The sequence below is a fragment of the Acomys minous genome (assembly GCF_964271855.1).
Source record: "Acomys minous genome assembly, chromosome: 13".
NCBI lineage: Eukaryota > Metazoa > Chordata > Mammalia > Rodentia > Muridae > Acomys > Acomys minous.
Window position 1 is genome coordinate 80302946 of NC_140495.1, and position 280982 is coordinate 80583927.

Sequence of the window (280982 nt, forward strand, 5' to 3'; positions counted from 1 at the left end):
TTGGCCCTTAACGTCATCCTGAAGGAGACATTAGCATCATTGTCTCTAGGGTGAAATCCTAGGCTCTTCAGGCTGCCTCTCTCGGCATGAGTGGGCGGGGCCACCACTTCGCTCTGTGGCTTTTGATTGGCTTGGAATGGGATTTTCTGTTTTCTGCCTGGCCAGACTGCCCCTTCCCACGCCCTTTTGCTGGAGACAACAGGAGTCTCCTGGGGCTGTGCCTGCATCCCTTGGTGTGTCTGGGCTGCTTGTCTGTTCTGTACCTGAACTCGGGCAGGCGAGGCACAGAGTAATATCAGAGAGCGTGTCACACTTGGGGTGTTGATCCACAGAACCCAAGGTCCAAGGCACTCCGCCCCTTCCCCCCCCCCACTTGCATTTCCAGCTTCTCATGGAAAGTGGGACATTGAGGCAGCTCTGGTCAGCCAGGCTGCAGCATCCATTTCCCTTGACTCCGTCCAGCAGAGGCTTACACACACTTCTCTTTGGCCGTGACAGTGTCCCTCACCCAGCTTTTGATCCCTGCTCAGTTCAGAATGGCCTTGAGAGTTCATCTGATGTAGGGCACTGTGAACAATGCTTGTTCTCTTCTTCTTTTGTCCTTACACAGTGGGACAGAAACAAAAAAATGTGGGGAGCAGTCATAATAAATGAAAAAGTAGGATTTTGAACTTATATTGTACTTTACAAGTCTGAGCTTCCCAGTTTCTTGGGAGGAAAGCCACTAAATTATCAGCAATAGTAACTCTAGATTTTAATCTTCTCTGTTCATTTTGCACTTTAAAATGTCCTGCCACGCTATGAGTTACTGTTGTGATGAGGAGCATTTAAGGACCATCTTGTCTGTGTTTAAAGCCCAGTATTAAATAGGATGTTTACAAGTTGTGCATGAATTGACTATGTTCTTCATAGGCAGATATAGATATTTACACATACATTTACATATAAACATATACAATAGAGAAATGGGAATATTTAATTCTTTTATTATCAAGGAGCCCTGTACTTTGAAGGCACAGTGCTACCTGCCCATCTGAGAATTGAAGTCACAGGGGGAAAAAAAATCATTTAAAATAGCATCTACTTGTCAACTTCCACATCCGTTAACACTGGGAATCTAAGACACACGAAAAGGAGGCCATGAAGCCAGCCGTCCTTACTTGCTTACTGTGCCATCATGGTACAGCAGAGCATGGGAGTGTGCGCCCAGAGTCCTTCTCTCTCTATTACTCGGTTACTCGGGGATTCGTTTTAGGACACCGTGAGAAGAGAAACCGAGAGTCCTCAGTTAGGAAAAGGGGGTACTTGGAAGCAACGTGAATGGGTACTTTTTCTGGCACTAGCCACAGGAACTTGCTGACCTAATTATTATCTTTTGTTCAGTTTGACCAAGCAGCAGATGCTGAGCTGTCCTGGATTACTGAGACAGAGAAGAAATTAGCGTCTCTGGATGACATTAGGCTTGAGCAAGACCAGACTTCTGCTCAGCTGCAGGTTCAAAAGGTGAAGAAATACATTTTCAGTTGCTGTCCAAACTATGTGCTGCCAGGCTCCAAGCCTAGAAAATAAAATCGTATGGTTTTACTTTCCAAGACCCTGTCAGTAGAACTTGCTATTTTCAGCCACGTTGCCTGTCTGCCTTCACTGAGTCCCAAACTTTCTTTGTATTTTGTCTTTGTCTGGTAAATCACAGGCTTTCACCATGGATATTTTGAGACACAAGGACATTATTGATGAACTTGTTAAATCTGGGCATAAAATCATGACCGCATCCAGCGAAGAGGAGAAGAAGTCAATGAAGGTATCACATCATTGTCTGTATGCCAGACAGCGAGCCTCAAATGAATAGTAGCCACAGAGCACTGAATTCTAGAAGGGCATTTTGTCTGTATCTGCTGCTGCTGTTTCATCAACGGAATCATTACATTTAAACCAGGCATCTTTTAAGGTTACAGAATAACCATGGAAACCCATCCCTCAAGGGACCATCTGTATTAATGCATCTGAGCTGTTAAAGTTTCCTTGATTAACTGGCACACATGGGACATTCAATCAGTATTAGCTGTATTACTGTTAGGATGGTATGTCAGCTTACGTCAGTCACTAGGTATGTCAGCTATGGAACATTTGTAACTTTTAAGCTGAAACAAAATCCGAAATAGTGTCATCCTTACTCTGTATGAAGCTACTCTAAGTAACAGGCTTATATGGTTTTAATAGCTCTGAAGACTGGTTGAAAACCATCCACAGGTAAAAGTGGTTAGCTCAACGCACAGACATCTTGAGGCACCTAAAGAAATGACTGCATGCTAATACTTCCAGGTGACTGTACGGCCCAAATAAAGACATGCAAATACCCATGCCTCAGACTACATTGCAGGAAGGCCGCAGATAAAATTACACAGTATCTCTAGCACGGCGGCCTACTTTGGTTCCCATGCAAGTAATTGATTTTATTTGTAAAAGATGGTCTTCCTTCTTCTTTTTATAATAATGTAAATCTCGATAGACCTGTACGAAACTTACTTTCTAACCCTGAGGAACACTGGAGAATTCTGCTTATACTTAAGGGCCTTGTGCATAAAAGTGTGAATGCCCCCCTTTAACACGAGCGTGTGCATAGAAGCTTCATCTGAGCAGATTTCTCTCATTTGTTCATCTCACATACGTCTGTTGTGTGCCCACTCTTTGCCACGCGTACGGAAGTGGTCAGAGCATCCTGGGAACTACAGCTGCCAGCCCGACAAATATATTTCCTCATCTTGTGTTCTAGAAAAAGCTGGATAAAGTATTGAAGAACTACGATGCCATCTGCCAGATAAACTCGGAGAGGCACCTGCAGCTGGAGCGGGCGCAGTCCCTCGTCAGCCAGTTCTGGGAGACGTACGAGGAACTGTGGCCATGGCTGACAGAAACACAAAGAATCATCTCCCAGCTGCCCGCGCCAGCTCTGGAATATGAAACTCTGAGACGGCAGCAGGAAGAACACAGGGTGAGAGCGAGGGAGAGAGAGCGAGCCACTAACTGGGATAGCGGTCTTCAATGGTGTGTTTAAAGTGCTGTTAGACACCATATGGAAACAGAACATTTTAGTAATGCTGAGGTGTATGTGGTCTGCACTCCCTCACCGCTGGGTAGCTGTCACATGCTATGTGCTACAGCCCGTCTGGGTAGGAGAAAAAAAATACCATTTAAAAACGTCAGCTATGTGAGCTTTTGGGGGTGCTTTCAATTATATGTGTTGAGTTGCACACCATGTACATATGTTGAATATGTTTGACGTGTCATATGTAGTGTTCAGAGCCATCTAAAATACTAAAAAGTAGAGTAGAAGTAGACAGACGAACCATCGTACATACAAAGCCATTGAGTTCAGAGGCAATGAACAGTGGCATGCATCTGTCAAAACAGCAGAGCCAAGGAAGCTACGGAAAGGAAACGGGCTGAAGTGTCAGCAAAGATCAGTGGCTGATGGCTCTTTTGCCTGCGCGTAGTATGTCTGCCCCACATGTACACAGTGCTCAGAATCCAGACGAGGCTGTTAAGACAGTTTTGAGCTGCCATGTGGGTGCTGAATCCTGTGCAGTAGCAGCAAATGCTCCCGCCCCTCCCCCCCCCAGTCACCTCCAGCTCCCGCCTGTTAACCTCGTTGACTTTGTTGACACACGGGCGTGGAAGACAGTCTGTAGCTAGAGTACTTAGAAGAGAGCTTGTAAAAAGCAGTTCAAGGCGACGTTAAATTTTCATGGAGTTTTACCTACATCCATCATTCAGCTAGCAAAAGACCTTAAAATGATGTGGAACTGAATTTAATTTCACTCTAAGGTTTCATTGCATCAGAAATCTCGGTGGCTGTTTGTTGAATGAAATGGGTTATGGGCATCTCTATTGTAGGTGACTCAAGTAACTGTTTTTAGAACAATACCTCACTGGGCGGTGGTGGCGCACACCTTTAATGCCAGCACTTGGGAGGCCAGAGGCAGATGGATTGCTTTGAGTTCGAGGCCAGCCTGGTCTACAAAACAAGTCCAGGATAGTCAAGGCTACACAGAAAAATTATGTCTCGAAAGTCCCCCCCATCCCCCGCCCAAAAGGAACAGCTCGTGACAAAAATGGCTCATTAACTAAAATCTTAAAAATTGAATTGACTTCCTCTTTTGCATAATCTGAACTTGCAAACAAGCTTACGGTTATACATATAAAAGGAAGGACAAAGGCGCATTATAGCCATATCTGTAAACTGTTCATGCCAAATGGTTTTTCCTAGCCCCCTAGAATGCCGTGTCTTTCCTAACTCCATATCCACTGCTTGGGAGGAAGATCTAGCTACAAATGAGAATAGCCTCCAGAGGCTGTGTTATCAAGAGTTACAGGCGTTAAGTCACGTAAAGCCTCTGCAGCATGTGAGGCAAAGGCATCTGGTCCCCGCCCCTTGCCCCTGAGAAAGCATCTCTCTATGTAATCCAGGCTGTCTGTGCTCACAGACACCACCCTCCCGCATCAGCTCCCTGACTGCTGGGATTCCAGTTGTATAGCCACATGTCCAGCTAAAGGCTGTTTGCTCATACACACAGGCATCCATGTGAGCCCCTGACCAGTGTTCTCTGGCCTGTCACAGAACATTCTATAGAAGGCGCACACACTGCTCCTAGGCTAAGTCCTCACCTGCACCGCACAGAGGCGATGGCGGGGCAGTTCAAGAAGCCTCAGCCGAGGTCTTGCGCTTCCCTTGAGAGCCTTCTGGTATTTGGTTTTCAAGCATGCCTTCTGGAATACAAAAAAAAGAGCAGCATGTAGAACATCCCCGGCTCTTTTCTTCCATGTGATTCCATGCCAGTTGATGGGGCCATTACCATCTCTATTCTGTAAAACAAGGAGATGATGTGGAAGGAAAATAAGATCTAGACCAAAACGCCCATGACATAGATGCTACTGTGGCTCTTTTGCTCTTACATGCCGGACGTTAGCTCAGACACACACACACACACACACACACACACACACACACACTTTTATAATAGAATTTTGTGTAGAAATCTTCTCAGTAGCCTTCAGACCAACTCCACCGCAGCAGGGCACCTGTAGCTTATCTCTAGACGGCCTTTCCTGGGTGTGAGCCGTCTCAGAAGCCCTTGCTGGAGGAGAGCAAACAGACTGAGGTGCACCTGATGAGGGCCAGGGTCTGCTGATGAGGGGCAAATGGGAGCCCTCTGTGCTTCTTAGAGGCTGCGCTGAGAGTCGCTAGCAGGAAAAGGCTCCCTGGTCAGGGTTCCAGAGTGGCCCCATGAAGTGCTCTCCTCAGACATGCCAGCTCCAGCAAGCGCCTCAGCCCATTAGTGGAAGCAACTTCGTTTGAATTCCAACTCCTCTTGCCAATGTAAAGGCCATGGGTCTCTCAGTCAGAGGACAAAATCCAGCAACATTTTATATGACACATACTTTTTTTGAATATACCTTTGATAAATCCTTTACCCTTGAAATTTTGACAGTCTGCAGTAATAAGTAGGGGCAGGAGAGATGGCTTGGTGCTCCAAAGCACTTGCTGCTCCTGGAGAGACCTGGTTCTCAGCGCCCACACGGCACGTCACCATCTTACCTGTGACTGCACACACACATAAATGTAGTAAGATAACTAATAGGAACAAATTGATGTGGTGTCTTTATGCCATGTATATGTAGACTAGGTTCTAATATACATAGATAATGTGAGGTAATATTTGAGAGTATCCATCTGGTAACTGTGAATAGAGTGCCCGTCGCTCACATCACCCTCATACCCTCTCCATCTTGAGGCTTTTAAAGTCCTCGTAGCTTTCTTCCCCCTAAGGTTCTTCCTGCTCTTGACAATCCCTCCCCCAGGCCTTTCTGCATGTTAGGAACGTGCAGAAAGGAGCACCCAAGAGCCATAGCTCAGCCATGGGGTTCAGCGCCTTCTCCGCCGATGACATGAGGCGCTTGTGAAGATGGGCAGCTCTTGCTGCGGAATGCACTTCTCACTGTTTCCTTTAGCACCGCTGTTGTCTGTGTCCTGAGAGGCATGGGACCGGACAGTTGCCTGACCTCCCAGCAGAGCCATGGATATGTGCCGTGCAGAGGGGGGGGGGGGCGCGTTTGGTCAGCGGCTCTTGCCGGCTGGACGCACTGAGATGTGGTCAGCTGTAATATGGAGGTGTGACTCCAAGGTACTGAGGGGCTGTTTGGTTTATTACAGCAACTGCGAGAACTGATAGCGGAGCACAAGCCTCACATAGACAAGATGAACAAGACTGGGCCACAGTTGTTGGAGCTCAGCCCAAAGGAGGGCGTTTATATCCGAGAGAAGTATGTGGCTGCCGACACCCTGTACAGTCAAATTAAAGAAGATGTCAAAAAGCGAGCTGTGGTACTGGATGAAGCCATTTCTCAGTCAACTCAGGTAACCCTTCATACTAGGAAAAAAAAAATTAATTTCGCCCCCATAGCCAAGCATACGAAGCCCTTTCCTGGACCCTCTGGTTAAACTTCATCTTAGATGATGTCACGGGGTTGACTCTCTAAGTACAATGCCTCTTCTCCCAGCTTGCAGCCAACCCTCAGGTTTCTCTGTATCCTTCAGGGTACAATAAAGAATAATTTGCAGCAACTGTCAGATAACGTGCTTTAATGTCCACCATAAGTGGAGCACAATATTTGACATTGGGGAGATAAAAGAAACATAATTATTAGTAATAACATTTTTCTAAAAGGAAATCCTGAACAATAAGCCAAATAAAAAAAGATAAGCATATTAAGTAGGAAATAGAGTTTTTGTAAATATCATTTTTCAAGAAGTTGATTTTTTTTTTTTAAATACCTGTAGGTTTTCCATTTCTGAGGTTTGGTTTTCATCATTAGATACTGGGTGTTGAGGTGGCATTTTCTGTAACCCTGAGTTTTTGTTCTAGTTTCCCTTCTGTTGCTGCTGGAGATAATTCCGACCAGAAGCAACTTTGAGGAGGCGTGGGTTTGTGTCATCTTACACTTCCAGGTCACAGTCCCTCGCTGTGGGACAGCAGGGCATGGAGGACCACTGCTTGGTGGCCTGCTCAGAGGCCCGTGCTTAGCTAGCTTTCCTCGACAGCCTGCACCATCTGCTCAGTGATGGTGTTACCCACAATGAGCTGTGGCCTTCTGCCTCACCAGTGAAAACAGTCCTCCATAGACACGCCCACAGGCCAGTCTGGTCTGGGGAATCCCTTTCTCAGATGACGCTCAGCTGTGTCAGTAGACAATTAAAGCTAACTTGCACAGTGTTGGTTCACTCAACTTTGAAGCTAGTACAGAGTTTAAAATGAACAGTGTTTTATGGCACTGTGTAATCACACCTTTATAAATATAAAATTAAGATTATTTCTTTAACCTGTCCTATGTTTGACCATGAATTAAATATAAACTTTGGATACAACAGTGGATGTATTTTTTTGTTTATTTAACTACACTTTTTTCTTAATTTGGGAAATAACATAACTCAGTCCCTTGAACCTACAATTTTGCACGTACTTATATGACGTTTTAGGACTTCCAAATGGCTGTTTTAAATGAGTAAGTCAGTTTTAACAGCTAAATGTGTAGCTTACAAAAAGTTCTGCTTGTAGTTTCACGACAAGATTGACCAGACCCTTGAGAGCCTGGAGCGCATCGCGGAGCGTCTGAGGCAGCCGCCGTCCATCTCGGCCGAGGTCGAGAAGATCAAGGAGCAGGTCGGTGAGAATAAGAGCGTGTCTGTGGACATGGAGAAGCTGCAGCCCCTGTACGAGACCCTGAGGCAGAGAGGAGAGGAGATGATCGCCAGGTCTGAGGGCACCGAGAAAGATGTGTCTGCCAAAGGTAGCCATCTTGGAGCGAGGAAGCAGACTCTGCTTTCCTTTTTGTTTTTACTTGTTTGGTTAGCTGGGTTATTGTTTGTTTTGTTTGTTTGTTTGTTTGTTTGTTTGTTTTGGTTCAGGGTCTCTCTCTTTATAGCCCTGGCTGGCCTCAGACTCCTAGAGACCCATCTGCACTCCTAATCCAAAAAGGGGATACAATTTTAGTATCTTACCTAGCACACCCACTCTAACCGCCAGAGTGGTAATGGTGACCACAGCTGTAGCCATGCGTGTTAGAGTTGGGATCTGTGAGTCAAATGGAAGAGTACTGTGTACATGCACCTCCTGTGGGATTAGGAGTGGGGACAGTGGGGACACAAGCATTCCAGAAGCAAACCCTTCTTCTTCTATTCCTGAGACTGAACGAGCAATTTCATTCTCGGAAAGATAAGACAGTACGTCTAAGGTCAGTTACTTACTGTCTTTGGGCTTAGGGCCAGCCTTAGTGAACTTCAAACTTGGTCAGCTTGGGTCTGCTTTGAGCTCATGAAACTTAAGCATCTACTTTTGTAAAAAAAAAAAAAAGTCTTAGGAAAGCCTGAGTGGACCCATAGATTCTGCATTGTGTGGGAGTTGGGCCTAGTGATAACACCCAGACTGCAGTTAGTGGAAATCTGGTCCAGTCTCTGTGCTTAGCAAGTTGAGTAACTGTTTGCTGTGTGGGGCTAAAGTTTTGCTTTTGCTTCCATGGGGAAAACCGGCATCTTCACTGACGCTGTTTTGCTGTGTAGTTGTGCAGGACAAGTTGGACCGAATGGTTTTCATTTGGGGAAACATACACACACTGGTAGAAGAAAGGGAAGCCAAGCTGCTGGATGTTATGGAACTTGCAGAAAAATTCTGGTGTGATCACATGTCACTGGTCGTTACCACTAAAGACACACAGGATTTCATCCGGGACCTGGAAGATCCTGGAATTGATCCCTCAGTGGTAAAACAGCAGCAGGAAGCAGCAGAGGTAAGTAAGGGAGATCATTACTACTACAAAACAAGCAAACAAACAAAACAAAACCTAAGTTCAGCATGATACCACCCCATTCTGTGTATGACTGAAAATTTACACTGTACAACTTTGCATTTGGTTCTGAACATGGAACGTGTAGTGAGTGCCAGGCTATAATGGATTTACAGATTTCACTAGGAGATTATCCTTAATATCATTTCTCGGTGTCTATACTGCCTATGCTTGTCTCAGGGCCTCCCAAGTAACCCAAGAGCAGGATGTCCGCCCTTGCCAGCCTCTGACCTTGTTGCTGTCTCTGTCCCACTGCTTAAAGTCCCTCACATGTACCCACCGTCTACTGGGTAGAGCCAGTTTGTAGCTCTGCAACACTAGCTGGTGCCCATGTTGCCGCAGGCAGCTGTTCCTTTACAAACACTCTGCTCCTGTCAGTCTCCATCGCGCCTCACAGTCTTTTCCTTGCCCCAGCGTGTCATTTGTGCCACCGCTGTGATAAACCTCAAAGATTCAGTTGGATTATTACCCACTCTGGGCACTTCCTTTCTTGTGCACTCAGCTGAATTGCCTGCTGGGCTGTGGAGTCTTGAAGGAGATGAGGCGAATATTTCCTTTTCAAGTGTTTGACTTAGGCCTTTGTCATGCTTATTAAATATCCGCTGAGTGGGCGTGTTTAATGGTGACAATGTGAAAAGCAAGGTGGGGTACTCTGTGTCTTCTGTGGCATATCAGCAGCTGACAGGTCCCACCTAAGCTGATGACGTAATGTGGAGCGCCACACCTAGGTTATCATGAGCTTCCCAGAGATACATTACTTTGGGCTTGTATTTTACCAGTGTCTATTTTTTTTTAAATATCTATTTATTTATTTTATGTCTATGGGTGCTCTGTTTGCATATATGCCTGCATGCTAGAAGAGAGCTCCCGTTCATATTGCAGATGGTTGTGAACCACCTTGTGGTTGCTGGGAATTGAACTCGGGGCCACTGGAAAAGAAGCCAGTGCTTCTAATCATTGAGTCATCTCTCCAGCTCCAGTTGAACACACACAGGCAAACTAACTGAGAAAACAAAAAGTCTTTCAGTGTTTAATAGTACTTGCTCTGGTATTTACATTTAAATTGCTCTGGTGCTTTGTCGCCATGTTATTTCTGTCTGTGTGGTAAAGATTTGGCATTAGAGGGTACTATTCTCCCTAAAATACTTATTTTGTTCTCTTGTTCAAAAAAAAATGGCTGCATGAACTTGGGAAACGGAAGAAGACAAAGTGGTGCTAATCTCACGTAGGAATCCCCTGGGCAGCTCTGCGTGGCATCTTGTCTTGGTTTCAGTGTGGCTCTGTTTCAAATTCTAGGCAGTAAGGGAGGAAATCGACGGCCTACAGGAGGAGCTCGACATGGTCATCTCGCTGGGCTCTGAGCTCATCGCCGCCTGTGGAGAGCCGGACAAGCCCATTGTCAGGAAAAGTATAGATGAGGTACCAGTGACTTGTTTTCCACACTTGTAAGAATGCCTTCCCCAAGACCCGTCAAGCTAACACCTGTCTGCATAAACAGTTAAAAGCATGAATTTGACACTCAAAGGATTGTCACCTTTGTGTTGTAGTTAAATTCAGCATGGGATTCTCTCAATAAAGCTTGGAAAGACCGGGTTGACAAACTGGAGGAGGCCATGCAAGCTGCCGTCCAGTACCAGGATGGATTGCAGGTGAGGTGGCTGCCTTGTCTGCTGGTCTCCACCTGGAGGTGGGGATCTTGTTGGGTTGATGTCCGCACATTTACAGTTTGGTCCCAGCCCAACTCTGTGGCTGTGCGTGCAATCGCAGACAAATCTCTTCCTGTGATTGCCGCAGCTGCTTTGACTCAGCTTTTTTAGAAGATGTTTCTCACCTTTCAGACATATGGGTTCATACGTACTTCCAAATGTGGGTTTGTACACATGTCGCTGAAACTTACTTCGAAGAGAAGTGTTATAATGGGCTCTTTTTTTTTTTTTTAAGCAAAAGTAAATATTCCCACACAGTATTTTCCATAAATTGTGAAGCACCAGGCAGTGAAGTGACAGGGGACAGAGTCTGAGTTCTGTTCTAAAGCTGAGTGAAATGAGATGAAAGGGATAAACAAGGGCTAAAAATACCACCAAGTTTAACTGAGTCAGAATTAAAGAGAACTGACGCGAAGCCAGCGCTCTCTCTGTGCACTAAAATAGATTTCTACTTTATTGGCTCATAACTGGGTGCGCCGAGGTGCTCTCGTCTCCATCTGTGTAACTGTTAAAGTGGTTGTTTCTTGTGTCTCTTCGAGGTTCTCATTCAGTTTATTAGCCAGTTGGAAATTTGGGATTTTTAGTGCTAAAGTTCTCTTGAGGCCAGCTCAGGGATGTTTCCTCTCCACTCTCCGCCACTTTGCTATTTCTTAACAGGTTAGCAGGAGTTAAGTCTTCCTACTTCTTCCCTCATGGAAAAACCCTCTCTAAGTATTTCCATAACACTAACGTGAATATTATTTTTAAAGCTCATATGAGAACATTTCTTTTCCCTTTTCATTGTATCACTTCATCCTATGTTTGTAAAAATAAATGTCACTAGGCAGGCTTTATGTCAGCTGAAAGGGCTTTGAACTTTGAAAATACATTAAATTCTTTGACAAATAATGCCTTATTATAACCCCTGCATGCTCTCGTGCACACGCGCACGCGCATATGCACACACGCATACACACACACACACACACACACACACACACACACACATACACACACACACACACACACACCAGCCTAAACAAAGTAATGATTTCTTGCTTAAATAGCCAGCGACCAGTGATAGCCACTTTGGGCTCCGATTCTCTCTGTGTGAGGCCACATCATGACGGCAGGACTTTTGGGTGAGATTGCCTTCAGTGGCTAGAAGTGACCCTGCTGCTGCGAGGGGTCACTTGGGAGCCATGGGCACTGTGATTTGCCACAGACTCCTCACCAGCAGCCATAAATGTAAGACCCATCAGAGGTCCTGTTGGACATGAACAGCAACCTGGGTTACTAAGTTGCGTCATTGTGGCTACAGTGTGGTTCTAGATGTTCCATGGGGCTCAAGGCTTGGGTACAGAGTGAGTTGCATTTCCTCCCCAGGGTGCTGATTATGTAACTAGAGTTGGTTAATGGTCATTTAAACATATTGGATAACTTAGAGTGTTTATCATCTTCTGTCAATTTCATTAAAATATAAGATAATTGTTATACATTCATTACCTTCTTTACAACCTGATCCCAGACCCTTCCCTCCTGTCCTCCAGTCTCCACCTCAAACACACACACACACACACACACACACACACACACACACACACACACACACACACACCCGCCTCCTTCTCAGAGAACGGGAGGCCCCCAAGTGGTATCAACCCACTCTGGCACCTCAAGTCACAGCAGGACTAAGCACATCCTCTCCCACTGAGGCCTGACAAGGCAGCGCAGCTAGGGGAAAGGGATCCAGAGGCAGACAACAGAGGCAGAGACAGCCGCTACGTGCTAACCATGCCGTTCATCTGCTACATATATGTACTGGTTCGTGCATGCTCTTTGGTTGGTGGTTCAGTCTCTGTGAGCCCCCATGGGCCCAGCTTAGGTCAGGTTAGACTCCGTAGGTGTGTGTGATTCTTGTGGTGTCCCTGACCACTCCAGATCCCTCAGTCCTTCCTCCCACTCTTCCACAAAACTCCCCGAGCTTGGCCTGTTGTTTGGCTGTGCGTCTTTATATCTGTTTCCATCAGCTGCTGGGTGAAGCCTCTCAGAATACAGAATACAGTTACAATAGGCTCCCGCTGCAAGCATAGCACAGTATCATTAATAGTGTCGGGGTCAGCTCTCTCCCATGGGTGGGTCTCAAGTTGGGCCAGGCATTGGTTTGCCCTTCCCTCGATCTCTGATCCATCTTTACCCCTACACTTCTTATACACAAGACAGATTCGGGGTTGCAGGTTTCATGGGTGGGTTGGTGTCCCCATCCCTCCCCTGGACGTCTAGGAGGTGGCAACTTCAGGTTCCATATTCCCGGCTGCTAGGAGTCTCGGGTAGAGTCATCCCCATAGACTCCCCAGGAACCTCTCCAGTCCCAGAGATGCCCTCCCCAGCGATTTCCTTTCTTTCTCCCAGTCCTACCCCGCCCGCATCCACACACCTGATCCTCACTCCCATTATGCTCCCTCCCCCCTCTCCCACCAAGTTTCCCCCCTCCATCTACTGCAGAGGGCTATCTTATTTTCTGCTCTGAGTGAGATTCAAGAATCCTCCTTTGGGCCCTCCTTGGCTTCTTTGGGTCTGTGGATTGTATTGTGATTATCCTGTACTTTATGGCAGTTACCCACTTACAGGTGAGTACATGCCGTGCATGTCTTTCTGAGTCTGGTTGACCTCACTTAGGATGATCTTTTCTAGTTCCATCTGTTTGCCTGAAATTTTCATGATGCCCTTGTTTTTAATAGCTCAGTAGTATTCCATTACATTAAAAATGTGCCACATTTTCTTTATCCATTCTTCAGCTGAGGGACATCTAGGTTATTTCCTTGATCTCTTTTAGTTGTCTTATTGCTCTTGGATAGACATGGAGAGAGAGGGCAGCCTTGACTTGTCCCTGATTTTAGTGGAACTGGCTTAAGTTTCTCTCCATTTAATCTGATGTTGGCTACAGGCTTGCTGTATATTGCCTTCATTGTGTTTAGGTATGTGCCTTGTTTCCAGGATTTCTTTTGTCAGCATCTTTTCAGCATCTGATGAGATGATCATGTGGCTTTTTTCTCTTTTTTATATGATGGATCACATTGGTTGATTTTCTTATATTGAACCATCCGTTGCATTAATGGTCATGAGGGAAATTGGTCTGAAAGTCTCTTTCTTTGTTCAGCCTTACTGTGGTTACGGATCAAGGTGATTGTGGCCTCATGGAATGAGTTTGGCAATGTTCCTTCTGTTTCTATTTTATGGAATAGTTCAAGGAGCATTGATATTAGCTCTTCTTTGGATGTCTGGTAGAATTCTATGCTAAAACCATGTAGCCCTCACTTTGGGGGGGGGATACTTTTAATGGCTATTTCTATTTCCTTAGGGGTTATAGGACTATTAAAATAGTCTGCCTGATCTTGGTTAATTTTGGTAAGAAGTATCTATCTAGAAACTCATCCATTTCATTTAGATTTTCAATTTTTGTGGAGTACAGGTTCTTGAAATAAGACCTAATGATTTTGATTTCCTCATTGTCTATTGTTATGTCCTCCTTTTCATTTCTGATTTTGTTAATTTGGATACTTTTAGTAAGTTTGGCTAAGTATTTGTCTAACTCATTGATTTTCTTCAAGAACTGACTCTTGGTTTTGTTGATTCTTTGTATTTTTCTCTCTGTTTCTATTTTATTGGTTTCAGCCCTGAGTTTCATTATTTCCTGTCATCTACTCCTCTTGGGTGTGTTTGCTTCTGTTTGTCCTAGGGCTTTCAGATGTGGTGTTAAGTCACTAGTGTGAGGTCTCTTCAATTTTTTTATCAAGGTACTTAGTGCTGGGAACTCTCCTCTTAGCACTGTTTTCATTGTTTCCCATATGTTTGGGTATGATGTACCCTCATTTTCATTGAATTCTAGTAAGTCTTTAATTTCATTTATTTGTTCCCTGGTCCAGTGGTCATTGGGTAGAGTGTCGTTCAGTTTCCGTGAGTTTGTAGGATTTCTCTTGTTTCTATTGTTGTTGAAGTCCCGCTCTAATCCATGGTGGTTATTTCAGTTTTCTTCTATCTGTTGAGGTTTGCTTTGTGACTGACTATATGGTCAGTTGTGGGGGCAGGATCCCTGAGGTGGTGAAAAGTTATCTTCTTTTGTGTTATGGTGAAATGTTCTGTAGAGACTGTTAGCTCCATTTGATTCATAACATCAGTTATTTTCATTATCTCTCTGTTTAGTTTCTGTATCAATGGTGAGAGTCGGGTGTCGAAGTCTCCCACTATTAATATATGATGTTCGATGTGGGATTTAAGCTTTAAAATTATTTCTTTTATGAATGTGGGTGCCCTTGTGTTTGGGCCATCAGTGTTCAGAATGGCTACTCTAGCTTGCTTCTTGGGTCCATTTGCCTGGTAAACTTTTTCCAGCCCTTTACTTTGAGGTAATGTCTATTTTTGTTGCTGAGGTGTGTTTCTTGTATGCAGCAGAAGGATGGATTCTGTTTTCTCATTCATTCTGTTAGCCTGTGTCTTTTTATTGGGGAATTGAATCCATTGATCTCAAGAGGTTTGGTAGTCTTAATCATATGCATGTACAGGGTTTTAATGTTAATCTGGGTAGTTAAGGAAGGTTAGGTAAACAGCTGAACAGTGAGCCTCCTGGTTATTTGAATAAACAGATACATTTTGAGCTCTTTCTTTCAGTGTACTTTTATATAAGCAAATAGGAATTTTCATTTTTGTGACTGAATATATAAACTTTTTTAAATGAACTTTTTTTTAAAGTGCTTGATTACTTAAGGATAGGATAACATTTACTTGGTACTTGAGGAGCTGTTTAATATTACTGCTTTTATTCAGGTGGGCTGTCTTAGTTTTACAAAGAAGGCTCCTTACAAAGTTTCTTCTAGTTGTTGCTTTTGCCTGTAACAACAGAGCCATGGCCATTTCAGAACTGCTGTTCTAACACGTGGGAAATGATGTCTTCCAGGCAGTATTTGACTGGGTCGATATCGCCGGCAACAAGTTAGCCTCGATGTCTCCGATCGGAACGGACCTTGAGACCGTGAAGCAGCAGACTGAAGAGCTGAAGGTGTGTGTGGCTCCTGCCTGTGTTCTCACGGTGCTGACTCGATAGACTTCCCGCTCAACTTCGTTTACTTTACATAATTGAAACATTATATATTGACTTCAGAACTGTACTCCTCATTTCTGTTGCAAATATTCCTTTATATGTGTGTTTGCATTTGCACGTGACTGTGCTATGCATGTAGGAAGGTCAGACAACAGCCTGTGGCAGGCAGCTCCCTCCTTCTACCCTGTGGATCCTGACAGTTGAACTCAGGTCATCAGGCTCGGTAGCAAATACCTTCCTCCACTGATGCATTTCATGGGCCCTATAATTGTTTTAGCATAATATCCACATGCTGTAAGTATAAATAAGTGCTTATTTTAAAAAAATGAACGGTTGTGTTTTATTTTAGTTATATCTTATTCTTTACAGAATTACAAATAAGCAGGGGTGGGGGGCACAGGATTAGTAACTCACTCCAGAAGCTATATTGAAAAGCAGCTCTGCCTAGAATTTGATGTACAGCCCTTCAGATATCCTCATGTCTGAATGGAGGGAATGTGTGCGTAGAGGGGACGGCCAAATTTGGATTATGGTATTGAAACCTTTATATTACTGCTTTTATTCTGCTGAACTGTCTTAGTTTTATAAAGTAGGCACCTTTTTGAGGCTTTTATAAGTTGCCTTATTTGTAGTAGTCAGTTATAATTAGTGTAATTTATATATTATTGTAATATTAGCCACTAATTAATATCAGAGATTCAAATAAATGTTTTCTGGTGTTAGTAGAATGTTGGTTGGCAAAACAAATATCATCATCTGCCTGTCAGTCATTAAGGAAAGAACAGGAAAAAGGATGTTATTCTAAAGCTGTGATGGCTCAGGTCCATAGGACCTGGCCTTGTGAGGCTGAGGCAGGAGGATTACCATGGGTCTGAAGGAAGCCAAAGCAAAATAGTGGTAAAGAGCCACCCAGAGCTACATAGCAAGACCTTTCTTATGAGTGGTAATTATAATAAGTATAACTTATTTTATATCAACAGTGAGACAAAGAATAATTATTAACAAATATAACACAGCTGTAAAAACATGAAAATTATGAGGGAATGCATAATGTGTGCTTGTTTGAGATCAGGAATTACTAAATTACTTAAGGGCATTATTTCATGGGGTTTTATATACATTAATATAAAATCAGATATTACAAGAACTTTCTCCATGGGATTTATTAAATTTTACTATACAGAATAAAAATGAAATACCAAAATTGCAGCTATTCATAAATCATTGACTAAAGGAGGGAAATTCCTACCTCTTTTGCTTTCCATAGGAAACATGAATTTTAGAATATTTTTTGTTTAAAGTTGCTGATTTTTTTAATGTTCCTTTTATCTTTTTTTTTTAATAGCAATTTAAGTCAGAGGCTTATCAACAACAGATAGAAATGGAAAGACTGAACCATCAAGCCGAACTTTTGCTGAAGAAAGTAAGAGAAGAGAGTGACAAACACACCGTTCAAGACCCACTGATGGAGCTGAAATTGATATGGGACAGCCTGGACGAGAGGATCGTCAGCAGGCAGGTAAGCGCCAAGACTGACAGTCACACAGTAGACACGGACACTCTCAAACAGTGACATAAAACAACTATAAAAATCAAGATAGCAGTTAATATCAGCACACCGTAGAAGCACCTAAATGTTCTTATTAAAATTATCCAATGTTCGCCATATTTAAACACACACACACACACACACACACACACACACACACACACACACATACAGGTATCAAACTAGAGTTGCTGACCAGTATGAGTAGATTGCTGAGCTGTGAGGATGGAGTTGGGCAGCATCGAACAGTTGGGTTTTGCCCTGGTTTTGTAAGGGCCCCTCATTCATGATGTCACAGTCTTACGTGGGTTTTCTTCTTCTCTGCTCCTTGACAGCACAAGCTTGAGGGTGCTCTCTTGGCACTGGGCCAGTTCCAGCATGCCCTGGATGAGCTCCTGGCTTGGCTGACGCACACAAAGGGCTTGCTGAGCGAACAGAGACCTGTTGGAGGCGACCCGAAGGCCATTGAGATTGAACTTGCTAAGCATCATGTACGTACTGTTGCTGCCTGTTATTGTTAACACCTGAGGTTTTCAAGTTTACGATTTTTACAGAGATTATTTGGCACTAAATTACTTGAAATGTGCTGCCTAAGACAGTACAATAAAAGCATTTTCTCTTATTGTATGTGTGGCTTCACAGTTATCAAACGTAGCAAGGCTGTTCTTCAGTAGGGCTGCATGGCAAACACAGAAGATTTAATTCCTGAGTTAATGCCACGTAAGGTTGTAGGGAATAGCCTTCAAACAGCCTTAAAACCTCTAGGCTGAAGACATCTCTGGGCCCCTGAGCAGCAGGAACTTGCCAGAATGACTCTTATAAAAACAAAGTAAGCTTGTCCTCATGCCGTGAGTTTATAGAAGCAATTACGTCATAGGAAAGCTGGCAGTTGTCTTCAAAGTAAACCACACCAGTGATCAGAACTGTATGTAATAGAGATGGAAAATGAGGCACCCAACGCAATTATTTAGGCAGGAGATCGGTGGGAACCTTGTAACTCTGTTCATCTGACTGCTTAGAAACAGCCCTTTTGCCTTTTTGCCCTTTGTTTTTGAAAGCCGAAACCAGTGCTGAAGGAAAGTTTCTTACCTCTGCTCACAGACTCCCCCTGCCTCTGAGCGCTAGGAGAAGAAATGTTACAGAGTTGTCCTGGAACTGTAGGCACGGGCAGTATTTAGCTCGCAGGCTTGAGGAAGCGTTTCCTGCTGTAGCATGTCAGAGTATTGCTTTTCAGAACTCAGTCCTCACTAAGTTGGGTTTGTGCCTCGTCGGACCCCTCGGAAACTGATGGAGAAGTCAGAGAAGCAATCCTCTGGGGGCTGCCTCACTCATCTGGAAAGCCTCCACGGTCTGGGTTCCCCTCCAGATGCGTGACGTCCTGCACGGGATGAGAGATGGCATTTTCTTCTCTGTTATTGCCAAGCATGCGTCAGTGAGCAGTAGGGTAGGGGATAGAGTGAACTCTCAACTACCGTGAGGGGAAGGAGCCCTTTCAAATCTCTAGTTCTAGCACTCCTTCGACGAGAGTAAAGGAATACGTTTCTTCTTTCAAAGCAGTAATTATAAGGTATATGTCTTAGATATGTGATAATCTTATATTGGGGAAATGAGTTTATAGGAGTAAAAATATCCCTTAAGACATCAAGGTTAATTTTAGTTAAAATGGACTTGAATCAATGAAAATGTTAGAATCATCTAATTATAATCTCTATGAAAGTGCGTAGTGTGTCAATGACAAGGTCATTCTAGTAAGAATAAGTGTCAGTGTTTGTGCAGCCCCTTTGAGACTTCTGGTCAACCAAAGGAGTATCCATCTAGGAAACCACGAAAGTTGAAGGGAAGGGAGTGTGTTGCTTTAAAACTTGCTATTAAAACTTTCTGTTATGAGGTTTTTGTTTCAGAATGTTTCACAACTAGAAAATAGAGCATGTACAGTTGCTAGGCTCCTTACCTATCCCTCATGAAGACCTACGTTTGAACCGTCAGCAATACCTAAAACTGGATGTGGTATCCCACGCCTATATTCCCGGCACTTGGGAGGTGGAAAAGGGATTAGAAGTTCAAAGTCAGCTGGACATTGGTGGTGCACACCTTTAATCCCAGCCCTCTACTTGGGAGGCAGAAGCAGGTGGATCTCTGTGAGTTCGAGGCCAGCCTGGTCTACAGATAAAATTCCAGTACAGGACAGGCGACACCCAGAAACCCTGTCTCAAAAAAAAAGAAGAAGAAGAGGAAGAGGAAGGAGGAGGAGGAAGAGGAGGAGCTCAAAGTCATCCTTAGCTGTGTGTTGAGTTCAAGGCTTGCTTGGGATAAATAAGATCCTCTCCCTGCCAGGGGGAACAAAAAAAGGCATTGTAAGTACTGTTACTGTGTTTCCAGTGAATGATCATATTAACATTTTCAGGTGCTCCAAAATGACGTCTTAGCCCACCAGTCCACCGTGGAAGCAGTCAACAAAGCAGGAAACGATCTAATTGCATCAAGTGCAGGAGAAGAAGCAAGCAACCTCCAATACAAGCTCAAAATCCTGAACCAACGCTGGCAGGATATTTTGGAGAAAACAGACCAGAGGAAGCAGCAGCTGGATAGTGCCTTGCGCCAGGTCAGTAAAGAGAGTAGTAAGCCCTAGACTTGCGTTGGTGTTCAGGTCCAGGGTGATGTGGGTTTGCCTCGTCAACTCACAGGTGGATAAAAATGTCGGCACTTTAAAGAAAGGAGTACGAATAAGTGGGATGCAGAGCAGATGAGGTACCAGTGCTCCAGTTCTTAGCCTAGTATGTCCTATGCTGCCTTGGAGTGCTCAGATGGTGAGCCAGTGCTGCTGACACCTAGCTTTCCCATGAGATGCAGAGAGGGGCTTAGCCGGCCGGGGCCGTGTTGCCCTTGCTTGAAAGTGATAGCATATGTGTCACAAACTTAAAAACTACCTATCGCTGCAGGCCAAAGGGTTCCACGGTGAAATTGAAGACTTGCAACAGTGGCTGACGGACACAGAGCGTCATCTCCTGGCGTCCAAGCCTCTGGGAGGTCTCCCAGAGACAGCCAAGGAGCAGCTTAACTCACATATGGTATGTATGGAATTTTCTACGCTCTTGCCCTGGTTGTGCATAAATAATAACCGAAGAACATGCAGCTAAAAGAATAAGTTTTGTGTCAGAAATTACTGTGTGTAAACAGTAGAAACAGCACCACTTAGCAATTAAATTTTCGCCAGGGCGTAGTGGCGCACGCCTTTAATCCCAGCACTTGGGAGACAGGGGCAGGTGGATCTCTGTGAGTTCGAGGCCAGCCTGGTCTACAGAGTGAGTCTAGGACAGGCAAGGTTACACAGAGAAACCTTATCTCAAAAGCAAAAATCAAAAAACAAGCAATTAAATTTTCAAGTCAAAAATTTAACCTTGAACCAGGCATGGTGGCGCATACCTTTAATCCCAGCACTTGGGACGCAGAGCCAGGTGGATCGCTGTGAGTTTGAGGCCAGCGTGGTCTATAAAGCAAGTCCAGGACAGCCAGGCTACACAGAGAAACTGTCACAAAAAAACAAAATCCAAAAAAAACCCCAAAAAACAAAACAAAAAAAACTAACCTTGTTTCAGAGGTTAGTATGTCAGCACAGCAGTTTTGAGAATCTCAGCCCCTCCCCCCCCCCACACACGTTTTAAGGATTATAGCAATACAATATTGTATCATTATATAAGTTATAAGCTGTTATCTCCTGAAGTATGAAGCATCTCTTAAAAATTATCTGATAATTTAATTTAATTATAATTCATGCAATAATCATGTGCCTATAATCCTATGGTTGGTCCCACTGTTTGCAGCTGAGGAAGACCCCTTGGCACAGATGACACAGTGGCCTTGCCTACCGATTCATAACCTAGGAGTGCTCATCATTTTGAAAACCCTGAATGACTTTTCAAACCGTCTGTCCCTTCCCTGGAAATTCTTACATGGTTTCCACATAGTTCATTACTTATTACCTAAATAATAATTAATTCTGCCTTCAGGATGTTATACTTTAAAAGAGTCTAAACAAAAAGGCTGAAGAGGGCCTGGAGGGAGCCCAGCAGTAGAGAGCGTTTGTTGTTCTTGCAGAAGGCCAGGGTTCATGTCTCATGACCTACATACATGACTGCTCACAACCACGTGGACGCCGAGTCCAGGCCATCAGACCCTCCTTCTGGCCTCCTCGGGCTGCTGTTCAAGTGTGGTGCACGAACCCACATGTGCACACGTAAATGTAAAAATTAAATAAGTGTTTTCTAACAGACTTCAAAGCATTGTTACGCCATGGCAGCAGTTTCCTCCTGGTCTGCTTGGCTAGAAACAAAGACGAGAACAGACAGGCAATCTGCACCTGAGACTGCTCTAGGATTTAGCGCTTTTTAAAACGATGCTGTATATGTGCTTCGTATTATGGGCTTCATTTTCTTTTAAGGATGAAGAAAGTAAGTTTTGAGCTGATGAAAACGTAGTTACTGGCAATGGTTAAACAGTCACTAAATAGTGTGCTTCAAATGGTTAACATCATAAAATTCATCAAGTTAGAAAATATCAATAACGTGGTATATATATAACTTTCTATTAGATCTGTTGTTTAACCCATATTATAATCCAATCAATGTGATAAAAAATTGTCCTAATTTTTAATGAATTGTAGCCATTGTTTCATTGGTGTTGTACTTTGAATTTTAGCAATATTTTCCTATTTTTACTATAGAGGACATACACAGCATTCTAGTTGGCATCATTTAAATTTTTATAAATGAAAATGCTCTCTCAATTGTGGCTCCAGTAATTTGGTAGTCTGTTTTTGGAGACAGGGTTTCTCTGTGTAGCGTTGGCTGTCCTGGACTCATTTTGTACATGAGGCTGGCCTTGAACTCACAAAGATCTGCCTGCCTCTGCCGTCCCAAGTGCTGGGATTACTGGCATGCACCACTACACCCAGCTTAATCTGGTAGTCTTTATATCAACTTGAACATCTTTCTGTACTGATTCTTTGTTTTATGTCCATCAAATGTTTTCTGAGTACAGGATTAAATTGTACCCATATTTTGTTGTTATTGTTGTTGTTGTTGTTGTTGTTAGTTACTATATCATGATTTTTAGGGCATAGAAGTTTCTTTCAGCTTACAAAGGAGGAAATACTCAGAAGTTAAATTACTGACACAACGTCCTAGATCTGACCTGTTACTTTGCAGTGAGAGCCTTCTTGACAACATGCTAGTTACTGCTTTAGACCTCAGCATACAAAATGCAGTGGCAGACCTCTCAGCAGACAGGGCGTGGCTGTAAGCATAGGCACGATTTCAGTATTGAGTAGAATGTAGTAGCTGTTTGTCAAGGTTGCTCTGTAAGCCAGAATTATGAATGGCTTAGAGTGGACGGACCTCTAAAAACAAGTGTGATTCAGGACTGGAGAAAGGGCTCAGTGCTTAAGAGCACTCGGTGGTCTTAGAGAGGACCCAGGTTCAGTTCCAGGCACCTACATGGCAGATCATAGCTGTCTATAACTCTAGTCCCGGGAACCAAATGCCCTCACTGTCTTCTGACCTCCACTGGTACCAGGCATGCAAATGGCACATATGTATACATGCAGGCAAAACATCCACACACATTACAAGCAAATTTAAAAAAAAAAATTTTTTTTTTAGTAACTATTAGGTTTTGTCCTTTGGCAAGCCATGTAACATGAGTGCATCTTATTTTAGGAAGTCTGCACTGCCTTTGACATCAAAGAAGAAACATACAAGAGTCTGATGCAGAGAGGACAGCAGATGCTTGCAAGATGCCCCAAATCTGCAGAGACCAATATTGACCAAGACCTAAACAACTTGAAAGAGAAATGGGAATCTGTGAAAAGCAAACTCAACGAGAAGAAGGTGTGTGCTTTGCTCAGTGGAGCAGAGCAGCGTCTGCGTGCTGTTAGTTCTTGGGTCCTGCTCTATTTCTAGCTATCAGGAGGGTAATTTTCGGGATTCATGTCCATGATTTTTCATATATTCGGTGTTCCATGAAGTCAAAAATTGCTATTTCTAACCCAAGAGAACAGAGAGGTACAGTACAGTAAAGACAGATCACAGGCCGGGTATTGCCCAGTTTTTACCCCTGGTAAATTAAAAAATATGAGCCACTCAAGTTCTAGGTTATGAATAAATGTGTTCTAATCACACATTAAAAGAGAATGGCGTGATTGACTTATGTCTTATCTCTCACATACAACCAATGAGAAGCCAGTCGTAATTTATGTTATACTATGCATCTTAACCACCTTTTCGAACAGTAGAAAAATAACCTAGGAAATCTCAGCAATTTTGCTTAGAGCAACAAAAACCAATCAGCTAGAAATCGATAAAACAGGTCACCTGCGGTGGAAGGCGCCCCGTGTTCTCACAGGGCAGTGACCCCAGCAGGAGCACCAGTTGGTTAAACTGAGCCGCAGCAGCAAGCCAACGCTGAGTTGTTCTCCTTCGCAGGCTAAACTGGAAGAGGCCCTCCACTTGGCAATGGAGTTCCACAATTCCCTCCAGGACTTCATCAACTGGCTCACCCAGGCGGAACAAACGCTGAATGTGGCTTCCCGGCCCAGCCTTATCTTGGACACCATCTTGTTTCAAATTGATGAGCACAAGGTAGGACGGAACTCACGCGGGAAACGCCCATCTGCCCTCACGTCTTAGCATCCATTTAGTAACTTGAAAACTTTGTTTTCTTAAAACGTATTTCTTTTTTTAATTCCTTGAGAGTTTCGTAGATTTGCGCAGCGTATCTGATCACGTCCCCTCCCTGCTGCGTCCCTAATTCCTCCTGGATTCACCCCTCTCTCACCCTCCCTCACCCTCCCTCACCCTCCCTCACCCTCCCTCACCCTCCCCACCTAAGAACTTTTTCTTTGTTCTTTAGCATGAGCGTTGCAACAGTCGTACACTTTTAAAGCCAGTCCATTTCCCCTTGTTTCTAATTATGGTTTTTTTTTCTTTCCGGGGAAAGGTCTTTGCCAATGAAGTAAATTCCCACCGTGAGCAGATAATAGAACTAGACAAAACTGGAACCCACCTGAAGTATTTCAGTCAGAAACAAGATGTGGTGCTCATTAAGAACCTGCTCATCAGCGTACAGAGTCGATGGGAGAAGGTGGTCCAGCGCTTAGTTGAGAGAGGAAGATCCTTGGACGAGGCGAGGAAGAGAGCCAAGCAGGTAACAGTCTTGGCTCACGTTCCCTGTCCTTGACAGAAAGTGAGCGGGAGCTAGGACCTTCATCACCGTATAACAGAAAGGAGCCGTGGTGTTCATTTCCTGAAAGGGCTGTGGCCTGCCTTTGGACTTTCTGTCCCGGCAGCCCCGTTGGGCCACAAGGACTCGTCTCGAAAAGCTATAAGTAGCTCGTCTTTATAGATTACCGTCAAGGACCATTAAGAACTTGGAAATTTTTGTTTCATGATATGTTTCTCTTTCCCCTTTGTCCTTACATCCCGTCCTCCTCCTCAGACAGGCACACCAGACCTGCTTATATTGTAAACTCTGTAAGCTAAACATATTCTCATCGGCGTCCCTCCCTCCCGTGCTGCTGGTTAACAGCCTTCATTTCTTCCCAAAGAGTCTGCTATAGCTCCATCTCACTTGAAATGGATTGTCTGAGTCTCTGGAGGCTGCTTTTAATTTCATTAGGGACTCTCACGAACCTCACAGGGAGCTCTCCCGTCCTCTCCTCACCTGTTATTAACTAACTAGCATCCGTCCGAACTACCCACAGAGAAGGTGGAAACTGCACATCTTCCTGCTCTACAGGATCTCTCCTCCTCACTTAGCAGAGGTTGTTCTTAATTTATTTTTGTTCTTACTAGAGGCAGTGTAATGCTGAGGCTGGATTTTGTGATTTCCTCTCCTGCCTCATTCAGCCCCTTTTGTCTGGCATTGGTAAGGCTGAGGTCAATTGTTCAGAGAGCCAGCTCACCGGGTGATGCAGGAAAGTGTTCACAGGAGGAGTCTAGCATTTTGGTGTTGAAAGCTAGCAGTATGAATGTAAAGGCTCTAGAAATGCCAGGCACCCTTTCTGAGTGAGAACTGTGGCCCCTTCAGTATCACTGTCCCCGGAGTAGACTCCGTCCCCAGTGATTCTGTTAGACAGTGTTCATCCTGAACCTGGCATGTTCCGATCCACAAGGATATGAGCAGCTGATTTACAAGGGCTCACTGTGTACTAGTGTCTGCTTGCCATTTTCTCCATTTAACCAATGTTCCTGTCCCATTCAATTAACCAACTGTATTTTCCTGTTGCCAATGCGAATAGATAGCGTTTGCCCCATCTCTGTGGCTTCAGAATAGATTTGGAAGTAGGAACCTACACTCAACAGCACTCAACAGCCCAGCTGTTCCCGCACCTGTTTATGAGCCAGACTACCTCGTAGCTCACCGGACCATTCCTTTTGTTTCTTTCCTCTTCTGTCCTGAGTTCTGACTCGTGTGCTGATTAAAGCTCTCTGGCTTTGGCTATCATGAGCTGTCTTACCCTCATTTTTCCCCTTCACATTTAAATTAATCAGCACTATGAGAGGAATGTGCTGGGCAGGGAGGCCGGATCCACGGTGCTGTCTAGAGCACTCCTGCAGCTTGTGACCGCATGCCCGGATTGTGCTGCTATGGCTACGCAGCTCCTGTTACTTCATTATCAGCGTGTTTGGGTGTACAGGCATCGTGCCCTGCTGTCTTTAGCTTTTGTTATGCAGCTCTTCATTTAAGTTTATTATAGGCTATAACGTCTAACCAGTTTCATAATTGGTATCCAGAATTTGTACCCGATTGCTGTTCTGTGAGATAAGCAGGAAACCAGAACAAAACTGTGGCTGGAAACAAACGTGTTGACTCAGAGAAATTTCAAGTTCCCAGTTGAACTTGGCAACTGTTCAACTTGCCCAGTTGGCAAACAGAATTAAGCATTGTTAGAACGCTAGCATGGCAGTATTTGTGCATATCAAGCCACGGTGGGCGGGTCAGCCCTGAGTGGGCCTCTGAGAGCAGAGATAAGGATGCCAAATTACCTTTATTAAGAAGGAGAATAATTCACCAGTGTTGTACTGTTTTCTTTTATTCTCCTTTCTTTAACATAGGAGTTGAGCACGGAAGAATGTCAAGATACGTAAAGAGACAGATAAACTAAACAGACAGCTTTCTGAGAGTTTCTGTTAACTATTGAGCAAAAGGAGGCAAAGGGGGGACCAGGGGGGGATGCCCTAGGGCGCCTTAATTGTCTGGGTCTTTCCTGTACTTATAAACCTGGTGTGCTGACTGAATACAGTTGCATGACCAAACGCCATAGTCACATGTGTCCAGTGTGGCCGGTCACTTTGCAATTTGCTAACAGAACACCACTCATTTTTCTTCAAGGGAAATTTCAAGTTGATGATTTTTAGTATATCCGTTGGTGATTGTTTCTGTTTTATAATACACTAAGTGCCGAGCACTGTGTGCTCCACAACTTTCTGGATAAATGTGGGTCTCTTTAACAGTTCCATGAAGCTTGGAGTAAGCTGATGGAATGGCTGGAGGAGTCAGAAAGATCTCTGGATTCCGATCTGGAAATCGCCAATGATCCAGACAAAATCAAAACGCAGCTGTCACAGCACAAGGTGAGCTTCTCGCACTCACGGTGCATTCCAGGACCACTGCTCTTTCCTTCTTATCCGTGTGTGTATTCATCACAAGACAAAAAGGAAGGGTGAGTACTGGCTTCTAAAAGAAAGCGTGAAATGAAAACGGCGCCTCTTCTGCAGTCTAGATACACTAAGGGTTTTGATTGAGCGCCGCCGTTTCAGCTTCTGATGACAACGCTCTTAAGTCACCACATTTTAATGGAGCAGTCCCATCTTGAAGATAAATCTGGAGTATGAGATGCAGAGAGCCAGATGCAGTGGTGGGCACCTTTGATCACAGTTGCGTGGGAAACTGAGGCAGGGGAAGCCAGCCCGAGATCCATAGAAAAACCTTGTCCCCATAAGTAAGCAGATCCTTTTAAACTGAGAGGTGGGAAATGTTGACTGACACTGCCCAAGAACAGAGAGAGAGAAGGAGGTGGGGGGGAGGAGGGATTCCTTCTCTTAAAGAAACAGTTAATCAGCTTCTTTGTGAGACTAAAAGAATGTAGAGACAAGATTTCAAAGACGGTTTTCCCTTTGAGACTCCTTCCACTAGTCACTGGAAGAGCACATTCTAGGTCCTGGGCTCAGCTCCTTTGTAGCTGTGACTCTCTGCTATAAAGGGGCCACTGCTCACACAGATAACAGCGTGGTGAGCAGCTGAGCAGTGTGATTACTGTCAACCGTTCTAAGAGATCAGATCTCTACATATATGTAAATCACTGCTTAGAGCGTGGTGATGTGAAATGGCTAGCAAACAGTGGGATAACTCTTTAAGTTTCACCATCTTCAGAAAATCTAGACCTCATCCTCTCGTGTGTTCCATGGAGTCACCCAGAGGGTGGTGAGCAGAGGATGATGGGAGGAAGCATGTGTGCCCTTGGACGTGATGAGACTTAAGATTGGCCTGTTTTGCTGATGGCTCCTTCCTGTGAGCTGCCACAATGGAAAAATTAGTCCCCTGCTCATAATAAAATGCTCTACTTGAATATATACATGGATATTATATAGTCTTATGAAAGTGACATTGCAGTTTGCTGCTAGAGAACCCCAGAAGAAAGTGTGCAGCAAATAGTAGCCTCTGTTCTACCCAGTGTTGTTTGTTGTCGGTGCTACCATTTCTCCAAGATATATCTTAAGGCAGCCCATAAAACCACTTTTAAAGAAGACTTTCCTAGTCAGCATTTGGGGTCTTCTATCATTAGAAAGCTCTAGTCTGTCTGTAGTCCCATAGATTGTTTAGCTTGTAGCTACTGTGTGAAGAAAATCCATGCCAATCCCTTGGTTCTAAACACAAGCATTCTGTTCAGAATGACATGAGACCAGTCCTCACTGACAGCAAGCTGTAGAAATAGTGGGATACTGTGGATGTGTTGTTACTTAAAACTTTCCTGGGGTGGTCACCTCCTGTTACTAGACTAAATAATTTGGTTGGTCACCCTAAAACACTTGAATTGTGGCTATTAAAATGCAATAAAATTGGGTAATTGTAACCTTGAGATTACTACCTAGCACTTTGCAATCTGTCATGCTCCATCCCAATGTACTGCCAGCATTGAGAACCCTGTGCTGGTGTCACTTTGCTGTCCCGTGAGCTTAGGAAGTGTGAGCCGAGTTGACCTTTCTTTCCTTTTATTCCTGAGATTGTATCTTCAGTGGCAGTGGTCTCACTTTTCTGCTCTTTTTGCAAGTGCTTACAAATACCTGCCAACTAGGAAATGGTGCTGAGAGGCCTACAAACCCAGTTCCGGCTCTACAAGTACTACTGAGTTGTGTGGAAAGCCTATAATTCACTTCGCACATGCATACATGCATAACCATGAAAGTCATAGAGAATGGTACTGTATAGACGTTGCCTCAGCACCATAGCTATTTGGTCCTGGAAAAGTAATCTAACCTCTTTTGAGGTAGAGAGAAGGCTCTGTCCAGCTGGGGAGAACAAATGAGTAAGATTTTCCCAATGGTCTAGCCATCAGACCCCAGAACAGCAGTCCTGACTTCCTGGCTCACAGACAAATTACCTGTATCCTTATTGTGAATATCCAAATTCAGTAACAATAAGGGTGTCTGACAACAACAAAACCTGCAGTAAATTTACGTTATCTAATCACTCTGTCCGGAATGGACTAGTGTACACTTGACCACGTTTTCCTCTCCAAAGCCTTTCAATCATTGATTGGCAGTTGCACTTTATTACAGTTACTACGGAGTTTGTGGCATTGGGGCTGGGGAGGTAAAGCAGCACTATGGTCAACCACTTGTCTGCTGTGCACAAGGCCCTTGTTTTAGAAATCTTCATCCACACAAACAATAGGGAGATTTAGAGTTTGTGTCGCTTTGAAATTGTTTTCTCGATAATAACAGCTACTCCTGGGGTCACTGAGCTTCTAAGAGAAAGAACACACCCTTAGTTGTCAGGATTTAAGCTTGTGTTCTGCCCCAGGACGTTCCTATGTAGAACAGTGCTGTAGGTCAGGCTTGAGTGCCTGCTAGTGTCTTCCGTTGCCAGCCGTCCGTTTGTTAGAAATGCCTCTTTAAGTGAAAATGATCTAACCAGATGTGGCGATGCATGCCTGTTGTAATCCCAGAACTTGAGGAGGCAGAGACAGACGGATGAGTTCAAGTTTGAGGCCAGCCAAAGATACACAGGGAAACTCTGTCTCCAAAACCCAAATTAAAAAAAAAAAAAAAAAAGATTTGTTATTTGGTTGCTTCATAAATTTATGTAGTATATTCTGGTCAGTCTTCACCTCCTTTCATCCTTCTCCCCCATCATCAAGTCTCCTTCACACATTTTTTGGGGGGGCCTTTGTGATCCACTGAGTTTATCAAGGGCTACCCATGAGGACATGACTGTGGATCTAAGCAGTGGATCATGAATAACTGACCAGTTGTTATATCATCAAAGGCAATGACTTCCTCACCCCCAATAGTGTCCCTCTCCTACCAACAACTCCCCTAGGTGCAGGCTTCATGAGCCCCTCCCCCACCTATGTTTTTGGGTCTATGCGTGCCATGGCTTGTCACACCCATAATACAATGTTTAATGACCCTCTTCCTCATTGTCCAACTCTTAGATTCTTTCTGCCTTCTCTCTCACAGGCACTTTTGGGACTTGGAGATGGTCTTATGCAACTTGCATGCTACAGTACCAGTCTGCCAGGCGAAGTGTGCCTACTGGTGCCATAGTGGCGTGGCTATTTTGGGAGTAACCAGCGGAGTTGAGATTTGATCTGATGTCTCTCACTGGAGATCTGGTCCATGGCTGGGGAGGTCATAGACACACACACACACACACAAAATGAATATACTACTTTTGTTTCGCTAGATGAACATGCCAAAGTGCCTCCTTAATATTTATGTTTATACACGAAGGCCAGTGGTACCCTCGGCCTTGAGCAGTGAATGACAGTTAATACAGAGACTCGTGGCTGGTCAGGATGCTGAGAACCCATGACGGAATGCCCAGCCTTAAACAAGGTCCTGCTATTGCTAAGCAAATAGATCCAAGCAAAAACTTACCCTTTTCTTCTTCATTATGTAGGAGTTCCAGAAATCCCTCGGAGGTAAACACTCTGTCTATGATACCACCAACCGAACTGGACGTTCTCTGAAGGAGAAAACCTCCCTGGCCGACGACAACCTGAAGCTGACCAACATGCTGAGTGAACTCAGGGACAAGTGGGACACCATATGTGGCAAGTCTGTGGAAAGGTAGGATCCTCGGGCAGCTGGTGACTTTGTAGACCTGCCACAGATGCACAGTAGGGTGTCTGCAGAGATCGTTTGGTGGACCTCAGAGTCTTCTTTGGGTAAGGAAAAATCTGTCTTAACTAGGTCTACTTGCTTGCTTGTAGTTGGTCCCACTGTGCTCTTGGGGACTCATAACTCACCATGTAGCCAAGGCTACCTTGGACTTGCACTGATCCTCCTTTTTCAGCTTCTGGAGTGATAGGATTAAGGCAGGGCTACCATGCTGAGCTCCCAGATCTACTGCTTTTTCCTCCTTTAATTTACATATAACTAGTTATGCAAAAATACAAGTCAGAGCGCTATCATTTCTCTTTGTCACCCCATTTAGGAATTTGGTTTTGGATATGAAATAAAATAGGCTCCGTAACATGGTATGCAAGGCTGTTCTGGTCCAGCACTCCTTCACACTTCTAATCTTCCTCTCTCCCACTGGATTTCTGTGAGGCCCCAAGATTTCACTTTAAAACTATCAAGTACTGAGTAAAGTACAGTAGTAGTATAAAAGTTCAAACATCTTGTATTTTTGTCACTGATCCTTAGTTCTAGTTACTTTTGTCAGAAAAGTTCAGTGTCCCTATCTAAAATGCTTGAGAGCAGAAATGCTCAGATTTGGGAGGCTTTTTTTTTCCCCTTTAGATTGTGGAATATTTGCATATATACCATGAAATATCTTGAGGGTGAGACTGTAGTCTAGATTTGAAATCCATTTGTTTCATATATCCCTTATATATGTTGCCTGGATGATGGTGGTTGATTGGTTGATTGGCTGGTTGGTTGGCTGGTTGGTTTGATTTGTTTTGTTTTGGTTGGTTGGTTGGTTGGTTGGTTGGTTTGATTTGTTTTGTTTTGTTTGATTGGTTGGTTGGTTTGGGGTTTTGGTTTTTGGTTGTTCCAAGACAGAGTTTCTCTGTGTGGCCTTGGCTGTCCTGAACTCACTTTGTAGACCAGGTTGGCCTCAAGCTCTCAGAAATCCTCCTGTTTCTGCCTCCCCGAGTGCCAGCAATTTTTTAGTTTTTAGTAAAAGAAAGTATCTAATTGGGCTTACAATTCCAGAAGCTTAGCGTCCATGATGGTGAAGTAAAAGCATTGCAGCAGGAACAGCTGAGAGCTTGCATCTCAGACCACAGACAAGGGGCCGAGAGCACACTGGGTATTGCTTCCAAAGCCTCCGAGCCCAGTGATACACCTCTCCAGCCAGGCCAGGCCTTTCATCCTTCCCAGACAGTTCTGCCAGCTGGTGACCAGGTATTCAAATAGAAGAGCCTACGAGCTCCCTTCTCATTCAGTCCACTCCAGACTATTTCATTCTGTTGGAGATGGAGTAGAAACCATCTGCTTTGCTGGGAGAGGCTTTGATGTGATCCCAGGTGTCAGCTCTTGTTTTCTCCACTTCTGAAGTCTTATCTTGGAAGTCCACCTGCACCAACATCCTGCAGTGTTTCATCCTTATGTCGTATTTTGGCTCCAATATGGTCTTGCTTAGGTTTCCTGGGATACGTGCTGCCTTCTGTGCTCTCGTGTGATTTGGGGGTGTTTCCCCCAGTTACACAGTTATTCTTGGTATTAAAGTCAGCGTACTAGTGCAATGGGGCCTACATCTCCTTTTTGTGTCTAATGATGCTTTGTTTTTATAAAATTAGGTGCTATTCCAGCACTTGGTTTATCTTGTGCATTTCATGTTTACTGTATTAGAGCTATTTCTTTCTTTCTCATTGGAATGTTTCTTTTTCTAGTGAGATTATTTCTTTAATGTTCTCGATGATGTTTACTAAATTCTGTTTCTGGGTATAAGAATGAGATTCCCTTCTAGTCTAGTGATTCTGAGTTCCCCTAATTTATCCTTATCACGGAAGGTCCTTACTTCTCCACTGACTGAAGGACAAACCTGCTGGGCATGACACATGTGATTGATAGTTATTTTCTCCCAGAACCTGAAATACACCATCCCATGCCTCCCGACATCTAGAGTTCTAAGAAACGCTGCTGTTAATCTACTGGATTTGCCTTTTAATGTTACTGGACATTTCTCTCCTGCAGTTTGTAGCATTCTTTCTTTGTCCTATAATCTTAACAACTTGGGTATAATATGTTATAGTGATGTACTTCTGTGGTCATGTGTATTTGAAGTTCTAAATGCGTTTTTAGTGCCTGGATATGCCTGTCCCAAGATTTGGGAAGTTTTCCGCTGTTGTCTTACTGTGTGGCTTTCTGTGCCCCTAGCCTGCTGCTCTTCTTCCTCAGGTATGCCAGTGAAGGAAATATTTGATTGTTTTTCAGGGCATCCCAAAGCTCTTGGCATTTTCTCTGCATGCTTTTCTACTTCTCTTTTGTCCTTGCTGTTGGACATGAACAATTCAAAAGACCTGTCTTCAAGATGTGTTGGTTTTTTGTTTGGTTGGTTGGGTGTTACCTGATCTAATCTGCTACTGAGGATTCCAACTAGTTTTTCTTATATTTCTCTGTTGAGACTGGTTTGTCTTTTGTGGTGTCATGTGAGAACCCCCTTAGCGACTTTCTCTTGATTATTGTTTTGGGAGGTGTCAGTCCTGGTTTTGACTCACTTCACAGACTCGCTCATTCTTTTGGCAATCCACAAGGCTAATTTCCCCCTGTTTCTTCCTCACAGGATCCCATGACCTCAGAGCTAAAAATAGAAAGCCATTTAAAAAAATAAAAAATAAAAGCATGCATGTTACAGATTTTTATAGAGTGGCATTCTGTGGCATCATGTTGATGATGGAAAATTTGGGAATTTTTTACTTCTGAGTTTTGGATTGTAGATCTTCATTCCAAACCCATATCAAGATGAACTAGTGTTCAGTTCTGGGTAGCTTTACACATAACAAGTAAATAAATAGATCTTTTAAAATAAAACTTAACATGTGTTTATTTAGACTCTAGAAGGATCAGTGATTTACAAATATGGGGTTAAGGGAATTTTCCTGTTACCAGATGCCCAGCATGTATTTAAAGGCATAAAAGAGAAAAGTGTATTCTAAGAAAAGCCGAGGGAACTGTGTTGACCACTTATTCCTCCTCTTCAGTATGGCCAGCCATCATGGGGGACTTTGGAAGGCTAATTTATCTCCTTTTCCCCCAGACAAAACAAGTTGGAGGAGGCGCTGTTATTTTCCGGACAGTTCACAGATGCCCTGCAGGCCCTCATTGACTGGCTTTATCGAGTTGAGCCCCAGCTGGCAGAAGACCAGCCTGTCCACGGAGACATTGATTTGGTGATGAACCTGATTGACAATCACAAGGTATTTGCAGCCCAGGACTTTCTATTGTGCCGTTCGGTTATTTATTCTGAGTTTTGAGAAGGATACAAGTGGTTGCAATAGCCTTTTGAAATTGGGAGAACATGTCTTACTACATCACCATCTTCCTACTGACGCGTGTGATGGAGCAGATCGAGGAGCCATCTTTAAAAGGGATGGGGGAATATCACTTTATCAGTGGAATGCTTTGCTCGTAATCACTTGATCTATGTCTATTTTAGACTGGAAATGTAATTTCATTTTGTGGTCCTTTGGGGGGGGTCTCTATTCAAACAATTATGTGGTAAAATTTAAAGCCATTCGTTAGTGTCTTGGAAGGAAAACATCAGATCTGGGACACTCCCAAGGGCTCATGGGTAAATCCTCCTCTTGAACTGTATAAAACCCAAGCCCTTACATAGGATCCAGCAGTATAACAGCCTGGCTGGCCTTCAGAACAGCAGGAGGCACAGCTAACACACCAGAGATGAGATTATCTGCAAACAGCCCGTGGACTTGCCCTGATGACCTAATGCGTTTTCTTGCTACAACTTTGACTTCAAAAAAATGTATTTTATTTTCAAATGTCCTCTTCATCGTTCTTCAGTTATGCTGTTCTGACGTGCTTGGTCTCTTTTAGACTGTTGTTTAAACTTTGAAACCTATTTGGATACTAATTTCCTTTTTTTGTTTCTGTTCTACGGTTATAGCCGTGGAGAAGAGTTTGCTATACTTAACACTAACGTAAAATAAAAAGAATAACTAAAGAGCATGCTGAGGGCGCTCCTCAGTGGTAGAGTGGTAGCTTGGCATGTGCAAAGCCCTGTACCCCCGGCTCAGCCTGTACCCACTGTGGTAATTCACCCCTTTCATTCTGGGAGGTGGAGGCAGAAGGAGCTGACGTCCAAGGTTGTCTTTGAGCCATGAGATCCTGTCTTAATTAAAGAAAACCAGAGAACATTATTGGCCAGGCCCACAATGCTCTGCTTCTGCTCTAACAAGAATGTCCTTGTGTGATGAATTAGGCATTATCGGGCTACTCCTAGTCTACTGTTTACATATTTACTATCCAAAGCATTTTTCTAGACTTTATAACACATTACAAATAACACATTAAAAAGAACATCAATTGTGAATTCTTCATTAAGGATTGGTAATGTAGTTGGAAGACTCTAGAAGCTCGACTGTACACAGAACCTTGGAAAGTCCACTTTGAAGCTACTGGATTGTCCTGTCCCAAGTGACTATGTAGATGTTTCCCTTCTGTGTGTATGTCTGTCTGTAGCTGCATGCCATTGAACACTGTTAGACCTGTCTCACTGTCTACCACATCCTGTTTGGATTGTTTTGGATAAGCTCGCTTTGGGAATGATTTTTTTTTAAACCTAGAGTAATTTAATTGTAGCTAGAAAACCAATTATCTGAAAATCTAGTTTTATGTACAGATACTTAGATTAAAAATGAAGAGTCCTGGGCTCAACTTTACTTCTTAAAGTGGCTCTAAGAAACCATTGTCTTTAATGACACATTGCTTTTAAATGTGCCTACGGTGAGAGGAGGGGGTAGGAGATCCCCAAAACCTTTCCACTGAGATGACAGGTCCTCTAATTCAGCCCTGTAAACGGTGAAAACCATGGGTTACCACTTACGGTGCTATGGGGAAAGGGCTTGTTACAGAAGAAAGGACCACATAACTATTGGGCTCACTGTTCTCTCTGCACCAGGCTTGCTCAGTCCTGTCTCTGTGGCTTGTTTCTCAAATAGCGGGTAGCCAGCGTGTGTGTTGTGGCAGCCACACTAATGGCTTGAAAGGAACTGGGGATTCTCTATCACATGACTCAAAAAGAAAGGGAATTTGATGCAGTGTGTGTGTGTACATTATTTAAATCTGATATATCTCATTTTTTAAAGTCCTATTTCCTTATGAGAATGTTACTAGATGTAAACAAAATCTACCCCAAACGGTGTTAAGTCCTCAAAGAGGAACTATGAGTTATTTTCTACCTGGTGAAGATTCTGCCAAAATAAGGCCATACATACCGATAAATGTATGTGGTGTTTTATATAGCTACATATCTCACAGTGGTGCATTTTTGCTGTTTGGGTTCTGTAATTAAAAGTTAACTGTGATAAAAAGTTAATGTGGTTTCCTTAGGTCTTCCAAAAAGAGTTGGGAAAGAGGACCAGTAGCGTGCAGGCACTGAAGCGCTCTGCCAGAGAGCTCATCGAAGGCAGCCGGGACGACTCCTCCTGGGTCAGGGTGCAGATGCAGGAATTAAGCACCCGCTGGGAGACCGTGTGTGCACTTTCTATCTCAAAGCAGACACGGCTAGAAGCAGCCCTCCGTCAGGTAAAATCCATATAAATGAGCTAGGTATACGGGGTGACGTCCTGCAGCCACAGCACGAGCAGCTCGGGTAGACCAGAAGGTCCAGTGCTCATCCTCCTCCCAGATGGGCATCAGAGAAGTCTAGTCTGGCTGGGTGGTGGTGGCGCACACCTTTAATCCCAGCATTCGGGAGGCAGAGGCAGGAGGTTCTTTGTGAGTTCTAGGCCAGCCTGGTCTACAAAGAGAGTCCAGGACAGCTAAGGCTACACAGAGAAACTCTGTCTTGAAAAAACAAAAAAAAAACAAAACAAAACAAAGTCCAGTCTGTCTCATAACTCTCTGGACCCTTCTACCTGCTCCTCTGGAGAATTTCCAGTACCTAGCAGGAATATTTGCTAATCTCTGCTTCGTGCTGCTTAAATACGTCACTTGGAAGTCCTGGTAGCTGCCACTCACCAAACACTAAGCTGCAAGAATGGTGAACAAGGCTTCCTGTAGGCTTCCTTGATGTTTTATGTCTCTCCTTATATTTATAAAATAGAGTACTATATACCCCTATCTTCTTAATAGGAGTAATGTGTGTAATTAATTTAAATCAAACCTTTTTGGGGGGGCGGGGGAGGTGTGCACTTCTATAGCTATCACTAACAGGTATATTGGGAAATCTTCCTCCTCCCCCCACGTGTGTGTGTGTGTGTGTGTGTGTGTGTGTTAGGCAGAGGAGTTCCACTCTGTGGTCCACGCCCTCTTGGAGTGGCTGGCAGAAGCAGAGCAAACCCTGCGTTTCCATGGTGCTCTCCCAGATGATGAGGATGCTCTCCGGACTCTGATTGATCAACATAAAGTGAGTAATTCCAGTTGGTGAGTAAAACAAAATGAGAAACTGAGTCAGGGAAAGAGAAGAAGCTCATGACTGCACAGAGCAAGTGCAAGAGTTTTGTTTTCTTGTTTGTTTTGTTTTGTTATTTTCCTTCCTGAGGAAAAAAAAAACTAACCATTTGGTACACACCTGTTCACACACACCTAACACCTGGGTACACTTGAGACTGTGTCTCCACCTTCCCTCCTCACCTACCTGTTCACACACACACTCGTAACACCTGGATACACTTGAGAATGTATCGCCACCATTCCCGCTTACACACCTGTTCACCCACACCTAACACCTGGATACATTTGAGACTGTGTCTTCACCCTCCCTGTTCACACACCTGTTCACACACATCTAACACCTGGATAGGTAGCTGTCTTTTGGGCTCCCTTTTGAAAGAAAGTAGTCACTGTAGACGTAGGCACACTGTTTCCTGTCTCTAGGCTGCATGGTGATTTTCCCAGAGGATCATTTGACTTCCGACCAGTCAGCCCACTTTGTCAGTTGTATGTGTATTTCAAGAATGAAACTCCATTAAGGAGCAGCTTGGCATTTCCAAAACATTCCACTAGAATTGTATGTTAATAGTCTTTGCATTTATATGCAAAATAAACAACTCATTTAAAACACTAAAATGGTATTTGTATGCCTCTTTCACTTTAGGGGCTTATTTTATTTACTTGATTGTCCTGTGTGTTGCATGGACCTCTATGTGCCATGTGTTTGTTTTGCCTTCTGCCGAGTGGATTCTGGGCCTCAAACTCAAGTCTTCTGACTTATTCCACTCACCGAGCAGTCTCTCCAGGCCCACTTCTCATTTTTTAATCAAGAGCCTTATAAAAATTCTTGCAACAACTAACCTATAATATAGATTATAAACGTAAAGCACTAGGTTTATAGTGGTAAGTGACTAAGCAGGCAAAAGTGTGGCCGTTGTGTTACCGAGCCAAGCTAATCTCTTTTCTGTAGCAATGCCTGGAACTGGGCAAAACCCTCCCAAGTGTGGCCCACATAAAAAACAGATGTTTTTTAACCTCTGCCTGGAAAAGTCAGGAGTTTACAGTGCTCACATCCCATGTGCTGTTGGTGTCAGGACTTCCGGTCAACTTGAAAGATCTTTTTCAACACCACTTAATAACCTTGCCTTCCAAGGTCATGTTGGAAGTACAGCATCCTAGTGTGTACCGTGTATTACATCATCTGCTTCTTACTTTAATTGTCATCCTTCCTCAAAGAGGGGTCAGCTAACTATAGCGAGGAAGCACTGCCTTCCTGGGAGTGATAGTGGCTCAGGCTAGCACAGCATGGCTTTGCACACTGTTCACAGTGAAGCTGGACCATAAGATTAGCAAAAGTATGTTGGGCTCATGGTGACTCTTAGATTCAGCTCAGTACTTAGGAGTCTAGTTTATGTCTCTGACAGACAGACAGACAGACAGACAGAATCAATTCCTACACCAGATTGAAATTCTTACTTATTCTTACAACCCTGTCAGTAAATGATTGTCGCCAAAACCTTGTGTCCGCCAAGGGCCAACAGCTAACTGAAGTGTTTGCTCTCCTGCAGGAGTTTATGAAGAAACTGGAAGAAAAAAGAACTGAACTAAGTAAGGCCACTGCTATGGGTGACGCTCTTCTGGCCATCTGCCACCCTGACTCCATAACCACCGTTAAGCACTGGATGACAATTATCCAGGCCAGGTTTGAAGAGGTCAGTGTGTCCTTCTGTCATCCTGGGTGGCAATGGCTGTGAGCTGGGGCAGGGCAGTGGGAAATCTCAGCGGCCGAGGTAGACTCGCAGCTGTGGGAAGCGAGGCCGTCACGGGAAAGTGTCGTGTAGATGACCCTCTGTGCCTCGGCCCCTGAAGGAGTTACAGGATCTGCAGCTGTGTCCATGCGACCTCAAACGCCAGATGTTTGGTTCACTGTAGGTCCCACCTGTCCATTGTGTCTGCTGAAAAAAAAAAAGATGTCTCACTGAAGAGTGTTTGGGGGGCCTGTATGCTTGTGCAGTGAATTGAAGAACAGGATTAGAACAGAATTCCAATTCAAGATCTTTAGCTCTTTAGAGTGTAGTTTCTGAGTGCTGTCTGCAATAAGCACATTTGGTGCTTTGGAGGAGGTATGCACGAACCTGCCAAAGCACTAGGAGTAAACCCAGATGCTGTGTACATCATTAGCATTCTGGAGGTGACAAAGGTCCTCAGGAGGGGTCTTGGTGCTTCCTCAAGCTGGATCTTAGCACCCCCTTGCCGGATCTAGGACAGCGGAAAGATTCGTGGGTCAAGCCCAGAATGATCCTACTTTACTTTTAGAGTTGGTAGAGCTTACGACAATGACGCCGTCTCATGAGCTGGAAGGACTTAAGCGAACTGTGTGTTTGTGCCCCAGGTGCTGGCCTGGGCAAAGCAACATCAGCAGAGGTTAGCAGGGGCGCTGGCCGGCCTCATCGCCAAGCAGGAGCTGCTGGAGACGCTGCTGGCGTGGTTGCAGTGGGCCGAGACTACACTTACTGAGAAAGATAAGGAAGTCATCCCACAGGAGATTGAGGAGGTGAAAGCCCTCATTGCAGAGCACCAGGTAAGTAAACGTGATCCTCACCTGTTAACCTCAGGCGTCTGCTCTCTTCCATTGCAGGGTTTCTCCCCCCAGCCCAAGACCAGGGGCTTTTCTTGTTCTGCAGCTGCCCTGCAGCTTGTCTCTCCCCAGTCACCTCTGGACCACTCTTTTGCCTTCTGTGAAGCACTCCTCTGCCTCTGCCTCCAGTGTCAGAGCTGCTCTCTTCTCCATTTTATCCCCAGCTCCATCATTTTAGCCCCACCTCCCACTCTCTTTGAGCAAACTCATTTCGTCGCCGCGGCTCTGCCTGGCATTTGCTTTACAGTTTCCTATTTGCATCTCCTCTGTTTCCTCAGATGACCAACCATGAGTATTCCAAGTGCAACATATTTAAAAGGGCATGCATTTTCCTTCTCAGAGTGGCTGCTTGCCTGTGTACGCTACCTGTTTTAAACTCTGAAGTGATGGCATCATATGTGCTCTGAGTCTAGCCTGTTTAATTAATGGGGCTAGAGAGATGGCTCAGAGGTTAAGAGCACTTAGGACTTAAATTCGGTTCCCAGAAACCACACTGGTCAGCTTGCGGCCACCTATAAATTCAGTTTCAGGAACTCCACTGCCATCTTGTGGCTTCTGCAGGCATTACACACAGGTGGTGTGCAAATTGACAAGCAGCACCGCACATACACACATCCATCCACGTAACTAAAAACAAAATTTTCAAATGTTGAATCTGTGTTATTGGTATATATAGTGGCCCAGAGCTTCTCCGGCTATGTTCCCTGTGTGAAGACTTATCATAGTGGCTCAAGTTTTCCAACACAATAAATATTTCAGAACATAATGCCTCTCTCTTCACCTGTCAGCCTCATATTTTCCCCACCACTTTTCATCGCTGCCTCTGCCTGTCCTCAGCCTTTGCTGTGTGCCCAACATGTAGGGATCAGTCGGTAACAACAAGATACCATGGAGACACAATGAGGAATGGCAAGATACCAAGCCCTTTAAATGTAACTACAGTAAACATTAGTGCCAATAACCTCGGCCACTTCAAAGTGCCTGCTCATGGCCATGAGGTATATATGAGTCGGACATGGCCATCTTCTGCCTCTGTGTGCAAAGTCATTCAAGTATTTAAACTGCGAGGGTGGAATGTTCTATGGCAGGAAATGCTCACTAAAATCCCTGGCGGAAGAGCCTTTGCACTTCAGACCTAGTTGGTACAGATATTTAGAACCACTTGCAAATGTTGTCTTTCAAACTGAAAAGTGACAGTTTTGTTTTTAATTTGAGTTTGCTTTTGGTCATTTTGCATTCTTTGGAAAGCAGTAAACAAACAAACAAGCAAGCAAACACTGACTGGTACAGTCATTTAGTGTGCTAATCCTTTAAAGAATGACAGCGCAGCCCTTTCATCCTGGGTGCCTGTTCGTCCCTAACGCTGACTTCCTCTAACCCTGGATTTAATTGACATCACTCTTCCCTTCAGACCTTCATGGAAGAAATGACCAGAAAACAGCCCGACGTCGATAAAGTTACCAAGACCTATAAGAGGAGAGCTGCTGACCCTTCCTCTTTGCAGTCCCACATTCCTGTCTTGGACAAGGGACGAGCCGGAAGTAAGCAGGGCTGGTTCTTAAAAATAAAGATGCGTGGCCAAGCCAGTCCCTTTCCTTTTCAATTATCACTTGGAATTAGAAAGTAGAGACTCCGTGTGAGCAGGGACTCTAGGTGAGAGAAGCAAGGGAGAATGAGGAAATAGAAGGATCCAGAGGGTCCTAGAAACCTACCAGTAGAACATTATGATGGGCAGATCTGGGCCCAGGGGTCCCGCTCAAACTATGGCACCAGCCAAGGACAATACTTGCAGTAAACTTCGAACCCCTACCCAGATCTAGCCAATGGACAGGACATTCTCCACAGTTGAGTGGAGAGTGAGAACTGACTTTCTCACAAACTCGGGTGCTCCATATCTGACCACGTCCCCTGGATGGGGAGGCCTGGTGGCACTCAGAGGAAGGATAGCATGCTACCAAGAAAAGACTTAATACTCTATGAGCATATATAGGGGGAGGAGGTCCCCCTCAGTCACAGTCATAGGGGAGTAAGGGGAAAATGGGAGGGAGGGAAGATTGGGAGGATACAAGGGATGGGATAACCATTGAGATGTAATAAGAATAAATTAATGAAATAGTTTTTTAAAAAAGATTTTCTTAAACCGTGGACCTTAAGTATTTAGCTAGTTTTTTAAACTGAAGTGAAAGACTGCACTCAGGTGCCTGTGTTTGACATTGTTTAAAGCATTACCTTTCAGATTCTAGAGGAAATTGGGGAAAGTTACAGGACTCCAAGTCATAAACTTGAGCCTGGGTACCATATGATCTTAGGCCAATAATTTTCCTAGGCCACATCTAGCCATTTAGTCAGGTGGGGCAAATGCTCTCTGGGCGCTGGTTTATGCAGCTGAGGAGACTTGTGAAGTCGGCCAGACAGGAGAAAGGTGGCTCGGTTGGCTGTCCTGTGCATGTGTGTGCATATGAGAGGAAGCAACACCTGCTCGGTGGAGAAGAGAGTTGGGAGAAGGCTAGGATCCACTCATCCTCTTGGCTCGGTTGTCGTTTGTGAAGCATCCGATGCCCACTCCAGGGACTGCCACTTCTCATTCTCGCTCTCTAAGCAGAGCAGCTACCTGTAACCGACCCTTAACATGTCTCACCGTGCCGCCTCGGCATTGAAATGGCACCAGCGTGCCTAAGAAAACGTTTAAGTATTTAAGTTTACAGCATTTCTGCAGCACCTAAGATCCGAGTGTGAACTTTAGTAAGAAGTGCTGGGTTAGAGAATGTTTTTCTTGGCAGTACACAGTAGTTAAAGTCAGTCTCACCTAGGAGCCAAAAAGCACACCCCACCTCCATGCCCGTCAGCCCTCCAGGCACTTTGCCATCTGACCGCAGTTGTGTTTTAACAGGGAAACGCTTCCCAGCCTCAGGCCTGTATCCATCTGGATCCCAGACACAAATCGAAACCAAGAACCCCAGGGTTAACCTGCTGGTCAGCAAATGGCAACAGGTCTGGCTCCTGGCTCTGGAAAGGAGGAGGAAACTGAACGACGCCTTGGACAGGCTGGAGGAGGTCTGGAAACTCGTACATTTACCTCCACGTTGTCTCTGTCTTCATTTCTATGCTGTGCCGCGCTGCCAAAAGCATGCTTGTCTTTTCCATAAGCATAACCCTTATCGTCCGAGAGCTGGCTTCCTTCTGAGGCGAACACTAAGCTTGCGTGTATTTCTGTTAGAAACTGATCTGTAGGATCTGGATCTAGGGAGTCAAAAGCTAGAAAACGTACATTTTAACTGGCTGCTGACCTCTGAGAAAGGCTTTCTCACTTGACGTGTCTGCTGCTGGCTCCACCTGGTGGACACATCTCTACCCTGTGGTGGAAGGCTTTTACTTTTTATGTTGTGACAATTGAAAACATTAGGTGTCTCAGCAAACAGGGTAGCTGACAGGACAGAAGGACAGGGTAGATACACACCCAGGCCTGCACCTCCACTAATGCTGGCACTGTGGACACACCTCTGTGACTGGCGACGTGAGCAGTTTTTATTTTAAGAGATCTTATTTGCAAAGAAAAATCAACGATGCAGTGAACTAAACGTCATAAGAAGTCATTTGTAAAATTCTTGTCTTTCTTTGAAATGGGAGAGACGTGTGTCACCAGGGGCTGTACTCAGCTGGCAGGAAACAGAATGGATGTTCACACCCAGGTGATAGAGGTATCACTGAGTGCGTTTAATAGATTGTTGTGAAAAAAGATTTTTTTTTTTAAAAGCCTGAGGTTGTGATGGGGGTGTTGGTGGACGTATGGGAGTCGGAGGGGAGAGTGTGCAGTTGATGTGGCCGCATTTCACTGTGTACACATCTGAAACCGTCGAGAACAAGGACAGAAATGTAAAGTTAGTTTGCGCACAGCGCTAACTCAGCCGACTTTCGCCCTTTTTAGCTGAGGGAATTCGCTAACTTCGATTTCGATGTCTGGCGTAAAAAGTACATGAGGTGGATGAATCACAAGAAGTCGCGGGTAATGGATTTCTTCAGGAGGATTGATAAAGACCAGGATGGGAAGATCACGAGGCAGGAGTTCATCGAGGGAATTCTTTCCTCCAGTAAGTCCAAGACTATAGCCAGAGGGATCCACACAGAAAGCAAGCAAGGTGTAAGACTCGGGCGGGGGGGGGGGGGGGGGGGGCTAATCAGCTCTGCCTTTTAACTTGACTGGGAGCTCGGCAGCTTAGAAAAGCTCCTGAGTCAGGCACACTACCATTTTGAACGGCCACAGGACTATCCTTCATTCTCCTCAAGCTGTGTCAGTGGTTAAATAAGTTAGTGATATTTGATTCCAGAAGCCTTTTGTGTGTTAACTGGGGTACAAAAGCAAGTCAATAGGTAGTGATTTCTGGATAATTCTACTTAACAGTTCTAATCGGATACTCACAGTAGTAGAACATGAGCACCCTGAGCTAGCTTGTTTGGCGACTCTACAAAAGCAGCAAGTGCCGCTAACCACTGAGGTGTCTCCCCAGCCCCTCGTCGTACTGCTTGAAGATAAATCTGTGTCATATATTATCTTATTTTGCTGAAAATGAAATTATTTTATAATTATTTTATTATGCTGAAAATAAGATTTTTTTTAAAAAACTGTGTAATCGTGCTGACCAACCACATTAAGACTGAGACATGCAGTCAGATATGCCTTAACTGTAACAAACTACCTTACCAGCTTTGCTTGGCACATTTCAGAGTTCCCTACCAGCCGCCTGGAGATGAGCGCCGTGGCCGACATCTTTGACAGAGACGGTGATGGGTACATTGACTACTATGAATTTGTGGCCGCTCTGCACCCAAACAAAGATGCATACAAACCCATCACAGATGCTGACAAAATTGAGGATGAGGTACTTGTCGTCTGTCCTCTGCTACAGCAGGACTAGTGTGTGTCCGTGTGGCTCACACAGCCAGCTCATCGGTTTCTAGGGTCCCACTGGGAAGGACCAAGATGAAAGTCAATACTGCACCTTTGTTTTTGGCAGGTCACGAGGCAAGTAGCCAAGTGCAAATGTGCAAAGAGATTCCAAGTTGAGCAAATCGGCGACAACAAATACAGGGTAAGTGTTCCCAGTGACTCCAGGTCTTCGGAGAACAGAAGCCAACATGTGCGTCAGTCGGACATACGTGGCTTTCTAGGAACCCTAATTAGTGTCACACCATCTCAAATGTAATGGAGTAGGAAACGCTACAGTTTTTCTCATCTCAAATTATATAAATTCCTAAATTATATAATGTAAATGTTATGTAGATAGCTTGCATTTGACTAGCAGGCCATATTTTAAAATATTCGTAACGTGCACAAAACTTTTACATTTCTTTTACATTTGTCTATTTAGTGTGTGTGTGTATGTGTGTGTGTGTGTGTGCACATGTGTGTATGTGCATGTATGCATGTCACAATATGCATAGAGGTCAAAGGCCATCTTGTGGGAGTATTTCTCTTCTGTAGGGGTGTAGGGACTGAACTCAAGTCCTCAGGCCTGGTGGCAGTGCCCTTACCATCTGAGCCATCTCACACACATGCCACTGTTAAGGAGAAAATTGCTAAGAGTAAAATACCCAAGTCATCTATTCAAGCTGTCCCAAATTACTTGTTGTTTTATTATGATTAGAGATAAGCTTCAAGCTTCTAAATAACTGCTTTTCAGAACCAGGAAAGTAGAATTTGGGGGGGGGAGGGTTCTAGAATTTAAAAATACTCACTTTATAGATATGAAAAAGATGCAGTTTTTTCCATTTACATAGTAATTTTTGCTTTTATTCGAAATCTAAATGAACTTGGTTCACATTTAAACAGAACAATGTGATTTTGTCATTCTTTGTTTTTTTTCCTCTTTTTTTTTTCCTTTGAAATATCTTTTAGTCAGCAGATAGGATTAACGTGTGCTGAGTGTCCTTGATATGGCATGTTATTTACAAATGCAGTACACTTTCACTTTTTCTTTTTAGACTTAAAAAAAAATTATGTGCATTGGTATAAGAGTGTCAGATCCCTTGGAACTGGAGTTACGGACAGTTGTAAGCTACCATGTAGGTCCTGGGAATTGAACCCTCGTCCTTTGGAGAGCAGACATTGCTCTTGACCACTGAGGGACTAGCTCTTCAGCCCCCACACTTTCATTTTTAAAAGATGTTCATCTGCCATTTAAACTTTAATTTGAAAACTTTTAGCTAAGCTGAGCAGTAGTGGTGCACGCCTTTGATCTCAGCACTCGGGAGGCAGAAGCAGGTGGGTCTCTGTGAGTTCGAGGCCAGCCTGGTCTACAGAGCAAATCCCAGGACAGCCAGGGATGTTGCACAGAGAAGCCCTGTCTTTAAAAAAAAGAAAACTTTAACTTTTTGCACTTTAAAAGTTTTGAAACTTTTAACTTCAGTTTGAAAGCATAAGATTTCAATAAATTTGTAAAACAAACAAACAAAAAACTTTGGCTTGAATTCAGAACAAATGGATACATCCACTCTCTAAACTAAATGCTATATCCTGAAGTACAGGGTTTGAAGTGTGTGTGTGTGTGTGTGTGTGTGTGTGTGTGTGTGTGTGTGTGTGTGAGAGAGAGAGAGAGAGAGAAAGATTGAGTGTGAGGGTGTAGATGAGTGAATGTGTGGGGGAGAGTGTCTCTGTGTGTGTGAATGAGTGTGAGGGTATATGTGTCTTAAATGTGTGTGTGGGTGTGAGAAAGTGTGTATGTGTGAGAGAAAGATTGAGTGTGAGGGTGTATATGAGTGAGTGTGTATGTGTGTGGGTGTGAATGAGTGTGAGAGTTCTGTGTCTGAATGTGAGAGGACGTGAGAAAGTGTGTATGTATAGAGAGAAAGAGACTAAGTGTGAGTGTGTATGTGTGTGTCAGACTGAGTATATGTGTGGTGAGTATGAGAGTGTGTGTGTGTGTGTGTGTGTGTGTGTGTGTGTGTGTGTGTGTGTTTGATCCATATAGAAAGTTTCCTGTTAAACTAATTTTGTCTTTCTTCCATTTTTCATTTTTTTTATCAGTTCTTCCTGGGAAATCAGGTATTAACCAGTGGAATCTCACATTCCCGATGATTTTTTTAATGTGTAATTCATAGCCATTGAAGCTTACCATGGCCAGTCCCTCCATGCTGCCTCGCTAGCTACTGCAGTGTTGGTTGGTGTGCTGTTGCTGTCAGCGCTCTCGGAGTCCTTGGCTCAGGATTCCTTTATCGCTTTGTGCCTCAAAGGAGGAGATTACTTTTAAGCAAACCAGATAATGAACTGTAGCTGATTAGCTGATCACCATGGTGCAAACACAATGTTCAAGGCCCGTTTTTCATAATACTGTGGACAAATCTTATGCCAGTGGTCACTGGAACACAAACGTGATTCTCCATACATCACTGTGCCTGATCGTTCAGGGCATACGGCATACAGTATCATTAAGCAGAGACTGTAGAATACTAATTAATAAAACAACAGTTTTCTTTAACCCCACTAGCTTCCAAAATAATAGACACAGAGAGACTGATTTATTACTAAGCTGTAGGTACTATGCTGGGCAGATTCTGAGCTATTCTAAGCCAATCACGTGCCAGTCTGATGACTCCGGGCTTCTGCTCCATCGGTCTGTCCTCGTGGCCACGTGCTGATCACCCATCTTGCCCCGTGGCGTCTCCTCTCTCTCCAGCTTCCTCTCTACTGCTCTGTCTTCTGCCTTCCCTCTCTTCTCCTCTCATGTTCTCTCAACCCCAAGCCCAGAAACCTAAACTCCGCCTACCCCTCTTCTGCCCAGTCACAGGCTTCAGCATCTTTATTGGCCAATCCGGGATAATTGGGCAGCATTCCTTATATCACATGGGTACAGAAGATGGTTCAACACTCATAACAGTATCCATGGCAGGGCCGTCACCACATCTCAGGGCACTGAAATCAGCATCTGAAAACAGGGTACACAAGACCCTCTTCCAACAAGTGACCATGGGAAGACAAAGTACCAAGAGGTCTTCATAGGGCTCCTGAGTGACGTGTGTGCTCCCAGCCACTAACTCCCTCTGAGTTGCTGGCTTACAGCACACTATAGGTCGTGTTTTGTGCTGCCTTGGCCAAATGTTTGCATTGACATTCCAGTCAGTGCAACTACTTAGTGGTGCTGTGGCCCGATAGAGATTTTTAAAATGCACACAGGAGAAATTACATTTTGGTGGGCCCATATTCAAAATGTATTGCCTGCACTGCTCTGTAAGAAGCAGACCACTGTTAGTTAGCTAGTGATCACTGCTCGATCCTAAGTCACACTACGTCTTTCCCCCCTTTTCATTAAAAATAGATTCTTTTCTCACATAAATACGTCCTGGTTACAGAGTCCCCTCTCTCTACTCCTCCAAGTTCCTCCCTACCTCCTCTCCCACCCGGATCCACTCCCTTTCAGTCTCTCATTAGAATACAAGTGATGGAATAACAATTAAGTTGTAATCGGAATAAATTAATAAAAAAAATTAAAAAAAAAAAGAAAATAATAGGCTTCTAAGAGATAACAGGGAACTAAAACATAGTAAGATAAAACAAAAACCATCACACCGAAGTCAGACAAGGCAAACTGACAGAAGGGAAAGAGCCAAGAGAGTGCACAAAAATCAGAGGCCCGCTCGCTCACACACTCAGGAGTCCCATAAAAGCACTAAGCTGAAGGTTGTACTGTACACATAGAGGGCCTGGTGTAGACCCCTGGTGTAGGCCCTGCGCTCACTGCTTCATCTCTGAACACATTACATCCTAAGTTGCAAATTATCTCTTACCTTCAGTTTTCTGTAGGCAAAAGTTTAGAGGATAGTGATTCCACTACTTTGAATAGACTTTTCCCAAGAACTATTTTTAATTGACATATAATAGTCATATGTATTTATGGGACGCAGTGTGATAATTTAATAGTTACGCACAATGTGCAAGGATAAAATCAAGGTAAAACATCTGTTACAACAGATAAAAATGTTACCTTTTAATGCTTGTTATTTTCTGAATCAGCGAATAGGATAATATCTTTCATTTTCAGAGAAAATAAGAGAAATACCTTCAAAGATTTTTATGTGCTGGAAGTACAAAGAACAACATTCATCTATTTTTTTTTGTCTTGTGCTTGGCCTTGGGAAAATTAGAGGAATTCTAAAGACCCCATTGGTTGTCTGGAGAATACCTTTTAAAAGTTCTATCAGAAGTTACCATATTTAAGAACCAAAATACTACTTTATAAAGAAAGCATTTCTTAGATGTTTCCTTAAGTCTAATTTTGAACCTGGTGTTGAACAAGATTTATCTGATCCAATTATCTGGTTCCTTAAGGGTAATTTTCTTCCCACCCTCTTTTTCCCCTTTGCTTACTAGCAGCACAAAATTTTTTTTTTGTCTCTAACAACATAAGTACAGGTTTTAATTTTTAAATTAGCATTTCAGAAGTAGTTCATCCAGTGGGAAATTTAAGTCTCAGTGTTTAAAACTCAAATTTCGGAAGAGCTATGCCAAGAGATGTGTCCCTGCTCATACACTTCTGTGACCTTCTTCTGAGTTTAGGTTCCTGAAAGAGAGTCTGGCTGGCTTTCTGTTAGGATTCTCATGCTGAAATCCAGCACTCAAGGCTACAGAGAAGTAGCAGAGTGTGTCTACTCCCCACAGTACGCAGAGGGGAATAGTCACAAGCAGGCCTGCCCAGAAGCTGTTGGCACCTAATGAACTGTTTGTTCCATCATTGTCTTTGTCACGTGCCAAGTTGATGAGCATGAAGTTCAGGATGGTGCTTCTCACAGTTGGACATGAACCTCTTAGAAATGATTTCCAGATTTAAAAAAAAAAACAAACCAATTCTCACAGACTTCCAAAATGAGTAATCCAAATGATCAAGGCTTCACCAAAGGAGCACCAATGGTACAAACAGCTTTAAGGGGGAAAAAAATCCTTTTAGATTTGAAAGCTGTGTCATTGGTAATTCATTAGTACCTGTTTTAAGATTGCAGTAACATAATGTGGCATGTTAATCCAGCCTCCAGCTAACTGGTATACCAGACCATTGATTTTAGTATGGGGTTTTTATTAGTCATAATCATTCATTACTTTTTCCCCCTGCATCAGAGATCTCCTAAGAATAGCAAGGGAGCTTGAGTTTCCCCCACAGATCTCAAAGGAAAGGAGTTCTAACCTGAGAGGCAGTTTTCCCAAATCAATTTGGTGACAACCGTAGAAACACCTGATTTTGTGTGAGTCTCGGGCAAGTGGACCTGCGCTTATATTCATGGCTGCGCTTAACTCCTAGAAACATTCTCAGTTCTTGCTTTGTGAGTGTTGTTTCTGTTACAAGAAAGAAAAATAATCTGTAACTTTATTGCAAAGCTTCAACGTTATATTTGATTAACCTCTGTGATTTTTTTTTCTTCAAACTGTTTCCCTTGGTCTAAATCGGCATGCAGCAGTCTAATGTAGATCACAATGGACCCCCTTTTGAGATTTCACTAATTAATCACTGACCTAAGCAGGCAATTAAGTTGGTCGCTTACGCTGCTGCAAGCTGCATGCTGCCCGTTTGCTCAGAATCGTACTGACAATTAGAGGTCCTTTCTCTCTTCACTGCCTAGTTTGGAGACTCCCAGCAGCTTCGACTGGTTCGGATCCTGCGAAGCACAGTGATGGTTCGCGTTGGCGGTGGATGGATGGCTCTGGATGAGTTCTTAGTGAAAAATGATCCCTGCAGGGGTAAGGAGACCCTCTTGTCAAGGTGTCAGTGCCCTCGCAAGGGCTGTGGTGTCAGGTGTCCCCACGTTGGAAGCTTGAATCCCACGGCTGATGGTTCCCATTGGCCTTTAAAACAGTTGTCTCCTCTCTCTCCTTCTCTCCCTCCCTCCCTCCCTCCCTCTCTCTCTCTCTCTCTCTCTCTCTCTCTCTCCTCTCTCCCCTCCCCTTCCCTCCCCTCCCTCGCTCCCTTCCTCCCCCTCCCTCCCCCCCCCTCCACTAATGGAATACATTTGACACAGGTAGGTAGGAAATACAGTCTGAATTTTCTGTGTAAGACCTTCTTGTCTACAGTTTTCAAAATGGACATTTCGACACCCCAAGACAGGAGACTAGAGGGTAAAAGTTTAAGAGTCAAATTTTAATGAAGTGAGGGGAGAGGTGGGGAAAACAGTACTTAGAAACAAAAGCAAACTGTCTTTGAGGTTGACTAAGAGAATATTTAAAAGGTAAATATTACGTTGTAGCTTCCTTCATATCTGCTGTCCCAGGAGTTTTTAAGTTAGCTTTTAATATTCCTCTTTTATCTTTCTAAGATTATAGCATTATTTTAAATTATATGTATGTGTGTGTGTGTGTGAGTGAGTGAGTGAGTGTGTGTGTATGTGCCAGTGTCCACAGAGACCAGAGGCATCAGATCCTCAGCCTCGGAGTTATGGGTGGTTGTGAGCCACCCATGGGACCAAACTCAAGCCCTCCCCAAGAGCAATGCATGCTCTTAGCCACCGAGAATCCTGTTTTTATGTGCTACAGTTATGAGTTTCTTAATTAGTCACATGCGTGTTTGATTACAGTTTCTATTTAGGAGTCATCTACTCAGAAAGCATCCACTATTTTCTGACTTTAAGAAAAGAAAATAGGATTGTGATGACTTATTTTAATCTGTGAGCTTATGGTCCCTTAAAAGTGCCTATTCCAGCTTTGCCTGTTAGGCTACCAAGTGGGAAGCCAAGCAGGAAGTCTTCCTTTCGGTTCTGGCATCTGGAAACAGCTGTGTCAGAGCCAGCGGTCCTGTCTGTCCAGGCCAGCGGTGAATTGTCACACAGCCACGCAGTAGCCCTGCCCTTTGTTACCTGAGATGCAGCTTTAAAAAAACAAATGCAGCGAGGCATAAGCGCTTCCGTCCCATCCGCCATGTTCATTTAACACTGTGTTCTGAGAACAGTGTTGTCAGGCATTTTCATTGTGGTACAGACATGGAGTGTGCTTAATAGAAAGCTACACGCTTTACTATCCTACACACCAGGAGTTTAGAGTGTGTGTGTGTGTGTGTGTGTGTGTGTGTGTGTGTGTGTGTGTGTGTGTGTGTTTTATATTACCTGTTGCTCCAAAAGCCATGATGAATAAAACAGTATGGGATTGAACTGAACACAAAATAAAACAATCAGCCAGGAAGTACAGTCACTATAAGACGCATAAAGCTGTTGCTGGTCTGACACAGCATCATACTGTTGTACAGAAAGCTTCTTACAAGTAGGGGGGAAATGTGCTCTAATGATAAATGTAATACAGTAAACACATAACCAAGCCACATAAGCACCGTTGGCACTACTGGAGCATTCTGTCCTATCCATAACCATGTTGCACTTTCCTGTGACTGGTGTTGCAGTCGGCTTGCTCACCACAGACACATCAGGAGTGCTGTTGCCCTGAAGATGGGCACAGTGTCCATCAGGCAATAGGAATTTCTGGGCTCCGCTAAAGCCCTTTGTTAACCAAAACATCATCTTATGGTGCAGGACTGCACTTTGACAAGAATGCAGTCCAAGGTAAAGGCAGCACTGATTTCTCGTAAATAGCAATGAAAGTGCAAACTCCGTGGGATTACAGAGGGTGGCACTAGCGCTGGCGGGGCTGCCCGAGCTCTGCTGTCCGCTGTCGCTTTTTCCTGGTTGAGTGGAACCACGCAGGGCGTCTCCTCCGGATGCATCTTCTCTCCTAAACGTATGCTAAAGGCTGGGTCCGAGCGCCCTTCACGTATCCAACTGCTGTACTTTGTTTCCTCTGCTAACAGTGTGTTCTTTAATGTGATCGGTACCCTGTGTCGTTTTTTCTAGTTCACCACCATGGGAGTAAAATGTTACGTTCGGAATCAAACTCTTCAATTACTACTACTCAGCCTGCTATAGGTTGGCAACCCCTCTCTTTGGCTCTTCCCTCTTACTTTTCTCTTTCCCACTTTTACGTTCTCGCTTTCATGATTTGTTTTAATACAGTATGCTTCATTCACGCGTATGGCTTAAACTCACATCCGGCAAGCTGGGGCTTCTAAACATAAATTCTGAAAGTGTGACACACTCGCGGCACGCCGCCAGTGCGAGTGTTCCACGAGCGAGCGATCGAGCCCATGCTAACACGTTGCCCATCGGGTCCCTGTGGAGCGTTCTCCATGTGCACATGTGTTTGTATGGGTGCTGCATCACCGATTGCCTCGTGGCTCCCTGGGTCTGGCGTTTGTTACTGCATGTCGGTGAAACAGGTTTTATTTTAAGGCCTAAAATCAAAATACTAGCTGCCTCTCACTTCAGTGAAAATTCTGAAACTTTTTTTTTTTTATGTTCTCTTCATGACTAACAAGCCATCTCCGATTTGGTGTGATTGTTTAACCCCAGTGTTAAATCCTGGCATTCTCCGGACCTCAGCAATACATGCAAAAGATTCCTGACTGTGTCCTCAGTGTGGCGGAGGGGAACAGAGCGTGTGGGCATCAGTAGCTGGTGGATTAACAGTAGCATGAGCTTTCCATCTTCATGCTGACTTTGTTTTACACTGGTTTTTCTTGCTGGTGTCTAGTGTTAGAGTAAGCGCACCCCTTTCCCATCTCCACGCCCCCTTTGTATCCGAGAGGAATGCATTGTGAAGGAATGCATTTAACTTCTTGTTATGCTGAGTTGGAGTTGGCATGTCAAAAAGATGTTCTCGAAATTCCCAGCGTGCTCTTCTGGTGCCAGGCGGCCCTCCTTTCTGCCAAGACTGAGCGCTCTCCCTCTCTCTCTCTCTTCTCCTCCGTGCTGTTTTTTTGCTGTGCATGTGAATGATGCAGCCAAAGGAAGGACCAACATGGAGCTGCGTGAGAAGTTCATCTTAGCAGACGGTGCCAGTCAGGGTATGGCTGCCTTCCGACCACGAGGCCGCAGATCACGCCCTTCATCGCGAGCAGCTTCCCCCAACAGATCCACCTCGGTGTCGAGTCACGCCGGCCAGGCAGCCTCCCCACAGGTACCTGCTGCCGCCAGCACACCCAAGGTAGGCCTCCAGGCTGCGGTCTTCCTCCCAATGCACCCACTCTCCGCAGCATACTCTTGGGCATTTTGTTTCCCTTGAATTTGTAGGACCAGCCACATCCATAGTTTTAAATATGCTTTGCCCAGTGACCCATGAAGCCGTTGTCTGTACAGGGTTACCTGTCCAGGGGCTTTGTCGCCTTTCAGATTGGATTTTCTGTTTAAAGCTTTATTCATCTTTTTTTTTTTTTAATGTATGATCTGTCATACATCAGACCTGTCGACTTTTATCTTTATTGCCTGTGTAACATAATTCTGTTCTGGATCTCTCTTTTCTGTGGGTTTGTTTTTCATCTGCCGCCCTTTACATTTGATTTGCCGTTGTTCCATGCAGATTCTCCATCCTTTAACACGCAATTATGGTAAACCATGGTTGACAAACAGCAAACTGTCAACTCCTTGTAAAGCAGCAGAGTGCTCAGACTGTCCCGTGTCATCAGCAGAGGTATCGTAAGGCCCCAGACTCCAGTCTTAACAGCCCTCTCGAATTGACACTACTAACCCTGCTTTACCACTGCCTTAATGTATGTACTTCTGATAACACTACATCTTCCTGTCACCTACTACACAACAGCTCTCAGGGGACATGAGAGTAAAAAGTGTTCAGAAAAGACAGTGGCAGCTTGAAATGATCACACCAACGGGCTGTATACACCCCTTGGCTCTTGTTCTCACTCGCACTTAACTCTACATGGAGCTCTTGGAAAAGTAGAACACAAAGTGCTACGCAGGCCCGTGAAGGTTTTCTTTTAGTGTTGGTGGAATGCTCTTGCTAGCAGGCTTAATTAGAGCGAGAAACGTAGCGCATTCTCTTAGATGAGGGTGAGAAACAATGCCGCTCACGAGAGAATTACTTAAAGTAAAAGAATTTACAAGTCTTTGCCATGGACGGTCCCTCTGAATGACCCCGGCGTTCACTTCTGCTCATTCGTGCTGGCCAGGTGTGGCCTGGTTCTCAGTTCTGCGTGCAGGAAATGGAGAAAACTCTCATCTTCAAAAGTGTCTGGGCTGTGTTTTAGTAACTAGTAGTATTTGAGCACACTGTAACTTCTCAAAGTGACGTGTCTAGAGGAAATATGACATCTGCCAAGATTAACTCACATAGTAGATTGCTCCCACTCAATCAAAGATCGACCATCTAGCGGGGTAGTGGTGGCGCACGCCTTTAATCCCAGCACTCGGAAGGTAGAGGTAAGGCAGATCTCTGAGTTCAAGGCCACCCTGCTCTAAACAGCGAGTCCAGGACAGTCAGGGCTATTACACAGAGAAACCCTGTCTTAAAAAAAAAAAAAGCAGAAAACCCAACACCCCCCATTAACCATCTATTTTTTATTTATTTCATTTATTTATTCAGATTACAACTCAATTGTTATCCCATCACTTGTATTCTTCCATTCTTCCCTCCCTCCCGCTTTCACCCTACTCCCCTCCCCTAGGCCTATGGGGGGATCTCCTCCCCCACTATATGGTCATAGGCTATCACGTATCATCTTGGTACCCTGCTTATTCTTTCTTTGAACTCTGGCAATTGAAGTGTAGACACCATCTCACATAACTTGATTAAAACCACCCCAATGCAGGAGAAGTCCATAAATGCCCTTTCTTGGAAACGAGGAGCTATATTTGGCGTAATGGTTAGGAATAAAGCCAAGGCCCTTGGATAAAAAGAAATGTAGCTCTTTTTAAAAGCCCTTAATGGTTGTCATGACTTTCTCTGTTACGTAGTCCTCATGTTAATAACAGTAGGTGGACAGAGGAAAGGTCCTGCCTTCTCTTCTCAGTACCAGCCCTGAGTAGCCGAGCGGGAGAACTGAGACGGGCACGGACTCCCTCCAAGTGTGTTTTCCTTCTTCCTCCTTCCCATGGGTCCCACACTCCCACCTGTTCCCTTCAAGTGGCAAATACTAGCATCTTAGATTACACCAAGAAAGGCCTTTAAGTTGTTATGACTCTATCATGTGAAAATTGAAAAGTCAAATCAGATCAGTGTTTGTTTTAAATATCTGGGGCTAAATTATTACATTCACTTTTTTTTTTTTAAGTAGCAAGTGCCTTTTAAAGTGGGGGCTGGGGGAACGGCTCGGTTGGTAAAACACCTGCTGTACAAACATGAGACCTGAGTTTATATCCCAAGAACTCACCTAAAAGCAAGGCACTTAGGTGAGGAGGTGGGGTGGGGAGGGTAGGCAGAGACCAGCTGCCAAATCAGAGAGAAACCCTGTCTCAAAAGTGAAGTGGGAAAGTGAGTGAATAAATAAATTAATTAAAATGGGGAGGGGGGCAAGAACAGAGAATGCCAGACATCTGCCTGTTGCCTCAGCACACACGGACTCACGTGCCCACAAATAGTCTTCAGTACATTAGTTGAACTAATGCAAAAGTATGTTTAATTTTAAAGCATAACCTCACAAGATTCAAAAAACAAAGGAAAGAACAGTGTGTGTGTGCCTGTGGTAAAGCCCACTCACAGTGTACGGAGGGGATCTTGTCTCCGTCTGACTGACCTCCATAACTCTGAGCAGCAGGTTCCTAATCAGTGGTGGCTCCCATGTGGGCATCTAGAGTCTTCCTAATAGATCCACACTGTCAAGTCTTGGGCAGAGTGGTGAGGTGAGTTCGAGGGCTGACTGTGGCTGGTGCAGATAGATGAGCAGGTTGCAAGTGTTTATACGTATAAATCTATCACAGTAGTATTCAGAGCTGAGTGTGAGTGGCTGTGCCCTTTATTCCTGCACTTGGAGTAGAACAAGGGAAGATCAGAGTGACAGGCTAGCCTTGGTTGCAGAGTGAGTTTAAGGTCAACCTGGGCTACATGTCCATTAATGAAATATACACTTAGGTGTATAGAGGGCTGGAATCATATACTAATACCAACAAATACAATGTCAAACCATAACAGCAATATCAAAAATTCTACATACGCATTAAGAACTTTTAACTCATGCCAGGCACAGGGAGGCACTCAGGGAAGCAGAGACAGGCAGAACTCTGTGAGTTCAAGGACAGCCAAGGCTATACAGAGAAACCCTGTCTTGAAAAAATAAGTTTTCTGCTCAAACTATTGTGCTAACCAAGGACAATACAAGTAGTAAACATCAAACCCCTACTCTGATCTACCTGATGGACAGGACATTCTCCACAGTTATGTGGAGAGCGGGGACTGACTCTGACAATAACTCTGGTGCCCCATATTTGACCTCCTCCCCTTGGTGGGGAGGCCTGATGGCACTCAAAGAAAGAATAAGCAGGCTACCAAGATGAGACTTGATAGCCTATGACCATATAGTGGGGGAGGAGGTCCCCCTCAGTCATAGACCTAGGGGAGGGGAATGGGGTGAAAGCGGGAGAGAGGGAGGAACAGGAGGGTACAAGTGATGGGATAATAATTTAGTTGTAATCTGAATAAATTAATTAAATAATAAAAAAGAAAAGGTAAAAAAAGAAAAAAGTTTTAAACTGTAATGGGAAGATCATTCTAAAAATATAATCATCACTTTTATAGATTTATTTTACTCTATGGCTTCCAGGCTATGTGCTCATTGACAAATATGGAATCCCTTATACTCAAGGGTTTTGTTTTTAACTTGAGTAGAATTTTAAAATCCCACAGTCTAGAAAGATAGGCTTAGAATTACATTGTCTTAAAATTGCTCCAGTTCCCTCAAGTGCCTCTTAATATTCTTACAGAAGTATCCCAAAAGTATTGTCTATATGTTTTGTATGGTTGAGCCAGTACCACACACACACAAAAAAAATTCAACAGCAGCCCTCCCCCGCAAAAAAAGAAGAAGAAAAAGTGAGTGATAGAGCCAAGAAATGAGCACATTCAGCATGAAGCTAGAAGCTCACATTCCCCTTTTAAGTTCCGCCCCCTCCCCCCCCCCAGCCCACAGCTGTCTTATCATAGGGCATTTCCTCCCCTTTCCCTTCTCTGCACATGTCACCATCCCCGCGACAACGCTCTAACACTGTGACACTGACTGTCTAGGGGATACTAACATCCCCACGGTTTATTTGTCTTGTTTTTCTCACAATGGCTTTTGTATTCTGTGGGGGACTCTGGTGTGTGTGTGTGTGTGTGTGTGTGTGTGTGTGTGTGTGTGTGTGTGTGTGTTTACTCTTCCAACCGGGAAGCCATTTTCTTTAGAAGGTTTCCTTAGCTGAGTAAGAATAAAAAACCGGAGGAGGAAGCAAGCGAGAGCCACACACCTTGTTTAACAGAGGCACGCCTACTCCCCTCAGAGGACTCGTCTAGATGATGTCAGAGGGATATCAGGAAACGCGGGCAAATTCTTACATGGTCTCTGCACTGGTCACACACAGGGAACGCCCATCCGGGGAAGCAAGCTGCGACTTCCAGGGTACCTATCTGGGAAAGGCTTCCACTCTGGGGAAGACAGTGCCTTGATAACAACCGCAGCCGCCAGAGTCCGGACGCAGTTCGCTGGTGAGTGTGCGGCATTTCTGCCTTCAGCAGTGGCCTGAGGGTTAAATGTCCCTCTCTTCCTAATTAAATGATTTGACAACGCTGTGCACTTTTGAAACGAAATGAAGCCCCAATCCCCCCAACAGAGACAAGAGACAAATGAATCCTAGGAACAAGTGACAAAGCAGTCGCTTTTGGAAATTTCCAAAGAACGTTGGGGGCGTAAACAAAAGTCAGTTCTGTGCCCTTTGCTCTGGGGGCTTCTTTTGCCCTTCAGAGAGCACATGGGGCTGTTCCAGGTCACTGGGAAAACCCAGTTACTGGCCAGGCCTATTCTTGGTGTCCACCGGTAATGGATGAGTTTTAAGCTTCTAAGTGCGGAGGTAAGCCTGAACTGTACTTTGGTATGCCCGTCTAGCTGTTACTATATGATGTCTACTTAGAATGAGCTACCAGCCCTTGTGTAACAAGGAAAAGGCACAAGAGCAAAGTGTCGTGTGTGAGTGCTGAGTGCAGAAAGAGGATGCCGATGTTACCCGTGGTGCCTCGGTCCTCTAGGAGCGCTCGCAGATGGGTAAACAATAAAGGGCACTCATCTCTGTCCTCCCTCTCCAGATTCCAGGAAGACCCCCAGCCGCCCTGGGAGCAGAGCAGGAAGCAAAGCTGGCAGCAGGGCCAGCAGCCGCCGAGGCAGTGACGCCTCAGACTTTGACATTTCAGAAATCCAGTCCGTGTGCTCAGACGTGGAGACCACCCCACAGCCACACAGACCTGTGCCCCGAGCAGGTTCTCGGCCATCCACAGCCAAGCCTTCGAAGATCCCGACGCCCCAGAGGAAGTCGCCTGCCAGCAAATTAGACAAGTCCGTGAAGAGATAGTGCAATTGGCTCCAACAAGCCCCCTTCCCTGAGCATTTATTATTTAAGTGAATGATGTAAAATACGATGTAGAAATTACTGTGAAATATTGCAGGAGGCAAATTTTAAATTCCAGATGGCCTTATTTGTGTATTTGTCTTTTTATTTGATCTGTATCACTTTTTGGTCAGATTTTCTGGGGTTAAAGTCACATCATATGTGACAAGGAAGAAAGAATTTTAACATGAACTAATGTTTCTGCACTGTCACGTGTAGACACGCACTAAAGTCAGTTACTGTACCTACAGGTAAGTCTGCACTCTCTCTTGACAACCACAGCGCTACATAGCTGACATTAAGGGATGATACCTCATGACACCTCTTTTATGAAAAATCTGAACCACTGACAGACACAGCAGGGAATAAAAAAATTTTTTAGATGCTTTAACTGTAAATCAGAAGGAAGACAAAAGGAAAAACACATCCACACACAGTTCTTCAAGCAGTAACCACCAGAGAATCACAGGAGAATTGCTCCGGCAGCCGTGGGTACCACAGTGTGCAAGCACCTCCCAGCATCCTCATGCTGTTGCTTTAGACGCAGCCAGGTGTGCCCTGGGCATCAGCCATCTCTACTGTAAGAACGTGATGCAAAGTGCGTTCGTGTAAACGTGAGGTTTGCTTTGCTTGGGTGGACAGCAGCCCCTGTATCATTGAACTCATGTTGTAACAGCAATTTCGCTTGCAAGAAGCTATGAAATAAAACATGTCCCTTAACTACATTGCTATGGAATTAATTTTTTTCCCCAGGGAAAACTGGTGTATTTTTTTATGAACAGTATCAATTTGGAGTGACCAAAAGATACTTTAAAAGTGGGTTTATTTTGATTTCTCATCTGGAATAATCATGTTCTGGTATTATATCTACTTATATTTAATAAATATGCATTTTAATTTATTATGTATACTCACATACTAGAGAAAGATATTAGTATGCATTTAATAAAACATGTTCACTTGAATCACGGAATACTTGCTTATTTAAAGTGAGCTTTTCTGTTTGTTTTAAATAAAGGATGTACTAAGGGTATCACAGGAGAGGCCTGGGAGATGGGAAAGGAGGTTAGAGCTAGTGTGAACTACCCGTTGTGTAAGCATTTTAGTAAGTCCCAGCTGAATGGCCACTAGTGCTAGTGACACTAGGCTGCAGTGGACCTGGCGTCACATAACCAAGAGAGACTTCATCATGAGTCACTTAAAAATCGTGGACAGAAGTGGGATGTGGAGCAAGATGACTGACTGGATTGTTAGTATTGTGATGCTCTTCTACAGTGTTGTTGTTGTTGTTGTATCAAGTTACACAGTTTTCCTACATAAGAAAATAGCACCCACTGTAATTATTAGAGTGGCAGGTGGCTCCTTTGGACATGACATACAGTGCAGAGAAGGGTAGTGTTGGTGTCCGGGTACACAGGGAAAGGACTTTTTCCCCCTGCTTGCCTGCAGCTGTGTCATTCCTAAGAACCTGTCTATGCAGCGGCTATGCCCTCCTGTCAAGGCATGAACCATCTAAATGTTACTCCTGTTAAAGAGGTAAGGGGTCTCGGGGCTGGAGAGATGGCTGGGTGGTTAAGAGGACCTGGGTTTGGTTCCTAGCACCCAAATGGTAGCTGAGAACCATCTGTAAGCCTAGTTCTAGGGAACCCAGTGCATTCTTCGGGCCTCACTGGGCAACACACATGCACACAGTGCACAGACATCCATGCAGGCAAACACTAAGACACACGAAATAACAACAAAAGCTAGACTCTCCCTCCCAGTTTACCAGTACAATGAGCTGTTTGAAGATGGATGGATTAAGGTAGTTTGCATTCAAGACCAGCCTGGACTACAGAGCAAATTCCAGGACAGAAGGAGGAGGAGGAGGAGGAAGAAGAAGAAGAAAAGAAGAAGGAAGAAGAAAGAAGGAATAATAATAATAATAATAATAATAATAATAATAATAATAATAATCCACCACCACTGCCTTTGTGGAGACTTCAAGCCATCTGGAGTTTCCTTTCTCCGCCTGAGTTTGCGCTACCCCCAGGGCCACAGTACTGAGGAGTCCAAAGCATTACTGAGCACGCAAAACCCCTTCTAACCTGCACACAGCCCTTCTCTCTTCTTTGTTCTTCATTTTCCTTTCTTCCTCAAAAACCAGGATACAGGGCCCAGAGCTGTGGCACGTACATACAGTCCCAGCTGCCCCACAAGTCAGATCCTTTGAGTTCAAAATCAGAGTGAGCTGCTTAGGGAGGTCACATCTTAAAACCAGTAATAAAAACAGGACATCAAGATGAATCTCAACCTTAAAAACTTAGTCTGGCATATCAAAGAATCTAAATCCCAGGTAGATGTTTTTGTCTTTAAAAGAAAAAAAAAAACCTCGAGATTCTGATCACTGTGCACTGCTCCCTTTTGAAACTATGGCTGGAAGTTGTTGGACTCAACTAAATGGCAAGTTAGAAACTTGGCAAGTTCCCCTGGGTATCCAGGACTGACCTGTAAGCAACCGGGGGAGCGGGGAGGGTACAGAGTGGGAGGCGGGATCAGTTGTCTTGTTTCTATAATATTCAAAAGTGAAGCACAGTGCAACACAGTCGCCTCCTCTTGACCAGTGCTTTGAAGTGTTCTCAGGTGCGTGACCCAGTGCCCACAAGGAACACTGTCACCTACTCTTGGTACTTACTCCCTGCCAATCTGGTGGTTGGCCACTCGGGTGGGCCACAAAAACCCCAGCCACTTTAAACTTATTTTTCAGTACTTTAGGAAATAAGTTCCTTTGAGTTAAGGATGACCCGACCATTGCTACAACCTGCTTTGAAATACAGTCACATTCAAGTACCTGTGTGCGTGTTTGTGAAATGTGATGTTGAAATTCTGCATGTGAACTGCCAGATTGCAGGATAATTGGCAGCGCCACACATGTCTGCTAGTATTCAAGGCTGAGTTAGTTAAGATGAGAACCAACAAAGTGGATTTCCCCACTCGACGTTCCTTCTGATATATTAAATTGATAGATGCAAAACCATGTATGCACAAAGGAAATTCCTTGTATTCTTTCTCCCTCTCTCCCTTCCCCCACTCCCTCCCTCCCTCTGTCCTTTCTGTCCTGTGACTGTTAGAGAGAAATAACCCATCTATTCACCATAGATAAAGCAGCGAGGATAGACCAAAGAAATTCCACTCACTCAAATCTGATTTAGTAAGCCAGAGACTTTGTTGGGGTCAGTTACAGGCACATGGCCAACTCAAAAGTAACTGTCACCAAAAAGCTCACCACAGCATGGCCTCAGCTTGGAGCTCTCTACATGACTTTCAAGGTGTTAGGAAGATCCTTCCTCCCTCCCTCCCTCCCTCCCTCCCTCCCTCCCTCCCTCCCTCCCTCCCTCCCGCTTGTCACTCTAGGAATGAGATACACTCCAGCTCCTCAAAGAAATTTCCTATTTATTGCTTTATTCTGTACTGAAAAAGCCATTTCAAGGTTAAAATTTTTTCCAAATATTTCCCCAAATAAAAATATTCTCTTAGAATGTTACTATTCTTAACACTATAGCTTCTTTGCCCAGGGTTAGGAGGAAGAGGTTTAGTTGCCTTGATTTTGGAATCTGACTTCTTTACCATTGGTCCCCAGGCTTTGTGGTCACATGCTCGTGACTAAAAAGTTTCAAAGGTTGTATTCCAGGGGCTTGGGATTCCTTCCTGCAAGACCATTGTCTTGTTAGTGACAGGATTTAACAATACTCAGAAGGAAACTGACCATTTCATAGGTTTGAGGGGAAACCCACAGAAGCAGGCAAGCTATCAATGTTGCCAGCTGCTAGGAGGAGGGGGATGAGGAAGAGGAAGGGAGGCCTGCCTTGAGTTAGGGTCCAAGAAAATGAGCAAGTTCGGCAAGAGATGTTGGCAAGAAGTTAGTACCTTAGAGGAAGTGAAAATTTCCAGAGTGTGAAGGCAAGCATGCTTAAGACTTTGGCAAGAATTAAAAAAAAAAAATTGAGGGTTGTGGGGGTTTGAAAAAGAATGGCCCGCATAGATTCATAGATTTGAATGTTTAATCACTGGAGAGTGGATTAGGAGGTGTGACCTTGTTGGAGAAACTGTCCCTGGAGGTTTCAAAAACTCATGCCAAGTCCAGTGTCTCCCTCTTTCCAACTGCAGTTTGGGATGTAGTTCCCAGCTACTGCTCTTGCACCATAAGGGCTGCCACGCTTCCCCCACCGTGACGGTAACGGACTAAACCTACAACTGTGAGCGCACCCCCAAGCAAATGCCTTATGCCATGGTGTATCTTCACAGCAACAGCACAGTGACCATGGCAAAGGGCCAGGGACGAGGACAAGTTACACTTTTTGAATTTAGAAAAGTGGGCAGACTTGGTGAAGATGAACAGATAGCTGATGTTGGTGCATATTTGGGTCCATTTTATTTGGGTTCTTAAATACATACCTCCCTTCTGTCCTTTACTCCACCACCCTAGTCCTTTCCAGCCCCTCCCCCAACACTAGGGAGAGCAGAAAGGGAGAGCGGGGAGGTGTGTAGGTCTCTTTCAACTATCCCTGCTGATTAGGGTCGTCAAGTTCCTTGGAGCAAATCCGATCTTCACGGTCAGCCTTTCTCTAACTTCTCTTTCTCACTTTGCTTAGAAGAGGACCGGCTTATTTTTGGCTCCGAGTTCTAGCGGGTTCAGTGACTGGCTTCTGGATCTGTGGTGGGGCAGTGTATCACGGGGGCAGCATATGGCAAAGCCTTTCCCACCATGGTCATGACATTGAGAAAAAGAAGAGGAGAGGGAACAGGGCATAGTTGCATGGTCTCTTTGGGGATGGATTCGATGGATGGTGAATGGTGAATGACTGAATGTGTGCATCAGTACATATTTGTATGTGTGAAATGATGAACAGATACGCAATGAATAAATGGAAGGATGAATAAAAGGGCAGATAAATAGATGATAGATAGGGGGGGAGAGAAATAGATGGATGGACTGATGGATGCCGCAAAGGCCTTTGACTTTTAAATTCTCCACCACCTCCCAGTAGTGCCACTCTTGTAACCAATTCAGATCCAAAGTGTGGCAGAGGGCAGTGCCCCAGCCATGCTTTGCTACGGGGGGTGCCCACCCCATCCCTGGAGGAGAGTCACAGTTCCTCTAGCATACCATTAATTAACCCAAAGGTGTCTGACACATAGGGTCAGCCACGCAGATTGTGTCTGATTGTCCCAACAAAGGTGGCCAAAAGAGGAAATTGGATTCACCAGGCTGAGGAACTGGCGTGTCATGAACTGCTGGAAACCGTGTCGGGGTGACAGATTCCTGTTTCTGAAATGAGAAAGTTGATCTTGTGTTGAAATGGATGTTGAGGCAGCACAAGAGTTTACTACAGTTATTCTCTCTAAGATTTTCTGAGGTTGATAGTGAGCATGTTGGCACGTCCCTGTCACCTCAGCATGAAGGATGGCAAGTAAAAACGGCTGCCCAGGCTACATTGACAAACCACCTCTGAATAAAAACCAAACAAAATTATTTTGTGTGATTGAAAAGATTAATTGCTTTGATGGAGCCTTTAATCCCAGCATGAGGGAGACAGAAGCAGGCAGATCTCTGTGTGTTCTAGGCCAACCTGGTCTTCATAGTGACTTCCGTGTAGCCACAGCTACATAGTGAGATTGTGCGTCCAAAAAACAGAACCGACATAACACACACACACACCAAAAACAAAACAAAACAAAAACCATCAATCAACCAAACAAACAAAACGAAGAAAATAATTTTTGGAGAAGAGGAAACCGAGGTTCAGAGACATTTTTCTGAGGTTTGCACTTTGGTCCCCTGAACTCCGCTATTGACGTCAGCAGGCAGAGTGGCCAGTGACAGCACTGTACCTCCCAGAAATGGCCTCATGTCCTGTTGTGAAACTTCCCAGAGTCTGTCTGCATACTGGGGTGTCTTATAGCTGCCCCAGCAGCCCACAGAGGCAGAAGGAGCTGAGCTTGAAGATGAGGAAGGCTGCACTGCGGGGGCTGCTGTGGGCATTCTTTATCTCAGGTAAGACGGCCAGGAGGTGGGCGCAGGTGAGGGTTCTGGACCACAACTTTAGAAGCCGTGTGTGTGTGTGTGTGTGTGTGTGTGTGTGTGTGTGTGTGTGTGTTGTGTATGTGGGTATATGTGCATGTATGGTGTGTGTGGAGTGTGTATGGTGTGTGTGTGTGTATATGTATGTGTGTATGTGGTGTGTGTGGTATGTGTGTGTATGATATGTGTTTGTGGTGTGTGTATATGTGTGTGTGGTGTGTATGTGTATAGGTATGTGTATGATATGTGTGTGTGTGTGGTGTGCGTGTATGTGTATAGGTATGTGTATGGTGTGTGTGTGTGTGTGTGTATGGTGTGTGTGTGTGTGTGTGTATGGTGTGTGTGTGTGGTGTGTGTATAGGTTACAGGTTATTGTGACATCGGATGTCTTGCTCAATTGCTTTCCACATTTTCCCCCTGAGACAGGGTTTTACTATGTAGCCTGGCTGGCCTGGAACTTTTTATGTAGACCAGGCTGGCCCTCTATCTGCCCCTGCTTCTGCCTCCCAGTTACTGACATTAAAATTGTGCACTGCCACACCTGGACCTACCTTGCTTTTGAGTTTCTCATTGAACCTAGAGTTGGCTTATTTGTTAGGCCACCTGGCCAGTATACCACGAGGACTCACTTGTCTCTACCTTCCTGGAGCTGGGACGGAAGTGTGTACTAACTAGACTTCCCCATGCTCAAGTCCTCACATCCGTACAGCGAGCATTTCACCAACTGGGTGGGCTCCCTAACCCCCTGAAACTCTATCTGAAGGGCTAAAAATTTTTTTAAATCTTTTTTTAAAAGATATATTTATTTTATTTGTTATTTATACAGTTTTCTGCCTGCGTGTGGGCTTGCATGTGAGAAGACGGCACCAGATCTCATGATAGATGATTGTGAGCCCCCCCTGTGGTTGCTGGGAATTGAACTCAGGACCTTTGGAAGAACAGACAGTACGCTTAACCTCTGAGCCATCTCAGCGGTTCTCAACCTGTGGGCTGCAACTCCTTGCCGTGTCAAGTGACCTTCTTATAGGGGTCTCCTAACACCATGAGAAAACACAGACAGTAGCAAAATTGCAGTCATGAAGTGGCATGGTTGGAGGCCACCATGACGTGAGAAGCTGTGTTAAAGGGTTACAGCGTTAGGAAGGTTGGGAAACCATGCTCTAAGCATATAGCAAACCAAACACAGGGCCAAATACTGCTCATTTCAGGCCATGCTTCACCTGAGCTCAGAAAAGTCACACCGCTGAGGCCAAGAAACAGAAATGTAAGAAGGGGTGACCCAGGGAGGTGGGTGGCCAATGCTCGTTTTCATTGTTGTGGTTTGTTTGTTTGTTTTTTATTCCTGGTCCTGTTTTTTCTTTTTTAATTAATTCCTTATTTAATTTTTTTTAAATTCCTCATTTTATATACATGAGTGTTTGCATGCATGTTTGTATATGTATCACATACATGTCTGGTAGCTGAGGAAGCCAGAAGAAGGCATCAGATTCTTTTGGAACTGGAGTTATAAATGGCTGTGAGTTGCCACTTAGATGCTGGGAACTAAACCCTGGTTCTCTGCAAGAGCAGCAAATGCTCTTAACTGCTGTTTTTTTGCCTCCCACATGCCAGGCAGCTGCTCTGCCACTGAGCTGCAGCCCCAGCCTCTGTGTGGATTTTTATGTCAGAGGCATACAGATGCTTTCACGCGAACAGTGACAGAGTAGGGCAGAGTCTCACTATATGACCTAGTTGTTTTTGAGTGGGTGATCCTCATGCCTCAGCTTCTCATGTAATTGGATTACAGATGGGCACTACCAGGTCAGCAGATCCAGCCAGTCCAAAGATTTTGTTGTTGGTTGTTTGTTTGTTTTTAAGGCAGAGTCTGTGTATCCCTGGCTGCCCTGGAACTCCCAATGTAAGCCAGGCCAGCCTCAAACTCACCTAGTGATTATTCTGCCCTTGCCTCCCTAGTGCTCCCAATTCAACGTGAGTGGGCCAATATGTCCAGCCATCTGAATAATATCATTTCATGTTGATGTGGTTTTTTTTCTTCTATCCCCCACCCCCACCCCGATGGTTCTTTAGATGTAGACAGTCCCAAAGATATAAATAATTTAAAGGATATTTCCCAGGGTTCCCTTGGGCCAGCAAACCCGCTACTTCAGAAGTTAAAAGTATAAACAGAAGCCTGTGTCCGTTCTCATGGAGGTTGCAATCCCAGCTCTTCGACGAACACTAGAACAGGAGAGCCCAGCTTCTCACATGTGCTGATCAGGGCTGGCCCAGCCCCCAACCCTGTGTCTTCATCTCTAACATTTCAGTGAGTCAGGGTTTCCATGACAACAACTCAAGGGTGGAACCCATGCATCCGCCTTGAAGGGTGAATCAGGCATCCTGGGAGGAAATCACCAAAACTGGTTCAACACAACCCTGAGCCTCTGTTGGCCTGTGTGTATATGGGGACATTCTGCCACCCCCTACTTTAAAAAAAATTTTTTTTTAGTATTTTTGTATTTTTCTAAGACAGGGCCTCATGCAGCCTAAGCTGATCTCAACTTTTTTATGTAGCTTAGGATGGTCTTGAACTTTTTCCTGATCTGCCAACTTCTGCCTCCTGAGTTTTGAGATTACAGGTGTGCACCATCATGCTGGGTGTGGGAGGCACTCGTGGCCAGGAAGCCTGTTTACAAGGTTTCCTTAGAGATCTAATTGGCCTTTGAGCCTGACTCCCCTACAGAATCCTCTGTGGGTGCTTGAGGTGAGTCTTAACCACGGCCAGAGGAGGGCAGAGCAAGCCTTCTGGAACCTGTTGTCCTGTGTGCGCAAGCAAGGGTTCTACTAAAGAGGTACATCTTGGCCTGTGTGTGCGCATGTATATACGTGTGAGCACGAATGCATGTGTGTGTCAGTTGTAGTAAGAGCAGCAGTAGAAGTTTGAGGAAATTAAAGTCTGACTCACTGATCTGGCATTCTGCCCATGCCTTTGTTGGAGAATGACATCGGGACACTCTCATTCCTGTTTATAACTGAAAATGTTTCCCAATTCCTTATACCCAGTGGGGGGGGGGGGACCTGACATCCGGGGTGAGCACCTGACACCCAGGGATGGGGCACCTGACACCTAGTGGAGGGACACCTTACACGAAGAGAGGACATCTTACAGCCAATGAAAAAACATGGCTGCGACTTAGGTACCAGGGAATCCAGGGGTGCTGCCTTGAAAACACAGTTTAGACCACCACTCATAGCTGCCAGCTTCCTGCTTTCCCTCCCTTCTCTCCAGCTTCCCTCGGCCTCACTTTCAGGCAGCTGATTCCTGTGTGGTAAAGATAGAGCAGCCAGAATGTCACACCCCGCTGGCCATCAACCTCTGCTGAAGGTTTTGAATAGTCACAGAACAGGTTTTGATTGGCTCGTCCTAGTCACACGCCCATTCCTGAGCCAGTCTGTGTGGCCAGGGTCTTAGGATTGTTTTGACTCCTTCAGCTTCCTCATGGGTGTGTCCTTGGGAATATGGGCAGGCCCATCAGCTGAGCCACATAGGATGGCTACCATGAGAGAGAAGTGCTTTGTTGCTCAAAGAAAGGAGAAAATGGTTCCAGTCAGGAAGAACCTATCCATTGTGCCCATGGTTCTTGAAGCTTCCCTAGTGTCTCCTTAGATGGAGCCCCCCCAAAACTTTCTGAGTATCATCCTGTTCTTGCATTATGTATTTAGATCCACTCTTTACCCTGGGAAGTACCTTTCTACCTCTTTCTTTGCTCATCATGCCCTGGTCACTCATGCCTCTGGTCAGGTACTTTCCTCTCTCTAAAAGATAGTTTAGGGCGAGAGAGATACCTCAGTCAGTGAAGTGCTGCCACACAGGCATGGGGACCTGGTGCTGATCCCTAGAAGCCATGTGAGGAAGCTGGATGTGGTGGTACCCACCACGAATCAATCCCAGCACTAGGGAGGCAGAGGCAGCTGGATCCCTGAAGCTCTCTGACCAGATGGTCCAGCCAAACTGTTCAGTTCCATGTAAAAAATGAGAGACCTTAGGGGGAAGAATCCAACTAAACAGATAATATTCTGAGGCATGATACCAGAGGTTGGCCTCTGGGCACCATAGGCATGCACACATGCATATATACAACATACATACATACATACATACATACATAAACATGCACTCACCAAAGGGTCACTGATAAAGTTTCACTCCCATGGGCCACAGGTTGTTTACAAATGTTGGTTTACTAAACAGCCATCAAACAACTCCTTCCCAAACAATCAAACACCTTTCCCAGTGGAGTTTGGATGGAGATCATTCCCTCCACAGCCTGTTTCCCATGTCCTGTTTCTAGAATCCCAAGCTGCCAACGACCTAGCTGAAGAAAGGTATGCCCTAGTTGAGGGGCAGACCTTGAGCGTGAGCTGCCCCTTCAACAACATGAAGTATGCCAGCAGCCAGAAGGCTTGGCAGAGGCTGCCGGAGGGAAAGGAGCCCTTGACGCTGGCGGTCACAGAGAGGTCATCTACACCCGGTGAAGTCCGCGTAGGGAAGTACACACTGCATCATGACCCTGCCGAGTCTATGTTGCGTGTTGAAGTGGCTGACGTTCGAGTGACAGACTCTGGATTGTATCGCTGTGTGATTTACCATCCCCCCAAGGACCCGGTGCTGCTCTTCTATCCTGTCCGCCTGGTGGTGACCAAGGGTGAGTGACAAGGAAGTGTCTGGAGGGAGGTTAGAGAGTGGTGGGGGCAGGCATGGGCTGGGCTGTTGGGGTACACTGTGTGAAGGTGTGTCTCTGTATATTCAGTTGTGTATTCTGTATTGGCATCGAGCTAAAGCATTGCCATTTCCAAGGCCCATTACCAGGTTTTCTTTGTGGTAAATTATTCATTCTTCCTCACCTGCCTAAGGCAATCTAGAATTGTGTCTGATTGGCTATCATATAGAGCTGATGGCCAGTATCTTGACAGGAAGTGGACGGTGGAACTTTCGGGGAAAGAGAGGGATGAAGGGAGAAGAAATGAGATGTGGGAGTGTCTCCAGAGATGAATGGACGGACCAGAGCAGAGCAGAGATGTACATCCCATGTGGTGGGATGTAGTGTCGCCATTGGTCAGAATAAGTAGCTGGGAGACTGCCCTACCTAGAAGGCCAAAGCTTTAAAATACTAAAAAGCCTCTGGGTCGTTATTTATACTGCTGATGGGTCCAAGGTGGTCCCACTATATGAGGCAATGGACCAGGATTCCTAGCAGCCTGGCTCTCTTCTGGAATCTTGTCTGCCACTCAAGGCCCTCGGCAGGCATTTGGTCCAATAGTAACCAGGGGCTCCTGTGTATGGACCCCCTTGGGAAGTGGCAAGCAGTAGACTTGGGATACAATTTAGTTCCATTTCTGAGAACTCCATTTAGAAGTTGTGTTCTTAGGAAGCCTTTCTTTTTAAATCAATCACTTATCTTCTTTCAATGTTTCTCAAGGACAATGTTGTAACCAACATTATAAATATAAAACTGTATATTTAGAACATTTTCTGAATTAAAAAGAAAAAAACCTGTCCCATTGAAGGTTCAGAAAACCTCATGGTGCCACCTCATTTTCCTGTATACAAGTCACCTTGGTTCAGGCTACAGCCACCTCAGAAGCAATTTGGCATCAGTACGGCTTTTCATGACCTTTTCCTCCCCATAGGCTGCCAGTGACCTCACGGCCACTGTCACTATCCCAATGTAGGAGGGGCCAGGGAGGACGTGCTCAGCCTTACACTGGTTGCATTCTGTTCTCCAGGCAAAGTTCTAGCTGCTACAGCCGGGGTTAGGACATTGCCAGTCTCTTGCCTAGTGCTGGCCGTGTCTCCTCCGCAGGGGTTCTCTCTGGAATCTCAGAGCCCTTCTTGGGAGAAGCCTTCTCTGTTTCCTCCATGACTTCCTATGTGAACTCTGGACCCTCTAGGATCTCCTAGGCCACCAGGGCCTCTGTAGATTGGTGGTGGCACCCCTCTGCCCTCATAGGGTGGCGCACTACTCTAAAGCAGCTCATTGGAGACTCCTTTCAGGCAAGAGCGACTTTAAGTTTGTTCTCTTGAAAAACTCCCGTCAAGCCACTCCATGGCAGCCTTGACAGTTGGCGGATCTTCCTAGGACACTGGAGCATCATTTACAGGCTTTCTTGTTTCTGTATCCAGGTAGATATGAAAACCATGGGTTAACAAGTTCTCTTGTCCATCCTAACAACATCACAATGCGTATAGAACTCTTCTAGATCTTCCAGAGTCACACTGTCATTTGGACATAAACTGCACTGTTGACAGGCAGAGCTTTATTGAGATTTACAGAGAGATCTATACTAAACCAACATCTGCCCCTTTATCCATGGATCCACCAAGCTTATCAAAGCCACCTCCCTCTCCAGTACCCATTCCACCCTGTTCTCCTCCCTGCCCACCTCTGCACATGTCTATAGGATTAAATCGACACTCATTCCTGGCCACTCACTTTCCAACTCACACCTGGTCCAGAAGATCCTCCAGACTCCTGCCCATAAACACCCACATGACTCAGGTGGGCTCCTTGGAATAAGCTTTGCCATCCATAGATGCTGCCTTATTGGTTGTATTGACTTGGCTGGCTTTAGGCTCCAGTCTGAGTGGAGTTAAGTAGAGGGAGACTTTAGCCCAGAGCTGCTTTGTTGACCATAGATAGCTACTCTGCCATCCATAGGGGCTTGGCTGCACATAGGTGTTCCGCAGAGATCATAACCAATCAGCTGTGAAAAGGAATGGCTGGTGGGAGGAAGGCCTCGAGGGGAGAACCAGGAGGTCAGAAACAACAAAAAAGACAGGAGGGGCTCAGGAGGTCTTGCCCAAGCTATGTTTCATGCCAAGCAAGATTACTAAGAAGTACGGCATAAGGCGGGCATGATAGCACACACCTTTATTCCCAGAACTTGAGAGGCAGATGCAGGTGGATCTCATTGAGCCGAAGACCAGCTTTGTCTATATAGTGAGTTCCAGGGCAGCCAGAGCTACCTAGTGAGATCCTGTCTCAAACAAATAACAAACAAAAAGTACAGTGTCTTCTAGGCCGTTTGCAGGGGGGAACTGGGACAGAACCAGCAGAAAGCTGTCATACAATGGGGCAAAGTCAGCAGGGAACTAATCAAGCACTATTGCAAAAAGGGGACACAGGGAATCTCAAGTGTGCAACAGGCTGAGTGCTCATCAGCCATGAGACTGATCACTCCAGTCTTTCCAGTGGGGATCCCAGGTTCCCAGGAACTGAATCCGTAAGTCCCCTGAGGCCCTGGTTGTCACATCAGAACAGACCTTGCCAGGTTTGCTCCTGGGCAGGAGTACAGAACTTGTGTTTCCTTTGTCCTTTCAGTTCCACTAAGAAAGTCTAGGATGAGTCTGACTCCCAGCAGAATAGGATGGAGGTGTGGTGACTGACTGTATGGGATAGCTCCCAGTACCTGGGGATAACTGTGGTTGCTCTGTCCATATCCTAGGCAGGGCTGGTTCCTGTGCCAGACTGAAATGGACTAATCTAAGCATACTTTTTTTTTTTTTTTTTTTTTGGTTTTTCGAGACAGGGTTTCTCTATGTAGCCTTGGCTGTCCTGGACTCGCTTTGTAGACCAGGCTGGCCTCGAACTCACAGCTATCTGCCTGCCTCTGCCTCCCAAGTGCTGGGATTAAAGGCGTGCGCCACCACGCCCGGCTCTCTAAGCATACTTTTAACTATCCTGTGGTCTTATAGGCATGGTGGCTGCTGTCTGCTGACTGGGTAAACAGGCTGAGTGCTGTGTTCCAACTAAGCTGCATAGGAGGTCAGTGACAGTGGCAGTGATAGTGTCATAAGCACCATGTCCTAACCCTGGGCAGCCTAGCTACCTGCCTGGAGGGCAGTTGGAGGCTGTCCAAAAGAAGTTACAAATGGAGTTACATATAGGGCCAGTGCTCTAAGGCCTGGGTATAGCTGACATCAACAGGGTATCCTTAAGTTCCATACAATTCTGGCCTGTATGACTGGATTGTGTATGCATGTCCTTATATAGACTGGCTGTGAATACTGTAGTCCTGCTGGCTTGCAGGTTGGCTATAGGTACTAGAGCCCATGGATGCTATGCTCTCTTCTTAGGGAGCCTCTTATAATCTACTCTCCCTCCCCCAAGATGCCATTGGTGGCCCTCCCATGGGCTTCTAAACCATGTACCTCAGGCCTTGCTGTGGGCACGAACCCCCTGAAGACCTTATTTCAAATGCAGATCCTGGCTCAGTCAACCGGAAGTGATACTTGCTTATGAGGAACAAGTCTCTAGGCTCACTTCAGTAGGGACTAATATAACTACAAGACACACACACACACACACACACACACACACACACACACACACACACACGTGACTTTCTGAACTCTCTGAGGAAGAGCAGATGCCTTGCTGGGCTCTCCATTCCATCAAGGATGGTGGAGAAGAAAGAAACAGGTTTTCCTTCCTAGAAGTAGGAGCATCTGCACCAAGTCTTACCAGGCTCAGATGCCATAGGCCAGCAAAGGACAACCTTTGAGTGACGAGAGAACGGTGCAAGGGAGAGAACTGCACAGATGGAGAAGAGAACGCTGTGGGCAAGAGCATTTCCATAACTCAGGCAGCCCAAGAAGTCTTTCCCCATCCTCTTCCCACCCTTCCTCTTGTTCTCTCCTTCCATTTATTTTTTACTGTCTCTGATTCAGGCTGACTTTACACTGTTTCTTTGGATTTTAGCAAAAGAAAACCTTGCTCCTTGAATGGCCATTTTCCTTTCCTTCCTTAGCTCCACTTCTCTTCATCTACTCACCTATCCATCTGTCTGTACATACATACATACATACATACATACATACATACATACGTCGTACATACATACATACATATGTACATACGTACGTACATATATAGTACACCCATTCATTATCTATCTATCCAGTTATCTATCTACCCGATGCCTCTCCTTGCAGGCTCTTCGGATGCGCCCACTTTGGACATTACTTCTGCTACAAGGCTGACTGAGATTCCCACCCTTACTACCACAAAATATCCACCCAGAGACACAACTGTGACGCGACCCCTACCGAAGTCCACTGCGCTTGTCACTTCTCCTGACCCTGGAGTCACCTTCACAAATGTTACCAGGTATGTTTTCTGGGCTCCTGGTTTGGACACCCCTTTATTCCTTATTTTGAGGATATGGGGGATGAGGATGGGGCTGGAGCAGGAGCCGACTTGAATCACCTCAGTCAGTCTGTGTGGAGACTTCCAGGGAGGGAGGAGGTGCTGACTGCCTGACGAGGCCTCTCCGAGCCTTCTCAGCTCACTTCCCATGCTGCCTTGCACATCAGAGTACTGAGAGGATGGCAATGGCGGTTTTGATGAGCCCTATTAGCCCTGCCAACCCACAAGTGGGACGGATTCTCATGCGGGTAGACTAGCTGCTCAGGTAACATTGGGCAAGCCAGGGGTCCCTGTGGCATGAGTCCTCGGGGATACTGTTGGGATGCTAAAAGACCAGAGTTAGAAGAGGCTGTCTACTGCCTCCCCACATACTGTGCTGTGGCCATCTCTAGCACTGATCTTTCTGCTTGACTCTACTTACTTAAGTTGTTTGTTTGTTTGTTTGTTTAATTTTAATACTGATGGGAGTTCCCTACCATAGATGGATGGAAAGGCGGTTTATGGAGCCGGTGCCAAATTCAGCATTTGTTTCTTTTTCCAGTGCTAAGGATCAAACGAGGTCCAGTCCCTGGTTTCAGTATTTTAAAATAAGATTTTCAGGGGATTCTTAACTCATGTTTATGTTTGTCACCTCTCATCTTTGTAACAAATGCTGGAGACAATAGGCTTAGAAGAGGACCGGCTTATTTTTGGCTCCGAGTTCTAGCGGGCTCACTGACTGGCTTCTGGATCTGTGGTGCGGCAGTGTATCACGGGGGCAGCATATGACAAAGCCTTTCCCACCATGGTCATGACATTGAGAAAAAGAAGAGGAGAGGGAACAGGGTATAGTTGCATGGTCTCTTTGGGGATGGATTCGATGGATGGTGAATGGTGAATGACTGAATGTGTGCATCAGTACATATTTGTATGTGTGAAGTGATGAACAGATACGCAATGAATAAATGGAGGATGAATAAAAGGGCAGATAAATAGATGATAGATGGGGGAAGAGAAATAGATGGATGGACTGATGGATGCCCCAAAGGCCTTTGACTAATCCCAGACTTTTAAACTCTCCAGCACCTCCTAGTAGTGTCACTCTTGTTTGTAACCAATTCAGATCCAAAGAGCAGCAGAGAGCAAAGTTAAGAGCCTCATGCCCATTCTTACTGGTGCTAATTGCAAGTTACTAATGGGTGTTGATTATCGTAGAATGTGCTTCCATTTAAATGTTGAATCAGCCAGGCGTGGTGGCGCACACCTCTAATGCCAGCACTCAGGAGGCAGAGGCAAGCAGATCACTGTGAGTTGGAGGCCAGCCTGGTTTACAAAGCAAGTCCAGGACAGCCAAGGCTACACAGAGAAACTCTGTCTTGGACAAAGCAAAAAAAAAAAGTTGAATCAACAGTGAAAAAAGTCTTTTGTTTTCCCACCAATCTAATATGTTCCCACCCATAATCTCATAATGTCTTTATTCTCTCTCTCTCTCTCTCTCTCTCTCTCTCTCTCTCTCTCTCTCTCTCTCTCTCTCTCTCTCTGTCTCTATCTCATACACACACACACACACACACACACACACACACACACACACCTTAGCATGGAACAGTTCTAATTATACACATAACATCATTTTCCCTGCCAGGTGTGGTGGTGCATGCCTTTAACCCCAGTACTCAGAAGGCAGAGGGAAGGCAGATCTCTGTGAGTTCAAGGCCAGCCTGGTCTACATAGTGAATTCCTGGACAACCAGGGCTACATCGTGAGATCATGTCTTTTAAAAAAAAATCTTTCAGCATTACTACCTACTCCTCAGAATAATACTTTGAATAAACTCACACATTTTTATTAGTCAGAAAAGCCATTAAGCTCAGACATTTGCCTGTTTTTAGCCATTGATACTGTTTTTATTTTAAAATCTTGTTCTTGTTGTTTTTCAAGACAGGGTTTCTCGCTGTAGCCCTGGCTGTTCTGGGACTCATTCTGTAGATTAGACTGGCCTCGAACTCACAGAGACCCACCTGCCTCTGCCACCATTGCCAGACTGATTTTTAAAATTGTCTATGTCAACAAAATTTCCATGAAAGAATTTGCACATTTATGCCACTCTGCAAACTATATATATATAAACTCTCTTCTAAATATCAGAATTTTGGGGGCTGAAGAGAGACAGCTCAGTGGTTGAGAGCATTCGCTGCTCTTCCCGAGAATCTGGGTTTGATTCCCGGCACCCACATGCTGTCTCCTACCCACCTGCACCTCCAGTCCCAGGACATCCTACGCCCTCTTCTGGTCTCCAGGGGAAGGCACTGCACCCATGTGGTGCTCAAGCATATAGGAGGCAAATACTCATATACACAAATAAAAAATAAAGTCTCAAAAATAATTTTAAAAGACTTTTTTTTTTAATGATCCACAAGGCAGAATGAGGCAGTTGTTGGTTCTGCAGGGTGGCCATCTTGGGCTTAGTATATTAAAACATCCTTCCAGGGCTGAGCATGTGGTTTTTCAGGTGCCTGCCTAGGCTACAAGGGGTATTGGATCCCTTGGAGTTAGAATTGCAGGCAGCTGTGAGATGCACAATGTGGGTGATGGGAATATAACTCAGAGCAGTGTATGCTCTTAAGCACTGAGCCATCTTTCCAGAAGTTAGTTTTGCTTCATTGCCTTTACTTTCCAAGGCACAGGAGGTATGTACTCTGCTCCCATTGTGACTACCAGCACACATCTTCACCTGCTAACTATAGCATACTCTATTACCAATATCACCAATATGGATTATTTTGTTGGTTAGAGTCCAGGCAGGACATCAGCAGTCACTCCAGCAGTCTGCAAGAGAAACAGTTGAATTCAATGAGTTGTTTTCCCAGGTGACAGAAGAGCAGGGACCCTGTCCTTGATGGACAGGCATTGCAGGGACCCTCCATCTTCCTGTGGTAGGATTACTTCCGCATAGGTAGGCCACTGGAAAATAAAGCTTGAGAAAATATTTTAGAAAGTGTTCCTTGGCAGAGCCATTAGGGAAGTGAGAGTGGGAAGGGAAGGAAGCCCAAAAAAGGGTCACAAACAAGGCCATTCTCCCAGGAGTTGTGGCACAGGCTGGCTCCTGCAAAGGAGTCTGGGTAACATCTGAGCCTGCTTCTATTAGAGGCAGAGGGCATGGAGTATATATACTCCTGCTTCCAGTCGCTGGGTTAGGGGAAGCCCTGAGCATTGCATGGGTACATAGAGTCCCACCACTTGGCGAGGGGTGGGGGCTGGGGTGGGGGTGGAGTGCAACACCCAAGAAAGACACAGGTAAAGAGCTGCCTAAGGGGATGTGCCCTGGAGCCCAATGCGTGAAAACAGCACAGGGGTCCAAGGAAATGCAGTGGAACACTGGCAGGTTGGACTTTGGAAGCAGTGCAGTTAGCAAAGGAAGTGAGGGTCTTTCTAGCAGCAGGCTCCCCTGGGGGCTGAGGTTGGCACCAGGGCTGGTACCACAGCAGCCACAAGATAGAGACAGGAGCTGGCCTCCCTATACTTGTTGCCTCTGCTGAACTTTAGGGCTTATTGTCCCCCTGATAGGAGGCTGGAGTGGGTGTCAGTGTCCCTGTCTATCACCATTTGCATGAATGTATGTACTGCTTTCAAGGTTCTTTTTTTTTTTTTTTTTTTTTTTTTTTGATTCATTCCTTAATTGCGTTCGGTTTTCCATGACCCCTCCCCATATCTACACATCTATATCTCTGTATCATTAGCCATGGTTGGAGCAGAATTATAGTCTGGGCTCAGACCAAAAGCACTTTACAACGGTATGTAGTATAACTGTACCGTAGGGTTATTCGCTAAACCGTCTTTGTTTTAGTTACTAAGTAGATTAGTGGCCAAGCCACTGCATTCTACTTACTTGTTTGGGCAAGTGCTCATTCTGTGGTTGACCCTGCCTGCACATTTGTGATCTTCCTGCCTCAGTCTACCTAGTGCTGAGATTATGGGCATGAACCATATCTGGCTTTGTAAGCCACTGTGTTCTTCTGTGGAGAGGGCATGAGGGCCTTGGGCTCACATAAAAGCACTGGGGAAAGCGGTATTGTTAAAGCACATACTGTTGTCTCTTCAAAGGCTGTTCACAGTCCCGTTTCTGGCCAGAAGTCGGGGATGGGGGTGGGGGGAGTGGGTGTGGTCAATAGCCTGGTGGCCTCTGCACTAGTTACCTGTGTGACCAGGTCACACCTGCCCTCCCTCTCCCTGACTTTTATGTTTATCTCAGCCATTCTCCCTGAGCATTGTTTCTCAGTCAATAGAACCTGTCTCTATGGAAGAGGTCATTTATATTTATATTTTAAGAAGACTTTCAGTGTTATCATTTATTTGTGCTTTATTGTACACACAGGAACGGGTTCGTTAGAATCAGGAAACTCTTTTTCCTAAATTGTTCTGTGTTTAAATATGCATAAAATAAACTGCCTGGGGGGTCGGACTCTAGAAGTTTAAACCAGTGCCATCTACTGAGTTTTGTTGAAACGGATTTCCTTCGTGCCTCATGCAGATAGACACTCTGCTGGCCATGGCGTTTGTAGAGAGACCCCCCCCACACACACACACACACTTAATATACCATTAATACTCCATATGGCCTCTAAGTGACTCATTGTCACCAATTTCTTTTGTCCCTGTGTCCTATCATGCCATAGTACTTGTGTCGTCATCTGCTTCCCCACCCACCCGGGGTCAGGCAGGGCTCTCTCTCCTGTATGGGTCTTTTCTTCACGTCTATGGCTGTCTGTCTGGAACTTGGAGAATCATTTTGTTAAAAACCATGACAAATGCACAGTGGGCTTTTCAGTAAGCTTGGATTCTTCTTGGCTTCTCTATGGGGAAAACGAGAGACTAAAGGGGGGGGGTGGGTGGGTAAAGGTGGCCCTGACTGCCTCCAGAAGCGGGTCAGAATGCTGGCAACAGAGATCAGGTCCCCTAGATACGGACCTCCCTCCATTCCACAGAGAAGGCCAAAGGGCTGGGCTAACCCTTCCTACCTGAACTCTATACTCTCCACTGAACAGGTTTCTAATTGGTTGTTTTAGGGAATGGCCATCTACACTGCACAGGGCCAGAGGTGGTGGGGAAGCTGCAGGCAGGGCCTCACGTGCAAAGACTGGATGTGAAGAATTTCTTAGACTCCACAGCGTGGGTGGGCATTGCATAAATCTCCGATCTCCTCTCTCTGCAGGGTCTCCATATCCAGTATTGTTGTTCCCGTGGTCTGTGGACTCTTCAGTAAAGCCCTAGTCTTCACCATCTTGCTCGCTGTCACACAAAGGTCATTTGGATGACAGACCATGAAGCTACACATCAGTGACCTCTGACCTCCAGCCATGCCTGTCTCACAGGAGGAGCTGGGGCAGAGCGCTAAGGAGGAACAGTGACATGAGTTGAGCCTGTGATTGCAGGTGACATCTAAGGCTCTGGATGGCCCCTGCTGGCCCTGCCCGCTCTCCTCATTTCATCGGTCACCTTGGGTAGGTGCTCTGCACCCTCAGGAGCACTCCAGCCAGTCCACCGAAATAGGTGGGTTGGCATGAAATAAAGACAGAGCTCAGGGTTTCTCCTTGTCACATTTTGTGGGAGTCATGAGGCTTAGGGGTCACTGCTAACATTCCCATCCCTTGTCCTTCCCTTTGATGGCACAATTCTAGCCACCTAGGTGGGGCTGTTGCTTATGCATCTGCTTCTGGGGCCTTCCTCTCTGGGAGTCAGACATTCAGATTTCTGCCTCCATCTGTGGTCCTCTGGACACTCTCAACCACAGGCCAAGAAGACAAGAACCCACCTTGACAATTATGCCACTGGAAGAGAGAAATCAAGTTAAGCTGGATGCTGTTGCCTGGGAAACACTTGGAGGAGGGGATGGCATCCATAGGACTGGATCAGTACCTGGCATCATCATGCCTGTGTCCGTTTTATCATTGGCTCCTCAATACAACCCATGAGGGCCAAGGTGTATGTGACCAGAGCAAAGCCGCAGGAGAAGTAGGCCACCAGCTCCTGGTAGGAATAAAATCTTAGAGACTTCCCTTGCTGAAGGCCTCCAAAGGCAAGAGGTAGAGAGCCAGGCTCTGTTGCTTCCTGAACACCTTTTCTCCTGGGTGGTGGGCGGGGGGGGGGGGGGGGGGAGAGGGAGGATGAGAGGGGGACAGGAGCCCATCCTAGGCTGTCCCCTGTGTATCTCTACCTCCCACACACCTTTCACATCTCAGTCTCCTCCCACGTGCCCTGTAGCTTCAGTGCTTCCTCTGGGACACACAGGCAGTTTCTTGTTTCCCCACCTCTTTGTCCCCAGGGGTGGGGAAAGGATGCTACATTAGTTAATTCTGCTTCAGCAATGGCTGGGCCAACTTTATCCTAAGGTCCCCAGGAGCAAACACATCTCACTACATAGCATCCAGCCAGAAGGCTGACAAGTGGCTGGACCACCCATCTCAGGTCAGGAAAGCGCACTCATGTCAGAGAGACTCCATTACTCCTGTGAAGAGACTCCATGTCTTAAGGCATGCTTCCACCACATGAGGACGTTTTGTTGTGAGGCATGGCTCTCTGTATGATCCCACTCTCTGGTGACACACTGATGAGGCACAGGGTATTTACAGCCCTATGATCGCCAACCTGTTGGCAGAGGCCTCAGTGGAAATCACTGTATCTTGGTATTGTATCATGACTCTTTGGAGAACTGATCCAGAAGCTGATGTCTCAGTACGTTTGTTTTCTGACTGAAGAACCAAGCAGGGTTTTAAAGCCCAGTAGGTAAAATTCTTTCTAAGTAAGCCTGAGGACTAGGAGCAATGTAAAACACTGGTTAGTGTGTGTTATACCTACAATCTCAGCACTGGGAAAGCTGAGACAGGCAGCTCAACAGCTAGAGCCACTCTTTGGTTCAGTGAGAGACCTTGTCTCAACAACAAGAAAACACACACACACACACACACACACACACACACACACACACACACACACACACACCAAGGAAGGCAGCTTTTGAGGAATGACACATGAGACCTGAAGTTGACCTTTAATCTCCACACACACACACACACACACACACACACACACACACACACACACATGCACACAGAACTTGTGTGGTGTCTGTCACAGCTTTTAGGTTGTCAATGTGCCATAGCTTAGAAATCACCAATGAAGAACTTGCCCCAATTGAAGAATCCCCTGTGGGCAAGAATGCTGTGTTCTCTTGTTAACTGAGGAGGGAGGGGTTACCCTGCATATGAAAGGTACCACTTTATAGTCTGGGCACCATGGCCGTGTAAGAATAAGGAAGCCTAGCTGATCAGAAGCAGGCAGACTGCAGAGACCCAGCTGTGCATCCTCTATGGCCACTGACTATGGACGTGACATGACTAAGTGCTTTAAGTTCCTACCTTGACTTCCCTACAATAATGGACCATGGTGGCCTGGAATTGTAAGCCAAATTAACCCTTTCTCCCCTCAGTGACTTTTTTTTTTCTTTTGGTCAGGGTGTTTTCTCACTGCATCAGAATGAAACTAGACCGGTTGTGCACGTCTGTGAGCCTAGGCCTTGGGAGGGAGAGGCAAGAGGACAGAGGATTCCAGAACAGTGTGGACAATGTAGTGAAACACCTCTCAAAGAAAACAATAAGGGGAAACAGAGAACAGGTCAGACCCAATGACTCATGACATTCAGTATCTGTATCCTGAGGTAGCTGGTCTAGTTGGATTCTTAAGCCAGAATCATCGAGGCTGCTTGATAAAAAGCAGATTCTTGGCCCTTCTGCAGGCTCATGTGCTCAGGGCCTCTGATGGTGGACCCCATGACTGCACATGCCTGGCTTCCCGAGTGATTCAGCCACGCTTGGAACTATGGGTAGCATGTGCTGAAGGGTGAGTCAAGGGCTTAGGTGATGCCTCCTTTGCTGAAGTGCCTGCCACATAAACATAAGGACCTGATTCTGATTCCTAGAAGCCCCATACAAAGCACCAAATGGGGCAAGAGAGGTGGCTCAGTGGATAAGAGCCACTGTCTACTCTTCCAGAGGTCCTGAGTTCAATTCCCAGCAACCACATGGTGGCTCACAACCATCTCTGCTAGAATCGGATGCCCTCTTCTGTCATGTAGGCCTACATGCAGATAGAACATTCATGCATAAAATAAATAATAAAGTCTTTAAAAGAAAACAAAACATCAGATGTGGTGTTGTACACACATTATCCAGCCCTGGGGAGATGCAGACAGGCAGCCTAGCCTACTTGGTGAGATTCATTCAGTGAGAGATATAGGGATTCTGCCACTGGGGCTGCCTCCCTGACCATGACCAGATTGAGGCTGCTGTTGCCACCGCCCCTATTGCAGCCAGATTGATGCCGCTGTAGGCATCGCCACCGTCACCAGGACTGCCACTGCTCCCAACACACACACACACACACACACACACACACACACACACACACACACACATATGCATGCACACGCACGCATACACGCATGCACGCACGCACACACGCACACACACACATGCGTACATGCTCATTTATAGATTTCTCCAACGCCATTACAGCTGTGGCCATGGCTGATCAAGACCACTGCTCCCTAGGAGAGACAGCCCAGAGTGCCTAACACTACCACCACCACCCCAAACCCTGTGAAAGGATGCCTTCCCCAAGCTGCAGGGAGCCCAGTGATGCCCCCATCCCACTCCAGTCCTTTGGCCCACAGTATCACTAACCCCACGAGTTATATCTAGCCCTTGATCAGTGGGCCACTAACATCTAAAGTGGCTAGCTGCCAGCCCTCCTTCCTACCTCAGGGCAGTCAGCCCCTCCTTCCTGCACCGGGGCTGCAGAGACAGGAGACAATGGCTGAGGAGGCACCTCAGCAGGAGCTGTCCATGTTGACTAGTCCTGCCTCAGAGCCTGCTGCCACTGCCATGGGAGCTGTCCATGATGACAACAACCTTTCCTGCCTCAGCCCACTGCCTTCACAGTGGACTCTTTGTACATTTTGGACACATTGTAAATTTTATTATCTCTAGAGGCAGAAAACTGGCAGGACCTCTCCCTGAGAAAGTTCCAGCAGCCCAGCCACTCCCCCATCCCCAGACCTCTGTAACTGCCATCTCCAGCCCCTCAGTAGGACTCATCGCAGATTATGCTACTTTGGGATGAGAAGTCTGGACAAAACCCCACCAATCCCTGAGCTTCCCCCAGCGCAAGCTTGAAATCTCACCAATCCACACTCTGAAATCCCTGCCCTAGAAAGACCTGTCCCCTAAGAAGCCCTATATAACAGCTGGGTCTGCCCAGTTCTCTTCTGTCTCCTCCCGGGAGCAGAGGCAGCCACTCCTGGATTCATCCCTCCAATAAATCTCTATTAAGCGATGTTACTGCCTGCTGTGACTCATCATCGTCATCATCACCACCACTACCACCACCACCAGAGGAAGAGGAGGAGGGAGGAGGAGGGGAGGAGGAGGGAGAAGAAAGGGGGAGAGAAGAAACAGAAGGAGCAAGGCTCAGACTCCAAGACTTCTCAGTCCCTCAGGGCTTAGGGGCAACCCTCCCCTGGGAGGCCTCCTCTCAGAGCTGTGAGGTTCCAGGGCTCCTGTGCCTCAGGCTACCCTTTGGACACTATGCCATCTCAGGGCTGGGATACCTTTCCAGCTCTCAGAGTTGTGGACACCCTTTCATCTGAGTACTGGAAGGCAGGCCACACCACTCATACAGCGTAGACAACAAGAAGAGATGCTCTCAGAAAAACAAAGTGAATGGCATCTGATTAATGACGTCAGCTTGTCTCCTGGCTTTAGAAGGTGAGTGGGTCTGAATGTTCAGCATCATTAGCTAGGGGAGAATGATGCGAGGGTTCAGTGGATGGGAAAAATGTCTTGGTGCCCAGAGGCAGTGAGTAGAACAGTTGTGGGGACCTCAGGTGTGGTGGAGAAGGACAGCCACAGTTGAGTGTTTCTCAATATTGTAACATCAAAGCAGGAAAGAGTGTCACAAATACTGAGTACTCTCCTTTCCCGCTTCTGCATTTCCCTGGGCAGTTTTTTCCTGTCATGTAACCTTCAGGGTTTCTCAATGGGACAAAACAGCGGAACCTTGGGACAGAAGTCAGTCAACTTCTGTGTGGGCCAGCATGCTCCAGCAACTGTGAGTGGCTCGGCCACTTGCCTCTGGCCACTGGCAGATATCGCAGCCAGCAAGGAGCATCAGGTGGACGAGGCAAGGACCTGGGAGATGTCTCAGTTGCTGCTATGCCTGGGGCTGTTGCTCTGCATCACGGGTAAGGAGAAGCAGGTGAGGAAGCTAGAAGAGAGGGTGGCAACAAGAGGGATGGAGGCCACTGAGGGGAGGTAGTTGCTAAAAAGAAATTTACTGTTGTTGCTCAAGACGGACTGGGAGGAGACCAGGGTGGTTGTTACATAGAGAGAGGCAAGTATGGATGAAGAAGTAGAGATAGTCCGCGGTGATCCATCCTGACCCAGCAGGTCCATGTTGAAGTTGAGAAAGTGATGTGATGGTAACTAGGCAACCCACTACGCTGTGCTGACACCCACCTAGAGGTAAAACCTGGCAAGCAAATCTCCCATAAAGGAGCAATCGATTGAAGAGCAGCATAAGTGGATGTAAAGAAAGTTATCCTGAAAATTACCTAGCAGGTGGATGGAAAGCTCATGGCTCAGTATTTCACACATAGTAGTAAATATGTAGTCAAAGTTGTAGGGGTTGATGGTGGTGGTAGTGTAACCTGGTGTAGGTGGTCCACAGCAGGAAAGACGAAGAAGGGAAAAAGATAAACGCAGTTGGCATTGTTCAGGTGGATGCCCCTTTTGGACAGGTGGTGGACAGAGGTTGAAGGAGATTCTACCTGAGGGTAGGAGGAATGAACAGAAACGGCCATGGGCCAGGCAGCAAACCACATGTCTGGACCACAGCAGAAACCAATAGAGAGCTGGGTACGGTGGTGCATATCTGTAAACGCAGCAGTCAGGACGCTGAGGCAGGAGGACTGTGCTGAGTCTGCAGCAGCCTCCGCTATATGTTGAGTTCAGGTCAGCCTGGTTGCAAAGTGAGACCTTGGACTATGAGCGAGAGTAAGAGAGATGGAGGGAGCAGTTAGGAAGGAGAGAGACAAGTGGATGGCTGCCTGCACACACGCACACATTCCAAGAATAGAAATGATGATGCAATACTGGTAAAGACCTTTTGTCACTTTCCAACATGGACATTTTCCACTCTACAAAATGCAGACGAAAATATTTACTGCAAACCCACCACCTAGATTCAGTCAGCTGTTGTGGGTGTTTTGCCTCCTTTGTGCCATATGTGACACAGACACACACACAAAGGAATCAATGGCATCAGAATGGCTCCAGCACTCCTAAATGTCCCTTCCACGCTTGCTGGGGTCACTAATGTACTGCCTACGTGGCTGATGCAAAAGGCAGGTTGGCTCCATGAAGCACGTGTCTCCTATTCCAGGGCTCCGAGCTAGAGGTGAGGAAGAAGAGCAGTGCCTTCTGGAAGGCAAGAACCTGACCGTGACTTGTCCTTACAACATCATGTTATACCCATTCAACCTGAAGGCCTGGCAGCGGGTCAGAAGCACGGGCTCTCCAGAGACCCTGGTGCTCACAAACACCAGAAATAGAGACTTCAATCTGGCCCGGGCTGGGAGGTACTTTCTGGAGGATTATCCCACCGAAGCCGTTGTGAAGGTCACGATGACCGGACTGCAGAAGCAGGACGTGGGGCTCTACCAGTGTGTGATCTACCTCTCTCCTGACAATGGTGTGGTCCTGCACAATCGGATTCGGCTGGTACAGTGCCAAGGTGAGCTCCAGTGGACCCTGCCAGGTGGCGTCTCCTCCTGCTCAGTAGTGGGCAGGGACTGCCATCTGCTGCTTTAAGGAAGCAGCTCAGAGTAATGGAGAGAGTGCTAGACCTTTCCTTCTCTCACCGTGCGACTCTGGGAAAGTCATATTCTCTGTGCCTCAGTTTTTGTGTCTGTAAGACAAGGGTGTTAGATGCGGTGGACTCAAAAGTCATCTGCTTCCCGTGGTGTGGAATCTGGCGTTGAAACTGTCCTCTGGCATTCTGCCACAAGCCAAGCCTGCAGCTTGTCCCACTGCCTCTCAGTGCCAGGGAGGACGCAGGAGTTAGTCACTCACACTGCCTTTCTGTAGATCAGCGAGCTGCTAGGCCCTCACAGACCCACTCCTCTCAAAAGTCCCTGGTAGAAGTATGAAACGGCCTAGCTTGACCAATAAGATATCTGCTTCTGAGAAGTTTAGGGTTTTTTTTTATTAGCCAAAGATGTGACACTATTGTCCTAGAACATTTTGCAGGTAGGGCAGATTCCAGGTCAAAGATTTTGTGGCTATTTTGGCATCCACAGTTCTTTTTCAGTAGCCTGTAGAGTACCATCCCACACCTATAACATAGGGGTCAGGGCTCCATGTAGCACCAGCTTGACTTCATGTTTAGTTCTGTGGGTGCTGTCCTCAGCAATGGGGCCCCACTGTCAATTTGCAGAGAGCAGCCTTTTGTCTTAGCAATAGTCTGGGCTGCTTGGGATTTCCATGGGATCCAATAGCTCAATTGAATGTAATATAGTCCCACCACTGGAAGCCTTGCCTGGCTATAAGAGGTGGACAGTTCATTTATATTATTATTATTATTATTATTATTATTATTATTATTATTATTTTGATTTTTTGAGACAGGGTTTCTTTCTCTAGCCTTGGCTGTCCTAGACTCACTTTGTAGACCAGGCTGGCCTTGAACTCAGAGATCTGCCTGCCTCTGCCTCCCAAGTGCTGGGATTAAAGGTGTGCACCACCACCGCCTGGCTAGTTCATTTAATTTTTAAAATGTATGTATGTATATATGTATGTGTGTATGTATGTATGTATATATGTATGTGTGTGTATGTATGTATGTATGTATGTATGTATGTATGTATTTTGTCTGCATGTATGTCCATGTACCATGTATGTACAGTGCCCCAATGGCCACAAGAGGGCATCAGATGTCCTGGAACTGGAGTTAGATAGTTGTGGCCTGCCATGTTGGTCCTAGGCAAGAGCAGCCAGTGCTCTTAATGCTGAGCACCTCTCTGGCCTCTCTCGGGGAGTCTTAAGGAGGACCGGAGAAGGAGCAGACACTGAAGAGCAGAGGGTCTGTTCGTTGGCCTTCAGATGTTCCTCATTGGTGACGTCACTGGTAGATCCTCCTCTGTTAAAAAGCCTGGATACCCCTGTGGGGAGGTGGCTTGTGGAAAGCGGGTCCTGATGCCTTGGCCTCAGTGTCCTCAATGTTTTCTTCCCTTGTGGGAGCTGTGAGGACAGGAGGTAATTATCACCACAGGGCCTCCCTCTTTGCCTTACCTGAACACGTGACCCCTCTCATGGGAACAGGCCTGGGGTTGAATTGAATTGATTTGTAGATAGAGTTGAGGACTGGCCAAGTAGCTCAGGGTTAGAATATTTTCCAAGCATGTGAGGTCCACATTCAACTCACAGAACTGAAACAAACAAGTAACATTAAACTACCTCTGGGCTGTAGAGATAACTAAGTCTGTAACGCGCTTACCAGGCAAGTCTGAAGACCTGAGTTCAATCCCCAACGCCTCTGTAGAAAGCTGGGCACGGTGGCACTTGCTTGTCCTCCCAGTGCTGTGGGGGAAGAGACTAGAAGATCCCTAGGGCTCTCTCATGAAGCAGCCGGGCCCAATTAGTGAGTTCCAAATCCCAAAGAGAGATTTTGTCTCAAAAGGGGTGGGGGGGGGGGAAGAAAGCCAAACAAACAAACCCCCACACAAACAAAACAAGGCAGAGGCACAATGTGGCAGTGCCAGATAGGCAGAAGCAGGCAGATCTCTTGTTTAGGCCAGCAAGGTCCAGGCTGGCCAGGGCTGCTTAGTGAGACCCTGTCTCAAAGGGGGCCTGAGGAACACTGAGGGTGCCCTGTGCTGCTCCGTCCCCTCACACCAAAGGAACTGACAGAGCGAAAACAAACCACACGGAGACACGTCGGCAAGACCTCCTGGCCTTGCCATAGGAGAATCACACACCCCTGGAGTGGAGAGGCTCACTCAGCTGTGTGGGTAAGCCCCTCCCCCTCCCTCCGCTCAGGTCCTTAACCTGGACCCATTCCTGAAAGCTGGGCAAGGACTAAGTCAGCAGCGGGAATAGAAGATCCTATAACTTTGCTTGCCTTCTGCCCTGAAGCTGCCCCGTGGCCTTGGACAAGTCCCTCACCTTCTCTGGGTAGCTGTAAAGCTCTTGTCAGTCTGGCTCCTCCGTTGCGGCATTTGACAGCTGCCATGTTTTTGGGTTCCTCTATGTGACGATTGCAGGTCCCATTTGTATTTCACTCCGGGCCAAGCCCACCTGCTTCCAGGCGTGAGAAAGAGTTTCTCCGAACCCATCATTCCATTTCCACTCAGAACTTTTGCTGAAGTCCTAACCTAAAAGCTACAAGAAAACCCACTGAGAATGCCTGGAATCCACCATCCTGCATGAGAACTGCACCCGGCTCGACACAAGATGAAGGCTTTATCAGATCCAAACCCGGAAGGACAGGAGGCAGCCCTGTGACAGCTTCCTTTATCTTCCCTCCAGGGATGGGAGAAACCTTTAGCCAAGATGGCTGAGAAATGGCAGCTTGCATACCTTTTTTTTTTTTTTTTTTGACCCCAGCCTGGAGGGATTGCAGGAGAAACAGGAACTAATCATCCACAGGAGGGTGCTCGCAGCTGTGATGAGAGCGGTCTGGAGGGGACAGTGCAAACAGCCAGGTGCAGTTTTAGCTAGGTTTAAAGCAAACATTTCTTCTTCCTCTTTTTCCCTCTTACCATCCCTCCCTTCCCCCTTCCCTGTGTCCCTTCTCGTCTCTTTCTTCTTCCCTCACTTCTCTTCCTTCCTCCCTTCCTTCCTTCTTTTCTTCCTTCTCTGTTAGGGAAGATGGGACACATGGCACGTTAAGATGTCCTGGTAGCAATACTGACAACTCGACCCAGCCAGAAATCACCTGGGAAGAGGAAGTTTCAACTAGCGCTTGCTCAGATCAGAGTGGCCTGTGACCTTGTCCATAGAGAATTATCTTTATGGTCAGTTGGTGTGAGAGGGTCCGGTCCACTGTGGGTGGTGCCACCCCTTAGGCAGGCAGTCCTGACTTAGGTGAGAAAGCAGGCTGAGCAAGCCTTGGGAAGCAAGCCAGTAAGCAGCACCCCTCCATGGTCTCTGATTTAGTTACAAGCTCCAGGTTCCTGACTTGATTCTCCTGCCTGACTTCTTTCCGTGATGGACTATTACCTGGAAGTGTAAGATGAAACAAAACTTTTTCTCCCCAAGTTGCCTATGGTCATTATCCTAGTTAGGGTTACTGTTGCGGTGATAGAACACCCTGACCCCAAAGCAATTTGGGGAGGAAAGGATTTATTTGGCTTACACTTCCACATAGTGCATCCTTGAAGGAAGCCAGTGCAGTAACTCAAACAGGGCAGGAACCTGGAGGCAGGAGCTGATGTAGAGGCCATGAAGGGGTGCTGCTGACTGGCCCCTTGCCACAAGCACACAAGCACATCACTGTTACATCATAGCCCTTCCTCTCTTGTTCGTCCCAAAGATCACACATTAATATCAATATTACAACATAAGCATTACAAATGTTAGAAGTCCCACCGTCTCTAAAAATCCAAACACTTAAAAATTCTGTCTCTATTTAAAAAAAAAATAGTCTATTGAAATCCAAAGGCTTTTAAAATTCAAAGTCTCTCCGAGGGGAAAAAAAATTAAATTCTTACTTCCGGAGGGAAGAACCAGGGCACAGTCACAATCAAAGCAAAACCAAACTCCAAATGTGTGAAAAACTCAGTGTCCAATTGTCTTGGATTTACTCATGACCTTCTGGGCTCTGCCAAAGGGGTTTGGGTCAGTTCTTCAGCTCTGTCCTCTGCAGCACACACAGCTTGTCATCTGCACTCTGGCTGGCTCCTCCCTCCCTACCCCCCCACCTCCTTCCCCACCACTGCTGCTGCTGTCCTTGATGGTCATCCTATGCTGCTGACATCTCCAGAACTGTTGGTGTGTCTTGCTGCATCTGGGCTGCACGTTTCACCAATAGCATCCTGTGGGCTCTCTTCAGGGACACAGTGCCAAGCCTCCGCTGCTCTCCATGACCCCCCTCCCCTCATGCCTTCAAAACCAGTACCACCCGGGTGACTCTTACACTATCAAGTTCAGCTTCCAGCAAGAGGAACTAACCTGGCAGCTTCTGGAGCACAGCCTCTGTGTGCTAATCCTGAGGAAACACTGAACTGACTTCAGAAGACTTCACCTCAGTGATACTCACCTCTTTTTACTCACGACTGAGTCCTCAGCCCCAACTGACCAGCATCCAGTGTTCCAGCAAGGCAAAGGTTTTACTTTCCTGGCTCTGGTCTCTTGCTAATCACAGAATATCCCTCAGCTCCGGTTAACAGAAGCGCAGAACCTTCACATAAAAGGCCCAGTAGGGTCTTTGCTTCCCTCTGAAGCATCACGAGCCAGGCCTCCATCTTCTGCTCTGTTCTCCAAGCTCCCACAGAACGCCTCACTGAGCAACTCTCTTTGGGTTTTCTGGCCCAAAGTTCCAAAGTCCTTTTGCAATCTTTCCCAAAACATCACAGTCAGTTCTGTCACAACCATACCCCACTCCTGGCACCAATTTGTCTTAATTACTGCCAATTTCTACTACCTAGCATAGTCCTAATTTTTAATCACAGCAACAGAAACCTACCTAGGACTGCCACTATGGACCAGAGGCGCCATCAGCATGAGAGGGTGTGGCCAGGGAGGGCAGGAAGATGGGTTGGGTAGGGGATATGCTGAGTGTTGAGATCCTTGGCCAGGCTCACAGTTGGGACTCTGAAGGGTGATAAAGCACCATGTCACAAGAACAACCTTATCGCCAGTACCTGGGTACCCAGTAGAGCCATGTCTCTGCCATCTCCCTCCCCGATGAAGAGTAGTCTTCATCTCTTTCCAGAATGTAGTATTTGGAAATACTACCATGGGAATAGTACCATGGGAAAAGTACCATGGGAATGATTAGTAGCCGGACACTTTGAAAGCAGCTGAGGAGTTGGGAAGTACAGAGGGAGAGCCATTAGTCTCAGGAGAAATGTGAGTGGTTGGTGGAGATGCCAGGAACTAGTAACCATGTTCTGGAAGCATAAGGTGTATGGGGGGGGGGGGGCAGTTAGCAGAGACAGAAAACAAGTTTGTATCTCTAAGATGAAGATCATAGAAAAGGTCAAGACCTTCTTTGTAGAGGGTATGCAGCCCCATTGGCTTCTCTCAAAGTGCAAGGCAGGTAGCAGGTCCAACCTCAGAGCCCCGAAGGCAGATAATCCCTGCCCACTTAGAATCAGTAAAGTCATCCCTAGAGTGCGCACATTTGCCTTTGATCTCGCAGGCCAGCCATTGATGGTGATGGTGATCGTTCTGACATGCGGCTTCATCCTGAACAAGGGCCTGGTGTTCTCTGTCCTGCTTGTCCTTCTCTGCAAGGCTGGGCCTAAGGTAAGTGGGACAGGCCAGGAGTGATGTGGGTGAGAATGACCTAAAGTGTCCTCAGAACCGGAACCCTGGATGTCCCTTTCAGAGAGGTCTGTGGTCAAAGGGCAAGGCAAGCCCTGGGCATAGTGCAGGGCATGGGCCATGATCCTGGGAGCCACGTGCCTAATTGGTTTTCCTCGGCTAGGAAGACCCAAGGGTGAGGACAGCAGGGTGGGCCACCTGAGCCTTCCTTCAGAACAGGAAGGCTTTACTCAAGCCTGGATCTCTGGGCTAGTCATATGTTTTTCAGTTTTATTTGTTTTGAGACAAGGTTTCACTATGTAGCCCTGGCTGCCCTGGAACTCACAGAGATCCATCTGCCTCTACCTACTGAGGGCTGGCATTAAAGATGTGTACCACCATGCCCTGCATTGAGCTGGTAATTTCTAAAGCCTCTCTATTCTTTTCCCTACACAGGTATCACAACCTCCCAAGGTGTCTGAAGTACAGAGAGCCTCTGAGAAACAGTAGCCTTCTTCCTACAAGCTTTGAGCATACCCTTCCCTCGTCTATTAGCAGCATACCATATGTTGGGGGCAACTGGAGCCTCCCTACACTATCTTTGTAAGCTCTGCTCAGCCAGAGGACAGCCCTCAGGAGGTAGAAGGAGCTTCGTGAGACATCAGTGGAGACTGTGAAACTGCAAGTGATTTGGGCCTTTGGTGGAGCATTCAAGTGGGACTTGCCTGGAGTTCTCCTCAGAACCCTGTCTCCATTCCCCTCCTGCTAGCCAGGCCAGATTTTTGGCAAAGAGAAAGCCAGATTAGTTTAGAGGGTTAAGAATGGATTAATATTGCTCAGTTGTTGTGCCATGAAGCTTATTAAACAATATCACAGTCCAGTCTCAATTATTTGGGTGCTAGCCAAGTTAAGAGAGAAACTGCAACATAAACAATTTTAAAACAACCACTAACACTATGTGGCTAAAACTGTCAAGTTTTGCAGCTCGATGTGGCTGGAACATAGGCTCCCTCATTCAATTACATCTGCATCAAGTTTCCATTGTTAATGGTTTTCGTCATTGACTAAGCTTTTTAAAAAATTCACAAGTTGGGAGCTTAGTTAGGTGGAGTCTCACCCTGAGGTCACCACTCCCTTTATCCCACTTGGTGTCAGGCTTTTCTTTACACCTTTGTTTTGTTTGGCTGTTTTCAATGTAAGGTTTCTCTGGGTAGCTCTGGCTATCCTAGAACTGGCTCTGTGGATCAGAATGGCCTCAAACTCAAAGGTCTGCCTGGCTCTGGTGCCCGAGTCCTGGGACTTAAGGAATGACCCACCACACCTGGATTTCTTTAAACTTTTTACCTTCTGAAGCACTGAACTTAGTTAGCTCAATCATACTTGTTGATGCTCCTTTTTTCCAAATGTAAGGACCAGACAAACTCCATTTAGAAAAAGAAACTCCATTTTGTGTTAAACCTGACCAAGGGCTGAACCCAGATTCCAGGAAAAACCACAAAGTAATATAAACAGAAAAATATTCCCTAGCAGCACAATCAGCTCACCTTGGGAAAGTCCAAATATACTCTCTGCTGGTCAAGCTGACCAGCAGATGGTCTGGCACATAGCAACAACCAATTAGGAGAAACCAGGCCAAAGTTCCTAATGCCCTCATGACTGCTTCAACCAATCTTATCTCTAGGTCAACTTGCCCCTGTACCTATTACCCAACCACACAATGCCAAGGCTTGTAACTCCCTGCTTGCAGCTTTTCTGCCCAAATGCCATCCAATCGTATACTATAAAACCCATTTCTTTGTCTAAAACCTCTCTTAATTGAGACTAGAGGCCACTTCCCTGCATCTTCTGTGTCAGTGCAAGAGGAGGTGTGGCCTGGGTTCAAATCTGCAATAAAGACTTCCTTGCAATTGCATTTGGACTCAGATCTTTGGTGGTCTGTTCAGGGAGACTCTCAAAATTTGGGCATAACAACCAAACAGTACATTTTATATTTCTCTTTGTCCAGCTTGCTCCTTTTCATTATAGATCTGTATAAGAGTGACCACTAATAGTCACACGACACAGTCAATACTAGGCTATCTTGAAATCTCCTCTGCCAGGGCCATTAATCCAAAACTCTTCCATTTAGGCCCAGGCAGATTTTTAGCACAAAGGAAAATGCAGCCATATTCTCTGCCAAAACGTCACAAGAAAGGTCCCTAGGCCACCTACTAATATTTTTCCCCTCTGAAACTTTTTATCTTGGCCCTCACAGTTCCAATTACCCTCAGCACTGTCTCCATGTTCCTACTAGGACGTGCCATTAAGCCACACTTGAAGTATTCAACTGCTTTTCTAGTTTAAAGTCTTCCAACAAACATCGTAGTCAGGCCTGTCACAGCAATGCCACACTCCCTGGTGCCACAGCAATTAACATAGACAAGATAATCTTTCACAGACATTCTTATGACTTTACCATAATCTATATAATCTGTTGCAGGATTTTTGATCCCACTGTGAATCCTGAGATTGTGAACTGTAAAAACCTGTTTCTTTTGGTTCAGCCCTAACACACACCTTTAATCCAAGAACTTTCTATTTGTTGTAAACAGGTAATTATGGTGTGGCTCAGCTCTAACATGCACCTTTAATCCTAGAGCTTTCTGTACACAGGATTTAATAAAGTTAAGCCTAGGTCAAGAGGCATAGAAGGAACCAGCTGGCAGGGATTAAGTAGAAAGGAGGGACTTTGAGAGACAGGGTGGAGGAGAAGAAAGAACTTTTTGGCTTTTCATCCTGAGCTAGCAGGCCTTTTCCTCCTGGGCCATCAGCTGAGCTAGCAAGCTTTTGGCCTTGGGTTCTTGGGAATTTTAGCATTTGGCTTTGGGCTTTTTCCTTTTTCCTTCGGGATGTGAGCTGAGTAGGAAGGTTAGCTGGGCACTTTCTCTGCTTCTCTGAGCTAGTAGGTTTTCACCCCAGCACCTGACTCCTCAGTCTTTATTGGTAAAACTCAAAAGATTTGTGATTTTCTTTATAACAACAATGACCCCTCACAGATAAGCCTGGAGGCTTGTCTTCAAGGGGATTTTATATTCTATCAAGTGACAATTGATGTTCACCATTACAGGAGGGATAGAGGAACTCTAAAACTGCATGAAAAAAAACACACATTTTTTAATTACCAGAAGAGAGATGGGTTATGTCATATAGGTTTTTTTTGTTCAGATGGTTTCTGGTCTTGCTTTGGTCCAAATGTTCACTTTCCTCCATGGGAATGATAATGTATATTCTATGCTATTGTATTTTGGAAGAATGTGATCTGCTTTTTCATTTTGATTTTACATGGGATTACAGTAGGAGATTGCCATTAGTCTCAGAAAAAGGCTTTGAACTCCAGACTTTTAAGCAATATTGAGATTGTGATAGCCTATGGGGGCTTTTGAAGTTGGACTGAAAACATTTCTGCATTATGACATGGCTACAATTCTATGGGGGCCAGAGAGTGGAAAGTGGAGGTCTGAATAGAAATGACCCCCATTGGCTCATATATTTGAATGCTTAGTCATTAGGAAGTGATGCTAATTGAGAAGGATTAGGAGGTGTGGCCTTGTTGGAGGAAGTGTGTCACTGGGGGTGGCTTTGAAGTTCTAAAAGCCCATACCAGGTTCAGTCTCTGTCTCTCTGTCTCTGTCTCTGTCTCTCTGTCTCTGTGTCTCTGTCTCTCTCTCTCTCTCTCTCTCTCTCTCTCTCTCTCTCTCTCTCTCTCTCTCCCTATGGATCAGGATGTAGCTCTTAGCTACTTCTCCGTGATCGTGCTGGCCTGCTGCCATGTTCCCTGCTGTGATGATAATGGATTAAGTCCACAAAACTGTAAGCAAGCCCTCAATTAAATGCTTTCCTTTGTGAGAGTTGCCTTGGCCATGGTATCTTTTCACAGCAATAGAACAGTGACTAATACAGGTGGGAATACACATTAAATTAGATTAAACTTTTTTATAGTGTATGAATATTAGGTCTCAAAGACTGTGACTTGACAATTGATGGTAAGTCCATTCGTAGGCTACAGGTATTATGTTCCTTCTCTTTTAGAAAAGAGATGTATGTACATATTTCATATAGATCCCACCCAGCACATTGAAACTACTGTAGCAAAATACTTAGACTGGCTACTTTATAAATAAATTTAGACAGCTAGCTAGTTCTTGAGGCTTAGAAGAGGGCTTCTGTGTTAGTTTTCTGTGACTATAATAAAATACCTGAGTCAGCTACTTTATAAGGAAAGGAGATTTATTTACAAACACATCTGAAGGCTTAAAGACATGAACTTAGGCTAGCTTTTGTAAAGGCTTCAAATTATATGGCATCAAATGTTAAGATTATGATAATGTCACTCAGTGAGAAGCCAGAAGCATGGGAGGTAGGGGGAGAAGGAGAAAGGAAAGAGGGGACAGGGAGGGAAGGAGGGAGGGAGGGGGGGGGAGAGAGAGAGAGAGAGAGAGAGAGAGAGAGAGAGAGAGAGAGAGAGAGAGAGAGGCTCTGGTATCCCATAATTATACCCAGGGCATGCCTCAGTTGTCTAAGGACTCCCAGGTAGTAGCCTGTCTCTGCACTATTCTGGAGTCTGAGCTTTCTCACCCACTCGCCTTTAAAAGCAAATGTAAATCATGCAAATCATAGCAGAGCCGAGGGGCAAACTCTCTCCCTGTTTCCTAAGGGCACCGACCTCATTTATGAGCATGTGACCTGAGAGGCACTCTCTCTTTTGCAGTTAAGGTTCATCATCACATGACTTTGGGGGATACGGGCCTTCAGCCCCCATTGATAGTTCAAGAAGTCCTTGCACCCAGGACAAATTGTTCTTCCCGAGTTGTTTATTTACTCCCGTCATCTTCCTAAACTCACTCAGACTTGTGGATGTTTTATGTTTTGAATATAAAGTCTAACATCAGTTTGTTTTATTGCTAGATTGTCCCATCCTGGGTCACCATTTCTTCAACATCTTTTTGCACATGAGATGTTAACACAAGATGATTTTTTTCTCACGTTTTTCTCTGCTATGGGGAAGTTTATTATATGAGCATGGGGAGAGAAGGAAGCCGGTGGTGGTGGGGGGGGTTCACCCCAGAGCGAGAGACAGAGACAGAGGAAGAGAGATAGAGACAGATAAGAAAACAGAGAGTAAGAGCGATTTTTCTCATATATATATATTTTTACTCACTCACGTGTCCCTTCAACAAACACCAGTTAACATAGTCATGAATTCCCCTACTTCCTTTCTCACCCCTAAGAGGTCCCCTTGGCTTCCTTTCTGATCATCCTTCCTCGCGTTCTTTTACCTCCTAGTAACCGCCCCCTCCTACCTTTTACAGCCTGGTGTTGGGATCTGGTGGCTCACAAAACTTCCAGGATGAAAACACATTATTGCCTGGGTGGGCATACCCAGGACTCAGGACACACCTCTAGGAACCTTTGTCCTTTTCTCAGGGAAAATCAAAAGAGGAACAGGCCTCTTATTTCACATAGTGGGTTTTTTTTTTTCTAGAGTGTTCCTGACATTTTCTTTTCAGCAATAATGCGGGAGTGTGATTGGTGGATGGTGTGGTGTGGCTGAGATGGGGAGAGGATGGCCAGGGGCAGGGGCAGGGGCAGGGGCAGGGGCAGGGGCAGGGGCAGGGGCAGGGGCAGGGGCAGGGGCAGGGGTGAAGTGTGAGGGCTAGAGATGGAGCCTGCAGCTACTGTTCCTCTCATATGTTCACAGACCCCACCTACCCACGCCAACCACTTCCCCAATCTCAGCGCTGGCTTTTCCTTGGTTCTCATATCTCACAGATGCTGAGAGGTGGGTAGACTCCTACCCAGTCCAAAGGCCCAGGCCTCCCCTTCTCGTCCCCTCCACTGACGGAATCTGGGGTGGTATGGCCTGGAGATGCTCACAAGTGCTTCTAGCCCCTGTGCTACTGGTGCTCCTGGCCTCAGGTAAGGTGGTTCAGGGTACCAGGGGTTGATAAGCGGGATGAAAGCACAAGGTAAGGCACCAGGCTGACCCTGTGACCAGGGCTGGCTCAGGAGTCATGTTCGGAGTCTGTGCGCTGGAAGTCATTGGCTCTTGGCGTTCCCAGCCGTGTAGACAAATATATACAGCTGGGGCTCTTAACTGAAGGTTTGTCGTCCAGGTGCCTGGGGGTCAACAGCATCTGAGGAACTTCACAGAGTGGCAGGACAGAGCCTTTCCGTGCAGTGCCCGTACAAGCCCAAGAGGGGGCCATATGTGCCAAAAGCGTGGTGTCGGCAGACATCTCCAAATAGATGTAACCTAGTGGTCACCTCTTCCGAGCCTCGGAAAGCCGTTACGGAGTCCCAGGTCACAATCTGGGATGATCTTGAAGCTGGCTTCTTCAGCATCAACATGACTCAGCTCACAGAGAAGGACTCAGCCTTCTACTGGTGTGGAACACATAACGCTTCCCTCAGGGAAGTGACCGTTATTAGAAACATCAGCCTGGTGGTGTCTCCAGGTAAGGCCCTCTCCTAGGGATGCACATCACCCATCCCTTGTCTCTGCCCCTCCCCCAACCCTGAAACCTGATCTGACTGAAGCTCAGATGAGGTGCCCTGACCCCGTAAGACAGCTTCCGATCTCTGTGGTCTCTGGTTCCGTATTAAGTAAGACTGCTTAAGTTTCGTGGGGGGCAAGTACCTGGAGTCTCTTTCTGACTCATTTATTTTGGACTGGCATGATCCCAACACTTAAGAGGCAGTGGCAGGTAGATCTCTGAGTTCAAGGCCAGGCTAGTCTACATAGTGAGTGCCAGGCCATCCAGAGATAGGTAGTGAGATCCTGTCCCCCAAAAATGTTGGAATGTTTTTCTTTCAAATTATGTGCACTCGTGGGCACATGCCACATGTGTGCCAGTGCCCATGGAGGCCAGAAAGTAGGAGCCCGTTAGGGCTAGGGTCACAAGTGGTTGCCAACCACTCATTGTGGGCGCTGGAAACCCAACTCTGTTCCTCTGTAAGAGCAATCTGGGCTGTCAACAGCGGAGCCGTCTCTCCAGCCCTCCGGCTCTCTTTCTTACACAGGCACACCTGTGCAGACATGAGGTACAGGTCACTGCTGGCTCAAGGGACCGCAAGGGCTGCTCTTAGCTTTCCTATATCCTGTCACTGTGTGTGTGTGTGTGTGTGTGTGTGTGTGTGTGTGTGTGTGTCTGTGTGTGTGTGTGTGTGTGTGTGTGTGTGTGTGTGTGTGTGTGTGTGTGTCGGGGGCTCAGACTTGATTCTCTTCTGAGGACCCAATGCAGTCATCTTCTCTTTTTCTCGTATAGCCTTGTCTACTCTTCCTCCACCAACCAGCGCCTGGCTCCACACAAAGATGGGTAGGTTTTAGAGAAGGAAAGAGGGGTGGCCCAGCAACTTGGGGAGCCTGAGATTCAGTGGGGCCTTCCCCTTGGGGACTGGGCAATGAGGAAGCTCCCCTCACGGCTTCAGATATAGAGAGATGAAGTGTGCTGTCTGGTCCACCACAACCCACGTCCCACTGGGAGGCCACATTTGACTTCCACTATGCATAATGATCCTCTGCCAACCTGAGTAGGTGTAAAAAACCCCACCAAACAACAACATACAGATGGCCAAGAAAATCCTCAATATCCCATAAATATGGACAATTTTAAGTTAAAGATTTTAGGCCCAGTTACCGCTGAGCTTCCTACAGCCTTCACAGGTGAGGGCCCGGACACCATTCTACCTTTCCTGATAGCTGTCTCCTCTTTTTTTCCCTCCAGCCTCACCGACTCTTCCTCCACAGATGACCACTTGGCTCCCAATAAGCACAGGTTGGTTTTCAAAGAGGAATTGAGGGCAACTGGGCAACTTGGGGAAGGTGAGGTTAGGGGAAGCCTGCCTTAATGGTCGATACCCTTACATACACTCCTTTAATCCCAGCACTCAGCGGGCAGAGGCAGGTGGATCCCTGTGAATTTGAGGCCAGCCTGGTCTACCCAGGGAGTTCTAGGCAAGTCAGAGTGACATAGTGAGACCCTGTCTCCAAAACTACCAAACAACCATAACGAAATGCCGTTCTGATAGACACTGGGAGAGACTGGTGGTTACCAGACGCTGAGAGAAAAGTGAGGAAGGATTGTTAGTGGTGCTTGGGTAAAGACTAGTAAGTAATATGAAGGGGAAAGAAATTCTAATCTTGTGTGTGCAGACTTTAGACAACAATAATGTACAATTTGTTGTTGTTATTATTATTATTATTATTATTATTATTATTATTATTATTATTATTAGTGTCTTGAACCCCCCAAAATGTAGAATATTTGTTTTATATGTATGCATGTTTTGCCTGCATGTATATCTGTGCAACATGTACATGCTTGGTGCCCATGGAAGTCAGAGGAGGATGTTAGATCCCCTGGAACTGGAGCTACAAATGGTTGCGAGTTACCATGTGGGTGCTGGGAGTCAAACTCTGGTCCTCGGCAAGAGCACCTAGTGCTCTTAATCGATCAGCCATCTCTCCAGCCTCTAATCATTTTAAAAAGACTGTTAAAAAAAAGGATTTTAAATGTTTTTACCATGAAAAATTATAAATGTTATACACAGGTTAACTTTGGTTTGAATATCATGCCATGTATACACGTATTGCAACAGTAAGTGGCATATAACATAAATGTGTAAAAGCTCCTTTAAAATCATCATCATCAGTATTAATTTTTTTTTTATTATTTTATGTGTGAGTGCATGAGCCATGGTTCACATATGGAGGTCAGAGGACAAGTTTTGGGAGTTGGCTTCTCCTTCTACTGTGGGTTCTAAGGTTCAAACTCAGGTCACTAGGTTACCTCAACATCCCATAAATATGGACAATTTTAAGTTAAAGATTTTAGGCCCAGTTACCGCTGAGCTTCCTACAGCCTTCACAGGTGAGGGCCTGGACCCCATTCTACCTTTCCTGATAGCTGTCTCCTTTTTTTTTTTTCCCTCCAGCCTCACCGACTCTTCCTCCACAGATGACCACTTGGCTCCCAATAAGCACAGGTTGGTTTTCAAAGAGGAAAGGAGGACAATCGGGCAACATGGGGAAGGTGAGGTTAGGGGAAGCCTGCCTTTATGGTCGATACCCTTACATACGTGAAAATCTTCAGTATAAAGATTTGAGGTCCAGGTAGCCCTGGCCTGAGGGACTGTGAGGTGTGGTCCTATCTAACCCTTTTCTACTTCCTCTCGTGGTTCTTGGGACCTGGCCTTGATCTCTTTCCTGGTCCTCTGAGAAGCCACCATCTTTGTATCCTTCTTAGCTCTGAGCACTTCTCCAGAGGAGACCACTGGCTCTTCCATCAATGGCTCTGAGCACAGGTGAGTCAGGTGTTTTCAGAGGGAGGGTCCTGGAAAAGGATGCCCAGGGAGCTCATGTAGTTCAGGAACCAGAGGCCCCAGGACCAATCTCAGGATGGCTGGGCACCCAGTTCTGTAGAGTAGCTCCTAGGTCCCAGACATGGAGGTGGAAAGAAAAAAAAAAAAAAAAAAAAAAAAAAAAAAAAAAAGAATGGGGTCTGGGAGCAGGTCCCAAGCACTGGAGGAGCTGTACAAAAAACGACAGAGGTTCAGAATGAACCAGGATCTCCGTGAAGAAGGATGGCAAGGAGGAAATCTTTTAAGAAAGAATGAATATAAATTTCACAAAATTGTAAGAAAAGAAAGGGCCAGTCTCACCAACCATTGAGCTCTAGATTAGGTAAGAGGCCTAGTAAGTAAGCCAGGGGGACACAGAGAGACCCTGTCTAGAAAAGCCAAAAGATGGAAAGAGAAAAAAAAATAAGGAGTAGAGGGCCCCCAATGAGTGGAACGGAGGACCAGGCTGGATGCATGCAAGCAGAGCTGTGTAAATGGAGGGACATACTAGCATAAAGTGACATCCACAAACAGTGGGGACAAAGTCCCATTATTTGGAAAACTAGCAACATATGAACCCCAACTGGACCCCCTGTCACTATACACAAGGCTGAATCCTGGACAGATTCAAATTGCATAACTATGGAAAAGTAGACAAAGATAGTGGACATACCAGCGTTCTCTCTCTCTCTCTCTCTCTCTCTCTCTCTCTCTCTCTCTCTCTCTCTCTCTCTCTCACACACACACACACACACACACACACACACACACACACACAGAGCACACACCCATATAACCCACATAAAGACATTGTCAAGGGAAACAGGAACCACACCCACAGACAGATAAGCCAACTGACACCTGTACACCTAGTTCATGACTTGAGAATATTAAGACTAGAACATTCTGGAAACTTACAGATTACCTACAAAAGAACAAGAATGGGATTCCATACCAACTATGATGAGATAGCTGAAGCCATCAGACACTATCCACACCCCTGTAAGAAAAGCTGGTGAGGTTGCAAAAAGTTAAAATGATTTTTTAAAAATGAAGACCAGAAAAACCTATAAATGCTTATTTTAAAAGTCTAGCACACTAGATATACTGTTGTCATGACCAAAATAAAACACATAACACTCAGCATTGTGAAGGTAGAGACCAGTGGATCTCTGTGAGATCAAGACCAGCCTGGTCTACAGAGCAACTTCTAAGGCCAGAGCTATACAAACAGCAAACTCTTAAAACCAGCAACAAACAGAAACAAACAAACAAAAAAACAGCCTACCTCCCAAAATCCAAGAAACAAACAAGCAACTACAAGACACAAAACCAGAACCACCTCACCCCACCCCCCAGAATCCAGCAAAGATTAAGCCTCATCAAAGAGCTAGGCAAGGTTGTCAGATACAAGCTCAACAAAGATCATGCCCGGCTTTAATTTCCAGCACCCCCAACAGGCTTATATCTATCTACCTGTAACTCCTGGGATCTGACAGCGTCTTCTGGGCATACATATGGTGCACATATGTATCTGCATCAAAATAGTCATACCAAACATAAGACAAAAATAAATAAAACAAATTGTTACCTTTGAGAACAGTGCAGTTCAGGAACAGGAAGAGACCCTGTTGTGGCCACACATGTGCCTGTAATCCCTGAATTGGGAAGTGTGTGTGTGTGTGGGGGGTTGAGGAATCAGGAGTTCAAGGTCATCCTGGTCTACATAAGCGTTTGAGGCCAGCCTGAGCTACATAAAACCCTATGTTGGGGGGAAAAAGGAGCTGGGCATGGTGGCACACGCCTTTAATCCCAGCAGTGAGGGAGGCAGAGGTAGGTGGACCTCTGTGAGTTCCAGGACAGCCTGGTCAACAAAGGGAGTCCAGGAGAGCCAGGGGGACACAGAGAAACCCTGTTTAGAAAAGCCAATAGAAGAGAGAGAGAGAGAGAGAGAGAGAGAGAGAGAGAGAGAGAGGAAAAAATAAGGAGTAGAGGGCCCCTAATGAGTGGAACAGAGGACCAGGCTGGAAGCACGCAAGCAGAGCTGTGTAAATGCAAGGACATACTAGCATAAAGTGACATCCACAAACAGTGGGGACAAAGTCCCATTATTTGGAAAACTAGCAAAATATGAACCCCAACTGGACCCCCTGTCATTATACACAAGTCTGAATCCTGGACAGATTCAAATTGCATAACTATGGGAAATAAACTTAATTAAAAAAAAAAAAAACCAGAGGACGTCAGGTGTGATGGCGCACGCCTTTAATCCTAGCACTCGGGAGGCAGAGGCAGGTGAATTGCTGGTTTACAGAAGTGAGTTCCAGGACAACCAGGGCTACATAGTGAGACATTGTCTCCAAAAAACCAAAATAAAGATATAAAGAAATAAAAAGCAGTTGAATATCTGGGTGAGGTGGAGGGCTTTTTTTTTTAACAGAAAACTTTAAAAACACACATCACAGGGGAAAGTTAAACAAACTGCATGAAGGAGGGTAGGGTGTTACTATATTCAGCAAGCCACACTGTGGGAAACAACCACAAGCAGATGGCAGACTGGGAAAAGTTATTAAAAAGAGCTGAAGACAAACACAGCAGTGCAGTTTGTGGTCCTCAAAGAAAAAGATGGCAATCCCAGCAGGAAAAATGGCAGACAGCAAGAAAGCTAATTAGTGAGAAAATCTGAAAGGCAAACACGTGCCAATAAGTACAATCACCAGGGAGCTCCACCTTACACCTTCACAATGAGCACAGTGGCTAGGCACTGAGAAGGAGTGGACAAGGTCACTCAGGTTCCCTTCATGGCTGGGTCCCCTGTAGTGTCTTCTTGTGGCTTCCTTATTGGCCTGCTGACTTCTGGTCCTGGGACTACTTCCTCCCAACAGATCTGCTTCTGGGCCAGCTTGGTGGCTTCTTTTGTTGGTGGTGGTGGTGGTGGAGGAGGTGGTGGTGGTTTTTTTCGAGACAGGGTTTCTATGTGTAGCCTTGGCTGTTCTGGACTTTCTTTGTAGACCAGGCTGGCCTCAAACTCACAAAGATCCATTTGCCTCTGCCTCCCGAGTGCTGGGATTAAAGGCGTGGGCCGTTATGCCTTGCCTAGCTAGATGGTTTCTTATCTGACCTGTCAAAGAGGTGCCTTCTTCCAGCTCAATTCAGAATCCCAGCCAGAGTTTTTACTCTCCCAACTGGGTTTCTTAACTTGGTTTCCTCTCTGGCCCTGAGACCTCAAGGTGCCCATTATCCCTTCAGGGGTCAGGGTGGGTCCTTCTGCACTTAAACCCCAGCTACAAGGAGCTGCCTGGGGGTCACACCGAAGCAGGTGACATCCCAACCCAGGCTCCTCTGTCTGCTCTCTGCCTCCAGAAACCAAACTTCTTCTTCTCCTGGTGGGATCTCCCCGAAGCTTCTGGTCGCTGTGCAATACGGACTCCTCCTGCTCAAAGGCCTGATGCTGTCCGTTTTCTGTGTGGTCCTTTGCTGGAGGCGCCGTCAGGTCAGTAGCGCCACTAGGGCGAGGGTGCTCTGTAGGGTCTGTGTGCTGGACGATCTAGGCTAACCATATGTTCAGCTTTAAGTGAGTATGTTTATTAAGTAAGTACACGGCATGGGAAAGTAAAAGAAGAAATATGAAATAGCAAATGGTCAGGGAACAGGGCACTTAAAACACTCAGCAACAACTAAGGAAGCCCCATTGTAGCACCTGCTGGAAATTCCAATAGAAGGACTCCTCAGCAGAGCAGTGTCCCCCCTCAGATGAGGCTTAAACAAACAAACAAACAAACAAGACAGATACCGATACCATCAAATATGGTGCTCCCAACACCCTACAAAACCCAACTGGTAATCTTGAGGCAGCCAGCTGGTTCCCAGTTGAGCTTTTCCTCCATGGACGAGCTTCCCATGGCTCAGTTCCCTGCGGCTTGCACTTTCATCCCATGGGGTAAACCATAGTAACTTCTGCTGGAGACATTAATGCGCTGGCTTGAATAGGAAAGGCCTTCCCTAGACTCAAGTATTTGAATGCTTGGCCCCTAGGAGCTATACTATTAGGAGGTGTGGCCTTGTTGGAGGAAGTGCGTCACGGTGAGGGCGGGACTTGAAGTCTCATATGTTCAGGTGAGGCGCCGGCTAAGGCGCACAGTCTCCTTCTGCTGCCTGGAAATCAAGCCTTAGAACTCTCAGCTCCTCCTCTAGCACGATGTCTGCCAGCATTGCCGCCATGTTTCCCCCGCCAAGACAATAACGGGCTAACCCTGAAACTGTAAGCCAGCCCCAATTAAATATTTTCCTTTATATAGAAGAGTTGCTGCAGTCATGGTGTCTCTTCACAGCAATAAAACCCTAAGACAGTTAGTTACCTTCTGGCTGTTCCCAGGAGCGCAGTGTTTTCATTCCTGGCCCGGTTTGCTGTTCCCTTTGCTCCCCATCATAAAGTTAGGAGAGCCAGGCCACCCATCCATCCCTAGACAAGAGGCTTGGAGGATGCTTTGAAAGAAACCGTTTCAATCTAAATGGGGCATGATAGAGCTTTACTTCAGTGAGCTCAAACAGCGCACGTCTATAAACCAGTGTAATGTACTTTACAGGGGCAGCCCAGCTAGGACGGATGGGTAAGATCTTAGCAGATTAAATAGAAGTGTTATTTCTTGGACTCCCTGCCTTTTCCTCGGAAAGTATCCTCTGAAGAAGAGAGAGGCCTAGGCCCCTTGTTGGAAAGCTCTCTTCCAGGTCAGAGAAAAGCAGAAGGTGCTTGGAGGAAGTGCTAAGGGAGAAGGGAGAAGCCGTCAGCTAGCTATAGCAGTCCTGGGGCAGGAGGAGGCGATGCGAACAGGCTTCGCTTTGACTTTTCCCTTCACCTTCCTTCCTCAGGGACGCGGGTATGTGGCAGAGGCAGTGAAGATGGAGGTTTCAGAATACACCCGGGGGCCTGATGTCTCCGAGTCCTCAGGCGCACTTAGCCATGTCTCAGGGTGTGAGAAGGATGCTTATTCTTATTCTCTTAACCCTGTGCGGGGACCCGAGCCCCAACCTGTGTATTCTACAACTCTGCTGAAGCCGTTAGACAGGCCAAAGGGAGACAACCGATGGGCTCCCACCCCAAATCATTACTGCTAACTTTTGTTTTTTTTGTTGTTGTTGTTTTCAAGACAGGGTTTCTCTGTGTAGCCTTGACTGTCCTGGACTCACTTTGTAGACCAGGCTGGCCTCGAACTCACAGCGATCCGCCTGCCTCTGCCTCCCGAGTGCTGGGATTAAAGGCGTGGGCCACCACGCCCGGCCTCATTACTGCTAACTTTTACTCTGGCATTGAGCTCCCTAAAATCCACACCTCCCCGCAGAGCCCAGGCCTCCCACAAACTGACCACCCACGGGAAGTTAATCTGCCAGTCAGAATCCCTCACCACACCCCAACCAGAGCCCCACACTGTGCCTTCTCTCTCAGGACCTTCCCCCTGTCTCCATCGGCATCACGTGCCTCATAGGCGCTATTTCCCAGAGCTATTTACTCACAAAGCCCCCCCCCCGCCCCCCCCCCCCGCAACACCCTGCACACGGCCACGCATGCGTAAATTCAAAGTTCAAGCTCCTGGATTGCATCAGAGCAGAACAAGGTGACACCCTATCCCCTAGGCTCCCTCTTCTGTACCTCTAGACTCCTTAAAATGAGAGGGAAATGAGTTATATGATAAAATGGGGAGCCTAGAATGTCTGTGATCTGCAGACAACAAACAGAGGAAGTCAAGAAGTTAAAGGGGCGGGGGCGGGGGCGGGGAGGAGTGTTTTTAAAGGGACCAAAACCTTCCCAAACAAACCATTCAGCCACACATCAGAGCAGACCATCAGGGCCCAGTATTGTGTTGGTGTATCACGTGAGGCAAATTCGTCTTCACAGAGAAAAGTCTGGTTGTACAAGCAGGATTATTGACTGGTGGGAGGAGGGAGAATCCTTTAGGAAACAAAAGGAATGTCACGTCCATAAAACAAGAAGGGGCCTGAGTGTTCAGCACTTGTTACATTCAGTCCAGCCTGGACCTGCATCCAGCATGGACAGCAGGCTGAATGTCAGCCCTGCAACCATAAAAAGGCCACTACAAGAGAGAACATTTTCATCCAGGTGTGGTGGTGCATGCCTTTAATCCCAGCACTTGGGAGGCAAAGGCAGGCAAATGACTATGAGTTCAAGGCCAGCCTGGTCTACAAAGCAAATCTAGGACAGCCAAGACTACACAGAGAAACCTTGTCTCGAAAAACCAAAAAAAAAAAAAAAAAAAAGAGAGAGAGAGAGAGAGAGCGCATTTTTTTCTCCCTCCCTCCCTCTCTCTCTCTCTCTCCCTCTCCTCCCCATCCTCTCTCTCTCTGTTGGGGGTGGGGGGAGAATAAGATATAGGAGTTTGTTCACAGATATTTTAGCTCACACCATATGGCTGTCATTTATCTGTGCATATAACACTTTTGCGCCATTTATCCTTTTTCATTCTCATTTTTTAATTTCTACTTGATTTCTTTAAACCTAGGCTACGACTCCCATGTATTTGATATGTAATCCTGAATTTGACTGAAATCTCACAAAAAGAGGAATTTCTCCCCTTGTGATTGTATTTATTTTTGAGTGTGTGTGTGTGTGTGTGTGTGTGTGTGTGTGTGTGTGTGTGTGTGTGTGTGTAGGGGTGTGTACATGAATGCTGTGCCAGAAGAGGGCATCAGATTCCCTGGAGCTGGAGTCGCAGGCAGTTGTGAGATGCTGGGAACTGAACTCCAGTCCTCTGTAAGCGCAGTGAGTTCTCTTGACCACTGGGCCATGAGTCCAGGCCCTGTGTCTGTATCTTTAACTTCTATAAAATAACGTGATGCACTTTCCCCCATATATTTCTCTCATTCATAGATTCCAGGTCACTCTTTTCCAGTGCTGACACACACTCCACTACACACATGCTGTCTACCAGAGGAATCAATTGGAAGCCAGGGTCCGTGTGCTGTTTCGCCCTGTCATCTGCACATTGCAAACAGTTCTACAGTGAACATCTCCATCATGCTGTCTTCTAGAACCACGCGTTCCTTCCTTTAGAGTTTATACCCAAAGGAGTTTGTAGGATTTCAGCATCTAAGCTTTCTTTCCTGAACACTACTAGACAAGCAGAGAGTGTACTTCCTGTGCATCTACAGGAAGTACGCAGCACCATCTATGGACTGGGAATGTGAAGGTTTTGTGCCCACAGATCACTAATGAAACCAGAAATATTAAGCATGCAGGATTGTCTTTCTAAAGGAAAGGATGTATAAGCTGTTTTTCCACCCAGAAGGCTGAGAATTGAAGGCGATTAAAAGCCTGGTGATCTGCGTTATCTGTCGGGCCAGGCCATATTAAGCATCCACAACCAGAACCCAGGCTGGCTAAAAGTCTAAATGATTCTTACATTATCTGTATAGCCAGTGGCCTCTACCCTATCTGTATGACCAAGGCCATGCCAGATCCTTCCCTAGGCCCTTAAGCCAATACATGTAGGCTGTCTCTAGGACCCATCTTCCTGGAAGAAATAACATGTACTCTGAGTTGAGTTTTGATGTAATTATGCCTCTTTGTGCACCAACGATTGTGTTCCATCAGGAAACATTTTTCCAAATTATACCATGTTTAAATATGTTGACAATGGCTTCAGACTTCTGAAGTTTGATACAGGTCAGCTAAGTAGGGCTGAACAGGGGAGAGGAAGTCATTTGTCCTTAGAACTGAAGGGCAGGTTGTCCATGTTCTAGCAGATGGCTCCCGCAACAGGGGTGGTACTGATTAGACTCAGTGGACCACAATAAAAAATAAAGAGCAAAGGACATGTGTGAAAAGGGCTTGGGGTGTGGCAAGGAGGGAGTGGATGTGGTTAAGATACATTCCGTATATGTATATATGAAATTTTAAAGGATAAGTTAGAAGTATTAATAAAAGAAAATCTAGGACGTGTGAGATCAAATACAACAAAGTGGTATTCAAGGCATTAGATGTATGATTCTCTCTACTTTTGTGCATTCTTCAAAAATTTTCATGTACATAAGCACAATAGCACAAGGGTATTGATGTCAGCACACTTGATTTTGAGTTGTATGTGGTTGAATATAAATCTTCATTATTTAAAACAGTTTCTGAAAATGTTGGGGACTCCCACCTGGGCTACCACATATTACTTGGGAAATCAGGGTTCCCTCTTGGGGTTCATATTTTTACTAATGAAGATGTTAAGGGGACTGGCAGGATGGCTCAGTGGCTAAAAGTGCTTGCTGTTTTTCCAGAGGACCCAGGTTCGGTTCCAGGCACCCATGTTGGGTGGGTCACAAGTAACTCCAGTACCAGGATTTCTAATACTCTCTTCTGAATTCTACAGGCACCAGAACATAATACACACACACACACACACACACACACACACACACACACACACACAGGTGCTGGTTAATTTTTTTGTCAACTTGACACAAACTACAGTCACCTGGGAAAAGAAAACACCAGTTGAGGATTGCTTCCATCCGATTGGCTTATGGGCAAATCTGTGACATTTTTAAAAACGATGACTGATGTAGAAAGGCTTAGGCAACCGTGAACAGTGCTAGCCCTGGGAAGGTGGTCCTCAGTGGTATAAGACAACAAACCGAGCAGGCCACGGGGAGCAAGCCGGTAAGCAGCATTCCTCCACAGGTTCTGCCTCAGTTCCTCCCTCTGGGTCCCTGCCTTGGCTCTCTCCGTCGAGGAGGTCTGTAAACCTGTAAGCCAATTAAGCCCTTTCCTCCCTAGGTTGGTTTTGGTCATGGTGTATCTCACAGTATTGAACAGCAAGGCGAGGGCGGTTCTTTTCTGGCATTTTAGGCCAAGAATCAAGGATGTTGGCCTTGGGTCTCTGCCCTTAAACTGCCCAGCCAATGCCTATCTTCTATTCTCATCAAGTTCACACATATAACACAGAAACACAAAGGGTATCGGCAATAGGATAAAGATGGATTGGACGAAACTTTAGTTGTTAATTTAGATGCTGAGACAGCACTTAAAGTACTTATTATTTATGTAGTGTGACAGCACAGAAGGGTGTGCCGGCATGGGTGTAGAGGATAAAGGTTGATGCCACTTTGTGTGTGTGTGTGTGTGTGTGTGTGTGTGTGTGTGTGTGTGTTCTGGTACTCACAGAGGCCAGAAGAAGGCATGGGATCCCCTGGAGCCATAGTTAGAGGCAGTCGTGAGCTGCCTGGTGCTGGGAATCAAACGCTGCCATCTGGAACAGCAGCAAGTGCTCCTTTATTACAGAGCCATCTCTCTAGCCTAGCACCGTGCTTCTGGAGACGGAGTCTCTCTTTTCACCTGCAGCTCCTTTGTCCAACTAGACTGGCTGGCCAGCAAGCTCCCAGGCTCCACCTATTTCTGTGTACCCTGTGCTGGAAGTATAGGTGGTGCCCCTGCCCTTGGCTCTTTACTGGGGATTTGAACTTGGGTCCTCATGCTTGTATGCAAGCACTTTGCCCACAGGGCCATTCCTTTTTAGCCCTGCTATAGCCTTTACATATTTTCATCTTGGACTCTCAATCTTAACACTTTTCACCATGACTTTAAAATTTGTATCAACATCTTAATACCTAAAGTTATCTTTCTTTCAGTTTTGGAGCATATTATCACATTGTCAATGTCCTGTCTGTTCCTATGGAAAAGTCAAACATTGGTATGTTTTTTTTTCCTTTGACTGATCTATTTTATCTCTTCGGGGCATTTTTATGATTTTTCTTTGAAAATGATACAATGTCTTAAATGTGAAGTATCCAACTACTCATTGTGTTTGGATCTCAGAAGACACCCAACTAATGTCTTATATGTTACTTTGATTTTGAGAAGTTCTCAGTGTCATTTTGAAATAGTTCTATACATTACTCATATTTTCTTCCCATAGGGACTTTCTTGAGGAAACGTTACTATTCCTGTTTCTTGCTTCCTTATCTCTTAAGTTTTCTTTAAGAAATAGTTTATTTTATGTGTCTGAGTGCAGGTATTATGAGTATCATGTGGATGCAGTATCTGTAGGGTCAGAAGAGACATCAGATCCTTTGGGACTGGATTACCGACAGTTGTGAGCAGCCATGTGGGTTCAGGAAATTGAACCCACGTCCCCGGAGAAAACCAGCCAGTGCCGGTAGCTGCAAGCCAGCCCTCCAGCCCTGCAGCTTAATCTTCCACCACTCGACTTCGCTTTATCCTTCCCTGGTGTCTTTGGATCACTCCCTGACACCCTCCTCTGACCAGTTTTCCTGTTTGCTCAGTAAATCCTTATTTCAACAACTTTCCCTTTCAAATCAAATCTCTAATTTGTTCTTTTCCATTATCGCCAATTCCATCCAAAGCAATGGCTCTGCAGGTAAAGGCACTTTCTGCTAAACTTGAGAACCTGAATTTGATTCTTAGGATGACACACACACACACACACACACACACACACACACACACACACACAGACACAGACAGACAGACACACACACACAGACACACACACACACACACACACACAGAGAGAGAGAGAGAGAGAGAGAGAGAGAGAGAGAGAGAGAGAGAGAGAGAGAGAGAAATCCCAATATAAGAAAAACCAAATATAAAATTTAAATTTTGGAGCCAGGCAAGGTAGTACATGCCTGTAATCCCAGCACTCTGGGAGGCAGAGACAGGTGGTTCTCTGCAAGTTTGAGGCCAGCCTGGTCTACAAAGTGAGTCCAGGACCGACAAGGCTGCAAAGCGAAACACTATTTTGAAAAAAAACTGAGAGAGAGAGGGGGGGGAGAGAGGGGGCAGAGAGGAAAAAAATTTAAATGTTGATCTCAGCACATTGACAGCTGGTTCCGTTATTGAGGACATCTGTGCAGTTCCCCGCTGGTGCCTGCAATGGGGCCTGCATTCTAAGTCTCTTGTGCAAGAGGGCACTCTCCCGACTACTGAAAGAGAAACACCGACACCGGCCTAGCCTTAAAACCTTTGACCAACAACCTGCTAGATGTGGTGCAGAAGTTGTGGGAGTGGCCAAGCAATGTCAGGCTTAACTTGAGTCCCACACCAAGAGAGGGTGCTCGTGACCAACACTGCCTGGAAGGCCAGGAGTCGGAGACTGGGCGGCCTAGAAGCCTAGGGTAGACCCAAACACGGCTGGTCAAGAAAGAAAAAGAAACAAAAAACAAACAAACAAAGAATGAAATGATTCCTAATGATATTCTGCTATGCTCATAGACTGGTGCCTTGTTCCATCATCATCAGAGGCATCCTCCAGCAGCAGGGGGGAGAGGGTGCACAGACCCACAGCAGACATTATGCATAGATTCTAAGTTGGGGGATCTTGATTGGGTCCCTCCCCTCAGAGCTCTGGCAACTCCTTGGAAGAGAGAGTGGAAGGATCCGAGGATTCAGAGAAGATGGAGGGTACCAGGAGGATACCGCCCCCCTGAATCAACTAAGCGAGCACACAAGGGCTCACAGAGACTGAGGCTGCATGCACAGGGCCTGCCTGGCTCTGCGCCACGTCCTCTGCATGTGTGCTATGGCAGGTAGCTTGGTATGCCTGTAGGACTCCTAACTGTGAGAGCAGGTGTGTCTCTGACCGACTCTTTTGCCTGCTCCTGGGACTCTTTTCCTCCTGTTCGGCTTCCTTGTCCAGCTTTGGTGTGAGGGCTTTTGCCTCGCCTTATTCTGTTCTGTTTTGCTGTGTTTCATTATTCTCACTTGGAGGCCTGATCTTTTCTGATGGGAGATCGAGACCGAGTGGATTCAGGGAATGTGGGGGATGGGGGCGAGGGGGGGTAGGGGTGGGCAGAGAGGGTAGTGGGAGAAACTGGGAGGAGTGGAGGGAGGGGAAACTGTGGTCAGGATGTACTGTATGAGAGAAAAATCTATTTTCAATAAAAATATACACATAAAATACATATGTTAAAAATGAGAGGAGAAGACTTCATCCAACAACTGATGGGAGCAGATCTGGAATCCTACAGCCAAACATTAGGTAGAGCTTGGGAGTCCTGCAGAGAGGAACCAGAGGTGTCAGGCACATCACACTGAACACAGCACTCAGAATCAACTGACTGGGGCTCATGGGGGCTCACAGAGCTCAGGGAGCCTGTGGGGGGTCTGACCTAGGTCCTCTGCGTACATGTTATGGTTGTGTAGCTTGGTGTTCTTGTGGGAATCCTAACAGCGGGTGCAGGAGCCACCTCAAATTCTTTTGCCTGTTTGTGGGACCCCCTTCTACCGGGTTGCTTCACCCAGCCTTGGTGTGATGGTTTGGCCTGGTCTTGCTGTGGGAGGCAGAGAAAAGATGAATCGGAGGGAGAAGAGAGGTTCTGGGGAGAGACTGGGGGGAGGGGAGGTGGAGGAAACTGAAGTCAAGATGTAGTATATGGGAGAAGAAAGGTAGAAAATTTAAAAAAAAAAATAAAATAAGTACACTAGTTCTAGAGGATTTAATGCCCTCTTCTGGCCTCCTTGGGTACTGCATGTATCTTATGCACCGACATTGCTGCTGGTAAAGCACCCATATACCTAAATCTGAAACAACACCGAACAAATGACAAACATTCTTTGTTATTTCCCATCTCTCTAGATAAGCTTTTTTTTCCTTGATGTTTTTGAAACAGGGTCCCTACATAGCCCTGACTGCCCTGGTACCGTTCTACAGACCTGCCTGTTCTGTCTCCCCAGTGCTGCGATTAAAGGCATGTGCCACCATGCCTGGCTGGGCAAAGTTTTTACCTTCATTTTAGCATCTAACTTTATGGCTTCCCATCTCCTGTAGTAGAATGATTTATTCTATTTATTTCTCTGTGAGCCGTTTTTTCAAGTTATTCTTTTTATAGCATTTGGCAACCTTTCTCGCCTTATTTTTCCTCCCCTTTTTTGGGGACTCACTGCTTAAGAATGCCCAAGGGTGAATATAGGTGGGAATCTTGCCAGAGCATCCCAAAGGCATAGGCATATTTAGCACATCTTGGAGTCACCCAACTGAGAGACTAACAAAAGCCAAGAGAATATCTTTAATTATTTAGAAAAAAAAAGCCATTTCCTTTTTATGCTAAAAAAACAAACAAACAAACAAAAAACTAAGAGGAATTAAAACTATGAATGTTAAGTAAGAGGATATTTTAAAATAAAACAATATACGTGTGTTAGGGTAGCGACGTGAGCAACTCAAGACAGACAGGCGCCATAGAGGGAAAAGACCAGCGATTTAAAACCCCAAAGACAGGCATGATGGCTCACACCTGGAATTCCGGCACATGGGAAGTAGTCAGGAAGACAAATAATTCAAGGTTCCGAGGTTCAAGCTCCACAGTGGGTTTGAGATCAGCATAGGCTGCATGAGAAACAAAACAGACATAACTGCTTTCCTCACATCCCTGACCACCTGCTGTCTGCCTGCAGTGAGCTATGAAGAAATACAATTCTCACCTCACAGGGTACAAGACAGAGTTTACTTGGGAGCCATTGTTTAGGTGCCCGTACAAGGTTATCTCAAATCCCATGTTTTAAAGCGTTAATGTTTCCATGCAGTTTTAAAAAAGGATTTATTTACTTTTGTGTCCATTGATGTTCTACCTGCAAGTCTGTGCAAAGGTCCCCGGTCCTGGAGTTACAAACAGTGGTAAGGTGCCATGAGCATGCTGGGAATTGAACTCAGGACCTCTGGAACAGCAGCCAGTGTTCATAACTGCAGAACCAGCTCTCTGGCCCCTCCATGCGCTTTTACAAAAGAGATTCATTTATTTATTTTCTTGTTTATGGATGTTTTGCCTTTATGCATGTGTGTGCACCCTATGTATACCTACTTCCTTCAAAAGCCAGCAAGAGGGAGCCAGATCTCCTGGGATCAGAGTTAAGGATGGTTCTAAGTTGCCACGGGGGTGCTGGAAACCGAATCCAGGTCTTCTACACGCACAGCAGGTGTTCCCGGCAGGTGTTCCCGGCAGCTGAGCCATCTGCCCGGCACCTCCATGCAGTTTTATAATAGTATAACAGGCAAAGCTGAACATCAAGACACCGTGAACATACACTGGTGGAAAGCGCAGTTAGGCGGGTCACTGCCAAGAGTGGAAGTCTCTGCTCTAGGGCCCAGATGCTTTCTGGCCACAGGCTTAGCCTTTTCACTGGTGGGGAGCAGGGTCTGCTTCTGCGTTGCAAAAGATTTACCTAACGTCACAAAGATATTGGGTCACATGCTGAGGGGGTCAGGAAGTGGCTATTAGGAAGGGCTCAAGGTAACTTCCGATAACTCAGCTATGGACTGCCTTCATTACAAACTCTCTGAAGTTACTGAGGCAGTTTTCTTTCTTTCTTTTTTGTTTTTTGTTTGTGTGTTTGCTTGAGATAGGATTTTTCTGTGTAGCTTAGGCTGTCTTGGATTCTCTTTGTAGACCAGGCTGGCCTCGAACTCACAGAAATCTGCCTGCCTCTGCCTCCCCGAGTGCTGGGATTACAGATCTGTGCCACCTTGCCTGGCAAGTTACTTACTTATTTACTTACTTACTTATTTTTAAATGGAGCTAGAGGGCTAGAGATATGGCTCAGTAGAGGGCCTGAGTTTGATTCACAGCATCTACAAGGCAGCTCACAGCAGTTTCACTCCAGGTCCAGGGATCTGACGCCCTCTTCTGAACTCCACAGACACCAGGCACACATATGAGGTACATACACATGTGGGGTACATACACACATGCTGGCAAACAGTCATAGACATCAAATAAAAATAATTTTAGAAAAAAAAAAGATGAACTATGGATACTATTTATTTATTTATTTTTGAGACAGAGTCTCACTATATAGACCAGGCTGGCATCTGGGTCTCACTATGTAGGCCAGGCTGACCTTGGACTCATAGAGATTGGCTTGCCTCTGCTGAGATTAAATCTGTACACCATCACACCTGGTGAAAATCTTTATTGTTCAAAGCATATCATCATCCTTGTCAACATAAAGAGTTTAAGCCTAGAGTAAATGAAATCTTGTCTCAAAACAATGAGAATAAAAAATAATGACAGCATCATAATAAAAATATAATTTATTTAACCAGAAAGTTGTATCTCTATGGTTTTACTAAATAGCCATTTTGTCTCTTTGTTCATTGAACTGAATTTTGCAAAGCTAACCTTCCCTCAGGGCGCCCTCATCAGAGTGTGTGTATGTGATTTTTTGATTTTGTGAGGACGCCTTGCTGGACTCGGTTCTTTCCTTCCACCATGTCTCTGAGGATGGAACACAGGGCCTCGGGCTCATCAGCAAGCTTCTGGGAGCCACCTTCCAGGTGATGATGTCATCAATTTGGGAGCCACCTTCCAGGCGATGTCAATAGTTTGGGAGCCACCTTCCAGGCGATGATGTCATCAGTTTGGGAGCCACCTTCCAGGCTACATCATTGGTTTGGGAGCGCAGTTTAAGGGTACCTTACAGAGTCAGATTAGCAGTTAGAAAGTGTCTGCTGATGTTCTAGTCAGTCAGTCAGCTCTGTAGAAGGTTCAGGATCAGGTGCAGATCTCCCCAGGAACAGAAGTTCACAGCATTAAAGAAATGTCTCACCCCTCAAAGATAACATGTCTCAGTGTCCCCTTTGAATGCCACATCAAAATGCTTTCAGCGACAAGCATAGGGCCCCGGGCTATGCATAGCAAGGAGGTCATAAGAGCTAATGAATGAACGAGTCAAAATGTGAGAAGTTTGAAGTATGCAAAGCTAAAACTCCTTTGGTCTGGGATTTGGGAGTTCAAGTTTACGTTAAGACTGCGGCTGCACAAATTGGAGAGCACATTTTTTGTTCAGCAGCCTAAAGGAGTGGAGGAATCATATATCATCTCAGGGGTCCCCCCGAGCCCTGCAAGAGCAGTTTGCCCAGCTGTTGGATATCAGCAGAGTATTTTGATTCTTTGGGGACTGAGGGAAGGGCGGAGTCTTGGGCCAAATGCTGGGTCATTTCAACTAGAGCTGGGTGGCTGTGGAAGAGAGATAGGGCTAAGGGAAGGAAGTTGAAGGAACAGGGCTGTGTGCTCTGGTGAAGCCCAGGCCAGCTGAACGAGGGGAAGGAGGGGCTCTGAGGGCAGGCGGGGGGGGGGGGGGGGGGGGGGAGGGGGGAGGGGAGGGGGGAGGGGAGGCTTGCAGACTTCAAGAAGACTGGGAGCCTTGGAGGAATGGCAGGTTAGAGAGAGAGGGTGGGTGAGTTAGGGACAGCAGGAGGGGCAGCAAAAGAGAAGCCAGAGCCTGTGAGATGTGTGGGTAGGGACAGGGAGAGGCCCTGTGTGTGTGAGCGTGAGTTTTACAATTTACATCTCTCCCCACCTCATGCCAAAAATAGAACGGCACGTGAGTCTGTGAGGGTTTTTTCTTTTGCACCAGTGAGCAGGGGTGAAGGCAGCCAGGACTCGGAGGGTCAGGGTGACTGAAGGAATGCATTTTACCAGATAAGACCTTCCTTGAGAAGGAGTGTCAAGGTCTGCCAAAGAGCACCTGCTCTTGAATCTCTGAATCCAGAAGATCCCATCAAGTCTCTACAGAAAGTTCCAGAAGCCTCTCCTCCAGTTCCCTGGGTGGACCAGCCGCTTTGGATGAGGAGACACCCCCAGATGGATCAGGTTTTCTGTAGAGAATCACCACAGGAGGTTGTGAAGGTCTGGAGCTTTTCCTGGCCCAGGGGCCCCCAAGACGGGTGGAACAGCCACACCTGCCTGAAGCTCTGAAGAAGAGGGCGGAAACAGACAGTGCCCGCCCTCCCTTGCTCTCCCCACATTTGCGATAGGCTCTGCTGGGGCCACTCTGTGCCACACTGCCTGACTTCCCCAAATAGACAACTGTGCTTTTTAGAACCTGACATCCCAAGTGGCATGCCTGGGGTCAGTGTGGGGCCTAACCTTACAGTCCCCCGGGTGACTGTGACAGTGCCTCTGGATGGAGCCATGGCCGCCTCTCCTGTGTCTGTTGTTGCTGCTGCTGCTCCTGTGGCTACAGGGCTGTGTCTCAGGTGAGAGGTGGGGGCTGATAGAAGAAAAAGACCACTTCCTCCCATCTGCCCCCCACTGCCTTTTCTTGCTCCACTATGTTAATGTTTTGTGGGTTGGGGAAGGAGGGTAGGCTGGCTGGCAGTTCTTTACTAGAGACCAGTGACGATGTCTCATGCTAGTATCTGGCCACAGGCAGAGCTTAGTCTGGCCTCACACAGAATTTGTGTGTCCTCTGTACTGGTCTTTATCTGCTGGGTTTCCTTGGTGTGGAGAACAAGCCTTCATTTCCTCACAGAAATGACTTCTGTTTGGTCTTTGGCTGGCTGCTGCCAGTGTGAGTCCTTGTATCATGCGTTCACACTTTAAATTCCATTTTGTTTTTTCTTGGAATGCTGATGCCACATCCGGTCCCTCTGCTCTGATCTAAAGGGAACCAATCCCCCAAAAGCTTTTCCTACTCAAGGCTAATCTGAAGGGGGTTCACCCATTCCTGGCCTTCCTGGCTGCCAAGGCAAGCACTGACCACTTCCTGTTCCATTCCGGGTAGGGTGAGGGCTAGCAAACCCACCCCTCACCGGTTGACAGAAAGTGAGGGCACAAATGAACCCAGGACCCCAAGGAGCTTCTCCCAGGTGGCCTCATCTCTGCTAATGTGCAGGGAGAAGGTTCTCAAAACCTGCCTGAGCTGAGGTGAATTCGAGAGGCCTGTTCTAGTCTGTTTACTTGGTAATGGAAGAAGAGCTTTCAGCTACCGTGACAAGTGTGTTGGAAACAGGGGCAGATGCCCGGGCTTCTGAGTCTTGACTGTACCGTCTCCCTCTCTCTGCCTCCTGAACTGTCCTGCCAACCTCTAATTCTAATATTTCTCCAACAGATTGGAGTGCTCAAAGCACATTCATAATTCATTCATATTAATTCTCTCTCTCCCTCCTTTGCATGTGCATGTGTGTTTCATGTATGTGTGTGTATGTATGTGTGATACACACACATGTGTCTGTGTGCAGACCAGGACTTGGTCTCCCCTCCCCTCCCCCCAGCCCATCACTGGGGTTACAGGTACACGAGTGATAGTGTTTGGCTTTTTACATGAGTCCTGGGATTTGAACTCAGGAGCTCAATCTAAGCAGCCTTAGTCAAGAAGCCATCTCCCCGGCCTTCCTTTTTTCTTTTGAGATGGGGTTCTGTCCAGGGATAGCCTGAAGTCACTAAGTATCCCAGGTTAGTCTTAAACTCTGGATCTTCCAACCTCAGTCTCCCTCATATTGTTGTGCCACGTCTCACTCCTAGGTATAGAGACCAGATACTCTGCCAAGCATATCCAGCCTGTGGTCTGCAGGCCCCATGCATCCTGGCAGAGCCATGGCTTGCCCAGTACTTCCGTAGATACCAAAGTCAATTCCCAATGTCAAAAACATTGACTGCTGTAGAATCCATTGGCTGGCTCGTCAGTGGGGGTGGGGGTGGGGCTTAAGTGCGTGCGCCATGCTTACTCTACGTGTCAAACTAGAATATTTAAAAATTAAGGACCATGGAGAGGGCTATTTCGGGGCTAATCAATAGGGGACAGGGGTGTGGCTCAGGGGTAGAGCGCTTCCCTCATGTGCTTGAGGCACTGGGTGTGATTACCCTCCCCCACACTCCATGCAAAACAAAAAAGAAGAGAGGGAAGAGGGAAGAGAGAAAGAGGAGGAGGAAGAAAATTTATTATTTGAAGAAATAATTATTTATCATTTTTCCAGATACTAGGGCCTTTTCTTCACCTTGGTAGTTTGTGCTCTCAGGTTCCAGAGCTTGGTGGCCTGTCTGTGTCTGTGTATTTGCCTCACTGAGGGCAAGGCTTGGGTCTGCCATTGGGAAATACTGGGCATCCCTGAAGACTAGGAAACATCGAGAACAAAAGCGACTTTACCTGGTGAAACTCTCATGCTAGGGTTGGGCTTGGGCTGGGGTCTCCTCCATCAGCTGCTAGGGAGTCTTGTCTTCTCCCCATCAGACTCTCCAAGAAAGTCAGGGCAGCAGTCATCTCTCCTTTTGTCCTAGTTTCTGGTTTCAAGATGTCTTCTTCTTCCTCGCAGCTCCTGCCAATGAGCACCTGTACAAGAGAGTGCAGCTGCGCGAAGGGGAGTCTCTGTCTGTGCAATGCTCCTACAAGAACCGCCGGAACCACGTGGAGGGCAAGGCTTGGTGCAAGATTAAGAAGAAGAAGTGCGAGGTCAGCTTCATCCGGAGCTGGGTGAAGGGGCCCAGCTACTTGATGCAGGATGATGTCAAGGCCAAGGTGGTCCACGTCACCATGGAGACCCTCAGAGTCCAGGACTCCGGACGATATTGGTGTATGCGTAGCATGTCTGGGATTCTCTACCCCTTAGTGGGTTTCCAGCTGGAAGTATATCCAGGTGAGCAGACCTGCCCCGAGCCGGGATGGGCGAGATAGTATGATCATGGTTCTTCAGTTATGTGCATTTTCCTCTCACCATTTTACAGACAAAGAAAATGAATTTTAGCGAGCTCTGTGTGGCTCTGTCCTTGCTCTTCTGTAGAGTGAGACTTGAACTTGGGACTATACTTTGTTTAAGTCAGTTGTCTGAATGTCATATACTTACCGAGCTCATGGGATGTGCCACGTCCTGTTATAGGCTTTGAGAATATAATGATGAGCAAAACCAGCCACAGCCCTGCCCTGTGGGAGAAGCTAGACAGGAAGACACCATCTAGACAAATCATTGCACAGCACAATAAGTGTTCTTAGAAGTCTATGATGAACTAGAGAGTTACTCAGAGTCAGGAATGCTACAGACGCATCGAGCATCAGAGGACCATCATTGGGGTTATGAATGAGGGCAGTTCTCTCATCTATGTGTGGAAGGGTACCTGTAGGGAGAGCCTATGAGCAAAGGCCCTGAGGTGTGATGCCCCAAGGCCTATAAAAGGGGGATTGGTATGACAGGTCCGCTCTGGGTGTTGTTATAGTTATTTTTATAAAACTGTCTTTGTTTCTCTTAGTTTCTTTCTTAACCCGGCTATCACACAAATAATTGAGATACTTTTATATTTGTTTTATAATAAGCTTCACAGCACAATAACTGAACAATTAGTTCTTTATTCTTAACCCTCTAACCTAATCTGGCTTCCTCCCAGCATACATCTCAGAGATACTTGTCCTTTGTAGCTTTCTCTGTTCCAGTTCCTCTCTGCTGATGTCTCCTGGATCTCTCTCCTGGCGGCTGAATCCCCTACTTTCTCTATTCCTCCTCCCTTGGCTGGCAGGAAGTCCAGCCCTATTCTCTCCCCTGCTCAGTAACTGACTATAAGCTGCTTTATTGGCATATCAGGAGACAATTGGGGAACAGTGTTTACATAACATTGAGACAGGAGATTCTCAGAACAAGGCTTGCAATCAGATATGAGGTGTGTACATTTGAATTACACAATAGCCTTATGTCTACAGGGTGTGGGGGAGGTGATTATGGAACAAGAAAAGAATCTTAAGTTTTATTGTAATTGATGGCATTTGTTTGGTTTTTTTTTTTTTGTTTTGAGGCAGGGTCTCATTATATAGCCCTGGCTGGCCTGGAACTTAATAACTACTTAGACCAGGCTGACCTTGAACTCACAAAGAATCACCTGCCTCTGCCTCCCAAGTGCTGGGGCTAAAGGTATGCACCATTACACCAGATTAATGTGTTAGTTTTATTTAAGCTTTGAGCTTAGGGAATCGAGTTGTTCTAAATTCCATGATATGGAGCTGGGTCTAATTCTAACAGGAAGAAAAACGTAGTATGCCTTTTTTGCCTGCCCTCTGCCCCCATCTGTCTGTCTGTCTGTCTGTCTGTCTCTTGAGTGTCTTTGTCTCCTCTGTCTCTATATGCAGATGTGTGTGTGTGTGTGTGTGTGTGTGTGTGTGTGTGTGTGTGTGTGTGTATGCACTGTGTGTATGTGGAGGTCAGAGGTCAAACCCAGGTATGATTCCTTAGGAGCTGTGCACATTGTTTTTTGAGACAGAGTCTGTCACTGGCCTGGAACATGCCAAGTAGGCTAGGCTGGCTCCCCGATGCCCAGATTAAAAGCACATACGAATGTGCTTAGGCCTTCGTGTTTTCAAGGCAAGCACTTTACTGACTGAGCCCTGTCTTAAGCCTCTTCTTTGAAAGGCAGAAACCATGGCTTATGAAAGACAGGCGTGTGAGAAGAGGCAACGAGACCAAGGCGGATGCCTGACTGGACATAGTAGTGCCTTTGATCCTTGGACTTGGGCATTGTGGGTGGTGGTGGGTAGATAGACTCAACTCTGTGCTTTTTCAGACTTTGTGTATACTTTGGAGTGAGGGCAGGACTTGCTCAAGTGGGACACTGGAAGAGAATACGGGCTCGTCGGTAGCTGGGAGACGCTGGCGTTTATGGAGCGGGGAAACCCTAAAGAGAGAGTAGGAGGGAAATCAAGAGCCCTGTTTTGTCATGGGAAGGCACTTCCTAGGATCTAGGGGGAGAGATGACCCAGGCAGGTGGCGTGTTAGTGACAGAGCAGAACTGGGGTGCACTTGAAAATGTCTCCATGAAGATAAGCAAGGGCATTTAACGATCTCTACTTAGGGCTGGGCATGAGCGCTGAAGGATAAGGGGTCTCTTTCAGCATATTTTGGTAAAACCGTTCATCACAAATCAAGGGAATAGAAAAATCTCTCTTGTACACAGAAATAAGAGAGAAGAGTCCGAATGAAGATGTGTAAGACAGAGAAGGGCAGGGAGCCACAGAGTGTCCTGGGAAAGCCTCCACTTGCTATGAAGTTCACTACCTGCCCTCTCCCGCTCCCCTCTCCTGAGTGCGTCTCCGTCCTCCCTGGGCTGAACCAGGAAGAGCTTTCTGAACCAGGAAGAGCTTTCTTCTTTGGTTGCGGGATTGAATCTCATTTCTTTTCTCTCCAGTTCGACATCAACCATAGAAGCAGGTGACTCTGACTTCATTTGGGGGGGGATGGAATTGCTATCATGAAATGGACTTATTATTTTTTTAATCATCATTTCGCTTACTATTGTGTGTGTGTGTGTGTGTACGTATGTCAGTCCAACCATATTCGTGCACATGTGAGCCAACTCAGGTATCATACCCAGGTGCCACCCACTCTTTCATCTTTTTAAATTGTCTTTGAGACAGGGTCTGTCACTAGCCTGGAACTTGTCATGTAGGTTGGGGCTATCTGGCTAGAGATCCCCGGTATCTATCTGTCGCATGTGTCACCATGCCTGGGCTCTAGGGTCTCATGTTTGCATGGCCAAGCATTCTACTGACTGGGCTTCCTCTCCAGATCGTCATGTTCTGCTTTGTAAGGATCAGCCTGGTGAGACAGCTCAGTGGGGAAAGACCCTTGATGCCAAGCCCGATGACCTGTGTTTGATCCCTGGGATCCATACATTAGAAGGAGGGAACTGACTCCTGAACGTGATCCTTTGATCTCCATATTCATGCCAAGGATGTGTGTGCCCACCCGCAAATAAATAGATAAAAATGGAAACAGTTAAGCCTCAGCCAATTACAGTTCTCGTAGCCGTGTGTGCTTCACCCACAACAACCAGGCTTTGTAGCCCAAGACAACTGAGCTGGGGAGGCAGCGGCTCTCTGGCCCAGCTTATTCTCTTTTGGAGGTGAAGCTTGTTTCCTCTTGATCGCTGTCTTGGCTCTCCCTCCCCCACACTGATGTGTTGAGTAGGAATGAGGGAAGGTCATTCCTGGTGTGGCTTAGCCAGCAGGTGTGGGAGTGCCCTCTGCTGGCCGAATTCTTTCTTTCCAATGCTTTGAAAGTCTCTGATGCGGACGTCTAAGCACTTGCTTTGGAGGGTTCTTTGGGTGTCCTTATGATAGGAGTCTTAGGCATGTGTTGACCTCTGACCTCTTCCTCCATCTCTTCCCTCACCTACATTGATGTTCAGGCAACACTCGCTCAGAACAATGGGGCAGGCATCCCTGCACAGTGACCGCTGGCTGGCCTCAGGAATGTGTCTTTTCTGCCCACTAGAGGGGGTAGTTTGTTCTGCTCCTGATGAGATTCAGAACTGATTGCAGTCCCCACGTGCATGCTGTCCAGATGCCAAGCTGCTTCTGGTGGTAAAGGGTTGGACCAAGCATCTGAAGGGGCAGCATCTTCCTCTGTGTGTCTTAGTGCATCCCGAGGAAGGTGTTTGACCTCCAACTCTTTGCAGTTTCCTCTGGAATTTGGGACCCTGGGTCCTTCTCTGTCCCCAGTTTTAGTTCTTATCTGACAATTATGGGTGCACTTTCCTTTACATATAATCATATTATAGAAATATCTCTTAAACACAGAAAAGGGCACTGAGATGGCTCAGTGGGTCAAAGCACTTGACATTGAGGCTGATGATCCAGGTTCAAACCCCAAGCCACATGACGTAGAATGACAGAACTGACTCCTGAAAATTGTCCTCTACCCTCCACACATGTACTGTGGCACATGTGCACACACACAAATACACATTTAATAAATGTAATCTGAAAAGGGAATCTCTTTGATGTCCGTGATGGAGAAGAGCCCAGAAAAGGACAGGGAGCTAGGAAGATGAAGCCATGCTTTGGGAGCAGGCCTGATAGGGGAAGCTAAAGAGACTGTCTCAGAGTCTCCCTCCCTTACATGTCCCCTCCTTCATGTCACTCCTTTTTTTTTTTTTAGATTTACTTATTTATTATGTATACAAATCTCGTTATAGATGGTTGTGAGCCAACATGTGATTGCTGGGAATTGAACTCATGACCTTTGGAAGAGCAGTCAGTGCTCTTAACCTCTGAGCCATCTCTCCAGCCCTCATGTCACTCTTGAAAGAATGCACACGTGACACTCAGAAGCCAAGCCCAAAGTCACAGAGGGTCAGGCTCTCGCCAGCATCCCTACAGCTGAGGGGGCTACAAATCCTGTCCCTCACACACAAGCCTCTGGCTTAATCTAACGTAGTTTTGTTTTTCTTCTCTGGTCCCTCAGCTCTCACAACTGAGAGAAATATTCCTTTCACACATCTAACCAACACCCTCAAGAGTGGGTTTGTCACAACGGATCAAGTACCTATTTCCAGATCGCATGTCCCTTTCACCTCTGATGTGACGACTGTGATCACCTCTGGACTTCTCACCTTGGCCTCAGGGACCACCACAACAACCCCTGTGGCAGGCTACCATTTCACCAACACCAGTGGTACCATCAAAGAGCCCAGGAGGAGCACAGAGTCCCAGCCAGTGACTGTGTCTCCTAGCAGCACAAGACCCTTTTCTGTGGATCCAGTGACCACCTCCACCAGGTACAGACACCTGATCAGCAGCCTGTCCACCACAGGGATGTGCCACCAGTTAACCCCCAACAGGTTATGTGATATTTTATCAGCTATGACCCCAGCACTCTCAGAGCCAGCAGATCAGAAGAGGCCACGCTTGTGTCCAACCCTCCTTATTGCTTTCCAGGAACTCAGTGTGGCCTGACGCTGAATGGAATTACAGGAAATGGGAGGGTCAAATGGAAAGCCACAAGAGAGGAGAAGGGGGGAGTGGCTAAGGGGGCAAGTGTGGATACTTTATTCCCCCAGACCCTGAGACAAGGACCAGCATTTTACCCAGAGAATTGACAAGAGGGTGGAAGTGGAACAGAACATGGAAGTAGGCTGGTAAACTATCCTTGAGGCAGCCTCTTCTGTGCACACAAGAACATCGTCCCACCGGGCAACTCTTGTTAGATGCCCACTCAAGGCCAAGGGAGCTAGGACAATGATATGTCAACTCCTGTTATCCATAGTTAGGGGGTAGCATAAAGTGCTCCAGTGACAAGGGACAGTGCAGGCCCTAGTGACACATAAGGGAGGGGGCGTTGCTTCTGCTACAGAAGACAAAGGGGGCAAGAAGAGTCCTCAGTCACTGTGGAGACAAAGATCTTGATCTCTTCAGTCCCAAATGGGCATTTCATAGTGTCCTCATCTTCATTGATGAATGGATTTGGGGACATACTGGAAGAGAGGTATCAAGTGGAGATTCTCTTTCTTCCTGTTGACATACTTCCTGGGACTCTGAGGTCTCCTTTTCTCCTCCCCCATCTGGTCCTCAGAGAAAGCGGGGGGGGGGGGCTATCTGCCTGGAGGGGAGTGCTGTGAGGCTGCCTGCCTGATCTGTGCTTCATTCTGCCGAAGGAAGCTGTGGCCAAGGTGGAGAACCGGGTGCTAACTCTTCGCTTGTGTCCTGCCTCCTCAGGTCCCAGGAGACTTACCTCACTGCGACTGTGGTGGTGTTAACATTCCTTCCAGCGCCCATGGTGTTGTTTGTGGTCTATGGGTTTTGGAAGAAGAGGCACATGGGAAGTAAGTAGAGCCACCCCTGGCCTTCCAGGGCCAAAATATGGGTATCTAAAGAGTGTGGAACTGAGTCTCTGCCTATGTCCAGTCAAGATGGCCAGTGACATCCAGTGAGCAGGAGAGTGGCCAAGCATAGATGGCCCCACATATCCCTTAAGGGGATGAAGGAAAAATGGAGAGTCCAGAGAGGGTCAAAGACCATCCAGGGGTATTGGGGCACTGAGAGCCGGGCATGGCTCTTCTTCACTTCCCCCTATTTGTTTGTTGTAGGATATAGCTTGGACAGCAACTCTGCTAAGCCCTGGATGCACCTTCCTGAAGGACCAGAGACCCTGTGGAAGCCTGCTTGGTCTAAGATAACTGAGTGAGTTGAGAAGCTGTTTCCAGTGGGCCCAAAAGGCCAGAAGAGGTCCAAAGGCCAGGCAATGGCCCTGGGGCAGGAGGACAGTAGAGCTGCCTTTCTGTGTCCTTAGCTTCTCTCTGTTCCCTCATAACTCCTCTATATGTTTGGAGACCAGAGCCAGGGGCCCCAGAAGTGACCATTGTTTCTAGAGCCCTGTTCTGGATGAGAAGGAACAGTGACTAAGACCTGGGAACCACAGAGCTGGCCAAGGCCACGTGTCTTCTGATGTTCCCTGAATGTGGCTGTTGGTCCCTTCTGTTCTGGAAGCCTACAGATCACACATTTCCACTTGACTCCTGCCTGGCAGCCCCATCAGGCCAGGGAGAGCCTTTAGTTACAGGGCCAACCTCTCCCAAGGTGGAGGGTGCTGGACCTGGACTTCCTCACTCCAGTTCCTGCTTCCATGCTACATTGATGAGCCCATGGAGGAGACTGAGAGCACAAACTAAGGCATGGGTGTCCATAGGCCCCTCTAGAGGGCCCCCTCCTCCAGACACTGGCGTTGGCCATGGACCAAAGCAAGGCCACTTCTGAGAGAGAAGACCACATGGAGCTGCCCTGCTCAAAACATTAGAGGGAGCAGAGCAAGGTGAGAGTGACAAACAAGATTCTAGGCTAGAAAGATGGGCAGACACATGCACATGGACACATACACACAGAGAAAGAGAGGAGGAGGAGAAGGAGGAGGAGGAGGAGGAGGAGGAGGAGGAGGAGGAGGAGGAGGAGAGAAGAGATCTGCCTCTGGCCAGCAAAAATCCTGCTCTGAGCCACCTCCCCTAGCTGAGCAACAGAACCGTTTCTCTAGCCAGGAGTGAAGACAAAAGAACCTGCAGATCCAATGTCCTACTGACTCAGCCTCCTTCCTTATACACAGCTCAGACTTTACCTCTAGTATCTAGATCATTGGGCCAGAGTTGAATAGGGATGGCCGTGGGCTGTGGGCTCCACTGTCTGCCTAGTAAGGATACCCATTAGCCCACGGAGCCTGGAAAGGTCACTGGGGCTGAAAGTAACATCAGTACTCTTCAGCCTTCAGTTAGGGATCTCCTGATGGGACAGTAAACATCACAGTCAGGAGAGTGACACAGCTGAGACCTTGATGGGCACTTCAGGATGGCTTTGAGAAGAAAGGAGGGGCCAAAAGTGTAAACTTGGAGGACAGAAAGGAGGAGGCATCTCCTTACTGCTTCCAGAAGAGAGTGCTAGAGGTAAGACTCAGACTGAAAAACTGACAAAACACATTCTAAAAGGACAGATAGACAGATCTACACATACCCACATATCTCTGGCTAGCATGCAATCTGTGTGGAACCACACCCTAGTGAGTAACTAGGGGGGATTAACTCATACCACCTCTAAAGTTCCACTTAGATTCCTGGCACTGTACCTCCATTGTCCCTTCATTGGCTGGGACAGCCCTGTTTCATGGACAGGAGATGGAGAAGCAGCCAGGCATAAGGACCAGTGTTGACACTGTCGTTGTGTGACCCTGACCAAGCCACTAACCCTATTTGGGACCCAGTTTTCCCTCTCTTATGAAAGGGGACAATGATCCTACCTCTAAAGACGGTTTGGGGGAATGCAACGAAATGACATAAACACCATGTGATCGTGCAAGCGTCTTATGATTCCTTTCCTGGATTCTTTCCTGTTCTTTGTTCATTTGGTACTGAGGGGTGTTTCAGTGTTTGTTCTGCTGCTGTGACTGAAGCACTCTGACCAGGGATGCCAAGATGACTCCATGCTCAGCATGTTTAGCATGCTTATCGCTCCTGTGAGAACCTAGGTTCACTTTCCAGTATCCACATTGGGCAGCTCATCCAGTAACTCCAGTTCCGAGGTATCTGATGCTCCTCTCTGGCTGCCTCCAGCACCTCATGCACCCGGTGATTATAAACTATTTCAAGATACGCATATATGCACACAAACCATTTAAAAAAATCTTTTAAAAACAACAACAAAAACCAATCATTTTGACCAAAACCACGCTAAGGAGGAAAGGGTTTATTTGGTCACAGTCCATCTTTGAAGGAAGTCAGGGCAGGAATTCAAGCAGACTCTGGGGCAGAGACCGTGGAAGAATGCTGCCTGCTGGCTTGCTTGCTTGCTTGCACATCCCTGCTTAGCTAGCTTCCTTATACAGCTCAGGACCACTTGCCCAGGGTATGGTGTCTCCCACAGTGGACTGGACTACCCTGTATCAACTAACAGCCAAGACAATCCCCCAGAGACATGTGCCCAGGGCAATCCATCAGGGTAATCCCTCAACTGTTACTCTATTCTCTAGGCTGTGTCAAGTAGGCAGTTAAAGCTGACTGTCAGCTCTCTTGATCTCACCTTGTCTCCTCCCCCTTCAATCAACACCACATGGATATTGGGGCTCTGTGATGTATAGTGAGCAGTTTCTTTAAAAAACAAAACAAAACAAGATAGAAATATTTTAAGAATGTGCTTTTGAAAAAAAAAAAGAATGTGCTTTTGTTTTAATCCCAGGTGTGGGGATGTGGGGCTGCTCAGACTGTCTACGGCAGCTGGTTATGATTTGCCTCATGCTCTAGCAGAGGCCCGGTTGCGCCAGATGCAGCTAGTTTCTGTGATTGTGTAATGTTTGGAATTCTGGGGACTTTTCAGAGGATGTATAAATGCTAGGGCTCTGAGAGGCAGATCTGTTGTTGGTTGTTGAAAGTTGGTAGTCATTGTTGGTTGGTTGTTGGTTGTTGTTGGTCTCAGTTTTTTTAAGTAGCTGTGTGCAAAGAAGAAACAACAAGAAGAAGAAATGAGATATCCTGATGGCTAAGATCAAACTTACCCCAAGAAACTTGACACCCAGTCAGCAGGAAGTAGTCTAGCAATGCATAACTTTATTCAGTGATCTTTCTCTCTCTCTCCCCTCTATCCTTCTTTCTCATCTATCTAGTGGGAGGGAGTGAAACCAGGAGGACAGATTGGGTGAAAGGGAAAGCAAGGGTGGAAGGAAGGAGAATCCACAAAGTAGCAAAGTCCGGCTACACTGATGGTGGCTGGATTACTTACTTTTCAGTTTCTATGATAAAACATGGTTAGGAGCTGACCAATGCAAGCCTTTCCCTGAGGCCCTAATCCAAGCCCTTCCCTGTGGGGAAGGAATGTAGTTCCTTCTCTAACACAAGGAAAGTGCTTGACAGAGTCAGTAACAGCTTTGGGCCAGGGCCTTGGGGAAACTGATTTCAGACCCTGGGAACCAACTTTCCACCGAACGCACAAGGGGCTGTGGTTACGAGTCCCAGGGCCGCTCATCGGTGATACACTTGAGATAGCTGTATTGCTGCTGTCCAACATTGCTTGATTAGCTTCCTGCTGACTTCATCCCATTGTATGATGGCTTTCCACTGACTCTGCCTCATTTCCCCTCTGCAAACCATATAAAAACTGCTGTTCTTGTTAATAAATGTGTTTGGTGTAAGCCATCAGCTTATGTAAGCCCTCCAGATGCCAGCTTTCATATTTTCTTTATTTTTCTAATTTCTGGTTCATGATCCCAGGAACCTTCACTGAAGCTTGCTGGCCCAGGTCACACCATGGCCAAGGCAGCTAACAAAAGGAAGGATTCCCTTTTGCTCACTGTTCTAAAGGGATAAGATTCCACCGACAGAGAAGCAAGGCACCATGCAGAAGGCTGGAGAAGCATGCTGCAAGCTCACATTTTAATCCATGAGCAGGAAGCAGAGAGAGCAAATTCAGACTAGAATAAGGCCTTAGGCTCTAGAAGCAATCCCCTTCCTGTGACATACCTCCTCCAGCAAGGCCACACCTCCAAAACTCTCCTAGGTAGCCCTAACAACTGGGTACCGGGTGTTCAGATGCCTGAGCCTACAGGGGACAACGCATTCAAACCATCACCATGGCCTCTTCAGTGAGAGTTCCTTGTGACGTTAAGGAGCACAGTAAGGCAGTGGGACTGAAATCAAGGAAGGCCTGAGTTCACATCCCCCATGCAGCCCTTCATGTCAATGTGGCTGTAGTGAGTCACTGTCCCTCTCTGATGCTGTGCTCTCTTCTGGACAGGAGGATGGAGCAAGCTGCAGTGCCTGTACACCACCTTCCAGGCCAAGGGCATGTGCATGTCAACTGCACGAGCCACAGCTCAGCATCTAGAGAGGCAGGGAAGGGAAAGCAACCAGCTTTGACCTCAGTCTGATCAGTCTGAGGCGACTGAGGGAAGAGAAGGCAGTGGGCAGTTGCACACACATTAGACCCTCACACAGGGTCACCTACTAAGGCGCGGGAGGCAGAACAAGCTTGAGTCCTTTGGGGAGGAGAGCCTTGCAGATCCTGCAAGCAGCTCGGGATGGTCAGGCTTCATGGAGGCGTTTGCTCTACTTAGCCCAGAGCTTGGGCTGTTATCAGAAGATGGGTGATGCCTGCAGGAGGTCCTAGGGGTGCGGGTACACAGACTACACAGGCTGGACCTTGGGAAGGCTGCCCGGAAAGGAGCTACACGGACAGAGGTGGTCAGGGACTGGCCCCAGTTGGTGGGTACATGGAGGTCTTCAGTGAAAGAAGAGTGAGAGAGATTCCCCACTTGTGTGTTCCGAGGAGGGGCTTCTGTAAGCCAGAAATTCATGAGAACTATTCACTGTCATCCCCGCCCCTCTGCCCGCATGGAAGAACTCCATGGCAGGGACACAGAGAACTGACAGACAAGTTGCTATAGACACCCAATCCTCAGCTCCTGTGGCCTGCATGGCTTCTCTTTTCTCAAACCCCAGGCCAGTCTCTTCCTCCTTCTTGCTTTTCTTTCTTGAGCTCCAGGGGCCCCAGAACCAGAGTAGGGCTAGGGCTGAGAGGGGCATAGCCAGCAGGGCTACCAGACAAGCCAGGGCCGCTGCCTACCTTGGAGAGACAACAGCCCTCGGAGCTAAAGGCTGTAGAGATTGAACACTCTTGCACAAGGCTCATTGTCTTGGTCTGAAGGAACAAATGAAGCAACCCTGTGGCCACAGTTGTGCACTCTCTCATAGAGATTTATAAAATGGCTGCAGAATGCATGCCTTCTTTTGCTTACAGGGATGTATGCTGCTGGGTCTGCCCTCAGCACCCTTGGACTTGCTCACCTATGAAGGAGTGGTGACAAGTCACCTCAGCTTGCCTTTCAGTTGCTGAACGTCACCTTGCCAAGGCTCAACTTCCCCCTTAAACACCCTGAATCACCACACCTCCTCACAAGCTGGCCTGCACTTCCTCATTTCCTGTAGTACTGCCTACTCTTCTGAGCCTTTCTTTCACAGAGCTTTTCACAAGTCCTGTGTCAACCAGGATCAGCCCTTGTTCCCCTCCCCCCCTGCCCCCCCCTTTCCCCCCCCCCCCCCCGCATCCTGCCTGTGGTACTACATTGTCATTTAAAGGGCTTTCCCCCATTCTTACAGGTTTTAAAATTTTATTCTTAGTGTTTATTTGGGGACAGGGTCTCATGTAGCCCTGGCTGAACTTGCTATGTAGCCAAGGATGAACGTGACCTCCATATCTTCCTGCCTCCACCTCCCAAGTCCTAGGACTATAGTCATGCTCCATCATGGCTGGCTTTCTTTTTGCTTATCCGTCAGCTCTGAGCAGCCTGTAGCTACTAATTTTTCACAGCTCATGGAGTGACAGTCATATTTACTTACTTTAAGGTTTTCGCGCATGTGGAAGTGAGAGGACAACTTTCAGGAGTTGGTTTTCTCCTTCCACCATGTGCTTGGGTCATGGGGTCAAACTCAGGTTCTCAGTCTTGGTAGCAAGTGTCCTTACCCACTGAGCCGCCTTGCTGTGTGGTGACAGTTATTTTGAAATGTACCTGATGAATACAGCCTTTGAAGAAATGCTTAGCAGCTGAGGGTGTGGGGGTAACACAGGGCCTGGGGTACTTTTTTCTCTTCCCTCCTTCTGAACGCTTCCTTCATACCCTGCTTTGCTGTCTCCCACCCTGACCAGGACCCCGCCCTTCATTGCTCATCCATTCCTGAGAATACCTGTCCTTCTGCTTTCTTCTCATCCTCTCTAGTCCACATGGAACTTTCTAGTGCCCAGGTGGGCTAGGCAGCAAGGTTCTGACCCCTGAGGGCAAATTGGGCTTGGAGTTCTAGCCAGGTCTCCAAAGGGCCTCTAGTTCTGTCACCTACCTTCAGTGGGTGACTTACGTGGGTGGAGAACAAAACCTTTAAGCCAAAGAGGAAGTTGGGGATTGAGCAGGAGATTGAGCGCGTCGTCTTACTTCACTATAGTTTCCTCTTGGGCTTTCTCAGCTCTCCTCACCCCTGGCCTTATGAGGCAGGAGGCTACAGAGCCTCTGGGAGCCTCTCTGTAGTTCAGTTCAGGGGCCTTGATTCAAAACCTGTAGCTGGCGGATCCACAGGGCCACACAGGCCTCGCTCGGCTTCCCTCCTGTCCTCGGAGGACTCTGCCTCCCTCAGCAATTCACGCAGCACTGGACTGGCTGTGGCTGCTGCCTGAATCCTGCCCGGAGCTGGTCTCTTCTCTTCAGAGCATCCCTAGCTCCATCGCTCTTGCTCCCCATCCCAGCTCTAGAAGAGGACAGATGGCCTGGCAAGCCACATGCCTGCTATCCCCCATCCTGCTGGTGCTCCTGGCCCCAGGTGAGGACAGAGGACAAGGATGGAGGGAACGGACCAGGTTGAGGATGGAGAAGGGAGTGGGGATGTGCACAAATGGGCCTCTGTGGTTGGGAAGGCAGAGTACATGGGGTGCTGTGGCCAGCGGCTGGCTCTACGCAATCCTGAGCATGGACACCAAGGGGCCACTCCCTGAGCAGGAACCCGTCTTCTCATCCTGCTGTGGAGGCTGGGGGCTCTCTAACCTGAAAGGTGTATTCCTAGGCTCCTGCGCACAGGACACAGAGCTACTTCAAACAACGGAGGGCGAGACTGTTTCCGTGAAATGCCGATATGGTCCCAGCCAACGCTTCAGGGAGAAGATCTGGTGTCGGAAAATATCAGAAGGGACTTGTAAAATCTTATCGTCCAGTGTCAGCACAGGTGTCGCGAGGAGACCACACACCATCCGGGACAATCCTGAGTCCTATTTCTTCACTGTCACCATGACTGCTCTCAAGATGAAAGACTCGGGCACTTATTACTGCGGTGTTGCTAAAGACTTCAGATCGATAATGATTCTCAGAGACATCTCTCTGTTGGTGTTAAAAGGTGAGCTTCCCCTTTGCATGTGACACAAGCTTACCCCAGCACTTTCACTGCTGCAGAGCATGGCCAGCCCTTAGGTTCAATGGGTGCCTAGAGGTTGTTTTTATGAAAGCGTTAGCCCAGGCACATTCCAAGTGGGAGAGGCAGTAGGTGTTGATCTTCCTACATGTTCAAACATAGTGGACACAGGACTTGGGGGGATGACCTAGACAGTAGAGCGGTTGCCATGTATGGTGATTAATTTTAGTTGTCAATGTGGCAGAACCTGGACTCACCAGGGAGACAAACCTCTGGCCACATCTCTGAGAGATTATCTTGGCTTGAGTTGGGAAGAGCCATTTTAAAAGTGGGTGGCGCCATTCCCTGAGCTTGGGGTCCTGGACTCAATGAAAAAGCGAGTGGGAGCTGAATGCCTTCACATTTCCTGCTCCTTGACAGTGAATGCACAGCAGCCAGCTGCTTCAAGCCCTTGTAGCCTTGACTTCCTCGCTATGGACTGTGCTCTGAACTGTGTACCTTTTCTCTCACAAGTTGCTTTGGACAGAGTGTTTTATCACAGTAATGGAAAAAGTATCCAAGACATTGTTCAAATATGAATACCCTAGTTCTGTTCCCCAAAGACACATTAAAGAAAAGCCTGGGCATGGAGGCACGTGTCTGTAACCCCAGTCTCAAAAATTAAATAAAATAAAAATGAAATGGATTGCACCTGAGTAAAGACAGCTAAGATTATCTTATCCTTTAGCCTCCACATGCATGAGTAAACACACACACACACACACACACACACACACACACACACACACAAGCACTTGCATACACACAAGCATGCATATACATGTATATAAACACACGCATTTTAAAAAGAACTCTGGGAGCTGGCCAGATTGCTTAATGGTTAAGGGTGCTTGCTGCGCTTACAGAGGACCTGAGTTTGGTTCCCAGGGACCCTAGTTAGGTAGCTCACAACAGCCTGTAACTTCAGCTCCAGAGGATCTGACACCTCTGGTCTCCATGGGCACTGCACCCACATGTTCATATCACCCCTCCTCACTACTTACCACATGATTAAAAATAATGACAACCATAAAATGAAAGGACAGAGGAAGCAGGAGCGGCCCCGGAACAGGTGAGACCTCACTTACAGTCGCATGTGCTGTAGCTTCTCTCAGGAGCTGCCTCCAGCCCCATTCACAGCACAGCGCCGCCCTTCTGTGCAGGGTGGACAGTGCGACTCTGGGTTCTCACTGGCTAGCTCCAGGGTCAGGTGTGGGTTCCTCATCTCCCAGGGCTGGAGAGGTGCAGGTTGAGGAGGACGTTAAAAGATACACGCTGTGGTCTCTTACAGATTCAGTGCCAAGCCCAACCTCCCAGATGACGACAGCCATGGCCTCTGCGCCTGTCACCGGCCTGTCCTCTTAGTCTTGTGTTTCCTCTCACTGTCCTAGCTATAGCTCCCCAATGTGTCTCACAGGACAGATGGAGTCAGATGGTCACTTCTGATCATTTTATATAGGCTCAGTTTTTCTCATCTGCAAAATGAGAATATAATAATAATCCCATGTTTATCTATGCTATCTATCTATCTATCTATCTATCTATCTATCTATCTATCTATCATCTACTGATCTATATATATATCCATCTATCTACCATCTATCTATTATCTATTTATCTATCATCTACTTGTTATCTATCTATCTGTCATCTATCTATCATCTATTTATCTTTTATGCTGCAGACTGAGCCTGAGACCTCACATTTTCCAAGCAGGAGTTTTATGACTGTGCTGCTTTTTATTTTGAAATTGTGATCTCACTAAGAAACTCAAGCTGGTCTTTAATCCACTCTATCACACAGCTGACCTTGGACTTTTGTTCCTCCTCTTTCCGCCTCCTAAGCATCTGGCATGATGGCCCTGTGCCTCCAGCCCAGGCCCTTGGCATATGCAACTGGCTGGTTCTTTGTCACAGGAGGCTGTTCTGTGCTTTTTAAGATGTTTAACAGTGTCCTTAACCTTGCATAGCCAGTAGCACAAGTGTCTTTCTGAGCACAAATATGGCCACTAAAAATGCCACCAGACATTACTAGACAGGTCTTAAAGGACTCAGCTATCCTCCATTCAGAACCACTATCTCCTGGAGTACAGTGAGGGTGCACTGGAGTATGGATAGCAAGGACTTCCACTTGCCTACTCTTTCACTCTTGTGTAGGCGACATGTGACCACATTGCTGTCTTGACCTCCAACCTTCTTCTAGCCCTCTCTTGTCCTTTGGTATGAGCAGGGCTACTGTCAGGGAGCTGTGTTGAGTCTGCAGTCCCTGATCTCATGGCCTGGAATCTTTCCATGCCTGCTGAGGGGCTTCCAGGCCCCAGGCCCTTGGCTTCTGCCATCTACTTCTCTCTGAGCCCAGCATCCCTGAAGACAGTGCAGCACAAGCCCTTGCAGTCCACTCCTTGTCTAAAGACTAAACCAGAAACCAGCTGAGCCGAGATGTTCCTGGATGTACCTTCCTCTTTCTTTATGACCTTGCTACTCAGACCCCATCCCTAGAAGCTGCTACAGGTGCATTCTTATCTACTTTCTGGTCCCTCTTTTGACCCAAAGTAGGACATACCAGAATGCAGTTAGCTGGCAGAGCTGTTTGTCAGGCCCCCTGGTTCTCCAGGGAGCTGGCTAGATCTCACAGAGAAAGGCTGAGGTAAATCTGCTGGACAGAGACAAAGACTCCCTGAAGGAAGGAGGCTGGAGCTGGCAAGTTAAGGATCCCAAAGGAAGTTAAGAGACAGGAGACAGGAACAGGGAAAAGAACAATGGCTTGTGACATCATCAGTGTTACCCTATCATGGAGACTGCAGGACCTGTGAAGCGGGCCCACTGCATATGAAAATGGTCCCTTGCCCAGCTGGAGTGGGGAACCTCAGAAGAGGCTGGGTTGAGGACCAACCGGTGGGGATCGCAGGTGTGGGGAAGGAAAGTTTTCTGGCGGGAGGCATGTTGGGCTCTGACTTTCTTCACCTGACTAATCCTTGTTCCAAAGCTGGATGTGGAAGGTCATCGTTGCTTGTGTGGCGGTGGCCGTCCTGCTGCTGTTTGGACTTGTCCTCCTTGTAGTCCTGTACCTCAGGAAAGCTCGAGGCCGAGCCCAGACAGGTGAGCTCATGTTGTTTGTTTTGCTGACAAAGGAAACTGACCCGAAAGGCAAGGTGTCCAAGTGGCTCCCTTCCTCTTTACAGGGTGGCAGCCTTGGTGATCCAGTGCCCAGGGAAGTGCGGGGGAGTGAGGGTGGCAACACAGGGACAACACCATACCAGTTCCACTCAGCCTTCAGGATGGCTTGCCTCAGGCGCCTCAGCTCCCCACCTATTTGCTTAAGGCAAGGTGTGCCAGGATTTTGGATCATGTATACTGTTTTCATCTTAATTTTTTAATTGTTTGATTTCGTGTGTGTGGGTGTTTTGCTTGCACGTATTTCTAGGCACCATGTGCGAGCCAGGTACTTATCAGATCCCCTGGAACTAGAGTTGCAGGCAGTTGTGAGCCACCGTGTGGCTGCTGGGAATCAAACCTGGAATAACTCGAAGAAGAAGCAGTGTTCTGAACTATTGATCCACCTGTCCTCTCCTTTTTTCATACTTTACAAATAGAGACTTGTTAATAAGTCTATATAACTGCTGAAGTGCATGTTGCTATCATTTTTAAATTTTATTTTTCTCAATATGAAGGAAGAAAGTGCAGAATTGTATGTAGGTAAAAAAAAAAAACCAAAGTAGCAAACATGTAAGATGAGTCAACAGATTTAATGTTCAACATGAAGATGATGGGGAAAGAATAGTACGTCAAGTAAATAGCTTGTAACTGCTCTTGCCACAGAAAGGATATGGGTGTGTTGGTTAGTTTTGAACTGTTGGTTTGACGCATCTAGAACCACCTTGGGGGAGAGTCTTTATGAGGAGTACGTTAGTCTGAGAGCATCTCGGCAGGGGGAGGGGGCTATCGTGAATGTTAGCTGATGTAGGTAGACCTAGCCCATGTGGGCGGAACCATTCCGTAAGCAGGGGGCTGTGAGCCATATAGGAGGAAAATTTTAGCTGGGAAAAGCAAGCAGGGTGTGTTTGTTCTCTTTGCTTTGGGCTGTGGATGTGGTGCGTGTAGCTGCTTGAGTTCTTGCTTCAGCTTCTCAAAATGATGGATTGTAACATGTAATTGTAAACAAATGAACCCTGTGCTCTCCTGTGTTGCTCTTTCGCCAGGATGTTCGTCATGGCAACAAGAATAAAACCAGACCAATGAGTAACTATGAGAGGACAGATATGCTCACTGTTCTACCCTATTAACCATTTTCTATCATATTAACCATGTACCATTTTATCTGGTAGACGGTTATATATACCCATTTTAAAGTGTACACAATAGTTTTCCCCCTTTCGTGGTACTAAAGGAAAAGAACTGAGGCCCCAGGCATGTTACATACATGCCGTACCGCTGAACTATGCCCTTAGCCTCCACAGTAAAAATCCAGGGGCTGGGCATATGGCCTCTTATTGTGTAAACATGAGGATTCGATGTCCAGCATCTGTTTAGAAATCGGGGCACACACTTATAATCCTAGCATAGAAGAGTGGGAGACAGGTGGGTCCTTGAGACTCACTGGCCACCAGCTTCACCGAGTTGGCAAGCCCCAGGTCCCAGTGAGAGACCCTGTCTCAAAAAACAAGGTGGGCAGCTCCTGAGGGCTTTTGACATGAGAAATTAGAATTTTAACCACTTAACTATGATAACCCCACCAGTGAACAGATTATACTTAAATCTGATGTATAAATATGGAATTCAGAAGGAGTGACTTGAAATTGATCACAAAATTGACTGGGTTTATACACATCAAACACAGGCAGCCAGGATAGCTAGCTTCTTAGAACCTCTGGACACTAGTCAGTGCTGGGTACTTGGGAGCTCCCGAAACAGAAACTATTTTTTATTTTATTTTTTATTTTTGGCCAAGTGCTGACCTCTCTTCCATCAGAGCCGCTTTGCCCAGCCCATTGTTGCCATGGGAAAAAGTAGGTAAGGTGGTACAGGGGACGTCCCTCAACTAACCTTGCTGGTTTCCTCACAGTTGAGAACGAGTGTCACCATGTCTATGAAGACTTACCAGAACAGAAGAAGAAGACCGTAAGTAGGAGTGACTCCTCCTCTAGGGAACCCTAGCTTCCCAGTGTGCATCTGCTCTTGTGATCTTTGGCCTGCATTCAGTTTCTATTTACCCTGAGTGGTGACACACACTCGTGATGGCAACACTCCTCATGACCTGTTTATCTGTTTCCTTTTTTATGCATTTTTTTCTCTTCATATTCCCCAGCTCAAACTAGATAGACTGAGACAGAGACAGATGAGAGAGAGGGAGAGAGAGAGAGAGAGAGAGAGAGAGAGAGAGAGAGAGAGAGAGAGACAGAGACAGAGACAGAGACACAGAGACAGAGACAGAGACAGAGACAGAAAGACAGAGAGACAGAGACAGAGACAGAGACAGAGAGACAGAGACAGAGACAGAGACAGACAGAGAGAACCAGCTCCTGGCCATCACTTCCATAGCGGACAGTTTTCCCCTGTGTCTTACAACCCCAGCCAGCCTACACACTAGCTGTCATTGGCCAATCATTGTGGAGAATCATGTGATGATCCATGGTTCTCTAAGTCCTCCTGAGGTTTGGGTAGTTCTGCCTCATCTACAGACCCAAGACTCTTGGTACTAACCCCCCCCCCCCCCGAACTAGGAGGCTCCAAGGTCATCTAGCCCTCAGTATAACATGGGGACTAATTCCATAAACTGCGTCCCTAACATGCCCCCTTTCAAATTCAGCCCTAGTCAAGCTTGAATGTGCATAAGATTCACTTGGAGAACTCAGTTAAGAGTTTCTCGAAAGGTACTGGCACAGGCCGGTAATCCCAACATGTAGGAGGTTGAGGCAGGAGGTTCTCCAATTTCAAGCCAGCCTGGGCAACATAATGAGACCCAGGCTCAAAGCACAAGGATTGGCGGCTGTAGCTCAGTGATAGAGTCCTTGCCGTGCATGTGTAAAATCCTGTACCCGATCCCCAACTTTGAAAAATATGCAAATTAAGCCAGGCATGGTGGAACAAGCCTTTGAGGCTAGCCTGGACTACAAAGAGAGTTCCAGGACAGCCAAAAATAAATAAATAAAGGCCAGGCAATGGTGGTGCACACCTTTAATCCCAACACTTGGGAGGCAGAGGCTGGTGGATCTCTGTGAGTTTGAGGCCAGCCTGGTCTACAAAGCGAGTCCAGGACAGCCAAGGCTACACAGAGAAACCCTGTCTCGAAAAACCAAAAAGTAAATAAATAAATAATATGCAAATTAATGGTTTCTTAGTCCCCACCTACAGGACCTCTACTTTCATGGATCTAGAGTAAAACCTGATTCCAGTTTGGAACAGGAGCCTGGGGAGGCCAGTGCTTCTCAGCTCAATGACAGGAAAGGCAATGTTCCCAAGCACCCTTTTCCAGAGGCATTTATTTATTTATTTATTTATTTATTTATTTATTTATTTTCGAGACATGGTTTCTCTGTGTACCAGTCCTGGCTGTTCTGAACCTCACAGAGATCTGCCTACCTCTGCCTCCTGAGTGCTGGGATCAAAGGTCGTCCCACCACACCTGGCCCCATATCTTTTCAAATGAAGGTTTATTTATTTTTATTTTTATGCGTATGAGTGTTTTGTCTACATGTATGTATGCACCAGTGTGTGCAGTGCCTGAGGTAGCTAGAAAAGAGCATCCAATCCCCTGGTACTGGAGTTACCAACTCCCGTGTGGGTGCCAGGAACCGAACCCAGGTCCTCTGGAAGAGTAGGCAATGTGCTCCACCACCTAGCTACCTCTCTGGCCCATGTTTCATACCTTAAACTCTGTCCCTGCCCCTCCACCTAGTTCTGGTTCCTCACAGGTCACTGACCACTCCAGCTGTTCATCTTCAGCAAACACCTGTTTTCTTTGATTCTCAGGGGTTCGACCAGCAGACCCTTCCCAATGAGGACACTGAGGCCATCTGCTATGCCTCTCTCATCCACCTAAATCACATGAGCTATCAGGGCTCCATTTATGGCAACACCCAGCCCTCCCTGAAGCCCTCACCCGACCCCCTTCTGTCTGTGGAATATGCCAGCATCTCTAGAAACAGACTGGTGTCTGTCAAGGCAACTGCCCCAGAGGCGGAGACCAGAGGCTGAGCACTGGGTTCGCAGGGCAGCGAACACACAGGCACCATGAATGCTTCTGTTGCAGCGGATGAGCAACTCCCTACAACTAAGATGGCCTCAGAGGGTTGGAGGCCACACTTTCTTCAAGGAAGATGACTGAAAGCACAAAGGAGAGGACCAGTGGCACTGTTTCCTCTCCTCTAGAGGGCCGGGACCAGTGCTGCTAGGACACAGTCTATGCGCAAGAGACCTGGCCCTCTGCATAGTACCAGATGCCTTCCTTTTGTGACCATCACTTCCTTCCCCACACTGGCTCTTGAAACCCAGGCAGATTGCTTAAGTTCCTCAGACACTTGAGGTCAACTGGGGAACTCTGCCCAACCCCCAGCTCCTCCCCACACCAGCATGGCTTCTGTTTCTAAAAACCATCCTGCTCAGGGGGAACTCTGGTGGCCTTGCCAGGAAGAATACTAAGATGTGGGCAGTGCCCGTCACTGACCTGTCTTCTGCATTTCCAACCACGATAAAACTGGAGAGCCACACATCTCTATCAGAGCGCATCTGGGCTCCTCGGCCTTCTAGAGGACCATTTACTAGGCTGCCTGTGTCTAACTGCACCATCGAAGAGCACACCCACATTCCAGGATCCTAGCTCTGGAGGTGTGGTTCTATCCTCAGCCTGAGGCTCCAGGCAGGCACAGACTGCTCACTCCTATGATGTGGGCCCTCAGACCGAGGAGGCAGGTACAATGAAGGAATGGGATGCTATGAGTGTTGTCCTGCTCCTGGGGACTCTGCCTCACCCAGCCTGCCTATGTCTTCCTCCTGCAACACAGATTTGACTGGGAGCCACTGGATGATGACTACCCCCACCCCCACCCCCCTACCCCCACCCCACCCAACCCCCCCACCCCACCCCCCGCCTCCCATCCAACTCAGTCTTGCTCTTGGATTATTGTCCTTTTCTTATGGATTCACTTGACTCTTGGTCCTTCATGACTCATGAGTTAACAGTACCGTTCCTCTTGGCCTGTGTTTCAGACTACATGGTTCCTTGAGAGCACCCCCTACCATGCCTTTTTAATGTTCTTTGAATTAGCTCTTCTCGCCTATGGCTCATCCTGAGGGTTGGGCTCTTCACGAGCTGTCAAAACCCAAAAGGTTTCCTCAGACAGGAGCTCCTGGAGCTGACTAAACCCTGTATTCACTGGACCAGTATTGATGGATACTTGGGACTCCCAGGGTGTACTCTCGAGCTTGAGGATAGAGAGATTGATTCTAGGATGCGGTTGGGAATGCCTATAATGTGCCTGTGCCTCTATAGGCATGAAGAGCCTAAACATCTCTATTTAAGCACATCACGCACATTATGCACATTATGCACAGATGGAGATATACCGAGGCACAGAGAGCCTGGATCCCACGGGTAATAAATGGTAGACTGCAGATGTTGGTTTGGTTTTTGTTTTTTGTTTTTTGGGCTTTTTTGTTTGCTTGTTTGTTTGTTTGTTTTCCATTGTGCTTCTGGTTCCTGCTCCCTCAAGGATCTCTTTGTGTAGACATTGGATTGGTGACAACCATGGCTTAGCTGCAGGATCCACTAGGGGCAGGAGCAGGCCTGAGTGACAGAAGCCCCAAGATGTAATGGGGGACAACAGAGGTGCAGCTTACTCCGCTGAAAGGTTTGAGGTGAGCAATTCTTAATTTATCAGTGACTCCAGAGAAGACAACTTGAGTTCTTTCTGCTCTACACACCTGCTACCACTGGAGGCCTGGAGGCCTTTCTGGAGCTACGCCCTCGGGTTGGTGTGCTCACCTCTCCTTCCCTCGGGCCTCCGCAGCAAGCAAACACCCTATATAGTGGGGTGTTTGAGGAGAAAAGAAGTGTCTTAGTTTCATTTTCTGTTTCTATGATAAAGCACCCTGATCAAAGGAACTTACTTGAGCAAAGGGTTAATTGGACTCACAGTCAGAGGGTTCATTCCTGGAAGTCATGGCAGCAGGAGCTGGAGGCAGCCCGCCATGTCACCATGTCACATCTACAGTCAGTAAGCAGGCAGCAATGATGGTTGGTGCTCGGCTTGCTCGCTCCTTTTCATTTATCTATTTCATTTTTATGGTGTGTGTGTGTGTGTGTGTGTGTGTGTGTGTGTGTGTGTGTGTGTATGTGCAGGTGCCACATGCACACAGGTGCCCAAGGAGGCCAGAAGAGGGTGTCAAATTTCCTGGGCCTCCCCCATGGCCCCAACCTGGGTGCTGGAAACTAAGCTCAATTCCTCTGGAAAAGCAAGAAGCATCATTAACCTCTGAGCACTCTGAATCTCTGTAGGCCCCTCTCATTAATTTTTGTTTTTAAGTCGTGCTCTGAATATTGCTTTCTAGACTTTTTTTTTTTTTTTTTTTTTTTGTAGTCCAGGACCCAAACCCAGGGAAAGCTCCGCCTACTTCCAGGCGATAATCACTCACAGGTCTGGCCAGAGGCTTATCACCTGGGTCATTCTAGATCTTGCTCTGGCCATTCCAGAGGGGAGATGCTTCTTCACCTTTTGAGCCCCAAGAGGCTTTGGGCTTATCCATACAGTCTTCATGAGTAGTCCCCCTCTCATGCTCAGGAAGCCACAGGTGGTAGCTAAAGATTGCATCACCAACCTCTCCTCTTTACCCCTCAGGGGTTATGTCAAGTCACTCAAGGGAGATTTGTTAGGTGTCAACAGCTATGGCAGTAACAACAAAATACAAACAAACGGAGAGGCTGGGGGTAGCGGCACATGCCTTTAATCCAGCACTATTGAGGCAGAGGAAAGTGGAATCGCTGTGGGTTCAAGACTGGCCTGGTCTACAGCCAGGTCAACCAGGGATACATAGCCAGACCTTGTCTCAAAACAACAGCAGTAACAAAAACATAGCTAAAGATGAATTTGGAGAATTCATGCCAGAAGCCAAAACTCACTCCAAAGCTGTTAATATTGACCACTGTATTTTGAATGGAAAACTGGGTGGGGCAACGGATCTGAGAAGAGAGAAAAACAGACTGAGGTACATGGAGATGTTGGGGGTCGGGGAGGTGTGGGATTTGATGGAGCAGAAATTTCCAGTTGGGAGTGGTGGGCGGGGGAGGGTGACACAGCCATTCTCTCCCATATGGGGAAAAATAAAATTAGATTCCTAACTTATGTCTTACACAAAAATACATTCTAGTTGGAGCAGAAGCTAAATGTGAAGAGCTTAACAATAAAACCTTTAGGAAAAAAAAACATATAAGCATTTATATGAGCTGGGCACATGACACCTGCCTTTAATGACAACACTTGGGGGGCAGGTGTATCTCTGTGAGTTTGATGCCACCTTGATTTACATAGACCTCAAGGAGAGCCAGTGGTGTGTAGTGAGAACCTGTCTGAAAAGAAAGAAAGCAAGGAAGGAAGGAAGGAAGAAAGAGAAGAAAAGGAGTTTCTATGATTTCAGGGTAGAAGAAGGTTTTTTACAAGTCAGCAAAGGCATAGGCTATAAGTTTTTTGTTTTTTAAGCCCTATGTTTGGCCTTATTAAAATAGAAAACATTGACACTCAAGGAGATTCCAGAAACACAGCTACAGGATGAGCTATAGAAAAAATCAGGGCCCCTGGTGGGAAGAGACCACTAGCCCAAATAAACACGTGTGTTGTCCAAATTCACAAGAAGGAGGGTGAGTTGGTTTAGAGGGCAAGTCTGACGCCTGTGTTCAGTCCTGAAAGCCCATAATGGTGGATGGGGAGAGCTGACTCCACAGAGCTGTCCTTTCACCTCTACACGTGTGCTACCGCACTCACATGCCCAATCCTCCCCCACTAATCATGTGGGGTCGGGCAAGGTGTCTCAGCAGATAAAGGCACCTGCTGCCCATCCTGACAGCCTGAGTGTGATCCCAAGAACTCACCTCGTGGAAGGAGAGAACTGACTCCCTTGGCCATCCGCCGACCTCAACACGTGTGCTGGGACATGGATGCGCATGTCCCCCACGTAATAAAACAATGTATTTCTTTTCACTGAAGAAAGGAGGAGCCATTTTCAACTGTAATCTAGGGAAGAATAAGCCTGCAGAGTAGTCATAAGAGAGTGAACGCTGGAGGAACACCATTCTGTCCATTTCTCCAGTGTCAGAAATACTCTCATCCCAGCCAGAAACACAGATGTCCACTACTGCCTGGGCCATTTGGATATAGGGCTGGGGATGGTTCAGTGGCATAGTATATATTTACACACATAATAGATACCAGATCCATAGAGATGTACAGAAATGATGCACACTTTCCCCAACCCTTCCTTCCTTTCTTCTCCTCTCCTCTTTTCCCCTCCCCTCCCCTCCCCTTGCCTCCTCCTCCTCCTCTTTTTCTTCTTCTTCTTCTTCTTCTTCTTCTTCTTCTTCTTCTTCTTCTTCTTCTTCTTCTCTCTCTCTCTCTCTCTCTCTCTCTCTCTCTCTCTCTCTCCTTCTCTCTCTCTTTTGGATTTTTGAGACAAGGTTTCTCTGTGTAGCCTTAGGTATCCTAGACTCACTTTGTAGACCAGGATGGCCTCAAATTCAAAGAGATCCACCTACTTCTGCCTCCTGAGTACTGGGATTTCAGGTGCAGCTCTCATATTTATTTTTAAACACAGTCACTGCAACAGTTTGTGCAAGAGCTTATGTGGACAGAGGCCTGGGAGTTGTTCTTGGAGGGGGAGGAGGCTCTGAGGAGAGGACTTGATTTGTCACCACACAGGTAGACACAAGAGGACATAGGGATAACAGCCTTAGGGGAGCAGGAGGCAGGAGGCAGAAGAGGAGCCTTGACAGTTTCTTTGGGATGTGGATGCTGAGGAGGAGGACTCGAGAATACGCAGCGGTACTGTTCTAGTTGGCTTTCTATTGCTGTGAAAAACACCACTACCAAAAGCAAATTGGGGAAGAACGGATTAATTTGGCTTATGTTTCCCTATACCAAGCCATCATTGAGGGGAGTCAGGGGGAGAACTCAAAGGAGGAGCTGTAAAAGGAACTTTTATTCACCTGATTTAATTGTCATCTCCTAGGCTTACCGCCTCTGTCCCCTGGAAGCTTCTAGCTTCTATATAATCTTATCTAGGCCTGGAATGTTTTTAGCCTCTGAGACTTACTGCTGAATAAGCTCACCCTTTCTAGCTCTTTCTGAATTCTGGCTGGCTGGTGCAACTCAGCTGTTCTGTCTCAAACTCTTCTCCAAGCTGACTGATCGTATTTGGCTTCTCTCAGCTTCCGGCTGACTTGCTCCGCTTGGCCTCACTCATTCTAACTTTGGCAATCTGTTCTAGCCTTCTGGACCCTTCTGTCTTCACCTGTGTCTAGCTTGTTCTCTCTTCAGCCTCATTCTGTATAACTCTCCTGGTAAAACTGCCTCTGACTTCCACAAACTGAACTGCCACAAACTCAGCTCCACTGCACTGCCTCTCAATGCACTCTCAACTGAACTGCCTGAACAGAACTGACTAGAACTCAGAGAACCACATGCATCTGACTCCTGAGTCCTGGGAGTAAAGGCGCGTACCATCACACCTAGACCTAAGCTTTTCTTTACTTGAAACTGACTTGAACTCAGAGATCTGCTTGCCTCTGTCTCCTGGGATCAATGGCATGACTGCGAACCAGCCAGAGTAGCCATGTTGCTGACTTAACATTCCTCTCCAAGGAACCTGAAGGCAGGAACTGAAGCGGAAACCACGGAGGCATGCTGATTACTGCCTTGCTCTCCACGGAGACCACCTACCCGGAGGCAGCACCACCCTCACTCAGTGAGCTGTGCCCTTCCCACAGCCACTCATTAATCAAGACAACGCGGCATTGAGTTGCCTAGGGGACAATCTTATGGTAACACTGTCTCAATTACGGCTCCTCTTCCCAGATGACCCCAGCTTGTGTCAAGTGACAAAAAGCTAGCCAACACAGCACACATAGGCACACAGCCTCTGATGTGAAGTCCGGTGGCCAGTCTGGGGAGAGAGCTTCGTTTGAAGGAGCTGAGGAAGAGTACAAGTCCAAAGAGAGATAGATAGACGCGAGGGCGGCTTGGTAACCCCAGGCCAGTAGCCTAAAAAGTTCTGACCCTTTTATTGAGTTAATGAAAGGGGAGAATTCGAAAAAGGGCAGAAGCTTCCATAGACATGGGAGAAGCATCGGTGTGAGACAAATACAAACAACAAGTTTGTTTCTCACTCCAGCTACAGCGTCGTCAGCTAATGAGGAGACTCTGCTCTACACAGCCATTTAGGCTCCCAAGTCCCTTCCCACAAGTGTGTCGATCACCTTCAGGACCCAGAGCTTCTGTGGGACCCTCTCCAAGTGGATGAGGAGACGGGAGTAGGGGGTGAGGGGGTAGGGGCGGGGTTGTGGGTAGGGTGGGGGACTTGAGGGATTGAACCAGACGTTGTATGGACCAGGCCTGGGGCTGGCCAACTTCATTTCTTCTAGAGCACAGTATGTGGCCATTTCTGGCTGCACGAGAATCTGAAAGACGTAGGCGAGCTGTTTTCTTAGGAGGAACTAAACAAACCTAGCCTCTCTTGCCTGAGTTAGGTTGTTTTAAAATAGTGGTTCTAAAAGACAGTCGGCTGGTCTCTTTTCCTGGAACCCCAACACGTGCTTGCTACAAGGTCTTACAGAGCATGCTGTACAACACATGTGCTTAATCAGTGGTACTGTTTTAAGTGGTAGAATCAAGGGCTGTGTTTACTTTTTAGAGCGATATTTTAGATGTGTTTTTACACAAAGTTATTAAGTATGATCTTTATGGGCTTTTAAAAATACACATGTATATATATCTACCCATCTAACGTCTATAAATCTATCTATCTATCTTAATTTAATCTACCTAATTCCTTCTTAAAACTGCACCTCACATAAGCATGGCAGGTAGCCTGGGATCACTACCTTTATACAGCTCTGATATTCTGACTACCTCAGAAGTGTTTACCAAGCTGACCGTGTGGTGGCCCACGGCTCTAATTCCAGCACTCTGGAGGAACGGGCGAGAGGGTGTCTGTGAGTTCTAGGATAGCCTGGGCTATATTAAAAAAGCTATCTTAAAATAAACAAATGCAAAACCAAACCAAAGAGAAGTATTTACTGTAACTATTGATAACACCCATGTCTATTGTGTGTGTCGGCTGCTTCATAAACGCTGTTATAATGTAAGTTATAATTTCTGCATATGAGCCTTCAAATTTTAATTTTTCTAAGTTGCTGCCTTAAAATCTCTCCTTTTAAGTCGTCAAGACTCAATTTCCTGCTACCAATTTAAGGATAATTTTTTCTTTGTATTCGAATTCAGAATCAAATGATAATTTCAGGGTAGATGTTTCAAAAACCTTAAAAATAGCTTTGGGGGGGGGGCTTGAGGTTTAGACAAGGTCAGGGTGGCCTTGGCTCAGGCTTTATCTCTTGCCAGGATGAGGCTGTGACCTAGCATAGACAGGGCATCTTGAGGAAACAGCACCACCATCTGGGTGATGGGCACTGTGCTGAGGATAACAGGGCATCGTGGGGGGGGGGGGGGGGGAACAGCGCCACCGTGCGGGGAGTCCTCTGGGGCTGGCGGTGAGAACTGGTCCTTACAGAAATCTGCTTACCCTTCAGTAAAGCATCTCTCTAATAACTCCCTCCCGTGAAGGCTTATGCCTCCATCGGGGCAGAACAAGCCTTTGGGCGGCAGAGCGCTGTGGGGAAGAGCATCCATGCCTTCTGGGCATGCCACCGCCAGGCACCTCCACATGTTCAGCAGTCGGGAAGCTCTCTGAACTCCGTCATGTCACAGAAGCTCCCTCATCACCAGGATCAGTGACATCATTGGCCATGGTGGACTACTAGCTCTTCAGCCCCTCTCCTTTTCCTGAAATTTGAAAGTAGAGTTGAAATTCCCAGCCCTTCCAGACCACAGTTGGTTCCCCTGACAACCCGCTCCCATCTTTTTAAAAATTTTATTCAGATTATTTATTAATTTATTCAGACTACAACTCAATTGTTATCCCATCACTTGTATCCTCCCGTTCCTCCCTCCCTCCTGCTTTCACTCTATTCCCCTCCCCTAGGTATATGACTGATGAGGACCTCCTCCCCCACTATATGGTCATAGGCTGTCAAGTCTCATCTTGGTAGCCTGCTTATTCTTTCTTTGAGCGCCCTCAAGCGGTCTTTCTTGATGCTACCTCAGAGCCCACCAATGGCCTCCTACTACTTAGGTCAGCTGTTCCCCATTCAGAGGACTACAAATACTTTAGGAGATCAGAGGCAGGAATCCAGAGTGAAAAACCCCAAATACTGAACCAAGTACTTTTCTGGCACTCAGCTTCTGGCCATGTTTCAAGAACCTGATACAGAGACCAAGTATGTACTTGTACTATATCAATGTGTCACAAGAGCTCCTCATAGAGACAGAGATAGACAGACACACAGACAGACAGACAGACAAACACACACACACACACACATACACACACGAGGGGGGGGGAGAGAGAGAGAGAGAGAGAGAGAGAGAGAGAGAGAGAGAGAGAGAGAGAGAGAGGAGAACATGATGCATGGGCAAGCCTAAGAAGCAGAGGAAGGAGGCAGGAAGGAGAAACATGAAGGAAAGAGGCAGACAGTCAAGCAAAGAAACTTAGGAACCTGGCTGAGTACCAGCTTTGCATGGTAATTTGTCTGTTTTCTCGAGGTGCAATGAGCCCTAAGAATAAAAGGAATTAAAGCTTCTTAAAGTGCCAATAGCTTCAGCAAACATACTGTTGGCGAGAGTGTCACTATTCTGTGGCTTGTGTGGCATCATGTGAGATAAAGCGAAGAGTTGCTATTTGAGCCCCTAACTCTACTGTTTGGGGGTGGGGTTCTTTGTGTGAGAGAAAAGAGACAGAGACACAAGATAAAGGCAAGGTGTCAACTCCATCTGCAGTCCTGAGTTTCTTTTTTAAAAATATATTTTATTAATTTATTCATATTACATCTCAATTATTATCCCATCCCTTGTATCCTCCCATTCCTTCCTCCCTCCCATTTTTCCCTTACTCCCCTCCCCTATGACTGTGACTGAGGGGGACCTCCTCCCCTTGTATATGCTAATAGAGTATCCACTCTCTTCTTGGGAGCCTGCTATCCTTCCTCTGAGTGCCACCAGGCCTCCCCATCCAGGGGATGTGGTTAAATATGGGGCACCAGAGTTCGTGTGAAAGTCTGACCCCACTCTCCACTCAACTGTGGAGAATGTCCTGTCCATTGGCTAGATCTGGGTAGGGGTTTGAAGTTTACTGCACGTATTGTCCTTGGCTGGTGCCATAGTTTGAGCAGAACTCCTGGGCCCATATCTGCCCATCATAATGTTCTTCTTGTAGGTTTCTAGGACCCTCTGGAACCTTCTATTCCCTCATTCTCCCATGCTTCTCTCCTGAGTTTCTTTTTTACGAATTAATTAGTTATTCTGGGGGCATCAGTTGTCACAATATGCTCCTAGAGAGAGATCAGGTGACAGGGTTGTGGCATTGATTCCTTCTGTCCATCTTTATGTGGGTTCCAGAAATTGAACTCAAGTTCTCAGGCTTGGGCAGCAAGAGCCTTTACCTGCTGAGCCATCTCAACGGTCTCTATTGAAAGTATCGTTACAAACAAGTGATTAGTCAATGGCTGGGTGCAATTCTGTAATCCCAACACTATGGCTGTGGAGGCAGAAGGATCAGGAGACTGTTAGGTCTGAAGAAAGACCCCAAGGCAGTATGCAAAAACAGTTTTTAATTCTAGCATGCTAGGATCGCCTCTCTCCTCTAGAGGGCGCCCCGAAAGGAGCACACAGGCTCAATCTATAGACAGTTGGAGGGATTTGTGACAAGCTTTAATTGATTGGTCAGAATTGAGTCAAAGTGTGCTTGAGGGGATTCAGGATAGGCTGTTTGGCTGGTTACTGGGGACTTCTTGAGTCACTGAGGTTTTGGCTCTTACTCAGGAGTTGGCCTTTAATTTGATTGGATGGGGCCAGCCTGGTTCTTCACCAAGGCCATGAAGTAATAAAAACATGGTATTTAGTCATTTTGTTCTATAAGCTGATTAGGTGCCCATGAGCTGTCCATAACTTGTGATCTTTCCAGGAATTGTTAGAAACTTGGCCTAGTTAGGCAGAGTGAAAACCTGAAGCCTGTCATGGAGTTGGTCTAGCCAAGCAAACTGGGGTCTTTGGGGGATTTGTGGTCCCTAGCGGAGGGTCCTTTCAGAGACCACAGTTATCCTAAGCTATAAAGCAAGTTTGAGGCTAGCTTGGTCTATGCAAGACCCCCACCTTGAAAAATTAAAAATTGAAAAGAGTTCTTGCTTTCACACACACACACACACACACACAAGCCTAGAGACAGTGACTACCCTAGTAGCAATGAGTATCTAGATTGTGGTGGCCATAGTTTCATTTCTGTTGCTGTGATAAAACATCCTGACAAAAGCAGTTTTAGGAGAGAAAATATTCATTCAGCTTAACAGTTCACTGTTGTGGGAAAGTCAGAGTAGGAACCTGAAGCAGCCAGTCACATCCAGGGTCAAAGGCAGAGAGAGAATAAATAAACGTATGCTTCTTGTCCTCAGCCATCTTCCTTTACTTACATATCTGCCTAGGGAATGGCGCCACCCACGGTGGACTGGGTCTCACTACAGTTAGCACAGTGAAGACAGTCAATCCTTCCTCTCCCACTGGCATGCCCACAAGCCAACCTGATCTAGGACTGTCATCTCGAGTGGTTCTAGGCTGTATCAAGTTGATGATTACATAACCTCAGTGGTCTTGCAATAGCAATTTTTTCCCCTTTTGGGGCAGGCCTCCCCCTGCCCCTGCTATATATCCCAGGCTGGCCTTGAACTTGCAATCTTCCTGCCCTGGCTTTCCAACTGCTGGGATTACAGGTTTCTACTAGAACATGTGGCAGTGTTAAGTATCAACTTGATAGAGTCTATAATTTCCTGGGAGATGGGCCATCAGTCCTGGCTGTGAGAGATCATCTTAATTACATTTAATTGTGGGCAGGGCAATTTCCAGGACTTGTGGTCCTGAACTGAAAAAAAAATAGGGAAAGGGAGTTGAGCACCAGAAAACATGCGTTTGTCTATCTCTGCACCTTGGATGTGATATAACACTTAGGCCCCTGATGCTATGGCTCCCCACCACGATACACTGTAACCTGGGGCTGTGAGCCGGATAAGTCTTCTCTCCTTCAAGCTACTTTTGTCTGAGTATTTTACCACAGCCCCAGGAGAAGAAACTAAGACACAGGCCTGGCATTAAAATACTGATCTTCACTGAAAACAGAAGCTGTATTCCTGGAAATAGACCGGCCCAAGTCTGGCAAGCAGAAGCAGTGAGCAAGCAGGCCTGAGAGACTTGTCATGTCATATGACAAGGAAGCTGGTGAGCTTCCATCAGCCAGACTTGGTAACTAACTAGTCAAGGACTGGGTGACTCCCACGGCAGCAAGAGCAACAGCTACAGTGCCAGGAGTGGTGATGCCTTTAACCCCAGCACTTGAGAGACAGAGGCAGGCAGATCTGTATGAGTTTGCCACCAGCAAATTATGTGACTTAACTGAATGTTAAGCTGTATCAAATGGAAATGTATCAAATCCACTTACATTGTTCTTTTATGCCTATGTGAAAAATTAAAAGATATTAATGACAACTAGAGTTCTAATAAAACTACACTTTTGTTAAAAAAAAAATCAAACACAAGCATCCTCCACCACCACCACCACCAACAAGAAAAACAGTTTATAAGTGAGAGATGAAACACTCCTTCTGCCTTTTATTTTGAGATGGAACCTCACTGTGTCTCATCCTCCCCAGAGGTGGGATTATGGGTGTGCACCACAGTCTGCTCATCTCCTTTTTTTTTCTGTCACTTAAAAAATTACTTATTATGAAAACTATGTATTAACACATACATTAATGTTTCTGTGCAGGCATTAGGTCAGAGCACAATTCTGTGTCTCCTTCCTCCATTGGGTGGGTCCCAGGGCTTGAACTCTGATCCTCAGGCTCACATAGCAACCGCCTTAACTATGGAGACATCTCACCTGCCCATCTCCTGCTTTTCTGAGAAAGTCATATCTCAGAGAAGTGTTGAGTGACCAATGAAGAAAGAACACTCGCTTCCACAGCCTCAAGTGAATTGAGTATACACTGCTACTGTCACAGAAAAGAAGCCCCGTCCCTCAGCTGAGCCCCTCTGGGACCACACCCCCACCTGTGACGCTTTTACAAAGCCTTTCCTCTACAGTTAGGTCAACTTAAAGAAACGTAGGGGATAGAAAGGAAAAGGAAGCAACATGGGCGGTGGGAGGGCGGGTGGGTGGATGGGTGAATCAGCAAGCCACACACTGTAGGGAACCCTGCAGGATAAACCGTCTGGCTTCCTTAGCAAATAAAGTACAAGTGAAGGGAAAAAAATTAGAAGGAACTAGAGACTAAAATAGGCACAGAAGGCATGTGCCAACTGTGTGTGCCGACTAGTTTGCATTCCTGTTTTCTTAGACCTATGGAATGCATGTGGCGTTGTGTGGCCTGGGCGACGGCTCTGGTCATGAAGTGCTTGCTTTGCAAGCATGAGGACTCGAGCTCAGTCTCCAGAACCCACATAAGGAGCCGGGTGTAAACCCTGCATGCTTTTCTCAATGTTTCATAAGAAGTTTGGTAGTGGACGCACCTAACACAAAATGTGCAGCTAGCAGTGGATGGGTCTTGGTGGCAAAATTCATAAAACAACTGTATTTTAAAGGGCTAATACGCTACAAATATTTTGTCCTCATATTCTTAGGTCAGAATGGATATTTCATTAAACATGTTGTATAATGCCCGAAATTAACTTGTAAGCCCCACCTGCCCAAGGACCAGGTAACATCCCAAAATTCTGGGAGTTGTAGTTCCTGGAAAATAACAAAGCCTCATGGGAAATTATGGTGGCCTATAGGTTTGTCCGTATAAACCTCTGCATCATGTGTCTTGGGGCCATTTAGCTAGGAAATTCTTAGGGAATGGTCCTGACCAGAGTCCATCTCTTGGTCAGTATTTAATATTTAGTAAAGCTTGCTTCAAATTTGGCCCCAAATGGTGGAATTGGGTTTTTTTTTTTCAGTGAATCTCTAGATTAGCAGTTGTATGTAAAATTACATAACATAGCTCTTTAACTATTAAAGTTAGATCCACTCATTGTGGAAGACCCAGGCCTGGTGCTGTGTAATAATCTCAGCTCTGGGCAGGTGAAAATAGGTGACTGCCTGGCGCTCAATGACCAGACAGTGTGAATTTCATACCAAGTGAGAGACACTGTCTCAAAAGATGAGGTAGGCGGTGCCTAAGCAAAGACACCTCTGTTTGGGGGGCTGGTCTGGTGCTATGTATTCAAATGCTAAATACTGGCCCCCAAGTGATGCTGTGTAAACTTTGCTCACCAATATTCTCTGGCTGGTTAAATTAAGCTGTTGACAGCCACTAGCTGGGCAGAAGAGAGGTGGGCGGAGCTTCAGTTCCCTGGCTTGGGGGTCTCTGAGGGACCATGAGGCAGGGAAGAGGAGAGAGAGAGAGAGAGAGAGAGAGAGAGAGAGAGAGAGAGAGAGAGAGAGAGAGAGAGAGAGAGAGAGGAAGCAGAAGATGTAGCAGGAGGAGAAACCAGGGAAGGAGGTTGCTATGGGGCAGTATGGACCGTGAGTGCGTAGCCTGATAGGACAGAAGCAGCTTGGGTAGAAACAATTACGGCAAGTAACTTGGGGTGTGTAGCTGGGAAATAGCAAAATAGCTTAGAGGGTTTATATCTGCCCAGTTACCGTGCCTTAAAGCTTTTATGAATTTAAAGGGTCTCTGTGTCTTTTATTTGAGAACTAAAGGGCCAAAATGGGGTAGAAAACCCAAATAGATATTTAGGAGCAAAAGGGGGCATAGTAAACCCCCCCAAAATTAATTATTGCTGAACTTCTTGCCTCCTCACACTCACATGCATGCATATACACATGCACATGCATGCACATGACCCAAGAATGGCCACTCCGTGCATTAGGCTCACACTAGACTGTTCATCTTGCTATGAAGTACTGTCTTTTAGTCCCCGGGAGTTCCTGTCTCCAGACAAGCTCCCTGTCACATGGAGAAATGAACAGACACAATTATGGTGACAGACAGAGACCAGACCCAAAGCCAAGGAACCTGCAGGCTCCCAGCTTTGACCTCCGGCACAGCTCAGTTTCCAGGCTGGGAATGCCTTCAGAGCTTCCGAGCCCCACCCCTGACTTGCTAGACACCTCTGTGCCTGGACCATCCCTCGTGGGGACTCTCACCTGTGGAATCCCTGTCCTCCAGAACTCCAGGGGATGTCAGGAGTGTCTTATTGGGTGGTCAGGAGTTAAGACTGACATGTGTGCATGTGTGTGTGTGTCGGTGGGGGGGGGACACTCAGGTCTTCAGAGGACGAAGTTTGGGGGAAACAGAAGTTGCCCCGTCCCCACCTATAGAGCAGGATGCAGCTCTCAGCTATGGCTCTAGCTCGGGCCTGGGCCTGAGTGCTGCTACACTTCCTGCCATGATAATGGAGTAACCTTCTGAAACTTTAAACAATCCCCCAGTTCAGTGCTTTCTCTTATAATAATTGCTTTGGTCATGGTGTCTCTTCACAGTGATAGGACAGTGAATAAGCCGAGGGCTACTCCCCAGGATGAATTTTGGTGGAATCTTGGGTGATAGACACAGTTAACCCTTGCTGATGGCATCTGCGCATCTGCACCCTTGATTGTAGGAAACCGCCTTTAGCCTGTCGACGAACTTGCTTATCACCAATCGTCCCATCTTACACTTACAGATGCGTGGAATGAGGCACAGGGAGGTTACAGCCCTGAGCGTGCACACAGCAAACGGGAAGTCCTGCTCCCAGCCTACAGCCTTAGCTGCTGCCTTACACAATAGGATTGTGATCTGGTGACCTCCTCAGAAGGCGCTGTCCTCCAGTCCGGGAAAGGCTGAGAGCAGTGGAGATGGCAGACACCCTGGCTTTGGTGTGAGGATAACAACCCCCCAGATGAGGCTCTGCAAGGAGATGGAATAGCCTAACCACCTGTCTGTGGCCAGGTATGCAGGGCTCCCCCGGGCCAGCATTTCAGGAGGGATGCTGACCTTCACTGCAGAAGCCTCTTTTCCGTCCTCCCTCATGCCCTCTCTCTCCTTCAATCGTAGTGCCTACCCTAGTCCCGACTGTTGCTTAATCCAGGAGCACAGTTCCTGTGGGCTGAGCCTGACTGATTTGGTCATCTCCCTCCTGCACTTCAAGGGAAAGGCAAGATCTTGCACAAGGGGCTCCAGTGTCTGTCCCCTCCGACTGGCTGAGGAAGGGTGTGCCATGGAGCCTCTCTACCTGTTTCTCCTGCTGCTGGTCACAGGTGGGACCTGCCCTCTACAATGCTTTCTTTTCTTCGCCTTTTGTGAGCAGGTGGCTGGGTGGGGTGCAGATGACACGGAGGGGAACTGCAAAGGAGGCGGAAGTCCTGGCATGCTCCAGTGCCCTGCTTGGCTCTGCTTTCCTCCTCCCTGGCCCATGTCCTTCACACCATCCTCCCCAGGATTAACCCCCACGTTTAGGAAAGGTTAAGAGGCTCCTGCTGGACTTGGTCACTGATGGAGTTTTGAGGGTGGCGCTAGCCGTGAGTTGGGGGACCCGTGGAAGCACTGCTAAGACCCTTTAGACACTCAAGAAACCCTTAAGCATAAGTGGAGAGGCAGAATGGGAGAGGGAAAAGAAAGGAGGACTTGGCCTGGGGTTTACATCCTCCTAGAGCCCCTCCCACATTCAACCTCAGTGCTCTGTGGGAGGCGAGGATGCTGAAGGCTCTGCCACTGCATCCTCATCTATGGTGGACCACCTCTGACACTGTCACTGGGTGCATCCTTTTCCTGAAGAGTAATGGACAAACCCAGGTAAGAGAAGAGGCTGCCCTGTGTCTTATGCCTGCAGCATCTCAGCTGGAAGTGGAGGAGAGGTAGGGTACCTAAGCCTGCCTCCAGGCAGAGGAATAAAGGGGCTGATGTGAGGTCTCTAGTTCCAAAAGGCAAGTCGCCAGCTCCCTGATCTCCCCTTTCATGTTTCCATCTCTGTAATAGCTGGAGACACAGTGCAAGGGGCAGAAAGTTTGTGTGAACCCTTGTTCCCCTGCCCTGGCAACAACTTGACGGGTATTTCAATGCCATCTCCTCTACCCCAAGAGGATCCCCAGAATAGCAGTCTTATGTCTCCCCCAAAATAGCTCTGAGACAAGTCCTTCCTAAAAAAGGGGAACAGAACCATAGAAATAGGGAAGCTGGGAGCCAAAAGTTAGGAAAGGAGAGCCACTCGGTGGAATGATTGAAGACTGGGCAGTGAGGCAGGGGCAAGGAACCGGCTGGAGCTCCAAGGATCCACTAACTTTGCTCTCCTGAGAAGGAGAGGGGAAACAGGCATCCTATATGACAGGAGGGAAGATGTCTAAAATAGAGCCAGACCGGTTTTTAGAGCCAGATATGGCTTAGTCAGTACGGTGCCAGCCCTGCAAGCACGGGGACCTGTGTTTGTGCCCACAGGACCCATGAGAAAGGCCAGGATCAGTGGTATGTGCCTGTCTCCCTAGAATGGAGACATGAGGGGGAGGTGTCAGTCAGATCCCTAGAAGCTCATGGGCCGCCTTGGTCTATGTTGCAAATTTCGACACTGTATTAGTCATCGTTTTGTTGCTGTGACAATATAGCTTACAAAACAACTCAATGAAGGAAAGATTCGTTTTGGCGTGTAGTGTCAGGGGATACACTGCATCCTGGAGGGGACAGCCTGGTGGCAGGAGGCAGCTGTCATACTGTATGCTTAGTCAGGAAGCTGAGAGACCAATGCCGCTGCTGGGTTCTCTTTTTGATGGAGCTGGGGACTTTTACCCTTGAAATGTTGCTGCCCATACTCAGGCCAAGTCTTTTCACGCCGGATTAACTGGATCCAGATGTTTTCCCTCGATATTCCCACAGGCTAACGTGATCTAGAAAACCTCTCATGTGCAAGTTCAGAAGTTTGCCCCCTACATGATCCTAGAGTGTGTCAAGTCGACACTCAACATTAACGATCTTGCACATTGCTGAGAGATCCTGTTTCAAACAAAAAGTTAAAGGTGCCCGAGGGCCAGAGCTTGTCCTGACGACCATGTGCACACTCTGCTCCTTGCATCTCTGGAGCTGATTCCAAAGGTTCCCCTGGAAGCATAGTAAGAAAATCAGATTCCTAGTTCCTAGGAGGCAGGGCAGTGGTGATGTACGCCTTTAATGCCAGCACTTGGGAGGCAAGAGACAGAGTTAGGTAGATGTCTGTGAGTTCCAGACCAGTCTGGTCTACAGAGTGAGTTTCAGGACAGTCAGGACTACAAAGAGAAACCCTATCTTGAAGTAGCAGGGGGCAGGGGGCGGGGAGAAAGGGCAGGGGCCTGGAGATGGGAGTGTTAGTTCCCAGTGTGCCATCTTCTCCACAGAGATCCTAAACTCTTCAAGGGTGGGACCCTTGTCTGTATAGTTTGCTGTTCCTGGTAGATGCTCAATGAATATTTGGTGGGTGCATGAAAGTGACAAGTGACTGCTTTCTCTGCAGAGTTGTCCCAAGCCCTCAACACCACAGTGCTGCAAGGTGTGGCCGGACAGTCCCTGCGGGTGTCATGTACCTATGACACCTTGAAGCACTGGGGTCGACGCAAGGCCTGGTGTCGCCAGCTGGGTGAGGAGGGCCCATGCCAGCGTGTGGTGAGCACACACAGTGTGTGGGTGCTGGCCTTCCTAAGGAAACGGAATGGCAGTACAGTCATCACAGATGACACCCTTGCTGGAACCCTCACCGTCACTCTGAGGAACCTCCAAGCTGGTGACGCGGGCCTCTACCAGTGTCAGAGCCTCCGAGGCCAAGAGGCTGATATCCTACAGAAGGTCCTAGTGGAGGTCCTGGCAGGTGAGTACAGTGGCTGGTTGTACTTTTGGTTGGTCCTTGGGCCAGGTCTCACTGTTGTATGACATAAACAAATGTCTGTCCCATTATAGCCGCCACCAACAGTTCCAAGAGATGGTTCCATCCAGGTCTGGCTTAGTGGATTAGTGAGTTTGCTGGGGCTACTTGTAAGTGCATGGGCAGGGCATTTATTTACAGGTAACTTAAAGCTCCTGTATCACCAATAAATAAGTGAATAAATAATAAAAAAAAAACTATCCCTGAATGGATGACAAATCATAAAAAACAGCAACCCTGGAGCTCTCTGCATCCCTAATGCTACCCACATCCCTGGTGCTCCCTGCATCCCTTGAATTCCATGCATCTCTGGTGCTCCCTGCATCCCTGATGCTCCCTGAACAACTTGTAGAGCCTCCTCTCCCCAACAACTGTAATGGCTTATATAACCTTGGCGTGGATGTGTTTATGTCTTGTAAAGTTTCATGACGTTCCTGAGCCTTGTAAGTTTTCCTTTCTTCCTGAGTTATATGGCCTCTTCTCCTCCCTCTATGAGGATATATTTCAGTTCAGAGGAAATAACTTTACAACACTCAAGTTCAGGTATATATTTTCAGGGCTACCTCCTTCCCTTAGGAAAATATACTGCATGAATCCGTGGATAGTTGTCAGGAATACTCACTGTATAAGGGAGATAAAACCCAGTGTGCACTCTTCATGGCAGCCGTGCTTACCTGTGGGAAGAGAATCTTTCTTTAGCTTATATGAAGACATTTAACCAGTCTCAACCTTGTGTCCTCGAAGCACTTAATCTGGTTGGAATCCCAGTAGTATGTGAGCACTGTATGTGGTTCTTAAATAACAACAAATCATTTCATCCACTCATTCAACAAGGCAGCCTGGTGCAGAAATCACTCCTTGGTTGTACCAGGCAATGCGCTGTCGGTCCGTCTCCCAGCCTCCATTTCTTCCCCTCTCTGAGGAGATCATGCCATTGCCCTAGCACGTAGACTCCGCCATAAGCCCCTTAGAAAAAGGGAAATGATGGTGTCTGTTGGCTACTCTGAACTGAATTGGGGGTGGGATCCCTGTCCTTTTAAAATAGAGCCCAGGCTCCTGCCTAGTCCGCAGGACCAGCAAAGGCCTACCGGAGAGATGCTGCCAGGATCCAGGTCCCTGCCCACACTGTGGCCTCTGTGATGAAACTGAGCATCTAGATTCAGTATTCCTCTGAGGTAGAGAGACTGTAACTCTTCAGTAAACCCCACTTCTACCACTCTCCTAAAGAGAGGTTCAAGAGCCATGACCTGTCAACTCTCTCGGGGTCTAGTTCAGTAGCAATGACTTGGCCCTGTATCCAATAGTTTACAGAATATTTTGATATATTTGGTGGTAGTGGTAGGGTTTTGGTTTGTTTTGAGACAGGCTGATTCAGAACTCTCCACCCTCTTGTCTCAGTACCTTAGTCCTGGGGTCACGAGATGTGTCACCATGCCTGGCTTGCATGAATTTTGCATTTTCAGGCCTCCCAATATTCACTTGCTTTTCATAGGCCTGAGTGACAGGATGACAATTGCTGGCCCTTGACTTCAGTGGGGTGCCAGGTATTAGGCTGAGGTTGAACCTTGTCACCTTGCTACTAAGGAGGTGTTCCCAGTAGCCCCTCTTACTTGGGAGATCGAGTCTTAGGTAGGCTAGGCTGGTCTCAGACTTACTCTCTAGCAGAAGGTGACCTTGAACTTCTGATTCTCCTGTCTCTTCCCAGTGCTGGGTTCACAAGCATGTGCCATCATTTCTGGCTTACGTTGTGCTGGGGATCAAACCTAGGAGTTTGTGCATACTAGGCAAGCATGCTACGTGCTCAGCTCTCAACACCTACTCTTTATAGGCTAGGGAATTGAACAGAGGCTAATATCCAGATATACACACGACTGGAGCCCCAGGGCTCTGAATGAATAGAAGGCTGTGACTTCATGGCTTGTCTCTCACAGACCCTCTAGATGATGAAGATGCTGGACATCTCTGGGTCCCCGAGGACCCACAGAGTTTTGAGGGTGCCCAAGTGGAACAAAGCACTTCCAGGTACAGTAGTGGCTCCTCCTCAGAGCCCTGGCAGTGGCTGTGGATGGAGGTTCCCTGGACAAACGGATCAGGCAAAGAAGGCCCAGATATAATCTTGTCTGAGTAGCCCTTCCGCTCGCTAGCGTGTTGATGTTTGGGGGGCCTAGAAATTAAGAGATTGAAGCCCTTTGGAACCATTCACAAAAGCGCCACTTCAAGCTTCAGGAAGGGCAGCCCACACAGACCCCTGCAATTCAGCAATGAGTCTGGCTACTTTTGCTTAAAACTGGGAGCCCTGGGTCTATGCTTTTTGGGAGAACCAGAATCCATTCTGGATGGCCCATTCCTATGTACCAATATAAAAATGTGTTGTGCAACCCCAAGCACGCGTGAGGTGCATGCCTGTGCCCCATACCCACAACAGCATCCTACAGGGGATGTGCTTTGTGCACATAGTAGATTGTAAAACAGACTGCAGGTTCCCTTGAGCCCCGTGAAGCTGCTTCCCCAGCCCCTAGGAATTCGTGTCCCTTCTCTATTTCTTCACGGGCAGGTTTCATCCTGTTGGCCACCTCTAGCCCACCATCTTCTTCCTCTTTCCAAGCAGCCAGTCCGGAGAGATCGCCTTCCCGCCCACTTCCATACTTCTTCTCCTGGCCTGTGTCCTCTTCAGCAAGCTTCTTACAGCCAGCATTCTCTGGGCTGTGGCCAGGGGCAGGCAGAAGCAGGGACCCAGCAGGTTGGACTGTGGCCACGATGCTGAGCACCAACTTCAGATCCTGACTGGTGAGTGGGGCAAGCCAGAGGTGGTGGGGGGCGGGGCAGGGATGTTAGGCATGAACAGGGAAGGGATGGGAAGGAATGAGCCGTACCTGTTGCAGGACCCAGAACTACGTGAGAGAACTCCAAGTGGGAAGAGAAACCCAGCTGAAGTCCACCCAGGAACCATTCCAGCTTGCACATTCTCTCCCTCCCTCTCACCAAGAAGACATCTGCTTTTGTTTCTTCTGCTTCAGAAGCCACTTCTGCCTAAAGCTCGCCTCTCCTGGATGCAGGAATACTGGTGTGTCCATATGTGTTGAGTAGGGAAGAGAGCCAGATGGTCACCTGTCAACGTTGGTACCTTGAACATTAAACACTGTCACACACCAACCCAGGACTACCCACTCTTTCGAGACAGTTCTGTGCCTCATACAGGTCTTCTCTTTCTCAGTGATGGGACTCAGGGATGGCTCATGGTCTTATGCATTCTGGATGTGAGCTTACCACTGAGATAATTCCAGGACCCCTGCCTAGGGAATGGTGTTACCTGCAGTGGGCTGGGACTTTCCATATCAATCAACATGTAATGTAGACAACGCCTTTAGACAGCCCACAGGCCAACTTCATCTAGATAACCCCTCTCTGAGGCTTCCTTTAGTGATTCTGTATTGTGTCAAGACGGCAATTAAAACTAACCATTACATGTCCCATGTCCTCCATGCCATAGGCTCTAATCAGGTTAATTTTTTCATCCTCCACTTCCCCCAAGTCCTTTTGTGGGAAAACTGATCAGCTTCCTACTCCTCATCTTGTGGCATTCTCTTATGTTTTTGGTTGTGAGTCTAGCCTTTAATGGTTAAGCCATCTCTCCAGCTTGTGGCATTCTCTTTATTGGCTACCCTTAGGCTACAGCTGCCCCACTCTCAGCCCCAAGCTCCTTCCTCTCGTCCCCCACTTCTGTCACTCAGGGACATCCAACCCACCGACTCTCACCTCCCAGAGCTCTGCTTCCATCTGCAGCTTCCCCTTTGGAGAAAGGACAAGGTATGAGTCCCAGTATCTGAGCTGGGAACAGACAGTTCACACCCCTGGATATACCGAGAGGAAACGGAGGCTCAGAGTCCAGCCTGGGAATCCCTCGGAATTCAGGGCACCCTTTTGTCTAGCTCCATCCTGCTAGTGTATTTGTGAATAAGTGCACAGCACAGACTCTGCCCTTGGAGCTCTTGTTCTAGGGAGAGGAGGTGGCGGGGTAGCAATACACACAATAATGGGGGTGTTGAGGAAAGGTTAAAAATAAAGCTGGGTGCAGAGGAGATGGACGGTGCCACGTTGAGCAGGACAGTCAAAGAGGACACCTGAAGGAAGGAAATACATGAAAGCATTGTGAATTCGAGGCAAAGGGGACAGACTGCCAGGACCGTGCCAGTCTCTCTAACCCTGTTAGTTTTCTTTTCTGTTGCTGTGATTAAAAACACCTTGGGCAAAAGCAACCGAGGGAGGAAAGGGCTTGTTTAGTTTATCATTCCAAGTTACAATCCATTGATTTGGGGGAGTTGAGACAAACTCAAGCAACTAGTTCTATCCTATCTTCAGTTGACAGTGGAGAGAAGCAAACACATCCGTTCTGCCTGCTTGCTTGTGCCCATGCTCACTTAGCTTTCTTCCCTTGTTCCAAGGTTCCAAGGTCCCGGCCAGGAAACAGGCAAGACAATCCCCACAGACATGCGCACAGGCCAACTTCATCTAGACAAACCTTCTTTGGGACTCCTATCCCAGATGATTCTAGATTGTGTCAAGTTGACTGTTAAAATTGACCAGCACCAAAACAACAACAATAACAACAACAAAACGACCAGCACAGCAGGGCGGTGGTGGCGCATGCCTTTAATCCCAGAACTTGGGAGGCAGAGGCAGAGGGATTGATGTGAGTTCGAGACTAGCCTGGTTTACAAAGTGAGTCCAGGATAGCCAAGGCTACACAGGGAAACCCTGTCTCGGGAAGAAGAAAAAAAAAAAAAAAAGATCGACCAGCACAAACACACACCTAACACCCTGGGCAAGAGTAAGGGAGAGTGGGGTAGAAAGTCCCTGATGGACCAGAGTGAGGAAGGATCAAGCTGGCCACAGACTCGAGCTTTCTATTAGGTCTCAGAAGTAGACATCCAGGAATCCTTGTGGCCATGGTTACATGAATATGCTTACTATCTAACATGAGCTTGGGAATTATGGGAAAAGTCCGTTATGGTATGCACGCTCCAGTCTCACTTCCACACAGCCCTCCCTGGGTTCCACCCCTGCCTAGTCCACTCCTGCTTAGGGTGCTCCACTAACCCTGGCCTGGAGCTATGGGTCAGCCTGCTTTTGGGGGGCTTCTCTGATGGCTTCATTGTGTCCTCCGGCAGTTGCTTCATCCTCACAGATCCAGCCCACAGTCCAGCCAAGCCCTTTCAGCTGCATGCATCCTGGACACCGGGCCGTGAAGTGGGCCTGAGAGGCTTCTTCCTGAGACAGGCTGGGGCATGGTGGATGCTTCCCTCTTGCAGTTTGCTCATCACTCTTTACCTGTGCTACCATGTCCAAGATGCCCACCTCTGGGCTAGAGTGACCAATGGGATGCCCTGTCTCAAGCCAAGGATCACCCTGGGATGAAAGGCAGATCGATTCGTGGGCTTCAGTTTCCTCTTTGCCTCCTGACAACTTGTAGTGAGCAGGTTGCTCAACCCACAATGGTTGGATGATTGTAAAAATAGAACAGGCAAACAAGCAATTAGTTAAACAACCAATACTCCCCTTGTCTATTTCACTGGGATTTAAAATTACTTTTAGGGGGCCGGAGAGATGGTGTCTTACTGTTGTTCTATTTCTGTGAAGAGACAGCATGACTAAGGCAACTTATAAAAGGAAGCATCTAATTGGGGCATAGGACAGTTTCAGAGGGTTAGTCCGTGATCCAGGAAGCATGGTGCTGGAGCACAGTAGGAGCGGCAGCTGAGAACTTAATATCTGATGAGAGAGAGAGGGGGGCAGGGGCACTAGGCCTGGCTTGGGCTTTTGAAACCTCAGAGCCCACCCACACATTCTCCAACAAAGTCACAGCTCCTATCCTTCTGTGAATGAGACTGGTCCACATGGCTTCATAGGTTTGAACGATTGGTCATCAATGAGTGAACTGTTTGGGAAGGCTTAGAAAGTGTGGCCTCTTGGAAGAGATGTGTTACTGGGGGTGGGCTCTCTCTCTCTCTCTCTCTCTCTCTCTCTCTCTCTCTCTCTCTCTCTGTGTGTGTGTGTGTGTGTGTGTGTGTGTGTGTGTGTGTGTGTGTGTGTGTACACGTGTGTGTCTCCATCTCTCACTGTCTGGCTCTGGCTCTCTGTCTGTCTCTCTCCATCTCCCACTGTCTCTGGCTCTCTGGCCCTGCCTGCTGCCTGCTGATCAGGATGTAAAGCTCTCAGCTCCAGCTCCAGCGCCAGGCCTATCTGTTTCCTGCCATGATGATCGTGGCCTAGCCCTCTCAACTGTAAGCAAGCTCCAGTTCAAGGCTTCCTTTTTATAACAGTTGGCATACATGATGTCTCTTCACAGCAAAAGAACGGTAACCAAGACAACTTCCTAAGCAGTCCACCACCTGGGACACAAACATTCAAATATAGGAGCCTGTGGAGGCCAGTCTCACCTAAACCACCACAGAAGGTTCAGTGGTTAAGAGCACTTGGTGTTCTTATAGAGGACCTGAGTTTAGTTCTCAGTATCCCAATTAGCTGCTTAGTTGCCTGTAACTCCAGCTTCAGGGAATCTGACTTCCTTTCTGACCTCCTCAGGTACCCACCTCCAATGCGCGCACACACACACACACACACACACACACGACATTGTACATATATGGAGATCAGAGGACAGCTTAGCCTTTTTCCACAATGTGGGTCCCAGGAATCGAATTCAGGTTGTTAGTCTTGGCAGCAAGCAGCTTTACCCGCTGAGTCATCTTGCATCCTTGCTGGGTTTTTGTGAAGTAAAAAAGACAAAACCTTTATGGAAATCCCTGGCCAGGTGTCTAGTACATTGTAGGTCCTCAAAAAACACCAGTTTCCTCACTTAAAAAACCCAGCAACATCAGCTTCCATGGAAACCAGGGCTCCTCCTCTGGTCAAGCACTGAACCATATTCATGTGAAGATCTCACTTTAATGTATGACACCACCCCAGGTGCACACAACACCTCCGTGGCTACAGGATGTTGCAGCTTCGCCTGCACTGTCAATGCAGGAGGAAGGCCTGGTTTGCTCCAGATCTTGTGTCCTGGGAAGCACTTTGGTCCTCACCACACAGGGACAGTGTCCTTCTACGAGGCTCAGTGTGATGTACTAGTGGGATCTCAGCTACTCCCAGTTACCAATGAACTATGCCTGGAAGGAAAGAAAGCAAGAGGAAGGTGGGAGGGCCGCCAGGCATTTTACCCAGCTGCCTCAATTAAGCCAATTAAAGAGACATAGAGTGGGAAAATCGGAGAACGAAAATGTACCCAATGTGGCCACAGTGGGAATGAGAACAAAAAGGTTCAGCGGTCTCCCAAAACCATCTTCAGTATTTTCCCTCCATTTTCCATGTGTGTCTGTCTGTTCTTGCATGGTGTATGAACACATGTATATGTGGGTGCACATTCATACATTTGGAGGCCCAAGGTTGATGTTAATAATCATCCATGCTGGTAGTGGTGGCGTATACCTTTAACACCTACACTAGAGAGGCAGAGGTAGGAAGTGTGAGGTTCTCTGAGTTCAAAACCAGCTCGGTCTACATAGAGAGTTCCAAGTCAGCTAGAGCTACAAAAAGAGCCATCTCAAAAAAAAAAAAAAAAAAGAAAAGAAAAAAGAAAAAAGAAAAAGAAAAAAGAAACAGGGGGCGAGGGGAAGGGAGGGAGGGAGAGAGAGAATCATCCTTGAGTGCTCTTCCACTTTATTCATTGAGGCAGGCCCCTAACTAAACCTGACATGACTAGTCTCTCCAGCCAGTTTGCTCTGGAAAGCCCCCTGACTCTGCCTTCTGGGGATGGAGTTACTGGTAGGGTGCCACGCCCATAGCACATTGAGATAGGTTCTTGGGGAACCAAACCCCAGTCATGCTTACTCAGCAAGTGCTTCATCTGCTGAGCCATCACCCCAGCACCCATCTTTTGGGGTCTTAACATGAAGTTTGGGTTTGAGTAAAGGATGAGAGGCATGTAGGAAGCAGTCTCTGCTAAGGTGACCTCCTGCCCACCATTGTTGCACCGTGTGAGGCCTCTCACTGGGCTTCAGCCATTTCCTTCCTCCACCATGAGAGTCCAGGGGCAATTCCAATTCCTTGGGAGCTCACCGCTTCAAGAGTCTGGTAGCTGAAAGAAGGGGCGTGAGTGTCTCTTTAGAATATCTTCACTCTTGCCAGAACAGTTATAGCATGGGGGGTGGGAGGAGGAAGGGAGGGAGGGGCAGGAAGGGAGGGAGGGACAGAAGAGAGACTGAGGGAGAGAAGAAAGAAGGAGGTCCCATTGCTGTTCTCTGGAGCTCAGCTTCCACACAAGGGCAGTGTGTTCATCTGTACATGTGACTCTACTTCTGGCAGACTGTTTATCATGTGTTCTGTCTGGCTCCCCAGGGCAATTTTGAGACCAGATGCTTCCTCTGAGTCTGAGTCTCAAGAACCTCCAAATAGACTTGCAGTTCAAGGAACAAGTGAGCGCCAGAGTTTCAAAAAGCCTCTCTGAAGCTTGAGCTCTGAGCTTGAACACATAGTTGACAGCAGGTGGTGCTGCAGGGCGGGGAAGGGGACAGGTGAGCCCGGTTTCGAACCTACCTTTGCGTCCTGCTTGCCTCCATGGTATGGCCAGCCGCTTCATGCTTCTGCTGTGCCTCCTGAGACGGTGAGCCCCAATATCTTCCGTTCTTTAGGGTTATTTTGTCGTAGCAATATGAAAACTAATATACAGGCTCACTGAGCCTTCTTCCTCTTTAAGGAAATACAGATACAGAGAAAGAAAAGACAAATAAATACCATCCTTCTTGGGTATACATGTTTTTGGGAAGGAAAGTGAAGGATACAAGTCTCTCTGGGTGTTTCCCAGGCTCGAGCTTCTGAGGAATGTTTGCCGCTCAGACCCACACAACATACATGCTCTTTGCACATACTGTCAGGACCATGTCAAAAGGAGGAAATATTCGTGGAGAACACAGCATTCATGGAGCCAAAGTACACTTGAAGAAAAACAGTAATGCTTGAAGACTTAGAGAGAGAACTTGTGAATTGAAAACATCCAGGAAAAAAATGGGTTTGGAGAGATAGTGCAATGGTTAAGAGCATTTGCTGCTGTTGCAGAGAACCCAGGCTCAGTTTCCAGTCTCCACGTGACAGTTTATAACCATCTGTAACTCCAGTTCGAGGGCATCAGGCACCTTCACCTGGTCTCATAAAGGCAAAATACTCACACCCATAAAATACAAATAAATAAATAAATCTCTCTTAAAAAGAAAGAAGAAGAAAGAAAAGGGCTGGGGATTTGGTGCTATTGGTACAATGACTGCTCAGCATGCGTGCAACCCTGGTCCCATCTCAGTAGCAACCAAACCCAGCACTCGGGAAGTAGAGTCAGGATTAGAAGTTCAAGATCACTCTTGGCTACATGACAAATTTGAGGCCAGTCTGGGTCCCATGAGACCTTGTCTCTAAAAGGAAAAGGAAGAATGAAGACAGTAAAGGAGACGGGAGAAGACTATGCAGGTATTCCTAGAAGCCAGGATACAGTGAATAAAGAGACGAACAACGAGAAAGAAAACTTATGAAAACAGGAAGAATGCCTAAGAAAGCAAGACTCATGCCGAGTAATACCTGGGCTGCGGAACAGCAAGAGAGGAAAGACGACGAGGTGTCCACTCTGAAGAAAATCATATTCCCTAGAGTTGAGGAGCTCGAAAGAAACAATTTGTGGAGTCTAGGTAGGCAAATGGCAGGTCCGGTGGGTCTCCGGGGAAGCAGCTGTAGTGAGGGAGTGAGGGTCTCTTGGTAGCTGGAATGTGAACGGAGCCAGGATGGGGGTGTCTCCCATAAAGACTTGAGAATCAGATGGCCTCGGGCCGCATAGGGGGGCCTTCCTCTCCTCCTTCAGAGCTGTTTCTTCAGATGTGTAGCTGGGACACTGAAGATTATCATTCCCCGTTCTCCTGCCCTTCGGTAGCTGCATCCTCTCACCATTCCCTTTGGCGGGGAGTCTGACCCCCCGCCTTCCAACATATCTCCCACTTGCCTACTAGTCTCTAAGGATCTTCTGAGCTCTAAGCCAAGCAAGCCTTGGAGAAGCTCCCTGCCCCCAACCTTAGAGATTCCCACCAGTGTAACTCCAGCGGCTCCCCACGGTTTGCTGGAGAGCCCACGTGACCGGATAAGACAGATGTTTCCTGCTCCCAGGAGCCTGCACTATTAGTGAGGAGGTCACCCTCAGAACTGACGTCTGCCCAGCCATGGGCTACTACTACCTGCTGCTGCTGCTGCTCCTGGGACTAGCAGGTAAGGAGCCGATGGAGCCGCTGCCTCCTTCACCAGCCATAAGTATCACCGATGTCATAGCTACCCCTCTGGATCCCCACATCCCTATGTCAGGTAGAGTGGGGCTAGGAACTGTGCCTGCTTCTATCCAACCCTCACTCCACACTTCCTTTCCTTCCCCAGGCCAAGGCTCAGCTGACAGCCACCCTGAGATGCTACAAGCTCCGGTGGGGTCCTCCATTCAGGTGCAGTGCCACTACCGGCTCCAGGATGTGAGGGCTCGCAAGGTCTGGTGCCGGTTCTTGCAGGAAAGCTGCCAGCCACTGGTGACGTCAGCTGTGGACCGACGAGCCCCAGAGAACAGGCGCATATTCCTCACTGACCTGGGTGGGGGGCTCCTGCAGGTGCAAATGGTGACCCTGCAGGAGGAGGACACAGGGGAATACGGCTGTGTGGTGGAAGGAGCCGCAGGGCCCCAGACCCTGCACAAGGTCTCCCTACTGGTGCTTCCACCAGGTATGTGGTCTTAAGCTGCTGCCCGCGCTGGAGTCAGAAAGATGACCAGCGATGGGGACTCTTGAGGCCTTGGGGGTGTGGGGCCCGCTAGGAAGGCATTGGGGTGAGCTATCTTTTCGACAGCTCTGCGGGAGTGAGTGGCAACGGAACTGTTTGGGAAGCTGGAGATAAGTCGTCTTCCTCACAGTAGCTTTCCATCACGGTGCCTGCGAGGTCCTGTGTCTTCCTCTAACTCTTCCGAGCTGATGCTGTCTTTGTTTTACTTTCCGTGGATTTCAAGCATATTAATGGAAATTAATTTTTGTGCCTTCCTCTGTGTGTGTGTGTGTGTGTGTGTGTGTGTGTGTGTGTGTGTCCATGAAACACCTGTATCGCCCCAGAGTATGAAGTTCACCATTTTGGACAGACTAGCTGGCCAAATAAGCATCTACCTATCTCTAGTCTCCTGCACTGGGGTTTCATATCTAGCATTGTTTTCTTGAGTATTAGGGACTCGAACTCAGGACCTCGTGCTTGCCAACTGAGACATTTCCTCAGCTCTGCCTTCCTTTGATAATTTAAAGTTTATCTTAACAGAGTTTAGTAAGGGCCTGACCTACAGGTGGGATCCATCAGTCCCCGGATTAGCCTTTAACTCACTATTTGTTTTTCTTTTTCAGAAGTCTCATTCTATAGCCCAGACTGGTCTGGAACCTAGTTAGGTAGTCCAGGCTGGCCTCAAACTCATGATCCTCCTGCCTCAGCTTCCTGGATGTCAGGTATTATACGTATACAGTGCTGTGCCTGATTCCATTCAGTTTTTAAAATTGGGGGAGCTTAATAATTTTTACATAAAAAAATAAAAATATTTAAGCCTAATATTTATGCATTAATATTAAATACGTTAATGTTTACGTTCACTGAGCAATCTTAATACAGAAAGCATATTATACTTGCCCAGTTTATTCTCACAGCTCACATCTTTCTAGACATTCATTAAAATAAAAACGCAATTTAAAAATAAGATGCTAGAGCTCTGGAGAGATGGCTGAGTGGTGAAAAGTACTGGATCCTCTTCTGGAGGACCTAGATTCGATTCCCAGCGCCCACTTGGCAGCTTACACTCTTCTGAAACTTCAGGGGATCCATTGTCCTCTTCTGGCCTCCTTGGGCATCAGGTACACACATGGTGTACACACACATGCAGCCAAAACATGCAGATGCCTAAAATAATATTGAAAAAAACAATTTAAAAAGTCGGTGCTACAATAGCCTGCACTGGAGGAAGAAGGTTGGGGGCGGCTGGTGCTTTTTCATATGATGGCGCCTTTCATCTTTTGTAAACTAGAGCTTGTCTCTTAAGCCCCTGCTGATACTCTTTCTCACTTCTTTGGTTTTCCTGGCTAAGTAAGAGGAGTGGATGAGATTGTTACTGGATTCACCCTCACGGTCCCTCTACAACTATTATTTTAAAATTTGCAATTCTCTTCCCCCAGCCCACCCCCCACTCTGTGGTGTGGTGTGTGTGTGTGTGTGTGTGTGTGTGTGTGTGTGTGTGTGTGTAGAGTTACGAGGACAGACAGTTGGTGAGAGTTGATTCTCTCCTTCAACCATGTGGGTGGGTTCTGGGGTTCAAATTCAGGTCGTGGGGCTTGGCAGCAGGCTCCTTTACTTTCTGAATCATCTTGCTGGCCCGTGGCTATTTTACACAGTAAGTACATGCCAGCTAACATGAGTCACCCTCAGGATTCGTCCTTCCTTGACAGGCTGAGATCTAGTAATTCTGGAGTTTGTCTTGTTTCTCCCCCCCCCCCCCCTCTCTCTCTCTCTCTCTCTCTCCCATCTGTGGTCTCCATTCTTGTGGATAGGTGCATGTGTGCCTGTGGAGGACAAAGGTCCATGTTGGGTGTCTTACTCTCCACTTTATTTTTGGAGACAGGGTCTCTCACTGAATCTGGAACTCTGCTAGGCTGGCTGATTGCTGAGTGACAGGGGTTCCTCCTGTCTTCTATACTCTGTCCCCGTGCTGGGATTAAAGACATGCACTCTGTGCCTGGCTTGTACACAGTGCTAGGGATCCAAATTCACGTCTCAGTGCTTCCGTGGTAGGCTCTTTACCCACTGAGCCATCTCCCCAGCCCCATTTTCCTTTCAGAGACATGGCTTATGTAACCCTGACTTACTCAAAACTCGAAACATTGACCTCAGAGGCCTCAAACTAGAAAAGACCCTCTGCCTCCCAAATGCTGGGATTACAGGCAAGCTCCACTATGCCTGGTGCATCTCCAGGTTCTAACTCCCTAAAAGACAGTTGGCACTAGTACCAGTCTGGCTGGGAAGAGGGGGGAAGAGGCATGAGGGAGCAAGTACCTGGAGCTCCCCCCCATTGCAGTGGGGTGGGTGCTGTATAAAAGATGCTCAGGCAGGTCAGCAGAGCACGATGTCCCAGGAGGGAATGGCCTGCCCCTCAGGCAAGCAGTTAGTTTCAGAGAGTAGCTTTGTTAGTTTTCTATTGGTGTGACGAGATATCAGCTTTCAGGGAGGGAAAAAAATGAGTTTATTGGGGCCTTACAGTTTCGGACAGATAGAACCCATGTCCATCATGGCAGGGAGCATGGCAGCGGGCAGGCAAGCGTGGCCACTGGAGAAGTAGCTGAGAGCTCACATCCTCACCCACAAGCACAAGGCACAGAGAAAGAGGGACACTGGGAATGGCATGGATTTTTGAGGCCTCACCCCCACCCCCATCCCCAGGGACGCATCTCTGAATCCCGCAGCCACAGTTAAGTGTTGGAGGAACGACCAAGGACTTTTCACAGTGGAGTCTAGGTACTAGCTGGGTTCTCGGAAAGGTCACTGAGCCTTGCCTCTCATCAGCGCTCCGCCATAAACCCCTTCAATCCCGAGGGCGGAGCTCAGGATGAGACCCTATCAGCCTGAAGATGAGGTCACCGGGCTACAGATACATGGGAGGAGGCTCTCCTTGGAGACCCGTGAGAGCCAATGAGCAGGGTTGGTGTTGAGGAGGACAACAAAGGAATCTATTCTGGGATGGTAAGGAGATACCAACAGATCATACAGCGATGGTTGGGCATAGTGTGAGTGACCTGGAGAGATTCTCGTGTGGGGGGATGGAGCTGGCAGAGATGAAGGAATGCAGGGGCCGTGGACGGGAGCTGTTGGCAGAGGGGAAATGGCTATGTTCACAGCCAGGCAGAGATGCTCATAGAATGGCCGTGGCTACGCACAGAATGATGGAAGGGATGCTTCCCGTCTGTCTGCCTTCCTCAGAGGCCTCTCCTCCCTTAGCTTCATTTCCCTAGCACGCTGTGGAAGCTGATCCGCAATGGCTGTGTACTCACTAAATGTTTCTTTCTGGCTCAGTTCCTGGCCCAGGAGAGGGGGAGGAAGCAGAGGAAGAGAAAGAGATCTATAGAACCGGAAGTCTGCCTAAAGATCCTTCCTTGGACCCTTCCGGGAGTGCAAGCCCTCATGAGTTCAGACGGCATAAGTACAGGTACCAAAACAAAATAAAACAAAACAGTAGTGCAGGAAGCCAGGGGAGCTGGGCACTGGACGTATAGCTGGTTTTGAGCTGTGGAGTGAACCCAGTGGAGAGCTGGAGAGATGGCTCAGCAGTTATGAGCACTTGCTGCTCTTGCAGAGGACAGAGTTCATGTCCTGCAGTTCAGAGCAGCCTATGACTCCAGCTCCAGGGGATCGGATGCTCTCTTCAGGCCTATGCAGTCTCTTGCATGCAAGCGCAAATGCACTCTCATATACATATACAAATACATTTTTAAAAAATCAGATGAAGTCAAACGGGGTACCCTACTAACCCATCCCACTGCTGGGGAATTTCTCATCAGCACACAGACCGACCTCTATCCACTTCCGTAACTGGGCCTTCACTCTGGTAGATGTCCATCAAAGACACTGTGAGAATGTGCCTCTCCCTTCCCCCATCTGGGTCACCTTCCTCCTTCCATTCCATCTTCTCTCAGTTATGGTACCCAAAGAAAGTGGCTGTTTCCTCCACTACTCCCAAGGCTCTTTCTTGGTCAGCAGCTTTCCTGAGGGCTCAGGGCTAAACCAGCCTATCCCTTTCTGTCTCTCAGTATTCCCCTCATCTGGGGCGCCGGGCTCCTGCTGGGCCTGCTGGTGGCAGCTGTGGTGCTGTTTGCTGTGATGGCCAGAAAGAAAGGTAGGTAGCCGCCCACCTCCTCCCGCAGCTCACTTTCGAAGACAAGGCCGGGAGTCCGCATGGGTTTCTCACAGGAAAGATCTTGCCACTCTTTAGCTGAGTCTCCGTATGCTGGAACCCCAGTGTCCGATGGGGAGAGCAAAAGAAGGGACCCCAGGGAGAGACAATGAAGAGCGGGGAGTGGGTTAGAGGAGAAAGAACGCTGGGAAGGAATGAGTTCCAGGTGATGTGCTTAGTGTTGAGGCAGCGGGAGGAGCAGAAAATGGGTGGGAGGCAAGGCGGGCTCATGGGGTGCAGAGATGGAAGGGTGTAGGTTTAGAGTTGTGGGTAGAGTGGGGTGGGGGCGGGGGTGGGGAAAGTGAGTCTGTATTAAACAAAGGCTTTAGAGGTTTTGGAAGGCTTGGACTTCCACTCTGCAAGTGACTCGACTGGTGTTCTCTGTTGCCAGGGACCAGGTTTGGTGTCTGTGGCCGGTCCCAGAGCAGTGGAGTTTCAGGCATGGTAAGAGACCTTTGCAGGTTCCCACTCACCACCATACTGCTGGGAAAGTAGATCCTCTGCTTCCAATGTCTGGGGAGTACCTTGGGGCTTAGGATATCTTCAAAACACCCCACTCCACTTTTTGTTTGTTTGTTTGTTTTGTTTTGTTTTTCGAGACACAGTTTTTCTGTGTAGCCTTGGCTGTCCTAGACTCACTTTGTAGACCAGGCTGACCTTGAACTCACAGAGATCCTCCTGCTGTGCCTGCCTCTGCCTCTGAGTACTGGGATTAAAGGCTTGCACCACCCATGCCAGGCTTTTTGTTTTTGTTTTTTTAATGAGTCAGGGTCTCTTTATACTTGGTTGGCCTACAACTTATTATGTAGACCAGTCAGGCCTCAAACTTATGGAGATCCACCTGCTTCTGCCTCCTCAGTGCTGCAATTAAAGGCATGCACCAGTCCTAGATTTTATTGTTGTTGTTGTTTTGGGTGTTTCAGACAGGATCTCACTAGGTACCGTTTGCCAACCTGGAACTCACTATGTAGACCAGGCTAAACTTGAACTCTTGAGTGTAGGGATTAAATGTATGTGCCTTTATGCATGTGCACACACCACCACACCTGGCCAATGCAATGCCCTCTTGTCCCTTTGACGTGCTGGGATTGTTACAGCAGGTCCATTATGGTCTCAGGTGTCCCCTCAGTAGGAATTCAGGCAGAGTGCCTTTGTGTGACTTGCCTGCTGTCATTCCAGGACTTCTCAGCAGCCCAGCAAGGCAGTGACTCTGGACTGGCTGCCGGGATGCCCACGGATGTACCGTATGTGAAGCTGGACTCCCCACCTCCCTTTGACACCACCTACACGGGCTTTTCTCTTGATCCTCCATCAAGGAAACCCCCAGCTCCACCCCCGCAATTCCCTCTGCCTCCTAAGGTTCTGAAGTCCTCCAAGCCTGTGACATATGCCACAGTTGTCTTCCCAGGAGGAGACAAAGATGAAAGAACCGCCTCTGAGCCAGTTCAGGATCTACCAAACAGTCAAACCCCACCCAGCTAACTAATACACCTTAATTTATTCTCTTGGGATCATCCCTGGAGAATACTCGACAGCCACCCAACTAGCTCTGCTTTTATGTCCTGAGTATGGTGACTTGGGCTGTCACCTAGTGTCTTGTCTTGGTGGGCATAGGAAGTGGTGTTCAGATATGATTGAGGAGTTTGGGGACCAACTCTTTCTGCTGCTTCCTGCTGCTGGTTCTGCTGTCATTATATATTAGGCTAAATAAACCCTGAGATGTGTAAGCTCTGTGTGTGTGTGTGTGTGTGTGTGTGTGCACCAGTCAATGTCACACTCCTTACTTTTGAAACAAGGTCTTTCACTGATGGTGCTAATTAAGTTGAGCTGGTTGACCAGAGAATCCCAAGGATCATCCTTTCTCCCCACTCTTCAGAGCTTGGATTACTGGTGTCTGCTGTGGCATCCATCTTTTTAATCTGGGTGTTGGGGAACTGAACTCGGGACCTCAGGTTTACACAGCAAGGACTTTACTGATGGACCCATGTGTGAACTCCTAAGGGCTCAGTGGGCAGGATACGAATGGCTCTGTGAGGAAACAGTGGCACCCTTGGTCAGAGTATTGCAGGACGGTGAGATCCTGCAATCTGTCTGTGAAGATTCATTGGCTTGAGTCCAGGAAGTTCTTCTGCTCTGTACCTTGTGAGCAAGTGACCTGTGATTAGAGGCAGCATTTTAGGGGCTGGGGGTGTGTGTGAGAGGTGCGGGGCAGTTACTGATAAGTTAACAGAGACTCAGGACAGTTTCAGTGTGGGAGATAAGGCAGCAAGAACACAGGAAGAAGAGGAATGGAAACAGACATCATGTTCCCTCTCAGAAGGGACTTAGCACTTTCAAGCACTGTGGGTGAAAAAGCTTCTCCACATTAGTCTCACCAACGCTGGCTTTCCCAGCTCTGCAGCCATGTGGCAGCTCTGCTCTCTTTGGCCTTGGAAAAGCCCAGCGAAGAAAAAGGAGAAGGGGAGGGGGCGTGGCCACAGTCAAGTGTAAATGAAAGGCATGTACAGGCTAGAGATAGAAGAATGTCTAATGTCCCTTAGGGACTTCTGAAACGGACTGGAAAAGATTTGCTCATACTGGAACGGGAGATTCAAGGGAGGAGAAATGAAGGCGTGGGGCCCCAGTACTGGAACAGTGATGGGGTGCAGATAGAAAGGACCATAATTTCGACTTGGGCACCCCCAGAAGAGAGCTCATGCTCATGTCACTAGGCTACGGAAGCCTGGTGGGGCTACTCGGCTCTGGCAGGGCGTTCCTGAGCATCTCCTGCCAAATGCCTCAAGCTGTGACCTCGGGGGAGATGGCTCAGTGCTTGGGCACTTGCCATGCCAGCGTGGGAGTTAGCATTTCGATTCCCAGAACCCCTGTATATGCTGGATGATGTGGCGTCCCCTTGTAATTGCAGACTTCGAAGGGGAAGAACAAGCTGCCTATCAAGGCTAGCCATGCTAGTGAGCTCTAGGCTCGATTGAGAGGAGCTTCTTCAATGAATAAGGTGAAAGAGTGATGGAAGGTGATTTCTGGAATTAACCTCAGGCCTCCACGTGCATGCACCCATAGGTGTGAATGGCACTTCAGGGGAGATGGCTCACCTCTCAGGGCCCGAGCATTTATATATCCTCTGAAAGATCCCCAGAATTTAATTGATTAATTAATTTTTGGGATTTTGGGGGGGGGGTTGTTTTTGTTTTTGTTTTTTGTTTAAACAAGGTTTCTCTGTGTACCCTTGGCTGTCCTGGACTTGCTTTGTAGACCAGGCTGGCCTTGAACTCACAGAGATCTGCCTGCCTCTGCCTCCCTGAGTGCTGAAATTAAAGGCATGTGCCACCACAATGGGCTCCCTAGAATTTTAAGCTTTGCACAATTGCAGAAACTATCTGCAGCTGGCAAAATCATGTCCCTGCTACAGCATAAGGCAAATCATAGTCAGCTGCTGTGGACAAAATGAAGCAGCCCCATATCCCACACCTGGAATTAAAATGAAAACATATTCTTATAATGTTTCTGTGTTTTTCTTTCTTTCTTTTTTTTTTTTTTTTTTTTTTTTTTTTGGTTTTTTGAGACAGGGTTTCTCTGTGTAGCCCTGGCTGTCCTGGACTCGCTTTGTAGACCAGGTTGGCCTCGAACTCACAGCGATCCGCCTGCCTCTGCCTCCCAAGTGCTGGGATTAAAGGCGTGCGCCACCACGCCCGGCTATGTTTCTGTGTTTTTCAAAGAAGCTGAAATTCTCACTAAATGGGACTGAGATCTATTGCACTTTCTGGTGCCCTTTTTCTCCTCAAACTGTTGATTTTGTATTTTTTCTTTGCTCAGCTAGATACTTTTTATTGTAAATCTGTATAAGGCTGGCTGTTAATAACAATAAAACATGGTAAGTACTGCACTGTTTTGATCTCCCTTGCTAAAGCTGTCAGCCCAAAAATCTTCAAATTAGCCTCAGGCAGATTTTTTTGGACAAACAAACAACAAACAAAAAACCCACCTGCACTCTTCAACAAAATATCACAAGAACCATCTTTAGGCCACATACTAATAATTTTCTTCTCTGAAACCTCTTGAGTTGGGTCCTCACAGTTCAAATCACCCTCAGCATCGTCTTCCATGCTCCTACTAGGATGGGCCATGAAGTCCAAAGCCTCAAAGTATTCCATATTCCTCCAGACAAAAACATGGTCAGGCCAGTCATAGCAGTACCCCACACTACCAACTTCTGTCTTAGTGTTCTGTTGCTGTGCAGAGGCACCATGGCCACAGCGACTTTTGTAGAGGAAAACATTTAACTGGGGTTTAGTCCATTACCGTCATAGCAGGGACTATGGCAGTATGCAGGCAGACATGGTGCCGGAGAAAGAGCTGAGAGTTCTACATCTGGATTCACAGGCAGCAGGGAGAGAGAGAGATGGAGAGAGAGAGGGGAGAGGGGACAGAGAGAAACAGAGAGAGACAGACAGACAGAGACAGAAACAGAGAGAGAGAGAGACAGAAACAGACAGTGAGACAGACAGGGACAGACAGAGACAGACAGAGACAGAGACAGAGAGAGAGACAGACGGAGACAGAGAGAGACAGACAGACAGAGACTAGGCCTGGTCTGCACTTCTGAAATCTCAAACCCCCCCCCCCCCCCCCCCCGCCAAGTGAAACACTTTCTCCAACAAGGCCCCACTCTCTATGAGCCTATGGGCGTCATTTTCATTTCAACCACCACACCAGCTCTTTAACAAAATTATCACTTATGGTCTAGTTAGGTTCACTACTGCTGTGATGAAACATGGTGACAAAAAGCAACTGGAGGAGGAGAGGGTTCATTTGGCTTACACTTCCATAGCACTGCTCATCATCAAAGAATGTCAGGACAGGAACTCAGACAGGACAGAAACCCGGAGGCAGGGATGATGCAGAGGTCATGGAGGGTGCTGCTTTCCTGCTTGCTCCTCATTACTTGCTCAGCCTGCTTTCTTGTAGAACCCAGGACCACCAGCCCAGGGATAGCACCACTCACCCATTGGCTAATCTTTCCCCTATAAATCACTAAGAAAATGCTCTACAGGTTTGCGTACAGCCAGATGTTATGGAGGTATTCTCTCAATAACTTCCTTCATCTCAGCCTGTGCCAAGTTGACATAAAACTAGCCAGCACACTGATGTAAGGCTCTAAGTTTTTCCATATAGTCAGGACTCGGATGCTAGAGAAAGATAAAGGCTACTAACACATCTTCAAGGAGACTTAACAGGGGCCCAATGATATTCAGTCTTGCCTTGGGCTACACTAACTCTTTAACAAGTCCCCAGGTCTTTGAGCTGACATCTTTTAAGGGAGAAACACAAAGAATCTTTCCAGTGAGACATGGAGGCTAGGTGGCAAATGTCTTTAAGAGCTTCTAGAAGCTACTCTTAGTGATTCACTCCTGTAATTCTAGCACTTGGGAAGCTGAGGCAGGAGCGTCTCAAGTTCTGGAATGGCTGGGCTAAATATTGAGTTCCTGGTTTGGTTTATTATTTTTTTAAGATTAAAGATTAATCTTTAATATGAGGCACCAGAGTTCATGTGAAAGTCATGCACTCAGAGGAAGGATAGCAGGCTACCAAGAAGAGACTTGATACCCTATGAGCATATACAGGGGGAGGAAATCCCCCTCAGGGACAGTCATAGGGGAGGGGAATAAGGGGAAAATGGGAGGGAGGGAAGAATGGGAGGATACAAGGGATAGGATAACCATTGAGATGTAACAAGAATAAATTAATTTTAAAAAATCCCCCCCAAAAAAAGAAAAAAAGATTAATCTTTAATTAAAGATACCAAATAGCCCCTAGAGGGAGTACAACAACTTAAAGGACTTCTGTGTGGCCCTAAAAATCTCAGCTTCTTCCAAAAATCCAGAATGAGACATTACCACATAGCTAGGGAAGAGTGAACACCCCAACTCGTGTTCCTCTGAGAGATTAAAACACAGCTACACTCAGTGTTGAATGAGACACAGATTCTTGTCCAACGGCCATGCAGTAATCCTGCGGAAAGAGAAGGCAACTGGGCCAAAATATGTTTGCTGAGGTAGGAGCTGGGGTGCAGGACACAAGGAAAGGAGGAACAAAGAAGACCTGAAAGACAGGCACCCACAAGCTGCATGTGCTCCTCAAAATTGAGACAGGGCACGGGCTATGCCTGAGGGACAGGCTCATGATGACCTGTGTCGCAAACCTCAGGCTCCATCTGAGGTCTGGATTCCTCAGGAATACTGCAGAACCCTGGGCAAGATTTACTCTTCTTTTTTATTATTATTATTATTATTTTTATTTTTGGTTTTTTAAGACAGGGTTTCTCTGTGTAGCCTTGGCTGTCCTGAACTCACTTTGTAGACCAGGCTGGCCTTGAACTCACAGTGATCCGCCTGCCTCTGCCTCCAGAGTGCTGGGATTAAAGGCGTGCACCACCATGCCAGGCCTTCTTTTTATTTTTTATTAATTTTTTTCACATAATATACTTTGATCATGTTTTTTTCCTCCCTCGGCTTCTGCCAGATCTTTCCCACCTCTCTACCCACCCAGCTTCATATTCGTTCTCTCTGACAAAATAAAACGAAACAAAACCCCAAACTTTTTGTTTGTAAAGATTTATGGTGGTCCATGTCTTTAATCCCAGCGCTTGGGAGGGCAGAGGCAGGCAGATCTCTGTGAGTTTCAGGCCAGCCAGGGCTACCCAGAGAAACCTTGTCTCTAAAACAAAACAAAACAAAACAACAATAACAACAACAACAAAAGATATATCTTCCTTATAGAGCAGCAGATCTAAGCAAGTAGAGGAAAAGCGGGCCAGGCCAAGGGCATCATGACCTAGAGGGATGTCCATCTATTGACTCTCCCTCAAGTGGACAAAGAGCAAATCTGCTGAGCAGCTAGAGGGCCAGGAAGCTGGTGCAGGAAATAGGGGGCGGGGGCGGGGGTGGGGGTGGGGGGTGGATCTTATACTTTCAAAGCATACTAATGCCGTCAAGATCTCTTCGCAGTCCTATTTATACAGAGAACATCTGTGGCTGGGATCAGAACTGACTCCAGGCAGAGAAGATGGGAAAATGCCTGGGGGAGCGGTAAGAGATTCGAACTGCTAAAGTTTTCTACTTTTTGCAAGCAAATGGCATGGGCGGGGGCACAGAAGAGCGTATTCACAAGTTTAAAATCAGCTCCTTTTCATTTTCACTGCAGATCCTCTGCCCTTGAGATGCTGCTCCTTGGGTGAACATACTGGAGGCAGAAGCTTGCATACAGACACTGGGGGATAGTGCAGGAAGATGGGGGGGGGGGAAGAGCGTGGGGTAACGTCAACCAAACTAAGCATGTGCGAAAACGCTGTAAGGGAACTGGATGCTTCATGTTAGTTTTAAAATAAGACAATGGTCTGGAAGATGGCTGTGTGGGTAAGGATGCTTGCTGGGAAAGAACGGGGACTTGAGTTTGGACCCCCTAATACCCACATTAAAGCCAGATGTAGTACACTCATTCATGTAACTGCCATGCTGAGAGAGGGACCATAGACAGGTGGATCCTCACTGGCCAGATAATATAGGCAAAATGGTGAGCTCTAGTATTAGTGAGAGACTCTGCCTCAAAAAATAAGGTGGAGAGTGATACTGGAAGACACCCAGGGCACACCTCTGGCCTAAACACACACACACACACACACACACACACACACACACACACACACACACTGAATGAATGAATGAATGATTATCCAACCAAATGATACTACTTTCTGGAGGAGTCAGGGGAAAGATAGACCTGGCTGTGGAAATGCAATGGTAGCTCTTTCTCTCTCTCTCTCTCTCTCTCTCTCTCTCTCTCTCTCTCTCTCTCTCTCTCTGTCTCTGTCTCTCTGTCTCTCTCTCTCTCTCTCTCTCTCTCTGTGTCTCTGTCTCTCTCTCTCTCTCTCTCTCTCTCTCTCTCTCTCTCTCTCTCTCTCTCTCTCTCAAGGGAACCTTGCTAGCTCTTTCTAGACACAAAGGCAACCCCTTCCCACTCTGTGGCTGCCGTGGTCTAAGCCACTTCCAGTTGTTTGCCTGCAGTAGCCTTCTGACTGCTATCCCTACTTCCTTCTTTGTCTGTTTCAGTTTGTTCTCAATGTAGGACCCAGAATGGATTGAGGACATGGTTCAGTGGGTGAAGAACTCACTGTGTAAGTGTGGGAACCTAAGTTCAAGTCCAATGACTCCACGGGAAAGCTGAGACTGTAACACACACCTGTAATTCCAGTGTGGAAAGGAGCATTGGAGAAATTCTTAGGTCAGCTAGCTTGGAGGACACAGTGACAGACAAGCAGGCTCTGTGTCAAACAGGTGAGGACCAACACTAGGATTGTTCTGCCCTCACAGGCACCCCATGACATCCCTCCCACACAATAAATATTATAAATAAAAGTAAACCTCAATCTCTTTGCAGGCTACACCAATGGCGTCTCATTTCTTTTAGACCAAAAAACCCAGCCCAACAGTGGCTTACAAGGCCCGTGACATCTGCCAACCTGCCCCTGTCCAGTCCCTCTGAGCTCATCCCGTTCTCCCTCACCATTGCTCCTACCTAGAAGGCATGGCCATCCTTCCATCTGTGCCCATCCCCTCCTGGCCCAGGTCTTATGTCCTTAGGATATTTTCTCTAATGCCGCCCCTCTGCAGGACATTCTCTGAGCACTTGAGCAAAACCGACTGCCTAGAATCCCACATCCCCTGCTACGATTTCCTTCATTCGCCAGCCCAGGGAGCTGAAGAGACCTCAGGTGGCTGTGAGCCCAAAGAGAACAGACTCTCAGGAGGCAGGCTTCAGTGAGACAGCTTGTTTAGATGGGGGGAAGTGGGGATGTGGGATGTGGGAGGGAGGAAACAAAGGCTACTTAAACCTTTGGGGATGGGTGTACATAGAAGGCTGGGGCCAGGGTGCTGGGGATGCTTCATTTGCATAAGGAGGAATTCCAGATGCTGCACGACTTTATAAGACCTTATAAGGGGAGAGGAAGTTTAACCTGGCTACTGGCTACTTGACCTTGGGGATAAAGGTGGGGACAAAGGGCTACCTTCTTTGTTGTTGTTGTTGTTGTTTGGTTGTTTATTTTTTTAATTAATTCATTAATATTACATCTCAATTGTTATCCCATCCCTGCTATCCTCCCAATCCTCCCTCCCCTATGACTGTGACTGAGGGGGACCTCCTCCCCCCTGTATATGCTCATAGGGTATCAAGTCTCTTCTTGGTAGCCTGCTATCCTTCCTCTGAGTGCCACCAGGTCTCCCCATCAAAGGGACGTGGTCAAATATGGAGCACCCGTGTTCATGTGAAGGTCAGACCTCACTCTCCACTCAACTATGGAGACTGTCCTGTCCATTGGCTATATCTGGGTAGGGGTTCGAAGTTTACTGCACCTATTGTCCTTGGCTGGTGCCATAGTTTGAGCAGGACCCCTGGGCCCAGATCCGCCGGCCATAATGTTATTTTTCTAGGTTTGTTCTATTTCCCCATTCTCCCATACTTCTCTCACCTAGAGTCCCAGTAGGATGTCCTCCCTCCCCTCTATCCCACTTTTCACACAGACCTGGGGCAAGGGGGCAGCAATCCTATTCCTGCCAATCTCAGGATGAGATTCCAGGGTTTGGACACACCTTCACCCTACTTTTGTTCTGGGCAAGCTTTCTCCAGTCCCACAGCTCCTTGGCCCCACACACCATGTTTATTACCACCTAACATATATGTGATTTCCTATAACCTAACATGCTACATGCTTCCCCAGAGCCAAGATCAGAGTCTGGCACCAGGGTGCTTTTTATAGAACACTGAACAGGCAGGTAAAAGGCAATGGTGAGCACTAAAACGGAAGACAACCTATTTCCTTTCCCGTTTCCTAAGTTAGTGGTTCCAGTCTCTCTGTAAAACAGGACTCTAGGAGAGTCTGACGAAAGCTATAATCACCCCCATTAAATGCTCCTTTTTATTAGCCCATGTATTGATTGGATGCCTTGAGGGATTTTTGGTGTTTAATTGTGGCAGCTTTTCATATATTTTGGATGTGTATTTTTTTTCACACACAGCCATCCCAGCTTTTTATGTGGGTTTTGGGGATTTGAACTTGGGTCCTTTTGATTTCACATCGAATGCTCTTATGTGCTAAAGCATCTCCACAGTCTACGGGATATGAATCTTGTCTGATGTATACTGCGTGTACTGGCTGGTTTTGTGCCAACCTGACACAAGTTAGAGTCATCAGAGAGGAAGGAGCCTCAGTTGAGGAAATGCCTCCATGAGAACCACTGTAAGGCATTTTTCAATTAGTGATCACTTGTGCAAGGGCCACGCCCATTGTGGGTGGGGCCATCCCTAGGCTTGGTGGTCCTGCGTTCCATAAGAACTCAGGCTGAGTAAGCCAGTAAGTAGCACCCCTTCATGGCTTCTGCATCACCTCCTGCCTCCAGGTTCTTGTCCTGTTTGAGTTCCTGTAATGACTTCCTTCAATAGTAAACAGCAATATAAAAGTGTAAACCAAGCAAACTCTTTTCTCCCTGTGATGGTTTGACCAAAAATGGCCCCCATGGCACTTTGAACTTTTTCAAATCTACTTTATTTGCGTTTCTTTAATACTTATACCTCCCTTCCAACCCACCTACCCTAGATAGAGAAAAGAGGTTTTAATAGGAACAGGAGAAACAGACCTTTTTAGACTGTTCCTTGGAGCAATTCCACTGGAATAGTTGGCAGGATTCTAGCAGACCCATTAAACATCAAACCAGCAATTCAGCAAAGGTGACTGTAACCACAGCAGCCAGAACCTGGAACAACAGCCGGAACCCGGAACCTCGAAGTGTTCTCTGGAGCGGTTGTCTCTGGGAGCATCTTAAAGTGCAGTGATCAACAGCCAAGACCAAAAAGCCAAAAAAGCCCAGCCTCTTGTTTTGGACATGTACACACACACACACACACACACACACACACACACACACACACACACACACACACACACCATCTCAGAATCCATACTAGGATGTTTATTGGTTGGCAAAAACAAAACGAAAGAAAAACAAACACGCGCCCACAAGAGGCAGTTCTTCTCCTAGTGGACAAACATCACCTGCCCTCTCACAAGTCTGTTTCCAGTAGGAAAACATTGCATATCCTCACACAAATCTGTTTCACATCCCACACTTGGGATCAAAACAAAAACCTACTTACAACCACTACAGGTACTGTTGGGAGGTGTGACCTGGCTGGAGGAAGTGTGTCACCGTGGGGTTAGGCTTTGAGGTCTCAGAAGCTCAGGCCGCTTCTCTCTCTGCTGTGTGTGCATCAAGATGTAGAACTCTCAGCTCTTTCTCAAACACTACGTCTGTCTGCTTATTGCCATGTTTTCTTGCCATGATGATAATGGACTAAACCTCTGGACTGTAAGTCAGCCCCAATTAAATATTTTCCTTTATAAGAGTTGTTGTTGTTGTTGTTATGATCTAAGTAACAGATGCCATAAAGTCACACCATGTGACATATCTCATGTGGGCGGTTTATTAGGAAGGGGCATACGGAGGCTGCTTCTGGGTGAGGGTGGAGGAAAGAAAGAGAGAGGGGTGACTGGGCCCCCCCTCTCTTTTTTAATAAGGGGATGTGGCTCATGAGCAGGTGAGGATGCAAGACATGTGAACAGTGGGGATGTGTCTTATCTTGGCAGCTAGTGATGATGTGTTCTGCTGGGTCCCTGGGGCAGGCAGTGATTGCTAACATTCCTCCATTTTGTTTATTATGAAATAGGAGGAGCAAGAAGGGGGTGGTGGTGAGGCAGGGATAAGGATGTCATGCTCTTTAGACTACTTCCTGTTGGCTGGGGGTGTCGTCCGCCATCTTCAGAGTACCATTGATCCTCACCATCAGGGCACACTGGGTGAGCTCAGGCTCTATGGCCAGTGGTTGATAATCCTGTAACAGTAACTGATTCATTACTTACTTGATTAGAAAAATTTTGAATTTGTCATTGGAGAAATGCAGAGTGGACATTGTTAAAGCAAGGGGCAATTAGTAAAAACAGAAAAAAAACACCCCCACCCCCCAAAAAGCCCACCATTGTCTTAAAGAACCTGCAAGTTGGCCATCTAAATAGTGGAGTGGAGGGTACACTGATCCACGTAGTGTTGTCAGTAACTTAGTCTCACATCTCTCGGCTCTCGGCCTTTTCCCCTATGCTCTTTTAGAGAGAGTGTGGAGAAGTGTGACTATGCTAAAGCCTAAACTGGCAGGACTGACCCAAGACTTAAAATGTTCTTGCTTCCTTGCTTGATTTTTGTTTGAGATTTCTAAAGATTTTGACTGAATTGAGTTGAAATAGTTGAACAGGGTGGGTGTTGGCACATGTCTTTAATCCCAACACAAGGGAGACAAAGACAGATGGAACTTTTGAGTTGCGGACCGACCTGATCTCCACAGGGCGTAACCCTCTGCTGATAAAATAAATTACTTATCAGCGGCCTAGGATTTAAACTGACAAAAGGCCAGGCATGGTGGCACACTCTTTTAATCCCAGCACGCAGGAGGCAGAGGCAGGTGGATTGCTGTGAATTCGAGGCCAGCCTTGTCTACAAAGAGAGTATAGGACAGACAGGGCTACACCGAGAAACCCTGTCTCAAAGTGACAATTTACTATGTATGTTCCTTTTTTTTTTTTTTTTTTTTTTTGACACAGGTTTCTCTGTGTAGCCTTGGCTCTCCTGGACTTGCTTTGTAGACCAGGCTGGCCTCGAACTCATAGTGATCCATCTGCCTCTGCCTCCCCACTGGGATTAAAAGCATGTGCCACCATGCCTGGCTCCTTTTTCTTAACAATGGATTATATGGTCCTTACTGATCTAAAGGATGGAGACACATCAATCTTAGGTTTATGTAAAGAAAAAAAATGATGTAACTGCTCTAAAAAAAAAAAAAAAAAAAAAAAAAAAAGGCCAGGCAATCTCCTTGAATGTGGAACGTCCTCTGGGCATGGTGGCACATGCCTTTAATCCCAGCACCTGGGAGGCAAAGGCAGGCGGATCACTGGGAGTTTGAGACCAGCCTGGGTAACAGAGTGAGTCCAGGACAGCCAGGGCTACACAGAGAAACCCTGTCTCAAAAAAAAAAAAAAAAAAAAAAAAAAAAAAAAAAAAAAAGAAAGTGGATGGAACATCCACAGGAGAACTGGTGCCACAGAGTACTTGGTCAATGTAAGGACCAAGTCTGGGTGGGGAGACAGACAGCTGCATGCCTCCCATGTAGAAAAGGGGTGAGACAAAAACACCCACAACAAATGTAAAAAGCCAGGGACAAGATGCCTATGGTATGCATAAGCCCTTAAATAAAATGGGAGTTTATATAATGTTTAAAGCTTAATGCCTTTTCCTTTGCTCAGGGAAACCAGCTTGTCCCTAAAACAGGAAGCATTCTCTCAGGAAACAGGTAGCAGCCTGGCCTATATATATCAGGTGCCATAGAGCCTAAAGAAGGACATTTAAAACTATACAATCTTGTTTTCATTTCAATATGATAATAATTATATGTTCCTTGTTAATGGTGATGTTATATTTCCTCTTTAAAAGATGTGAATGAAACAAACCTGGGTAGAAGAGAGACTGCTAACTTAAGTCAGTCTATGTTTATATGAATTCAAATTGCAGAACAAGCAGGTAACTTATATTCCTAATCCCACTACATGGGAATAGCTCTGAGACTGGCTGGGTTACAGAATCCCCATGACTTATTATTAGATGCCATTCTTCGTATGGCATGAATAAAGATTTACAGATGACTTTTTTCCTGCTCATACAAAGAGCAGAGAACCAGCCTTAATTGTTTTGAACATCCTATACACCTAATATATCCATAGTTTTTAAGACTGTATAATGCTTGTGAGAAATTACATGTTTCCAGAATAAAAGAACCGGACACTGATGCTGGATCAGACCTGACAGTATTCATTCCTCCATCATGCTGAGATGCTGACATCCTGCATCCCTCATGAGATGCTGACATCCTGCATCCCTCATGAGATGATGCTGACATCCTGCATCCCTCATGTTCCAAGCCCATAGTGCTTCGGTTGCTGTCCCTCATCAGAAAAGGACAGCTTCAAAGGAGACTCCTGATCCCAAGTGGTCCAACATTTCAGACTGTCCCACACGGGATTTATATTAAGCTTGGAATTTCTCAACATTTACAACGTGTTTGACCATTTTTCCACCAATTTTATTTAAGCCCTTACATAGGTATTATTTGCCCCAAATCATCCAAAAGAAACTTTAAGAGAAAGATGGCCCATTTCCCTTAAGAGGGGTTCAGTAGGTTTTTGGTTGCTTTCTTGGGCTATAGATGTTTATTGTCATTGGGAGTTGGTTATATGTTATTATTGGTTTTATTCAGAGAGAAAACAAGGTTAGACTCAGGGATTTCTCTTTTCCTTTATTTTTCTTTCTTAAGTATGGAGATAGGGGTTGAAAAGAAAGAAAGGAAAATATTGAAATATATAGGGATGATAGGACAAAAAGCATATTATTGAATCTACTCCTCAACTTCAGGTCTTAATTGTTACTTACAAATAAGGTTAATTTTAATTCATTAATATAGAATTTTGTATATTGACACAAAATAAATTTAATTTTGATACGTTAAAGTAAAATTCAAATGTAATATTATTATTTACATATTATATTTCTACTGTAATATAAGGTATTGTATACATACTACTCAATTAATACATGGTTTGCTTTCAATACTCTGATAGTGCTATTGCAGGCTGTTTAGGATAATTAAGTATACAAGTCAATTGTTAGTTGATCAACTCATGGTCATGTCAAGTACAGGAATATACATCCTCGATTTAACAGATAGATATGATTCTATAGATAGATAAAGTAAGGTCTCAGAAACCTACAGAATATGGCATTTAAAAATGTTTTTATTATTTTAAGGATTCTTTGACAATAAGACAGGTTAACTCCTGGCAACACCCAGCCTACCTCAAAAAAGTTGATTAACATCAAAGAGCCTCCTTATGGAGCTGGCTTAAAATGTGGCAAATCAGCCACTGGGCAAAATGTCCTTTTATCTGCCACAGACAAAATTCTGCCTAAAATGGGCAAGCTTGGATGCAGTCAGAGTTGAGGTCCAGACTCTGCCAAGACAGGGTAAGCGAGTCCTCAATAGTTCCTGCCTCATAAATATGTCTGTCAGATACATTGGGCCAAAAGGCTGAAGATGATGCTCAAATGTGAGAGAGTTTTGGGTGACTGTTCAGGCAACAAACTGTCTTTGTCATATTTTCATTTTGGAAGGTGCTAACTTGTACTTCCTGTTTACTCCTCAGGTAATTAAATGTATTCCTTCTCAAGTCTCTAATGGGGTTGAAGACCAGATAGTTTTAAATTAAACTCTGTTGTTTAGGAGTTAAGATACTTTTAGGTCTAGATAAATATTTTAGGTTGATAGCTATAAACCATAATAGGTATTGATTTAGGCTCAAAATTTTAGACTCACCAAGATAAAATAGATATTTCTTCGAGTAACTATTGGTTTTTATAATTTTCATAATTGGTTTTACTGTATTTTTTAAAAAGGCCTTTTTATTTAGACAGAAAAGGGGAATTGTTGGAGTTTGGTCTGATCTATTTTGATGCTAATTACTGCTTGCTGCCTCTGTGATCCACCTTGCCTGAAAGCCTAACCTGTTTGACCAATAAAAGGCCTTCACACCTGGGCAGGGCAAATGGAATAGGCATGGCTATAGTTCCCGAGCTTGGAGAGAGAGAGAGGGGGCGGGGGGGGGGGGGGAGAGGGAGAGAGAGAGAGAGAGAGAGAGGGCGCCTAGAACTTACAATGATCCACCTGCCTCTGCCTCCCAAATGCCGAGATTAAAGATGTGTACCATCACGCCTGGACTAAGACTATTTTAAAATATGACAGGTGTCTGTGTCTTGATTGATTGCTAGCATAGCATGTTAGAAAATACTGGCATAATAATAATTATAGGCCTGATAATAAACATTATTAGGCAATACTGGTAATTTAACAACAACAACAACCTAGAGCATATTTTCCATGTAGACCTGTGGTGGGTGGCTGACTCCTAACCTCTCAGCTGGCATCATCACCTTGGTGCCAGAAGAAGCTAGGCAGGAGCACAGCCTGTCCACCAGCCTTGTCACAGCAACTCTGTAAGCAGGCAAGAGGAGACGGGGCTATAGAAAAAGCACTCCCCTCTCTTACCACCAGACGTGTCTGTGGGCAGCGGAGGAAGGCTGTGAGAAAGCAGTGCTGCTGTGGCGAGATGCCTCTTCCTGTGGCCTAAGACTTAGGGCTTCTCCCTAACTGGGTTCTTACTGCTAGAAAAGACACGGAGGTGGGTGCTAAAGGGCTGAAGTTACCCTATACCATCTCATTCCAAAGCTGACTCCTGAAGAACGATGCTTGTGATTCTGGAACACTCCTTAATTGAGTAAAGAGTGGGTGGGTGGGTTTCCTACAGTCAATCCAAGCCTCACAGGCTTTCTAGAAGCCACACTGGAGGGCACAGCTATCATGTTGGTTCTCTTTGAAACATAAGACCAATTTCTTCCTAAGGAGGGCGCACCCACAGAAGCAGCTTGTCTCCTGGAGAAAGATGTCTAACATGCTGAGTGGCCTTGCCAGAGATACTTGGAGCTGAGGGCATGGTGGGAAGGGAAGCACACCTTGTTTGACTGTTCAGTTGCGTGTCTCTATTTACTTGATGTATAACTTCCATTTTATCTTTTCCAGGTTTTTTTTTTTCTCCTGTCCTTATGAGGCCTCCTCTTTACCTGGCTCTGGTGGAGGTTCAGATGCAGGATCAATGTCTTAGTCACAGCCGGGTGGCTGGTCTTCCCAGGCTTCAGGAGACTGGTTCCTGACCACCTTACCATGAATGGCAGAGCTTACATAGTAATGCAGCTTGACAGAGTTTAGGAAGAACATAAGCATTGAAGGCACTTGCTTTGGATATGTCCCCAATGGCAGCGGCCCCTACAATGCTCCAAATAGCAAGCCTCTTAATGGTCTTGTCTTTGGGCCCTCATTGTAGCGAATTCGCTGCACATGGCTGTGGCTTTTTTTTTTTTTCTCCTTCCAATCATTGATTCTTTTTTTCATCTGGGTGCCAAGACCCAAAAGAACAGATATTTATTTTTTTTTAAGTTTACATTTAATATTTACTGATTCTTTGTGAATTTCATATCATGCACCCAACTCCACTCATCTCCCTGTTCCTTTGTATTTGCCCTCCACCCTTGCAGCTCCCCCCCAAACAAAACAAAAACATAAGAGAAACAAACAACCTCCCTCCACCATCTCACAGTATACCTTTTTGTTCACACATCTTGCATATGTTCATTGAAATGAATCATTGGTCTGGTTCGAGGCTTCTGGCTTCTGCTACACTATATCAATACTGTAACCTCACTGGAACTCCTCTCAGATATCCTGTTGTTGCCTTGTGTCATGTAGATCTTGTGGGTTTTGGATCGGCAGGACTGGCCCTTTCACATGCTCCAGCCATTCATAAATGGAGTGGATGTTGGGGTGGGCCAGCTCAAAGACATGGATCTGGGCCTAGGCCCATCAGCACTCCTATGCCTGCACCACCAAGGCCAGCTCTTTCAATTTGCCCAGATGAGGGGCAGGGTCAACTCTCCTGCCTAAAGCATATGGCAAGGGACAGTACTTGCTCTCCTGACACCCTCAGGACTGGCTTACAGCAACCATGGTACCTGGGTCTGCTATTCTGCTCTCATTCCCTTGGGACTGGCTCTCCCACCTGCCCAAACAGAGGGATGGGGAAGGGGGCAATTCTTCTTAGTCCGTGCACTCTAGAACACTCCCCTCTGGGGAGAGCAGCTCCACTGTGCTATAGCTGGTAAAGGGGTTAAGGCCACCTCTGCAAAGCCCTTGGACATTAAGATGGTGCCAGGCAGCAGCCCAGACCAGGGATATTTGCATGCATGGCCTTTGGTACTTTGGGTCGCAAATATCAACACAGACCCCTGCTGCTGCAGGGCCACGGGACAAACATGACTCTCAGTGGCAGCTTGAACTGGATTCACATCAGGCTGTTTCTCACCATCCTTGAGCTTCCAGTTCTGTCTCTCTCAGGGTCTTAATTTACAATTTTAAAAAGTGTATTTCTGGGGCCTGGAGAGATGACTCAGGTTAAGGGCACTGTCTGCTCCTCCAGAGGTCCTGAGCTCAGTTCCTTCCCAGCAACCACATGGTGGCTCACAACTATAATATGATCTGATGCCTTCTTCTGGCCTGCATGCAGGTAGACATGCAAGCAGAGCACTATATACATTTAAAAAAAAAGTGTATTTCTGTATGTGGATCTGGAAACATGAGTGGCTATCCAGAGGTCAGAAATGGAGTTATAGGCGGTTGTGACGTCACCAACTTAGATTCTCTGATCTGGGTCCTCTGCAAGAGTAGCAAGACATCTAACTTTGATTAATGAGAAAATTACTTATCACTTGTAGCCTCATCACATGCTGGGTAGTGATAGAAAGGGGTGTATTCTTAGCAACTTTTAGAGGTGCACCTTAGAGAGACAAGTATATGCAAAGACCTTCTGACAGTACTCTCCTATGACAAACCCACTTTCCTTTGCCAATGCTTTCTCCACACTTTCTGCTTTTCAGTACATTTAACCGTGCTTTCTATTGGATTTACTCTGAAATTAATTTCGTCCTCAAAGCTTGAAACCCACTATGCTTGGAGGGCTCTAACTCTTCAGGCAGCTGCAGGTTCACTGTGTGTTGTATCGCCATGGTGACAACTGTCCTAGACTGAGGCACACGGGGTGGGTAAGTGGGTTTCCTTCAGCCAATCCAATCCACATGGGCTTTCCAGGAGCCACACAGAAGGGGCACAGCTATTCAGTTGGCTGTCTCTGAAATATAAGGACACTTCTAGAATAAAACAGGTCACTTGGTATGGGAATCAATAGTTATCTCTCTTATCACAGCAGGAACTTGGTTCACCTAAGAATTTAAGGACATTATCTATTGTCACCAAGCTGGCTAGAAGCAAAGCCTGAGCACTAGCCTGGAGCTGTCACACTGCCAGTCCTTTTCCTTGTGAAAGCATGTTACCTAGCAGGGCAAAGCCTGGGCTCCACCATGGTTTCTATATGTAGTTTCTACAGCTCTAGAACTGAAATGAGGCTCTCAGACTTAAGACTGCAGTGGCCCCACAGTCCCAGACTGGATTTTGGTTTTGCTCAGAAATCTAAGAACTGTATCTTCACTCTGCTTAGGTCTAGTCATAGAAAATGAGGGCTCTGTTGGTGGTTAGAGGCTACTTTTACCTAGAGGATTACTTACTTTGATGTCCAATAGTTTAGGCCCAGGGAGGGGGCAATTAAGAGAACACAAAGTAGAGAGGTCTGACACCTGACATCACATGTTTTTCTTTTTCTTTTTTTGCCAGAAGCCACAACTTCAGCATTATAAACACATTTGCAGGCACAGAACATGCAGATTCCTCAGTTGTCATCTATGCTGTGTGTATGGGTGCACACTTGGCAAGGCAGGAAGATCTTGAGTTAGAGGCCAACGTAGGCCTCAAAAAACAAAAAACCCTCCAAAAGCAAACCCCACAAAAAACAAAATAAAAATGCAAAAGCCAAATAAAACAAAGGCAAACCACTTTTTAGTATTTTTATAAATTTATTTAAAAACAAAACAAATGAAACACAAAACAAACAAACAAACAAACATACAAAAACCCAATTGCAATGACATCAATGATCACCTGTTCTCCCCTTACTGGTGGGAAGACCTACATAGTTGAGTCCCAAAGGAAAATCAAGACATTATTATCAGGCACCCTGTAGCCAGAAGAGGCTGTTGGTGCAGTGGTCTAGACACTGGGGTGTCCCATTACCAGTGCAATTAAAATATATACATTTGCAGTTATCCTGCAACAAAAGCACTCAGGAAATAAGAGTACTGTGGTAGACCAGCAGCCCACTCCTCCATTTATTCTGTATTTTTGAAGCCATCACTACAATCACAAGAACAAAGTAAAAAGAACTAAGTTAAACAAACAAAAACCAGCCCCGCACCCGCTCTGTGGGCTGCTACGCTGTGTTAGAATGACCACGATGAAAGGGTCACGGAACTAACTGCAATGCAATCACAAAGTGTTATTAACTCAAGCATCTGTTTCAAAGGAAATAAAACTCAAACTTGCCTTTCTCAAAATGAAACTCAGCAACAATATGAGGTTAGGGTTATATACAAACTTACAGACACAAATAAATAGCATTCTACAATTGCTGGCTTAAGCACTAGACATCTGAGGAATCCCTGAACCCTTCCCTCAGAATCCTTACTACCCCAAAGGTAGAAATTCCTCATGGTTTTCAGTAATCTCTAAAAACTCAGAGAAAGAGCCAGAAGTTTCTAGTGAGTTTACTAAAAAAGATCAGCCCCCTCTGACCTCTGGAAGCCAGGAGAAATGGCAAGATTCCTGGGAGTAGAAAGAGATGGCTTACTTCACGCTTCTCCAATTAAACTGGTCTCTCTGTGATATTCCTTTATAAGGTTCAATTCTTTCCCATCTTGAACACAGAACAAAGTCAAAGAGCCAGTCTTTAGACTTGACTGGTACTTTAACTAACCCCAAAATCTTTGGAATGACTGTGTTTGACTTTGATTGCAGAGAAGGAAGGCAGCCTCTTCAAAAATCCCAACCTTGGTTTTCTCTTCCAGGGCTCGGCATCTACGGGGCTGGGGCTGGGGGCATGTATGTGTGTGTGTGGCTCAGTGCTAAGAGTGCTTGTCCAGAAACAGATTTCTGAGGCCCAACTCATCCTGGGAACGGTGGCCCAATTCCTGACCCTGCAGGAATCTTTGTCCCAGTCTGTAGTTGATCCCTACAGCAGATTTTGTGTGCAAACCTTGCTGCAAGGCCTACAGAGAAAGGAGAAAACAAATGGAAACTGGCACCAGAGAATCAGCTGCCATGGGAAGAATGTTCAGCTCTGGGCCAGCGCACAGGCAGGGGTGAAGCCCACGCCTCTTCTACTCTGAGCTCCAGCAGTACTCCAGTCTGCATCTAGCTGCTGCCTCCACAGGGCTTTTTCAGGCAATATAAAGAACACATCTCCAACTTCTCTCTAGTGCACATCAGAGGTGCCAGTGTGAACATGACTTGGTCTCTTCAGCTTAAGATTCACACTTGGCATCCATCTGCTGGAGAATCATACTCTATGGCAGCCCTTGGCAGGCAGGGCACTTGCTCTCTAGACTGAAATGCACAGATCCTTCCATTCTCTACTCGCTGGTATAAAGCCCATGATTAAATATCCTAGGTTCACCTCTGTTGAGGAGCAACTGTAAACATCCCCAATACTTCAGCACAGATGTTGTGAAGTTTTGTCTCTACTGGGAAAGTCAGCTGCGCGGTCCACTTCCCCTCTAAACTGTCTTTAAACTGGCCACAGTATGAACTATGGCGCTGATGGCCAATAGAGGGATGAGCAGACCACAGTCAAAGCTAGAAAGATATTCAGCAATGTACCTTTTAGATCCTTTTATCCTGAGTCCAAAATATCCTCTTTGTGCTTTCTTGGTTGAAGTAAAATACCAACCCAGGATGTGGGCAGCCAGATTCTTATCAGCACAGGCCAGAATACTGCAGCTCAGCTTGGCTGGTCCATATCCTAACAGGAAGCTCCTTGTTTGAATGCAAAGTGTTCATGCATCAGCCAGCCCAACCTCCCGCCAGGGGATGGGCGCTACTGATTCCATAGGAAGGCAGGGGCTATGGCTGCCTTTACCGTGGATTTACCATAGACCAGGTTGAGAAGGCTGCTCTCCTACGGCAAATGTCGACTGGCTGGCCTTGCCACTCAACGTAAGTGCTTGTGTATGTAATGCTGGGCTGGTAAATACCTCCTTTATCATTCAATTCACAAAAGGTCAGTGCCACCAACAGTCTGAAACAGGTCCTGAATGAAAGGGTGAGACAAAGGCTTGCCACTTCAGTTCATCAGCCATTGCTGCAGCTGTAATACTGAGCTAAGTAATTTCTGTCCTGAGAAAGGGCAGAGTGCAACTGTCAGTGTCCCGTCGGAAGTCAGTCCATCTCCAGGAACAGTGGAGAGGAACGCGACCGATCAGCTCTGCTGCCCTCCTGTGGTTAGGAAACTCGGATGATCTGTGTCATGGCTTCCTCATCAGCTTGGTTTGGATCCTACAGAGAAAGACAGCACAGTAGTCCTTTATAGTAGCAACAGGAACTGGCTCTTACAACTTAAGGGCGTAAGTACTTGGTGGCTGGGACACAGGCCCAGAGCAAGCACAGTGACATGCTGTGTTTCTGTGCCATTATGTCAACACAATGGCTACACCTGGCAGTTCCTAATCACAGACATGTGCAGACGGCAACTAGACAGAGGGGCTGTCAAGCTGGCTTGCAGTGCGATGCACTAGGAAGACCCTGCAGACTGCCTTGAGGATAAAAGCCTTCACTATCTGACACAGAACTGCCTGTGGTCAACTGACGAGACCTTGTAAGAGTGTAGACAAATTCCACGTTGGGGACAGTGAAGTGAGCCAACAAAAGAAATTCATTAACTCAACAGTATTTATTAAGCATTTGCTCAGAAATGGATCCTAAGCTAAGCCTAGCAAACACAAGAGAACAAAACTTTCTACTTTGATGTAACTTACAGTCCAGGAAAGAAAGCAATGTATACCAAATAGAGAGTCTCTTGATGTTTTTTATAAAGAACAGGATGAGATTATAGGAAAATACAAGAGTAAAAGAGCTCTGCTTGAGAGTAGGCTAAAGGTCTTTCAGATCTAAGCCAGGCCTGAGAGGAAAGAAGACAGAAATGGTCTGTGGTGGCACACACCTGTAACCCTAGCACTTGGGAAACTCGGGCAGGAATATTGAAAATTTGAGGATAGCCTAGGATATGTAGTGAGAAGAGATGGTCATACGAAAAGATGGAGAAAGGAACACTACAAACTGTAAACTGTAAAGACAAAGGACCATGTAGGAGCAACAAATAAATGCATAAACAGCAAGCAAATAAGAACAAACGACCAGGCCAGGCTGACATCAGCTACGGGGGGACAGAAAACCATTCAAATTATGTTTCAGAGATAAAACTAGAAGAACTTCATAATCAGAACCACCCAAACTTTCCCGAGTGGTGCCGAGCCACAGGCTTAGGTAAGAGGCTAATGAACAAGCACTCCATTTTGGACACAGGGATCACAAACGTGTAAGAGATAACTAGTGGGGCTCTACTACCTAGGTCTGTTGACGCATGCCAGTCAAATACCCTGTAGGACTGACCTACCCACAGCTCCAGAACCCTTCAGAAGACCCAATCTCACCCAATTAGCTTAAATTCATTTACAGCCAAGGCAGGCCCTCCTCAGCTTGTCACCTTCCTGCCTCAGCTTCCAGAGTAACTGGGACGACAGGGCTGACTCAGCTGTACTGACATTAGGCAAGTTACTTACTGTCTCAAAACCTCATACTCAGTTGTAAAAGTGGTGACAAGTTATTCCTATTCCATGGATTTGAGGTCGCCACAGTCAGGCAAACAACAAAAAGAGCTTACTCAAGTGCTTAGCATAAGACCTGCTACATAATAGTAAATGTTACCTACTGCTAAGAGCATGCTGAAAGAAAGCAAAACTTTTCCTTAAAATAGAAAGAATTGAGACGTTGAAAGTAAAAAAAAAAGCCACGGGGTCAAAACCTTTAGTCCTTTTAGAAAGGGAAACTAAGCAACACTACCACATGCTGTTTCTACTTTGATTATTGCCAATAAAGAGAAAGCATGCAACACAAAAGGGAAGGGCTCTTTCACCGTACCTGCATGTGAGGACTGTCCTTTTCTTTTGGAGAGAAGAACCTTCCCCCTTCACCACGTTTCCGTGCCATGGCGTGCCGATGCCGAGACTCATGGAGGTATTTCTGAAGAAAGAGAAATCAGATCATTACTGTTCTCTTAGCATTGACCCTTCTTCTGTTCCAGTAACTGACTGAGGTTTGGTCAAGCAACATCTACAGGTATGTGAAACTAGGTTTGGATGCTGGCTAACATGACAGATGGACGCCTTTAAAAAAGGAGAGAGCCTTTTTGATTCCTTTGGCTAGACCCAACTACCACTGTGGAATACAACCAACACACGAACAGTGCAGCTGTAAGACAAGAGAGAGAGTCCTGAGAACAAGTTTTCTCTGGATGTCTTTACTGTAGAAAGGGAAAAGTGTCTTGCTTACAATCCACTCTGTGTCCCCATTCTTACAGTAAACTTTCCTGCATCCCATTGTTTGGAACGAGCAAGGAAACCCACCATACTCTTGAGGCAGAACAACTGGGCTATTTCCTGCTGTGCACTCCCCATGGCATACACACCCTTCTTTCCTTTGGAATTTTCCCTTCTGCCTCTAGCTTAGCCCGGGCTTGTCTCCTCTTAAGGATGCGGTGATACTGTTTGGCATTCACATACAGGGGTTCTTCTTCCAGCATCTCTGCTCCAGGTAAAGGGATTCTTTGGATAGCAGGCACAGAGCCAGCTCCTGGCACCATCTGCACAAACAGGAGACCAGCCCTTATTAGTGGCATGAAAATTCTAAGTAAAACAGCACATCCACAGCCATCTACTGCTGTCTCTCCAGTGTCTGCAATAGTCTGATATGCAGGAGGTGTCAGAATGAGTCATGCTTCTTGTGGATACAGATCACTCTTAGTGCCTTAAGAGTCAAGTTAGCTTCAAAAAGTTAACCCCAGAAGCAAGCTCACAAGAGACACCAACTTGTAGTTCAAAGACAAGAGAGCCTCGTGGAAAGATTCAGTGACAAAGATCAGAATGGGGGGACCATTTTCCTTACCATGACCATTCCTCCTGAGTTGACCACATTGCCTGCCACTGGGAGTGTCACAGTGACAGTCCCTTGTCCACTACTGGTTGTGTTGGTATTGGCTCCTGTCTGAACGATCTGTGCTCCTGCCAAACTGGCTGCTGGGATGGTGATCATGCCTGAAACAGGGACTGTAACTTTAAGAAAACAAAACATAAAACAAAAACAGAACACACAAACAAACAACAACAACAACAACAACAAACAGGCACATGGAACAAAAAGAAGGGAAGACGGCTGGTTAGTCCCTTCCACCAGGCTTCTGTATATCCTCCTGAATAAACTGACAAACACTAGGGAAGAAAGGAAATGTCCTCTCCTACTCCTTTACTCAGCTTTCCTAAGTAGTCCATGTAAAGTCAGTTTTGAAAGTTTCTGTTAACAGTATAGGGTCCAATACCAAATGAATTATACTTTTACCCCTACACTGTAAGCACTCCAACAATGGTATCAAAAAGTCAAGATGATATGGAGGCCTCCCTACTACAGCACCATTCCCACTACCAACACAGCTGTTGCTGTTGCTTTTCTATGTGGAAACAATGCTGCAGGCAGCATGAGGACCTGGTCAGACTGCAGAGACCTTGCCAGGGCTCAGTGCAGCCTGTCTCTGTCCTATGTGAGTAACACACAAGCACTGCACTCTCTGGATTCAGTACACTGTAAAATCTTGGTCTCAACCAACCTGAGCTGAGGATGGCTCATCTAGCCTTTCTAGACTTAGTTATCTTCCAAAGCATTTACTTCTATTTAAAGCACATCTCCCCTTAAGCCAAGTCTAGATTTCTCATAAGAAATTTTGGCTCTATCCATCTCTTCCTAGGGCAAACTTCTCTAAGGCTCTGCATTCTATATGTGTATTTATATCTTCTTAGTGAGGCGGAGTCTCTTTGAGAAGTCCTCTTGACTCTAAGTAAACAACTCTATGAATAGATGTGGAGGCCTAGAACTAAGTAGTAAGAATTCTGGCCAACAAGCAGTATATGGTGACAAGAACTGATAATCACTGGCGATCTGGTGGAAGTCCTATTGTATAAAAATGTCATGGACTTCTTAACAATACTGATGCACTCCCAAGTACTCAAAGGCTAAAAAGAATGCCCTGAAAAGTCACAGGGCAATTGCGGCAGCTTACCTTGCTGGAGAATTGTGCCATCTGCATTAACTGGCTGGTAGACAATAGTCTGCCCTTCAGCAGTCTGGGCTACTTGCTGTCCCTGGACAGCAATCTGCTGTTGCGTCTGTAGAAAACAATGACATACTCAACAGATGACAAAGACCCACAGAGGGCCCAAGTACATTTTGATAGCTGTCTTCCATGTGAACTAGGTGGCTTGCTGCTTGACCCCTCCAGATCAGCTGTGCCCCTGTGCTGGTAGAACTGGGGAACTCACCTGAGTCTGGCCAGCAGTGACTGCAGTCTGTGGCTGCTGAATGATGATCTGCTGGGTCTGACCCTGCTGGCCTTGCACCTGCACAGCCTGTCCACCCTGGATCTGGATCTGACCAGGAGGTACCAACTGTATCTGTGGGAGAGAATACACACAAAGGTTAGCACCAACCCAATGCCACTCCTTTGATTCCTATTTGTTTTTACTTACTTTATGTGCATAGGTGCTTTGCCTTCATGTATATATGTGGGTGTGTGTATGTGTGTGTGTGCACGCGCGCGCACACACGCATGTATATATATACATGGTCTAGTGCCCACAAAAGCTGAAAGAGGGAGCTGGATCCCCTGGAACTAGAGTTACATATGGCTGTGACTACCAGGTAGGTAATGGAAATCAAGCCTGGGTCCTCTAGGAGAACAGCTCATGTTCTTAACTGCTGAGCCATCACTGCAGCCTCACTCTTTGATTTCTGCCAAGTAGCTGAATAAACTCCTCTAGAGACCAGGAAATACATGGAGGCATGTGCCTGTAATTGTACAACTTAGGAAGCAGAGGCAGGATGATCAGGAATTCAAGGCCAGTCTTAGGGACATAGTGAGTTTGAGGCCCTGACCCCAAAATTAGAGTAATAAATGCTTTGAAGAGGACAAAAGTCTTGTTCCAACATCACCTATCAATTATTGAAAAGCATTTTTCCATTTTTCAAATCATCAAATAATTCTGAATATTATTTGGGTACCTACAATTAAAGAATCAGTGTCCATTTAAAGAAATACAATCATTGGTGACATGGTTAATTTGTTAAGTACATTTACTTAAAAATACTCTGAAGTGTTTTATAAATAAATAAATAAAACAACTTTAAAAACATACTCTTTCCAAGTCAAATTTTAAGGTCATATAGTCAAGGCTATGCAACACCATCACTGACTGGCTATAGACTGGCTGTGACTGCTGAGGGAGTTTCTAGAGTAACTGAGGTGGGAAAACGCATCCTAACTGCAAGTGGCATCCCACGTCCTAAACTGAGTAAGAAAAGGAGACCGCCTCCTGCCTGCAGATTCATGTGCTCCTGCTGCCACGTCTTCCTTCTCACCATGGTGGACTGGTACCCGTAAACTGCGAGTCAGAAGAAAAGTAGCCAATACAAATGCTTCTTGATGTAAGCTAACGCCTTCTGGGATAATGTGTTACACAGCAGTAGATAGGTAAGGTGATGTGACAGATAGTCTTGTCTTAATCCTGTTGCAAACCCCCACTAGCACTCAGCACTGCTGTTAGTGTTCACCTACCTCTTCCCCACTTCAACTCTGCTTACAGGATTTGAAGTGCCAAGCCTCCCATAGCAAGCACAGAAAGTAAGCGATCCTATGTGGTAACCAAACCTATTTCCTTTCCTTATCTTTTTAAAAAGATTTGTTTATTTATTATGTATACAGTGTTGTGCCCGAAGAGAGTATCAGATCTCACAGACGGCTGTGAGCCACCATGTGGTTGCTGGGAATTGAACTCAGGAGTTTGGAAGAACACCTCTCCAGCCCCCCTTTCCTTATCTTACTAGCTATAGTCTTAGAGACATTCTTGGACCTTTCTGTTGGGCTACACACTGCCCAAGCTTTCTTAAGGACTCTTGAACACTACGTAACTCACAATTTAAAACATTGACAGCTGACTAAATCAGCAGCAAAGTCCACCTGGCCATGAGTGGTTTGGGAATACCTGCTTACTACACAGTACTGTACTTCTACAACACAAGCAGAAAGAGTCCAAGCACCAAATAAAATAAAGGGTAGGACTCAAGGGAAAGCGATTTCCCCAGAACACTCTCTTCTTTAAAACATCTACTCTGCAGGCTAGGGAGCCAGTTCAGAGGTAAAGCACCTGCGGTACGGCATGAGGAGCTGAGTGCGGACCTTGGCATTTACAGGAATGCACAGCATGAAGGTTTGCATCTGCAGCAGCCCTGCAGGACGGGACAGCAGGGATGAGGCAGACAGCAGTGGCCCCTCAGAGCTCACAGCTTAGCCAGTCAATAAGAGACTTTGCCTCAAAAACTAAGGTGAAGACAACTGACCTGGCCTTTGCTTGTATGTGCAAATCTGCACACACACAAATACATACACCATCCACACTCATACCTAATGCCTACTCTGATTTACAATTTAAATACTTTTAAAAATACCACTCACCTGCTGTAAACCTTGTGTTCCAGACACAGGTACTTGCATGATAGTTTGGCCTTGTCCACCAGGCACAGCCTGGACCATGATGGGTTGGCCAGTTGATGTAATAAGCTGGCCTCCACTGACTTGCACCATTAATGGCTGCCCCTGGACCTAGAATGAAATAAAATATCAACAATGAAATAGTGTGAGACACAGTGGCTTCACCAAGACAATCACTGGTCACTGAACTGCCCTGATGCCCAATAAGAGGGGAGGCAAGACAGACTTAGGAAAGTCAGTAGGTGCCCCTCCCCCGCACCTCCAAGACAGGGACTCTCTAGGCAATGCTAGCTGGCCTTGAACTCAGATACCCTGCCTCTGCCTCCCAAGTGCAGAGATGAAAGATTAATGGCCTGAAAGACATTAATTTTAATCAACCCCCTTCTTTGTGTGTGTGTGTGTGTGTGTGTGTGTGTGTGTGTGTGTGTGTGCTAGCACAGGTTATGAGCATACTACAGAGAGTAAGACGTCAGATCCCCTGGAGCTTGAGTTATAGGTGATTAAGAGCTGCCTGACATGGTGCAAGGTACACAACTCAGCAGCAGTATGTGCTCTTAACAATTCAGCCATCTCTACAGCTCCAAGAAAGTCTTATGTTCTTCAATAGCTCTGATATTTTTTGATTGAGTGACAAAACCTATCTAGAGTGTAGAAAATTCCAATAGGTATAAGGCATTTATCACTAAACACAGGCTGAGCCCAAGAAAACTGTCAGGTTACCAAGACTGTTTGCCTTCTCCAATCAGTACCTGGGAATGGTTCTGGTAAGGCCGGAGAAGCAGCAGTGAGGGGGAGGTAATGGAGGTGGGTCCTGAGAAGGGAATCAAAGTGCAGCCCTCACTTTAGGGGCTAGACAGGAAGAGCTCTGAAAGCTCACTTGGAGGGTCTCAAGCAAAAGTGGAATATGAACATTTCAGGAATGGTGCTGCCTGCAGTCTACCACTAAAGACCATGGCACAGCGCAGGCCAGCATACTCAACACCCAGGAGGCTGAGGCAGAAGAAGCACGTGTTTGAGGTCGGAATGGGCCGCCCGTTGAGTTCAGGTAAGCCTGATTGATGGTGAGTTCAGGTAAGCCTGATGGTGAGTTCAGGTAAGCCTGATGAGACCCTGTTTCAAAACCAAAGCAAGACTCCCCAGAAATATTTTCCAGTCAGTTTGTGATCATCACAATAGAGTTCATACTGCATCTTAAAATATTTGCAAAGTTACTGAAATCAGATAGCTATTGTGTGTGAACAGAATTTCCAATTTTCAAGACTTCTGAGTCAACAGACAGAAAGGAAGTTGCTACAAATGCTCAGTCACATCTTGAACCCCAATGTGAAAACTCAAGAATGCCTTTCAGTCGCCCAAACAGAAGCTGCTTTGGATTGAGCAGGTCTGCCAGGACAAATCCCAGATTCTCATTGTAGAGCCTGTCTCTGCTTGAAGGAAGGATGTGTAACAGACCAGCCTGAAACACTTGCCCTTAGCTGCAGCAGAAGCAGCCTGCCCCGGCAACATCAGCCAGCTGCGCTGCTCATTTGTCCTAGATGAGTAAGATGCTGAGGACTTCCTCTCCTCTCCACCAGAATCATCAGGAACAGTCCAATCTCGGGTGTCCCTTGAGAAACTTAACCTTTTGGCTTATTTGCTCATTCTCTCCACTTAAATTTCCTTTGCTATACTAATGCTTTTGTGTGATGTGTTAGGAAACTTATCAGAAGCCTTACTGCAGAAGTAAAAGAACGAACTATTTAAAATTCTAAGCTGATGAGCCTTGTGGAGAAGTTCCCATCACTTCATTTCTGTTCAACGTGGTCTAGATCTGATTAAGCAGACACAGCTGTGTTGTCACTGCGTGCTAGAAGGTTGTGCTGTTCCCTGTGTGAAAGTGAAGGCCAGATGCTGACACTGTAGGTCATCTGCTACTGCTTACCAGCCCCAGGTTCTGCCTGCTTCTGCCTCCTAGTGCTGGGGTTACAGGGACAAACCTACATATTAAGATGACTTCTATAGATCCAAACTTAGGTCTTCACACTTGTATAGTGTACACTGAGTCATTGCCTCAGTCCTCGAAGTTGACATACATTTTAGAACACTTAATAACTTTCTAGTTAGCCATCATCTCTGGTCCTCCCCACCCCCCCTGCAACATGCTATATACACATGCAATAAAGGATTTGAGACTCTGAAGAGCTCACTGTGTTTACAACAAATGAATGATCACAAAGACTCATGCACGAGACAAGAAGCCACACAGTTTAGTGCATATTACACTCCCATTCCAGGGTGGTTAATGACAATCCCAGACACAGGTTTCATGTATAAAAAGATAAAGCAAGCAAGAGCAGAAAGCTACTGCACTCCCTGAGACTCCAACTGCGCAAGAAGACAAAACAAACTTCTCTCATCTTAATATATGTGTAGAACTAGCCACATGTCACCACCAAACACTACTAAGTGGCAGGGTTAGGATAGGTTGAGTCAAATGCTTACAGCAATGGTTCTCAACCAGTGGGTCACCACCCCTTTGGAGTCTGAATGACCCTTTCACAGGGGTAGCCTAAGACCTTTGGGAAATATGGATATTTACATTATGACTAATAACAGTAACAAAATTAGTTATAAAGTAGCAATGAAAGTAATTTATGGTTGGGGTCAGCACAAGGTGAGGAGGTGTATTAGAGGGTCACAGCATTAAGAAAGTTGAGCACCACTGGCTTAGAGGAAGGAGTGGGTATCTGTAGGAGGATCTTGGCAGCACTCGTAATAAAGTAAGAGGCCAGTCTGACTTGAGAGGCCCTACTGAGTTATTCTAATTCAATGGAGGAAGAAAGGGAGGACAGGCATCTGAGTTTTGACAATTTCTCAAAACCCTTAATTCCTAATGGACCCAGAAAACACCAATGTTGCTACTCTTTATTTTTCAAAGGAAATCAGGATATTTGACTTGATCATACATTAATAGTGAAGAACACCATTGGTTAACTCCAGTTTTTTGTTTTCTAAAAGCATATCAATATAACCATTAATAACTTTTTGTTTTAATTTTTTTAAGAGAGTCCAACACTGTTCCAAACTCATTCTTCCTGCCTCCATATCCCAAGAACTGGGACAAGAGGCATATAACACTTAAGAGTGATGCAGTCATCTCTGCAGAGCTCGCACCAAGTCAGCAAAGATTATTCAGTTCTCAGATAAATTTTGCTCAGTGCAATGGCTGTTTAGCAGTCAAGCCACTTTTAGCAAAAACAAAAACACAGTGCAGCTCATGTGTACATGCCAATGTGTGTATGTCCTTCTACGGTGTAATATAATTCTATGCCACGTGGCTGGGTTGGTATCTAAAGCCACTTGCAGAATGTCTTCCTGTTGCTTGTTTCCTGGCATTTACTTAGCTCATAGCTCTCAGAAAACTGACACAGCAATAGCCACACATCTTGGCATGGGACACTGGCATGTTGGCCTCAGAGACAGGTTAGCAGCACAAAAGGCATGCGACTTTGCCATTCAACTTGAGACCAAACACAAACAGCAGCAGACAAGCAATGTTCATGCAGTGCTCACAGAAAATCAGAGAGGGCACCACTACCTGGAGGGTCTGGACTTGCTGGCCTGAGGCAGATGCCACCTGGGCCTCAGTCTGCAGCTGGACAGCAGTGACACCACCCTGCTGCTGAGAACAGGAACAGGAAGAGCTTGAAATGCATCAGGATGGAAACTTATAGCTCAAGACATGAGATCACTGAAGGACAGGGAGGAATCTCTAACAAGTTTCATCCCACATAGGAACTTTCAAAGGTGCGGACTCCTATATTCAAGCAGTTGTGTAGCAAGATCTGTCCCCAGAGTGGACCTTACAACATACTTTTATTATTACTCAAAACACCAAAATTTATAATGCAGTCCTTTCTAGGAATTTCACCCTTCTACTATACATTTATGTTAAGAATCTTTTTATTTCCTTAGGTTCACAAGAACAAAAGCATCAGGTTTTAAAGCCTTGAAACTAAGCGTTCCTGGGGCTTTAATACATCACCAAGGAAGAAAGAACTAGCCATGGTGATCCAATTCCAGGCCCAGGAGGCTACTGCTTTTACATCCCCAATGAAAATTTATTCCTATGCAACTAACTGCTTCAGGCAATGTTTTCAGGAAGTCAGCCTAACTTCCTATCCTGGGGATCCTCATGGGAGAGAGATGCACTAACAAGGGTCTGCCTGTGGGGAAGGCCCCTCCTCTAAGACAGCTCAGGGGAGCTGCCAGTGCCAGCAGAGTGTGGAAAGGAAGGAGGCTGGAAGAAAGCCACCATGCTCAGCTAACCCCCTTCCCATTGATCAGTGGGCTAGAAGGCACCATCAGTACTTCCCTCACCCTCACTACTACTCTGTACTAGTGAACCTCCATTCTGAGGAGAAAACACACCAAGGACAACGATCCTGGTCTATGATCAAAGAGAAACAATGTCTTTTCTCCCCAAATCTCAAGAGTAGGGGGAAAAGAAAAGAGAAGGTACTATAGACCCAAGTAAAAGCATGGAAAATGTTATCTGTGCATTAATTCAAACATCTGGTCAGCTTTCCTGTGCAACAAGCCAGCAGCAGGTGCTTCCTCCTTCTTCTTCTTCTTCTTCTTCTTCTTCTTCTTCTTCTTCTTCTTCTTCTTCTTCTTCTTCTTCTTCTTCTTCTTCTTCTTCTTTTTGGAGAAAGAGTTTCTCTGTGTAGCCTTGGCTGTCCTGGACTTGCTTTGAGGACCAGGCTGGCCTTGAACTCATAGCAATCTACCAGCTTTTACCTCCCTGGGTGCTAGGATTACTGGCAGGCAACACCAGGCCTTTCTAATATGTACTTATCCAGAGTAGCACTCAAATATTGTCCTAATATTAAACTACAACTGCTCTCTGTGGTCTCTGTGGTAGAACAGAGGCTGCCTGCAATCTGACTATTGTGTGTTGTAACCAAATCCTTACTTTATCACAAATTGGCATAAAACAAGAGAAACAAGTAGACTGAATGAGAAAAGCAGAGTAGGATTTCTGGCTTCAATGAGCTAGAAAAGGCAACCTACTTTTAAAGTGATTCTCATTAAGAACAGATGCAACACACTGATTCATAGTGCAGCACCAGTCATGAGACCCAGGGCTTCATAAGGTCTGACAGGGGCTACGAATTCCCACAGAGTAAGGAGAAACCTGTTGCTGCATCACCAGCTGTGGTACTGTGACGGGCAAATCACACTTGCTCCCATACCTGCTGCTGAATCTGGCCAGCCTGCACCACGATCTGCTCTGTGGAACTGTTGCTGTTTGTCGTATACTGCTCCATGGTCCAGCCACGTTAAGAGTCCTGAAGCTTCACTCTACAGATCCCAGGCACAGGTAGCGACTCCTATTAGAAAGGGAAGGAAGAAAACCTAAAATGAGTCACTCAGTAAAGGCCCTCAAGATACTTACAATATTTTATTTTATTTATTATTTGCAGTATTTAGAATAATATAAAAGAACACCAGTAGGAGATGCTCATATACTCATTTTTAAAAAGAGTACTATATAGCATAGTCACAAAAATACCATGGTCAGGCTAGTGGCAAGTATCTACAGTCTCAGCACCGGAGAGCCTGAGGCAGGTAGCTGAGAGGCTGGGCCAGCCTGGGCTACACAAACCCTGTCTCAGAAAGGTTAACCAACAGAACAAACAAACAAACAAACAAACACCATGACATTTTATTTTTACACTTAAAAAGAATTATTTATTTTGGCTCAGTTTTAATGATTTTAGCCCACTGTGTGTACGGGGTTGAGAGATGCATTTTCACACCACGGTGGCCAGGACAGAGAATGAAATCTCTAAGTGGCCAGGGCAAGAAATAGTTCCCAATAACAAACATTTCCCTCACAACCCACCAGGGGCTGAATCCACCCAGACAGAGCTCTCAGGATTCAATCCCCTGTAAACAATCCTCACAGACATACCCAGGTATGCTTTACTAATTTCCTGTTTCTTATTCTAGTTAAGCTAATACAATTGACCACCCTTCAAAATTACATTAAAACTTAGAAGTACTGTTAAACCACCTCTTGTCACAAGGCCCACTTTCAAGGCAGATCTACTTTAGAGAATTTGTACCACACATTTGGGCCCAAACATGCTATTCTCCTGAGCTACATATGCCACAAACAACCTCAGGCTGGAGGTTTGTTACTTACTAAGCAGTTACAAATGCTTTGCTTATCAAAACCTCCACTCTGAGTGGGCCTGGGGGTGGGAGGGTCTCATGCTTATAATCCCAGCACTTAGGAAACTGAGCTAAGATGATCAGCACTGGTGTCAAGCCAGCCTAGGCTACACAGTAAGTTCAGGACAACCTAGGCGAGAGTGAGAGACAGACTTTGGCCTCAAACAAAAAACTCCACCGCTATACAGAATTCTGTCTATTCAAAACAAAACCACCCCCTCAGATTTCCTGGGCACAGTGATACAGGCCTTTAACTCAGCAAACACATCTGAGTTCAAGTTTCCAATGGGCGTTCCAGGCCAGCCAGGACTACATAGTGAGACTGCTTCAACCTCCATTAAGTAGACTAAGTCAGAAAGCTCTAGCAAAGCTTTGGAAGTTGTGCTGTAGTCCAGGATGAGGAACACAAAGAAATGGTATCAAAGATAGCAGAGACATTTAAAACTCGGTACAATAGACCCTATTTACATATGGTGTTCCAATACCCACCCTGGGTGTATAAAACCCCCTTTAGTACCAAATTTAAATATACTATTTTTTGCACATTCACTCTGCAGCAGAGCCTGAACAGTGAGCCCAAATGAACCTTTTCTTGATTGATTACTTCAGGTGTTTCTTAGAAATGAAAAGGAACCTGATATTCAAGTGTGTGCCCAAACCCTGACATTTAAAACTCCCTTTATGATCTGCTATCCTTTCCTTAACACCTCTCCTACCTGCCGGGCGTAGTGGCGCACGCCTTTAATCCCAGCACTCAGGAGGCAGAGGCAGGCGGATCGCTGTGAGTTCGAGGCCAGCCTGGTCTACAAAGTGAGTCCAGGATGGGCAAGGCTACACAGAGAAATCCTGTCTCAAAAAACAAAACAAAACAAAAAACAAAAACAAAAAAAAAAAAAAAAAAAAAAACACCTCTCCTACCTGTCATGGAGCTCCTTTCTAGTTATACATCTCTGCCCATACGCCACACAAGTAAAGCTAGGATTGTCCACGGCCTAGGAGAGAGGCCATATGCTTTTTGAGTCTGACTTATGGTGCTTAATGTAACATGCATTAGTCACGCTCTCTGAAGGAACAGAGCTAATAGAGTAAATGCATATGTGTATGAGTAGTTGTTTAGCCCATGAGGTTGTTGTCTCAGCTGGCCTTTAGTGTAGCTCAGGAACACTGAAGTAGGTTCTGTGCCAGTGAAGAAGAGCAAGCATGCAAAGATCGAGGGAGAAAATTTCCTTCTTTCATGTCCTTTCTATAGGTTGCCACCAGCAGAAGGCATAGCCCAAATGAGGGATAGAGCTTTGTCAGAGTGATGTTTTTATGCACTGTGTAAAGATGATCCTTGTAAATTCAAATGTTGATTTCTGTGCCTGTGCACAACTGATTATAAGCTGGACTTCAGCACTGTCATTTTTATGAAGCATCTCCTGTCTCGATGTTGTGTAAACACTGCTCTCCATCACTTTATTGGTTAATAAAGAGCTGAACAGCCTATAGCTGGGCAGGAGAGTTAAGGCGGGACTTCCGATCCCAGAAAGGGGGTCTCAAGTGGGGAACAGAGAGAGGAGAGTTGCCATCAGAACATGATGAAGAAGCAGGTGCCAGAGTGAGACTAACATGGCAGATAATGACCATGTGGCCGGAAGTAGGCCAAGCCAGTGTTAGACTAGCAGAGTATCTGGCCAGCTATAGTGCCTGAAGCCTTTACTAAATATAAAGGTCCATATCATTAATAGGGAGCTAGGGCAGACATAGAAAAAACCCTTACATTTTAAAGATCTTCCTACCTCAAAAGATCTGGATTACGGATGTCTTCCAACTTCAAATGATTCAATCAAGAAAAATGTCTCACAGGTGTGCCTAGCTCCTTAGGTTTTAGTTAATTCTAAATGTGGTCAAATTGATACCAAGAATAGCCATTGCAGAACTTTCTGGGTCTATGTTTTTCTTGCAAATTTCATTTCTATGGCTGTATAAAATTCCATCTTATATGTGCATGGCATTTTCATTTTCTATTCTGTTGATGACATCTGGCTTGGTTCCATTTCCTTGTTGTATAAAGAGCAGCAGTGCAAGTATCCCTGAGGAAGCTCAGAGTCCTTTGGGTACATGCCTAGAAGCCCTATAGCTAGATCACATGGTAGTGTATTTAATTTCTTGAGAAACCCCTGCTCTCATTTCCACAAACCAAAGTGTGAAAAAAAAAATAAGGCTCTTCTTTCCTATGCCCTCAACAGCATCTGTTGATCTTTATTTTCTGGATGGCAGCCATACTCAGGTGGGAAGGTGGGCTGGGGTAAGCTTTAATTTGCATTGCCTTGGTGGCTAAGAATGCTGCTCACTTTAAAAAATAGTGGCTTTCTGAGCTGCTTCTTTTGAGAATGGCAGAACCCATCTAGTGACTGGCAGTTCCATTCTTCTGGTGTTTAATTCACATGGTTTTCGGTGCTGGGAAGATGGCTCAGTTGGTAAAGCACTTGTCTTATGAGCATAAGAACTCAAGTTTATCCCAGACTGCCCAACACACTAGGCGTGGTGGTATGTTTATAAGGGCAGGGCTGAGAAGGCAGGGACAGCACCACCCTTGGGGCTCCAGTTTTGCCTAATTGGTGAGCCCTATACTAATGAGAGATCTGTCTCAGAGGAGGTCAGCTATCCAGAGGATGAGCAGTTGCCTTCAACAAATGCACTAATAATGTTGCAGATATTAACCAACTGTCTACAACATGCTGGTAAAAACTTTCTGTAGGCTATTCACTTCGTTAAATTTTAATTTCACAAGATCCCATTTGTCAAGTTTTAAGACTATTTCCAGTGATATCGTGTCCTACTCTGAAAGTTCCCACCCTGGACAAGCCTTTAGCCAAGCAAGGTCAGGTTGATCAGTCCTCGGTTCCTGGATGGAGGTGCATTCTCTTCTAGGTCTGTATCTTAAGTGTTTTCCCCCAGAAGTAACTTACCTTGTTTAAAAAAAAAAGAAAAGAAAGAAAAAAAAAGAGGATAAAATTGTGGAGAGATGAACCAGTATTTAATATGGCAGGTGATAACTGTAGAGTCTAAGCAATAGGTCCATGGGTGTTCATAATGCTCTTTCAATTGCTACATTAGTGTTGGGGGAAAATGTTCAATATAAATAGTAATCAGGCTCATTACCAGTAACCAAAACAGACCACTAAAGCATTTAGTGTGGGTTCCAATAAACTTCTTACCAGATTCTCCTAGCTCTCATTTGAACTTACAAAGACTAGCAAAGGAAAGATATTATGAATGGCAACATAAATTTAATCACTACCGTCTTAGCATTGTATAGAAACTTGTTACTTTACTAGCATCCGTTCATTGTATAAAACAGCGGTTTTCACACTATGTATGTAACCTGTCTGGACCACTCTGACACCATTTTCTGCTTTACAAATAATCTCCCAGTTGGATTGTTGTGAGTTCATATCCAGCCTGGTCCACAAAGCAAGTCTAGGACAGCCAGGGCTACACAGAGAAATCCTGTCCCTAAAACAAAAACAAAACAAACAAACCTCACCCCCACCAAAACCCCAAATGATCTTCCTTGCTGTCTTTATCTGGAGCATGCACCCAGAACCCATTTGGTACTTGTCTTTCTGAATATGCTTCTTTCTCTTACTATCATGCTCCAGTTCCATCCACTTCCCTTCAAATGACATGTTTTTGTTCTTTATGTATAAAACATTGAACATATATATTTTCCCTTTATCATGTCAGATTCCCTAACTTGGTGGTGAGGGAACAGCAATGAAGTGCAGTATATGTTGACTGTGGTTTCCTCATGTGTACCGCAAGAGTAGTATAGCAGGATCATCCACACTTCTACACTGTGATGGCTTTTCTTAATGTCAGCTTGATTGCCTGGCATTAACTAAAAACCCAAGCAGCTGGGTACATCTATGAGGAATTTTTCTAAATTAAAATTTTCTAACTTAACCTACCTTTAATCCAGATCTTTTGAGGTGGGGAGGAAGATCCACCTTATTCTGGTTACACCTTCTGGTGGAACGAAGCTTTTGCTCTTTGCATGCTTGCCTTTGCTGGCAACTTTTACTGGCCATACAGCCTACTTTTTCCATATTCTAGTGAATACTGAAGACCAGCTGAATATCCAGCCTCATGAACTGAACAACTACTGGATTCTTGGACTTTCTGTTAGTTGGGAGCCATTGTTGGACTAGCTAGACTACCTGTAAGTCACCTTAATAATATATACAGCCAGTCTCTCCGTTCTATTCCTCGAAAACCCTGACTAATTCATACGCCAGTTTCCATCTACTCCCTATAATGGCAGAGCTAATTTATATTCCAACCCATGATGCTTAAGAGCTATTCACCAATTCCCATCCTCACTAGCATTCTGTTTTCTTGATGACAACTATTCTGACTGGTGTGAGAAGGAACTGCAGTATAGTTTTGATTTGCATTTTCCTGATGGCTCAGCATATTGTTTTTAATACATAAAAGCTGGCCAATTCTGCAGATTTTCACACCAGCCTTTCCTGCTGTGCCTGTTAACTGAGTTGGTTCTTGAGAGACTCCAGGTACAATATGGAAAATCAGTCAAACTAAGTGGCTCCACTGGGGAAACCAATGTTTCCCTTTTTTTGGGAGGTGGATGGTGTGTGTATGTGTGTGTGTGTGTGTGTGTGTGTGTGTGTGTGTGTGTGTGTGTCTGTGTGTAGGGAGGATTCTCTGTGTAGTTCAACCTATCATGGAACTCTCTCTGTATAGACCAGGCTGTCCTCAAACTCAGAGATCCACCTAAGTCTACCTTCTGAGTGTTGGGATTAAAGGTATGTGGGCTGGGCGTGGTAGTGTACGCCTTTAATCCCAGCGCTCAGTAGGCGGAGGCAGGCGGATTGCTGAGTTCAAGGCCAGCCTGGTCTACAAAGGGAGTGCAAGACAGCCAAGGCTGTTACACAGAGAAACCCTGTCTCAACCCCCCAATATATATATATATTTTTTTCAAATTTTACTTTGTGTCTAACACACAATTTATCTGTCTCCAAACAAATTAAGTATGGCCTCCATTCATAAGTAAATCTGCTAACAGTAGCCCAGACAGAAAACGAATCAGTTTCTTGGGCATGAGAAAGGAAGTAGGGAGACTACCTAGACAAGCTCTACAAACCTTTTAAGGGTAACAAAAGTTCTCATCCTTTCCTGAAGTGGGGATTATACAGATGTGGAGAGCTTTAAAAACTCACAATATACACCGATTCAATGATTACATCTTCATGTGAAAAAATAGATATTAACATTCTCTGCATTTCAACACTTCCACTATTGCCAAAACCCCTTCCTATAAGGCTTTCTTCTTGGCTGAACTTCCATAAATCTGCATCTTATCAGATTAAAATAGAATGGAGTTTGATGGTGGCAAGAGGGCAGGAACGGCTGTTAGTAACATTGACTTAACTCATTTATTCTGGCGATAAAATGCTCCACTCTCAGGCCATTGAAACCCACTGTACTTTGAAGGGCAAAACAGTCTCAGCTTCAAATCTAGCAGACATTCTGCATTAATAAAGGAGTGATGGAGCTTAGAGCATAGCCCCAGGCTGCTCATAGTGCCTGCTCTTTGGCTCCAGGGGAGAGCTCCACGTTCCCGCTCAACCTTAGGCAGCAGAACTGTAACACAACCCGACACACTGCTTTTCCCTTGAACACTTCTTTCCTCAAGATTATGACAGAACTGACCCAGCTGGACTTAGTCTGTCTAGCTCTTCCACAAAATTGTGAAATGTTTTCAAAAGTGAGACTATGAATGAGAATGGATTTAGTCTGGCCTTTGAGACATTCTCTTCCCACAGCGTTTCCTGCCCATTTAGAAGGCACAGAAGCAGTTGGCCAGCAGGTAGAGAGGTAATCTATCTGAAGCTACTCGAAAACTGAAATGTCCAGAAACACAACCACAATAAGCATATGATCACGAAGGCCATCTGACTTGACAATCACAAGGCAACACCAGACTAGGACCTTTGAAGGCTCTAAGTTTGATCGTTTTCTCCACTAATGATGTACCACAAATTAAAGAATAAAACAAGATTTTAACTTCAAAGAGGCTTTTAAGTTTAAAGGGGAGCAAAAGTGTGTACTAGATTCCTAAGAGGAAAACAGAGTAAACAGGAGTTTTGAGAACAGAGGCTTTTCCAGCTGAGACTAAGCTAGGAAAAAGTGCCAGTGAATTAGTTTGAAGTGTAAGAAGGTTTTATCCAGACGATGATACAGTCTAGGGTCAAGTATTTCAAACAAAGGTAAAAGTCTGGGCTATGTCTAGAAAAATGGAGTCTTTACTATTTTTTAAAATGCAGATGAACCAGGAGTTTCCAGAGGCTAGAACGGTGATCAAAGGATAACTGCCTCTTGTCAGCAAAAACATTTGATAGTCCTCAAGTGGCCAGGTGCATCCATTTTTAAAATACCAACCAAGGTTAGACACCCAGTCCAAAGACATATATTTTTTAAAAAGACTGAATTGCAAATGTAAGAAATAAGGTGTGCTGTAAATTTGTCAATTTGACACAAACTAGGGCCGTCTGGAATGAGAAAATGCCTCCATAAGAAAGCCTTCTGGGCACTTTCTTGTTGAAGGTGGGGAGGGAAATCCCAATCCCTGGGAGGGGGGGGGTACCTCTGGGCAGGTGGTCTGTAGCTGAACGGCTGTTTAAGCCACGGGAAGAGCAGCAAGCCAGTAGACAGCACCTTTTTTTTCCCCGAGACAGGACAGCTTTGGCTGTCCTGGATTTACTTTGTAGACCAGGCTGGCCTCGCCCTCACAATATGCCTGCCTCTGCCTCCCAAACGCCGGGATTAAAGGTATGCGCCACCGGGCCCAGCTGAAACAGCATCTTTCTATGGCCTCTGCTCAGGTTTCTGTGAAAATAAACCTTCCCAAGTTGCTTTTCACAGCAATAGAAAAATCAAACTAGAATATAAGGGAATTTAGAAAGCAATTTAAACAAAGAAAAATTCCTAAAATGTGAATAGGAGCTATTTTGGTTTGGAAAGAGCATTGGATTCTGTTTCCTCACCCCGTCAGTTAAGAGTTCAGCATATGTGATTTTAAAAACCACACACAGAAAACAGACTTCAGGCATGGCTTGAGTTAAAAACTATTTTCCTCTCCCATATAAAAAATTTTTTTTCTCCCTAAAAAAATTTCAGCCATTATTATGGGATAGAAACCTTACATCAGCAACTTTTTTTTTTTTTAAACTTTAGGGGGGAAAATCCACTCAAGATCATTTTTAACCTCCAGTCAAAACTGTTCTCAAAAACTCCTTTGTAAGAACTACAGAGGTTTTTACAAACTGGACTTTCCCGCCTAAATTCAGCACTATTGGCCCTTTAGCACTATCTGCTGTCTACACGTTTTTTTCCCTCCGATGTCCAATCAAAAGTGTGGCAATGAAAAATAGACGGCTTCCTTATGCAAACAGCACTTCCCAGTATTGCACTGCATAACACTAACCCCCAGGTATTTTTTACCAGTCACTCCACCGAGCAGGCTTTTGGGTGACGCCCGACAAAGACTAGCTAGCAGCCCATGGCAGACTTCCTCTCCCGAAAAGGGGGGGGGGGGGGAGCGCGGTAGTTTTAAAGTATCAGCTTAAAAAAAAAAATTCACACGGGATTTCGAAGCGGACTAGAAAAAATTGACACGAATGGGCTGAGTTAATGAGTGGAGCCTAAGGTATATGAAAACAAAATCAGAGAGCATCCAAGGGAGAAAGCACACAGAAAGAAGACATTGGATAATAGGATAAACGGAACGAACAAAAGTTATCAGTCCTGCAAGAACGAGGTTTCAGACCCGTACAAAAAGAGGACAGTTAGGCTCCAGCACGGAGGTGTGCGGGCACGGTGGGCTGAACAACGGGGCGGGGAGGGGAGGAAATGACGAGCCAGAAAGGGGTGGTAACGGCGCCCTGCCGGAGCCCCGGGGTGGCGGGCCGGGAGGCGGGGCGCGGCGGGCGCGCTAACGGACCCGGGGTCGGTCTCGGAGGCCGCGCCGCGCGTCTCCGCCTGGCCTCGCTCCGGATCTGTAGTCCCGACTGAGGCTCAGGGTACGCCGGCCTCACCGGGGCCCGGAACGCGGGGACACAAGGATGAGGCTGGAACGACATAGGGAAACTGCCACAGCCCGTAGCTTGGGCGGTCGGACAGCTGCCCCCCCCCGGGACCCAGGAGTCGGGGACCGGAGAGGATCCGGATCCCGAGGAGGCCGGCACCAGGCCGCCATCCCGACCCTGGGCCACCCCCTTAGGCCTCCGCAGGCTCCGAGCCGGGGCTGTTGGCTACCCAACTCGGGCAGCCTCCCGCTCGACTCCCGGGCTCCACGGACGCCTGGGCCTCTCCTGAGTGGTCAGCGAGACCCGCCAATCGGGGCGCTGGGGCCGGCTCTGGGCCGCTGGATATTGGCTCCTCATACTCACCGTGCCTCGCTCCCCCGGTTCGCTGCCCGCGCTGATTGGCTCCAGTACCGGACCCCGAAACCCAATCAGAGGCTCCAGCCGCCGCCGCCGCCGCCACTGCCGCTGCCTCGCAAAATGGCGAATCTGAACAAAGGGGAATCGGGCCTCCCTCCAACCGCCTTCGCGCAAGCGCCTTCGAGGCCACGCCCCATAACCCCGGCCAACCCGGCCCCGCCCACTAGGCGGAGCACTGCGCAGGCGTCCCAGAGGCCACACCCACTTCCTGGATTTGATCCCTTCTTCCGCCGGAGGATTACGCAGGCGCCTTCTGGAGGCGCCATAGTCTTCTTCTTAAACACCGCCCTGAGTGCTATACTACGCAGGCGTTAGCACGCCCCCTCCCACCCCTCTTTTTTAATGTTTCAACTGTCCACCCATTTTTTTTAAAGCGTGGACTGGGACACACCCCCCCTGGGGCCAAATGCGCAAGCGCCCTTCTTCTCAAGTCGGGGTCGACATCTCGGTACGCATGCCTGAGCGGCGGCGGGAGACTACGGAGTTTACCGCCGGAAATTCTGAAGCCTTTACCATGGAGAGCGGACCCGGCTACCTAGCTAGAGAGGCTCACATCCGCCCCGTTAAGGGATGGGGGCGGCCATCTTGAGTGCGTGCGAGTAAAGGCTTTGGAGGGGTTGGTTCCGTGTCCGGGCTCGTCTGTTGCTTCCCTGCGTGGAGGAGGGCCTGCTGACGGCCGATCCCTTTGCAGGTGAAGGATGACCCCAGGACTGACCCTCCTTGGGGTTAGAGGAGAGAATGGGAAGTTGTTTTTCACTTTTGCTTCCTGCACCTCCGAGAGAGGTGGTCTTTCCCTGAGAGGTCTGTCCTCTTCGCCTGAGCTCAGCACATCTCAGTTCGGTACACTCTGATTGCCGCTCCTTCATATTTTCTTCTAAGTCATATCCTCCGGGAAAATACCAGACTATCCTAAGCCTACCCCATTCCGAGGCCAGGAGAGGGCTTGAAGTAAGGAGGCGTGTCTTGGGAACCGCCTTTGCTTCCAATCCTGGAAAGCTGTTTTGTGTTGCCTCTTAGGGATGGATACACGTTGAGGAGGTGGGGAAAACTAAGTGGGTTGTCAGGGTAATCTGAACACGCTATGTTCAGGCCGCCGGTTTTCATTTGCTTTTCCTTTTCATTAGCAGAAGACACTCTTGAATTCTGGGAATAGCGACTCGGTATCATGGCCAGCCGCCTTAATGAAAATCCAGAAGAAAGTCGAGTGGGTAACAGCTATTAAATTTATCGGTGAAGTGAAATTCAGAGTAATTGAGGTCAAAAGCATAAACACTTTTTAATTAAACTAATAATTGGATTCCCACCCTCGTTTGTTTCTCTCCAGCAGATTGCCTTAGGAGAGGCTAATACAATCCTAGGCAGATAGCATTCATCACTTTCCTTTTACAGATACTTTAATGTGTGGTAGTTGACTCCTTAAGATGGGGAGGGGTGGTTTTAATTCGGAGCGGCGGAGAAGCAGAGAGGCAGCAGTGAGGCGGGGCTCTGTTGAAGCTCTGGAAAGAGTTGAGAGTTTTCAGTTTTTCTTTCCCTTCACACGTTTTAGATCACTTACGTGAAAGGAGATCTTTTCGAATGTCCCAAAACAGACTCTCTGGCCCATTGTATCAGTGAGGATTGTCGGATGGGCGCCGGAATAGCTGTTCTCTTCAAGAAGAAATTTGGAGGAGTGCAGGAACTGTTAAGTCAACGTGAGTTTTGAGAGCATCATAGCCTAGTTCATGCTGGCTGGAGCCTGCTTTGCTCTTCCATTATACTCTATATACAGGAGCATTCAAAGAGATTTCTAGCAACCGAGTGCTTTTAACTTCTCAGGGTTGGTTTGTTTGTTTTTTGTTTTTAACTTCCTCACAAGAATTGCCTCTGGTTTGGATCTTTACCACACCAAATGAGTTCTTGTAAAGGTTTCCAATCTCTTTCTCTTTTTTGTGTATGATGCGTTTGTGGTGCAGATGCATGTGTGGAGGCCACACGTTGGCACCATCTGTCCTCCTTTGGTTTCCACCATGATTTCTTGAGACAGCATCTTTTGATGAACATAAAGAGTTTGGCCGTTTAGCTCCATTTTTCCAGTTGTGCATGTACAACGTATACCCGGACACCCAGGTTTTATGTGGGTACTAGTGATCAAACTCAGGCCCTCATGCTTGTACAGGAAGCACTTTACTGATTAACTCGTCTCCCTCAAAAATTGTCTTCCAAAATACTTCATTTCTCTCAAACCTTTGCTTAAGTGAAGGGCACAACAAGTTCCATATGTGTTCCTTGGAGGTCAAGATCCTGTACTAAATATTGTCGTATTTATTCTGTCTCAGAAGCAGAGTCGTCCTATGTAGCCTAGGCTGGCCTGGCATTTGCTGTGGAACCTGAGCTTGCCTTGAACTCTAAGCAGTCTTCCTGGCTCAGTCTCCTGAATACTGACATGAAGGCATGAGCCACTACACCAGGCTTTCTCAGCTTATTCTTCAAAGAGGGGTTTGGGTTGGAAGTGGTAGCAGACACTTTAATCCATGTGACCGGGATATAGAGAGGGGTGGGTCCCTTGGCGTTCAAGACAAGCCTGGTCTACATAAAGAGTTCAGGCCCACCAGGGCTGTGCCTATGAAGAGTAGTTTGGAAAGTACTTTACAGACCTCTACACCACTTTCTAGCAATGACTTTAAATCAGAATTATGCATTATACTACCTCTGGAGCTTCTGAAGTAATCTTTCACTACATCTCAGGCCCATCCCTCTTCAGAACAACTCCTTCTCCAGGCTTCTATGAATGTACCATTCATTATGACTCCAGGCTTGGACAAAAGGAGCATCCTACTGCATTTGATTACAGTTATTTAAAATGATGACACTGAGCCTGGTGGTGCCAATATGCCTTTAATCCCAGCAATTGGGAAGCAGAGGCAAGTGGATCTCTGCAAGTTCAAGCCCAGCCTGGTCTACAAAGCAAGTTCCAGGACAGCCAGGGCTACACAGAGAAGCCCCAGTGGTGGGGTTGGGACCTGTTCCTCATAATGTGTAATACAACAATATGAAAAGGTCATTGTTGGGACTGGGGACATGGTTCAGTCTTGTAAAGAGCTTCCTGAGCAAATGAGGATGTGAGTTCCAACTTTTAGAACCCATGTGTTTATTTTTTTTTTTTTAAAGCTATGTACAGATGTGTTTGCTCCCAGTTCTGAGGAGATGGAAGTAGGTGGACTTCTATACTGGCCAGCCAGTGTAGCTGGTTCAGGGAGCCCCAGTTTCAGTGAGAGGCTCTGCCTTGAAAAAGAAAAAGAAAATAAATTAAAATAGTAGATGAGGCGAGGATGCTTGAGAGATGGTTCAGTGGCTCAGAGTGTGTACTGCTTCTGAAGATGACCTGAATTTGGTTCTTAACATCCATATTGGGTGTCTCACAATTATCTGTGACTCTGGTTCCACGGGATCTAATGTCTCTGGCTTCCACAAGTATAGGTGCCTGTACTTGTGCACACATGCACACATATAAACATGATTTAAAAATAATAAAAGTAAATAACTTTAATAATTAGAAAATAATTGGAAAGTAGCTGACAAAGACACTCAACATTAACCTCTGGCTCTGTGCCTACCTCTGTGCACACATACCTTGTTGAATAAACATGTTTGACAAATTTTGAAGAGTGGTACATTGTAAAACATTTTCAAGACAGTAACAATGTTTTTTAAGTGGGCAGGTGACAGTGCATTTGCAATTGGGATAGTTATGCTCAGCTCTATAAAAATATTATAAATGTGGAGATGGACATTTCTGGGGTTCCCCCCCCTTTTTACTATTAAATAACTGTTTTTCTTAGAAAAGAAGTCCGGAGAAGTGGCTGTTCTGAAGAGAGATGGGCGATATATATATTACTTGGTAAGATTGGGCCGAATCTTCATACTGTGTAGATTAGCATAGATGGACTTCCCTGCAGTGATCATGGTGCTCCATTGTAGACAGCGGAGGGTGCCCAGCAGTTCCCAATTGAACATCAGCTCATCTCAGAGGTGTTGGCTGCTTGGAGCACTGAGCTAGGCACACCAGGCTGTGCCACAGTTCCATGGACAGTCCACCATAGGCCTGAGAGGCATACCTTAAGGAGATCTGCCTTTTCTTAGACAGGCTGAAAGGAAACCCTTTCTCAAGAGAGAGTTCCCTGAGGGCCTTTCCTTCCATCTTCCTTGTCACATGCAGAGCCACAAAATGCCCTGCTCATCTCCTCCCTGCTGTAGGGAATGTGGGATTCTTTACCTTCCATACCATCTTTGGCTCCAGAGCAGGTGTGGCTTCCTTACAGGTGGTGATGGTGATTTGGAGTCAACCCACTCCTAGCCTCCTCTGGCCAGCAGACAGAGTTGGAAGACACTTAACTTGTCAAGTGCTGTCCTGAAAGCCGAGAATGATTTTTGTCAGAAGAACTATCCCTTGCCGCTGCTTTTGTAGGGAAACAAAAAACAAGGGAGCATGATTTCTTTCTTTCTTTTTTTTTCCCCCTTTCTTGGTTTTTTGAGACAGGTTTTCTCTGTGTAGCCTTGGCTGTCCTGGACTTGCTTTGTAGACCAGGCTGGCCTTGAACTCACAGTGATTTGCCTGCCTCTGCCTCCCGAGTGCTGGGATTAAAGGTGTGGGCCACCATGCCCGGCTTGGAGCGTGATTTCTAAATGAACAGACTTTGAAGGGGCTGCTCAGGCAGTGTGAGCACCAAGCACAAGTGTGCCACGTACCTGGCACAGACTTCACACTTCACCTGTGGCCCAGCCTAAGCATGACAATGAGCACAGCTTTCCTGTGCTGTGGTTTTCCTTGTTGCCATGTTCCTTGGTCACTGGTGGATTTTCCTGGGGCTACAGAAAGTTGTCATCCCTGCTCGGGATGAGTTGGGTGAATTAGTCTATAAGAACATGCTTCTTTGAATTTTCAGGCTGGTGGCTTCATTGTCATTGTAGACTGCTTCTTGGGAGGTGCAGCTAATGAGAGTTTAAATTCTCTCTTTTGTGTTCAGATTACTAAGAAACGGGTTTCACACAAGCCAACGTATGAGAACCTACAGAAGAGCTTAGAGGCCATGAAGTCTCATTGTTTGAAGAATGGTGTCACTGACATCTCCATGCCCAGGCAAGGAAATCTTGAATTGATTGGTGAGGTGTAGTCTCTCACGGCCAGGCCAAGCCGAGAGTGTAGGTATAAAGGTAGACAGAGCCCCGCTTATCAGAGCTCCCCACCAAGTGGTTGTGAGGCTGCAGCATAGCTGTTTTCTAGCTTGAGTTGAACAAATCAAAGTAATGGAAGGCGCACACCTGCCTTCCTCAGTGGGGAGCATCCTCAGCAGTCAGAGTCTGTTGCATTCTTGTCATTATGTTTGAAGCCTTGGCCTCAGTCCTGAATCAGTGGGATTGGGAACGGAGACTGAGCAGCTGTGGCTGCTCTAGGCCACTTCTGATCTCAAATGATCTCTGCCTTTTACGCTGCATGCCTGCTTAAGGTGTCTGTGAGTAGCAGTCTGGACCTGTCCCTGATGTCCCTTTGAGGACTTAAGTGACATTGGGTATTCAGTGACCCTTTGCTTCCTCTTGAGGAACTGGTCCATACCTCTTTTCTCTCTCTCTCTCTCTCTTTTTTTTAAATCACCCTAGTAGTTTTCAGTCAGTGCTGACCAAGCTCAAATGACTTTTGATGTGACCACAACATCCCCCACCCCCCTTTTAAAAAATGTGCATTGTTGTTTTGCCTTCGTGTATGTCTGTGTGAGGGTGTCAGATCTCTTGGAACTAGAGTTACAGACAGTTGTGAGCTGCCATATAGGTCCTGGGAATTGAACCTCTGGTCCTTTGGAAGAGCAGCCAGTGCTCTTAACCTGTGCCCAGCCCATCATCCATTCTTTAATATGCTCAATGGCATATATATCAGATACTTTTTTTTAAAGTTGCTGTTCAGGAACTTGATTGTTTTGCTATTGTGTGAAATTGGCATTTTAAGTTTCCCGTTTGTCCACTGGTGAGGCTCGGGATAGTATCACACTGGAGGAAAGATGTTAGGCCGGAGAGTTGGCAAGCTGGTTGCAAAGACTTCACACACGGGCCACAGCCAGCAGTTCCTGAATCCCCTCTTTGGCTCCCTTTTGTAAAGGCCTTTCTCTCCTTTGCATCCTCCTTAACATTCTATTATCCTTAAGTATGTTTTAAACATAGGTGCATTTTCCCATCTGCTGAAGTTACTTTTCTTCAAAAAGAGAGTAACTGAGCTAGTGGCCTCATGTCAAAGAGTGAAATAATTAGAAAGTAATTAGAAATAATTGGTAAGTGAAGAGACACAGTGGCCACCTAAGACCTGTCCTGAGGGGCTTCCCAACAAGAGTGGACTGCGGAGTCTTCAGTGGCTGCCTTAGGTGCGAGCCCAGGTGACCGCTGTGGAAGAGGGGAGGAGGGGCAGTTCCTAACGTGTTCATCACAACCAGTGGAGGGGCTCTGCCTTTTCACACTTGATCTCACCAAAAGAACAAGAAAAGCTGAGATGTTTTCTTTTGTTTTCAGGATTGGATGTGGTCTGGATCGACTGCAGTGGGAAAATGTATCTGCCATTATTGAAGAGGTGTTTGAGGCCACAGACATCAAGATTACCGTGTATTCACTCTGAACAGATGAAGATGTTGGATGAGGCCATGGTCTTTTGTGTCATCCCTACTGGGCTGTGGGAGGAAACAACTGTAGGACCTTAAAATGGACAGAGGACTGTGTGTGTGAGGGAAACTGTGTCACAGATCAGATGAGGGTTTCTGTGTTCCAAGAGGATATGGAGGGCACTGCTCCCAAGCAGTGTCTGCTATTTTGCTGGAGGGTGAGGTGTCACTGGGCTGGGCAACCAGATGGGTAAGCTGTTCTAGGGTCTCTTTTGTTCCTCTGCTACTGGATTTGTTTGACTGGCCACTAGGTGGCAGTGTTGATTCTGACCCTCTTTTAAAGAGGAATTGTGGGAAGGGTAAGCTTTTGAGATTCTTGCACATTGTTTGTGTTTGTGCACTTGGTGTTAGTCTGATGTCATCAAAAATCATCACAGGAAAGGACTATAGTTGTTTTGTTTTAGTTACAAATGTCACCAAAGAGTTTGTGATGATAAGAGTGGAACAATAAACCTTTTTTGGGGGGTTCAGTGAGATTTGTGCACCTGCATGTCTGTCCTGGATCCTGTGGACGTAACCGTGTGACTTAAATGTGAAGAGCCGGCGTTCCCTGGGAAGAGCAACAAGGAGGTGAGTATGGGCAAGGAGTGTGTCCACCTGGCTAGAAGGCGGGCTAGTGAGTATGTGGGCTGTTGCCTGTCTCCTGCATGGTTGGTGTGGTTGGACAAGGCTGGACTTCATCAGGAGGCAGGTAGGTTTGTGTTTTTACCTCCCTAGAAGGTTATGACAGACAACTAACTGGACTCTCCAGAGCACTACAGTAGTTTTTGGTCCCTCTTCTGAGACTAAGGACAAGTCTCATGTCTACAGCAGGACAAGTAAGCCCATGGATTTAGCCAGTGCTGTGTTATTAGAGTTATCGGGGAAACTCGGACTCCTTCCCGCCCCACAGTGGTAGTACTGAAAGTTAACACAGCCAGACATAGCAGAGGTCGTATGCTAGTGTGTATGCTGGCTGGTCAGGGATGGCGGTTCTTACACTGGGAAAGTGCTGCTGACATGACCTGGGCACTTTAGATGTGTTCTTAGCACACTGCAGCCTGACAGGAGGCAGCGGTTTCAAAAAGTGTTTCACTTTTTTATCTTGGGGACAGACAAGTTCCCTATGGTGCTGTGGGGGAGTCCATTACTAACCTGACCAAAGCTTTTATTAGAGCCTTCTGGTGTCTCTAATATTGTAGGGAGGAAATATCTAAGTACAGGAAGCGGAAGACAAGAGCAGGGTGGTGGGCAGAGGATTGTCTTATTTCCCTCTGTGGTCACTTTGCCTTTCTCTACCATGGATTGAATCTAAAGCTGTTTCTGTTAGACTTCCTCCACCAACCTGCACCCCCAGCCCCTGTGGAAGCATCTTACTGCTGGTCAGATTGTTGGCTTTCTGGGTTTCCTTTGCTATAAGGGAGTTATAGACAATAGTTAGTTCTCACCAGGGAACCTGGTTAACTGTCAGTGACACTCTGGGCTTTGGTGGGGATGATATCAAGTGCTTTGGGGTCAAATTCCATCACATGTGAAACCTGAGGAAAGGAGAGCGGGCCTGGTTACAACAGGCACAACCACCGAGGAAACCAGTGGGAGTCTGGCTGACACCCAAACATGCAGGTGTGATTATGCTTCTGCAGAGGATTTGGACAATTTTGAGAAATGACACTTGGCACCATCCTGTCATCGTTTCCGAGTGCTGCTCTTCAGAGTCACATAGTGTCTGAACATTAACCTGGTACTTGAGTGAGGAGGAGACTGCCTATTATTACTTGGTCATTGAGACCTGGATACCTCATAAAATTCCATGAGTCTTGTGTTCCCCATCATATTATCCTCAAAGGAAAGAAAACGTTCTTCTTGACAATTAAGCCCAGGAGACGATTTTTCTTCCATTTTTCAATAGTGCTGGGGATGGAGTGAGGCCCTTGCATATTAGCCTGCTGGTCAACCTGTAGAGCTCTACTGCCTGACACCAGCTACCTTCTTTGAATCAGAGTCTCCTGGCTGCGTCTATACCAGGTTGGCTAGGCCACACTCCTCCAGGGCTTCTCCATCTCTCATCGTGTGCTAACGTTACAGGCTCATGCTACTGCACCCTGCTTTGCAGGATGGGGACCTGGGGATCTGAACACTGGTTCTCAGGCTTGCAGCAAGAAGACCCTTACACACTGAGCCATCGCCATTTCCCCAGCCCTCAGGAGGAAATATTTTAAGGTTGGGGGCCACGGTGAGAAGTCAGCCTGGGAGAATTAGTTCTTCATTGTCAAACTGGCTTTATCTTTCTAATGTCATGGCTTGGTTTTTAGCCTGCAGTATCCTTGTACCCAGTATCCACTCACAGTCCATGGGAACATCCCAATATCCAACTTCAGAGTAAGCCTCAAAAACCACACTATTTCCTTTATTAATGTTGCTATTTTGCCTTAAAAAAAAAAAAACCCAGCTCAATTCAGAACACTTCTGGATGTATTTCCAAGGTCTGCACCTTTGTCTCAGGTACCAACCCTAGAGAGGCAACAAGACCCTCCACCCCCAGGTACCTGGTGCCTACATATAGTTGCTTCTCTTGCCTTCAATTTCCTTTCCCCCAGTAGCCTTATTACAAAAGGCATGGTCGAATGAATGACAGACAGTCTGAGGTACGCTTTGAGTTCACTGAGGGAGGGTCTTGTCCAATACAATTGATTGATGTCCAGGCTCCAACTCCAAGTATAATCGGGAAGACAGGCATGTCCTGGATGCCGTCTTGTGTCGCTGCTTCTCTGGGGGGCAGCGGGCAGACCTTCAGGGGAAACAACATGTTACTAAGAGCCTTGCTGACCCCCGACAGCCAACCCTCTGAGGTAACTAGGATTCTTTGTACCTTCCCTAAAAAGGCCCTGGATCTCTCCTCTGTAGCCTCCCGTGGTTCCTGGCAGAGCTAGGGTTGGGACTGTTTCCTTCATACTTTGGTGTGGTTACCATAGCCCCTGAAGACATCTGGATTATGCTCTCTTAAATTAAATATATAGTACAAATATTCTGCCTTTTTTTAAAGACAGGGTTTCATTGTGTAGCTTTGTCTGGCCCAGAACTTACTACCCAGAGCAGCCTAGCCTTGAACTCTGCCTCCTATAGTCCGCTAGTCTTAAAGCAAAAGATGAAGAGATAGAGCAACTATATTTAACAAATGCTTTTTAATGAACTTTAAGAACAGCTGTTCTTTAAGGGCATTTAGACTTGGTCATAAGTTTTTTGTTGTTGTTGTTGGTTTTGGTTTTGGTTTTTTCAAGACAGGGTTTCTCTGTAGCAATGGCTGTCCTGGACTAGCTTTGTAGACCAGGGTGGCCTCAAACTCACAGAGACCCGCCTGCTTCTGCCACCTCAGTGCTGGGATTAAAGGCGTGCACCACCATGACTGGCTTTTGTTGTTAATTTGACCTTTCCCTCAGGAATTTATAAGACTCAAATATACACAGGGAAGTGTGCTAATGGGTTCAAGAGTACTGGCTACATATACAAGAAGGAATTAAATTCTTTTTAAAATTACATTTATTTATGGGGGGGGTGCATGCATGTCTGGAGGTTGGAGAATAACTTCTGAGATCAGTTCTCTCAATTATGTGGGCTCCAGGGATCAAATGACAGGTCTTCAGGATTGGTGGCAAGCACCTTTCTCAGCCCCCTCAGCTGCCCAAAATATCAACTTTAAAGTAAGCTGGTGTAGACATGTACTTTTCCCTCATACTGGATTATTTACTGAGTATCAGTTAAAACTCTCAGTAATTCCAAATTAATAACTTTTTAATCATCTTCGAAATTCACAATTTTAATGAAAAAAAAAAATCCTTGAAGACGTGCTAGTTTGGAGCCAGCAGAAGGGGCCTGTAAACATCTTCAAAGGGGCTAATGAGCCAGCTCGGGCAGTTAAGGTGCTTGCTGCCGGCCCTGACACCTGAATCCAATGCCCAGAACCTACATGGTGGAAGCAGAGACCCAGCTCCAGCAAGTTGTCCTCCGACCTCCTCACATGTGCCTTGACACATGCCCCCTCCCATGTAAATAAATAAAGATTAAATATAATCTCATTAAAACTGGATTTTTTGGTGAGAGTTGTTTTGTTTTTGAGATAGGGTATAGCCCAGGCTAACCTATGAACTCTCCATTCTCCTCAATCGGCCTCTTGGTGCCGGGAACACAGTTTCATTATTGTTGCTGTTACCAGTGGTACTGGGAATGAATCCAGTAGGTATGCACGTGAGGCAGGAGTCTCCCCAGCAAACAGATCCCCAGCGCAACTCATTGGTTTTTGTAAGCATTCTACCCCTGAACTACACCACAACCCAAACTGTTGGGTGTTTTGGTTGGTTGGTTGGTTGGTTGGTTGGTTGGTTGGTTGGTTTCGACTCTTGGTTTATTTTTGAGACAAGGTCTGAGACCTGGTATAACCCAAGATAGCCTCTCACTCACGATCCTCCTGCCTCTGCCTCTGGAGTTCTGGGATTATAGGCACACGGCACCATATCCCTCTCCCCCACGAAGAATGCAAAAGAAAACAACTCAGGCTTAAAATGAAGTCAGCAGTCACCATTGTGGTGAGTCTTATGCTGGCTAGATAGTTATAGTGACAGTACTTACACTAGCAACAACAACAAAATCTTTGAGGAATTTTAAGAGCAAGTTCTGGATTCCCAGGGATCGTTCTTGACATCTATCTGCCCCTATTACTGTCACAACCCAGTGTCCTGTGTTATGGTGTGAGCCTACCTCATACAAATAACTTTTGGGATCACTGCCCACAAAGTCTTTTTTTGCTAAAAAGAATAGACTGCGACTGTGTCCTCTCGGACAGGAAGACGCTTAGCCTGAGGATGCCTGGGCACCCCATGTGCATGCCTAATAGCAAACACCTGCCAACACACAGCTCCAGAACACCGAGCTTTCCAGAACGTGTCTGCCAAACTGCACCTTCTCTTAAGGGTATTAGGAGTGAGAAACATCAAACATAAATTGAATGATCTTCACAGACGCATGCTGCGCCCATGTTTTATGAATACAGGAGTCATCCTAGACTTAGAAGGCTAGGACTGCAGTGAGGAGCCCTTGCCATTGCTGGGAGATTTTGATCAGTAACTCTGGCCTTGGAAAGGGGTTCAGTCACAGCAGTTCCTTGGAAGCCAAGTAGATCAAACCAAATTCAAAAGCTAGGGAAAGATCTTTTACCCTCTTTCCTGAGGATAATTGGCCTGTTTCTGTGAGAGTCTAATTTACCCTCAGCAAGAGGCCAAATTGGCCTTAATTGTGTCCTAATTATTTGCCTAAACAGCTCATCTTTACTTCCTGTTCTCCTATCACCTCTTGACATCTGTAGGAGGCTACTTCTGAGCTGCTGTTTCAGTTACACACATCGCTTAACCCTTTAGACACTTGGGTATAAACTAGCTCGCTTCTCTGAGCTGATCGACTTTGGTTCTCCATGAGTGCCCTGGCCTTCCACATCCATACAGTAGTCACTGAGCAACTCGAAGAAGAGCTCTCTGAAAGCAGAACAGATCTAGCTAAAAATCAAAAGAGGGATACAGGGCTGGAAAGATGGTTCACATGTTAAGAGCACTGGCTACTCTTCCAGACAGCCCAGATGTGATTCCCAGCACCACTCAGTGCCTGACAACTGCCTGTAACTCCAGTTCCAGGGGATCTAATGCTCTTGTCAGGCCTCCTTGGGTACAAGGCATGCACGTGGAACACAAACCTACCTGCAAGCAAAACACCCATACATACATTTTTTTTAAAGAAAAAGAAAAAAACGAGAGAAAGAAAGAAAAGAAAGGAGAAATAAATTGCCTTTTAGAGTGAAAACCATGCAGTATAGAAGAACAGAGGCTGATTTAAGTCTTCTACCCAAGTGAACAGTTAATACAGAGATGGCGCCACGGCACCAAGAAAACTTACAGAAGGCTGAGCTCTTTTGCCTACTTCAAGATGTCTGCCAATTTCTCCTCATAGTATAGGAAGTTCTCTTGAATGTCCTCCCAGGGCTCAAAGGCCTTGGATTCACCCTCTTCTTGCTCCACAAAATTCTGCCAGATGTACTCGAAGTCCTGGGGTTTCATGATGCGAAGTTTGCAGCCGGCCTCCTTCAGCTTTTTCAGAGCGGCCTGGACCTCTGGCTCCTCCCACATGAAGAGCCGGCACACCAGGATGAGCAGGCGCAGGTTCTTGGCCTTGCTGAGGGTTTTAAGAATTCGGTCAGCGCAAGCAGCACAGGGGCTGGAGGACACATACCAGGTGACGTTGTACTTCAGGGCCGGGTCGAAAGCTGGCAGGATGGTATTAAAGAAAGCCTCCTCGGCATGGGCACCCGCATGTTCATCCTCCAGGTAGCCCCGCGATGCCTGTACTTGGCCTCCCTTGTTCTGGGCTTCAACCACATAGCAGAGAAAGGTCTTGTTTCGCCCGGAACTGTATTCTACATTCCGGAACTGAAATTTAAAGAAGTTGACAGGCAGCCGCTCCCTGTAGGGCAAGGAGACAAGACAGGGAAAAAAGGGAATAATGAATCCATGTTTCTAGGACCTACAAGAGCAGGCACATCTCCAAGACCCATCCATTCTTACTGAGAACAAGCCTTGCCTAACACTGACCACAGCCCCGCCCCCTCAACACACAGGGAGTCAAAGAGGTTAGGAAGGCTTGAGTTTGACACCCAATATCCATATTCAATGACTCACAGCCACTTTTAACCTTTAACTCTACTTCCAAGAGCTCTGACCCAGCCTCTTCTGGCTTCCAAAGTCACCTGCACACATTCAATGGCATACACACATCAATATAAAAATATCTACCCCCCTTGAAGCCACACGGTCTCTTTTTGTAGCCCTGGCTGTCCTGGAACTTACAATATAGACCAGGCTGGCTTTGAACTCACAGAGTTCTGCCTCCTTTTACTTTCTGAGTACTGAGATTAAAGGCAAGTATCACCTTGCTTGGCACAGAAGTAAATCTCTTTTAAAAAGTTTACTGGGAAGGACTTAGAAAACCTAGATAATCTGGATTTGAATTTGTGTTCTGGTTACCCTACTAACAAGAATCGCCAGTGTTTCCACTGTTGACTCAGTTTCCCTCCCTCTCATCTCTCATTTCTTTCTCTCAAGAGGGTCTAGTTAGGTCAACTGGCCTAGAACTCCAGGCCGTCTTGCTTCAATTCAGCCTCCCAAGTTCTTGATTGACAGGCATGTGCCACCCCACCCCATGAACACCCCACATCATGAAGCAGTAGGTTGTGGGATTTCTCATGATGGAGCAAGAAAAAGATTTTACAGAGTGTTGTTTCATGCCTTCATTTCTCTCCCGTAGCTCACACAGATTGTGTTTTGGTCACAGAGTGGCCTATATCTCATAATATGATTGTTCTCCTATTGGCCTGTTCTCAATTGAAAGGGGTTTCACATGATCAGGGGCTACGAGTCATCTGCAAGACAGGTCTACCTAAGGGTATTATGGGGTAATTAAGCTTGAGTATAGTGTTGGGTCTTTTTAGTCTTGAAAGGCTTGACCCTTGGCCTCCACATGGCTGTCATCTAGCAGCTAGGATCTCGTTAGACTGGGAAGGTGCAAATAAACAGCCAAGAATGCGAGAGCATTGCAGAAGGGGGCAGCAGACCAACTCAGTGGGGCGGTTTGTTTGTCAACATGACTGGTTTTAGAATCACCCAGAGACACATCTCTGGGCATTGTCTATGAGGGTGTTTCCAGGGAGATTTACTCTAGAAGGGAAGAGATATCCTGAATTGTAGGTACCATCCCATGAGCTCAGGGCTCAGGGCTCAGGTTGACTAGAAAGGGGAAGAAGAGAGAGCGAGCCGAGCACCAGCACCCACTGCCTCCCCAGCTTCCCGGCTCTGGATGTCACGTGACCAGCCACCTGACTCATGCCTTCCCTGCTCTGATTGATGGGTTCTGTCTCCTCAAACTGCCAGCCCAGGGAAACTCTTCTTCCGTTGCTTCTCGTCAGGCATTTGGTTACTGCAATGAGGACAGAAGGGTCTTGAAAGTTGAACCTGGATTCATGAGGCAGCACAAAAGGTTTCCTGGTTCTTGAAGAAAAGTGTGCCACAAATGACATCGGAGGGAAGATCACCGTGGTGATGGCAGGCATCTCGTGGGCTCTTTAAACTCAGGCTATATCCAGCTGCACTGTTGACCCAGCTGGTCATAGCCTGAGATTTAAAGAGCCCACGAGATGTCGGGACCGTGGACTTGGTAAGCAGAAGATTTAAGGGGGAAATTATACCAGGAAGTAAATAGAATAGGAGTAGCCAGGCATTTTAAAGAAGACCTTGGTAGTCATAAAAAGGAGAGAAGACATCAGAGCCGATGATCATTTGTGGAGAGGAGGCACCTATGCCACACTATGCCACACCATGTGTGTGGAGGTCAGAGGACACCTTGTGAGAGCAGTTCTTCTCCTTCTGCCCTGTGGGGCCAGGGGATGGAGTTTAGGTAATTAGGATCGACAGCAAGCACCTTTACATGCTGAGCCATCTTGTGACTCTCAAAGATTGTTTTTATTTTTCTTGTTTGGGAGTATTTTCCTCAAATGTAGACCTGTACAGATTTGGAAGCCAGTGAAAACATGATTTTTTTTTTTCTTCCAGTCAGGAGCTGAAAGGAGAAATGCCAGGCAGAGGGGCTGCTTTTCTTCGCCGTAACTAGTCACCCGGCTGGGTGTGGCTCCCTGAGAGTGCTTCCCTAGCCGCAAGATTCCCCAGAGTAAACCTGTAATCTCTGCACCTGCTGCAAAACATGCGTGGCACTACTAACTTGTCACTGGGTGCCGGTCTCTGCTTCTTCTCTGCCCCTATAAAGGTCAGTTGACCGCCGGGCTGCAGAGGATACCTAGAATCCCCAGCCTTGGCTGCATAAGGAGATGCAGCCGAGTGGAAGAGCAGAGAGCCTGAGGAAGCCCCAGGGATTTCCCCTCCTTCTGCCTAGTCGCAGAGTGTTCTCCACCCACGATCCCCTGCTGTCAAGTTAGTTTCCAATACCGAAGGAGATAGATCTGTCTACGGACCCAGCCCCAGGATTCCTTTATGGCTGTATTTAGCTCTCGAAGCCCCTGCATCCCTGACTGGAAATGGTTTATTATTTATTTAACATTTCAGCAGGAGCAATCACCTGATGGTTATCCTTCCCTCTTTCAAATCCAGGTGGAAGAAAACTCCCAATTACGTAGTAACTCTCACCCACCAGGTCACCCTCCTGCTCTGCATATTCCTGAGTGTGTGTGGGGGAGAAGGTGGGGGTGGCAGGGGGGAAGGGAGGGTGTCCTCACTTCCTGAAAGATTCTTTGCCTGAGAGCGCATAACTGATGTTGTTTTTGTTTTCCCCAGACTCTTTTTTGGTATTGCAGTACTCTTTCCTTCCTTACCGGGGTCTGACCCAGAGCCACCTCTATGCTAGATCCTGGGGGAGGGAGGCATTGGAAGTATTCATGACTATTTGTAGGTTGGGTGCTTTCAGCAGTAGCTGCCCCATGTTATTTTTTTTTCCTGGAGCTCCCCACACTCCACCTGTGCACAAAGTGTTGCTCTGACTTTGTCCACTGCAGCCTCACTGGCTGGAGAGATGGCTCAGAGGTTAAGAGCACTGACTGCTATTCCGGAGCTCATGAGTTCAATTCCCAGCAACCACATGGTGGCTCTCAGCCATCTATAATGGTGCCCTCTATTGGCCTGCAGGTGTACATGCAGACAGAACATTGTATATGTAATAATAACTAAATAAATATTAAAAAAAAAAAAAGGCAAGAATTTGGCCCAGCCAACAGAAGCAAGCTGGCTGAATGGGTGACAGTGGTGGACTGTTTCTTGATGCCCCTCCCTCATAAATGTGACATTTACCCCCTCCTCTTTTTCCACAAGCATGAAGAGAGAACCCAGAAACCCTAAACCCATGGGAGAGGAAGAAAGGTCACCTCGCTATAAATATCCCTTTCTAACCCAGTCCTGCCAGCAGTCCCAGGGCCCGCCCCGCCGCTCACAGGGTCTTTAAGGGAGGACCTGAGGCCTACACTTTCCTTTGGCTAAAGCCTGGGCTTGCTTGGTTCCTTTGGCCTCTCAGTGGGCATCTTGGTCAGAAGGATCATAAAGGTCAAATGAGGTTCTTTGGGTATCTTATGGACTGCTTCAACGGGGAAAGAGCTGGCAGAGGTCTGAAGTCACTGCAGAGAGCTGGATAGCATGGCTACCTCAGGCAACTGCGAAAACACAGAATAAAGCCAACACTACTTAACCCCCTAACGGAAGGGAAAAAAAAAAAGAGAAAGACTTCTAAATGCTTAGCTGTAAAACCTTTTTCCTAATGACAGAATATGGCTGAAGGATCGCTCTCAACCCCAGTGGATTTCACTGCTAAAGATGGAGTGGACACTCGCTCTGTCTCTGTGTAACTGTATACATGTGTGCACGTGTGCTGGAAGGGCGGGCTGGAGAGTGACAATGGCAGGAAGTCTTGTTTCTCTGCATTTAGTCACTCATTCAGGTGTAGCCCTAGTTCTCTCTTGTAGGCACCACTCACACTGGGCATTGCAAGGAGCAAATAGGGAAACCCAGAATCCTAAGATCTATCTATCAAAAAATAAGTCTGCTGAGTGAGAGAGAACTAATGTGGATATATGTAGTATGTAATTTTTCTAAGGTGTATGCTTTAAACATCTGTGTTTCCTAAGCACAGCTATACAGGGAGAGGGGGCAGCATAGGACTGCCTAGAGTCTAGCTCATCAGAGATGACATAGTTGCTACAAAAGAACTCAGGGAGTAGAAAGTTCACTCAGGGCTGACTGAAGAGTGACTTGTTTCCGTTTCCTGTCACCAGAGCTGCCTGTGACACCTGTGTTAGGGAAAGAGTTGCTGCATTTAATAGCTACCCTTCTCAGACTCGCTTTCAATATGGACGCCAAGAGCGGGCCAGCCAGGGGAGAGGAGTGTAGAGCAAAGTGGAAGAAGGTTCTAGAACAAAGGAGAGAATGTTATATTTGCAGGACTACATGAAGTTCTGCCTAAGGCAAGCAGGAAGTCAGTGTCTTCTCAATGGGAGACACTCTTTCCACATAGCTTTGACCTCCTGGAAGGCCAGGGTGGCATCTGGTGGGCTATTTTCTGTTTTTAGTAGCCTACTCCTCAGCATGCTCCAGAGGCCAGGGTGGGGAAATGTGGTATGAGGAATAGCGTCGAGGGGGCCAGGCATGATAACACTTGGGAGGCAGAGGCAGGTGAATTTCTGTGACTTAGTAGCTAGACTGGTCTACATAATTAGTTCCAGGACTGCCAGAGCTACATAGGTCTCAAAACACCTAAAATTCAGTGGCTAAAGTGTTTGCTGTGTGAGAGTCAAGACCTGACTTTGAATCCCCAGAACCTAAGTAAAGAGCCAGATGTGTGGTGGTGCCCTTGTCTGGAATCCTGGCATTCTTATGGGAATGCAGAAGGCAGACACAGAAAACTCCCTGGCAGAAAACTACTCATGGGCCAGCTCGCCTGGCAGCCACAGTGGAAAGCAACAGACCCCACCTCAAATAAGGTGAGGGTGGGGACCAACTTCCAAGGGAGTTCTCCACTGACCTCAACATATATGCCATGGTATGCGTGCTCCCACATGTGCACACACAAACATGTGTGTACACACATACACAATTGGTGTTGAAGTCTCACTCCACAGACACACATGTGAGTAAAACATTCATATGCATACAGTAAAATAAGTAAACCTAGAAGACTAAGAGGACATGGTTAAAAGACTCATTCTGCCTTTTATCTTCAGCACAGCATAACCCCTGTGATAGCATGCCATGCTTTCTACTGAAACATACATGATCGCACTCTTACAAGGATGGTGCTAGGTAGGGCCAGGGCCACACTCACGGCAGAGATGAAAGGTGGGGACCATGTTGTCTTAGAGCATCCCTGTGCTTTCTGCAAGGGGATGTCTGGAAAATTCTGTCCATCCTGAGAATCACACGTCTCTTTATAGTCTGATCGCTGCATAAGAACCCCCCCTGCCTCTCCCCCCCTCCACCCCCCCACCCCCCCCCCCCCGCCAGTTCACTTCCCATCACAATGGCATCCAGAGGGCCTAATACACGGAAGCACTCTCTCACTAGATCGTTCATTTACCCTACAAATATTTATTGAATACCAATTGAGAGCTAGAGATAAAGTAATGAAAGAGAGTCCTTGCTCTCTTGGAGAGCTAGTCTGATGGGAGCAAGCAGTAAGAGTGCGATTCACAGACGGCAAATATTAGTGGCTGTGAAAGTCCACTTTCTGGTTTGCTTTGAGTAGTTTTGTGCCTTGTAGTCCTAAGGTCCCGGGGTTCGTGCTCTGTGACTCTGACTTGAGCAAAGTCCGTCTGAGGTTTATTTCTATATGCAAATGACTGAGTAAACCAACCTCTCAGATTTCTAACAATAACAGTAGACAGTAAGTCGCAGCTAGTATTGGTGAGTAAGATATCTTCTCTAAGCCTCAAGTCATAACTTTCAAAGAACCACCCTAAGCTTAAGCAAACCACAGAAAGAGGAACTCCTGGAACGGAGACAAATAGATGCAGCTCTCTTAGAAAAAAAAAATCCCAAAGTTGTAATGTGTGCTGACTTTTTTTTTTTACATCATCACCATTATGTATATGTTTGTTGCACAGGATGCATGCTATGAATACCAGTCTGGTCATGTCATGCCACCTATTTGGAGGCCAGAGGACAATTCTGTGGAGTCAGCTCTCTGCTTCCACCTTTGTGTGGGTCCTGGGATTCGAACTCAGGTTTCTGGGCTTGCACGACAAACTCCTTTACCTGCCCAGCCATTTGACAAGCCCAATATGTGCTGATTTCTTTCATGTAAATCCTGTACTAGGGAGAATTCAAAGCATCCATGGAAATCACAGGGGACAGGACAGGGATGAGGTGGGCAGAATCTACTCTCCAGATAACAGAATCTGGTTTCAGCACACCCTGTGGTTTTAGACCCTTTTCCAGAATCGTCAACCAATGTCTTTGTTCTTATGCTCAGGTCTGCTTTCTGTCTGTCCATCCAAAGCACCCCATGTAAACAGAATCCCAACGAAAGAATCTCTCTCCTCTTTCCTCCACAACCCCTCCTCACTCCAGGCTGTTTCCCAAAAAGCAGTCCCCGCTCTTGTACTACTTTCAGCCCAACTCTAAGGAGCATTTTAGTTCCCTGTGGAGCCTGGACTAGGGGGGGGAGTGGCGTCACTGGCCCTTTGGAAAGGAAGAACCAGGGAGCCATCGTCCTTGGCCCTACAAAGACACGGCCCCTCCTCTGGGCTATTTTAAGTTATCTGTTTATCCAGAGAGGCCCAGGAGACAGATCTCCACAGCTGTTGCCTGTGTCCAGGAAGCACTCAGAGCTCTGTCTCCATCCAGAAGTGCTCTCAGAGAGCTCAGAACGTTGTTCCTCTGTGCCCCTGTCTTTGAGCCTCGGGTCATGGAAAACCTCTAACTCTTATTACCATAGGAGACCTGTGGGCAAGACACTTGGCTAGGAGTCCCAAGACCTGACACTTCCTGGTTCTGGGGTCTTAGGTGATTGTTCAGTTTCCCTGAGTGAGTCTCTCTCTGTCTCTGTCTCTCTTTCTCTGAGGGAGAATAAACACACCCTCCTGACTATGTTCTGTGAAGCCTTAGTCAAACGCCAGTTCAGAGACCCTTCAGAGAACCTTCAGGCTCCATTGCCCTGGGACCCCAATACCTGTTCAACTCAACAGAGTCGAATTGTGTTGTTGACTCACCTTGCCCTGTACCTGGGAGAGCAAAAGCTGCATAGAGTGGATAGGATGTGCTGAACCCAGGACAGCATGGCCCAGCACGCTTACGTGACAGCAAAAGGATCCTCTGCCATGGGCAAGGCACTAGAAGGCAGGGCCCTGCTGGCCTGTCTGCCCTAGGCTTTCCCTGCGTCTATATTAGGCTGTGGCCAGCTGTTCCCTTAATCTTGGGATGAGAGCAAGATTAGCTGGGTGAGCAAGAGTGAATGGAAGTTCAATGGCTACTCACATCTCAGGAAGCAAGCTACATTTCCCCCTGGGCTCTCTTAGAAGTCAGAAAATCTCTGAGAAGGAAGAGACATTAAGAATCAAGTCCAAGCCAGGCGTGGTGGCGCACGCCTTTAATCCCAGCACTCGGGAGGCAGAGGCAGGTGGATCGCTGTGAGTTCGAGGCCAACCTGGTCTACACAGCGAGTCCAGGACAGCCAAGGCTACACAAAGGAATGCTATCTCGTAATTCGCCACGCCCCCCCCCCAAGAAGGGGGGGGGAAAGAATCAAGTCTGGTAGCTTCCTCATTTTAGAAATAGGAAAACGGAGGCCAGGCCTGGGGCATTGCATGTCAAGTGTAAAATAGCAAGTCCAAATTACTATCTAGGGCTGCTTCTCCCGTTTCATGCCTTTGTTCCTTCTGAGACCTGGTGTGCCCTCACCCAGCCTTTGCTCATTGCTCGACACTGCCAAGAAGGGGACTGTGCTTCAGGGAGGCAGCTTGGCCCCAGTCTCTTCTTACTCTGCCTTGGATTTAGCTGTGCCTTCCTCTCTAGGGAGAGAGAGAGGGGGGGGGGTGGGGGGGGGAGGGAGAGAGAGAGGGAGAGGTGGGGGGGAAGAGGAGGAGGAGGAAGGCTACTTGCATTCATTTCTGGAGATGGCACAATCTGGACAAGAGGGGACCCTGAACATGACACTCTCCCCTGGGGGCCTGTGGACTGTTTGATCTGAGACAGTTGCTATAGGCTGTATAGGAATGCTATAGTGCAATAGATCCTCTGTGTGCAGGTTCCCAGTGCCTGCGATCTGGGAGATGACTCTCTCTCTCTCTCTCTCTCTCTCTCTCTCTCTCTCTCTCTCTCTCTCTCTCTGGGGCCATCTTTAAATGTGCCGTTCTCACCAAACTCATTGAGACTGAGCTATGCACACAGGTGCAGAAGATGCCCAATACCCTCAGGCAAGTCCAGATGGCCACCAGGGTTCCTTCTCCCTCTCCACAGCATCCGTGCCACCATCCTTCCTGAGATGTCTCTCAGTAGTGCACACATTCTGCCTTTGCACACTGTCAGAGACTGCCATGAAGAAAAAAAAAAAAAAACGCCATGTAGTTTCCATTCTGCGGAGCCCTTCCTCAGAGGCACTCCTCCAACCTCCTTCTGATTTTGGGGTCCAAGGTGTTACCTCAGAAGCCAAGAGTAGCTGGGCCTGTTGGTATACGCTTTTAATCCCAGCACTTGGGAGGCAGAGGCAGGGGGATCTCTGTGAGTTTGAGGCTGGTCTGCTCTGCAAAGTTTGTCCAGGACATCCAGGGCTATTACACAGAGAAAACCATGTCTCAAAAAACAAACAAACAAACAAACAACAAATGCCAAGAGGCATTTGCTGCCCTGCTAACACTCGAAGCAATAGAGCTGTGGCTGACCTTGGCTCCTACTATTATCATCCAAATCTTCCGAGACCTGTTCAGACCCCACACTCTCTCAGGCAAAGGACCCCAGCCCCCACACAAGGCTTTACCCAGTGACAATCTCAAAAGGTGGCAGGTCGATCAACTCCTTCAGCTTCTCGGGGTCGTCTTCTAGGTTCTTCAAATCATCTCCATTCTGGGAGGCCGACGCCGCGGCCTCGGCGGCCTCTTCTTTCTGAGCCATGGGAGAACTGTGGCCGAGAAGCAGAGAGGTTGCCAAGCCAGACAGGGCCTGGCAGCAGAGTCCCAAAGCAGCTGTCAGCAGCTAAGCCTGGCTGGGGATGACAGAAAGAGGACCTGGCTTGTTGCTCTCGCCCACTCAGCTGCAGGTTTTATAACCAGGGGCCTCCCGCCCCTCCCCCAGCGCTGTCTCACTATATCTTTTTTTTTTTTTTTTTAATTGAGTGACTGGCGGGTGACAGGGTGGGGGAATGGAAACTCTGGCCATGTGTATTCCCCTATTTATCAGCAGGACGACAGGAAGCTGGCAGGTGGGGGAGGGCTAGGCCAACTTTTCTCCCATCGCTCTCCTCTTATCTACCCAACTCAACTGAACTTTAGGGAAGAAGGCCGCTCAGTGTTTTAAACAGGATGAGGCCTGTGATGGAGGAGGGAGTTGTGGAGACCCCAGCCATTCCTGTTGGTTCAGGAAAGGAGTGTCTTGGAGGCCATGGGACAGAAATCAATGATTTGAGAGGAAAATGGTCTTGCCACTCAGAGTCTGCACGCTGATACGCCCCTATGAGCTTAGGTTGCAATAGTGTGTCTGAGTGTGTGTGTGTGTGTGTGTGTGTGTGTGTGTGTGTGTGTGGCCAGAAGACAGCCTCACATGTCTGCCTCTATTACTCTCCACCTAGTTCTTTGAGGCAGGAGATCTCCCTAAACCTACACTGTCTTGAGTGATACTAGAAGGCAGTAAGCCCCAGGCACCCTCAGGTCTCAGCCCTGCTCACAGGCAAGTTTACAGGTGTTCTGAGGCCACCCAGCTTTTTAGGTGGGTGCTGGGATCCAAACTCTGGTTTTCATGAGTGAGGGGCATGTTTGGCCATCACTCCAGCTGAGCACTACTCTTAGAGCTGTAGCGATGTCTGGGCTACAGAGTTTCGAAGTTTCTACACGGAGCTGGTAGTGAGTCTGGCAGTTTACCTGTTGGAGTGAGTTTAAGGTTCTCCACTGCCCTGGGAAGTGACATGTGCTCTTGCCACACTAAATATGGGGACACCGAAACTATAAAAGGGTTAGGGTTCTTGCTTGAGGCCATATAGACCTTAAGTGGCATTGGGTGGATTAAAGTCCTGTTCAGTGCAAAGGGCAAATGCTGAGGCTTCATCTCCCTCCATCACTCCCACGCCAAGCAGACACTCTCTGCTAGGAACTGAGCCATCTCTTCAGCCCAAGATTACATTTTAATGAGGAAGGACTTTGGAACAAAACAGGGGGGGCCCTCTGAAGGAGACAAAGGAAGCATTCACGTGCCTATCTAAAGGGGAAAACGTTCCCAGCCGAGGTGGAGGGGGTGGGTGAGGAGGCAGGGGATAGGAGTGCGGGGAGATTTTCAGGGATGGGTGCCGTGGCCCTGAGATTTCCTGGCGTGTTTGAGGAAGTATCAGGAACACCTGAGTGGTTGCAGAATCTTAGGACAGAAAGTCTGAAGGAGAACGGAAAATGGGAGAGACACTGTCACTGAGCTGGCACAGTGTAATCCCAGCATTTGGGAGAAGGAGGCAGAAAAATCAGGAGTTGAAGGCCAGCATTGACTATGTATTGAGTATGAGGCCAGCTTAGGCTATAAAAGACCCTTCTTCTACAAGCTGTAATATATTACATATATTAGCTATACCATACCATACTACACTACACTACACTACACTACACTACACTATACTATACTATACTATACTATACTATACTATACTATACTATACTAATACTATGGAATTACTAGAAGGCCAATCAAGGCAGGCAGAGAAGGGGTTGAGCTGGAATGGTACTGGAGGACAGCCGGGCAGTGTGTAGCTCATGAGATGAGTGCTTAGCAGGCTCCCCAAGTTTCTATATTTAGAGTGGTACAAATGCTCTAGACTTCCCAGGGAAATGAAAAAGTGGCCAAGACCACCTGCTGGGTGAAATGAGGCCCTAAGAATATCGGTTGCAGGCTGGGTGCACAACTTGGTAGAACACTCACTTAGCATGCTAACACCCTGAGTTCTGTCCCCAGCACTGAGTAAAGCAGGGATAACTACATCCAGCACTGGGGAGGAAGAGGCAGGAGCACCAGAAGTTTGAGATTATCTCTGGCTATGGAGCAAGTTTAAAGCTGGCTCGACCTCCAAGAGTCTCACGGCATTCTAGGGAAGCAGTCTAGAGTCAGACTAGAGAAGAGGAGTCAGGCTGGGTTGGGTGTGGTGCTCTCTTTTCCAGAGAGTTCTGAGCAGTTTAGTGCCCCGTTAGGATGGAGTCCCAGCATTTAGTGTGCCCATTATGACACATGTTGATTTTGTTATTTGAGCTTTTCTCGTTGGACAACAAATTATATGTTGGTCCTACTTATTAAATTGATCACTGATAGTATTTGTGTCCGGAGATTATACATTTTCTCAGGAGACTCAAACACAGGATGGAGGAAATAGCACCCACGCCCACGACACAGTGTCAGTAACAGCTGATAAATAGCAAAGAGCGTTGGCCGTGACATAAGCATACAGCATTTAGATGCAAAGCATTTGCTTCATTCTTTGATTTAATCAACATTTAGTGAGGGCTGCTATGAGCCAGGTGCCATAGTGACTATCAAGAGTGGAGAGATGAATATGCAGGCCGGAAGTTTTTACACCATCTGGGGCATTACTCAGGCACTCAAGCATGCCTCGGCTCATTTCATCTCACACACATGAATTATTGGGCCCACTCTGCAACTTACAGGGCTGAATGCTTGGAAAGGGAAATGGGCTGTGGAAGATCAGCATGGGATTGTGTTCAGGTCTTCCGTGGCTAGGTCCGGTCTTATTTCTAGGGCTGCACCCAGATCCTTCCCACTCAACATCTTATAAACTATGAGGCTCTGGCAGATGGCTCAGGGGTTGACGGGACTGTCATGTAAGCCTAAGGGCCAGGGTTTGGATAGCCATAACACACACACACACACACACACACACACACACACACACACACACACACCAGGTGTGTGTCTTGGCTCACCTGCGATTTCAGCCTCATAAAGTGGAGAGATGGGGGTCTCCAGATAAGCCAGATCTTGAGCTCTGTTGGATTGAGGGGTTCTGTGTCAGTCTAATAAAGTGGAAGAGTGATGGAGGCTGATTCCTGACATCACGCCCCCCCTTCCTGCCCCCGGCTTCCACATGCATGCACATGAGCGTGCACAACCACACATATTTTTAAAAAATCCACACAAACACACGTTATGCATACCATAAACACATACACAAGAGAAGAAAAAAAAACATGTACACAAGAGTCCTTCACCCTCTTCAACTATGGTGATGTGCTTGGATCAACTGAGAAAGACCCATGGGTCCTGGAAGACAAGCCTTGCCTGCTTACTGGTCCTCAGGGAAAGACTTTGTCTGTGAGGATGCGTTCTTACACCTTAGTTCTCACGCATAACCTTGGATCAAGAAGAAAAAGGGTCTTTATTCGCAGTCCCCATCTTAGCCTGGCTCAGGGTGGGATCTTAGGCAGCAACTTCCCATCTCTGGGCCTCAGTTTCCCTCTCAAGCTCTTCCTGAGCTATGGAAATGATGTAGGGTGGGCAAAGGCCACATGGCAGTACGGAGGAACACTAGCAGGGGTTCCCTGACCTTCACCCTGTCTCTGAGCAACTCTGGGAGAGTAGAGAGGTGGCTGGTCCTTGCTTCTACAGCTCCCTTAGATGGCTTTCCTTAGACCTCCTGGAGGATTGCCCTGGGCCTGGCCCGGGATTGATGACTGCCAGTTTCCTTTTCCACTGCTCCCTTCCAGCTCTCCTCCCCCCCCCCCCCGCCCCACCCCCCCCACCCCGACTTCCCCCCCACCTTCCACCCCGCTCAGCTGGAGGCCTTCTGGCTAGGGCTGTCTATTTATAGTACCTCCTAGGGACCTGAATTCCTCGCTCTCCTTTCCAAATCAGGCCACTTTTTTTTCCTCATAGGACTCAGAGTGCAGCAGCTAATCTAGGGGGGGATCAGGTGCCAAAAACATGGCTCCTCCCCATGCAGTTCCCCCGTTACTCTTTTTTTGGCACTAGCACACCCTGTCCCCTTTGAAGTCTGTTGGGGTATGGGGTCTACCAGTCTCTTCTTGCATATCAGGGTATTTAATTCAAGGTCACACAAGGAGTTAGTTTAGTGGGGTGCTGAAATTTGATCCCAGCCAAGGCTTTTCCCACTATGTCATGGTGCCTGGAATTCAGTAACACACACAGAGCCACGGCTGGCGTTCATACTCACTGGGGCTGTTAGCATGACACCCCCTGACCACCTGCAAATGAACTAATTTATTCCTCATCAGGATACTTTTGGCTGCTCTATACATTTGGCTGCTCTTGTTTTGGGTGCCCGTTTTACTGACAAGGAAACTGAGTCCTGGAGGTTGCATGACTGGCCTGGCATGGGACCTTTAGGGAAGGCAGAGCCCTTGGCTTCCAGAACCTTGTTCCGTAGCCTTTATCAGTCAGTTACTACTGCTGCCAGGCTCCCAGGACAGCCCAGGAATGGTGTGGGGGAGGGAAATGGGGGTTGGGTGGGGGGAGAGCTGGAGAGCGCATAAGGAGTTCTTGCTGAGGAAGCGGGCTCAGGTATGTGTTGTGGTTACAAGTATGGGGACACTCCACAGTTTGGATGGGAGCCAGAAGGAGGACACTCCTGGCCTCTCTCCACATCCCCTTCTGCTGGTGGCAGTGGTTCAAAGGAGCTCGGGAAAGGTGCAGACTTTGCCTCCACGGCCCATTCCGCATGGCCATTTCAGAAAGCATTCAGGCTTCTCCTGGTGCCTAGCGAGGAGGGGTCAGGGCCAGGTGCAGACATCCCTTTGTTCACTTGGAGGGATACAAAGTTTCCCTGTATCACAGGGAAAGGGAGAGGCCAGCAGAGGGGCTGGTGGAAAATAGAAGCCCCATCAGGGGAACCTTCAAATTCTTACTCTGTGAAAGAAGATACCTCAGGAGTGTGTTGACAGAGTGGGTGTTTTATGTGTAGGGACAGCTGCGACCCTAACACTGTGTTGCCCAGAGACCCAGCCCAGGCGTGCTGCCCCTCCGGTCACTACCGAGACAAGGAACACAAACAACTGGCTGGGCTGGGCACCAGACACCCCCTGGCGGGCAGGGGCATGCTTTCTCTGGTAACCACTCTGTTGACATAAACATGAGGTGTCCAAGGCTTTGAGCCAAGGCTGGGGACAAGGGTGGAAGGCCAAGGGTCTCTCAGAGTCTGAGGCTGGCCTTGGAGAAGAGACTAAAATTATAGGGCAGACATGGGTGTGCGTTCTATTGCAGGAAACACAATAGTTGGCTTATTTTTGAGGGACACACTGCCCTGGGCCAACAGGGACAGCATAGAACTTTGGTCCTGGTCACCATGCTCTTCCATTCCAGTGGCCACTCCTAGCACCTCCCAAGCTGCCTGGCATTGCTCGGCTGCAGTCTTTGAGGAAAATGATCTGATAAGTAGATTGTCCATCAGAGTGACTAATAGTGTTGCTCTTTGAAGGGTGTGTGTAAGGCCAAGCAATGACTCCCTGGAATAAACTATGAGCTCAACAACCAACATTTGGGGAGAGAATTTAGCCCTTAAGAGGAGAAAGGTTTTTAGAATGGATGAAGGTAGAAAGGGCTGGGGACTTTGGGGGTGCTCCTTTGAGCAATGATTCCTGCACGGGGTGGAGAACTCAGTGATAATGAATGGGGCTCTGACTAGACACCTGTAAGGCTTCCGTGTAACCAAAATGGCTTCTTCCTGCTTTTGTGCTAGAGGAGGTGGCTGAGTGTGGCAGGGGTGGGGAGGGGGGCAGGGGAGAGGGGGTATAAAGAAATACTTTCAAAATTGGGGTTCTTAAAAAATAGCTGTCCTGGGTTGGAGAAGTGGCTTAGTTAAGAGCACATGCTATGATTACAGAGGGTCTCAGTTCAGTTGCCAGCATCCACATTAGGGTCTGTAACTCCAGCTCCTGGTGGGGCAGATGCCCCTGGCTTCCAAGGGAACTTGTATTTACATGCACTTATCCCTCACATGCATGATTTAAAAACAAAATTGAAAAAGCTATCTTTAAAAAAAAATTGTTGATCCTTGTAGGAAATATGTAAGAGAAGAAGAGCCCCTTGCCCCTTTGGTCCCCATCCAGGGACCTGGCCTCTGCTGCCAAGAACCTGAAGATGTAGCTCGCATGGTAGAATGCTCGCCTAGCTTATGGGAAGGCCTGGGCTCACTGTCCAGCGCCACATGCACTGGATGTGGGAGTTCACTCCTGTAGTCCCAGCCTTCTGGAGGTGGAAGCAGGTGGGTGGAAAGTTTGAAGTCATCCTTGACTACAATGACAAGTTTGCAGCGGACTGGGCTATGTGAGACCCTTCTTCAAAAAACAAAAACAAAAGCAAAACAGGGGCTGTTGAGATAGCTCGTTGGGTAAAAGCACTTGCCACCAAGCTTGGTGACATGAATTTGACTGCCACAATCCCCTTAACCCACATGGCAGACAGAAGCAATAGACACTCAAAAGGTGCCTTGTGACCTCCATCTTGAACAAAACCTCCTTCAGACAAGGGCTGAACACTGTTGGTCTGAGCGAGCCGCCCCCCCCCCCCCCCCGCCCAGATCATAACTGTTAGGCCAGAGGTTTTGGGGCAAAGGCCAAGATGCCACCCCTCTCTTCTGGCCGGAAGCCTGCACTTGCAAAAGCCCTCAGAAGATAGCTCTCAAAGAACAGTGGGCAAAGCCGACATCTAGTTATAGACTCCAAAGTGACCACTGGACCTACAACCCACATACAGGGCCCCCAAATCAGGCGATACTCCAGTACCTTACCAGCGCCAACCACTTGCCTTCCCCTATAAAAAAACTCCTACCCCAGCCCAGACCTCTCTGACCTCCTCCTGTGAGATCAGTAAACATCCCCCACGCAGCGACCTCCAATAAACCTGCTTTTATACTTTTAATTTGGTTCAATTTGATTTATTGCGTCCTTAGAGAAGCCTTTCAATAACACAAAGTGCTGGTCCCACAGAGGCCACCAACAGACACCCTGAGCTCAGCTCTGCATGTGAATCAAGGGTGAGAATTAGCCAGTACCGCTAACAGGAAGGACCAGAGAGGGAAAAGGCTAGGGATGAGGGGGTGGGGGGGGGCTGGGGGTGGTGGGGAGGGGTGGGGGGTGCAGTTCCTTTCCTGGCTGATGACTCGGTGATAGGTAGTGTGAATGTTCTTTTTAATAGTGAAGACAGGGACTAGAGACGCAACCTAGCCGGTAGGGTGCTTGTCTAGTGCACTGAAGCCCAGGCCTCCATCCCCAGCACTGCATAAACCAGGCCTGGTGGGTCACAAGCCTGCAATCCCAGCACTGGGGAAGTGGAGGCAAAAGAGTCAGGAGTTCAAGGTCATCCTTTTAGCCTGGACTACACAGAGAGGTCAGTGCCACCCTGGGGTATGTGAGTTCATGACAGCATAGAGCTCAACGTCATCAATGGATATATCTGTGTGGACCACGGGGCTGGGGGAGGGGAAGAACTCATTAGAAAGAGTTGGTCATTGCCCCTCTCACGCATGCACGTACACACACACACACACACACACACACACACTCCTTTCTCTTACGAGGTGAGCAGTTTTCTTCACCATACACTGCTGCCGTGTTGTTCAGCATCATGGGCCAACAGCAATGGAGCCAGCCAGCCATACACTGAAGCCTTTGAACCGGAGAGCCGAAATAAGCCTTCTCTCCTTTGAAGTTGAATTCACCAATGTTTCTTGGGTGATAGAAGTTGATTAACCCAACGACTCCAACCCTGTCATTCATTAACTTGGCCAGCATGACTTCTTCCCAGCAGCCAGGCTGCGCGTTTTTCTCTTTTGTAAAACTGGGACCTTGAAGCGTTGTGCAGAAGAATGAGTTGGACTTTGGTTATAGAACTCAGGCTATCAGAACTGGTGGTAAGCAACTTGACCCATGGAGCCATCTGACCAGACCGAAACAGTGGCTCTTATTCCAACTCCATTCTCACTGTGGAACCTTGGAGGGGTAACTCCCTGGGAAGTGCTTGTTGTGGTTGTCGTCGTCGTGGTGGTTGTCGTCATCGTCATCGTCATCATCGTCATCGTCATCGTCATCATCGTCATCGTCATCATCATCTCACATGGGCATTACTATATTTGCTAATATGGATATTAAGTTGACCCTCCACAAAGATACATCATACTTATGATCTTACTAATTTCCCTCAAGACTAGCAGAGGGCACAAACCTGGGGTCTAGGTGCCTCTAGTTTTGGACACCTATCCCTCTATGGAAGCTCAGTTTGGGCTTTTGAGGACTCTGTTACTAGAGTCCTCCACCCTGCGCAAAAGAACTGGCTTTGGGTCCTGATGCCCTTCCTAACTTAGAGAAAAACAACATCATACAGGAGCTGGAGAGATGGCTCAGCAGCTATGAGCACTTGCTGCTCTTGCAGAGGACTGGAGTTGAGTTCCCAGCACCCATGTGGGGCGACTAGCAACCACCTGTAACTCCAGGCTATCTGATGCCCTGTTCCGGCTCCTACATGCATGAGGCATGAGTGCTCATACACACACACACACACACACACACACACACACACACACACACACATGCATATACACACAAACACACACACAAATATCTTCAAAAATACACAAAATAGAAAGTTGGGTGCTGTATAGTCTGAGGCATTCTCAGTCTGTCTCTGCCTTCTCTGCAGCAGTGTTACAACTGACAGAAAGTGTTCTCAGTTAGCTTTCTCATTGCTGCAACCTAAATATCTGACAGAACACCTTGAGGAAGAGAGGTATATTTTGACAGCTTCAAAGGGTCCACTCCATCAAAGCTTGTCCCATACGCTTGGGCAGAATCTCACAGAGGTCTTAGTGTGTGACATCAGAATATGGACAGGAAGGAGAGAGAGAGAGAGAGAGAGAGAGAGAGAGAGAGAGAGAGAGAGAGAGAGAGAGAGAGAGAGAGAGAGAGAGAGTCAAGGACCAGGTATAACCTTCCAAGGCACACCTCCAGCCACCTATTTCCTTCAAGTACACCTTGCTTCCTAAAGCTTCCAGACCCCAGAACAGCACCACCTGCTGGAGACCAAGAGTTCAACAGGAAGACCTGTGGAGTAATATCCTATATTCAAACCATAACACAGAGGTAAAGGAAAAAAAGGCTGGAAAGTGTGTGTGTGTGTGTGTGTGTGTGTGTGTGTGTGTGTGTGTGTGAGAGAGAGAGAGAGAGAGAGAGAGAGAGAGAGAGAGAGAGAGAGAGAGAGACAGAGACAGAGACAGAGAGAGACAGAGACACAGACACAGAGACAGAGACAGAGACAGAGAGACAGAGAGAGGAGGGGGGTGGGGAGGCAATGATCTACTCTTTCTAATGAGTTCTTCCCCTCCCCCCATGGTCCACACATATCTATCCATTGATAAGGTTCTATGCTGTCATGAACTCTGACTCACTGAGAACCAAGACACTGTGAACTGACCTTCCCTGGGGAAAAGCGACACGCACGCTGAAGACTCTAAATGACTAGGACGTCCCACCTGTGGAGGGTTGGAATGGTGCAGATCCACAGCCAAGTTATTTTGAGCTATCTTTATTTAAGAGCCATTCTTCGTGCATTTCAGCATCTTGCCTCACATCCTGTGGCTCAGAGGCAAATCCTTTAGGAATGTGTTAAAGGACTAATGGCTGCCACCAAGCCCAAAGCCTAGATAGCATCTGAGATCTGCAGCAGCGATAGCCACTCCTGTCCCCCACCTGCCAGGTGGACTCACCAGTGCATTTGTAAATGAGTGATTATGACTTACTTTGCTCTGTTACTGTAAAAGCTCCATGAGACTGTTACCACATTGGGAGACGGCATTTGAGGAACCTGAATCTGTGTTCCTGGGCCATGCTTGCTCATATTTGATTCCAGAATAAACTATTCCCTTTGAGGTGAACTCTTACTCTCTTTGAGATGAGAGCTGAGGGGGTTTGTGTGTGTGTCAGTGTCTGTGTGCTCTTATGCCAGTGGAGGCAAGAAGGTGATGTCTATGTTTTCCCTAACCACTCTTTTACCTTACTTAATTTCATAAAAGATTTATGTATTTTATTTTATGTGTACGAATGTTTTGCCTGCCATGTATGCGTATGCAGTGCTTTTGTGTCTGGTTTCAGTAGTGGCCAGAAGAGGGCATCAGATCCCTTGAAATCGGAGTTGCAAATGGTTGAGAGCCACCACGTGGGTGATGGGAACTGAGTCCATGTCCTCTCTGAGGGCAAAAAATATTCTTAAATGCTGAGCCAATTCTCCAGTCCACCATCACCACCACCATCATCATCATTGTTATTATTATTTTAATAATATTATTATTTATTAAATAGATTTGTGAATCAAATATTTTACATTTAAAAATTAAAAATAAATTAAATGATTAAATATTGAATACATTTAATAAAATTATTATCATTATTATTTTGGAGACAGGGTCTCTCTATGCAGCCCTGGCTGGCCTTGAACTCCCAGAGATCTGCCTGCTTTTGTCTCACCAGAGGCATGTACCACCATACCTAGCTTTTCCATTATTATAATTAATTAGTTAGTTAATTAATTTCACAGTTAAGCCATGTCAGTCTGCCTCCAGGGCTAGACTAGCAGCCAGTGTACCCTCCTTCCCTCACTCCCCAGGGTGATCTGACTCTCAGGGCCAGGAGCTGGGTGAGAAACCATGCCCACCAGGCATCAGGTCACTGGCCACACTGTGGGGAGCAAGGCCCTACCTCTAACAGCGGCTCCCCATCTGGTTGCAGATTAGAATGAGAAGAAGTTTCTAGAACAATGGAATCCTTTTCATTCCATCCAAAAGCAAGGGTGGGGTTGCAGGGGGCAGTGTCATTTTGATTTTCCTCTTTCAAAGTGTGACAATGTGTTCATTTATTGGTTCGGTCACTCCATAAACGGTGTTTTAGTATCTACACTTTCCCCTGCAGTTCCCTGCACGGCAGAGACAAAGGTGGGTGGATATCATGTCCGCCCTGAGGGGGCACAGGTGACCTGCCCTGCTGGGCTGAGTGTCCCTTCATGGCCGGAAGGGAGACCACAGTTCTTCTGGCCATGGGTGAGGTCTGAGAAGAGTCAGTGTGTTCCCTTCTCACATGCTGTTGCTACATGGGGCCTTTTCTTTGCCTCCTCCCTCCCCACAGATTTCCCTTCGCTTCAGATTCCAAATTGAGGTCACAGAACCACTCACCGACTACAAGAGTTAGACAGGCTCTGAGAGGCGAGCCAAGCCCAGAGCTTTTGAATTTCAGTGGATAGAAATGGTGAAGAGCTGGGTCGATATGAGGATGCCAGGAGTCCACCCCCAAAGTTACAAAGTCAGGCTCATAACTGAGGCCCCAGGGACATGCATTTCATAAGTGCTCCAAAGGAGCCTGGTGCTCACGTGCCTATGGTCTTCAGCCCTGGCCATACCTGAGGATCCTGGAGTAGCTATCCTATAAGCCTCAGTGTCCAGGCCTCATCCGTGGTGTGTCTGGTTAGCATTAGGAGCTCTCTTGTACTGGGCATGGTGGTTGGCACTTGTGATCCTAGTATTATTTTGGAGGTGGAAGCAGCAGGGACATGAGTTCAAGGCTAGCCAAGGCTACATAGTAAAACCTTGTTGCAAAATGCCACAAACGGGTTAGGAAGACAGCTCGGTGGTTTAAGGGTTTTCTGCACAAATTTGAGGACTTCCAGAAACCCACACAAAGGCCGGGTGGACTTAAGAGCCCACCTGTGATTCTAGCCTTGGAAGGCAGTGACGGGAGCCTCAGGGCAAGATGGAATTGGACTGAAAGACATTGCTTTAACAAATGAGATGGATGAGTGATTGAGGGCACATCAACTCAGGCCTCCACAGGCATGAAACACAGGCACGCACATACTCCTCCACATGTACTCCCACACAGATGCAAAAAACATACATGCAACACACACACACACACACACACACACACACACACACACACACACACACACACGGGCTGGAAACCATAAACCACTCCCTTATGATACCACCCACTTCCCATCATGCCTCAGGTGGAGTCTCCTTGTTGCCAGATGTCTGTACTCTCTAGGTTGCCAGGTACAGGGTCAAGGACACAGCCTCAGCTACTGCATCCTACCAGGAGGGCTTTGAAACAGAGGCAGAAAAAAAAAAAAAAAAGAAGAGGATTAAAAAAAAAAAAAAAGGAAAAGCCACTGAGGCAATCTAGAAAGGAAGAAGCAAGAGTGAAGGCTGATCACAAAGCTCCTGCTGGCTTCACCTCTCTGCATCCTGTGCTCACCTCCCCTTTCAGATCTTTCCTTATAACAGTAATGAGCAGATATAAATAATTGAAAAGGAGACTTTATGGAAAAATACCCAGCTGTTAGCTTATCAGCGATCTTCTCATAGGACTTAGCCTGACATATATAATAGGTGATACAGCTACTTTATCTATCTACATATTCTGTAAGAGTATATTGTATGCTGTCCTGTATAATATGTGACACTCAGTGTGTGATCTTAGTATCCCTTTTAAAATTATATTTATGCATTTAATTATTTGTGTGTGTGTATGTGTGTGAGAGAGACTGAGACACACGCACACAGAGACAGACAGACAGACAGACAGACAGACACACACACACACACACACACACAGTATGGAGGTCAGAGGACAACCTGTGGCCCTTGATTCTCTCTTTCTACCCTGGGATCCAACTCAGCTGTCAGGTTGGTTGCAGGTATTTTACCTGCTGAGTCATTATGCGGCCCCTCTGTAATCCTTTTTACTTTATTTTTCTGTATTGCTTTTATGCGCTATTTCAAGATTAAAAAAAAATTAACTCAATGTATAATCAGGGATGACCTCAAATTCTTCATCCTGCTGCTCTTCCGTTTCCTGAATGCTGCTGGGATTTCAGAAGTGCACCAATACTCTAGGCAAGACCATTTTTATTTATTTGTTCTCGCTGTGTGTGTGCGTGCGCGCGCGCACCTGCATGTATCCCTGTGTGTACCTGTGTATGTCACACTGCTCATATGGAGGTCAAAGGACAACTTTGGGGAGTCAGTTTTTTCCTTTAACCATGTGATTCTTTATCCCAGTGATAGAAATCAGGTTCCTACCTGTTCTGGTGACAAGTGCTTTCTTTACCTGCTGAGCCATCTTGCTGGCCCAAGAGTCTGTTCTTGTGGTTAGTGCTGAGTGCTAAACCCTATGCTGGGCTTGGGGAGGCATGTGAAAGGAGAGATGGTGGCCCCCTGCCCCCCCACCCCACCCCGCGCGTGTGTTCTCACATCCACTCAGCACTCCTATGGGTGAAGCTTCTGCTCTGCAGGCCTGGACACCATGCATCCACATCCACCATATATTATGCCCTCAAGGTCGACAACAGGCTTTTATTATGTGTCAGAAAGCACCCCTCGTTTTCTATTTCTCTGAAGTCTAAGGAGAAAGGGCGACAGGAAGCTTCAGGAGGGCGGCCACATCAAGCGGCCCTACTCCACAGCCACTCCCCACTCTTAGCATCCTCCCTCCTCTCCTGTATCTTGGTGCCTCAGTTGCTCTTCTCGGATGGCTAAGGCTGGTTCGCTGGACACAGGCTGTCCCTCCACAGGCGGTAGGTGATGGCGGTGGTCACAGTGAGCCAAGCCAGGTAGGGCAGCAGGAGCAGAGCAGCTAGCTTGTTGATTGGCTGCCAGATAAGCACCATGCTTGCCACCAGGCCGTAGAGCAGCAGCAGGTCCAGGAGGGCCTGGATGGAAGTGTTGGGAGGGTGTGGCCATGCTTTCTCAAGAACCAGGACCCTCTGCCTTTCTACAATAGCCTTTCCCAAGAAATCCCTCCACCCCCCCCAGCACTGTGCACACTATAGGAATTGTGTAGGTGTCACATGTTGGTCCCTGATATCAACTGTCTGATGTGGGACCCTGTGGTTTCACGTTCCTCTTCTCCCAGCATGAAGCACCACGTGCCTTACCAGCCCAGGATTGTCAGCCGTCAAGAAGAGAGTCAAGAAGGTCCAGCTGAGGGCGAGCTGGAAAGTGTAGAGTCCAAGTGGCAGTGCTAGGGACCACCGGAAGCCCCCTCCCAGGTCCTTCCACACCAGGTAGGAGGCATAGCTGCAGAGGAAGAGAGGGGTGTTCTGTAGGATAAAGGCCCTCCGGCATAAGGCATCTTGTCAAGGAGTGCTCTGAACCTGACATGTGGGTGCGGGCATCATTTCAGGGTCTACGGAGGGCCTAGAGTGATGGCTCAACAGGTAAGAGTACTTCCTGCTCTTCCAGAGGACACAAGTTTGGTTCCCAGCATCATTGTTAGGTGGTTTACAACCTCCTATATCTGCAGCTCCAAGAGATTCAACGCCTTCTTCTAACGTCTACAGGCACTCACACACAGCATAGACTCATACTAACACACAGACAGACAGACAGACAGACACAGACACACTTCCACACATAAAATAAATCCTGAGAGCTGGTAGGAGGCATTGGTTGGGAGCCATGGAAAGGAGGAGGGAGACTTGGAGAGGCAGAAGCAGAGGGCTTGTTGGAATCTTAGGTATGCAGAGCATTTCTGCTGGTGGGGACCCCTACTTGAAGAGGAAACAATGGGGGCACCATCCATCTGGAGGCCAGAGCACAGCACAGGCTCACACGGGGCGATTTGCTTCCACCCCTGCAGGTGCCAAGGCCACACACTCACCCCATGACAGCGTAGATGGTTGCCCACACAAGCAGAATGACCTTGTGGGGTGGGCACCAAGGCAGCTTCCTCTTGTCTTCACACCAACCGGATACGTGATGCGTAAACATCCGAATCAGGATGGGCCCCAGGAGGGGCACACCCACAAAGACAGGCCCTTGAAGCTGCATTCACTGCAGGGAGGCGAGATCTGGGGAGGCAGAGAGAGAGTGCTAGGATGAGCCTCCCTCCTTCCTTCTCTTGGTCCTCCAAACCTTATGTTACCTAGCCAGAGTTCCTCCTGCCTTGAGCCCAGCTCTAGTTCTGACCCCTGACCCATCTCTAGCAGCCACTACCCTGCCCATTTTCTGCCATCCACCGCCTTATGCTCCTCATGTCACCACTGAGCACCCACTAGGCAAAACTGTTTAGTATTGGTAATTGTTTCTGAGGCCATCTGACTCCTGGAAGTCGGGACCAGGTCTGATCTCTATCGCCCACCACAGGCAGCACCTGGCCAGGCAAATTGCCGGCCTTTGGTGTCTCAAAGACTGTGCCTCATCCAGGCTGATGGCTATCACCCCGGAAGTCCCACTGTTGTGTGGAGACTTCCTCAGAATGGAAAGGAAGGAGGAAGGAGGGACAAGAGGCAAAAGATGAGGGATGAGGGCGGCCAATGAGGCTTATTCTTTGATTTACCAGGCTGGACTTAGCGGGGACCATTTCTTTGGTTTTCTGTCAGAGTCCTTTTGGAGGTGAACAGACGTTCGTCTGTCTGCACCTCCCCAGGAAGTCACATGGCAACCATGTTTGAGTGTAGGAGCCAGAGATTGCTGAGCCAATCATAGTCCCCAACTGCCTTGTTCAGCTAGCCCATTCTTATCTCTTTAGGCCAGCCTGGCACACTCGGGAGGCCCACCCAGGCTGGCACACTCGGGAGGCCCACCCAGCCTGGCACACTCGGGAGGCCCACCCAGGCTGGCCTGCACAAGCCAGACACGGCCAACGGACTGGGTGGGTCCCCTTCTCTCAAGTCTTTGCTCTCAACTGCTCCTGGTGCCTCAGGGATGAGCTCTGCGTCTCCCCATTCCCACAGGTCTGGCTGCAGACATAGGTGTCCAGATTTCTTGTGGTCTGACTCTCAAAGACACCACAGCCTGGTCTTTGAAGGAAAACAAACAACAACAACAACAACAACAACAACAACAACAAAAACCCCAGCCATTCATTTGCATCTCATTTACATGTTGCTTTCTTTGTTTGCCTTTTCCATGTGGGCCAATGTGTAGAGACTCTTCTCCAACTAAGGCCTCCGCCAGCATGGATTTCTTACTGTTTCAGCTTCTGCCTTAAGATCAATGGAATTTGACAGGAATAATAATCAGATTGTTTTCAGTGTTTTACAGTGACTGACTGATCTATCCTTTCTTATCATGGGTCAGGAACAAATTCTGGAGACTCCCAGGACAGAAGTGACCCTCATGCCTTTCTGTGCATTTTCCTGTTTGGCTCTCTCTGCTTCTCACTGTCTCCTTACTCCGCTTCCTGCCCACCTCCCTACCTCAAGTCTTCCGATTTTTTAATTCTCCTCACTGACCATGCCCACCCTCTTTTCTCCCACTATCCATCACTCCTCCTGTTTCCGGGCCTTCCTCACTTACCTCAGACACACACACACACTCCCAGGCTGGATGCCTGATGATATATGATGTGCACAAGGCGGAAGATGGGGAGGGACTGGGAAGGGGTGGAGCCAGGCTCCTGGCTGATCTGCCTTTCTCAGATGAAAAGGGTGGTAACATTGTTGGGGAGTCTATGCTGCTGTTTGCATGAGGGCTCCTGTCTGTAAGCTTCCCCGGTCTGTTAGAACGTGTGTTTGTGTGTGTGTGTGTGTGTGTGTGTGTGTGTGTGTGTGTGTGTGTGTGTGTGTGTATGATGTTAGGGATTAACCGAACCCAGGGCTTCCTGTCTGCTGTCAAGCATTCTACCACTGAGCTGCTTCTCCCTCGCCTCAGCTACTTCTTGATGTAAGTATCCTTGGAGGGAGCCCCCCTCCCCCCCCCCCCCACCAATGGACAAGTTCAGGGTTTGACATTGAGATCTGGACCTTCTGTAACAGCCTAGCCTAGAGTTACAATCCAACTGGTACCCATGCTCTCTGTTCTTGTGACCCAGCTCTGTGTCCCTGGGGATGGTAGGGGCCCTCAGATTTCCCTAGAGCCTTTTCTGGAACCAGATTGTCTCCAAATGAGGCAAGCACCAGCTTTGGAAATGAGTTCATGATCCATGAACACAGTCCCTGATTACAGCCTCCTGGCTGGCCTGTCTCTGCCTGGCTGGGAATTGGAGTTTGGCAGACCTTTCCCACCGCCCCTAAGCACTTTGTGTCTCAGAGATGAAGGCAGCAGGCAGTGGAGGTGGGTGGGGAGCTGCGCAGGAGTGGCCCTCTGCTTCCTCATACTGTTCTGCCTCCAAGCCACTGAGAAGAGGTACAGGGAAGAGTGGCCCCCCATCTGCTGGCAAAGTCCAGTTTTCTGGGTGACTCAGACAGCTTTGTGTAACAAAGACAGACACCTCCCCTGTTTGTTCCCTGTCAGAATTCTGGGCACCTTTCCTTGCTTGTCCTTTAGGCACCAGGTCTCCTTTACCAGGCTGGCTGATCTCCATGGGTTCCTAGTGACATCCAACAGGGCTCCCTGGGGTGTGTTTATCTCACCCCCCCCCCATTTCCCATCTCCAACAAAGGCCCGGAAGAGAAAGAGAGACTGGAGAATAATTAACTAAAAAAAGGAGAGAAAGCTACTTATATATATATATTGTGTGTGTGTATGTGTATGTGCACATGAGTGTGCATGTGTGTGCAGGTGCACAAGTGTGTATGTTATGTGCACATGGAGGCCAGAGCACAACCTTGAGGGCCAGCTCTTTCAGTTGGAGCCCACTTTATTTATTTATTTATTTATTTATTTATTTATTTATTTACTTAGGCAGGTTCTCTCTCTGGCCTGGAGCTGACCAAGTCAGCTAGGCTGTCTGGCCAGTGGGCCCAGGGCTCTGCATGTCTCCACCTCCAAGCTCTAGGATTACTTGTGTCTCTCATGTAGATTCTGTCCACTGACCTCAGGTCCTTGTGCTTGCAACATGAATACTTTACTGACTGAGCCAACTTCCCAGTCCACACTTCCACACTTTCCTTCCTTCTTTCTTCTTTCTTTCTTTCCTCTCTCTCTCTCTCTCTCTCTCTCTCTCTCTCTCTCTCTCTCTCTCTCTCTCTCTCGTTCTTCTTTTAAGTTGTACTTAGAGGCTGGAGAGACGATTCAGCAGTTAAGCGTGCTTGTGGTACTTGCAGAGGACCTGAATTCAGTTCTCAGTACCCTCATCGGTGGCTCACAGCTGCCTATAACCCCAGCTTCAGGGCATCTGATGCCCTCTTCTGGCCTCTGAAGGCTTCCATGTACACATGCAGTCACACATACATAAACACATACGCATAAATAAAAATGAAAAATACCTAAAATTGTATTTGATATTTGATTGACGAATAACGGCTACATATTTATTGGGCATATTGCAAGACATCTTGAGATACCCTTTGTAATGATCAAATCAAAGTGATTAGCATATCAATTTCCTTGGACATTATCATCGAGAACAGCCAACATCTTGTTTTCTAACTACTTCAAAATGTACGGCGCACTATTGTTTAACTATAGTTGTACTGCAGTCCCACAGAGCACCGGAACTTATTCTTTTCATCAAACTATAACCCATGGACCAATATCTCCCCACCCCCTGTCCCCGACTCTTCCCATGTTTATTGCAGCACAATTCTCACAAAAGCCAAGATACAGAGTCAGTGCAAGAGCCCGTGGAAAGACGACTGGGTGCTGAAGAGGCAGACAGCGGCAAACAGGTGGGCAACTCCCTCCCTCTCCCTAGGGGACTGTCATCCTAGAAGCTCCATACTTCCTGGACCAGGCTCTTAAGGTCTCAGAGCCTTGAGAGTGACGGCACTAACTCCAACTCGCCCCCAAAGGAAGTGACCCGCCCCCAAGGGCCGTGTTCCAGCAACTCTGTGAAGTAGGGAGCGGATCTGTGAGTTTTTCACTTTCAGTACCTGTGTGATCTCCCCACGGAGAAAGGACTGAGAAGAGACTCTGAGTGGCGGGGCCAGATTCTTTGGTTCTTTGAGCTGCGGTCTCGGACCCTGACCCTGTGGAATCAGGGGTTACAGGATTCCTACGCGAGTCTTGTGCGGGTCCTAGTTGGCCAGAGAACCTCTGGCTAAGGTTCCCTTCTCTTCTGCCGTACTATCCAGCCTTCAGTAGAGTCCACTGCTCACCAGCAGAGGGCAGTGTGAGGAGGAGGGTTTCTAGATGCAAGACCTACACCAACGCTGCCTCCCTTCCTCCTCCCTTCCAGACTTGCCCTGACTACTTCTGGCATCCTCAGTTGCTCCTGGGCTTCCCTTGGACTTTGCCAACAGACAAAGACACTCTCCGCCACCCCTCCTTATCGTGACCGGGAGGTAGGACGCTGCTGCCGGGAAGTGGCAGGCCACACCTACGTGGGTTCCCCACCCAGATCCACTTGTCTGCTGGCCTGGAGACAAGTCGGCCTGACCTCTGTTTCTTAGAGAGGGAACTATTGCTTCTGGACGGTCTAGCAGCCTCTGGGAGCCAGCGGACATTAAGGTGAGCACCCTTGGGACCGGGACCGTTGCAAGGGGATGGGCATGGCTGTGGGGCCCAGGAAAAAGCCAGGTCTGCTTAGACAGTCTTGGGGACACTGCACTGGGAGGGAAGGAAGGTGATCTTGGGGAAGGGCCAGTGCTGGCTGGTGTCAGGAGCCCGGGGATGATTCCATGTTTCGTGGAAATGTATAGTGTGCTCATGAAAGCTGGCCGTAAACTGCGTGTGGCCTCATTCATTTTATTTTGTTATTTTCCTGGTACTGGGGTTTGAACCCAGAGACTGGAGTACGCAAGACAAGTGTTCCACCACTGAGCTACATCCTCAGCCCTATTTTACTTTTCATTTTTGCTTGTTTGAGACAGGGTCTTACTATGTAGCCCTGGCTGGCCTGGAACTTACTATGCAGACCAGGCTGGGTTCAGACTCATAGAAATCTGCCTGCCTCTGCCTTCCAAGTGCTTTCACCAACATACCAGGTCCTTACCTTGTTTTTGTTTTTGTTTTTCAAGACAGTGTTTCTCTGTGTAGCCTTGGGTGTCCTGGACTTGCTTTATAGACCAGGCTGGCCTCGAACTCACAGTGATCTGATTGCCTCTGCCTCCCTGAGTGCTGGGATTAAAGGCATACACCACCATGCTGGGCTCAGGTCCTTAATTTTTAAGACAGACTCCTACTACAGGATGGCCTTGAACTCTTTCTGTATGCTGAGGCTGGCTTTGAAGTTGTGGTCCTGTTCCTTCAGCCTTCCGAGTAGCTGGGCTTACTGGCTTGTGCCACCAAACCCAGCACAGGCTGGTGATTTATTTATTTATTTATTTACTTTTTTTTTTTTTTTAATGTCTTCTAAAAGTGGGGAGAGTAGTGGCCACAGGATATGAACAGATCTTTGCAGCGTGGGTCTGGATCTTTGTTCGGAGGGCAGGTGACTGCAGAATCCTAATGTCCCTTGTTTAGGGAAAATGCTACCCAGAATGCTCTGGACTCTGGAGACAGACAAATTGGAAGGATTGGGTTCTGAGGACTCAGGCGTGGAGTTGGAGAACCTAGTGAATTTGTTTTTCTGTACACTAGTCCTCTAAACATTGGCTCCTTTCCCCTCTTTGGCTCAGAGGCAAGAATGGGGTGAGGGCTAAGGATGTCTGCAAGAGCTAGGCCCCAGGCTTGATCTGGGGAGGAGTTAAGCGGCTTGTGGCAAGAGAAATGAACAGACTCCCCTGAGAGGCCCAGGGGGCTTTGGGAGTGGTGTATACCAACTTTCTAGGTAGGGCAGCCGGGGAAGGGGGACGTGGCCCAATGGGGTGGAGGGGATTTGGACTCTGGTCTTTCAGAGGCCCCAAGAAGACTGTTGTTATAGCAACACAGGAGTTCCTCTTATTTCATTCTCTTTTATCAGCCCATCCCTGAAACTGGAAACTTGGTGGGCTGGGCATAAATGTCCTCACTTGCCATGGAGGCCAGAGATGCCTACATTGCTTTTTAGTTCCTTCTTGTTCTTCCTTCTCTTCGCCCCCTGCCTTGTCTCCTCCTGTTCACCTTTCCCCCTCCTCCCCTTCCCTTTTTTCTTTTCCCCCTTTTCTTTTCTCCTGCTGTCCTCCTCCTATCTCCCCTCCTATTCCTTCTATTCCCCCCCCCCCCCTTTTTACTTACTTATTTTTATTTTCTGTGTACGAGTGTTTTGCCTGCCTGTGTGTATGCACACCATGATCATATAGCACCCACAGAGGCCAGAAGAGGATGTCCGATCATTTGAGACTAGAGTTGCAGATGGTTGTGAGCCTCCATGTGGGGACTGGGAGTCAAATTCAGAGCTTCTAAAAGAGCAGCCAGTGCTCGTAACCACTGAGCCATCTCTATCCCCCCTCTCTCTTCCTCCCTCCCTCCCTCCCTTTTCCCCCTCTTTCCTCTTTCCCTCCTTCCTTCCTGCCTTCTTTGAGACAGAGTCTCATTATATGTCCTCAAAATCTTAGTCTTCCTGCCTCAGCCTCCCGGGTGCTGGTACCACAAAGCAGAAACCTCTTTCTTCACTGTTACTCCTTCCTCATCCAGTGTCATTCTCTCTAGAAGTGGGCACGAAGAGACCCACGAGAGGATGACATGAGTCAAGCCATCACTATTACAGTTTTAATGGTTGTAACTATTGTTAATAATATAAGCAGTAAAGGGGACGAGAAGGATTCAGGGGGAGCCTGCCTCCTTAACTCACCTGGCTTCTGGCCACTGCCAACTTGCCCGATTCACCTGTGGCCTTGCAGGGGGGCCTGGCTAATGAAGGCTGAGGCTCTGGCCTCAAGGTTGTGAAGGGAACTATGTCCCATGGCCTGGTACATGTCTTCAGTGAGGACTCAGGGGAAACAGGTCCCTCCTAGGTCTTTAATGGTGATGATGTGGAGGAGCATCTGCCTGTCAGGAATATGACTACTTCTCTTGGGAAAGGGCTATGAAGTCTCTGTAGGTCTTCAGAAGGGAAAGAAGTGTCGCAGCTTAGCTGAAGGTGACTGGTGAAGAGGATCGGGGTTACTGGGAGCTTCTCCAGTCAGTACAGAACCAGATGAATCACAGAGGTTTCTGTGCAGAAGGGCATCATGCCTTAAGGAATCCAGCTGCCAAGTGGAGGAATTGCATTCCCCCAGCAGCTCCTCTGGGCCAGAAGAAGACATCTTTAGCACATTTGGAGCCTACCATGGTGCAGCTGGTGATAAGAAAATGTCTTTTTTAGTGAGAAAGCTGGTGTGACAGCCTATAAGGATTGGCAGTAGAGAGGTTGTAAGACAGTCAAGGGCTGCTGCATCACCAGGGCTGCAAGGAGCCAAATCCAGGGGCCAGAATGCGCAGGGTATGGGGAGCCCAGTCCTACCAGAGTGTGTGTGGGTGTTAGGAATGAACAGGGTTCAAGGAGGAGATAGAAGGGGGTGGAAGCAAATGCAAGGAAAACAGATATGTATATGGGGGGGGGGGGTTACAAGAAAGATCCAGGCTTCCAATGGCTGCCATTGCTAGGTTATCAGGCAGGCCCTCAGTGAGCATGTGCTTTCAGCCTGTCTCATTTCAACCTCTCTGAAGGCCCCACCCTTTCCTCCTCCTCCTCCTCCTCCTCCTCCTCCTCCTCTTCTTCTTCTTCTTCTTCTCCTCCTCCTCCTCCTCCTCTTCCTCCTCCTCCTCCTCCTTCTTCTCCTTTTTCTTCTCTTTCTCCTTCTCCTTCTTCTTCTTCTTCTTCTTCTTCTTCTTCTTCTTCTTCTTCTTCTTTTTCTTTTTCCTCCTCTCTTTTTTTGCTTCCACTTTTAACTTTTGCTGATCATGCTGTACTGAGTGTATGCCTGGGAGCTAACTTTGGACCTTTATGGCAGAAGGAGGGGCATAAATAAACACACATTCAGCTACTGCTTTGTCATCTACAGATACTTCTCACACGACCACACTCCATCCCCATTAGCTGCCAGAGAAAGCGTTCCCCTCCCTCCTTCAGTAAGTTCCAAACAGAGTTTGGACCTGGAGATGAGTAAGAGAGAACCTGCCTAGAATGTGCAAAGTCATGGGACTCAGCAGCCCTCTCCAGGGAGAAGACTTGTTGGCAGTACGCTTCTCGTGCGAGCCTGCAAACAGAGTTGGGTTCCTGGTACCCATGTGAAAATCTGGGCATAGCGGCTTGCATTAATAACCTACACCCTGGGGAGACAGACACAGGTGGATCCCTGGGACTCAGTGGCCAGGCATCCAAGCCTTCTGTCGTGAGCTCCTGGTCCTGGTGAGAGACCCTGTCTCAAAAAACAAGAGAAGAAAAGCAAAACAATACAGCCTAAACCAGGGCCTGAAGAGATGGCTCAACAGTTAAGAGCGTTTGGCTGCTCTTCCAGGGGGGCAGAGTTTGGTTCCCAGCATCCACGTCAGGTAGCTATCAGCTGCATGTAACTCCACATTCAGGGGAGACTGATGCTTCTGGCTTGTCTAGACACTGCACTCATGTGTACATACCTACACACACACACACACACACACACACACACACACACACAGAGTTATATGTAATTAAAAATGATAAAGATAAGTCTTCAAAAACAAGGTAGATGGCTCCAGAAGGCTGGTATCCAAGGCTGACATCTGATTCCACATGCACACACTCCCGTGTGCACAGACAGGCACACACACAATTCTGAAGTTCATACAAAGGACATGCTTGCTGTGAAAAATCCAAGCAGCACAGAGATTGGTAGAATTCATTCCTGCATTCTCCAGTTGTCATGGTTTTCTGTTGTTTTTAATTATCAATATTATTAGTATTATCGGCTAGCACTCAATCAAGACACTGACACTTGGTATATTTTAAAATAGCCTTAGTTAACCTGGGGCAGGGCAGACATTAATCCTCTAAACTACTTCATACAGTGGGGCAGGTATCACATACCGGCTCCAATCCCATGCCATCTGTTCCTAATAACTTCTATCAAGCTACCTCCCATCCATAATCCCAAATACTTGCTAATGTTCTTCATCTGGGTCGAATCTCCATCCACGCCTGCCATGTGCTTCTCTTCCATCTAACCCATGGTGGCCTTCCTCTCCTCCTCCTCCTCTGGTCTTTCTCCTTCCTCCTCGTGGAGGTCTTTCTTCCCTTCCTTCTTCTTCCTCTCAGAATTCCTCCTTCCCTGAGCCCCGGAATCTTACTCAGTCCTCTATCTTCCACCCTGCCCAGATGGGACGGCTTTTTATTAATTAGCATCAAAATACATCAGGCCATTCCCCCAACAGTTTTCAGAGGTGATGAGCAGAACGGGTCAGGAGTATGTCTGTCCAGACTCTCCCGAGGACAGGAGTTACTACGACCTGTGTGTGTGGACTTTGGCAAGTCCAAGCTGGGCTGTCTTAAGTGTAGACAGTCCATGGAGTCCAGGTGGGAAACAGCTGACCAATGACTGCTTACCCACTGCATGCTGAAATAATATTTTGAATATATTGGATTAAATACAAATATTATTATTACCTTAAAATATTTTGGAATTCATTATGTGTATGCGTGTATATGTCTGTATGAGTGTATGCCCATGTATGTGGGTGCCCAGAAAGGCCAAAAGAGAACACTAGGTCCCATGGAGCAAGAGTTATAGGCAGTTGTGAGCCACCCAACATGGATGCTGGGATCTGGTCTCTGCAAGAGTAGTATAAGTGCTCTAACCATTGCGCCACCTCTCCAGGCCCTATTATTACTTTGTGATGTGACCAATAGAATATGTCAAATTGTATAATTGGCTAGTGTTTTTAATAACATGCCATTATAGAAGACCCTTCTCCACAATTTACATCCCTCTCCTCCGCTGTCTCGAGTGTGCTTTCTTCACGTGTTGCGCAGGCTCAAACCCAGTGTCTTGTACATGCATAGCACTCTACCCCTAAGCTATGCCCTCAGCCTGTGTGTGTATTTTACACTAATGAGACTGGAGATTGCTTTTTTTCCCTTACATATTTTCTTTAAAAAATGAGTACTTACAGATACAGATAGATTTTGTTTTTGAAATGCTATGTAGCCCAGGCTGGCCTCCAATTCAAGATCTTCCTGTATCAGTCTAGGATTATTACTAGGTGTGTATCTTTGCCGACTCAGAAGTAGATATTTGGATGGATGAAGACACTGAGGTAAATTAAGCAATATGACAAGTATAACATGTACAGTGACCGACATGGCTTTGAACTCACGCCCTCTAACTCTGAGTACACGTTTCCTTATGTCCCAGGATTTACTTTGCTGTAACTAGGTTGTGGAGAACTGCGAGATGCTTTTTATTTTCAAGACAGTGTCTCAGTTTGTAACCCAGGCTGTCCTTGAACTCCAAATCTTCCTGCCTCATAAGAGCTGAAATTATAGATGTGTACCACCATGCCTAGCTCTGGAGATTCTTGAGTGTGTGTGTGTGTGTGTGTGTGTGTGTGTGTATGGGGGAAGGGGAAAAGAAAAGGATTAAGGGGCATTCCTGCAGACAGCCAAGCCTTGGCCTCTACAAATAAAAAAAGACAGCTCAGCCCCACTGACTCTAACCACTTTCCCCCCAGGCCCTTGGCCTTGGCTGGTGCAGGGGTGCAGGAGAGCATCAGCATCAAGTGACCAGGCGGATGAGCCCCGAGGAGAGCTCTGTCCACCCTTTCCAATTCCTCCTGTTGGTGGGGATCCCTGTGGCCAGCGCTTATTTCCTGGTCCAATGCCTTCGATGGCAGTGTTCTCAGTGGCTGCTAGGGGCCTGCCGGAAGCCGGATGTCCAAGAGGAACCTGCGTCCTCACCCACTCCATTACCAGAATATGAACTCCCAAGGCAGTGCCTGCCCCCTACACTACCCGAGGTGGCTGCCTTCTACCAGGAACTCCACACTCCCACCAAGGGCCAGACCATCACTCGGCAGCTGATGCAGAAGCTATTGGTGTTTACTGCTCGAGAGGTGGATCACCGTGGTGGGTGCCTGATGTTGCAAGACGCAGGCATTTCCCTGCTCATCCCTCCAGGTAACTTCCCAGACTCCTCTTGGGCACAGAGTTCTTCAGGCAGAAAGTTAGGGTCCCCTGTCTGAGCTCCACCCACAGACAACTTTGGAATTTGGAAAACTGTATTTGTAGTGTAGCGCTTTTTTTTTTTTTTTTTTTTTTTTTTTGAGTCCAAAGATGAGTCTTCCCAGAGTTTTGGGGACAGTTTCCTAGCAGGTGAAAGTAAAATGTAAAATTGCTTTAAAGACAGCGTGCTATGATAAATCTCCGAACAAAAGATGGAAGGTCATGGCTGTATGGTCACACAAATCCATCCCCATACAAGTGGCTGTGGCCCTGGAAGGAAATGGGTGACTGCTTTAGAACTGTACCCCAGGCCAGCTCACAGTGGACTTCTTCAAGTGTCAGAACATTTCTACTTGCTCGACTCACTTCAGCCCTTTGTCCCTCCAGGTGCCGTGACAGTGGGTCGCCAGGAGAGGGTGTCTTTGGTTCTGGTGTGGGACCTGACAGATGCCCCGTCATTGTCTCATAGACAGGGACTAGTGAGTCCTGTGGTGGCATGTGGCCCTCACGGGGCCTCTTTCCTGAAGCCTTGCACCCTCACATTCAAGCACTGCGCCCAGCAGCCCAGTCAGGCCTGTGCCTACACCAGCAACACTTCCTTGCTGGACGCCAAGAACTGGAGGCCTCTGGCCCGGCCGGGGCCTCATATCTCCAGGGACGAGTGTCGGATCCTGCTTTCTCACTTCAGGTAGGCCTTTGGCCTTTGGCCTGTCCTCCTGCTGTGTATCTCTAGTATTGTCCCCATGGGCCCGCCCTTCTGTTCTGTGTCCCTCTCTGGCAGTGTCCTTCTCTGTCTGCCACCTTCTTATGGTGTCAGACCCGCCTGCCCCTTTATTTTCTAGGAAGCTTCCACAGTCTCTTAGGCCCCGTGTGTCCGTCTCTTAGCCCACTGTTCTAATGTTCATGGCAGTTCTTTTTGTCATCGAAACCCCCATCTAAGGCTGTGTCGCTGTCTCACTTCCTATCCGGAGGCACCTGACTCAACTTACCCCTTTGTCTAGCAAGCATGTCCAACCCACAACCCGCTGGCGCTAGATGGTCAGAACAGCTTCCACACTTGACCCAACACAGAAGTGTAGAATTGCTTAAAACATAATGAGATTTTTTTTTTGAAACTCAATTGCATGGTTCTTGAGTGTGACTTTATGGATGACATCCTTGGGCCTCAATTGCTAAAGGTTGGACACACCTGTAGCAAGTTTTTCCCCATCCCCACATGTGTCTTTTATAGCTGCCTCTCTCTATCCGGTGCCTCTCTTCAGGACTGTCTCTGAACTCTTAAGGGTAGACTGTCCCCTTCCAGCTCATGTCATATCTGTCCTCCATCTCTTAGGCTCTTAGGGCTTCTGCTTCCCAGTTTCCTTGTCACCCACCGACTAGAGGAGGACTGGCTGCAGGACCCCCTTCAAGTCATGGAGACCCCGTGACTACTTTGCCGGCACTGCCAGCTAACACACACTGGCTTCCTCCCCAGGAGGTGGTTGTCACTGAATTGGCAACACTCTTCACTGACATGACAATGTACTGACAAAAGCAACTTTGGGAAGGTATTGGGGGTTCACATTTCAAGTGTACACTTGATCATGGGGGCAGAAGGCTGAGGCAGCTGGACATGGTACCTCTTTAGTCAAGCATCAGAGAAAGAGATGGCTGTTGCCATCTCTTTTTGCTTTGCGCTCAGTCCAGGAACCTCATCCTGTCTGTCAGGGCATCTTCCCACCTCAGTAACTCACGCGGGAAGCTCCCTCACAGGCTCACCCAGAGATTTGCCTTTAGAGCCTGCCATCGACATCACAGTCATCACAGCCCATTCACTTCTTGATCCTCTAAGCCACTCTGTCCCTCATCTGGTCCTCCCTCTGTGCCTATTTGGAGTGATCCCCTCACTCATATAGAGACCCCCTTAGATGACAGGAGCCCGGTGGTAGGCACCTTGGATCCTGACCTTCCTGGTACCTATGCTTGGGCATCTGCCACCATCTCCTTCCACAGTCTCTACACCTGTGTCCTGGAGGCACCCCGGGGCCAGACAGCCCGCAAATGGCTGCAGCTGGCACTGTTCTGCTCCCCACTGGCACCAGGGCAGACCCACCTGCAGCTGCGTGTCTACTTCCTGAACAATACTCCCTGCGCCCTGCAGTGGGCTATCACCAACGAACAGCCCCACGGAGGACGCCTGCGTGGGCCCTGCCAGCTCTTCGACTTCACTGGGGCCAGAGCGGACCAATGCCTGAAGCTCAAGTACATCTCTGAGGGTGAGGGGGTTGGCTAGGAAACTCCATGAGAGGGAGGTTCAGAGCCCCCTCTAGTCTGCCAGGAAATCTAGAAACCCCAAATTTATTTCCTGGGGTTCCCAGCTGCCTTGAGAGGACTACCTGGCTGTCTTCACTTTCCTCTGTCTTCCACTCAGGCCACCAAACACCCCAGAATAAAGAGATGCTAGGCAAGGGGAATGGAAGCAAGAGGAACCTTGGATCTGGGGTTGTGTTCTGAGTTTGTCTGCCTGCCAGGGCCTTTCTTAAGGCTCGGGCAGCTGGCAGTGTTTCTAGAATCTTCTGTGTGGTTGTGCACAGGCATGTAATTTCTGGGGGTATACAACTGCTTCAAGAGGTGGAGTAGAGAATGAAGGGAAGCTGTGGGGGCATTGTGTGTGTGTGTGTGTGTGTGTGTGTGTGTGTGTGTGTGTGCGTGTGTGTGTAGTATAGAAACAGCCACTTTGAGGTGCCCACACAAGCTCACGGATTTCCATTGGCTTGAGAGACTTCTGCCTTGAGTCATCCTGTTGTCTCCCCACAACTCCCTTCAAGACTGCGGATGACCTCATCCTCTAAGACCCTCTGCTCTGTCCTCTCCCCAGGTTGGGAAAACGTGGATGACAGCAGTAGCCAGCTGGTGCCTCATCTTCACATCTGGCATGGAAAGTGTCCCTTCCGCTCTTTCTGCTTCCGGAGAAAGGCAGGTATGCCCCGGGCCCTGCTCTGTTCCTGTCCTCCCTACCCAGCTACCCTACTCTGCAGCCCTGTCTTGAGTCTTTTTCTTGTTCACCCATCTTGCTTCTCTTTGCAGCCAATGAGAATGAAGATTGCTCGGCATTCACCAATGAGATCCTTGTCACCATGCACACCTTCCAGGACGTGAGTTGCGCAGAGGCACAGAGGACGGGCAGGGCCTTGGAAAGTCTGGGCAAGGGAGACAGGGCCAGTACACAGTGAGCAGGCTCCTAATTACAAAGCAAAGTAGTCAAAGAGCCACATCTTTGAGAGACTTAGGCCAGCTGGCACCCTAGTTACCCTCTATCCCTGAGCTCTTTCTATGAATGGGTGAAAAAAAAATCAGAAGGTTAAAAGATTCAAATTCTATATTAACTCTTTCTCCCATCTCCAGACAGCTAGGGCCTCTGGGAGACCTGGCCTTCTCCAAAGTGACAATCCCTGTTTATCATGACTAGAAAGGAGGATGCAAGCAGGTGGAAGGGGGAGGGGCTAGGCATTCCCCCCTGCTGCCCCCCCTGCCCCCCCCCCCCCCCCCCGCCACCGGACGCACCTCAGGGAAAAGATGAACTTGTCAGGTTTGAGGGTCTTAGGAAAACCAAAGAAGCATCTTGCAGGATGAGGGTAGACAGCGCCACATTGTTATTCGGGGAGGACAGTTGGAGGTCAGTTTCTCTGGTACTGGGTAGTGTCCTGTGTCTTGTGCTGTCTGCCAGCTGAGGATGCATCCTGTGTAGTTTTATTGTTCTCAGGGGCAGACCTAAGTCTGACTGTAGGGTTCTGGGGTCTGGGAGGCAGAGGGTCCAAGGGGCTGGGTGGGGTGGGGGCTGTGTCTTCTGGTGACAGGGTTGTGTCAAGTTGCAGGGGAATGGAGGGGGTGGGGACTTGGAGGAGGAGTGTCCCATGACCCCTGAGTGTGGTCCCTGTCTCTGTTGGTCTCTGTTGGTGATTTAGGGCCTGGAAACCAAATACATGGAAATCCTCAGATTCCAGGCATCAGAGGAGGAGACCTGGGCAGTACCGCCTCCAGTCTCCCAGCCACCCCTGTGCAATAGGTGAGTAAAGGTGGCGTCGTGGCTGCTGCCTGGGGATGTTTGGCAATCCTGTCTCAGCACCAGTAAATAGAAAGGATGAGAGAATGATTGAGTCTCTCTCTCTCTCTCTCTCTCTCTCTCTCTCTCTCTCTCTGTGCATATTCATGTATGTGGGTTTGTGGAGGCACCTGGAGACCAGAGGTGAACCTTGGATATTGCTCCTTAGCAGTCACCATCTTGTTTTTTAGTCTCTCACTGGGGACTTGGAGCTCTAGATGACCATCAAACTCAGGAAATCTGTCTCCCTCTCCCTCGAGCTAGAGTCACAGGGTGTGTCACCACACTAGACTTCATATGGGTGCTGATTATTGAACTCAGGACCTCAGGACTGTGTGGCAACAGGTTGGGCTATCTGCCCAGCCCTGGGTCTTGGGCCCTTCCTTCTGTGAGCACCCTATCCCGTGCCTCAGGCTGCCCCCGGAGCTCTTTGAGCAGCTGCAGATGTTGTTGGAACCCAACAGTGTCACGGGGAATGACTGGCGCAGACTGGCTTCACACCTGGGGCTCTGCGGCATGAAGATCCGGTAAGCAACAGTAGCTCAAAGGTAGGCTGGGGTTGGGGGACCTTCAGGACATCCTGGGAACCAGACTAGGCACGAGGGGGTGACTTGAAAGTTTGTGAAGGGCTGCTGAGTCCCTCCTGAGTCCCTTTAGGACACCTCTGTCTATTCTACATCTTCAACCTCTGTCCAGAGTAACTGTCACCAGGCACTCAGGTCCATAAACTGGCCACCCACTTTCCCACTTTCCCACTTTCCTTGTGTTTCAGGGAAAGTGAGAAAGAAAAATTGATAAATAGTTACTTCCAGTTTAGCTAAACTGGGCAGAGAAAGGCCTCTAATTCCTCATAACTGTCTTACAATTGAATCACGAGACAAAGACCAGAAGACAGGTAGACCTGGCTATAGTACAGTCTCTCCGAGGGACTGGGGAAGGTGACTCGGCCCCAGGTTGCCACCAGCGTCCCAGTTCTTTATTCCAGAGACAGTTCTATTGTAATCGTTGTTCAAGTCCAGGACTGAAGAAAACAGGGGAGGCATGAAGATCCTGGTGTTGGTAAGAGAGCCTCAGGGGCTGTTCAAGGTGGTGGTGTAAAAGCCCCTCACCTGTGTGTCTGAGCCTGAGCAAGCCCATTGTTTCCAGATCACTCCTTGCATTAGGCGTAGAGTGGAAGCCTTTTGTATGTTCTCCATGGAAGTGAACGTTGAGCTTGGACTCCTGTGTCTGTTATATGAGCTGTGTAGGTGGGGGGGGGGGGAGGTAGCGATAGTCTCACAGTTGAAGAGAAGTGTAGAGTTTAGACTACCTCGCTGTCTCCCCAGGACTCCAAGCCCCTTCTTTCAGCATGAGACCAGTTATGTGATGTCTGTCTCACGGTAGGTGTGCAATAAATATTTCACAAGCAATGAGACGGGTCACTGGTACGAGCTTGCCACACTGTGGCCCAAGGCATAGAAAAGCAGATTATAGGATGATGTGTGTACAACATGTAGCTGGAAGCCCGTGGCTTGTTAACACAGTAAGGGTTAGCAATCACAGTGGCGGTGCAGCTGCGGCTCCTGCCAAGGCGCTCACAAAGGGATCGGTAGGAGGCGGGTTCTGTGCTAGGTCCTAGCGTCCGGGCCGTGAATGCAATGGTCAGGGATGAGCTAGAGCCAGACCTTGGAAGCAGAAGAGATTTAAACAGTTGTCAAGTAGCTGTCTGTGTGCCACCAAGTACGGGGATACAAGAGTGAAATATGTTTTCACCTCCTGGGAGCGCAGATGATCTATAGCAAGGGACTCTGAGAACTTGAGAATTAAGAGCAAGAATTCCTTGTGCCCTCTTGTGTTGGTTCAGTATTGCAAAACACTGAAAAGAGAGACACAAGCAGTTGAAGCGGAAAAATAGCTGAGTATGACCAGAGGGCTGCAGAATTGAGAGTAAGAATTGAGAGGAGGTCATGGATAGACATGGGGAGCCGCTGAGGTGTGGAATGGGGCCAGGATATGCAAATGGGATAGGGATGGACCTGGGCATAAAAGGCTTAGGAGGGGAGGTCAAAGGAGGGGGGGAGGCATCACCAGGAGGCCAGGAGTTGGAGATTGGCTGGTAAATAAAACCCCTGAAAGGTTCCCAAACAATGGAGGGTTGTCATAGAAACCAGGAATGTGATACAAAACAAAATCATAAACATACGTAAAGCATGCTTTTTTTTTCTGTTTCGTTTTTTAATTTTCATGGTTCTCCAGTGTAAACTTTGTAGATATCACCTGTATCGGTTTGCTTTCTATTGCTGTGATAAAACACCATGACCAAAAGCAACTTGGGGGAAGAAAGGGTTTATTTGCATATTGATGACAGTCCATTTATTATTATTATTATTATTATTATTATTATTATTATTATTATTATTACTACTACTACTACTACTACTACTACTACTACTACTACTACTACTACTACTATTATGTTCTAGTTTTTCAAGGCAGGGTTTCTCCGTGTAATAGCCCTGGCTGTCCTTGACTCATTTTGTAGAACAGGCTGTCCTTGAACTCACAGAGATCTACCTGCCTCTGTCTCCTGAGTGCTGGGATTAAAGACCTGTGCCACCACGCCCATTTTGAAGAGATGTCAGGGCAGAAACTCAAGGTAGGAACCTAGGGCAGAACTGATACAAAGGCCATGGAGGGGTTCTGCTAACGGCTGTGATCCCCATGGCTTGCTCAAGTCTGCTTTATTATACCACTGAGGACCATCTGCCCAGGGATGGTGTCACACACAGTGAGCTGGACCCTCTTACATCAATCATTAATCAAAGAAATGACCCCCAAAGACTAGCCTACAAGCAATCTGATGGGAGCATTTTCTCAGTTGAGGTTTCCTTTTCCTAAATGACTGTAGCTTGTGTCCAGTTCATCAAAGGTCGAACCTTCTTAGAGGCTGTCTCATGTAAGTTTCCAGCTCAGTAAGACGAACCTGAGGCATAAGAGGAGTAGAGGTCAGGGCCACCTCAACTTTCAAAGTCCCGCCTCCTTGCGAAGTAGGCAAGAGCAGCTGGAGTGGGAGAGTCCCTGCTTGCATCTCATAGTCCCCTTGTCCCTTGGAAACAGGTTCTTGTCCTGCCAGCGCAGCCCCGCCGCGGCCATTCTGGAGTTGTTCGAGGAACAGAATGGCAGCCTACAGGAGCTACACTACCTCATGACCTCCATGGAGCGGCTGGACTGCGCTTCTGCCATCCAGAACTACCTGAACCGGACCCCCAGGGGCAGCCCTGCCACAATGCACGGAGGAGGCGCCTGGGAAAACCGCGGCCTAGAGCTGGATGAGAAACTCTGAGCACGCCCCGTGGCCATGCAGGGTGCTTCAAGAGACCATGTCATGCCTATGAGCTCAGGATCAATGCCGCAGATGCGGGTGGACCGAGCTGTGACCGACTATCTGCCCTGCATCAGGACAGTCCTCCATCCTGCCGGCCCACTTTGTCCTGAGTGCAAGTTCTCTCTTGGTCGGTAGGGGGCGCGGGAGTCTGCGAGATGGCACAGCCAAGCCAGCTTCCAATATAACTTTAATTCTCTCTTGGCCGGCCTCAGAGGCTGCTCAGTCACGGAGCACTGGGTCTCAGCACCTGGCTGGGACCATGAGGAATGTCGGCTCCTTTGAACTTGCCCTGGAGTCTGTTCTGCCAAATGGAGACGTACTCACTGCCAGCTGAGAGCGACATTCTAGAAAGTGCCTCCCTGTGGATAGGGGATGTAGTGGATGTGGAGCTGTGTTGAGAAGGGAGGGCGCTGAAGGAGGCTGGAGCAAAGAGAAGTCTCCAGAAAGGATCTTGTGGGGAGACCTTTGGATGGGACTTGGGGGATAAGGTGGATGCACGGGGTACAACTAAGAGTCAGTGTGCTGGGCTGCACTAATGAGCTCAGTTGATGAGTGTGAGGAAGGGTGGCCAGGTTGAAGGCCAGATCTAGAGCCCAGCAGCCTCCACTCCGTTGTCTCTTCACATGCAGTTTACACCTCATCCTCCCTTTCGGCCATTGTTTCTCTCACAAGATGCTGAGAAAAAGCCTCAGGGTGCACACTCTCTCCCCACCCTATGTCTCTCCACCTTCAGCTGAGAGTGCTCCCTTTTCCTACCGTTTCCCCATCTCAGGTCAGCTTCCTTAAGTTGCTCGGCTCTTCACATTGTTTCACCTCTATCTAGTTATGGAGCCCTATCTTTGTATCTCTTTCTCTATTAAAAAACAAACAAACAAACAAAGAAACAAACCAAATCCTCAGTCACTCCCTCAGGCAAGTGCCTCTGAAGTAATGCCATGAATTAAGGCTACTGACCGAGCATCAGCTATTCCCCGGGGTGAATGAGTGAGCTATTTCCCTCACACATCAAGCTCTCCTTTAGGGTCAGGAAGCAAAGACTAGGGGTTAATGGACTCTCCACCCAGACAGCAGTTCTGGCTGTCAATACTCTTGCTTACCAATAGTTTTGTTACTTTGTCCAAAGGCAGACAATCTCTCTGGAAACACTAAACAATTCACTCCCATATTTAATTAAAATATTGATATTTTTTTTAATGGTATACAATACTAGTAAAATATGAAGATGCCTTTCTTCATAACTATGTTTTGCCATGACTGATAAATTTAGATGTAGGTATACACATTTCATTTTCAGTTATATATGTGTGGATATTGAATGTGTGAGTGCAGGTGTCAGTGGAGAGCAGAAGAGGCTCTTGGATCCCCCAGAATTGGAGGTGCAGGAGGTAGTGTCTCATCTGCCCTGGGTGCTGGGAACTGCATCCTGATCCTCTACAAGAGCAGTATGTGATCCTAACCACTGAGCCATCTCTCCAGCCCTCAGTGACTTTGGATCGTAACATTATACAGATGAGCATTTTGCAGTTTGGTAACTTGGGCAGTTCGTTTGCCCTCTCATGAAGCAAGCCTTCAGATTCGGGTCCTTATGCTTCCTCCTTGTTTATTAAGCCTCATCTGTGCCTCCTGCCCTTCTCTTCCCTTCTCCGCTGCTCTGCCTGCCCAAGTTGGTGGTTTGACTCCACGCTGAAGGGCTCTTTTCTCCCTCCCACAGTGCAGCTCCTTCTCTGCCCTGCAGGCCAATCAAAGGCATTGTTGGAGTCCTTTCTGGAACAATTGATTTTATGTAGCTGACTGAAGCCATAGGGGTTATAGGAGAGGGGGATCGTGTGAGTTCTGATATCCATCATGGGTGAGAATGCTTTCTGGCTTGCTGTTAGAGTTTGTTAGAGGAACAGAAATGATGGGATGTATATACTTCCCATGAAAAGAGTGTTCATTGGGTTGGCTTACAGAATGTGATCTGAAAAATTCAACATGGCTGTCTTCTCACCAAAGAGGCTGAGAACCTGGTTGTTGTTTAGTGCATTTGGCTGGGTTCCTTAGCAGCCTCAATTTGTGTCAAAGGTCTAGGGATTCCTCTAAAGTCACTAGTCTTCGAGAGTCACTAGTCTTCGGGCCACATTGGAAGCCTGAAGCAGGACTGGGGGAATCAATGGCTTGAAGCTAGTGAAGAGCTGCAGTCACCACAGCAGCAACAGAGGTGATAAACTTACCAGCCAGAGTAAAGGCAGGCAGGCAAAAGGCAGTGAGTGCTCTGTCTCTGTCTGTCTCTGTTCTCTGTCTGTCTGTCTGTCTGTCTGTCTGTCTGTCTGTGTGTGTCTGTGTCTGTGTCTGTCTGTCTGTCAGTCTGTCTCTCATCTGGGCTGTCACTGGAAGGTGCTGCCCTACAGTGTGTAGGAGTCTTTCCTATGTCAAATGAAAAACATCAAAGCCAACCCCTCTGGGTGTGCCCAATCCCTCACAGGTATGCCCAAAGCTTGAATGCTTGACTTTTGAGTTGATTTCAGACTCAGTCAAGTTAACAACCAAAATTAGTCAACCATAGGCTGCCCAGGTTTCTCAGAATGAGTTTCCAGGGCTGGAAAATGGATGCTTTGGACATCTTGGGGCAGGTGCAGGCTGTGTGGTTCATGTAGGGAGGACCAGCTCTCGCCTAGCTAGTGTATTTCTGGCAACTAAGTCAAGAGAGCATTGCCCTAATGGGTATAGGAAGACTTAACTCTTAACCCTCACTTTTGGGATTGACTTAAGTGGGGCCTTTTCACCCTTGGAGCAAAGCAATAATAGAAGAGGTTCACCAAGGGCCTTTGAGTCCATGGACTGGACAGTAATATCACACTGTGACCTAGTTGTGTGGAGTTTTTTCCCCCTGTGTATTGACTTCGAGTAGAACCATTGGTGCTTTGTGTGGCTGCACTTCCAGCCCTTTCCCCTGATAGGTCACCCGTCTGGTCCCAAGAAACAAAATCAGGACTCTGCTGTCACGACCGTGATGGAGGCCTTTTCTAAATTGCTCCCCTGGGGTTAGATTCTGGACACAGGCATCAGGAATCAAAGGGACAGGTGAAGGTAGAGCCTCCTGGGCTCACCGGTGACCTATCTCAGTGTCCATTCAGGACATGGGTGTTAGCCACACCGAGATCCAGATCTGCACCATCCAAGTGAAACACAACAAGAGCCACATGCACAAGTTCCCATTTTCTAAGAGTCACATCCAAGAAGGTAAAAAGAGGGATGCTGAGCTGGCCCAGAGGGGCTTGCTGCCAAGCCTGACAGCCTGAGTTCAATACCTAGGACCCACCTGGTAGAAGGAGAGAACAGAGATTCCTGCAGGTTATCCTCTGACCTCCACACACGAGCTATGGCACAAATGTGACTCCCTGACCCCCAGGAAACATAAACCTTTAATATAAAAAGAGACATGTGGCATCAATTTGAATAATATCTTGTTAAGTTTAATAAACCCAAAATGTTAACATTTCCACATACAATCATTCAAAAAATAATGGCACATTTAACTAATTTTAATTAATCTGTGTTTGTGCACATGCATGCGTGTGTGTGTGTGTGTGTGTGTGTGTGTGTGTGTGTGTGTGTGTGAATGCAAGTGTGTGTATGAGATCAGAGGACAACTTTTGGGAATTGATTCTCTCCTTCCATTGAAGGTTCTGGGCATTGGACTCAGGTCATCAACCTTATGCAGCAAGCACTATTTGCTGAGCCACCTCCCTGGCCCTCTTTTATTATTATTATTATTACTGCTATGTTGTTGCTCTGTGTGATGGGTATACACATATGTGGATCCCAGAAGGAACTCTGTAGAGTTGGTTCTCCCAACTTTATGTGAGTTTCAAACACTGTACTCAGGTCTCTACACTTTGAGACAAGAACTTCTACTTACGAAGCTGTCTCACTGGCCCACAGGCATATTTCAAATTATTTTCCATATTAAATGTCTGGCATCTGGGATGCATTTTATAGTTATAGCACATTTCCACTTGTATGCTGCTATAGTTTCTATCTTCAGTGTCTCTGCACATCCCTAAACTAAGGGTTTGGTCCCCAGTGTGTGTCCTGCTCCTAAGAGGGAGGTAATGGAAACTTTAGGAGATGGAGCCTAGTTTAGGGAGTTAAATCTTTGGGGGAGAATTCATGATAATTTTTATCAGCACCCAAGTGTCTTCTTTGCCACTGTCTTTGCTTTCAGGCACACTTGCTCCCACCAGTATGTCTTATGCTATCACATGGCCAAAGCCACTGGGCTTATTGACCAAGGATGGTCAATAAACTGTAAGCCCAAACCTTTCTTCCTTACAAGTTGTTTGCCTCAGGTATTTTGTCATAGTGGCAGAAAGCAGCTAGTATTTGCTAACTAGTAATTTGAAATATTTGATATGTATTTAACTTTCATAAAATTTATAACTGAAAAGAGTACACTCTCATACATAAGACAAATAGACTTCAAGTTCTTAAAAATAAAAATAGGAATTTATCTTAGAATTTAAATCCTGCTGAAACAGGGTAAAATGAAGACTTAATTCCTCAGTTGTGCTAGCTACATCTCAAAGGCTTAGTAGTTATGCATCAATACTGGGTACTGTTTCTACATAGGATAGACTGGATTATGGACCCAGCAGAGTAAAACTTTATAGTGTGTTTGAACACTCACCCACCCATATCCATCCATCAACCCATATCATCCATCTATGCATAGTCATCCACGTAGAGCCATCTACTCATCTAAATCCACCACCTATCCACCCGTCCACCCATCTATCCATCTATTTATATCTGTCCATCTACCCACCAACATCCATCCATCCATCCATCTATCCATCCATCCATCCGTTTATCTGTCTACCCATCCATCTATTCATCCATCCATCCATATCCATCTCTCCACTTATATACCTTACATTTTGTGAGTATCTACCTTATGCTAAGCCCTGCAAAAGTTACTTGTGATAAAAATTCAATGAGGAAGAGGTCTTGTTTCTAGGAGTTTCTGGGATGGTGGGAGTCATGGGCAAGGTGCTTTTCTTGCATGACTTTTGCATTTTCCTCAAGAATAAAATGGAGAAGACTAATAAGTACCTGGCAAAAGTACCACGAGGCTAGAGAAAGAGCCCAGTTGGTAAAGTGCATGTCTTGCAAACCTGAGTTTGATCCTCAGAACCCATATTTTCTTTTCTTTTCTTTCTTTTTCAAGACAGCGTTTCTCTGTGCAGCCCTTGGCTATCCTGGACTTGCTTTGTAGACCAGGCTGGTCTCGAACTTGCAGTGATCCGCCTGCCTCTGCCTCCCAAGTGCTGGGATTAAAGTCATGTGCCGCCACCACCTGGCCAGAACCCATATTTTAAAAAGCTGTGTGTGGTGGTGGATGCTTGGGAGGTACATGCACTGGGATGTGGGTACAAAAGGAGCCCCAGGGTTTTCTGGCCTACCAGCAAGCGGCTTGCCAAGCTCAAGTGTAGTGAGAGAACTTGTCTCCAAAAAACAAACAAAAGTACACCTGAAGAAGGGCGTCTAAGATTGTCTTCTGGTCTTCGCACATACAGAGACACCCAGACACCCAGAATTCACCAGTGCTGAACTGAAGTATTATTCTCTCTTCCAACACCACATACTTTCTTGTATTTCAGAGGCTGAGAACATAAAATACACTTCTTAGACATTCTGCCAAACAAATGAACCGAGGCTGGACTGATTTCACAACTAAATTATTTCTCTGTGTGTGTGTGCATGCATGTGCAAGTGCACATGCTCTTCCAGGGGTTTGTGAACTCTGCTGGCTCCACAGTACACTGTTTATGCTTTAACTAATCAGAGATGGATTATATACTGTACAGGAAAGGCCGGTGTGCCAATGATCTTTTCTTGCTCAGGCCATCTTTCATTCTGCATCAGATCCATTTTTTCTGACATATGTTAAAGGGTCTGTGATACCATGAAAGAGTATTAAGAGAAAGAATAAGATGAAAGCATCCCTACTAGACAAAGCAAAACTACGGCAATCCTGCTTGGGAGATGGCTCAGCAGTTAAGAGCACTTGCTGCTTTTTCAGAGGATCCAGGTTTGGTTCTCAGCGCCCACATTCAGTGGCTCACAACTTGCTATAACTCCAGCTCCAGGGAAATCCGCTAGCTTCTTCTTGTCTCTATGGGCAGTGCACTCATGACACATACTACACACACACACACACACACACACACACACACACACACACACACACACCACACACACACACACACACACACACACACCACACACACACACACACACACACACACACACACACCACACACACACACACACACACACACACACACACCACAAATATGGTAAATCTTTGATAGTCATGATAATCATATGTTGATTCTCTTTTCCCTAAATTAAAAAGCAAAACAGAAAATACAAAAGCCTAGAATAATTTTTTTTTTATATGAGACTTCCCACTGTAGCCCAGGCTGACCTCGAACTTGTAGCAACTTCTTTTGCTCAGTCTCTTGGTACTGGAACTACAGGTGTGATATCTAGAATGCTTTGTGAAAAAATGAGATATATCATCTTAAATTTTTTGATTTAGCCAGGTGTGGTGGAGCACACTTTTAATCCCAGCACTCAGGGAGGTAGGGGCAGGTGGATATCTGTATGTTCCAGGGCAATCTGGCCTACAAAGCAAGTCTAGGACAACCAAGGCTACACATAGAAACCCTGCTCAAAAAAAACCAAACCAAACCAAACCAAACCAAACCAAAACCAAAACCAAAACCAAAAACCCTAAACCCCAACATTTTAAAATTTAATTTATGTGTAAGGGTGTTTTGCCTGCATGTATGTATTTGCAATATGTGCATCTATGCCCGAGGGGGCAAGAAGAGGTCATCAAATTCCCTGTAGCTGGAATTATAGATGGTTTTAAGTTTATACAGCTATAGGTTCTGAGAAGAGAACCTAGGGCCTGTAGAAGAGCATCCAGTACTCTTAACCACTGAGCCATCTCTTCAGCCCATTTATTCTTCCTTTAAAAAGCCTCACACGGGCTGGGCGTGGTGGCGCACGCCTTTAATCCCAGCACTTGGGAGGCAGAGGCAGGCAGATCCCTGTGAGTTCGAGGCCATCCTGGTCTACAAAGTGAGTCCAGGATGGCCAAGGCTCCACAGAGAAACCCTGTCTCGAAAAACCAAAAAAAAAAAAAGCCTCACACACGTGTGCATTCATTTTCTCAGTATATAAATTTGACAGCTTACTTTATGCTTAGGATCATGGTGGACTTTCATTTATTTTTTTATCTGTAGGTGATCTTTCTCATGCTGGTTTTAATCATGTCTACACTAGTTTCTTGTTAGCAGAGATGTTACAGCTTCTGGCCAAAAAGAAAAAAAATGTTAACACTAATCTTAGCTGGTTAATGCCATTATTTTATGGAGATATTAGCTCAAGGACAAGAATATGATTAATCTAGGTCTCTGCCTTCAGGGTGAGAAAGGATTCAGTT

At 46.8% G+C, this 280982-nt stretch overlaps 13 protein-coding genes and 1 long non-coding RNA gene across 66 annotated transcripts in view; 10 read left to right on the top strand and 4 right to left on the bottom strand.

Moving 5' to 3' along the window:
• The window catches only part of DST (dystonin), a 405299-nt gene extending 345234 nt beyond the window's left edge, over positions 1 to 60065 (top strand). For 12 of the 24 annotated variants that reach the window (XM_084754651.1, XM_084754634.1, XM_084754657.1 and 9 more), the window contains 35 exons: positions 1384 to 1503; positions 1694 to 1801; positions 2774 to 2992; positions 6212 to 6415; positions 7614 to 7845; positions 8615 to 8841; positions 10195 to 10317; positions 10446 to 10547; positions 15538 to 15639; positions 17027 to 17200; positions 17566 to 17721; positions 19635 to 19832; positions 20170 to 20298; positions 22945 to 23115; positions 23710 to 23865; positions 24224 to 24430; positions 26740 to 26859; positions 30410 to 30579; positions 33719 to 33878; positions 36031 to 36225; positions 36920 to 37048; positions 38643 to 38786; positions 39467 to 39655; positions 41124 to 41253; positions 42603 to 42766; positions 43638 to 43800; positions 44435 to 44589; positions 44725 to 44799; positions 46734 to 46751; positions 50315 to 50432; positions 52526 to 52597; positions 53512 to 53714; positions 54087 to 54197; positions 58076 to 58199; positions 58794 to 60065. In XM_084754651.1, the coding sequence (XP_084610777.1) occupies positions 1384 to 1503; positions 1694 to 1801; positions 2774 to 2992; positions 6212 to 6415; positions 7614 to 7845; positions 8615 to 8841; positions 10195 to 10317; positions 10446 to 10547; positions 15538 to 15639; positions 17027 to 17200; positions 17566 to 17721; positions 19635 to 19832; positions 20170 to 20298; positions 22945 to 23115; positions 23710 to 23865; positions 24224 to 24430; positions 26740 to 26859; positions 30410 to 30579; positions 33719 to 33878; positions 36031 to 36225; positions 36920 to 37048; positions 38643 to 38786; positions 39467 to 39655; positions 41124 to 41253; positions 42603 to 42766; positions 43638 to 43800; positions 44435 to 44589; positions 44725 to 44799; positions 46734 to 46751; positions 50315 to 50432; positions 52526 to 52597; positions 53512 to 53714; positions 54087 to 54197; positions 58076 to 58199; positions 58794 to 59056 (5331 nt within the window). In that variant the 3' untranslated portion in view covers positions 59057 to 60065. The remainder of the gene's footprint in view (positions 1 to 1383; positions 1504 to 1693; positions 1802 to 2773; positions 2993 to 6211; positions 6416 to 7613; positions 7846 to 8614; positions 8842 to 10194; positions 10318 to 10445; positions 10548 to 15537; positions 15640 to 17026; positions 17201 to 17565; positions 17722 to 19634; positions 19833 to 20169; positions 20299 to 22944; positions 23116 to 23709; positions 23866 to 24223; positions 24431 to 26739; positions 26860 to 30409; positions 30580 to 33718; positions 33879 to 36030; positions 36226 to 36919; positions 37049 to 38642; positions 38787 to 39466; positions 39656 to 41123; positions 41254 to 42602; positions 42767 to 43637; positions 43801 to 44434; positions 44590 to 44724; positions 44800 to 46733; positions 46752 to 50314; positions 50433 to 52525; positions 52598 to 53511; positions 53715 to 54086; positions 54198 to 58075; positions 58200 to 58793) is intronic. The other 12 variants (XM_084754655.1, XM_084754636.1, XM_084754643.1 and 9 more) reach the window with 4 other exon arrangements.
• Positions 60066 to 65034: 4969 nt separating this feature from the next.
• LOC311581290 (triggering receptor expressed on myeloid cells 1-like) lies at positions 65035 to 79893 on the top strand. Its single transcript, XM_084753395.1, has 4 exons — positions 65035 to 65126; positions 69482 to 69835; positions 74125 to 74299; positions 79530 to 79893. Exons 1-4 carry the CDS (start codon positions 65078 to 65080, stop codon positions 79630 to 79632), a joined length of 681 nt encoding a protein of 226 aa, XP_084609521.1. The 5' UTR covers positions 65035 to 65077; the 3' UTR covers positions 79633 to 79893.
• A 4516-nt stretch (positions 79894 to 84409) lies between these two features.
• Positions 84410 to 92794, top strand: LOC311581817 (triggering receptor expressed on myeloid cells 3-like; the record flags this gene model as incomplete). Its single annotated transcript, XM_084754342.1, has 4 exons — positions 84410 to 84614; positions 85814 to 86164; positions 91793 to 91899; positions 92353 to 92794. 4 exons carry the CDS (start codon positions 84410 to 84412, stop codon positions 92404 to 92406), a joined length of 717 nt encoding a protein of 238 aa, XP_084610468.1. The 3' UTR covers positions 92407 to 92794.
• A 4919-nt stretch (positions 92795 to 97713) lies between these two features.
• TREML4 (triggering receptor expressed on myeloid cells like 4) lies at positions 97714 to 107541 on the top strand. Of its 4 annotated transcripts, none has more exons than XM_084752796.1 (8): positions 97714 to 97851; positions 98049 to 98390; positions 99201 to 99251; positions 99660 to 99710; positions 100870 to 100920; positions 101157 to 101238; positions 104638 to 104767; positions 106144 to 107541. In XM_084752796.1, exons 1-8 carry the CDS (start codon positions 97791 to 97793, stop codon positions 106387 to 106389), a joined length of 1014 nt encoding a protein of 337 aa, XP_084608922.1. In that variant the 5' UTR covers positions 97714 to 97790; the 3' UTR covers positions 106390 to 107541. The 4 variants fall into 4 exon arrangements, with proteins under 4 accessions (XP_084608922.1, XP_084608923.1, XP_084608925.1 ...); XM_084752797.1 differs by having other exon boundaries at positions 101181 to 101238; XM_084752799.1 differs by lacking the exon at positions 99660 to 99710 and having other exon boundaries at positions 101181 to 101238.
• A 9916-nt stretch (positions 107542 to 117457) lies between these two features.
• On the top strand, positions 117458 to 134103 carry TREML2 (triggering receptor expressed on myeloid cells like 2). Its single transcript, XM_084753507.1, has 6 exons — positions 117458 to 118271; positions 120327 to 120647; positions 125235 to 125610; positions 126485 to 126591; positions 126856 to 126949; positions 133843 to 134103. Exons 1-6 carry the CDS (start codon positions 118199 to 118201, stop codon positions 133973 to 133975), a joined length of 1104 nt encoding a protein of 367 aa, XP_084609633.1. The 5' UTR covers positions 117458 to 118198; the 3' UTR covers positions 133976 to 134103.
• A 2380-nt stretch (positions 134104 to 136483) lies between these two features.
• Positions 136484 to 142832, top strand: LOC311581364 (uncharacterized protein). The gene is made up of 3 exons (XM_084753508.1): positions 136484 to 137321; positions 139285 to 139340; positions 141192 to 142832. The coding sequence occupies exons 1-3, from the start codon at positions 137213 to 137215 to the stop codon at positions 141414 to 141416; spliced, it is 390 nt and encodes a 129-aa protein (XP_084609634.1). The 5' UTR covers positions 136484 to 137212; the 3' UTR covers positions 141417 to 142832.
• A 13505-nt stretch (positions 142833 to 156337) lies between these two features.
• TREM2 (triggering receptor expressed on myeloid cells 2) lies at positions 156338 to 162580 on the top strand. 2 transcript variants are annotated; one of them, XM_084753314.1, is made up of 6 exons: positions 156339 to 156498; positions 156604 to 156806; positions 159023 to 159373; positions 161359 to 161449; positions 162036 to 162214; positions 162310 to 162580. In XM_084753314.1, exons 2-6 carry the CDS (start codon positions 156767 to 156769, stop codon positions 162324 to 162326), a joined length of 678 nt encoding a protein of 225 aa, XP_084609440.1. In that variant the 5' UTR covers positions 156339 to 156498; positions 156604 to 156766; the 3' UTR covers positions 162327 to 162580. The 2 variants fall into 2 exon arrangements, with proteins under 2 accessions (XP_084609441.1, XP_084609440.1); XM_084753315.1 differs by lacking the exon at positions 161359 to 161449 and having other exon boundaries at positions 156338 to 156498.
• Positions 162581 to 166281: 3701 nt separating this feature from the next.
• Positions 166282 to 185226, bottom strand: LOC311580752. 2 transcript variants are annotated; one of them, XR_014773568.1, is made up of 3 exons: positions 185143 to 185226; positions 168020 to 168170; positions 166282 to 166593 (listed from the first exon to the last, which is right to left on the bottom strand). It is a non-coding gene; the product is annotated as an uncharacterized lncRNA (long non-coding RNA). The 2 variants fall into 2 exon arrangements; XR_014773569.1 differs by lacking the exon at positions 185143 to 185226 and adding an exon at positions 169049 to 169168 and having other exon boundaries at positions 168020 to 168172.
• TREML1 (triggering receptor expressed on myeloid cells like 1) lies at positions 168634 to 176171 on the top strand. The gene is made up of 7 exons (XM_084752415.1): positions 168634 to 169155; positions 169625 to 169723; positions 169886 to 170218; positions 173582 to 173714; positions 174316 to 174401; positions 174850 to 174902; positions 175638 to 176171. The coding sequence occupies exons 1-7, from the start codon at positions 168999 to 169001 to the stop codon at positions 175938 to 175940; spliced, it is 1164 nt and encodes a 387-aa protein (XP_084608541.1). The 5' UTR covers positions 168634 to 168998; the 3' UTR covers positions 175941 to 176171.
• An 8924-nt stretch (positions 185227 to 194150) lies between the features above and the next one.
• NFYA (nuclear transcription factor Y subunit alpha) lies at positions 194151 to 217830 on the bottom strand. 11 transcript variants are annotated; one of them, XM_084755198.1, is made up of 10 exons: positions 217692 to 217830; positions 208254 to 208391; positions 206597 to 206677; positions 202984 to 203130; positions 200795 to 200926; positions 200536 to 200641; positions 199371 to 199519; positions 198895 to 199068; positions 198348 to 198449; positions 194151 to 196706 (listed from the first exon to the last, which is right to left on the bottom strand). In XM_084755198.1, exons 2-10 carry the CDS (start codon positions 208326 to 208328, stop codon positions 196653 to 196655), a joined length of 1020 nt encoding a protein of 339 aa, XP_084611324.1. In that variant the 5' UTR covers positions 208329 to 208391; positions 217692 to 217830; the 3' UTR covers positions 194151 to 196652. The 11 variants fall into 11 exon arrangements, with proteins under 11 accessions (XP_084611324.1, XP_084611320.1, XP_084611323.1 ...); XM_084755194.1 differs by having other exon boundaries at positions 199371 to 199537; XM_084755197.1 differs by having other exon boundaries at positions 206594 to 206677.
• A 185-nt stretch (positions 217831 to 218015) lies between these two features.
• OARD1 (O-acyl-ADP-ribose deacylase 1) lies at positions 218016 to 224896 on the top strand. 12 transcript variants are annotated; one of them, XM_084755200.1, is made up of 6 exons: positions 218016 to 218193; positions 218870 to 218953; positions 219292 to 219436; positions 221564 to 221622; positions 222749 to 222861; positions 224277 to 224896. In XM_084755200.1, exons 1-6 carry the CDS (start codon positions 218152 to 218154, stop codon positions 224377 to 224379), a joined length of 546 nt encoding a protein of 181 aa, XP_084611326.1. In that variant the 5' UTR covers positions 218016 to 218151; the 3' UTR covers positions 224380 to 224896. The 12 variants fall into 12 exon arrangements, with proteins under 12 accessions (XP_084611326.1, XP_084611330.1, XP_084611333.1 ...); XM_084755204.1 differs by having other exon boundaries at positions 218873 to 218953; XM_084755207.1 differs by having other exon boundaries at positions 218045 to 218193; positions 218870 to 218949.
• Positions 224897 to 226792: 1896 nt separating this feature from the next.
• On the bottom strand, positions 226793 to 240211 carry APOBEC2 (apolipoprotein B mRNA editing enzyme catalytic subunit 2). Its single transcript, XM_084755199.1, has 3 exons — positions 239957 to 240211; positions 230339 to 230902; positions 226793 to 227189 (listed from the first exon to the last, which is right to left on the bottom strand). The coding sequence occupies exons 1-2, from the start codon at positions 240088 to 240090 to the stop codon at positions 230359 to 230361; spliced, it is 678 nt and encodes a 225-aa protein (XP_084611325.1). The 5' UTR covers positions 240091 to 240211; the 3' UTR covers positions 226793 to 227189; positions 230339 to 230358.
• A 13292-nt stretch (positions 240212 to 253503) lies between these two features.
• On the bottom strand, positions 253504 to 256508 carry TSPO2 (translocator protein 2). 2 transcript variants are annotated; one of them, XM_084752198.1, is made up of 5 exons: positions 256478 to 256495; positions 256061 to 256164; positions 254838 to 255027; positions 254113 to 254254; positions 253504 to 253887 (listed from the first exon to the last, which is right to left on the bottom strand). In XM_084752198.1, exons 3-5 carry the CDS (start codon positions 255005 to 255007, stop codon positions 253711 to 253713), a joined length of 489 nt encoding a protein of 162 aa, XP_084608324.1. In that variant the 5' UTR covers positions 255008 to 255027; positions 256061 to 256164; positions 256478 to 256495; the 3' UTR covers positions 253504 to 253710. The 2 variants fall into 2 exon arrangements, with proteins under 2 accessions (XP_084608324.1, XP_084608325.1); XM_084752199.1 differs by lacking the exon at positions 256061 to 256164 and having other exon boundaries at positions 256478 to 256508.
• A 98-nt stretch (positions 256509 to 256606) lies between these two features.
• On the top strand, positions 256607 to 275773 carry UNC5CL (unc-5 family C-terminal like). Of its 3 annotated transcripts, none has more exons than XM_084753316.1 (12): positions 256607 to 256726; positions 256759 to 256843; positions 258640 to 258729; positions 259239 to 259510; positions 265550 to 265994; positions 266427 to 266727; positions 268032 to 268294; positions 268897 to 268998; positions 269106 to 269173; positions 269984 to 270084; positions 270534 to 270647; positions 273217 to 275773. In XM_084753316.1, exons 5-12 carry the CDS (start codon positions 265610 to 265612, stop codon positions 273440 to 273442), a joined length of 1560 nt encoding a protein of 519 aa, XP_084609442.1. In that variant the 5' UTR covers positions 256607 to 256726; positions 256759 to 256843; positions 258640 to 258729; positions 259239 to 259510; positions 265550 to 265609; the 3' UTR covers positions 273443 to 275773. The 3 variants fall into 3 exon arrangements, with proteins under 3 accessions (XP_084609442.1, XP_084609444.1, XP_084609443.1); XM_084753318.1 differs by lacking the exon at positions 273217 to 275773 and adding an exon at positions 271446 to 272076; XM_084753317.1 differs by having other exon boundaries at positions 256720 to 256843.
• Positions 275774 to 280982: the final 5209 nt, after the last annotated feature.

Bases quoted from the DNA above. Each gene is read 5' to 3' on its own strand.
- OARD1 (XM_084755200.1), top strand. From the start codon at position 218,152: ATGCGCAAGCGCCCTTCTTCTCAAGTCGGGGTCGACATCTCG. The intron at 218,954-219,291 runs GTAACAGCTATT...CACACGTTTTAG, and splicing joins TCCAGAAGAAAGTCGAGTGG to ATCACTTACGTGAAAGGAGA. The intron at 219,437-221,563 runs GTGAGTTTTGAG...TGTTTTTCTTAG, and splicing joins GCAGGAACTGTTAAGTCAAC to AAAAGAAGTCCGGAGAAGTG.
- TREML2 (XM_084753507.1), top strand. From the start codon at position 118,199: ATGGAGCCATGGCCGCCTCTCCTGTGTCTGTTGTTGCTGCTGCTGCTC. The intron at 120,648-125,234 runs GTGAGCAGACCT...CTGGTCCCTCAG, and splicing joins CCAGCTGGAAGTATATCCAG to CTCTCACAACTGAGAGAAAT. The intron at 125,611-126,484 runs GTTATGTGATAT...CTGCCTCCTCAG, and splicing joins CACCAGTTAACCCCCAACAG to GTCCCAGGAGACTTACCTCA.
- LOC311581290 (XM_084753395.1), top strand. From the start codon at position 65,078: ATGAGGAAGGCTGCACTGCGGGGGCTGCTGTGGGCATTCTTTATCTCA. The intron at 65,127-69,481 runs GTAAGACGGCCA...TCCTGTTTCTAG, and splicing joins GTGGGCATTCTTTATCTCAG to AATCCCAAGCTGCCAACGAC. The intron at 74,300-79,529 runs GTATGTTTTCTG...CTCTCTCTGCAG, and splicing joins ACCTTCACAAATGTTACCAG to GGTCTCCATATCCAGTATTG.
- LOC311581364 (XM_084753508.1), top strand. From the start codon at position 137,213: ATGTGGAAGGTCATCGTTGCTTGTGTGGCGGTGGCCGTCCTGCTGCTG. The intron at 137,322-139,284 runs GTGAGCTCATGT...GTTTCCTCACAG, and splicing joins TCGAGGCCGAGCCCAGACAG to TTGAGAACGAGTGTCACCAT. The intron at 139,341-141,191 runs GTAAGTAGGAGT...TTTGATTCTCAG, and splicing joins CAGAACAGAAGAAGAAGACC to GGGTTCGACCAGCAGACCCT.
- TSPO2 (XM_084752199.1), bottom strand. From the start codon at position 255,007: ATGCAGCTTCAAGGGCCTGTCTTTGTGGGTGTGCCCCTCCTGGGGCCC. The intron at 254,255-254,837 runs GTGAGTGTGTGG...CTTCCTCTGCAG, and splicing joins ACCATCTACGCTGTCATGGG to CTATGCCTCCTACCTGGTGT. The intron at 253,888-254,112 runs GTAAGGCACGTG...ACTTCCATCCAG, and splicing joins CGGCTGACAATCCTGGGCTG to GCCCTCCTGGACCTGCTGCT.
- NFYA (XM_084755188.1), bottom strand. From the start codon at position 208,328: ATGGAGCAGTATACGACAAACAGCAACAGTTCCACAGAGCAGATCGTG. The intron at 206,681-208,253 runs GTATGGGAGCAA...TCCTGTTCTCAG, and splicing joins CTGGCCAGATTCAGCAGCAG to CAGCAGGGTGGTGTCACTGC. The intron at 203,131-206,593 runs GTGGTGCCCTCT...ATTTCATTCTAG, and splicing joins AAGTCCAGACCCTCCAGGTA to GTCCAGGGGCAGCCATTAAT.
- TREML1 (XM_084752415.1), top strand. From the start codon at position 168,999: ATGAAAACAGGAAGAATGCCTAAGAAAGCAAGACTCATGCCGAGTAAT. The intron at 170,219-173,581 runs GTATGTGGTCTT...TTTCTGGCTCAG, and splicing joins CCTACTGGTGCTTCCACCAG to TTCCTGGCCCAGGAGAGGGG. The intron at 174,903-175,637 runs GTAAGAGACCTT...CTGTCATTCCAG, and splicing joins GCAGTGGAGTTTCAGGCATG to GACTTCTCAGCAGCCCAGCA.
- APOBEC2 (XM_084755199.1), bottom strand. From the start codon at position 240,090: ATGGCTCAGAAAGAAGAGGCCGCCGAGGCCGCGGCGTCGGCCTCCCAG. The intron at 230,903-239,956 runs GTAAAGCCTTGT...CTTGCCCTACAG, and splicing joins CCTTTTGAGATTGTCACTGG to GGAGCGGCTGCCTGTCAACT.
- UNC5CL (XM_084753316.1), top strand. From the start codon at position 265,610: ATGAGCCCCGAGGAGAGCTCTGTCCACCCTTTCCAATTCCTCCTGTTG. The intron at 268,295-268,896 runs GTGAGGGGGTTG...TCCTCTCCCCAG, and splicing joins GCTCAAGTACATCTCTGAGG to GTTGGGAAAACGTGGATGAC. The intron at 270,648-273,216 runs GTAAGCAACAGT...CCTTGGAAACAG, and splicing joins CTCTGCGGCATGAAGATCCG to GTTCTTGTCCTGCCAGCGCA.
- TREML4 (XM_084752796.1), top strand. From the start codon at position 97,791: ATGGCCTGGAGATGCTCACAAGTGCTTCTAGCCCCTGTGCTACTGGTG. The intron at 98,391-99,200 runs GTAAGGCCCTCT...TTTCTCGTATAG, and splicing joins CAGCCTGGTGGTGTCTCCAG to CCTTGTCTACTCTTCCTCCA. The intron at 99,252-99,659 runs GTAGGTTTTAGA...TTTTCCCTCCAG, and splicing joins CTGGCTCCACACAAAGATGG to CCTCACCGACTCTTCCTCCA.
- TREM2 (XM_084753314.1), top strand. From the start codon at position 156,767: ATGGAGCCTCTCTACCTGTTTCTCCTGCTGCTGGTCACAG. The intron at 159,374-161,358 runs GTGAGTACAGTG...TGTCTCTCACAG, and splicing joins CCTAGTGGAGGTCCTGGCAG to ACCCTCTAGATGATGAAGAT. The intron at 161,450-162,035 runs GTACAGTAGTGG...CTTTCCAAGCAG, and splicing joins GTGGAACAAAGCACTTCCAG to CCAGTCCGGAGAGATCGCCT.